Here is a 288,358-nt window from a genome sequence, read left to right as displayed (position 1 = left end):
GGTCACATTTTAAGCCCAGACCTAAGACCTTGTTTGAAATGCTTGTGTTATTAAAGTCTCTTCGTGGGACAAAGCGAGAAGATACTGCAGTGGCTCACAGGACAAACAGGGAGGTTTCATTTGACTGAGATGTCAATTAAAAACGCAAATGCACTCATTATTAAATGAACAGGATTCTCCTTTTAAAAAAAAAAACCCCAAAAACCCCTGTACATTTAAAAACTATGTAGTTATAGTACAGTGACTAAAACTGAATTAAACTTAGTCTCCACCTGAGTTTTCAGGTCTGGAATAACATGAAGCTTCTATTAATCCCTCAACATCATCTTTGACTGTTCTAATTAGGTCATTCCTGGCTGCTTAAGCTGCATTGTTATTGCTTGGGCCATGTGTGTGTGTGTGTAAGTGAGAAATTTAACAATTTTTTTAAAAAACCTTCTAGCCTCAAATGAAGCACTCCTCTTTTGCCATTCTGATTCTTGCAAACTGTCTTGGCTGTAATTGAGAGAATTGCTTTGGTTACGGGGTTGTCCTAGGGCTGTCACGGGTCTTTGAATGGTTGGCTCAGTTCATTTTGCCACTTGAGACAAAGGACAAGATGGTTGTCCCTCCCATGCCATGTACAGAAGCCAGTTGGACAGGCAACTGAATGGGGCCTTCCACTGCATCCGAGGAAATCATGTTTGCTTAGGGGGGGAAGGACAAATATGAGGTTGGGCCAGCTTTTCAACAGGAGCAAATTCTTTCCCAGAGCCTCTTCAGAGAAAATGGAGCAGGGGACAAGTTCATTATGCCTCATGACATATCCTGCTTTAAGCTGCAACAGAGAGAGCAGAAGAGTGTGTGTGTGTGTGTGTGTGTGTGTGTGTGTGTGTGTGTGTTCTTCACATATATCAGTAGCAATAAGCAAATAATTTCAGTTTTTCATTTTGATTACTCTTGCACTTTGCTGTAACTGCAGATCTTCAAATCCTCAGAAAATCTGATTGTTTGTTCGGATTCAACAGTAAACAGCAAATTTTCCCAGTGAAAGTGGAAGGAGAAGGGGGAGAAACTTTCAGACCCATGCCTAAGAATCATGGGTCAAGCAGAATAATTCGTGGATGAGCCTGTGGAAATTTCAGCCACTTGTATATTTCATTCATATCTATATCTGTCTGTCTGTCTATCTATCTATCTATCTATCTATCTATCTATCTATCTATCTATCTATCTATGGTGATTATTTGTGATGACTATTCACCTGAGACTAATCTCACTATCACACACCAGAGATCTGCCGATGCCAAGATATGACACTGAATCAAATCAAACAAGGTTCTTTTAAAACATAAAAAACCCCACCCTGACAACAGGAAGGATTTTGATCTGTGAGCTTATAGGACAAACGTAAAGGGTCCTGGGACTCAAGCCATAAGGAGCTGCAATTTATCTAAAACACAATTCCTGCCTTTTAAAGGTATTAATATTTAGCCTACCCAAGTGACTCCAGTGACTGTATATTTAACAATTCAATTAGTCATTCCCAAGTGAAGCATGCTAATTGATTACTTTGCAGCATCCAGTGGTGATAAAGTTAATGGATGTTTTTGTCGAGTAAATTGGCTTCCGCTCTTAATATCACTTTCTTGATATCTCAACCTCCCTAGTAAGTAGCAGGGCATATTTCTATAAATAGACCAATGGCTAGCAAAAAGAAAAAAAGAAAAACCCAACGTGCCAAGGATTTCCTGACAATGCAGGTTTCAATTCCCCTCTAATCTTTGCAAATGTACACCTCTTGAGCCAAAATTATACAATGGGAAATGGGAATTAAGAGACTGGGCAGAAAGCACAGAAACAGAAACGCATGAAAATCACCCCAGATAAACATCCGGGCTTTTCATTTTGGGAAACTCATTTTCTCCAAAGTGACTTATATGGATATATTCCAGTTTATGTGCTGCCAACAGTGGATGTGTCCTTCGTTCTGTTGGGAAATAACTGAGGGAAGCTTGTTAATCCCAAAGTCCCATGTGTGTGGCAAACTGCAAAAGAAAAAATGGATGACTGTTTGAATTCAAGAAGCATGGCTTGACTCACTCTCTAGCCAAAAGTGCCCCCAACAGAGTTTTAAAAAGAAATATGTGCAGTATTTGCCAAGTGCAGGAAATATAGGTTGTTAGACTTTAAACATCTGAGTGTTAAGTGTTCCCAGCTGTGTTCCCCACACCTCTACCCCTCTCAGAGTAAATAGACCCCAACCTTAAGTAAGTTTAAATGCTTTACTTACAGAAATCGTCCAATGCACAGAAACAACACAGGGATTGTATTCTTGGTTACAAAATACTGAAGATAGTCTTAAACAGCCTCAAACGTCTGCTCAGTTACATAGTTGAAAGCGAAGAGAGAAAAAGAGAGAACAGGAAAAGAAATCTTTACTTCCTCCCTCTCCAATCTGAGTCTTCTCTAGCAATTAAGAACTCTGTGATCCCTAACCCATTACTCACTGGCAATTCTGCACAATTGAGGTGTGCACATTTTGGACAGGCATCGGACGTGTGCAGATTACAGCACCATTGACTGTTCAGTAGTGCTGCAAATGCAGGGAAACAAATCAGGTAATGTGCATCAGGGAAAGACATCCCCACCACCACCGTCACCACCTGTACAGCAACATTGAAATGTGACTTGAAATGCAGTAGGGGGAAAAACCTCTCTGCATTTCAAGCCACTAATGTGTACATAGCTTCAGTGCTCTCGTTCACACAGATGGTGCTGTGGTCTAAACCACTGAGCCTCTTGGATTTGCTGATTGGAAGGTCGGCGGTTCGAATCCCTGCAATGGGGTGAGCTCCCGTTGCTCTGTCCCAGTTTCTGCCTCCCTAGTAGTTCGAAAGCATACCAGTGCAAGTAGATAAATAGGTACTGCTGCAGCGGGAAGGTAAATGGTGTTTCCGTGCACTCTGCTGTCAGGTGAATCTGGCTAGGTAGTTTTCTATGCTCCTATGTTGTCTTCCAACTCTTCCTTTTGCCTTCCAGATTTATAGCCAGTTCCACATGCACTATAACATATCTCGCCCCCCGCCCCAGGTCTTGAAAATAAATATTGCAACTCTAGAGACAGTGGCACAGAAAGTGATAAACCAATTCCTAAAACCACGAAGAAGGAGTAGGGGGAATTTAGTTCCCCATTTATTTTGCTCACTTTTGAGGTTTCTTTTATATTATTATTGCTTTATGTTTAAACTAAACTATATACACCAGCCATGTTTTGATGGGATAAATCACTTCGCCCAGTTCAGCTCTCTATCTCGTTACCTCAGAATCGCGGAACATTCTAGCATTGAGTTGTTATATATCTTCCCTTTGTTTGCCAATAAGCTAAGCTAACAGGCATGGGAGGAGGAACGGCGGGTTAAAAAGGAAATAAAGCCAACAGAGAAATATTGCGGCACTTGCTCAAACATGCAAAGAATTCCGGCTCAACAGAGAGGAACAACTTGAACAATGTGCGTGAACAAGTTACCTCATTCCAGAAGTGAGCTCGGATTGTGTGTGGTGATTAATATATTGGGAGTGCTGACACTCACTTCACGGACTGTGTCGGGGTCATATTTTCCGAAGGAAATCGTTGCTGTATTTATTTATTTTCTGTGCAAGGGACTCTCCAGCCTACTCCTGTGTTCCATACATGTGGTTAACAATTGGACTCCATCTCTGTGTTGGTTAAAAAAGGCCCGCTTTCTGCCATGCGCACATACACACAAACTGTATACATGCCCTGCAATTAAAACACATTTAAAGCACACGTACCCCCCTAAGAATCCAGGGAACTGTAGTTCACCCCCCCACAGAGCTACAATTCCCAGAACCCTTTCTGGGATTCTTTGAAATCTGCTTTAAATATATGGTGTGTATGCATTCGTATGGCAAGGGCATCTGCAAAGGCCATGCTTCCTTGCTGTCTGTGCAGTCAGCTGGTGTGTGTGAAAGAGCTCCATGCACAAAGCGATGTACGTGGATAGATTGTATGCAATTCTATTTTACTGTAAATGCTTACACCGGTCCTGAAAGACCTGCATTGGCTCCCAGTACGTTTCCAAGCACAATTCAAAGAGTTGGTGCTGACCTTTAAAGCCTTGGCCCAGTATATCTGAAGGAGCGTCTTCATCCCCATAGTTCTGCCCGGACACTGAGGTCCAGCGCCGGGGGCCTTCTAGCAGTTCCCTCACTGTGAGAAGCAAAGTTACTGGGAACCAGGCAGAGGGCCATCTTGGTGGTGGCACCCGCCCTGTGGAACACCCTCCCATCATATGTCAAAGAAATAAACAACTATCTGACTTTTAGAAACAGGTAGGTAGCCGTGTTGGTCTGTCATAGTCAAAACAAAATTAAATAATTCATTCCAGTAGCACCTTAGAGACAAACTAAGTTTGTTATTGGTATGAGCTTTCATGTGCATGCACACTTCTTCAGCTAACTCTGAGACTTTTAGAAGACATCTGAGGCAGCCCTGTTTAGGGAAGTTTTTAATGTCTGATGTTTTATTGCTTTTTATTATTATCATCATTAATTCTGTTGGGAGCCACCAAGAGTGGCTGGGGAAACCCAGCCAGATGGGTGGGGTATAAATAAATACATTATTATTATTATTATTATTATTATTATTATTATTATTATTATTATTATTACAGTCAACTGCCCTGGGATATATGGTATGCAAATGCCTAAACTAACAGATTACTCTTTGATCATCCTTCTGTCCAACTATGATTGATTGATTGATTGATTGATTGATTGAATTTATATACCGCCCTATGCCCTATTCCCAGTTCTGCCTCTTGGCTTGTCTTTTAGCTCTGACTTTCCTGTGAAAGAGGACAAAGACCCTGCGCTTGCCACCAGGGGATGGCTTTTCACACCTGCTCTGCCCACCCCTTCTGTAGCCCTTAGAGCCATTATAATGGATCCACTCAGTGCTTTTTTAAAAAGTGAAAAGGTGTCGGTACTCACCGAATGGCACTATTTAGTGGGAAGAAACTGCAATGAAAATTCTCATTATTACATATTTTACATGACTGTTTTTGTATATATTTTAAAATTTTATATATGGATGTTTTATGTTGGCCTATATTTGAAATGCCTAATAAAGGTTTGGCGAGGTAAGAAGCAAGTACAGTGATACCTCAGTTTAAGAACAGCCCTGTTTACGAACAATTCGGATTACGAACTCTGCAAAACCGGAAGTAGTGTCGCGGTTTGCGAACTTTACCTTGGTCTAAGAATGGAATCCGAACAGTGGAAGGGCACCGATGGCCAGAGGCCTCATTAGGGAAAGAGCGCCTCGGTTTAAGAACAGTTTTAGTTTTTTCCAAAAAAATTATTCATTTTATAACACAACTAAACAACACAAACAGAAAACCAAACGATACAACAAATTCTTGTCTTATCCTTATTTTTTCTAAACATTGTTAGGAGAGCTTCCCCAAGTCCCCCCTATCTGATTTTCGTTTTACCTCATCTTTAGCAGTTTATATAGATCATAATTTTTAAGCATTTTTTTTATCACGCTTACTTTTACCATAAAAATCTTCACATTTTATCACTTACAAATAATACTATTTTAAAATACACTATCTTCTACTTCTAACCCTACAGCCTATATCCACTTCCAAAGCTATTCTGAGATTTAAATATTAACATATTTTTTTCAAATATTCTTCAAACTTCTTCCAATCTTCTTCCACCGTCTCTTCTCTCTGGTCTCGAAGTCTCCCAGTCAGTTCGGCAAGTTCCATATAGTCCATCATCTTCATCTGCCATTCTTCCATTGTTGGTAAATCTTGTTTCTTCCAATTCTTCGCTAGTAATATTCTCGCAGCTGTTGTGGCATACAGGAAAAAAAATGTAACATCCTTTTGGGGGATTTCACCCCCCACTAGAACAGTTTTTGTTTAAAAAACGGACTTCCAGAACGGATTAAGTTCGTAAACCGAGGTACCACTGTATGTAAATAAATTGATTGAAAATAAATAAATAAACTGTATGTAAATACACTGTATGTATGACTCTTTAGTCACCTTAGACCTCCGCCTATGGCTCAGCCTTGACAGGATTCTCCACGTGATGAGTATATAGGAGGAGAGGGACTCCAGAGTACAGATTGCTTCTTGTAAATGTTTTATGTGGCGGCTGTTCTCCATCCACACCTAAAAGCTTCTCTGGCTCCCGGATGTGCTTGTTTTGTCATGGTGGGATGGCTGCATTTCTAAGCAGCCTCTCTTTCATAGATGTTGCTGGGAACCACCATCCCCAAGAGGCATTGGGATCAGGTGCATGCATACAGCATGATCGATGCGCATGCAGCGTAATCGATGCGCATGCGCCAATATTACAAGTCCGAAGAGAAATCTCAGAAACAGATCTTCTCCCCCCACGTGCTCCTCCCAAATGCTCACTAATAAAACTTAGAAATACTAAATCAATTCCAAACCAGGGGTTATTTAGCTATATGGGGAAGGACCATAACTCTGCAGGTTCAACCCCTGGTAACTTAAGGTAAGTCCTCCATCTGAAACCCCAGAGAGCCACTGCCAATCAATGTGAGCTGAATGAACCAATGGCTAGACCCAGTAAAAGGCAGTTTCATATCTTGTATCGCTATTGCAGCTAGGAGAAATATATTATGGGATCATAACAAAGGAAATCCATTTAAGTGAAGGGGTAGGAAAGAGCAGAAATGGATGCTATAGGAATAAAGATTGTTGTTTTAAAAAATGTATTGATAAATAATAATCAACGTGTCAATTAGTATTATATGTAAAGGCAGCAGGGGCGCTGACTTGCCCCCACATTGAGGCCAGTTGTGTAATGTCATATACACATCATGTGCAATTGGGGATGTGCGCAAGGCAAGCTACCCCCACAGAGATCCCTATACAGTCATACCTTGGAATGAATACGCTTCAGGTTGAGCGCTTTCAGGTTGTGCTCCGCAGTGACCCGGAAGCAATGGAACGCGTTACTTCTGGGTTCCGCCACTCGTGCATGCACAGATGCTCAAAATGATGACACGCGCATGCGCAGAAGCAGCAAAATGCGGCCTGCACATGCGCAGACGCGTGTTACGTTCACTTCAGGATGCGAACGGGGCTCCGGAACAGATCCTGTTCACATCGAGAGGTACCACTGTATTGCCCTGCTGGCAGCAGGTCTGGCGAGCACAGGGTAAAGATCACTCTTCACGTTGGCGGTGGGGGATAGGGAACACAGAGGGTGATCTTCACCTCCTGTGCATCGGGCCAGCGAGGGATGGGGAGCGCGGAGGGTGTGTTTGCAGGCGGGAGGCCAATCTGATTGGGGGCACCTCAATATTGTGATGGGGGCTTGGCTCCCTGCTCCCAAATATTGAGGGGGGCCAAAGCCCTTTCCACCCCCTATAGCTGGCGCCCCTGAGAGGCAGGTTCACCACTTCGGACTTGATCCAAATGCTCCAGAGTTGGAGTCTGGATGGGAATCTGGGAGCTGGCAGCAGTTTCTTAAACAGCCTGTTCATGCACCCATCTGTGCATGTGCATTGAGGGAAGAAGCGATGCAAGGATCCAGCGGGCCCTGTGAATCTGGCTCATTTCCCCATTTCCCTGAGCCTGTTTTGTACATAGGAGAAACAGGACGCCGTAAGAAAATGGAAAGGAGAAGTTAAAGCCGCAGTTCCCCCTCTACAGTGACCCTTCTTTTGCCCATCCCCTTCCTTTTATCTCCTCCACCCTGCTCCCTCCCTGAATAAACACAGGGCTTCCGCATCTGCAGCTATTCACGGTTGCCCTTCAAGGTATACCGAGTATGTGGGTGTAGATTGCGTAACAAAACAAGCAATTCCAAGCTTTAACTGGGCAGGAAATACAATCCGACAGCACTAAACGCTACCCCTGATATATGCAGCTCAGCCACCCGCTCTGTCTTATCAGCAGAATATCGATTGTCACATCTTACTACCGCAACAACAACAAAATGGCCTTTGTCGATGAAAGCAATGCAGACACCACCACCACCTGGCCAGATGGAGGAATGGGAGGGAAAAGTTAGCTAGCTGTAACCACTGCTTCTGAAATAACAAGACTGGTGAGTTCATGGTTGCTTACCACCTTCCTCACACAGTGGTGATACACAGTGGAGCAGACACTGCGTCTTAAGGTTTTTCCATCAGGGGCCGGGAGCCTGTGTGGCTAAAATGTATATTTACACTTTGGAAGGGGACTGCTTGAGATTCGCAGGCAAAAAGAAGCAAGAGAGACAGATAAAGAACCACCAATTCTCCAGAGAGGGCTTTAGGCAAACTACACAGCACTAGGCGGTCCAAGGGTTTGTTTTGCTGTATGTTTCAAAATCAGGGCAAATGCGTGCTCGCATTCTGCTCCAAGGAAAAGCAGCATTTATAAGCTGATCGCCAGAGAATTGATGCTTTTGAATCGTGGTGCTGGAGGAGACTCTTGAGAGTCCCATGGACTGCAAGAAGATCAAACCTATCCATTCTAAAAGAAATCAGCCCTGAGTGCCCACTGGAAGGACAGATGCTGAAGCTGAGGCTCCAATACTTTGGCCACTTCATGAGAAGAGAAGGCTCCCTGGAAAAGACCCTGATGTTGGGAAAGATTGAGGGTACAAGGAGAAGGGGACGACAGAGGACGAGATGGTTGGACAGTGTTCTTGAAGCTACTAACATGAGTTTGACCAAACTGCGGGAGGCAATGGAAGACAGAAGTGCCTGGCGCGCTCTGGTCCATGGGGTCACGAAGAGTCGGACACAACTAATCGACTAAAGAACAACAACATATACATTCCAGAGATGGCCACAGAGAAGGGACAAGAGAACTGGCACAGCCACCCACCCATTTGCTCTTCCTTGGAAATCTGTTAGGAACCAAGTCAGACCATCTACTTCAATATTGAAGAAGAAGAAGAGTTTGGATTTGATATCCCGCTTTATCACAACCCTAAGGAGTCTCAAAGTGGTTAACATTTTCCTTTCCCTTCCTCCCCCACAACAAACACTCTGTGAGGTGAGTGAGGCTGAGAGACTTCAGAGAAGTGTGACTAGCCCAAGGTCACCCAGCAGCTGCATGTGGATGAGCGGAGACGCGAACCCGGTTCACCAGATTACGAGTCTACCGCTCTTAACCACTACACCACACTGGCTCACATTGCTCACATTGACTGGCAGCAGTGTTTCAGCTTTTCAGACAGAGGTCCATCCCAGTCCTGAAGATTGAATTGGGACATTCTGTGTGCCGCTGGGCCACCGGCCTTCTATGAAACCTCAGAGGGCTGAGGGCTGACATCCACAACTTCATAACCTGTTGTTTTCTACTATGCTATAGCATTAAAGGCTCTCAGAGCAAGGATGCTATGATGCAGGATCGGAGCATCTCAAGGTAGTCCTACCTTGAGCAATGGTTTACCCCATCAAAGGGATGGACACACAAAGAGAGAGGGGGGGGAGAGGAGAGTTTTAAATATGTGACCTTTCGAGTGTCCCTATTTTCCAGGGACAGTCCTGGATTTAAGAAGCCATCCCGATTTCTGATTTGATCCCGAAATGTCTCGCTTTTCCTTAGGATGTCCCTATTTTCATTGCAGAAATGTAGGAGGGTACGGAGTTATGCGACCCCTGAGCCTAGGAGACAAGTAACTATACAACCTTTAGAAGACATCTGAAGGCAGCCCTGTATAGGAAAGTTTAATGTTTTGTTATGTTTTTTTATATGTTAGAAGATTAGCTAGGGCAACCCAGTCAGATGGGTAGGGTATAAATGTTGTTGTTGTTGAATAAGACATCCATATTTTTATCAGAGAAATGTTGGAGGGTATGATTAGGAACATAAAAGTTTTCAGAATAGGAAAAGTTCACTGTTAATAATTTTTCAAAAATGGAACATGTATGGTTTCTTGTCTGCTTTTTTAATCGGTGGTAGGTGGTGGCTCTCCCTTCCTAAAAAATGTAGCACTGTACTGTGGCAAGAATGTTACTTGCCCCCAAATGGAAAGAAGCAGAAGTCCCAGTAAAGGAAGAATGCATACAAAAACTTATGGAATATGCAGAAATGCCAAAACTTACCGGAAGAATAAGAAATCAAGTTAACAATTTTTAAAAATAAAATAATGGAAATGGTTCATTGAATATTCACAGATAAGCAGGTAAAAACATTGGCAGGATTATTGTAACAACCTACCGTTTTATAAGGGTATATATTTTAAGAAGATGAACAAATGAGCAAATTAAGTTAATTTGGATATGCAGAAGAAGAAATTTAAAAATAAAATTTAAGGAACTGCAGAAAGAGGGGGATGGAAGCCAAGTTTTGAAATGTCAAAATGAATGTAAAATCAGCCTTGTTCTCATCTTCCCTCTTCCCTTGTCGCATCCAGGTAGGTTGCCTCTCTGGAGGATGGCTCTGTGGCATCACTCCTGAGGGAGAAGCGTGTGGGCTCCAAGTCATCTACCTGAACGCCATTGACTGTAACATGTAAGACCTGTAGTCCTCCATTGGTGGTGGGGGTGGAGAAGGCCCTGCTCATAGCCTCCCATGAGCCTGGCTTATGGGATAGTCATACCTGCAGCAGGACTTTGTGATGATTCTCCAATTGTCGAATTGACAGAGATCCAACTATTTCCCATGCTTTTTTCCCTCAGGCAACAAAAAAGGAATTTTGAGGCCTTTTAAAGTCTAATTATTTGCCATCTGCTGTCTTGTTATTGTTGTTCATTACCGTACTGTATTTTTTGGTGTTATATTTTATTGTTATTTTGCATTCCTTTTATTGCTGAATAATTAATTGATGGCATGCAATCTTGATATGTGGCTTTAGTGTTTTAGGGTTGCCATATGTCTGGGAAAACCAGGACATGTCCTCTTTTGGGGGGTCAACATGCCTCTCAGGGGAGGATTCTTACATTTTAAAGGAAATGTCCAGGGTTGGTTTTTGGGGGTTGGGGCTCAAGCTCGGGTTTTCCTCTTTTTCACTCTTCAAGATATGGCAACCCTAAATTACTTTCCCCCAATGTAATTTGTTTCTAATCTTTGTTTTTTATTGGTATTTTAATGACTGTCTATTGTAAACCATTTAGAGGCCTTTCCTTTGTTCTAGTAAGCGGCATATAAATGTTGATTTAATAAACATGCTGCTGATTTTATCTATGTGTAAAGGTGGGGTTTAAGTGCTAATAATAGCGACGTAAAAATATCAACTGTGGGAAAGTAAAGCGTTTTGCATATTCTCAGAGGCACTCTTATCTTTTCCTGTTTGGCTTCTTTGTGAGATCTGTGTCGTATGAATTACCAACAAGGCTTTTCTGCATCACAACTTCCACATGCAAATCATCACTTGACCTCCAAACTGGCAATGCCTAGGAGCCATGTCCTGAAAGAAAAGGTGCTATGCAGCATGAAACCAGGGTCAGCGCTGGCAAATTCTCCCTGAGTCAGGATTTGGAGCTTCTGCTGAGTCAGAACAATTTTATCAAATTAGGGATGGGGGATTTATAGATTCTGCCCGGTCTCTGTCAGATTTGGAGCACCTGTACTGCTATGTTTGGCTTTCTTTCTTTCTTTTTTAACATTATGCATATTGGATACCTGCACACATGCATAGACCAATTTGAGCTGCACTGCATCATGGACTTCGTAGTATACAGCTGTTCTGCATGGGTACAATGTAGCTCTCATGTGGACTAAATTAACTTGTAAATTAAAAAAATATTTCTCTGCCATGTAAATGGAATTAATTGATCTAGTCTGGGGAGGATCAGACACAGCTGGATTCAAGAATTCATTTGGATGTTTGTTCAAACAATGTGGAATGTGACAACCAAAATCTCATTTGTAGTCTCAACAGCACAATTGCATTCAAATGTGTATTGTCGGCTCTAACCACTCCAAAAGTGTAATATGGATATGATTCTCCTCCCCTCTAGAACTTGTAACACGAAGCAGTGTTTAAGGGTTTTTTTAAAATCCTTGCCAAGTACTCATGCAAGCGCTGGTTACGACTTAATGAATTAAGGTAACCGAATGCATCCAGATGTGAATGTCACAGCTTAAACAAACAGATTTGAGAGTGTCCCTTCTAGTTTTTAATCATTACCCACCAACATACAAAAAGACAAGCAAACATTGGATGACAACTGTTCAAAGAACGCCTAGCAATCAGGAAATTGATTTTACAAGCAAAAACAATAAAGATCTTTTGACCATCACTGTGCATTTTCAGTATGGAAGAATTACCGTATTTTTCGCTCTATAGGACACACCCGACCATAGGACACACCTTGTTTTAGGGGGGGGACAAGAAAAAAAAATCTCCCCCTCTCTGTGCAGCGCCCCTTCAGAGAAGCGGCAGGAGAAACGGAGCCCCTTCCATTTCTCCTCCCACTTAGCTGAAGGGGCGCTGCACCTTAGCTGAAGGGGCACCTACCCTTCAGCGAAAGGAACCCAAAGCCTCTGGAGCGCAGCAGGAACTCCCGCTGCGCTCCGGAGGCTTCAGGCAGCTATCTTTGAAGCCTGGAGAGTAAGAGGGGTCGGTGCGCACCGACTCCTCTCGCTCTCCAGGCTTCAGCGAAAGCAAAGCGAAGCCTCCGGAGCACGGTGGGAGCGCTCCCACTGCACTTCAGAGGCTTCGCGTTGCTATCGCTGAAGCCAAGGAGCCTGCATTTGCTCCATAAGACGCACACACATTTCCCCTTAATTTTTGGAGGGGGAACTGTGCGTCTTATAGAGCGAAAAATACGGTACGGCTTTCAAGTATCAGAGGTGGCATGCCAGTCGCTGGGGAACAAAAGTGGGGTGAGTGCTCGTCTGCTCATGTCCTGCTGGTGAACTTCACGGCAGTATTTGGTAGGCCAATGTGAGAATGCTGGACTAGATAAGCTTTTGGTCTGGGAAAGGAAACAGGTAACGTACACCAGGTAAACAGATGCCCCTCTCCTCTCTGGTGTGCACACCAGCGTGCAAATACAACTTGAAACGCACCAGGGAGAAGCACCCTCACTGCGTTTTAAGATGGTAATCTGCACATAGCCTTAGATCAGGTTTAATCTTATCGTAGGGCTGGGAGAGGCCTCTGTCAGAAATCCCAGAAAGTCACTGTGTGGCATTTGCCTGTTCGTTTGAAAATGTCTGTACAGGGGGAGAGAAAAAGTTAATAGGTAGACCAATAAAAAGCCAGAGGCGGAGCCTACCTGTTTATAAAAGGGCTTAGCCTGAGGTTTGGGTTGGTTGGTTTTAGTGGGTTGGTTGGTTGGGAAAGGCAGTTGGCAGACAGTTGGAATTAGAGAGACAGTTAGTGCAGTTGGTTCTTGTGTGAGGGGAGGTAGAAGAGTTAGAGACAGGATAAAAATAAGACTAAGAAGGTAAAGAGTAGCAACGTTTTGAATGCAGTTAAAGTTTATTTGTGTCTGCAATAAACTACACTCTTCTGACTGAGACTAAGTGATTTACCAGGGAGGACCTGGTTGGTGGCAGCGGATTAGTGGTGTATGGGTCAATAGTCCGTGAGACGACCAGGGGCTCTGTATGAATGCCACACACTGAAACTTGAGTGTTCATGTCAGAGGGCTGTCAGGGGGAACAGGTTCCTCAACAGATCAGAAGGGAGACTCAAAGTAAAGTTAGCTGTTCTATTTAGGAAATTAGTATACAACAGAGATCGCACAGGCACGGCTGCCCCCGTGAAGTCCAGCAACATCCCAAGGGCCACAGGATCCATAAGTCTAAGCTGCCTGGACCCTGCTCTGTGACCAATGCCAGCATGGAATTAGTTGAATGCCCATTGCAGTGCTGTGGCTTGAGGTGTTCTAAGTACATTGCATCCCATCCTATCTGTATATGACAAGCAGAAGAGGACAGGAAAAGGGGGAAACTGAAGTTGGGGGGATAGGGAGAGGGTTACATGGCCACCTGGCAGACTACATTTTTATTTTGTCTTCTTATTGGCTTATGTGTCACAGAAAGATGTGCCTCCTCTCTGCTCCCCCCCCCCCCCGCCACAACCGTTCAGCTGAGGAGGAGCCTCTGAGACGGATGCATTTCTTCATTTCCTCACACACCATCTGCCTGTTGTTTATTCAATCTCCATCTGTTACCTGAGATTTTGCTTCTGTGTGTTTCTAAAGGCTTATTACTAAACACAAGCATGCTACAAACAGCAAAAAGAGAGAGAGAGAGAGAGAGAGAGAGAGAGAGAGAGAGAGAGAGAGGTCCATTTAGCAATGAGGTTCTTTTAGTCTCATCTTTATAACCTCCCTTTCTTCGACAAATGTTGTTGTTGTTGTTGTTGTTGTTTTTTCTTACCCCTCCCAAGCCCACCATCACTCCTCTTCAGCCATGATTATTTAAAGTCTGCCATGCAGTGTTCATCTATAATTTATTTATTTATTTGAATATTTATGACCCTCATAACATATATTGAGATGGCTTACAGAATAAATACCGGTACTCAGCAACAGGTATCTGCAAATCCTGATTTTAAAACATCAGTAAAACAGCAATAGATGCGTGTTGGCTAAATGGCAGGGGGGAGTCATATTGTGAAGGCCTGTCTAAAAAGTACCATTTTTTAAGAGACATCTGAAAAAAGGCAGGGATGGTTCCTGCTGAACCTCTACTGGCAGGGAGTTCCATCATCATCATCATCATCATCATCATCATCATTTTATTTGTATACCGCCTTTCCATAGTTAAAACAGTGCTCAAGGTGGCTTACAACATGGCAAGATTTACATAATTACCAACATAACAAAAGTCATAAGCAATAAATAAAACACTTCGAAAAGTACGCAACCAAATGGAAAACAATTTCCACATAAATCATAAGATCTAAAACTAAGAATATTAATTAATTAACTAACTAATATCAATTACAATTTAAAATTACATAAATAAAAGCAATTAAAAAAATAAAAATCGGAGCCCTCTCTGCCCATTGGCAGCAGCAGTCTTTTATAAAGCCTGTCAGCCCCCCCCCCCCCCGGCCAAGCCAGGTGGAGAGAAGCAGGGCAGGGAGCCTCAGGTTCCCGCCAGGTCAGTCCTCAAAGGAGGCTTCCTTGCAGAGTATGAAATTTCTGATTCAGAACCTTATCAAGAAAGTTGAAGACCAAGAACAAAGCTTCAGCCACCTCCTGGAACAAAATGAAAACCTTGAAAGCATTCAGATTAAAGAGAGCGAGCATTTCCAGGAAAGAGAAGCAATGTATACACAAAATGTCCGACCTGCACCCCTTAGGCACCTGCCACTCGGGTCTCACCGAGGGGGCGGTGAGCGCGTCACTCCCTGCCTGACTCTCTTCCTTCCCTCAGGTGAGTGCACTTCCCAGCATCCTCTGAGATAGAGAGGCCAAGGTTAGCGAACAGAAGCTTTCTGTCACAGGCCCCGCCCACTTTGGGTTCTGGAACTCTAGGGAGGCAGGACCGTTGAAGAGGAGTCCGAGACCGTTGGATTACTCAGAGAGAGATGGTAGCCTGTTTAGATCTGGGGTTGTCAACCTGGTCCCTACCGCTCACTAGTGGGCATTTCAGGATTCTGGGTGGGCGGCATAAGCGGAATCCTCCTTCCATTGAGCAATGGTGGGCAGTAAGGAAATTTTACCATCAAGAAAGATACATTAGTGGGCAGTAGGTATAAAAAGGTTGGCTACCCCTAGTCTAGATCCTTTTTGAAATGGGCTGTTTCTTGCCTAGAGAGTGAGACAGTGAGCAACTCCCCATCACCACCAATCCTTTTCTGTAGCTCTTCATCTTGGGGGGCATTCTGTTTTTCTAGTTCCTCAACTTTCTTTTTAAGTCCCAATATTTTTCCACAACTTCCAGCTCTCTTTTGCTTAGATATTCCTTCTTGGATTTCATCTCCTGGTAATTGCTTTTTGAGTTCCTCTAACTGTGTTGTTAAGGATATTAATTTGGCTTTGTTTTGCAGCTTTAATTTGGAAATCTTGGTTTTCAGTTGCTTCTTTTTCTTTCTTTAATTGTTGTTCTTTAAGGCATAACTCGTTATCCTTTTCCCTGACAAGTTCTTTGAGTCGTGCTACCAGCTGTTCATTTTGTACCAGCTTTTCTGTCAAATTGGTAACCGACATGCTTGCTGCTTGAAATGGACCATGAGCTCCAGATTTAGCAGCTGAAACATCACCGCTGCCCCTTTTCAGCATAGTTTTAAAGCATAGTTCCAGAGGGCATGGCCTGCCACAAGAAAAGCTCAGTCCCTAGTGAAGGCCAGCTGAACCTCAGGGGTTGTGGGAACTACCAGAAGTGCCCTGTGAGAGGATCTCAGTGATCAAGGTGGGAAATATTCTTCTTGGGATTGCATGTGAAACGTGGGGAAGGCGAGGAACCTCAGACCAGAAGGCTGGACCTTGGGACACCCTCTAGGCCAGTGATGGCCAAACTTGGCCCTCCAGCTGTTTTGGGACTACAATTCCCATCATCCCTGACCACTGGTCCTGTTAGCTAGGGATGATGGGAGTTGTGGGCCATACACATTCCCCTGTCATGGACCAGGAGAACAGCAGCATGAAGGTGAAATGACCTCCACCTGCAGCTAGTCAGCTTCAAGGACACAGAGGAGAAGGCACTGATAAGAAGCAGCTGGCTTCAGCCATCTTAAGCAGAGCTCCCAGCAGCAGTCAGATGCTGGAAACAACGCCAGGGGTGCCCGGTTCTACCTTGTTGCTTCCTGCTCGCCATCTGGACCTTTGGCTTCATGATCATCAGATTCCCTGACCGCTGGATGGTCTGACTATGTGGACTGTTGTTTGCCCAACCCTTGGAACAGACTTAACATTGCATGCCGACTCTGCCAAGCCTATATCAGAGACTCTTCTGTTTGTTTGGCCTCACACACTGCTGAGTTCTGCACGCTATTGCTCAAGCATATCCAGCGCCGTGGTGCAAAGATCCCTCCAGTGCCCCCCCCTGCAACTCCAAAACATGGGAGGGGGGGTGGCTGGCACTTGTTGTAGCTTCCAAATCAGGCACAAGAATAGCCCCACATGCAATGCATTACAGTACTCCAGGTGTGAAGTTACTAGTGTGTGGGCTGCTGTGGGAAGGCTATTCCTGTCCTGGACTGGCCATAGCTGGTGAACCAACCCAAGCCACTCGCTGGGAGTAATGGGTGGTCCAAGCCACTGATGTCATCATGTGGTACAGAAGGTGCCTTTTCCTGAAGGAAGAGTTTGGATTTGATATCCCACTTTATCACTACCCTAAGGAGCCTCAAAGCAGCTAACAATCTCCTTTCCCTTCCTCCCCCACAACAAACACTCTGAGGTGAGTGGGGCTGAGAGACTTCAGAGAAGTGTAACTAGCCCAAGGTCACCCAGCAGCTGCATGTGGAGGAGCGGGGAAGCAAACCCGGTTCACCAGATTACAAGTCTACCACTCTTAACCACTACACCACACTGGCTCCCAGGAAGGTGTGTTCAAGTGGATGCCCCCATACCACTGCTTCCTGGCTGAGAAGAAGTCTTCAATCTAAAAGTTGGCAACCCCTGTTATAGATAATACTGAGTCTATAAGAATAAAAGAAAATTTTTATAAATTAGCTTGGAGATGGTATTTAACACCAGTCAGATTAAAACAAATAAACGAGGAATATTCGGTGTTATATTGGAGGGGATGCCAGGAAAATGGGAATTATGCTCACATGCGGTGGGGGTGTAAATCTGTACAATTTTTATGTACAGGGTGTTTAAGGAGATAACAGAAATCACTGGGTTAAAGCTGACCGAAAGTCCAGAGGTAGCATTATTATCAATATATGATGGGGTGGAAGTTTCGCAGGCTATGAAGGACTCACAAATTTATTGAAAGCTGCACGAATTATGACAGCTAGGAAGTGGAAGGGGCAAGCAGAATATAAAATGGCAGAATGGTATAAAGTGGTGTGGGATATAGCTATTAATGGTAAATTAACATGTGTCATTAAGGTAAGATGGGGAATATGCAGGAGAAATGGTTTTGAGGAGATACGGAGGGTGTTTGTAGAAGTTGTACTGTTAAAACAGAAAGGGGTCAAACAACCATAAGAGGTGTTGAAGTTTTGGGAGGCTGGGTAGTTACAATGGAATGGTCTTGGTGATGGGGTTCACATTTTTATTTTTTTATTATTTATGATTAGTCCTTTGTCGAAATAAAAAATAAAAACAAAAAATTGGGAGGGGGGAGATAATACTGAGCTACATAGACCTAGCCTGTGGTTTGGTATAAGACAGTTTCCTAAGCACTGGCAAAGATTGCACAAAACCATGAATTTGCAAAAGAAGCACAATGGCATTCCATCCTCCTTCTTTGCTGAGGTTTGGGTGTGTGTGTGTTTTTATTTAAGATAATGCCTCACTGCTAAACAACAATGGGAGGTGAAAAATAAAGAGGGGAATCCTCTCTCTGATCATTTTCTGTCCACCTCTAACAAATATTTAACTGTTAACATAGCTCTCAGATTATGCCTCACATCTTCAGGAAATGTCAGCTCGCTAGTCACACAGCTGACCTCTCCAGCATTCCTGACATTGCTTCCGTCAAGCTTTCCTGGCCGAGATCCACAAACAGTCAATTTAGCTGACATGAAGAGGGTTCCTCTTGACACCTCAGGTTAGAATTCAGGCAAGGTTTTGCTAATCTAGGTCATAAAACATTTTCTTAGCTTGTTGTTCTTAAAAAGGTGCCCAGAGTGAGCTCCACTTCCCTCCTGACCTAATGATATCAGTCTGTCAGAGCTAAATGGGAAGAGGAGCAGCCCGGCTTTTCCTTCAAATTGCCCTCTGGTTTGTTTGTTTTCACAAATCATCTGTTGTGATTGTGACAGACCAGTTTTTATCTGAACATCCAAGTGTCCCTATTTTCCAACAACATCCCTGATTTAGAGAAGCTGCTCCAGTTTCTGATTTGATCCTGGACTGTCCTGCTTTTCCTTAGGATGTCCCTATGTAGGTTATCTGAAGGCAATTCTGTATAGGGAAGTTTTTAAAAAGGTTTTATATTATTATATATGTTGGAAGCTGCCCAGAGTGGCTGGGGCAACCCAGTAAGATGTGTGGGGTATAAATTGTAAAATTATCATTATGGAATGGGGTGGCCATATTTTCGCTGGATAGATGTTGGAGGGTATGAAAAAATATTTTATTATTTGTATCCTACCTGTCTGACTGGGTTGCCCCAGCCACTCTGGGCAGCTTCCAATATAAAAACACAGCAAGACACTTAAACATTTAAAAATTCCCTATACAGGGTTGCCTTCAGATGTCTTCTAAAACCCTGTGATAAGAATTTTAAGGTCTTAGATATGTAATAAATGTTCATAAATATACCAAGCAAACATGTACATAAATATATAAACCATATGTCTGAAAACCCCACAGAAAAAAAGGCCTGAACAAACTTACCTCAATTATTTCTCTGCAAGGTCAAAGTGGGAAACCTCCCCATTGTCTTTTTCCTTCACAAATCCTGTCTTAAGGGCATATTTAAGATATGAATAGGGTGTGAGCCTATGACCTGGCTCAGGAACTAAGTATTTATCATTACAAAAGACTGGCCAGGCTCCCCAGGCGATCCAATCAAGTGACCATTAAACAGGTAACCTGGCAGACAGGAGGTAAACAAAGCACTCAAATTTCTGCTGTAGACCTCCCTTTCTGTGATGTATGTATGATGTTTCTGGGGGTGGTCTTGATCTACAGGGTGGCAATTTCAAAAGTCTATATAAGGGCTTTTACACCATTGTTCGGGGTTCCTCCTCCCTCCTGCGTGTGGTGAGGACCCTGTTGCAACAGATCAATAAAGATCAGGCTTACTAGCTGCTTTGCTTCTCAATATTCTCTGGTTGGCCTCTGTTATTTTCTCCTACCAATAGGGAACCTACGTAAGGACTCTATATGTGCTCTTGAATACCCCATGAGGGGAAAAGGGCAGATTTTTTTGTTTACAACAACCCCAAGAACACTTCATGCAAATTAACTTTAATGGAGCCCATCAAATGATTCATCACTGTCTGCGGAACTGTTTTATGCATAAAACATTTTTTTTTTTTAAAAAGAAATCTTCACATGCAAGGTGCAAATTGAAAGATGAACTTCAGGAGCAACATAGGCGAGCTAATACACATGTGAACTTGTTTTTCAGATATTTGGCAAGGAAACCTTAGTGGTTGCATGGCAGGCTAAAATTCAACTAGTGAAGCTGTTCTCTGCATATACAACTCCCCTATCAATGTGTTGTGATGGACTTCCAACTGCTATGCATAAAGAGAGCCTTTTCCTGGGAAGCAGGTAGCAAGGAGACTGCTCCATTACCCTGTGCAAAAAACAAACAAACCACTTGTGGAAAGTAACTTGGTGGGAGACAAAGCAGCCAAGAGAATTGGCCAAGAAGGTGACTAGAGAGATCAAGACCACCAAGGGAGCCTGTGGTTGAGCTGCAATTTACACCCAGGTCAAAAGCCAACAATCTCTCTCTTCGCCCACACTGGCCTTCTATAAATCATGTTCAACAGACAATTTCACCCTAAGCAGAAAAACATGGATTTATTATTATTTGGGGTGGGGGTTGTATTTAAAATGAATGCTACAGTAAATGAGAAAGGACCTTATACATCCGTGAATTGCACCGTCTTGTGTACGAGGGTCTCGCTGCCCAGTGCAGGAGCTGAGGTGGATCACTACTTTGCAAAGTGCTGCTATTATCAAGCTGCTTTAAGGAAAACTGATAACTGGAGAACAAAAGGATGAATAAGATCCATCTTTCCTGGGAGGCGGGAAACCTCATGGCTTTGCTCTGAAAATAGAATGGGTTGCTAGGCAGAGAATTCTGTCATCAGAAAAGCTTCTGATAACTGAAGGAAGGGGGATATTTGGTATAGTTTTTGTTTTTTTAAAAGATGCCTGCAGTGATACCCCTAAACCAGGGGTGGCTAAACAGTGGGCCTTCAGACATAGTTGGACTACAACTCCCATCATCCTTGCTCATTTGCCATGCTTGCTGGGGGTGATGGGGGCTGGAGCCCAGTGGCATCTGAACGACCACTTACTCGAAGCTTGTGTTGTCACACTCAAACAAGCTAGAGAGGCAGAGAATCCCATCTCCTTGGAACTGCATACCTTCAGAGAGCCAGTGTGGTGTAGTGGTTAAGAGCGGTAGACTCGTAATCTGGTGAACTGGGTTCGTGTCTCCGCTCCTCCACATGCAGCTGCTGGGTGACCTTGGGCTAGTCACACTTCTCTGAAGTCTCTCAGCCTCACTCACCTCACAGGGTGTTCGTTGTGGGGGAGGAAGGGAAAGGAGAATGTTAGCCGCTTTGAGACTCCTTAAAGGGAGTGAAAGGCGGGATATCAAATCCAAACTCTTCTTCTCTTCTTCTTCAGGTGCTTCATCGCTTCCTGATTCTGTTTACTGGCCTTACAATTTACTGTGACAGAATCTCAGAACCTTAAAAAAGAAGACAAAACCTGTGTACACACCATACATTTAAAGCCACCACTACCCCAAGAATCCTGGGAAATGTGGTTTGTTAAGGATACTGTGAATTATAGTTCAGTGAGGAGTAAACTACAGTTCCCATGATTATTTCGGTGTACAGACAAGGGAATGTGCTTTAAACGTATCCCCTCCCCCAAGGATCCTGGGAAATGTAGTTTGAGGGTACCATGAATTATAGTTTGCTAAGGAATAAACTACAGTTCCCAGGATTATTTCAGTGTTCAGGCAAGGGAATGTGCTTTAAACGTATGGCATTTATGCAGCCAGAGGGGGTAAGATGTTAGCAATCTAAAACATCCATGAAATGGTTGAGCATCTTCTTTTGAACAACTTAATGCTCAACAAACATAAGAAAAGCTGTGTTTGCTTTCGGATTGCATTGGTGAGCTAGTAAGCGACACATAACCTCACCACGCAGTCACAAAACAGCAGGTAAGAAAGCTTTCAAAAATGAAATGAAATTGGTAGTTTGAGGCATACAGGATACAGCGTTGACCGTATTGGTCCCTCGGGCAGGGGAAGGAACGATGCGTGTCAGTTGCCGCTTAGGAAAAATCCCGGGTTAAAATAATACAGGTGTAAAGGAAAAAACTCCACGGGTCACGGAGCCTGAACATGGCTTATGTTTCCAAGCCGCCTTGGCTCTGCACTTAATGGCACCTTTTGCTGTGTGTGTCTATGGAACTTCAGAGCTGCTCCCTGTAGCCTCTCAGGAAGTTGTGTGAGGTTCTTTCACAGTCCATCTTTTAAATGACCCCATTGCTCTGGGTGCAAAAGGAAGACACAGGGAGAGACCACATGCCCCCAGCTGCCCTGTTGCTGATGGGGAAGAGATTAAGTCGAGCTCCATCTCCTTCTCTCTCTCTCTCTCTTTTTACAAAATTGCAGCAGTTAAAAGGAATGTTTTCCTTGACAACCCCCCTACTAAACTGGGATTAACTTCAAGGCTGCAAAGTGGCAACAGCTCTAGAGTGACCAGTAATCAAGACAATAGACAATGCTGCTTTCTTTAATCTCAGGCCTGTTGAAACAGCCCCTTGACAGGTGATGGATTAGCAGAAATACACAACTTCCTAATGTCTTCATAGAAACACTGTATGGTTTATCTTCAGGCACACTGAGGCCATTATTTTGCCTCTTGCAGGGCCTTCCTTCCTTAATCCTACTCTTTTCCTTTTGCTGTGGATTCCTTCTCCTTGGTTTACCCTTCTCTCTCTCTCTCCCTCTTTCCAAGGCCGCTAGAATCCCCTTAATCAGCATCTAGCCGGCTGCTGTCACAGCAGGAAAATGGATAGGATCTGCATTGCAGATGAATCGCCAGAGAGCCAGATTAAAGCTGTTTCGACTGACTGAGGCTGGGGCTGGGGCATCCTCCTTTGCGAATGTTGTCGCTGGAGGCACTTTCCTTTGTCTTCAGCTCTGTGTGTGCAGTCTCTCTCTCTGTGTGTATGCAGTTTGATGCTTTCAGCTATTGGTGCCAGCCAGTCATACTGCAGCGGACAGATGGTGCAGCCTTATCCCCACAGAGCAGCCACACAGCACCACCAAGCTAGATATCAATAAAAAAGCGGATGTTACTCTGGACGGGTGATCGGCATGCCTGCTGGACAAAGGGAGTCGAAAAGGCGAAGCTGTTCTCAGCCAAAGCCAAGACAAGCGGTATCAGGCTAATGCAGGCTGCCTATAGGAGGAGAACCTTGTTGTAAACAAAATCTGTCCTTCTTCCCTTATGGGGTATCCAAGAGCCCGTATAGAGTCCTTAAGTGGGTTCGCTATCGGTAGGAGAAAATAACAGAGGCCAACCAGAGAATATTGAGAAGCAAAGCAGTTAGTAAGTCTGATCTTTATTAAAGCTGTTGCAACAGGGTGCTCCCCTCACACGCAGGAGGACGGAGGAGGACCCAGAACAAAGGTGTGCCTGCCCTTATATAGACATTTTAAATTCCCTGCCCTGGAGCTCAAGACCACCCCTCCATACATCATACCTACATCACAGAAGGGGTGTAACCCAAGACACCCACACCCACCCATCATACCTACATCACAAAAGGCAGTCTACAACAGAAATTTGAATGTTGATGTTTTTCCTGTCTGCCAGGTTATCTGATAATGCCTTATCTGATTGCCTTTCCTGGTAGTCTGCCCATTCCTTTGAGATGGTGATTACCCAATTCCTAAGATAATGGGAAGGTCCCCTCACCCCTCCTCCCTCCTTGCAGAGAAAACATTTGGTCAGTTTGGGAGTCAAAATGGTTTCAGGGCGGGTCTTCCTGTGCTGCTCCAGACATGTGGTCCACATATCTATATATGTGCTTGGTTGGTACATTTATGAACATTTATTATATATATATATAAGACCTTAATTTTTTTATTACAACCTCCACATCTGGGTCTCCTTCTTTGGCGATCACTCGTAGCCGAGTAAGATTGTCTTCCATGAACAGTGAGTCTGTAAGTGACTGCGGAGGTCAATTCTGGATCCACGCATCCTTCCACAGTGGGGGACATAGGTTTCCGGGAGGGAATTGATCACAGTGAGGGTTTGCCAAGCAGGCCTTCCTCTTAGCACATTTCTCCCTTTCATCCTGAGTTCAAGCATCTTCAAAGCCCATGACACCTTTGGTAAAGGCTGTTCTCCAACTGGAGCGCTCGCAGGCCAGTGTTTCCCATTTGTCAGTGCTTATCCTACATTTTTAAAGATTTGCCTTGACAACGTCTATACCTCTTTTGTCGACCACCAGCATTATGCTTTCCATTCTTAAGCTGGGAAAAGAGTAGTTGCTTTTGGAAGACGATAATCAGGCATCCAAACAACACAAGCAGTCCAACGAAGTTGGTGTTATGTTACAATATTTTTAAGGTCTCAGATATAGAATAAATATTCATAAATGCACACATATATAAATATATAAACCATGTGGCTGAAATAGTACAGGAGAGCAATCCTGAAGCCATTTTGACTCTCCCAATGACCTCAAATATTCCTGTGTAGTAAGGGTTTCTATATAAAAACAACTTGACAATTTTGCAGGTGTCAGGTATTTTACTTTCTGAAATATGGCACTGTATGATTACAAGAATGAGAAACAAATTTTAAATACAAAAATATTCAACTTGGGAATCTTAGGAGCAATTATTCAGGTTTTGCATCCTATACTGCCATCCGTGGAAGGAGCATAGCACTGAAGGCATTTTGAGTTCAGTGGCCATGCTGTGGGTTGTATTCAACATGGTGCCAAGTTGAATGTGCCGTCAGTACAAGGTTTTCTCTTTGTGCAATGGAACATTCTCCCCCTCTTCTTCCATCCCTTCCCACTCGAAATCTGTTCTGGGGTCCGTCCCCCCAACCTTCTGGAAGAGATTTGGGGGCAGTGCAGAGCATGCAGAGGGAGAGGAGAGGGGGAAATCTCCTTGCACTAGCACATAAGATTAGTTGAAGGGTACCAGATTTTTTTCAGTGAATCCAGGGACACTTTAAATAAATACTACACGTTCGGGACGTTGATGCTGCAGCGATGGCGGTGGCAGAGGGGCGGCCGCCACCTTGACCTCAACTGCCACGTTTCCCCTTCCTCCGAGGCTTCTATCTCCTTTCTCCATGCGCCTGGGCAGCCCCTCAGTTGTTGGTTCTTCGGTGGTGGTGGAGGTGAGGAAGCGGTACGCAGTGGATCAGGCATGGAAGGCGGAGAAGGAGGGCCAAGAGCGGTTGCGGCGGCGAGGCTCTTCCTTCCCATCGGAGCAGTCCCAATCCCATTCCTACTTGCGTGGAAGCAGGAGGGCGTGGGGATCCCTCAGCTGGGAAGGGAGGCTTCCTATTGCCTAACTGAGAGATCCCTGCCCCCTCCTGCTTGCATGCAAGCTCTGATAGGCAGCGTGAAGCCTCCCTTCACAGCTGGGAGATCCCTGCCCCGCTCCTGCTTGCACACAAGTAGGAGTTGGGAGGCTGCTCAGATAGGCAGCATGAAGCCTCCCTTCACAGCTTAGTTGCTGGGGTCAGGGAAGGTGGAGGCAGCCCGGAAGCTGTATCTTAGAGCCCTTGCACCACCATCATATGGGGACTTCCGAGCAGCTCCTGAAGCCAGCCAGAGCCAACTGCTCCAGGCTGCTGAGACTGCTGCTGCTGCGTTTCCCAAGGACATTAGATGAAATCTTGAGAGTCCCATGGACTGCAAGAAGATCAAACGCATCCATTCTGAAGGAAATCAGCCCTGAGTGCTCACTGGAAGGACAGATCGTGAAGTTGAGGCTCCAGTACTTTGGCCACCTCATGAGAAGAGAAGACTCCCTGGAGAAGACACTGATGCTGGGAAAGATGGAGGGCACAAGGAGAAGGGGGCGACAGAGGACGAGATGGTTGGATAGTGTTTTCGAGGTTACCAGCATGAGTCTGACCAAACTGCGGGAAGTAGTGGAGGACAGAGGTGCCTGGCGTGCTCTGGTCCATGGGGTCACGAAGAGTCGGACACGACTAAACGACTAAACAACAACAACAACAACAACAGGGACATTCCAGGGATAGAATTTGTCCGGGGACTTATTCGCAAATCCGGGGACTGTCCCCAGGAAACGGGGACATCTGGTAACCCTAGCTTAGTTGAATGCTACCCCATACTTCCAGAAAATTAAAGTGGGATACCTTATGCTTTCAGAAGCATAGCAGTAGGGTTACTCATGCAGCCTTACTTCAAATTATATATTAGATAATATTAGTAGTACAGGAAGCTTGCAACTTAAGTGCACCTAACTTGTACACATTCAGCGCTTGGCAAAAAAAGGGGGGGGTGGAAAGGGGGTAGGTGTCCAGGGGAAAGGATTTTGGCACAATTCAAACAGGAAAGGGTTTAGCTGTTTGCAAACAAGCCAGGTACTTACATGAGTATAAAGAGTAAGAGCAAAACAGGAATGAGACATTAAAATATTTGTACATTTATTTGTTATTAAAATTTACCTACTGTTATTTTCCGCGTCGCTTTAAACTGTTTTTTTTAGCTGATTTTATTGCATTCTGCCCTGAGACATGTGTGATTGAATTAATTAATAATGCAAGATATTTTTAGGGATCTAGATCGATACTCTTGCCAGGAACTGGATAATGTACCACAAAAAGTGTCTCTCAGTATGAGCTAATCAGCTTTTATTACATCCCTCATATGCAACTGAAAACTGAAAGCTTTATAGAACTTCATAGGCCGAAACGAACCACTATTATTAATTTGCGTCTCATCCTATTTTTAACATTTTATGAGCGCTCTGGCCACGTTACAACCCGGAGAACTTTCTGGGCCTCGTTTCCTGCCACAAAGGAGAATGTGACCACAACCTCACCCCTACGCTTGCCCTTGTCACATTATTCTGGGAGCGGTGAGCTTTCGGATGGGCACATTAGGAATGTTCAGAAAGTGCTGGAAGTACGAGTCAGAAAACTGGAACTGCGGAAACAAGGCATAACACTGTTATAGGAATTCTAAAGTCTTATATATATAAAATAAATGTACAAGGCAAACACATACATAAGTATATAAACCATGTGTCTGAAACAGTACAGGAGAATAATCCTGAAGCCATTTTGACTCTCCGAAATTGACCTCAAATATTTCTCTGCAAGGAGGAAGGAAATGGGAAAAGTTTTCCAATTGTCTTTGGACTGTAAGGTAAAGGTACCCCTGCCCGTACGGGCCAGTCTTGCCAGACTCTAGGGTTGTGCGCCCATCTCACTCAAGAGGCCGGGGGCCAGCGCTGTCCGGAGACACTTCCGGGTCACGTGGCCAGCGTGACAAAGCTGCATCTGGCGAGCCAGCGCAGCACACGGAAACGCCGTTTACCTTCCCGCCAGTAAGCGGTCCCTATTTATCTACTTGCACCTGGGGGTGCTTTCGAACTGCCAGGTTGGCAGGCGCTGGGACCGAGCAGCGGGAGCGCACCCCACCGCGGGGATTCGAACCACCGACCTTTCGATCGGCAAGTCCTAGGCGCTGAGGCTTTAACCCACAGCGCCACCCGCGTCCCGTAGGGGCTGTAGGGGCTTATAAAAGGTAAAGGGACCCCTGACCATTAGGTCCAGTCGTGGCTGACTCTGGGGTTGCGGCGCTCATCTCGCTTTATTGGCCGAGGGAGCCGGCGTACAGCTTCCGGGTCATGTGGCCAGCATGACTAAGCCACTTCTGGCGAACCAGAGCAGTGCACAGAAACACCATTTGCCTTCCCACCAGAGCAGTACCTATTTATCTACTTGCACTTTTTGACGCACTTTCAAACTGCTAGGTTAGCAGGAGCAGGGACCGAGCAACAGGAGCTCACCCCGTCGCGGGGATTCGAACCGCCGACCTTCTGATCGGCAAGTCCTGGGCTCTGTGATTTAACCCACAGCGCCACCCGCGTCCTTGTTGGGGCTTATACAACAAGTATAAGTAAGTACAGTCTGCCAAGTATTTGTTAAGTTGAGCACACTATCTATGGGAGTAAGAGATTCAGAAACTATTTACCATCTCAAAGGAACGGCCAGGCTACCCAGAAAAGGCAAAGAGATAAGGCATTATCAGGTATCCTGGTCGACAGGAGAGAAGCAACACACTCAAATTTCTGCTGGGGACCGCTTCTTTCTGTGATATATATGTATGATGTTTTCGGGGGTGGTCTTCAGCTTCAGGGGAGACAATTTCAAAATTCTATATAAAAGTTTGCACACCAATGTTCTGGCCCCCCTCCCTGCGTGGGGTGAACGGGGGACCCTGCTGCAACAGTTTAATAAAGATCAGGCTTACTAGCTGCTTTGCTTCTCAATACAGTGGTACCTCGGATTAAGAACTTAATTCATTCTGGTGGTCTGTTCTTAACCTGAAACTGTTCTTAACCTGAAGCACCACTTTAGCTAATGGGGCCTCCTGCTGCCACTGCGCTGCTGCTGCACGATTTCTGTTCTCATCCTGAAGCAAAGTTCTTAACCTGAAGCACTATTTCTGGGTTAGCGGAGTCTGTAACCTGAAGCGTATGTAACCTGAAACGTCTGTAACCCGAGGTACCACTATACTCTCTGGTTGGCTTCTGTTATTTTCTGCTACCGACAGAGAACCTACATAAGGACTCTATACGGGCTCTTGGATACCCCATAAGTGACAAAGGAGCAGTTTTTTCTTATACCAAAACAACATGGCTGCCACAGAAAAAGAGGCAGGGCCACAAAAAAGTGGGGGTGACCCCTATCTGCTCTCTCGTCAATGAGAAAAGACTCCTATTTTAGTTACCACGACACAAAGCTTTTTACACCTCCATGTTGTTCAGAACAGAAGGGAGGGCGGGTGGGTTTTTTTGGCAGTTTTTCTTTTAAAAAAAGGTAGAAACTTATATTTGTGTCCCCCCCGTCCCCCGTCCCCCCACAAATAGTTCAACAACTTTTGTTTTCACTTTTTGAAATATAGCACTTTTTGAAATATAGCAACCCTGGTTTAAGGGGGCACACTTAATGTAGACAAGGCTGAGCCCAGAGAAACAGGAACTGAGCTTGAAGAACAAACTGTATCTCACAGAAATTATATTTTTCAGGGGACATTTGTTAGTGTTTGCAATGTAATTTCGTTGGGAATATATTTCACAAAGAATAGATGATGTCGGGAAAAGGAGCTGACAATTGGGAGTTGCTAGGTTATTTCTGTGAGTTCTTTCTTAATACTTGTTCTTCCAGTAAAAAGATATTATTTATTATTATTATTATTATTATTATTATTATTATTATTATTATTCCACTCATCTGACTGGGCAGCTCCCAACAGAATATTAAAAGCACCAAATGTGAAAAAACTTCCCTAAACAGAGTTGCCTTCTAAACAGTGCAATGACTTTTGTGATGCAAGAGCTGAAGTGCCTGTGGGTGCTTTTTTCCAGCTCAGTGTGTAAGACACAGCAATGGATGAGTGGTGCTCACAAATAACTCCCTCGAGCGCTTTTCAGAGCAGGAGTGTTAACACTTAAAACATGGCCGGAGTCCAACTCGGTAACTGTACCACATACACGCCCAAGTATAATTTCAGCTGCAATGAGAAATCTCCTTTGTATCCGCCAGAATTAAACCAGCGAGGCTTCGCTCAGGAGCAATCCTGTGGCCATCAATCAAAACACATAAAAATTAAATGAGAGTAAGGTTACTCCTGATAAGGCAACAGCTCTTCATAAATAGGGTTGCCAGAATCTTACCAGGAAGGAGGCTCTATGCACCTTTTAACTGATGACAAACACTTTGCCTCCAGTTTTGTGGTGGGGAAAGTTTCAGCTGTCACTATTTCTGTCTGTTATGTCAATCTGGACTCTTTGACCATTTCTGCATTGTCTTTATCCTGAAGAGTGCTCTCGTTATTAAACAAGCCCTTGTAACATGGGAGGTGTCATGAACATGGAAGTCAGTGCTGGATTTAAAAGTGTAGAATTGGCTGGTTAAGGGAAATAGTTGACACAAATTGAGATTTGAATTATCACTTCAAACGTTCAGGGCTGCTGTTTTCATTCATATTAGAAGCGAGGAACTGATGACCCTCCTTATGTTGCTATTCAGCTGTTGTTGGACTACAATTCCCATCATCCCTTGCTAGGAATGATGGGAGTTGTAGTCCAACAACAGCTGGAGACCCAAGGTTGAGAAACACTGCTATACTACAGCTTCCATCATCCCTGACCATTGGCCATACATACAGGCTTGGGGCTGATGGGGTTTGAAGTCCAAAAGACATCTAGAGGGCCTGGGGTCGTCCTCTCTTGCTATCCAGATAAGCTTCATGTAGGGGAATTTGGGTGCTGCCATGGGTGGTTTCAGTTTCCAAACACATATCATTATGAAGAAGCAGACCTATGTGTGATTTTTTGGACTTTTAGGCCTTCTCGGTAGTGGCGCCCGCCCTGTGGAACCCCCTCCCACCAGATGTCAAAGAGAAAAATAACTACCAAACTTTTAGAAGACCTCTAAAGGCAGCCCTGTTTAGGGAAGCTTTTAATGTTTAATAGGTTATTGTATTTTAGTGTTTTGTTGGAAGCCGCCCAGAGTGGCTGGGGGGACCCAGCCAGATGGGCGGGGTATAAATAATAAATTATTATTATTATTATCTAGACGTCTAGGTCTAGACTTCAGCTCTATGCAGGTGAAGAGGATCTTCTTTGCTAAGGCAAGACACCAAGCATTTTCATTCTTCTCCCTGTATTACAATATCGCCAACATGGATGTCGGCTTTCGCTGTGTGCCTTGGACAAAGAGAATGGGTCACACTGAATATCATTCAGAGAAGCCAGAAGCAACAAGTACCAGTCATTTAAACCATTGCTCTCATTTTCCAGTCAAATGTCGACAGCTGCAAGGACAGGTGAAGAGCATATCTGGTTTGCCAGCTAGCAGCTGATGCCGTTGGGCGGGAGCCAGACGATTACATTTTATATGTGTGTTGGTCCATGCTTTCTTGGGCTCTCTGGGCCATTCCTATGCTAAGAGTGAGCAAGCTGACAGAATGCCTTTATTCTATTTGCATCTGTGAGTGCCCACACATTTTTTTCCCCAGCGGGCAGAGGAGATGATCCCAAACAGCTGAAGCTGCTAGCCTCAAAGAAGCTCAGTTTTACTTAAGAGCTGTAAAATAGCCAGGGACAAGTACTGTATATACCACGGGCGGGGAGGGGGTGAGCAGAAAGTAGATTGGGATCTACCAGCAAATCTTTGGGTGGTTTGCAGAAGATTGGCAACATCTTCTGACTCCTCAGTTGTTCAGCAATGGCAACAACAATTAGTTATTGAAATTAGGTATTAGGTACAGTGGTACCTCTGGTTATGTACTTAATTCGTTCTGGAGGTCCGTTCTTAACCTGAAACTGTTCTTAACCTGAGGTACCACTTTAGCTAATGGGGCCTCCTGCTGCTGCCATACCACTGCCGCAGCGCAATTTCTGTTCTCATCCTGAAGCAAAGTTCTTAACCCGAGGTAATATTTCTGGGTTAGCGGAGTCTGTAACCAGAAGCGTATGTATCCTGAAGCGTATGTAACCTGAGGTACCACTGTATTAGGTATTACAATTAGGTATTGAAATGAAGAAAGCTTGGCTTAACCAGAAGTGGAGTGTGTGACTTCACAAACAGCATTCTGGTATTGAGAACCAATCATAGTTAATTTTCCTGGCTTGGAGGGTACTCAGAGGCACTCTCTTTTTCCAGTTCTACCTGTGTCTTTTGCAACATGCCTTGGATGGTAGATCTTTGGGTTCCAGCAGTGTAATTTTTCTAGAAGAAGAGGTGCCGGAACTCACCATGAACACCTTCCTCGTTTTCTTAGAATGTCAATGGCACCTACCTGAGAGGTGCTGGAACTGAGTTCCAGTGAGTTCCGGCTTTAAAAAAGCCCTGGTTTCTAGTAAGAAAAAGCTCCCAATTAGATCCACCAAGCCTGAAATTTGTCCACCCCTTCTCCATACCAAAAGCATTGCTTGTGGTATCCGACATCGGGGACTGTGAAATCCGTAGCGCGTAGGTGCCATTTGGTCAGAACAGTCTGGAATGCAAATTTGCTTCATTTACCTCCAAGTGTCCAAATCAGGTACATTTCCCGCTGCTGAAACTGCTGTTCCCGTTTCCCCATTCATCAAAGTAGCGGCAGATGGTGTCAGCGTTTATGAATTAAGCAGCCTTTCAAGCACAGCCAGACATTAAGGTGGAATATTTCCTGGACTGTCAAGCGTGCTATAAAATTTGTCACCTTCTTTGCCCTGTAGCTGTTAGCCGGGTTGTTTTGTTTTATGATAAAATCCCTGAACTCCTAAGTGAAAGCAGATTTGCTACAAAGGCCAGTAATTAAGCACATTAAAGCTAGCTACTGAGAGATACAAAATATGAGCACACCGGTTCTGTTCTGAAAACGAGCTTCTGTGAAATGCAGCTCTTTGATTCTGCATAGTCCCGTTTTGTTATTTGTAGAAGGCTTAAAAGAGGGGGCGAGACACTGAGTACCACATCTATCAATTAGACATCACATGTGGGGCCTTCAACAAAATGTTGCAGTATATTCACACACCCTGAGTGCTCCTGTTCAGGGTTCTAGCCAGGCAGGCCTTCCTCTGGGATACCTTTAAGCCCAGCATGGGTCCCCCACTGTTGTTGAACTAGAAATCCCACCATCCCTAGCTAGCAGGACCAGTGGTAAGGGATGATGGGAGTTGTAGTTGAACAACAGCTAGGGACCCAAGTTTGCGAAATATTGCCGTAAGCAAGCAAATTTATTTTCTCTCCATTTCCACCTTGTGGTTTGTTTGGTTTTGTGTGTGTGTTTTTGGTACTTTTGCAAAATGGATACTCTGCTTCATTAGTGGTTCCATTTTGTTGCCATGTTTGTTGGTGCTTACTACCTGAACTTGCTATTGGTGGGAACAAGGAGCTGTGTGTAAGCTATCCAGAATTGGCCTCCACAGTTACCTACAGACACATTATTAAGATGAAACAAAAAAATTTCCTTCCAGTAGCACCTTAAAGACCAACTAAGTTAGTTCTTGGTATGAGCTTTCGTGTGCATGCACACTTCTTCAGATTATTAAGATGGTATTTGTGGAAGACAATATTACTCGGCTGCGAGTGATAGAAGAAGAAGAGGAAGAGGAAGGGGAAGAGGAAGAGGAAGAGGAAGAGGAAGAAGAAGAAGAAGAAGAAGAAGAAGAAGAAGAAGAAGAAGAAGAAGAAGACTCCACAGGAAGGCACCCGCAGTTTAGGCCACAAGCAATGAACATCTCTCAAGAAATCCTTTGCATGTGCTCGTGCTGCTTCTGAGCATCAGTTGAGGGGGGGGGGAACCCAAGGGATTTTGCACCAAGTCTTTGCCTCCAAGTCCTCCAAGTCTTTGGTTTTAGTACAGAGACCTGTAAAAGTAACCCTATAAATATGCAGTGTCAATATATTTATCATTCACATAGCCTCAGCATGCAAAGCCTGAACATGAAAGAACAGACAAGGTAGAGATAAGAGGCCAGGGACTTATTAATGAGTAGCCAAGAAAGGCTACGAAGAGAGAGAGAGGTGTAAACATTGGAGAAAGGAGCTAAGATAGGGCTAAGGTTCTTCAGGGAAGGTGTGATCTAGGAATTGAACAATGAGATGGCACAGAATGGACTTTTGAAGCAATGCAATAGCCTATCAGGTGACAAAATAAATTTTGTCAGCAGCATTATTCAAGCAGACAACTAGGGTGCAATAACGTCTACAAACCACAAGCAGTTTTGTTCCATTGTTGTTGGTAAAAAAAAGAAGAGCACACCAAGGGCTGAAGCAGGTGTAGCAACAGCAATGGGATCTCAGGAGAGATGATCAGAGGATTATAGTGTCTGCCTACTGAAAAGGATTCAAAGGGCTCTAATAATAAGAATAATAGTAGTAATAATAATAATAATTTATATGCCGCCCATCTAACTGGGTTGCCCCAGCCACTCTAGGCGGCTCCCAACAAAATATTAAAAACACAATAAAACATTAACCCTTAAAAACTTCCCTGAACAGGACTGCCTTCAAGTGTCTTTTAGAAGTCAACCTTGACATTTCCTTGTGTTGTAAATAAAAATATGCCCTTATCCCTTATGGGGTATCCAAGAGCCCATATAGAGTCCTTACATAGGTTCCCTATTGGTAGGAGAAAATAACAGAGGCCAACCAGAGAATATTGAGAAGCAAAGCAGCTAGTAAGCTTGATCTTTATTGATCTGTTGCAACAGGGTACTCCCTCACACGCAGGAGAGGAGGAGGACCCAGAAAGATGGTGTGCAAGACCTTATAAAGACTTTTGAAATTCCCATTCTCTAGATCAAGACCACCCCCAGAAACATTATGCATACATCACAGAAGGGGTGTATCCTAAGACCACCCCTCAGATACATCCCACCTACATCACAGAAATTTAAATGTTGTTTTTCTCTTGTCCTTGTTTATCTCCTGTCTGGCAGGTTACTTGATTGGATTTCCTGGGGAGCCTGGCCATTCTTTTGTAGTGGTAAAATACTTATTTCCTGGGCCAGGTCACAGGCCCACACCTTATTCAAACAGACATATCCTTGAGACAGGATTTGTGAGGAAAGAGACAATGGGGAGGCTTTTCCAGTTTAACCTTGCAGAGAAAGGATTTGGTCAGTTTAGGAATCAAAATGGTTCCAGGTTGGTCTTCCTGTGTTGATCTATGTATGTGCAGTTATGAACATTACCATATATCTAAGACCATAAAATTCCTATCACATTATCCCCCCTTTGGGGCTAGAATTTTTCCTAAAAAATTTTGCCCCACAAATAATAACATCGTATGTTGTTAATGGATGCCTTTGTATAAATATATCATATAAAAATAACACATGTTGCGTTTTGTTACTAAATTACTTGTGGCATTCTAACACTTTGGGAGATACCATTTACTCAATAGTGTTCTATGCTTTACACCTAGCAGGAAGGTCCACTAATGACTGAAAAATGCAGTTGGTGTTTTGTCCTTCGCCATTTTTGTGTGCAACATATCCTGTTGTTGAATCCCCTCGGGGCTTTCATTTAACCATGTCGCCTGGCATTCAACATAGCTGGCACAGGTTTGGACATCTCATGAGAGAGAGGTCTTTACCTTGGCCTTTCTATGGGATTTTATTATAGGCTGTGGTCTTGCACTCATGGGAAGTTGCTCACTTGCACTTAAAGGACCAAAAGCTAATTGCAGCCTGGATACACTTGCCCAATTCAAACTGAGTCCAATTATAATTTATATATGCCCATGGTTCTCAACTTATCAAAACAAACTGTTAAAAGAAAACCATTCTTAAGAAGGGCACTTGTCCAAATAAGTCAATTTAATTCTATAAGGGATCATTCCTGCTAAATCAAGGCATATGCACTTTTCTTGTTATCTAGGCTTTTATGGATCTTGAAGCTTCTCCTTGGTAAAATCAAAATTTGGCAGAGAAGAGCAAGCACACAATTTGGTTGTCCAATTGAGATAAAAAAAATGAGAGCAATTATGGGGAAAAACCTTAAGATTCACTGTGTGCAATCTGGGGAAAAACTATGAAAATGATATGCAGATGTTAGCAAAATAAAATAAAATAAAATAAATAATGTGTTGGAGATATAAACAAAGTGTAGGAACCTTATTCCATGTATGGTGGACGTGTCCTCAAATAAATAAAATTTGAGACATGATCTACACTCATTTCCATTTGGCATTCTAATCAAAACATCCCAAATAATAATAAAGTGTGTTGTTTCAAAACTACCTGATAAAATATGGTTCCAAGAATAATACTTGGTTGTGGTTAGATTAATTTCACAGGTATACGGGAAATCCAAGATTAATAAATAAATACAGAACAATTGCTACTTAAAGACAGTACTGAATCTGCAAGAGATACAGAAGTCATAGAAGAGATTCACATAAAAACAATTACACACAAAAATATCCCCCCCCCCTTTGTGGAAATAACACACTGTCAGACACATTTCAACATTCCTACGTAATAACACATAATACACAACAAACTAATTAAATATCAGATACATATCTTGAGACAATTGTGATCTTTTACGTATGTATCTCAAAAGTGAGAAAATGTCTTTGCAATTCAACTCCTCCCCCCTTTGTCAGCCCCACTCCCCCGTCAGTCTGTATCCTTTGAAAGAGATAGCTGTGGGCACTTTGTTGCAGGTCTTGTGATGGTGAAGAACTGAGTTGAGGGGTTGTTGCTGCTTTTTCATCATCGCACATCTGTAGAAGTGATATCCTGTAAGGGGGCAGGGTTTTTGGGGGACTTAAAGACAGAGTTAGGAAAAGGAAGGAGCAAAAGCCCCCTCCCCAAGAAAATCTCCTTGAGTTATTAGCTGCAAATAATAAAATCTTAGCATGTTAAGCATTTTACTCATTTTAATATTATTATCACATTTCCAGATAATTACTGTTATCATCTGCTAAGTTTGTTTGCTTTCCTTCATTTAGTTTTTGTTGGGGGGTTTTTCAAATTATTAAATAAAAAATTACTCCACATGTATAGTAAGAAAACTGTAAACAATACAAGAAAGACATCAGATTCAGAAAAGAATTATTATTAAATAATACAAAGATATTATCTAAACCACACAGATTACTACTGGACTAAAAAATGGGAAAACAATGGAAAAAGGCTTAAAATTCAGCATGTGCTATATGATAAGTAGAACTTGATGAAAATGACTTTCAACATGTGATGGGCATGTCCCAAAAGTAATACACACACACACACACACACACACACACACAAACAATGACCTATGAGGAACCAAAAATAAATGCTAAGACACACAATTTTTTTTAAAAAAAAAACCTGAAGTAACCTGAAGTAATCTGTTTTGGCATTCTAACAACCCAATGAAAAACTGATTAATAAATGAAAAACAGATTATTTGTAACCTAAAAAAGTGTCAAAACCACAAAGAGATAGAGGGAAATCAACTAATATAGCAGGGATTCAGACTTGTTTTGCTGAACAGAAAGAAAGTGACTGTTTGGCTTTAAGGGAAGAAAGACAAAAGAAATACAAATGCAATTACTTTTTATAGAGTATTTAAATCACTGTTTGCATCCCCTCATTATCATTTGTGCTGTGGGAGAAAAGAAGGGACAAACACTTTGTTAATGGGGTTCACATATCCTCTTAAAAGGGAAAATTATTTCATGTGAGAAGTCTGTCAGGAAATGCTGTTCCTAAAATGCATAGGCATATACACACACACAAAAAACTGTTATAAAATTTAAATCCCATTGGGGAGGCAAACTACTCAAGAGAGGAACTCACAGTAGGAGTGCTTTGATATTTACCTGTGAAAAGAATTTGGCATGTTAAGATTTGAAACTTGGCAACCTCTTTACTTTTGATGGTCTCCTTGCAGCGCACGCTCTCCAAACCTCCTCTCTCCCCCCTACAGTCCCCCCTCCTTCCTCTCTCTCTCTCTCTCTTTTGACTGATCTAGCCTCTGTGCATGTGCAGAGTTCATGTCTCAGCAAACCTTTTATACTATTGAAAATGTTGCATCTTTTGGCTAAATTACCATTTGAATAAAGGAAATGAAGGGTAAGGAGTAGATTTAAAAAATAGGGTTAGATTTTAAAACAAAAAAAAAAGAAACTCAGCAATTCAAGTATTCACCAAAGCTAGCAATTTCAGCCCAAGCAAAGGGACTGCTTCCTTTATGTACAGGGAAGGGCTAATATCCCTCTGGCCATTCGCGGAACAATCTGCCACGCCCTTATATATGGGGGAAATGGCCAGAGAGTCAGAATTCATAGGATTTTTTTATTTTTTTATTTTTTTAAATATTCTCAGTCATTTCAGCCTTACCATTCACAGACAAAATCTTCTGCCCTTTATTTACAGGTATGGTCAAGGCTACTCAATTTGACTATATGAATTTTTATGTGCTTAAACTTTGAATAGACTTTTAAGTTTGATTTTTTAAATAGTAGACACAATGATAAATACTGTAATCACTCAAATGCTTGATATTACCAGTTGTGCTTCAAAAACATCACGGCTTTCACCTCTCACCTTTTAAAACCAAAGAGCAAAGCTAGGCTGAATTTCAACTCATCACCTCACCAGAATTTAATTACCCTCCAATGCTTGCAGACACATGGCCTTCCACACAGCCACAAATTGAGAGAGTTGAAAGGGATCCTGGGGTCATCTAGTCCAACCTTAAAATACAGGGTTCATGGCAAGATGTGTACTACCAGAGAGACACACACATACTTATACAACTGGGGAAGAGACCACAAGCCATGCACCTATCACAAGCCATGCGCATAAAAATAAAAGTACCCAACTTTATACAGAACCCTTTTAGCAGATCTTGAAGCTAGTTTGAGTGAGAGTTTACTTCCTTAGACTAAAGAGTGCAAGTTCCTAGAGAAATTATCTTTAAAGGAAGATTGAAGTGAACATTTTACCTAAGATAGGGAGAGGATCTCTTATAAAGCAAAGTTAATTCAATTGATATAACCACTTACAAATAATTAAAACAGCCATAGATTTGATTTAAAAGGAATACAAAAGTGAACAATTTTTTTCTGAACTTGCAGAGGAATAGTAAGCCTAATCTATGCCCCCCCTTTGCAGTTTCCTTTAAAGGAAGCTTACTCGGGAGTAAATTTACCTGGCACAGAAGTAAGAAGGAGAAGAAAGAAGGAGAAGAAGGAGAAGAAAAGAAGAAAAAAACCTGAAAGAGACAGAATGAAACAAGGGGGCATTTTCTAAGAAAAGAGGCCAGGAAGTCTTATAGTGACTGATATCTGGACTGGACTCATAGAATTTTGCTGGCCATGGAAGCCTCTACATTTAATAACAATTTTCTTAGAAAGAACACCATACTTTCATAGGCATGTGCTTAATGAAACACATACACTGCATTTTAGCTTGAGACAGCAATTTTGCTCAACTAGGCTTTTGCAGCAGAAACATTAGGTTAACTTCACATTCCAGAATAGACTGGAACACAGGTGTACTCACAAACTCAAAAGTTACAACAAAACATCATTTACCATTAGATAGACTTAAAATCACCCTCCTCACTTAATCTAGAGGAAGGAGGTGGGGTAATCCTTCTTTCAGAACACAAGTAGCACGTATACAGGATTTTACCACTTGGGAGGAAAACTCTCTTTTAGAGCCTCTCTCAAATAACAAACATTTGCACACTTCATTCTCCATTTTGTCTTGTTTTAAGATTGATAAGGTTCAACATGGCTTTCTTAGATTTAGAACTTGGAGCAAGCTTGCATTTTTATTTTAGATGGCACATCTATGTATGTGCAGTTATGAACATTACCATATATCTAAGACCATAAAATTCCTATCACACTTGACAGGGCGGGCACCACTACTGAGAAGGCCCTCTGCCTGGTTCCCTGTAATTTCACTTCTTGCAGTGAGGGAACCACCAGAAGGCCCTCAGAGGAGGACCTCAGTGTCCGGGCTGAATGATGAAGGTGGAGATGCTCCTTCAGGTACACTGGGCCGAGGCCATTTAGGGCTTTAAAAGGTCAGCACCAATACTTTGAATTGTGCTTGGAAAAGTACTGGGAGCCAGTGTAGATCCTTTAGGACTGGTGGCCAGATCTATTGTCTTTAACTTGTGTGAAAAGGCACCACAGAACATAGCCATTGCAACTCTCTGGAGTTGGCATTTTTTAAGAGGAGGTTGACAATAGCAGGCAGACTTGCTAGCCCCCTGACTGCTGTGACTGACCATCTTGTCAGGATTCCCATGTCTGCTTTCCCAAAACAGGTTCCAAAACACTTTTGACACAGCATTGTGTCCCAGTTCCATCAGACCCTAGAGGAATGAAAGATGGCCTTGACATCAGGGGAGAAGCATGTGGCTGTTCCAAACCTGCTCAAAGTTATGTAGGGAGAACTCGAGATAAATTCACCCCTGCATTTTCAGCAAAACCTTGAAAATAGTCCTGACGTGCTTACCAGGGAAAATAAGAAATCAAGATAACAAAATTTTATGAAAGAATGGAAATGGTTTCTTGAATATTTTACAAACAAACTCCAAACAGAGAAGAACATTGGCAGGATTATTGTAATAACCTACAGCTTTATTTTTCTGAAATAATTTTTAATTTGATTTTACAAGTGTAGAGTTATAACAATACAAAATGCATATCCAAATTTAGAGATTTCTCCGAATCTCTAGACTTCCCATCTTCCCCTCCATTGGTCTCATTATAAACCTTTTCAACAGCATATTATTTCATCATCCAAATTTTATGTCTCTCCATTTTGTCTATAATATCTTCTATATTACAGTTATCTGAAGAAGTGTGCATGCACATGAAAGCTCATACCAATAACAAATTTAGTTGGTCTCTAAAGTGCTACTGGAAGGAAATTTTTTATTTTGTTTTTTACATTACAAGTGTTATTGTAATCCTGAAAATATTCTCTTCTGCTTACAGTGGTCTCTCAAGTAAATTATAAATTTCCCCCATTCTTTATTGAAGTTTTGGTCTTCTTGGTTCCTGAACTTTCTGGTTAGTTTTGCCATTTCGGCATAGTCCAACAGGTTAGATTGCCATTCTTCTCTGCTAAGGACTGTGTCTTCTTTCCATCTCTGGGCTAGTGTAATCTGCAGCTTTATAAGAGTATCATTTAAAGTAGATTAATAAATGATTAAGTTAAGTTAATTTGAAAATATAAAATATAAAATATAAAATATAAAATATAAAAAAATAAATTTAAGGGACCCCAGAAAGAGAGGGAAGGATGTCGAGTTTGGAAATGTTAAAATGATTGTAAAATTATTAAAATGTATAAAATTGAAAATCATAATTTATTTTTTTTAAATAGCCCTTTCTTTTATTTCCTGTAAGTTGTTACCTTTGGTAATCTTTCATAGTATGGCACCCTGTACAAGGCCAAAATTTGGTGCCCCAAAATGGTCTTCAGTCATGGATCTTCTCAATTTTGCACCCTCTTGGCTCAGCACCCTGTGCAGAGGAACCATCTGCGCCACCCTAAACCCGACACTACCTTGTCTCCTTCTTTACTGGAACAGCACCCCTTTTTGTCATTATTTGAACTTTTGAGAATAGCTTACTCCCTGGTGCTACAGAACAGGGATGGGGAAGCTTTCTGCCTTCTAGATGTTGCTGGATTCAAAGTCCCATCAACCCCAGCCAGCACAGCCAATGGCCAGGGATGATGACAGGGGGTGGAGTCCAAAAACATCTGGAGGCTCTAGAATGGCTACATTAAAAATAAAAAGGCACTGATGTAGACTTTAGCAAGAGAGGAAAATAGAAGACCCTTTATTTCTACACAGCACATAATACACTAAATTATTATGTCAAAGCAATATCACAGCAGCATGCCAGACAGTTTTGTTGGAACTCACACAAAAAATGTTCCACTGCTTTCCTTTCCTAGGTCACTCATATTCCCATTTCACAGCCTGATTTTGCTGCATAAAGGGCAAGGAAGTTTGCCGAACAGAGAGACCTTAAGAGTCTACAATATCAAACAGAGAGATGACCTTAAAGGAAAACATATTCCTTCTTGGTTGGGGCAGCGGTGGGGCTGAGGGACACACACAGGGAAAACTATCCCAAACAGAAATATGGTTTCTTTGCCACCCTTGGTTATTTTACTCACCTATCTCTGCTTCTGCGGCAACACATGTTTCGCATGAATCTATATTGAGATGAATTTTAACCTACAAATAAGTAGATACAGCTATGCAGGAGGGAATTCCTCCAGGATGATGTCAAGTTTCTTAAGCAGTCAAATTAAAAATAGCACATAAAACCTGACCAGTCATCTTGGCTCTGAATCCAACCAACACATTTGGGAAACATTATCGGGCTTATCAGGGGGAAACATATCACAGTAAATCTGCTTCTGTTTAAACACCATTTTATTATTCATTTTTGACATTTTCCTTTTTTCTTCAACCAGTTCCTCCTTCGCCCCCAGCAGATAAACATTAAGCCTGAGTTGAAATGCAAAACAACAGTGAAAGATTTCCTCCATGCTGCCCATACTCTCCCCCTCCCCCCAAAAAGTTCCACTTTGAAGTATATATGAATTGAAAATGTTACCATTTAGATAGAAGCTCTAAGCTTCTAGGAAATGCAAAGCTGAAATGTTTTGAGGTGGACTACTACTCAAGCGCTCCCCGATGTTTGATGGGAAATGGATAAAACGGATTAAAAGTAACCCATGTTATGCATACAGTAAATTATGGAGTACAAATCGCTATAGCACGAGACAAGGATCCAATAGGATCTCGTGCTCTTCTGCGTCAACGACAGATTTTTCGTAAAAGCGTGTATATTGCAAACTCTCAACCTACATGATAAAAGTGCATCAAGCCAACTGACGCAGACCAGACAAAATATTGATCGTACCTAATATAGAAGGCTTACATTGTAAGAATTTTTCTGCAGGCAAATGTGGGCTGGTGAAAATACAGCCATTTTCAAGGTAAACAACCTTCCGTCCCCTATATTAAAAACCACTGATCTGTGCTAATTTCATGACAGCTGAAAATGACCGTGCCTTGACACGTGCCAGTTAGATAGTTAAGATAGTTCTACTGGGTCAAAATTTGCAGTTAGCAGCAAAAAATCCCAACTGGGTGTGTATGTTGGGGGGGGGGGAGATGATAAAAATTGATAGAGAAATGAGACCACTTCATCAACATCTTACCACATCCTTTCACAATGCATGTCATGTGAAACCAGGGTTGAATCTACACCTATATTTTTAAAAAAACTGCTGTGAAAATGCTTTTTTAAAAAAGTGTGTGTGTGTGTGTGTGTGTGTGTGTGTATTTGCCTTTAGCTCACTATCACCATCTAGTGTCACATTTGTATAATGCACTTAAAACACACTTAAAGGTAAAGGAGAGGGACCCCTGACCATTAGGTCCAGTCGTGGCCGACTCTGGGGTTGCGGCGCTCATCTCGCTTTACTGGCCGAGGGAGCCGGCATACAGCTTCCGGGTCATGTGGCCAGCATGACTAAGTTGCTTCTGGCGAAACAGAGCAGCACACGGAAACGCTGTTTACCTTCCCGCCAGAGCGGTACCTATTTATCTACTTGCACTTTGATGTGCTTTTGAACTGCTAGGTTGGCAGAAGCAGGGACCGAGCAACGGGAGCTCACCCCGTCCCAGGGATTCGAACCGCCGACCTTCTGATCGGCAAGCCCTAGGCTCTGTGGTTTAACCCACAACGCTACCCACGTCCCTTAAAAACGCACTTAAAACGTTCTATTTGCAGCTGTATAGCGGAGTCCCTGCTCCTAGATTATCTTCCTGTGTGGAGAGCCTTGCACTATGCAGTGGGGATCACACACCTAGACACTTCTGATATTGTGCACAATGAAAACGGGGTCAAGGTGTGCAGGAATCCCATGCACCTACTGCCGAGAACCTCGCACTTCAGCACAGACTCTCTACCTTGGTATTGCTCCCTGTTCACACTTCCCCGCTCTGAGTGTGCCAGTATTGCCAAGAGCAAGGAAACACAACAACAGTTGCTTCCACTCGCTTTGCCCTCGCAGGCAGTCTCGGCCTGAAGGCACAAGGTAAATCAACTTGCAATGGTGGCAGTGACAAGGTGGTAGACCCCACAAAAGATCTGGAGCGTGCAGTGTGTGAAGGCCTAATCCAGAGGTTTGGGGGTCCACGGCTCCCTTGACCAACTGCATTCTTTCTGCGGCACCCCTGTGGGGCTCAGGAGCCCAGTTCTGTCACCCCTTGCCTGCAGAGCTGGCAGCCTCTCACCCTTTTTCAGACTCCCTCCCTTGTGGAGTGTTCCCTCGGCCTCCTCTCCTAGGGAGTCCTCTGGGCAGCAGAAGCAGAAGCTGGTCTCTGAGCTGCCCCCCCCGCCCCCCGCCCCAAAGAGAGGTGCCTCAAGGGCCTGGGACTTGTCTGTACATTCCCAACAGCAAGGGCTGGCTGGCTGGGCTCCCTTGTCCGCTTGCTTGCTTACTCCGAGGCCACCTCAGCTCCTGGCAACCAGCACCCCCTGACCAGCCCCAGAGATACCATTCGCTTGGAGCCAGGGCTGCTGCAACAAACAGTTGTGCAAGCCTTTGGAAGGCAGAGACACAAGAGGGCATCAGAGGAGGGAGGGAAGAGGGGCAGAGGCCAGTGTTGCCTGCAGCACCCCTGACCATCATTCAAGGTACCCCAGGGTGCTGCGGCACACTGTTGAAAACCACTGGCTTAATCTATGTAATCATTACCCCAAGAAAGTGGAGTCAATGGTCACCTGAAACAGAACTTTATGACTAGGTTCATATTCCAATATGGCCTGTAACATGTCAATTATGCACAAGCCAATCATAGGGCATGTTTTGTAACACTACCATCGCAAACCGGGCTCTATGCATGTATAGCTACAGATAAATAAGCAATCCCACTGAATTTTAGTCATTGTATTTGAATTTGATCCATAACAAATATTGATAACTTTGTGATGATTTCAGACCATTGGTTTACCTCTTTAAAATGTGGGGTTCCCCCCCACACTCAGCCCAAAGCAGCAATTCACATGTGATCAGATCATGGAAAAAGCTTGATGTTACCATCTTGTATGAGAACCAATTCAACAGACCTCGATAATGCATTTCTTGAACTTCTGAAATTTGAAAATAAACTTGCAGCGGCACAGCCAAGTGGGTACTTGATACTAACAAACTTTAGATGAAAGTTCTTTTTTTCTCTGTACATCATTTGTGCTTTATCCATCCATCGGATTACATATTATAAAGTAACATTCCAAATAGATAACTCTTCGTTTAAGAAGCAATATAAAATTCAGCTCAAACCTCTGAAATAAAATTGCAACCATCACACAATAGCTTTTTGAACTTTTTTTTTATTACACAGAAGGCAAATAACTCTCTTCTTTTGGCTTTTATAAACAGAACTCCATAGTTTAAACATTAATTCCAAGTACAGTTAAAATCAGTCCTCAACCATGAATAAAATTAAGGAAATCTGCCACATCTACTGCATGTGTCTAGATCTGGGCAGACTGTCATTTCCCCCCTTGATCGGGAATATGTTAGTTTGGGCATGTATGTGCATTTGTATGTAATTTGAGCAATGAACCTGCTTCGGATGTGTGCTGACCACATCTTGTCCTGGGTCGAGCAAAGGAAAACAAGGCTACACATTTGCAGCAGAGCCTGGCTGTGCACAAATGTTATTGGCTGGAACCAGTGATGACACAAAAACACCCTTCGCCGCCTCAGAGCCATTTTCAACCTTTTTTATTTTTTAAAATGCACTACTTTTCAACTACATTTTTTTAAAAAAAGAGAGACAAATGCACATTTACTTTAATAAGCATACATGCAGCACTTTAAAAATAGAAAGTTGGATGGTCTGCCTAAAATATAGGCAAAGGGGCAAGAGATTTGGTGACTTGAGTTTGCAGTTCACTGAGTGGTGCAACAGTTGCCTTTGAATGAGGCAGGAATTTGCCCTACAGGGGAGCAATGTGCCGCAATTTCTGTTTGTCTGTCTGTTTGTGTATGCACCTATTATTATTATTATTATTAGTCTACTCTCACATATAAAATCAATCAAGAGAATTGGTTCCAAAACATTAGAGGTTTGATCAATGGGTCTGAAGAGCAGCCAAGACTTTTGAGTTCTGCACCCAAACATTACCTGCACCCTACAGCATCAAGTACTGACAGTAATTATTATTTAAAACAAGCTTCAGATTCAAGCTGCATAGTGCTAAATCCTATCAAAGATATAAAAATAGAAAGCTATTCTTGCCCCTAAACACCTAAAAAAGCTGGATCCCAAATAACTTAATGTGGTCAAACCAACTTCAGTGTAACAACTCCAGAAGATTTAGTTTCTGGATTTGTAGGAAGCAAGTTATTATCCCAGAAGACTTTCTGAACCATTCTGGGCCAAAAATTTCCCTAAACCCATACACACTCTAGTCAGCATGCACAAACCTTGTCTAATTCAGACAAATAAAATACAAAACAATCAAACGAAAACTCGTTGCGGCACAAGCGGCACAGGGTCTAAATATATGAATACCATATTCCATATACACAAGCAAGGGATGTTATTTTTGAAATCTTATAAGCTAACCACCTCACAGCTGCTGCAGATCACTCAGAAGACGCAGTCAGAAGAGGAACTGGCAAAAGGTTTTCGGTATTCCTTGAGTTGGGACTCCAGTGGGAAATAAAACAAATGCAGCTCACAGTGAAGAATCTTTGTTTCTTGGAAGTGTCACATTGGGGGAACTCTGGACAGCCAAGAAAAAATAACGTAAACTCTCAGGTTTCACACAGCGGCTAACAGCCGTAAAAGGAATTCGGTGGCATTTGTGTAAGCAACTGGGCTCTTTGCTTACAGTGGAATCCTTGCTTTCTTCCCCTCTATTAATGTCTACGCACCTTCCACTTCAGTGCGGCAAAACAGCACACAACAATGTGCAAACCCCCAAAAAAGACAATGCTGTGCAATGAGTTTGGCTTACATAAGCTGCCCGTCATTTCCAAGTGTAAGAAAAACTGTATTTTGTCTCCTAGTAAGTTAAGAGCTAGGTTCTCATGTCATTATAAATGGGTAATATGAAACATCCCCCAAAGATCCAGAATTATTAGCAACTAGACCCCGCTTCCAACTGCTTTCTAAACTGTATACAACTTTGGGATTTGTAGAGTATGGCTTTTCACATGTGCAATCTGGGAGTATTTCCTTCCAGTCAGTTTCCCCCATCATGCAGAGAGTTGGCATGTGTGAATGGTGATCCCGTGTTTGTTAGGCACATACATACAATGGCAGGAAAGAGGTCTTCCTTGTTTGTTTAATAATATGTTTGAGTGTCAAATTCATATTATGTTATCTCTGTGACACAGTTTCTGCCGGGAAAGGAATTCAAGTGAACATTATTTCCCCCCCGAATTAGCTTTTTGCTGACAATGAGCTTTATGCCAAGGATTTAACCACAGCAGTTCAGGCTATGACAAAAAAGACCTCTACTGATGTGGTCAATGCTTATTTTTCTAAAAAAATGTTTAGTACTCTTATTTTGACTCAAGAAAAGATAGTTCAAATCGGGAAAAATAAATACAGTAAATGGACCAAAGTACAAAGATTCACAAAATGTTTAGGGGTATGCGTATCCCTGTGTACCCCCAGAAAAAAAAGCACTGGATGTGGTCAGTACATCCTGCAAATTACATGGAGAACCAGTTCCTTGCAAGCTTCCTATGTGGTTCTGCAACCATCCAGTTCCCTTTCTCGGCCAGCCATAAATTTACGCCATAAATATAAGGGGGACTTTACCTGTCAAATCCAAATGTAGTAGCGGAGAAAACAGAAAGCTGCTTATTATTTATTTTGCATTTATTTTCAGAAACTTTCCACATGGCTCAACTGAACTGTAAGGGCGGCTGTGCAGCATTCAAAATGTACAAAACGATAACAAAGAGATTACTGAGCTGGACTCATTCAAGTAGCTCAAAGTGAGCCTGAAATAATGTAACGTTCATGCAAGATAAATCCAAGAAACAGTGTCCAAAATAATAGCACCTAGCCAATCTCTTCCACTGGGGGTTATATCCCAGATGAGCAAACCCTTAACTTGTGCATATTTGTGGGGTGGAGAGGGGGAAAGGACACAAATGCAAACCACAACATTGGTGTGTTGCATTGTTAAAAGTGAGTGGCATCCCCCCATCACATGCATGATTCTCTGAGCAGCGGAGCAAATCCCTAAGAGAAAAGCAGGGAACCCTAAACACAACAAAGCCACTCTCAGTGCCATCAGTATGATACAGAGCATATAAAACTAGGCAAAGATATATATACAACAGCATTGCCTGTCTCTCATTGGTCCTGATTCCAGTGTACATCTCAGGTTTTTAAACCAAGGAAAGCACAAGCTTTGTGCCCAAGCAGTCCCATGTTCGTAATGACCCTTCTTGCTTCTTGTGTGAAGTCGGTTTAAGATGCTAGCTTGTTCCGGTCCTGGTTTCGATGTAACGGGAAGCTAAAAATCCATGCGTCATGAACTCTGGCATGCCAAGGAGGTGGGAGTGAAGAGGCCAGAGCACGCCGACATCCTGATTCAATAAGCTGAGATAAAGTACACCCAAACGGCACCATATATTTTTTATATTGATAATTTACATTCCAACTATCTGCCCAAAGGCACACTGCAGACGCAACGCTACGTAAATTTTAAAACAGCTTAAAAAAAATATTAAAAATTAAACGTGCATGCACAGGTTTCAGTGCAAACCCAGTGAAAACTCTGCCAGGAGTCTTTCTCTGCAAGAGGAAAGTGTCAATGGTTGGAACGTGTTGACCACTCCACAGTGCCTGCAGTCAATTGCTATGAAGACCTACTTTGAAGGTAGAGCAGAAGAGCCTCCCAGAATCCTTGGCCATTGGCCATGGTGGCAGAGGATTCTGGGAGCTGGAGTCCAGCAGCATTCGCAGAGCCGCAGGTTCCTCAGCCCTGTTCTAGAAGCTTCCACAGCGAGAACTTCACTGGCATGTTTCCATGTGTGGAACGGTTCGAAGACGACAATACAGAATTACTGCATACATCCACAGACAAAAGCCAACCAATAAACACATAAAAAGCAAGGCACATAGACCCCTTTTTTGTCATTTATATATTCAAATTAAGGTACCTCTTTAAACTGCCAAGTGGTAAGACTAGCATATAAACTGGACGCTGTACCATACGGAGTCAGTCGGTCAGGTTATCGATACAAGTCCACGGAGTGCATCAAGGAGAATAAAACCAGCCATTATGTTATGTAAAGTAGGCAGATGTATTAACACCACACACTATTAAATTATGTAAACAAACATATTTTTTTTTCTAAATACAAAAGTCCATTTGTCAAAAGGAGGGCGCTACTGAAGCATAGCTCGAACTTGTTTCGAAGTAGACTCGTCATTCAGATGTTTCGTGGTGAACCTGGAAGTTACAAAGACAGAGTCAAAAGACTATCTTGTGAATTTCAGGCTCCGTCATGCGCCTTGATAAAGCAGCAACTTTACAGAGCAATGCTTATGCACGTAAAAACACACACACACACACACACACACACACACACACACACAAAACCCCAGTCCCGTCGTGTTCAGGATTGCAGCTCTGAACACGCAAAGTGCTTTAGATTATTCAAATTAATGCTCTCTGTGGTTGTCTTAGCAAGATTGTGTCCCAGAAGCTATGAAAGGCCCAACGGCATTAAATAAAGGCAAGCGAAGTTAAATGAGTGCATTGATTAACAGCAACAATGAGGGAAACGGCATTCATCAAATTAAATGAATAAAGTAAATGGCATTAAATAAACAAATACAGGAAGACCCATGTATGAACATACCTGCATAAAAATACATAATATAAAATAGAAGAATGGTATAAAAAGGTGTGGGATATAGCTATTAATGATAAATTGACATGTGTTATTAAGGTAAGGTGGGGGATATGCCAGAGAAGTGATTTTGAGGAGATATGGAAGGTGTTTGTAGAATTTGCACTGCAAAAACAGAAAGGGGTCAAACCACCGCAAGAGGTGTTGAAATTTTGGGAGGTTGGATAATTACAATGGGATGGTCTGGGTGGGGTGGGGTGCACATATTCATTTATTTATAATTATTACTTTGTCAAAATAAAAAAAATAAAAAAGCAAATAAAACTCCTCCACTAAGACTTGCCTATTGCAATGTTTCTATATCAAGGGTGGCCAACATGGTACTTTTCCCAGATGTTGTTGGTTCCACAACGTCTGTCATCTCCAGCTACCATGACCATTAGTTAAGGATTTTGGGAACTGTAGTACAACAACAAATGGAAAGCATCATAGCGGCTAACCCTGTCTTATATACAGCACAGTATGTATTGAGTAATCAAAATCCCGTATTTTTCTGTCTATAAGATGCCCTCATGCATCATGGGGGACTCTTATTTAAGAATATGGGGGGAGATGGCCCCCATGCATAAGATGCCCCCAAATTTTGGATATTGTTTTTATGGGGGGGGACCCAGTCTTATACACGGAAAAATATGGTAATTTGTGAATTGAAATAGGACCTGCTGCTTACACAAAAAAAGGAAATGGTAGGACTCTGATGCGTGCTACACCGGAAGTACATCTGCCTTCCTTCCCTTACCTGTCAGCCCTGCCTCCATCCCCTTCTTCTACTGCTACCTTCCTGCCATGTTCCTTTCTCTTAAGTCCCCAAACCTACTGCTTGAATTGCAAGCGTATTGTTTCCTTGATGAACTAATCTACCAGCAGAGGCAGAGTTTGGCTTTTCAAATTTCAGCAGCACTCTACAATAGGTCAAAATTCGGCACCCACTCACCACCCACCTCTCACTTTCCGTCCTGCGCATGCACTGCGTCATAGTTATGGCACCCCTCTGGGCTTGGCACCGGGTGTGGGGGAACCGACCGCGCTGTCCTCAATCTGCCTCTGCTTCCAGGATATTACAGTGGTACCTCGGGTTACAGACGCTACAGGTTACAGATGCTTCAGGTTACAGACTCCACTAACCCAGAAATAGTACCTCGGGTTAAGAACTTTGCTTCACGATGAAAACAGAAATCGTGCTCCAGTGGCGCGGAAGCAGCGGGAGGCCCCATTAGCTAAAGTGGTGCTTCAGGTTAAGAACAGTTTCAGGTTAAGAAGGAACCTCCAGAACAAATTAAGTTCTGAACCTGAGGTACCACTGTGCAACCAATTCCGGTGCTCTAAAACCCAGAGGTCTCGTGTACCCATTTAACGGTAAGCAATCCTACCCTGCTCTGTATAGTTACCCCTCCACCTGTCATGGCAAAGAGGGCTCTCATTTATTCTGAAAATAGGCAGGAGATGGTCTTTGATGTCCAGTCCAGCAACTTTTATTATTTTGTTACACTTCCTGTGTGGTAAATCAAACACAATGGACAATCAGATGGTTAAAATGAAGATAGGCAAACATAATGCGTACCTGAGAGCATTCAAAAGGCCTTCAACTGTGTCTGCTGGCTCTTCCCTTAAAACCTTTATGCAGCCTTTCATCTGTGAAGAAGAGAAGACATGGAAGAATAAGGGCTACTATTTGGATAGGTAAAGGTAAAGGGACCCCTGACCATTAGGTCCAGTCATGGCCAACTCTGGGGTTGCAGCGCTCATCTTGCTTTACTGGCCGAGGGAGGCAGCGTACAGCTTCCAGGTCATATGGCCAGCATGACTAAGCCGCTTCTGGCGAACCAGAGCAGCGCACAGAAATGCCGTTTACGTTCCCGCCGGAGTAGTACCTATTTATCTACTTGCACTTTGACATGCTTTCAAACTGCTAGGTAGGCAGGAACTGGGACTGAGCAACGGGAGCTCACTCCGTCGTGGGGATTCAAACCGCCAACCTTCTGATTGGCAACTCCTAGGCTCTGTGGTTTAACCCACAGCGCCACCCGCGTCCCAGTGTAGGGATAGGAAGGCTATAATCTTTTTTATAGAGATGAGCGCCACAACCCCAGAGTCGGCCACGACTAGACCTAATGGTCAGGGGTCCCTTTACCTTTACTTTTATCCCTACAGTGTGGTGTAGTGGTTAAGAGAGGTAGTCTCGTAATCTGGGGAACCAGGTTCACGTCTCCGCTCCTCCACATGCAGCTGGTGGGTGACCTTGGGCCAGTCATACTTCTTTGAAGTCTCTCAGCCCCACTCACCTCACAGAGTGGGGGGAGGAAGGGAAAGGAGAATGTTAGCCGCTTTGAGACTCCTTAAAGGGAGTGAAAGGCGGGATATCAAATCCAAACTCTTCTTCTTCTTCTACACTAGCGTCCTATCTGGATCAGGGGCAAATTATGGATGGGTGGGGGGTATAGTTGAGCCCTTAGTGGAGACATATATTCTATAGAAGGCATTTGGGGGAGAAGGCTGATGTTTTTAATTATTTACGTGTTTCTGTGTTGGATTTCAATGCTACATTGTATTACGCTTTTATTCAATGTCACAGGCTACAACTGAAATTTGCGAGGGACCATGTGCCAAGCTCTCTATTGCAAGTTAACGTTGCATTCTGAAAAGCAAACATGCAAAAGAAGTCATTTTCCTAAGGCTACAAGTACAGCTCATGTGATTGATGCCTCAAACCACAAGTGAAGAAGACAACATGAATTGAAGTGCTTCCTTCAGAACACCCCACGAAGCTTTTGCAGGGGACCACAACACCTTGCCATTCATTATTCTTACATCAATCTTTGAGGCTTTGGAGAACGCTCCCACGGGGTGGACGTGGTCGTAGAGAATGATGACGCCAACCATCACTCTCATGCAGAACATAAGGGTTTCTTCACTGGTGAACCTACTTCTGTATTCTCTGAGGAAGGGGAGAAAATGCTGTTATTCTGCCTCCATGTCACAATGCAAATTAAAACCTTCACTTTCAAAGCAGCACAAGGAACCTCGAGACACAATCTAATAATGTTAAAAGAAAACTGCCAATAAACACGGCTGACAGGGCAGACCATTGGCAAATCGACACATCTACTGCCCCTGACCCCATGGTACGCTGGCACAGTTGTCCCACCAGCAGGGATGAGGGGTAGCTTTTAGGAGGGGGAGGGGGGTCTGGCCTTTCCATTCTAATACTTGCACCCCACCCTGTGGCTGTAGAGAGACTTCCTCCATTGCTGGACTCTGGGTCCAACTGGCAGAGTTAGAGGTCAGCTTGCATGGTGGGCTTCCATCACCTCGTCCATCATTGTGCCTCTCAGAAGCAGCCGCTGCCAGCAAAGAAGTGCCTGGAAGGGAGACAGGCCCACTGCCTCAGGGGATGCCAACATCAGGCTCCAGACTTGGCCAGCTTTCTTAAAACTGGGAACGGTAGAAGAATTCAGTTCCTTCCCTTCATTTCCCAACTGATAATGATGTCTCTGTTGTTCCACAGGTAATGACAAAGGGCACCCGAGGATGCAGTAAAAAGTCCACATCTTAGGTGACCTTTTAAAGAAGAGATTCAAAGCATGGCTGAATCTCCAAAGACGGAGGTGGGGGAATCTGTGTGTGCCCCTCCGAGTTCTCTTGTGCTCCCCATGTCTGGTGATTCTTGACAACTGGCCATGCTGGAAGCGGCAAATGGGAATTAAGAGTCCGGCAACCTCTAGATGGCCACAGGCTCCCCACCCCTCTGTCCTAAGATCAAAGGACTGTCCAAAAAATTACTTCTGCCACACATTCCAACTGAGGAGGCAGCAAAAGGCGCAATTAAAAATAAATTAAGAAAAAGATGATGATTGAATATGTTTGCATTGTCTATGTGTAACCATGTCAGCCTGGGTGATGAGTGCAAGGTTCATTAGGCTTCCCTGACAGAATGACCAATCTTCAAACATCAAAGCTTGTAAAAATACACAATTGACCAAAAGGGTAAGTCATGTGGAAAGTGACCTGTTTTAAAGATATTTGACCCCTCCCTTTTTTTTTGGTCCTGCCGTAACTTTTTTTCTTCTTTCTTTCCCTCTCCAACTTTAAATATTTGTCAGAAGGACAAAGCCAGAGCACTGTGGCCCTCAGAGAAAGCGGGAAAAGAAAGACTTTCTTCTTTTTCCAACAGTGAGTTGTGCAAAAGCTCGTCTAAAACAGGATGGATATGTATTTTAAAATAGAAACCATGACACATCATGAGACTATGACTATCTCTAGATATTACAAGGGAGAGAGAAGATGATGACCCAGTGCTGCTGCTTTTGGTTTAGTTCTAACGCATATGCAACAGACATCATTACCAGTAGCGTGTAAAGATACACTCATTTCTTTTGTTCCACTATAGTCTCTGCTCAAACATGATTCTAAAGTCATGCAAAACCAGTTTACCAGAAACAACAACGGAGTAAAAGTACACGGAATGGTCTTTTTCATAATCTCCGAAATAATGGCTACCTGTCTCCAACTTCCCCAAAGGTTATAAAAGTAGCATTCAATTACAAGCTTTCGTTAGATTTCTTTGTACTATTAAAACAAACAAACAAACAAACAGACAGACAGACATTTATTTCTCTTGCTCATATCTAACTTACGGCGTTTCCAGCATGACTTTGCATACGCTGGCCATCGTACTTAGACAATCTGTCGTGTTCTCAATTGGTAGGGTTTTGTTCTGCAGAGGTTAAACCAAACCAACAACAATAACAAAAAAAAAATAGGTCAGTTATTCAATATTTCTCTGTAATATGCTATTGGTTTTTTAAAGAAATATTAGATCGTCACTCACTTCTGCAACAAACTGTGTTGTGGCATTGCTCAGTGTTTTCAGCACTGGTGTAGCTTCTGCATAAAACAGGGACATTCTGTTAGCCATCTCGTTGTTCACTTCGCTCTCAATGCCGAGCTGATGAAAACACAAGGGAACACTGATTTTTTAAAGAAGAAGTTTGCTGTGTGCGTTTGCACATTACGCTAAGCCCCAGCTTAGTAAACAAACCACGAGTTGTCTCCTTGATGAGCAAACAAGGCACCGCCTCTTTCTCAAAAGCTTTGGTTTGCTTTCCAGCTCCTCTTCTCTCTGTAGCTTGGAGGGGCCACACAAGCCATGGGTTGTGCAAGACTGTTGGGTTCAGACGTGACACCAAATGATAGTTCAAACAAGCCACAGTTTCATGTCAGCAAGAAACCCATGACTTTACACTGTGGCTTGCTGCCGGAAAGCAAACAAACCATGCTTCGTCTGCTGGGCTAGGTTCGGACATTGACACCACTTTGCCTCAACCAACTGTGGCTTTGCCTTATGTGCAAACCACATGTGCCCAACCTGTTGCCCGAAACAAGGGATGTGCTGTTACCAAGTTCTTGTGCAAAAAAATGAAATCTGCCTTGATTGCAGATACAGCAAGTGAACAGGAAAACACATGGCAAAGTATGTGTTTACAAAGTAAAATACATCATCATCATCATCATCCCTTCTATCTCCACACAGAACAAGGAAAGCCTCCTGTTGAAACCCTGGTGGGCCACTCATGCACCTGGTGGTGCAGAAAAACTGAGGTAGATGGACTGTATTTGGTATAAACCAGCTTCCCACATTGGCAGACTGTCTTCTAGTGAAGCAGCAGCCCCAAAAGGAAACCAGGTTTTCGGCCATTAAGTAATCTATGGCCTGCTGGATGTGGGGTGGGGTGGGGTGGGGACTTATTATGATTATTTTATTATTATGCTTTTGTGCAGTGCTTTTTATTACTATGCTGCGTAAATTATGTACTGGGATCTTTGAATAAAGGGCGGCATAAAAATTGAATTAACAACAGCCACGACGACGTTTCACTTACGTGCATATTGTTTATTCTGTTGCGATTCAACGTCCTCCTATAATAGCTGAAGTCGTTCTGTATCGCGGGGTTTCTCATCTTAGTGCGAAAATAAAAGGGGGAAATAAAATTTAAAAATCAAGAAAAAGAAGCTTCCAGCGCTCTTAACCCAAAAAAGCCCCTTAAACATTTTATGTGTTAGCTAACCATCCCGCCCTCGTCCTTACCTTGAGTTCGTCAAAGCGGAGAGTGAAATGCAGGATCTCTGCAAACTGCTTTGCTAGGGCTTGCTCTCGCTCTAAGTGCTGAGTTGGTGCATAGGGAGGGGAGGTCAAGGATTCCAGTAAACTCTGCAGCGCTTTCTCTGAAGACAGAGAAAGGAGGAAAGCAAAAACAAGTGAAATTGCAGATATATGTCTCGCATTTCTTCGAAAAGAGAGCATTTCAAACAAACGTGCAAACCCATTTTTCTACTAGCACAAGACTCATGGATAAATATTTTTTACAAACGTTAACTGTTTGGCCTTCCCTAAACCACGTAAATGTGCAAAATATCTTTTACACATGGAAAAACTTAATAAAAGTTACTTCTGAGTGAAGAAAGCCAATCATCTTAATGGAGTTGGATTGCTGGGATAGCTCAGTTGGCAGAGCACAATACTCTGAATCTCAGGGTCGTGGGTTTCAGTCCCACGGTGGGCACAGAAGGGGGTTGGGCTAGATGTCCCTCGGGGTCCCTTCCAACTCTACAATATGGAGACGTAATGAATAGATTAATTTTTTTAAAGGTATGATATTGTTAGTGGAATGAGCATCTTTAATTGCTTTTTCCTCACCAAATGATGATTGAGAGGTATCAGTCTCTTGCTTATGGACGTCTGGCAATACAGCTCCATTACAAACAATATCAAAGGGGATTTTCAGGTTAAAAATAAGCCTCTAAAGTCAGAGTTTCCCAAACTTGTTTTTGGACTACAATACCCATGACCCATGACCCCTGGTCCTGCTAGCTGAGGATGATGGGAATTGCAGCTGGAGACCAAAGTTTGGGAAACATTGCTTTAAATGAAGGGCAGGGGAACGCACAATTGCTTCGTTCTAAGTGCAAGACAGGGATGTGGGTGGCGCTGTGGGTTAAACCACAGAGCCTAGGACTTGCCGATCAGAAGGTCGGTGGTTCGAATCCCCACGACGGGGTGAGCTCCCGTTGCTCAGTCCCTGCTCCTGCCAACCTAGCAGTTCGAAAGCACATCAAAGTGCAAGTAGATAAAAAGATACCGCTCCGGCGGGAAGGTAAACGGCGTTTCCGTGCGCTGCTCTGGTTCGCCAGAAGCAGCTTAGTCATGCTGGCCACATGACTCGGAAGCTGTACGCCGGCTCCCTCGGCCAATAAAGCGAGATGAGCGTCGCAACCCCAGAGTCGGCCACGACTGGACCTAATGTTCAGGGGTCCCTTTACCTTTACCTTTAAGTGCAAGACGTACACCAAAGGGCAGAGGGAACCAAATACCACTGTCAAAACAGCAGAGCAATGGGTTGTTCAGCAACACACTAAATAAGTTTTCCTGACTTGTGGTCCCTCTAGGGATGTTGCTGGGACTACAGCTCCCATAATCCTTGGCCACTGGCCATCATCCTGGCTGGGGGCAGCATGTTGGGAAAGGCTGCACCCAAAACATCAGAGGTGAACAAATTCTATGGAAACAATAGGCAGATCCTCACCTAGCCGGAGAGAAAACTCATAGAACCGCTTCAGCCTCACAACCAGAGGACACACAGAGTTCCAGGCTCTCTCCTGAAGTTGGATATCATTGGGGTTTTGTATTGCCTGGAAAACAACGATACCTCGATCAACATCAGGTGGCTGGCAAAGTAGAAAAAGGAGGACTTGCTGCTTGCCTCTATATTTAAATATAAAATATCTCAAAATGATGTTTGTATAACAAGAGCGGAAAGTTAGGGGCAAATGGGGCTTGTCAACCTTGGGAGGCAGCCCATCTAGCAGAAGGAAAACTCGGATCTGCTGTCTCGCAAGATATCTTTGCAAGAAGAAAAGGCCAAGGAGTGAACCCTACACAAATCCAGAGTCAAGTCCCTAAGACAGTTGGATGGCGCCTTGTACATCTCCTTTTGGCAACTCCTGCAGCCAAGATGGTGCCAAACGTATTGCTCGGCTTTCCTTTGGACCACATCAGGCCAAGAGGGGGGGTCTTGTCAATCTGGGAAGCCCAGAACCCCTGTGCTCCAGGGAGGTCCCTTCGGGGTTTGACTTCACCCCCAGAGGTGCACTCTTATTCTCTTGAGACAGACGGATGTCAACAACTAAGTTAGAAGAAGGGACATAGTTCTGTGGAAGAGCATCAGTGTTGCATGCTTGAGCCCTGACATTACCAGGTAGGGCTGGGAATGTCCCCTGCCTGAAATTCTCAAGAGCCATTGCTAGTTAGTATAGTCAAGATGGATCCATCACCCAACAGCTTCCAATGTTCCTGTAAGATATTCCAACTATTTCATCTGATTCAGCCCCGTTTCTCCTTCCTTCCCCTCCTCTCGATTGGGCCTACTGCCCCCAAAGAAGCTTGCAAGCTCGCTGGGGCAGGAACCTACTTAGAGGTTTATTTTCTGCACATGTTACTCCGTAACACTTCATGCACGGATGGCGTCGTATAAATTAAGAACAAAACCATTCAAGAGGTTTTGTAAACGCCACACACAGACCAAAAGCCGAGCCGCTTTTAAGTCCATCTTTGACGTCGCACCATTTAGCACTGGAAAGCTTTCAGCCAATGTGTAGTCCTCAGACTCCATCATTCATCTTCGGGGTCATTAATAAATAACAGCCTTCGCAAAAGCTCTTTGCAATCTTGTCTCGCCCGCATGCAGGGGTAAACATAATCCACACCACATGCATGCGGAGATACACATAATCATGTGTTCTGTGTGCAGATATATGCGTGCACGGCACATCTAGAAAATCTGTTTTTAATTTGGAATCCTAAGGAGTGTCGCTACAAGTTTCAATGAGGTTCTTGACTTCGTTCAGTAGCCTGATTGCATCGGTAACCGTTTGTCTCCAGAAGAGATTTGTTCAGTAGACAGGAAAATTCTTGTCATTTTTAGTTTTAATTTCACATAATTATGACCATTTTTTTTTTAAAAAAAAAAGAAATATTGTATGTACAGTGATATCTCTTGGTGCAAACGGGAACCGTTCAGGAGCCCTGTTCGCAACCTGAAAGGAACACAACCCGCGTCTGCGCATGTGCATGATGTCATTTTGCGCGTCTGCGTATGCGCAAGTGGCGAAACCCGGAAGTAACACTTTCCTGTACTTCCGGGTCACCGCGGGACACAACCTGAAAAAACATATCATGAAGCAAACGTAACAAGAGGTATGACTGTATTTGCTTGGGTATGAAAAGAAATATTGCAGACTAGTGTTTAATTTTTCCTTCCTCGGATTTTTTTTGGGGGGGTGGGTGGGTGTGCCATAGTATGGTTTAACGCACATCTCTAATTTCCTGTCCAGCTCCTTTGTAGGACTGCAGGTCTGAAAGCATGCTCTCCGAATCCTGTAAGACAGCATTGACTTGGTTCCATACTTCCCTCTCTCCATCTGTAGGCTGAGCATCTAGGTGAGATAAAAAGCAAATATTATTTTAAGAAATGTTGGCTGCAAATAGAGCTAGCATATGCACTCCTGTGGTTTGCAGTACAACAGCCCTTTGATCCATATTTTATTATGTTGCAGACAATTCAGGCGGTGCTTCATTTCCATATCTATGCCTTAGTATTTAGCTCCAATGTAACTAGGATTAAAACTGCTGCGCCCCACCCACCATCAAAAATGCCTCATGCAAAATGTACTTACATTAAAATAAAACAACAAACCCCCAAACCAACTATATTGACTTCAGCAAATTCCATGTCAAAACATATCACGGACTCCACTGAGACAAGATGAGTTGGATACATTTTTTAAAAAAACCTGTGAAAAAAAATGATCTTGCTGCAATCCTTCCCAGTTGGAATTTCTGAGTAAGAAAAAAAATGAGGACAGCAGTCCTTGAAAGAGTTAGTCCTCTATGCAGAAGTATAGCTTGGCAGAATGAAAAGCTGTTTTCATCCTCACCTGCTATATTAAGACCCATGAATGATCATGACTCTTTCCCATCTTTTCCAGTTTTAAAACACACCATAATTCTGTGTTTCTTCCCCCTTGGCCTATCTTAGAATTATATGTGAATCACCAGGAAAAGTTATCGCGGAAGATGGACCATTGCTAGGGACACTCAAACCCCTTCTGTCTTTGACCTGCCGATGGACTCATCGTTTCAGTTAAACGTTACAGCCACTTTTGCTTGGGTCCTCTTCAAAACTCTGTTTACAAGCGTCCAACTTAACAAAAGCACACACATTCCGCGTTTTATCGCTGCCAAGCCTTTCTTCGGGGAGATGTTAGACCCAGATCCGTTCCAACGATTCCACAAATATTCATGGATTCAGGGGGGTCGTGTGCTAGCCTCTCAGTGAATTATATTGAAATCACTTTAAGTCGGTCTAGTCCAGTTATCTCCAAGCCAGTGAGGGAAAAAATGACAGCGTGTTTCAAAGCCTTTGAAATGACACTCACTGTAACTGATGCTGACACACTTAGGAAGTTTGTCGGAGCATCGTTCACTTGGGTTTGGATAAGAGGGGCTCCCTCTCCCTGCATGGGCCCAGCTCCTCTCTCCCCCCCCCCCCCTACTATTTCCTATTTGTTTGCCTTTCACTCTGGGCCTAATCCAGGCATAGGCAAACTCGGCCCTCCATATGTTTTGGGACTACAACTCCCATCATTCCTGACCACTGGTCCTGTTAGCTAGGGATGATGGGAGTTGTATTTCCAACACATCTGGGGGGTTAGTTTGCCTATGCCTGGCCTAATCCATCCCTCCCCAGAAGAAGACAAAAAGGTATGCAGAGGTTGCTCCTCCTGACTCCTCTTACTGATCGCTCACTTCAAGGGGGAAGGTGAACTGGTAGAAAAAGTAAAGCGGGAAGTCCTGCTGGATAGCTCAGCTGGTTAGAGTGTGGTGCTGATAATGCCAGGGTTGCAGGTTCGATTCCCATAAGAGACAGCTGCATGTTCCTGCATTGCAGGGGTTGGACTAGATAACCCACAGGGTCCCTTCCAACTCTATGGTTCTGTGATAAGACCTGAAGGGCCAGGAAGTTCCAGGGATTGGCAGCGAAGCATGGGGCCAACTGGAATGGATGTCTCAGGAGGTATCTGGCAATGCCAATCCATGATGCTGTCCGGGTTATCCTACTTGCCATTGGACTACTGCAATGCGCTCTACGTGGGGCTACCTTTGAAGGTGACTCAGAAACTGCAACTAATCCAGAATGCGGCAGCTAGACTGGTGACTGGGAGTGGCCGCCAAGACCATATAACACTGGTCCTGAGAGACCTACATTGGCTCCCAGTACATTTCAGAGCACAAGTCAAAGTGTTGGTGCTGACCTTTAAAGCCCTAAACGGCCTTGGAACCAGTATACCTGAAGGAGAGTTTCCACCTCCATCGTTCTGCCCAGACACTGAGGTCCAACTCCAAGGGCCTTCTGGCAGTTCCCTCACTGTGAGAAGTGAGGTTACAAGGAACCAGGCAGAGGGGCCTTCTCAGCAGTGGTGCCCACCCTGTGAAACACCCTCCCATCAGATGTCAAGGAAATAAACAACTCTCTGACTTTTAGAAGACATCTGAAGGCAACCCTGTATCTGGAAATTTTTAATGTCTAATGTTTTACATCTTTTAATGTGCTGTAAGCCACCCAGAGTGGCTGGGAAAACCCAGCCAGATGGGAGGAGTATAAATAATAATATAAATTTTATTATGATTATTAAATTGTTCCAAGATATATTTATTTTGAGCAAGAGATGCATGGTCCAGAGAGGTTTAGGAAGAGGTCAAAGTCCTGAGTGTGCTGCTGTGTAATGCTGCGTTGACTTTTTAAGTCTCTACAGGAAGGCCTACCATATTATTAAAAGTCAGTAGAACAAATAGCTGAAGAGATCTGTAGGCAACATTCTCTTGAAGCTAAACAGAACTGGACAAAAGTGGGAGTATTCTTAGAAACTGCATGTTGTATGAGGAGAGGAAGGGTGAAATATTATCACCTATTATGCAGGGAAACCAAAGTTTGGGGGATTTCAGTATGTTGGCTGGTTCCACCAGCTGTACAAAGGACAGCCACCTTTCCTCTCTGTGTTAATCCGTGCGTGCATCAGGTGTTTTGAGGGTGTGTGCACACTATGCTCAGTCTGGGTACCCCCTTCCATTTTAAACAGGAGATCAGGAGATCGGTATTGTTGTCCTCTGAAAGCAGTGACCACATCAGGCATTTTTGAGCATGCACTCCCTGACAACACCCATCATTCTGTTACACTCTGGGTTCTCTAAATCAGGAATTAGAGGGCCTGTTAACATTGTAGACTAGAAGGGCTTCTCTTGCATACGATTTTCCTCTTGCTTCATACACATCAAATAAAAAGCTTCTAGTGCAGCCGTAAAATCTAGCAGGACACATTTTATGAGAAAAATGCCTGCTGTAAATGGCCCGAAGTGTTCAAAATTCAGCTCAGTGGTTATTAATTTAGGCAGGTACAAGGCCTTAAAAAGAAAGAAAGAAAGCCTAGAGAGATCCTTAGTTTTAATAAGACGCATTGTGGTGAAATTCACTGCAGGTGCAAAGAAAAGAAAAGCCTTCCTGAGAGAGGTGGGGGGTGGGCAGGGAAACACAGGCCTGCAGCACCCAAACTGAGCTAAGGTTTTGAACTCTCCTCATTTTAGCAACCCTGGATATCAGGATTTGGCTGGCAGAATGACGTGGTTTCTTAAATCTATCTATTACATATGCAGCCAGTGCTCAGACGCACAGCCTCTGCTTGCCACACATTCACACGTGACGTGTGTAAAATCCTCCCTGATATTTGTCACGATGAGACAAATGGTCAAGCTACTGTCATCTGTTTGGGCAGAGAAGGTGGCCAAGAAACAGAAGCCACAGCTGACTTATGCAGAAGGGCACCGCTTGAACCTCAATGGCTGGGATCACCAGGGACTGGGGAGTGTGCTTAGCTTCCCCCGAATACTGTCCAAAAGTGGATCCCTTCACTCTCCCCCACGTATAAAATCATATAGCTGCCGCTCATCCCTGCAGGGAAAGTTCGAGTGCGGCGCTTGGGAATTGCTGCTGCGGGAGAAAAACCTGACAACAAGTGGGCCGGCCATTAGAGAGAAAAACACCTTGTGGGAGGAACTATGGTGCTCTGCTTCTTTTGATTGGTGGGACATTCAGCAACCCTCTACCAACACATCAAGCTTGACAGGCCTTTAACACTATCGAATTAATGCAAAGCTTTAGTGCACAGTAATCCCAAAATGACTAATGTCTGAACTCTCAAGGCTATACATTCAATATTGCCTAGGTAATTTTTTTCCCCATGGGGGAGGAATTTCTGATGTGAAGGGTGCTTTCAAACAAATCCCCTTCATTCTAGTGCTGCGGCAATAAAAACTGCAGGCACATTTGCAAAGCTAAGCAGGATGTGGAACGGTTTCGAATTGGATGTGTTGAGATTCCTGTATTGAGCGGGGTTGGGCAAGATGGACCTTGTGTTCTTTCCTTGCAACATTACTTTCTATTATTCTCATGCGCATTCTGTAATGGGATCCTGCTTTGAGAGGACTCCACCATACGAGGCCTTGCACACTTGGAAGTCATTCTACAACTTGTTTCCAGGGATGCAAAACTTCTTGCTCAATACGCAACTCTCCAGTTCCTCCCCATCTCTCCCTGCTGACACTTTGGAGCGATGGTTGGGGGGGGGGGGGTTGGGGGGGGGAGTCCTTCAACCAGAAGTATTCTATTAACTCATTCTGAGGTTGTGCTTTTGCCTCACCTCCCAGCCACCTTTGTGGACCCTGCCATTTTCTTATCAACTTGAATGGTGCCCCTCAACATAAATGTTAACAGGCAACATTTCACAGTCCTGCTGCCAATAGCGGTGTCTCAGCAGGTACGGTCCCTTGTCAAATGCTCTTCACCAGAACTTCTCAAGCCTTCTACCTCCAGGGCCCACTTGAAAGCGTTGTAAGTTACTGGGGCCCGCTAGTCACGAAATTATGCTGCGGGGCAGGACCAGTTTGTCGGTTTGAGAAATGGTGCTCTTCAACAATGTGCAGAAAAAGGGTTGTGCTCTTGAGCGATGCAACCAGAGTCTCTCACGCACCTTTCAAACACAACATCATTCTAGAATGTGGCATAGATTGCCCAACATCAGGAAATGCCTATTTCCATAATGACACCCTCTTGATACATGTTGTCCATGAACTTCAGGGAAATGCAGTTTTTGCTTACTAGGCCATTTTTCTTGCCTGCGATTCTGGTTGCAGGTTCGGTCCCCATATGGGTCAGCTGTATTTTCCTGCACTGCAAGGGGTTGGACCAGATGATCCTCAGGGTCCCTTCCAATTTTACAATTCTACCATTCTACCTCTTCAATTTCATGACAGCTACCCCACTTTTTTTTTTTTTTTTTTTGCAATGAAGTTAAGACATTCAGCAAGAAACCTGGCTGAATGTTGAGCTAAATAGCTGGAATCTAGTGCAGGTATTCTTATGCATAATTATCAGGTAGCTTTGAGAAAATACAGATATTAAGAAAGACTTATAAAAGGAAGTAGGGGGACTGGGTTGAAACTGACACTGTGGCTTTCGGAAAGTTTTCCCCATGGCGTATTAGTTATGAAACACAGCAAGCTGTGCCGAACAACAACATACACCTGTCTTGTCCGTGTTTAAAGTGCTATTATGCAGCAAGCAGAGCAGAAATGTATCTTTAGTGGATGAAGGGAGTTTTAATGCATTTTCTGATCACTTTTCAAAGAAACGCTCAGGCGACATGCATTTAGCCTGTAAGCAGAAGGATTATATTAGCTGTAAGATGTGGTTAGAAAATTAATGTGTGAAGTAGATTACATTTCACCAGATGATAGATCCAAGGCTAAGGGGAATGCAATCAAGCGTTTACTTCAATTGCCATATTTTGTTTCTGCAATTAATGGAGGTAATCACATTAATTCGACAGTGAACAAAGGCAATTCCACACGGAACAAAGGCAAGAAAAGTGTCGTATTCACAATGAATTAGTGTTTTCCTTTAGAGTACAGATATATTTAAAATGTTTTAAGTCCTTCAGAAAGTGTTGAAGGGTCAATGGGTACTGTCAGAAAACTTTAAATTTGCTCGTGCACTTTGGAAACTACAGTGGTACCTTGGTTCTCAAATGCCTTGGTATTCAAACAATTTGGAATCCAAACACTGCAAACCCAGAAGTGTTCTGATTTGCGAACTTTTTTTGGGAAGCCGAGCATACTCCCTTTTGAGTGTTATGCTTCCTATTTGAGTGCCACACTTCCGTATTGAGTGTTACACTGAGGTTTGTCTGGTTTTGCTATTTATTTAGCGTTTTTGTTTTTATGGCTCTATTTTTTTGTTTTTGTGACTGTGTGGAACCCAGTTCAGCTACTGATAGATTGATTGTGTGACTGCAATACATTGTTTATTGCTTTCATTTTATGGATCAATGGTCTTGTTAGATAGTAAAATTCATGTTCAATTGCTGTTTTAGGGGCTGTTTTTAAAAGTCTGGAATGGATTAATCCATTTTGCATTACTTTCTGTGGGAAAGTGCACCTTGGTTTTGGAACACTTTGGTTTTGGAACAGATTTCTGGAACGGATTAAGTTTGAGAACCAAGGTACCACTATATAGGGAGAAAGAGGTGTTTACTCCCATATGCAATACTGAGACACTTTTCTGCCCAGCGGGATTTTAAGAGTTTCACAGTGCTATGCTCCTACACATTTTAATAAAGTGTAAAGGGCAAGGGGGGGGGGAATTGCTTGCAAGTTTCTTTGAATACAGCACAAGCCACTTATAATGACCAACTTGTACAAAGCATGCAACCTTGAGGCTCACTCCTGCACTCTCCATAAGTATAACTCAAGGAAGAAATTTACGTCTGAACAGTGCCATGCTAAGATTCACTAAAACCTCTCTCAATGGGCCCTGTTCTTTGTCAATAAAAATAAGAATACCTTCTAAAATGAAGGTTGTTTGACAGAGGCTGTTTGACAGAATGCATGGCAGTTCTTTTAGCCGAGCAATGTTAACGATTGCAAAAAAAATCTATATTGTTGGTGTTTTGGTTGAACCGAGCATCTGATTTTCAGAATGAAGCAGGAAAAGTATAAGTGCCATACACTGTACTAGTTGTATGGTAGATTAATACATGCAATTGATTAGGATTTTATATATTAGAAGGAGAAAAGAATGCAAGCCAGGCAAGGAGTTTTGCTCACTTTCAAAGTCAAGGAAAAAATTTGGCCCTTGATCAAAGTCTGTGCAAGTGAGAACTTTTAAAAGATTTCCCATTTGGTTCCTGAAAAATAGAGAAAAAAAGGAACAGGAAAGTGGCTCAGAGAAGAAATCTTGAAAGCATCGAGTCAGATCATTTGCACTGCTTGAACATGTTTATCTGTCAAAGCAAATTGGGCTTAAACATTCCTTCTCAACCAGTTCCTAAGTCAGGGGGAAAGGATGTTCCAATCTTGAACTTACTTTCAAAATCCAGGAAAAAATGTGGGTAGTTTTCAATTTCCCTGGTAAGGACTTTAAGAAGATTACCCATCCCAGCAAACCTAGTGAATGCAACAAAATCATAAAGAGTTATATATGCAAAATTAGAATGTTGAAAAAGTAAGGGTTTGACATGCTCTGCTATTCTGATTTCAAATCGAAACAATGAAAACACAGTCTGTTTTCTAATGCTACATTGAAAGTAAGCGCCAAAGGCGAAGACTCATTGGGAGCAGTTCACACAGCAACCAGCGGCCAAACAGAGAGAACCCAAATATACAAAAAGAGATGCCAAAATCAACCTTCGTTGCTGAGATTGAGGACGGATAGTATTTTCGTGAGTTTGAAGTGGGGCAATAGAGGCAGACTTGCATTGTCTCTGGTCAGAAAGCTTTTGCAGGTTTTTAGTGCAGTGAGAAAACCTGGAAAGTGTGATTGATCAGAGGTGTGAATGAAAAATGTACGTACAACATTATGACATATTTTCCTCCCTTTTTGTTTTTTGTTTCAGTGTTACTGTGTTGCATTTCATCCAAGAAAAGCAGAACTGTAAAACCGTTCCAATTTGTCCATACAAAATATATCCAAGCAGAGTTTTGTTTCTTTCTTAACCACCTTTCGGCTACACAAAACAGTTTACCTTATTTCTATATTCACTTTCGATTACTTGGGAGTGCAAATAATCAATAGCTTATTTACAACCAAAGAGAGTTGGCTGGCTTGTTGGGGGGTTTTTTGCCCCTTTCAGGCTACTGGTATGTCATAAATGGCTTACATTAAATACCGGGCAGTCAATCTAGTAAAAGTATTTATGTGTGAGTATCCAGATGGGCCGGGTATAAATAATAAAATGATGAGCTGATGATTCTTATCTGTCCAGCTGATTTAACTGAGAATTAATTTACATGTAAGAATTTGTTATATGGCCTCCTAAATAATCAGATTTCAGTAATGAAATAATGGCCAAGAAGAATTCAATGGAGCACATTATAAACAAAGGGCAGTGAATGATAAGAGGCTTGACCAAACCTGTGGGTGAATTTAGCGACTGGTCCAGCGCCTTACTGAGTCTTCTTAAAAACCAATTTACCACTTTCAATGTGTTTTTAGTCCAGCACAGCTTAAAAGTAGCACCTGAAAACCTTGCTGGACGTACCGCATATTCCCTCTCTAACAGCAGGTATGTCAAACCCTTTCAGTTAGTGACATTTTGCATACAATGTATTAAAACATGCAAGACCACCATCACTTTAGGAAAGCATAACCGGTTTATATGAAAGCAAAGGGTTGGGAGGCAACAGGATCACACCTGCTCCTCAAATCGAAGTTTGCAATACGTTGCAACTAGGTTAAAATAAATCAGGATAAAAAATTAACCTTAAAAACACAACTATACCTGATTCAGTAAATATATATCTATATATATTCAATACCATCAATAGTATTCCACTATCACCAACCTTGTCATGCATAAGGGTGAGTACACAGAACACAACATTCATGCTAAATAATTCTGAAGGACAATTACTCTCATATTATAATGTAATGAGGGATTACATGCTTCCGACTTCAGTTAAAAAAAAACACTTACCTCATCATAAAAATGAAATCAGATTACAATCTCGAAATGTATTTTAGTTCCAAACCACCCTAGTTACTCTCAAGGCATAAAATTAGAAAAGGCAAGCAAGCTGATCCCATAAATCAGCGTTTCCCAAACTTGGGTCTCCGGCTGTTTTTGAACTACAACTCGCATCATCCCAAGAGAGCAGGACCAGTGGTCAGGGATGATGGGAACTGTAGTTCAAAAACAACCGGAGACCCAAGTTTGGGGATTCATGTACCTGCAGGGATTCCTGTTCTCTACACCGAACATGACAAATGCATCAGAGCTGAATGGCCCATGTTTCAAACAAAACTTGTACCACGAGGAAAAGCTGTAGTTCTCTTTCTAGTGCGTGCTTGATAGCAAACAGTGGATTTACTGCATTGTAATACGCAAAAGGGGGTGCGGGTGGCACTGTGGGTTAAACCACAGAGCCTAGGGCTTGCCGATCAGAAGGTCGGCCGTTCGAATCCCCGCGGTGGGGTGAGCTCCTGTTGCTCAGTCCCTGCTCCTGCCAACCTAGCAATTCGAAAGCACGTCAATGTACAAGTAGATAAATACTTCCTCTGGCGGGAAGGTAAACGGCATTTCCGTGCGCTACTCTGGTTCGTCAGAAGCGGCTTAGTCATGCTGGCCACATGACCCGGAAGCTGAACGTCGGCTGCCTGGGCCAATAAAGCGAGGTGAGCACCGCAACCCCAGAGTTGGTCACGACTGGACCTAATGGTCAGGGGCCCCTTTACCTTTACCTAATGTGCAAAAGGGCCTCAAGTTGCTCTTGAGTACTTAAGGAATACAGGAACAGGAAATGGGGTTGCCTCACACTTCCAGTTCCCTACATTTCTCAGTAACCTCTGCCCCCCCAAAAAGCATTTATTTTTACATTTTGAAGAAAGAAGAAGAAATGTGCCAATGTTTATGCCAGATTTGATGTTTTCTCAGAAATCTGCTAACAGCCCAAGGCAGCCTCCCCAGAAGGTGGATCCGTAGGGAACAGTGTTTCTGCAAAATGTATGAGACAGATCCTTGTGCTTCCACTGGGAACATACATTCCTCGCCCCCATCCTCTAAATCTGTGTGTCGTGCCCAATTTATTTTCTTCAGCATTTAACGCAGCAACATAGCTTTATGACTCAGGGATTCAGAGCTCCCTTTCTTAACAAAGAGATTTCAGAGAGCGGTTGGGCTGATTGTTCAGCTGGGTTTTGATAGAACCTGTTTTCCATATTTCCCCCATCACAATATACAGCCATACCTTGGAAGTCAAACGGAATCCGTTCCAGAAGTCCGCCCAACTTCCAAAACATTCGGAAACCAAAGCGCGGCTTCTGATTGGCTGCAGGAAGTTCTTGCGGCCAATTGGAAGCCACAGAAGCCCGGTTGTACGTTCGGCTTCCAAAAATAGTTTGCAAACCGGAACAGTCACTTCCGGGTTTGTGGTGTTCAGGAGCCAAAATGTTCGAGAACTAAGCTGCTCGAAAACCAAGGTACGACTGTACATCCATATATACTCTGCATATATCTTTCAATGCTCCACTATGTGACCTTTTGCAGTTCTGCCTGTACTTGGTGAGTTTGCAAACTGGGATCCTGCCTTGTGAACGTGGGCTCTCTTACCTCAACCCCTGCCTACTGGGAACAAATTCTCCCTTCCTTGCTGTTTAGCCACCATCAAGTTTAACCAGGTTTTCATAAGGGACGTTGTTGTTCAGCCGTGGTTGCAGATTAAGGAAAATCCTGGTTAGCCTGAACCACAATGAATATTAGAGCAGATGAACTGCACCCATCAGAACATAACACCAAAGGGTCCGTCTGGTCCAGCATTCTGTTTGCAACTATGTCCAGTCCAGTTTAAGGCCTCCGGGAGAGCCAGTGTGGTGTAGTGGTTAAGAGCGATAGTCTTGTTATCTGGGGAACCGGGTTCGCGTCTCCGCTCCTCCACATGCAGCTGCTGGGTGACCTTGGGCCAGTCACACTTCTTTGAAGTCTCTCAGCCCCACTCACCTCACAGAGTGTTTGTTGTGGGGGAGGAAGGGAAAGGAGAATGTTAGCCGCTTTGAGACTCCTTAGGGTAGTGATAAAGCGGGATATCAAATCCAAACTCTTCTTCTTCTTCTATTGCCGGGGCACAAAAGCAACAGCCTTCCCCTACTGTCAATTGGTATTCAGGGGCATATACCTTGAATTCCATCTCTTTAGCCCCACCTATATAGCTCAGTTGGTTAGAGCAGGGCGCTGATAACGCCAAGGTTGCAGGTTCGATCCCCATAGGGGACAGCTGCATATCCCTGCATTGGACTAGAGATGGTCCTCTGGGTGCCTTCCAACTCTACAATTCTAGGGGGGGCAGCGCCCCTGTGCTTGAGCCCTGTCTGTGGGTTTCCCCACCTGCATCTTGATCATTTGTAAGAGAAAATGCAGAGGTCTCCTGATTAGGTATTTCATGTCTCGTCTACTTAGGCCCACAGACTAATTTTAAAGGACAGATCTTCCAAGACTTCCCTTCCCAGATTCCACATGCATATAGATTGTTCCATTCGCTGTGAGGACTGGAATAGCCCTGTTCTGTGTACAGCGCTTCCAAAATGGAAGTGACCCAAGGAAGCTCCATGTGTGCACTTGAGATCAAGGGGAATTCCTCCATCTTCCATGGGCTCCTAGGACATCCTGAATAATACCCCTGACATTTTCGTTCACTCTGTTTAAATGTCCTCTCCACTGGCCATCCAAACCACACGTACTTTTTTTTATATAGTGAACAGATCACATAACAGCTGGGCGCATATTAATGAGCAAAAAGTATCACCTCTGCATTATGTCCCGGCTGAAACAGTAGAAATACTTGGGCAAGACATCAATCGGGTTTAACTACAGAAAGGCTTAAGATCAGCCAGTTCTGCTCAATCAATTTACAGGGCAAAAACTCTTATTGTGCCTTAGAACAAGGGCCTATTGCCCAGAAAAGTGGACGTAATGGCTAGTCTGCAATAAAAAAAGGCCAGTGTCTGATAAAAAAAACAAAAAAATTGCTCTCAAATACAAGCAAACACACATTCCAAGTTTTAAAAAAACTGTAAAATGTAAATAGTGGGCTTTTAAAAATTTTAAAAAGCGGCGCATTTAACAGTAAGCAAGTAGAAACTAATCTCGACCCAGCACTAAAACCCATACAGTAACATCTTGTTAAGACAATTAAGTTTATACAAAGTCCCACTCATACATTCAAGATCCAGTTTGTCCAAAAGCTGCTAGTTTTAAGCCATGACAAATCCACAGGATGATTAATCACACACAGAGACACCCTTTATGCCAAATATCATTTGCTCCTTTCATAATACTAGGTGCACGTGACTAAAGTGATCTATTATGCAAAGAAAACAGACATTGTTCAGCGATGTGAGCAAAGTTAAACATATGCACAGAAGTGGACATTGTGCAGTTGTTTGGACAACCCTGCAGTGCTACACAGTGGATTTCCTGTAAAGGAGACATTTAAAACTTGCAGACCAGTCTAGAGACATTTGCTCATTCAACATGGCTTCACATGAAGTAAGGGGTGGGGAGAGAAACAGAAGCTCAGAAGGGGTTTTATTAATCCCGCAGTGCCCTCTGCTGTTTGACACTACAGCTAAAAGAGAAATGTCTCTCTCGCACACGCTTACAAAAATGTGCATGCATGCGAGCGCGCACAGTGCTTTTTGTTAAGCATTCTGCATTTCAGCAAGAAATTACTTTTACATGCCATGCTTAGAAATAAAAAATGGAAGTGATTTCTGAGTAACTTCCACATCAGCAATGTATAGCACTGGCAATTGCATAGAAAAATTCAAATCGACTAAGGTTGGAATTTGAACCAGATCACTAATGAAAATACAAAATTCGCACTATGGACAATTATGGAAAAATCAATAACAACATATAAAATGGAAGAAAATAATGCGATAAAATTATATGTGATATAAAAAACCAGAAGAAGGAAGGATGGAAGTCAGCTCTGAAGAGCAAGTATAATGTAAAACGTAATACAATGGTACCTCAGGTTACATACGCTTCAGGTTACATACGCTTCAGGTTACATACTCCGCTAACCCAAAAATAGTGCTTCAGATTAAGAACTTTGCTTCAGGATGAGAACAGAAATTGGGCTCCGGTGGTGCAGCAGCAGGAGGAGGCCCCATTAGCTAAAGTGGTGCTTCAGGTTAAGAACAGTGTCAGGTTAAGTACAGACCTCCGGAACAAATTAAGTACTTAACTCGAGGTACCACTGTACAATATGTGTATGTGGAGTATCTAATTGAAAAACTAACAAAGATTATTTGAAGGGGGGAGGGAAGAAAATACAAAATTTGAACAAGTCTCATGTACCGTATTTTTCCGTGTGGTAGTCTAAAATTGGGAGTCATCTTATACACAGATGGTGAATGCACAGGGGCTCAAAGTTGTTCTGTTTGATGTTTAAAATATTGATTTATTTGGGGTCCAAAAAAATAGGGGTCGTGTCGTACATGGGGGTGTCTTATACAGTGGTACCTCTGGTTACGTACTTAATTCATTCTGGAGGTCCGTTCTTAACCTGAAACTGTTCTTAACCTGAAGCACCACTTTAGCTAAAGGGGCCTCCCGCTGCTGCTGCGCTGCCGGAGCACGATTTCTGTTCTCATCCTGAAGCAAAGTTCTTAACCCGAGGTACTATTTCTGGGTTAGCAGAGTCTGTAACCTGAAGCATATGTAACCTGAAGTGTATGTAACCCGAGGTACCACTGTACATGGAAAGATATGGTAATATCCATCAGGCAAAACATCAAACTAAAAAAAAACAGTGAGAGGCTGTGGGCTAATTGGCACATCCATTTTAGAAAAGTAGCCTACAGAATGAAAGGAATCACAGATTTGTAGAGTTGGAAAGGACCACACGGGCTACCTAGTCTGTCCCACTGCGATGCAGGAATCTCTCATCCAACATGGGGCTCAAACCTGCAACCCTGAGATTAAGTCTCGTGCTCCACCTGTTGTTGAGGAAATTTGTTCCCTGTTGTCTATTCGCACCCACTTATTCTGTGCAGCGCTGATAGGTAGCAGCCCAGCACAAGTCCTCTGTTTTGTTTACCACCCACCGCTGAAGGATTTTGGAAGCGGAATGCCACCAGTTGCACTGGCAAGGCAAAAGACATCACCCCGGTTGCAAAAAGTATGCTGCCATGTCATCTCAGGCAGCTATGATCTTGCAAATAATGGGGCCTGAATGGCAGGACATGGGTTCGAGAGAGGGGGGTGGAATTTACTAATCGATAGCCCTGGTTAACTCCGCATTCCAGCGGGCCACCAGGGAATCAGCTGAAAGGCCATCAACATGGGATAAAGCATCCCCTACCACTCTCTGGAAACCATTTGGATCCATTAAGTGGCGGGGGTGGACCATCCGAATCGGTCCCACCTCCCTGCAGAGAGGAAGGCAATGAAAACCTCAGATTTGCCTCCTGAAATTTGGTTTTGTGCATAGTCTACGCTCTCATATGTCTGGAGATGGGAGCAGTGCATCTTAGATGCTCACAGGAAAGTGATTTTACAAGTGGTTTTCGTTGTCATTGCTTCCATCCCATTGGTCCCCATTCCTTCTATTACAGGAGTATTTTCCCCCTCTAGGTATATTCTTGGGGCTGTTGGGTGAAAGTGTGTAGGGTTGGGGTCTTTTTTTGTTACATTGCTACGGCTGAATCATGTTTACGTGATTATTCTTTGAAACATTTCTTAATCTAATGATCTAATAAAATGTTAGTAAAAAGGCTCCTTAATCTTGATTTTTCTATATTTGATAAGGAATCCTTTTCCCCTCCCTGTTACACATTTACAGCTTTTATACTACAGTGGTACCTTGGTTTGCAACTGTTTTGGATTACAACCACGTCAAACCCAGAAGTGTGTGTCCCTTTTTTTGGATTACAACCCTTTTTTGGGGGGGGGGAGGCCCCATTGGCGAAAGCGTGCCTTGGGTTACAACCTGTTTTGGTTTATAACTGGACTGCCAGAATGGATTATGGTTGTAAACCAAGGTACCACTGTATTGTTCTAATGTTGGACATGTTGTCAAGACATGCATGAGATTTAGCTGAGATTCCTGCATGGCAGGGCGTTGGACTAGATGAGGGACACAGGTGGCGCTGTGGTCTAAACCACTGAGCCTCTTGGGCTTGCCAATCAGAAGGTCGGTGGTTCGAATCCCCATGGCGGGGTGAGCTCCCATTGCTCTGTCCCAGCTCCAGTTCGAAAGCATACCAGCGCAAGTAGATAAATAGGTACCACTGCGGTAGGAAGGAAAACAGCATTTCTGTGTGCTCTGGTTTCCGTCACGGTGTCCCATATTGTCCCATTGCGCCAGAAGCGGCTTAGTCATGCTGGCCACATGACCTGGAAAGAACTGGCTCCCACGGCCTGAAAGTGAGATGAGCGCTGCAACCCCATAGCCGCTTTTGATTGGACTTAACTGTCCAGGGGTCCTTGACCTACCTTTTACTAGGTGGCCCTTGGCGGTCCTTTCCAACTCTATGATTCTATGAGTTTCTTTATAACCACATAGAAATTCAATATGGACATGTTGGGCAAAGTCTCCATTTAATTGAAGAACTTTGGCAACCAAGGCCAAACATGCCGATCAGCAACAGGCCTTCCATTTATCTTTTGAAGATACTGCAGTTAGAGGAGTCATCCACTAAGTGGCAGTATTTGCCTTCCGAAGAGCAAAACGGAAGCGGGGCAAAAAGCGCATTGCAGATACTTGCATTCTCAAAAATGTAGGTAGGCAGGATAGCCAATACCTCTCACTGTAGGTAGCAATCTATAGCAGGCTGTGTTTTGTACAAGGATCAGCAGGACTCAGCCACAGACTTCCGGAATTAATTCAGTTATGGCAAGGAGAAAAATGTAGTGCCCATAATGCACAACAACACAAAGGAAATTCCAGAGCTTTTTGACAAAGAGGAAGCAACTATGTTTTAAACCCAGGCCTTATCAGTGTAATTGGAAGGTTGAATAATAGCTGTGAAGACAGATGATGATAGATAGACAGATAGATAGATGACAGATAGATGATGATAGATAGATGATAGATGATAGATAGATAGATAGATAGATAGATAGATAGATAGATGATGATAGATGATAGATAGATTAGATAGATACATAGATAGATGATAGATAGATGATAGATAGAAAGATAGATGATAGATAGATGATAGATAGATAGATAGATAGATAGATAGATAGATAGATAGATGATAGATAGATGATAGATAGATAGATAGATAGATAGATGATAGATAGATGATAGAGATGATAGATAGACATGATAGATGATAGATAGATAGACATGATAGATGATAGATAGATAGATAGATAGATGATAGATAGATGATAGCTGATAGATAAAATAATGGCAAGTCCACATGCATTTCTAGTTCTCATGTTTTATTCAATATTTTAAAAATTGATAAAATGTTAGTGCTGGGATTCTTTTTACGACACAGCAAAATGAATCAATAATCTGTCGCTGTGAATCAAGGAGATATCAAGGTATTAAGTGCACAGCTCCCATGTTTACGTTATGAATGCAGGGATGCTGCCCATGACTGACCTTGCCAATAATGGGGGAGCCCTTTTGATGCTTTGCTCAGGATTGCATCACAAGACGCTGCCCCCATTACAATCAGGTGACACGACCCAAGAATCAGTAAGCAGCAAATAGCTGGCGACCAAAGGGGAGAATGTTTGCCTCATGCCTGGTTCCTCCACACAAGTCACAAGCTTATTAAATCTGTGTGGCATTTGTTTTCAGGGCACACATTCAAGCTTTTAAGGCTGCAGTAGATGAATGGCCCCTCTTATCTGTTGCATTTCACACCAACTGGCAAACAAAAAAACCAAAAAAAAAACCCACAGTGCTAATGTCATGAACAGTTGGAGCTGACTATAAAAGCTTGGGCACCTCAAATCATAAATTCCTGAGATCATTTTAGATCTACAGAAGAAACCGGCAGCTTAAAAGAAATTAAGATCCGAGTGCTGATCTTTATTGCCAGCATTAATCTGTAGTTCTGTCTAAAACCTTCTGAAGTACTTTTTACTTCCATGTTTTTGGGCTTTATTAGATTTTTGAATTATGGAAAACTTTATTTACAAAGTTCTCTCTGGCTTTCTTAATTTTTTCACTGCTGCCTATTAGTTCCAGCAGATAATTTGCTATCACTGTTGTCTGGCATTACATTTCTTGAGAAAAGAGTAGCATCGTTTTCGCTCTTCTGCTGCCTCCACCCAAAACTTTTGTTAGTTGTGTCACACATGCTTTGGAAATTCCAGTGCTGCGGTTCTTGGGTGGGTGGAAAACCATTTAAGTAGGGGTCTGGCGGCTATAGCTTTCTGAGGGAGGACCAAGGGCTTTAGAATACAGAGTTATTTTATTGTACTGTGACAGTTCAGGTTCTTAAAACAACTGTGATGATGGAGGCAACTGCTTCTACTAATAGTTATAGGAAATGGAGATCATTAAAATTTCTGCTTTTCATCTTCTTAATTATCACTGCTATTTAGCAAAAGGCTTTCAGAGCTCACCTAAAATGCTCACAAACTAAAAACCCAGTGCAAATGGAACAGTATACAGCCAAAAAAAAAACCACCCTAAAAATTGTTTACTGTTATGCACGGGGGCGGGGGAGATTCACAGAAGGAAAAGTCATTTTTTTCACTAGCTGAATGTCTGAGTGACATTTTATAACTGTGGTATTCAAGAGAGTCCACTACTCAGTATTAAGAGAGCCTTTCTAAAAATACCACAGTGGACATTTATCTACTTATAAGCAAAACTGTTCTCCATCCCCCTGAAAGAAGCATCAGGTCTATGCTATTTCCAGATGCTGTTTGCACACTACAGAACAGCATCCTGTTTTTTAACTTTGCCTGGGTGTGGCTCCAAGTCCATTTCTGGCAACATGTCCTGCAATAGTAAGCATCCAGATTTGTTCCTGCTACACAGGAAAAACAGACCGGTCTCTGGCTCATCTGCTTCTTTTAATGTACCATATAGGCTAGTTCTCCAACAGTCTACAAGCAAAATGCTTCCCTGCAGACAGAACCCTTTGCCCGAGGGTCTCCAATGTGCATCACTGCAGTGGTACTCAAACAATGAGCATTGCCAAATCAAAATGTCAACAAATAAGGGTCCATTTGAAGCTGCACTGTCCGAGATAAAGGCAGCCATTATACAATATGGAAATGAGAGGCACCCCTAACATCTGAGAATACTGATGCTCTGAAAATAAAGGGATAACTTTTGAAAATAAGGATAAATGGGACTACCTATTTTTTATGGATGGCACAGCATGATAATACTGTTATCTCATTGGAGACAAATGTCCAGTTACTAGTCTTACAATTATGTCTATTTCTCCATTAAATCTGAATCAGGTGTGGCCCTGTAAGTTCTGGACCAGGGTCCAGATGAATGAGTGCCAATAAACTGAGACTTAATTCTGGCAAGATAAAACCCCTGTGTCTAGGTCTAGGATATACATCTGTCGCCTGTTCTGGATGGGTCTTCACACCAGTTTCATAGTCCAAGGATACTCCTGGATGCAACTCCCATCTCTAGAAGACCAAGAGGCCTCAGGGGCTGAAAGTGTCTTTCTACTAGTTTTTTGCTGCTTCACCAGCTACAACTTTCCCCGGCCCAAGATAACCAGCTCAAAACAGCCCTATAAGAACACTGAATAGGCTATGCGTTGTGTAAATGTACATTCTCCTCCTAACTTAAAAATGAATTTTTGGTGGTTCTGAGGAGCACCCAAGGCTCCAACAAACTGAAAGGGTACCATGGCTTCTGGCATTCCCTTTGGTTGAAGTCATAATTATGTAGCGCTCCTCGTGTGATTAGGTCCCTACAGAACTTTAGCCCGTGGACAAGTGTATTTATATATAAATGAAACACACAATGCTAGATTTACAAAACAGACCTAAAAAATATTAATCAGTATGCTATGTAAAAAAGCATTTGATACACCGAATAATTTTTTACCTGGAAATGTGTTTGTCTTGAATCTGGTTCGGTAATCTGCAACAATGGAATCAGGGAGTCAGTAATCATCTTATGCGATACTTGAGGTTTACATGTACACAAACCCTGCTCAAGCAATTTCTCCTTTAGCGTCACAGTTTTGACTTTCTTCTTTGTTCTTAAAGTCCTAACTGCTAACAGTCAATAAAAAGGGACTGCAATGTCAACGTTCATCGAACGTATGGAAGCATAACATATATGGGTAGAGGGTGAGAAAGGCTCAGAAGAACATTCTCACATTTAACACCAAATAGGGCAGGGCAATGGGACACGGGTGGCTCTGTGGTTTAAACCACTATGCCGCTTGGACTTGCCGGTCGGAAGGTCGGCGGTTCGAGGCCCCGCGACGGGGTGAGCTCCCATTGTTTGGTCCCAGCTCCTGCCCACCTAGCAGTTCGAAAGCATGTCAGAGTGCAAGCAGATAAATAGGCACCGCTCCGGCAGGAAGGTAAATGGTGTTTCCGTGAGCTGCTCTGGTTCACCAGAAGCGGCTTCGTCATGCTGGCCACATGACCCAGAAAAACTGTCTGTGGAAACGGACAAATGCCGGCTCCCTCAGCCTGTAAAGCGAGATGAGCGCCGCAACCCCAGAGTCATTCGCGACTGGACTTAACTGTCAGGGGTCCCTTTACCTAGGGCAGGGCAATATATCGATATATTGTCCCAAACCAGTTTGAAGTCCATATTGTGATATAGGCTTCGCAGTTTTTGATCTGGCAATATATTGTGAATCACGATGTGCCTGTGTGCTGTGCACAAAACTCACAACATAGGAAAAAGTGTGAAGCCAGCCAATGCCTCTACAGAGCTCCATCCTTATTTCAGACATTAATAATAATAATAAAATTTTATTTATACCCCGCCCTCCCCAGCCTATATATATATATATATATATATATATATATATATATATATTTTCACGATGTTTAGCTGGCGATGTTGATATCGCCCAGCCCAAATACAATGTTGGCTTAGAGAGAGGCCAAGGCACAGAACACAAAACCTAAATCTCATATCACAATATCTCACCTATATTCCTAGCCACTTGAAACAAGCAAACAAAGAAAACCAACTACATTAACAATGTAAAGAGCTCCGGATTCAATGCAACTTACTCACAGGTAACAATGTTTAGTGACCTGCAGTCACTATGTCCCTTAGTACCTACTTCTCCGACATTATGTAGGTTTTAGTATTATTTCTATCTAACCAAGTGCATCTTTGGGACTCCCGTCAATTAAATTACAGCTGCACATTTAAAGCAGCAATTACAGCCTACCAACAGTAGGCATGTCCCATTTAATCAGAAACCAAAGTACAGCGATACTTTTAAAGTGACACTTCATTTCAACTTGTCTTAGTCATCCTCTTATGGCATCCATCTGCAGACACCTGTGTTATTTTGCTCTAAAAACCAAAACACAATTGTTACATGATTTGCCATGTAACCTGCTCTCTGTTTGAGTGACCTCAGAGACATCAAAAACTGTATATGGGGGTAAATATATTGTGCACATAACTCTGAGTGACCAGCATTTTTTAAGGCTGCTCCTCATCTGCGTGTAAGTGGGTGTGAAAAGCAATCATAAAAAGCCATTTCCACAACTTTTCCGAAGGCCGGGCCAAACCATTCAGCCTATAATTCAGATACTCTGCATGTCAGATGCCTCACAGACGAACAGATTCAGACACTACTCAGCCTTCCCTTGGGAGCAGAATAAACTCAGTGCTGCAGTTAGGGTGGTACGATGAATGTTGCGATTATATTATTTATTTAGTTCGTTTCGGGACATTTCAGCCTCTTCTTTCAGCCCCTGAGGCAGTTCCCATATTTAAAATACACACACAAAAACAAACAAAGATAAATGAGGGGGGAAATTCAATGCATCCATGAAGGCTCCAGGTCTTAACTGAGCAAAGCATCCTTGAACTCAGTGGGAATTACATGTCTAGGACTGCAGTGCATATTATTAAGATAGCAGTTTGGGTGAGGCATAGAATAACCATGTCAGCTTCAAAATACATGGTCAAAGCAGGAGGTTGAAAAGATATTCACTGTGCGATCCCATGTAAAGGTAAAGGTAAAGGTACCCCTGCCCGTACGGGCCAGTCGTGTCCGACTCTAGGGTTGTGTGCCCATCTCACTTAAGAGGCCGGGGGCCAGCGCTGTCCGGAGACACTTCCGGGTCACGTGGCCAGCGTGACGAAGCTGCTCTGGCGAGCCGGCACCAGCGCAGCACACGGAAACACCGTTTACCTTCCCGCTATAAAGCGGTACCTATTTATTTACTTGCACTTAATTGTGCTTTCGAACTGCTAGGTGGGCAGGAGCTGGGACCGAAGACGGGAGCTCACCCCGCCGCGGGGATTCGAACCGCCAACCATACGATCGGCAGGTCCTAGGCACTGAGGTTTTACCCACAGCGCCACCCGCGTCCCATGCGATCCCATGTATGCGTACTCAAAAAAGAAGCGCCACTGAAGTCAATGAGCCCACCTTCAGCTAAGCAAGTACAGGATTTTAACCTAACAGCACAGTGGAATAAACAAAGTCTTCGCCGCCTCTCCTAAAACTGAAGAGAGAGGGCGCCAACCAAACCTCTTTCAGGAACGTTTTCCACATTCTGGGTGCCACTACAGAGAAGGCCCTCGATGCTCCCTGCTTTCCCTTGCAGAACGTTAACGGCGCACTAACCTCAGACTTACAATTTGATTTGATCTGACTGATGGTATCGCTGTGCTGCTTTCAGAGCTGGGAGATATGTCGATAAATTGCTTAAATGGCATTCAGATTGTGATACTGTTTCAGACCACTTGAGTGGGCAATACATTGCGCCAGGTCAAATTGCCTGCAGATGGAGTCTGAGAAGGTTCTTGGTGTGCACCTTTCAGGCTCCACCTGCCTGCCTTTGAGGGAGCCTCCCACCCCTCCAGCTCACATGAGCCAGAGCGGTATGGGGGCTCACTCAGCTGAGGGGCGGGAGGCTTCTCGCCCCCCAGCTGAAGAGTACAACAAAAACCCCAATGCCCCTCAGGCTCACACGTGAACCGGAGAGGTATCAGGGCTTGCTCACTATAGGGCTGGGCAATGTATCTCGGCTGCTTCCTCCTCTACAGCGGAGGAAGCAGCCAGGATACATTTCAGACATCGTGATATATCAGTATATCGAGGTATTTAGCTACTGACATATCATGATGTGGAAAGGCAGATACAGTCATACCTCGGGTTACAGACGCTTCAGGTTGCGTGTTTTTGGGTTGCGCACCGCACCAAACCCGGAAGTATCAGAACGGGTTACTTCCGGGTTTCAGTGCTTGCACATACGCAGAAGTGCTAAATCGCGCTTTGCGCATGCGCAGAAGTGCCGAATCATGACCCATGCGTGCACGGACACAGCACTGCAGGTTGCAAACATGCCTCCCGCACGGATCACATTTGCAACCCGAGCGTCCACTGTATCGCCCGGCCCTAGCTGCTTTTCATTCAAATGAATCCCAAAGCGGCTTACAAGCAATAAATAACAAATACTTAACAGAACATCACAATTGCAGCACAAATCATATGAAATAATCAACAAATAATCATAAATAAAACATTTACTTTATATAAAACACCATTTAAGAGACGCAGACTGATCTTCCTACAACAGGGATGAGGAATCTCCAGCCCACAGGTGCAATTAGGTTCACCAGATCTGCCCCAAGCCATGCCCATCTGCCTTACACCAGGCATCATCTAGGATGTCAGGTGTGAGGCAGGTAAGGCTTGGATGAAAGGGGCCTTTCAGATGCCGCTGAGCGGCTGCTGCTTGAGCAGAACTTCCAGAACGGCTAGCTATCAGGTGATAAAGGTGGAAAAGCACTGTCCCTAGGGCTTCCCCAGCGCAGACAGTCGGTCAATCGCCAGCGCTCGCAAAGTGCTGCACAGGTGGAAAAAACCCTGACATCATTGCAACATCAGACGATTGACAGCACTGGCCCATGGGAGGGGGGTGGAGATATGGATCGGGCCCACCAGCCAGATCCCTTTCCCCACTCCGGTTTTGCAAGGTGTCCAATGGACGGACAGTTCCAATTGTGCGCACGATTAACCATGCACATGGTATGCTATTTTGCAATTATCAAAGGATTCTACGTCCCCTCGAGTTACCAAAAGTCATCAGCCTCTGCTGTGACAACGTCTTCCCAAGGCATGTGGCAAGTGATGCCCTTAAGTAAGCCGCTGACTACGATGCCAATTTTAAGGACGACTTCACTTCACGTTATTTTTCTCTCTCTCCCACTTCTCAAAAATGAAGCAGTTTCCCCCTCCTGCCAGAAAGAGGAAGGGTGAATTTCTTTATGACAGCTACCCCATCAGCATTCCCTACGAAGCGAGTCGGAACGGAATCTGTGAAAGTAGCTGGAAGCAAAGCATGAGAAATAGAGAACTGGGGCGAGGACGGGAGCAAGAAATCAAAGTTTTCACGTCTTTGTGCACTTTCAAAGTTCCCAGATCAGGGATTCCAAAATAGCGATGACTAACTATTCCAGTTAAAACAAGTGGTGGAGGTCAAAAGCTTTCTAGGTACTGAAGTAAGCAACCAACAAAAACAGAGAGATGATGATAGATTAGATAGATGATAGATAGATATACACAGACAGACAGACAGATGACAGATGTGATCTTACCTCTTCAGGAATTCTCCAAAGTCTCCTAGAGATCTAAGCGAAGAGCGAAACCTGCCAATTTTAAATCCAGAACATTGTTATTAAATAATTGCACTGTAAGTGGAATGCAGCTCAAATAACCTGTCATGTACTACTACTACTACTTCTAATAATAATCATCTTAATTTATTATTTATACCCCGCGCATCAGGCTGAGTTTCCCCAGCCACTCTAGGCGGCTCCCAATCAAGTGTTAAAAACAATACAGCATTAAATATTAAAAACTTCCCTAAACAGGGCTGCCTTCAGATGTCTTTTAAAGATAAGATACAGTGGTGCCTCGCAAGACGAAATTAATCCGTTCCGCGAGTCTCTTCATCTTGCAGTTTTTTCGTCTTGCGAAGCACGGCTATTAGCGGCTTAGCGGCTATTAACGGCTTAGCGGCTTAGCGGCTATTAACGGCTTAGCGGCTATTAACGGCTTAGCAGCTTTAAGAAAAAGGAAACAAACTCGCAAGAACTCGCAAGACGTTTTGTCTTGCGAAGCAAGCCCATAGGGAAATTCGTCTTGCGGAACGACTCAAAAAACGGAAAACCCTTTCATCTAGCGAGTTTTTCGTCTTGCGAGGCATTCGTCTTCCGGGGCACCACTGTAGCTGCTTATTTCCTTCACATCTGATGGGAGGGCGTTCCACAGGATGGGTGCCACTACCGAGAAGGCCCTCTGCCTGGTTCCCTGTAACCTCACTTCTCGCAGTGAGGGAACCGCCAGAAGGCCCTCAGCGCTGGACCTCAGTGTCCAGGTTGAACGATGGAGTGGAGACGCTCCTTCAAGTATACAGGACCGAGGCCGTTTAGGGCTTTAAAGGTCACCACTAACACTTTGAATTGTGCTCGGAAATGTATGTTTGACGTTTCTGTTTTTCCATGCAAAGGTGGGCTGACGAAGAGGCCAGAACCCCTCATGGGGGTCCCTCTCATGCGATCTCTCTGTTGTGTCTCTTTTCATCATGAACCATGGTACGCATTTGCACCTGCACCAGATTAATGCTCTTCATAGTTAGCTTTACACCAGAGTTTGAAGACAAGGCTACAAGGCAGTTTGCAATCCTTGGTTCAAGTTACAGACAGCCCACCCTCTTTTCCTCAGCTGAGGAGAAATGACTGCCCCCTCTCTGCTCCTCAAATGATTGATGTGTATTCTGATCAGGGAACCTCAGCAGGGCTGGGCCCAGCCACTAGACAGGGTGAAGCCACTGCCTCGGGCAGCACCACTTCTCCCTCAGAAGGGTACCAGTGCTTCAGCTGTGACCGCAAATGGGTTGTCACCTTTCATATCCACATAGCTGAATTGAAACAGCCAGGTTCCTCCTTTGTCCTGCTTGGTTACATTCTTGATCATCCTTTCTCAAGCTTGGGTCCCAAGATGTTGTTGAACTACAACTCCCATCATCCCTAACTAGTAAGGCCAGAGCTCAGGGATGATGGGAGTTGTAGTCCAACAACATCTGGGGACCCACAGGTTGAGAAACACTTTTCTTGAGAGATGATGCCCCCCCCCTTCATCAATGCCACACCTATGAGAGCCATGGATGAACCAAAGCATGCCCAATAGGTTCAGAAACGGGATATTTTTGAATACTGTCTCTTTTGCAAAACAGCCTGGCTTAAAACCCAAATTGAACACAGCCATGTTGATTCAAAAACATGAAGTAAAAGGTTCCTCCTCACAAGGTTTCTTTCTCGTGAGGAGAGTTATCTGACCTTTGGGGCCAGCCACGGCACGAAGCACGTACACCATGGGCACACAGGATTTTCCTTTGGAGCAGGAAAAACTTGATGTATGTATTTTTTTAAAGTGGAAGCGGTAAAGCCAGATTAAACTGGGGTGGGGCGACCTGGGATGGCATTTTGAGGAGGACAACATCGTGGAGAAGCAGTGAAAAAGCTGGAGGCCTGAGCAGCATGGAGTCCACAATAAACTCCCATGTGGAAGCTCCCAACGATCATTCACTGAAGCCACCTAGATAGTCTTGGACTCACGTTTTCATCGTCTACATACAGCCTGCTAAATATGTATGACTTCCGGGCCAAGAAGACAGACCTTTGTTTTCCATCTCATGGAGGAATACCGTCTCCCCCTGCCGCTTTTGCTTTTGGAAGATTCTGTCCATACAGCCTTCAACTACATTTAGAGTTTTGTTTACCGTCCTCATAACTGTACACAGTCAAACAGAGAGCCATCTCTTTCTTAAATATTTCTTCTCAGCGATAGAAACTCACATATACAAAGCCAGGCACCAAACAGCTCCTTCAATCAGTGTTACAGTCACCCAAACAGAATGGTAAGTTGCCATTTTGGGGCCAGGCAGCTCAGAAGTCGTATTTTTCAATATGACTTTTGGGTTCCTGAAATACATTCTGATCGTGCAGATAAAATATAGTGGATAGAACTCTACAGGATGTGTTGCTACTGTGTGAAAACAGTCAAGATCCCCAGGCATGCACCTCCAGATGGAGGAGACATCTGGCGCAAGCGGCCAATAGCCAGGTGCAAAATGCGGCTGGCAAATTTTGAACACTGTTTCTTCTCTTATGTATAAAATGACATAATCTTGAAGTCCAAGAGCCACATGGACTGCATGACCAAGATGCCACACTATGTAGCAGTCTTCTGGCTTCACTCTAGCTTCTACGTGGATTCAGTTCTCCATATGACCTCCACAAAATCCTAACCTTAGTAACATTCATAAACCCTGGTTCTTAGTATCCCCAACTACAAAAGAATGGAGCATGAAGAAGAAAGCTTTCCACTAGGAAAAAAAATTATTTTTCAAGTACAGGTGAATTATTGGGTGCTGGAGACAGCAGACATTACTGAGTGCTGGTATCCAAACATGTACTTTAGTCATGCCCAGAGAATTTTTAAAAGAAAACTGTTTTTTAGTGAATAGCAGGTCCCCATGTCACCTTACAAATTGCTTTTGAAATTCCCTAGGATTTCAAAAGTGTTCGGCAATGTAATAAGAGAGAGAGGTTTGGTGCTGAGAAATGCACAGCCCCACTCAGATGCATAGCTTTTGGTTCCTAGTCAATATATTCCAGTAAAGCAAAGAGAACTATATACATTACAGTTTAGGAGCCATCTAACAAAATTGTTTTAGCCATAGATAAAGCACACTTCTTTTTTTTAAGGAAGCTAGTTCAGTACCTATAACTCAACTGCCCAATCGTATGTTCTGGGAGAGAAGCTTATCACACACGCCAAGTTTGAGCAATCACACTTTACAGTCGATTTAACTTAAGGCAATACACAGCTGCTTGCTTTGGAAGTTTCCCGCTGAGGAAGAAATAATGAAGGCCATATGATCAGTCTTCCAGCTTGCATTAAAAATTAAGTCATGGGAGTGGGAAGAACTGCGTAACAGCATGGTTAAAAACAACATCGACCACGGACTAGCAAGAAAAAGGCTCTAGTGACTTTTCTCTTTAAAAAAAATCCGGTCCTCCACTATTCTACCCTTTAATTGTTATGATGACATGCTGAACGGTGGAAGGCAGAACATAATTGTCATGCAAATGGGTCTTCTAAACATACTGACCACTGCTCACGTCTCATGAGGAAATTGCAACACTGGCTGCACAGAGGAGAAGCATCCGGGAACCTTTAGCTGACACTGGAGGCCCACGTGGTCTAGCAATTACAGTGTTGGGACTTGGGTGATTTGCAAAATGTTACACAAGATCACCCTGTAGAACGCTGAGCTGTGCTTATTCAGACTGCAGGTGAGTAGGCACTTTTCGTTCCTGAAGGCAACCCACAGAAAATACAGTGGTACCTCGGGTTAAGTACTTAATTCGTTCCAGAGGTCCGTTCTTAACCTAAAACTGTTCTTAACCTGAAGCACCATTTTAGCTAATGAGGCCTCCCGCTACTGCCGCGCCGCCAGAGCAAGATTTCTGTTCTCATCCTGAAGCAAAGTTCTTAACCCGAGGTACTATTTCTGGGTTAGCGGAGTCTGTAACCTGAAGCATATGTAACCTGAAGCGTATGTAACCCCAGGTACCATTGTACTCATAGACTGCATACCATAGATTTAAAGCACATGGCTTTCCCCAAAGAATTCTGGAAACTGCACTTTGTTAAGGGTGCTGGGAATCGCAGCTCTGTGGGGAGTAAATCACAGTTCCCAAGCTTTGTACAAAGGTGCTGTGTACAAAGCCCCTACGTGCAGGAAACCAGAACATCAGGGAAGAGAGCTGCCCTAACCTAGTTTCCTTGATGTCCTGGTTTTCTACACACAGGATTTCTAAATTATTCCTATTAAAAAATTCCAATCAGAAGCGATGCTGCCAGACAATTCTGCAATCTCATTCTATCCTCTCATTTTGGGCAACCTAAACTTAATGGTGAAGGATGAAGGAAGATCTACAGACCTAGATCATAGAATGGTAGAGTTGGAAGGGACCCTGGCGATCATCTAGTCCAACCCCCTGCAATGCAGGAATATGCAGCTGTCCCATAAGGGGATGGAACTTGCAACCTTGGCATTATCAGCAGCACTCTCTAAGCAACTGAGCTACCCAGATGACAACGAATAAATTATACAAATAATAAATGCATACACACAGCAGCCTGTTGTTTTTGTATGGAAGTGAGAGCTGGACCATAAATAAGGCTGATCACTGAAGAATTGATGCTTTTGAATTATAGTGCTGGAGGAGACTCTTGAGAGTCCCATGGACTGCAATAAGATCAAACCTCTCCATTCTGAAGGAAATCAGCCCTGAGTGCTCACTGGAAGGACAGATCCTGAAGCTGAGGCTCCAATACTTTGGCCACCTCATGAGAAGAGAAGACTCCCTGCAAAAGACCCTGATGTTGGGAAAGAGCACAAGGAGAAGGGGACGACAGAGGACGAGATGGTTGGACAGTGTTCTTGAAGCTACCAGCATGAGTTTGACCAAGCTGCGGGAGTCAGTGGAAGACAGGAGTGCCTGGTGTGCTCTGGTCCATGGGGTCATGAAGAGTCGGACACAACTAGACGACTAGACAACAACAAACACACAGCAGCAGATGTCATGGTAGGCTGCCAAGGCTCACCTGACCTCCAGCCTGTTGCATAGTTGCTGCTTACTGGGAGGGAGAGGGGCAAATGCATTAGCAGAACCAATCTGGCGTTTCTGTCAATGTGTTTGCACCACATCAACCTCGCCAAGCCGTCCACCACTGCATTATGGAAAATTGATTGACAGCTCCTTGGGCGTTTCCATGTCGTCATGAAATTTTAAAAATGAAGTGAAAGGTCATGAAGCAAAGGCCTCAGCTGAAATCATCTTCCTGAATTTCTGCCAATAGTATAGAATCACAGAACTGTGGCGTTGGAAGGAACCATGAGGGTAATCTAGCAATGAAGGACTCTTTTGCCCAACATGTGGCTCCAACCCACAACCCTGAGATTAAAGAGTCTCATGCTCTACTGACTCCACTATCCCAGTAATTCACTAGTGGTCCAAAACAATCTCAGCAGTCATCCCAATCATAATTCCAGGAGGAACGTCTCCCAAGTAAAAAAGGAAAGAAAAGGTTTGGCTTTGCCTCGTCCCCCTGCACCCTAAACTACTCCCTAAATCTGAACACCTCCTAGGCAGTATTCGAAACTCCCCTTGTTCTAGGGGCATCTTGCAACAGGGAATTTCATAATTAGCGCAAGCAGTTTCTGAGCTCACCTAAGACTTCAGATTAAAACTGCAGAGTGGAAGGAAAGGAGGACCTTTTTCTGCCTCCCCACTTTCAGCTACTCTCCGAAGACTGGTGAAGAGACCCTCTTAAGAATATTAGGGGGCTGGGCAGGGGAAGGACTAGAGCATGTGAAAAAGGAACGTAAGGTTTTAGCTGTAGTTCATTCCTTTTCAGCTTTGTATTCTTGTCACACAAAAACTCACCAAGACATTCTGTTGTTGCGCCCATAACCTCGGTTTAAGGTGCTGTTTAGCGCCTAGCTTTTATATCTCAGTTTCTAACCCTGCTCCTAGGCTATAGCTCAGTGGTAGAGATTCTGCGTGGCATACAGAAAGCCTCAGTTCAATCCTCGCCATCTACACAGAGAGGGTGGTTTTAAACCCAGAGATGTCTGTCTAAAACCAATGGCAGCTAGATGGACCAATGATCTGATTGGGCATAGAACACGGTCTAATTTTTGCATGCAGCAGATATTTGCCTGGACTCAGGATAAGTAACAAAACCTGCTTGCAAATTAGCTGACTAGACCTACCAAATCGGGCCAGCTTGCCCCTGTGACTTAAATACACATGCAAGCAGGCTAAATAAAGGGTCCCACCCTCACCCACCTAGAATAATTCCAGAAACACGAAATTATTTCATTATGCTTCCTCATCAAGATGCCTTTCCCAGAACTGAAGGTTACTCAGGACTGTTGGTTATTATGGCAATTCAGTAGAGCCCTCTGCTACAGTACCAATAAAATATCACATCAAAACAGTCGGAGCAAAACCATCGCTTATGGTAGAAACAGAAAGGCCGTGTGAGGAAGGCTAACAAAACTGGAGAAACATCTCCGAGTGACAACATACCCTCAGAGACTAGCACAAAAACCAAGAGCAACAGCTCCTAAACGCCAGCATCAATGCCTTCTGAAATAAGACAGGGTTTTGATCTTGTGACTTTTTTTCCTTTCTTCCACGCACTCTGCAAGTCACATGGTACTGCTTTTCTCCTTTTATGGGCAAAAAAGCAGAAGAAAGCCAGTACAGTTCAGTTGGGGGGGGGCGTTGGAGGCTCACTTCACTTTTAGCCGCATGAATTAGAAACACGGCAAGTTGTAATGCAAGTCACCCTTTCGCACCTCGGTGTGAAAACACACACACACAAACACATATCCTGAAACGAAAAGCAAGCTCCTTTGCTCGTCTTCTCAAATGTGAGCAAGCTACAAATCGATATTCATCATCTGAAGCGTAAAAGAGGTTTTCTTTAAAAACAAAACAACCCACAAGTGACACATTCGGTGCTGATATATGCATGTGCCTTCTTTTAAATTCATTGTCGAGCAAATGTGATGATCGCTGCTTATATCACTGGCCTCGTTTCCCCCCGCCCTGCCGACTGTCACAGAGTAGCAACCAAAAAACACATGCTTGCATAATATGACATTTCCATTTCCATTGGGTTTCTACAGATGTCCTAAGTTTCAGCATCTGCCTCCTACTACTGGTTGGTTAAATTTTGTTTTCCTGCTTTAAAAAAGAAAAAAAGAAAAAGTAGCTCAGCGCAACTGGATAATAGCTGGACAGCTTGCTAAAAAGCTACCATTCTTCCATGCTGTCCAAGGATATGTATTTTAGACTGCCTGGGATTTTATTTTATTTTTAAAAAAGATTTGTGTACTGCTGTATCAAAAAGGTATCTATTGTGGTGGGTTTACAACAACATTAAAAAAACACAAAAACAAACAATAAAATCATAAAATGTTAAAAACAAGCGAAACGCATAAAACAAAAACAAAAACAAGGTAAGAATGTCCTTGGTAAGTTTGTGATGTATAATCCACACCATCTTATTATGATCCTCAGCTTTCATTACATATACAGTCAAAGGTCAGTTGTCGAACGTAATCTGTCCCAGAAGCCCATTCGTCTTCCGAAATTTCGGCAACCGAGGCGCGGCTTCTGATTAGCTGCAAGAACTTCCTGCATTCAAGCAGAAGCCACGTCAGATGTTTGGCTTCCGAAAAACGTTCAGAAACCGGAGCATTTACTTCCAGGTTTTCAGCGTTCAGGAGCTGGAATGTTCCAAAACAGAGCCATTCGGGAACCGAGGTTTGGCTTGCAGAAAAATTAATCTCAATAAAAGATAGCAAAAATCCCTATGCAGCCCATAGCACAAGACAATTTACTCAAAAGGAAGTTTCTTAATGATTTGGTATTTTTTTAAAAAACACAAACATCACACCCACATAAGTAGCTTGTTCCCATTCCTTCTAGTCTCCTAGTTAACCCAAGGAGGACTTTTTATTTATTTTTAAATGTGCACAGTGCGTGACAGAATTGAAAGTATTATGTTCATTGCATGGCAAGACAGCGACTTTGCAGGTGGCTGCATTTGCCTGGTGACTGAATTCTGTGATGATGGATTTGATCACGCAAGGTTCAGTGGCACCAAAGGACCATTCATTTTGGAGCAGACAGCAACGATTTATTTCTAAAGAGTTTGCTTTACCCGCTTCAAATGTCGCTGGATTCAGCCGTCGCTTCTCTCCGTTGACTCATAAATTAAGGACTCCGCTACATTAGGAATAAAACAGCACTTTGAATGCACTATCAACATGCCACACCAGATGGCGTCAGAGAGCAGCAAATTTTTTATACGCGATTTTCCGTAGGGATTTTTTCTTTCATTATAACCATCTAATTTCTGACTTATTTATAGCGTTTTCCCCCTGTGTGTAGATCCACCCTAAGTCTCAAACACTTGCATGCTTGCAGACCCCCTAGAGTAAGATGGAGGCAGCACTTCAAGACTGTCTTGAGGACAAAAGGTGCTGGATGAAGGACAAAGAAGAACTGCTCCATGCAATATATCAATTCCTGTCTGATGTCCCTGGAAACTGTCCAATAGCACTGATGCAACTGAATCTGCTGCTCCTGCCCTACACAGGTAATGGGGAAGGATAGCCTATGTCTCTAAAACAGTGATTCTTAACATTTTGGGGGGGTCACAAACCCCTCTGAGAATCTGCTGAAATCTTTGGACCCCATTCCCAGTATTTTCTCCCTTCACAAATATACATTTCAAAGCAACAGGAAGGAAACTGAATGAGGGAGGGAATTACATTTTTTTTGCACCTGGTTCACCCCCTGAAACCCATCCTAGGGGGTGTCTCAAGTCAAAAAACCCTGGTCTGTAGGGACCCCTGTACTAGTAGCCTAGCTAAAAAAGGTGGGAGAATCCAGCTGAGGCAGCCTATAAATATACTTATTAATCAACTCAGTTACATGCAGGGCTTTTTTTTCAGGCGCAACTTGCCAGAGCTCAGCCCTGGCACCTCTCAGGTGGGCACCATTGCCTTTATAAGACAACAAGAGAGGCGTTCATGGTGAGTTCCGGTCCTTTTCCACCTACAAAAATAGCAATGCATTACATCACAAAAAAAAAGATCAATGTAAACATATAAGGAACACCTGAGTGGAATCTACACACATATAAAAACCGTTCTGAAAATGCTTTTTTAAAAAGGGGTTTTAAAAATACATCGAATTTTCCATAAGGCTCGCCATCTAGTGTCAGATTGTATATTGCACTTAAAACACACTTTAAACGTTTTATTTGCAACTGTATAGCTGAGACCCTGAACATTTAATAAAGGTAAAGGTAAAGGGACCCCTGACCTCAGGTCCAGTTTCGAACGACTCTGGGGTTGCAGCGCTCATCTCGCTTCATTGGCCGAGGGGACCGGCGTACAGCTTCCTGGTCATGTGGCCAACATGACTAAGCCACTTCTGGCGAACCAGAGCAGCGCACGGAAACACTGTTTACCTTCCCGCCGGAGTGGTACCTATTTATCTACTTGCACTGGTTTGCTTTTGAACTGCTAGGTTGGCAGAAGCTGGAACCGAGCAACGGGAGCTCACTCCGTCGCAGGGATTCGAACTGCTGTCCTTCCGATTGGCAAGCCTTAGGCTCTGTGGTTTAGACCACAGCACCACCCGCGTCCATTGAACATTTAATAGTAGCTGCTATATGGACAAAACAGCATAGGAATGGAAAACTAAACAATCCCCCCCTATAAAAAAAATGGATGACAAAAAGCCACTTGAAGATGAAAGGGAGTCTTTAAACAAACCATTCGACGATTCTACGACTCGTGGAGTTTCCATAAAGGCTGTGACTTTGCCTTTCAAAGTCCACCTACACAAGTTTGTGCAGCACATTAGCTACCTGCGGTCCAAAACAAAAGAAACACCCTTTCTTGTTGTTGCAAAGCTCCCCTGCCTTGTTGCTTGAAAGTAATCCCTGCTCACCAAAGGTAAGAATCCTCTCCAAATCCTCTGGTATTAAGCACTTCTCCGCGGCCACCTTTTCAGAGGGCCTGCCTCTAACTCTCCAAGCCTGTTCAGCAGCTGAATAGCTAAGTGGGGAATAATTTCAACTAATGATTCACTCAGTGTTATGATTCGTGCAGTTGGTGTTCTGCGGTGCTTCAATCGAGGGCTGACTTACACAAACCTTCATTATTCTCCATGTCGGAAGGAGCACGCTCTTAACATTTAAATCGGTGACAAAAGAGACTTTTTGGTGCAAGCTTCAAAATCTGCATCGTGCAGGGGGACTAAAAGGAGGAAAAGGACCAGGCAGGCTCTCTAAGCCAAGTGGAAAAATAGGACACAGTTTTGACGCTTGTAGCTTTCTCACTAATTTGGCGTAAAATAAGTTGGGACGCTGCAACGCTGCCGCCGCCAGCCTGCCTAGAGGCAGGAGAGACTGATCCAGCTCATCCGCTGCGTAAAGCTGACAGGGGAACAGATGATATGAGCAGCTCAGGTACCTGTAGCCACCAGCCAAATATGTGGCTGGAAGCCAGTCCTCAAATGGTGGCAAAAGATACAAGCTACACCTCCTGAAATAATTCATAGAAACATAGAATTGGAAGGGACCATGAGGGTCATCTTCCTGCAAAGCCGGAATATTTTGCCCAATGCAGAGCTTGAACCCACGGCCCTGAAATTAAGAGGCTTGTGCTCTACCAACTGGGCTCTTTATCTCATTCCTCTTCTATACAGTGGTACCTCCAGTTAAGTACTTAATTTGTTCCGGAGGTCCGTTCTTAACCTGAAACTGTTCTTAACCTGAAGCACCACTTTAACTAATGGGGCCTCTTGCTGCCACCGGAGCACAATTTCTGTTCTCATCTTGAAGCAAAGTTCTTAACCTGAGATACCACTTTAGCTAATGGTGCCTTTCACTGCCGCCGTGCTCTACCAACTGGGCTCTTTATCTCATTCCTCTTCTATACAGTGGTACCTCCAGTTAAGTACTTAATTTGTTCCGGAGGTCCGTTCTTAACCTGAAACTGTTCTTAACCTGAAGCACCACTTTAACTAATGGGGCCTCTTGCTGCCACCGGAGCACAATTTCTGTTCTCATCTTGAAGCAAAGTTCTTAACCTGAGATACCACTTTAGCTAATGGTGCCTTTCACTGCCGCCACGCCGCCGGAGCATGATTTCTGTTCTCATCCTGAAGCAAAGTTCTTAACCTGAGGTACTATTTCTGGGTTAGCGGAGTCTGTAACCTGAAGCGTCTGTATCCTGAAGTGTATGTAACCCGAGGCACCCCTGCACAACTTTTAAAGGTATACATTGTCCTAAGTATCCATGTTAGATTAGCTTATGGTAGGGCTGCCATACATTTCAAAGGCAGAATTGACGTTTGAGGCGGCGCTTTGTCCTGGATCTTAGCCAAGTCAGCCGAACAATTTTTTCTTTAAAAATAAAGCTTAACAATTTTGGTGTCTTCCTATAAAAAGCTTAACAACTTTCGGGGTACAGTTGTACCTTGGATCTCAAACGCCTTGGCTCCCGAACAAATCGGCACCCGAACGATCGAAGTGAGTGTTCCAGTTTTCGAATGATTTTTGGAAGCCAAACTTCCAGCGCCTTGGTTTTTGAATGGTTTTGTGAGTCGAATGGACTCCCAGAACACATTCTGTTTGAGAACAAAGGTACAAATGTATCCTGGTTTTTACCTTTTGAAATACAGCAACCCTAGCTTATGGCATCCAAACCCAGCATTCTTTTAAGAGACTCTCCCATAGGGTTTCTAAAGCATCAGTTCATACAGTGTGAGTCCTTTAAAAGAGGCCCTTGAAAAGACTCACCCTGTACATAAAGATAAAGGGACCCCTGACCATTAGGTCCAGTCGTGTCCAACTCTGGGGTTGCTGTGCTCATCTCACTTTATTGGCCAAGGAAGCCGGAGTACAGCTTCCGGGTCATGTGGCGAGCAGGACTAAGCCGCTTCTGGAGAACCAGAGCATGGCATGGAAATGCAGTTTACCTTCCCGCCGGAGCGGTACCTATTTATCTACTTGCACTTTGACGTGCTTTCAAACTGCTAGGCTGGCAGGACACCCTGTGCATACACACACACACACACACACACACACACACACACACACACACAATTTTATTAGTATGCTGCCTTTCCACAGTTCAAACCATGCTCAAGGCAGCTCGCAACATGGCAAAATATGGTACATAACTGCAGCATAACAAAAGCAGTCGTGAGCAATAAATAAAATATTTTTTTAAAATGCACAACCAAACTGAACAATTTCCAAATAAAGCAGAAAAAGATCTATAGTAAAGATACAAAAACAAAAAACACAAAAACCCAACAGCAACAGCAGCAACCACCCCACAACAACACCCCAGCCCAAATGTCTGTTCAGCAGCCTCAGCTTTTGCAGCTGGAGTCAGTCAGGGCCCTGCCCTCTCAGGCCAGGTGGAAAAAGACCTGCAAGGCAGGGAGCAAGTCTTCCAGGACTCACAGCCTCCTCCACGAACCCCCACAACAACCCTGTGAGGTGGGTTAGGCCGAGAGATGTTGACTGGCCCAAGGTCACCCAGTGAGCTTCATGGCTGAATGAGCTTCACACTCTGGCCTCCTAGGAGTTTTAGTCCAGCACTGTAATCATGACACCATACCGGCTTATGAACATTATGGTATCACGAAGAGTCCAGCAGCGTGCGGTGAAATTCTTCATAGGGAAACAGTTAGGGTCACAGTCACCGGCTTGCGAGGGGGGCAACATCGCACCTGTGATATCGCGACGTCCTGATGTTGTGCGCATGAGCATCATGCTTCCCTCCCTAAGCCAGGCAGGAGCTTCCTGGGTTTGGGGAAGGAGGCACCGGGCTCCCAATTTATTGGGAACATTTAGGGGACTAGCCTAGCCCACCAGCAGCACACGGCTGAGAAAGTAAAACGGCATAATAACTTGAACCCTCTTTAAGAAAAGCCACTTTGCTATGAAGAAGACAAGAACTCTAAGCCTGATTGTGCCAATCTGAAGGCTTGATAAAACTTCATTCTAGCTCCATTAACTGATAACCAAAGAACTCAGCAAAGAAAGGGACGCACTCTTACTAAACCGGAAGTAAAGAGTGAGTGGGTAGTGAGGTTAGCCAAAACACATCAGGGACGAACAGGTAAGTCTATTTCTGGTTTGTGGCAGATCCAAGCATGTTCATTCACAAGTTTGCTCCGTTCTGTTTCTATTCACTTTGCTTTAAAAAAAAGAAGAAAAAGTGCATTATTTTTAATGTCTTTTTTCACCGAAATATGAAATTTACTTCAAGATGCATCTGTAGACATTTTTACCCTAAAAAGGCACTTTTAATATGCATTTGGCCAAGAACAGTAAATGTGCAGAACTGCAAAAACTGAAGGATCTGTGATGTTTTGATCCGCATATTCGTTCAGGTAGGGCGAATCAGGTTGGTTTGCGCAGACTCAATGAAACCCATAAGAATCCCTAAAACATATACAGTCTGTCTGCTTAGATCGGTCCCTTTTGTCATTTTAACTGGCGGCATGGAATGATGGGGGACAGTATCCAATCTGGGTCACCCTGTTAGTCCCATTCCCACCCCCGCAGAGCTAAAATGGCACTGTTGGCTCAGCTGCCAATAAGCCCACAGCCAAGATGCCATGGTCTGCGCTGTAATTTTCATGTCACACACTGCACCCACAATTTCCACCTGTTGCAAGAATGACAACACAAAACAGCAGTCTGGTAAGTGGGCTGCTAACCATGCTTCTTGCATGGTACAATTCAGATGTTACGAAACCCAGGACCAAAGGCACATGCTCTGAGGAACTGCAGAAAAATCGGCGGACGAGGAGATGACAGCAACATGGGGGTGGAGAAACACACATATGGTGCCTAATGGATTGAGGTTGAATCCCAACAAGACAGAGGTACTTTTTAGGTTGGGGCGACAGGGGGCTGGTGGGGTTGGGGGATTCCCAGGCCCTGAATGGAGTAACTGTGCCTCCGAAGGACTAGGTGCACAGCCAGTAAGTCATTTGGGACTCACAGCTGTCTATAGAGGCGCAGGTCAATTCTGTGTCCAGGGCAGCTGTTTACCAGCTCCATCTGGTATGCCAGCTGAGCAGTGTTTGAAACTCTAATTGTTCCAGGTGCGTTTTGCGATAGGGAATTTCCTTAGCACGAGCAGTTTCTGAGCTCTGGTAGCAGTACTGCGCCTAAGATTTCAGATTAAAGCTGCAGAGCGGAAGGAAAGGAGGACCTTTTTCTGCCTCCCCACTTCCAGCTACTCTCCGAAAACTGGAAAAGAGACCCTCTTAAGAATATTAGGGGGGTGGGCAGGGGAAGGACTAGACCCTGTGAAAAATGAACATAATATTTTAGCTGCAGTTCATTCTTTTTCAGCTTTGTATTCTTGTTACTAAAAAAGTGCCTAGACATTATGTTGCTGCGCCCATAACCTAGGTTTAAGGCGCCATTTAGCTCCTAGCTTTCATATTTCTTTTTAATTTAACTTCCTGGTTTTCAAATGACTGAAGATGTTGGCAGATCTCCCCCCCCCCAACAACCGTTGTTGAGACATTTCATTCCGAATCTGCTGGACAGAACTACGCAGAGGATGACGACAGGTGAGGGTCCTGCCCTCCCAACGTAAATCCTGGCTACATCCATGCACACTCACCATCAATTTGGAGACCACAACCACTTCTCCCTGAGCAAATACAGCCCTCAAGGAGCAAAAGGTTCTGCACCATGTATTCACTCCAAAAAGATGTGATTTTCTTCTCATCTTCCTCCCATCCCCCAACTCTCTGGTCCTCAACCGTCCCCAAGTAAGATCCATCCCTTTGAAAAATCAATCCATTTCTTTAAAAGGTAACATGTAAAAATCCACATGTCTTAAAATATACAATGCTTAAAAAAAGCCCCCAGCATGGTTGCCCTTAAGGAGGGGAAGAGGGGGGGGGACAGTTCACTCTGTATCAAGGAGGCAGGGGTCACAGGAGTCTTGCCATTTTCTTGCCTCCTTATTTTAAAATGTTTCATTCCCAGGGGCAGAAGTGCTACTGGATCATCTTGCTCACAATGCATCACAGGCCACAGCCGTTTAAAAGTCTATTTACTACAGTGATAATGCCATCTTAAATGTCTACACATGCTAAAACGCTGAGCAAGATGAAAGGGGATGGGAACATTTAAGCCCATGTTATTACTTGAGTCACCGGCCAATTTAAATGATGACCCATCCTTTTAAGCTCAAGGCAGCTTCACAACCAACCTAATGACAACATGCTTGGGATGCTGCAAGATGACCAGTCCCCTCTCTGGTCCTCAGTGCTGATTCACCCAGGGATGTGCTACCCTCCTCATCTCATATTTGGATGACTTAACCACTGAATACATTTACTATCTTGAGCCAAACGCAGCTGCTGCAGGGTCTGCCTACAGTGTTCAAGATGAGAAGCTTTGTTCACACTTGCGAGTCATCTTTCTCGCGACCCTGCAGTCATCTTCTCATGAACACGAAGAACTATGGGTGGATTGACAGAACGCATGTTCATGACTAGATCCCTGCAGCATCCCGAGAGCATGTGTGAATAAACTCTCATTTGACAGATAATGCTTACAAGGGACATTTTGCCCCATAACTTTCTCTGTAGAAGGGCTAGAGAATTATTGTGGTTTTGTGTATGTGTTTAATGAAAGTTCAGAGCACCTGCTCAGGGGCACCACTGGAAGCTGTGATGGGAGAAGTGGTGCCCATGGGCACCAGGTTGGTGAGCCCAGCTGTAGCTGATAGCATATGTTGGATTAAAATAGCATTCAACTAACAAAAAAACCTTTTGCTTTAACATGTTGTATTAAGGGATTTCCAGTTCACTCAGGCTCCAAAATGCTTGGAAGTTAAGCTAAGGGCAACTCTTTTAACAGATGCATTATTTAGGTATGGTGTCTAACCCTGTGTTTAGTTCCAGCTTCACCAAAATCTTGGAGCTGCATGGCTGTTGCAGTGGACATAAGTCCTAGATTTTCTGTTAAGTGGAATAAACACATGGAGTCTATGCAACTGAAGCTACCATTCAGTATTATCAAAGTGGCAACCAATATTATCCTCATAGAATGATGGGTGGCTCAACAAATCAGGAGTCAGATATTGACCACAGTTTCCTGTGGCATGCCAACCCGGGGGGGGGGGGGATTAAACCCTTGTCAAGTTCGCTATTAATCCATATTAAACTTTTGGCTATTAAACTTTTGGTTGTGATATTACTCAGCAAAGAGTTCCAAAAAAAACAACAACACCCCAGGTCTCCTGGAAGTTGTCTTTTTATGTTTAGGAAGCAGACTTTTTGCTGCCTGCTAATTGCAGGAAGTCTTGTATCCAGTTTTCTGAGCTTGGTATGGTCCATGCTTTCCAATGCGCTTGCTTGTTTGTTTGTAGAATTTGTAAGCCACTTGATAAAATGAAACTTTCCCAATGGATAAAACGTTGCAGATTTGTCAGTTTCGCTGCTAGCCTGGCTCAATGGAACCATCCTGTAACAGTCTATGTATGTCCTAGGATGCTCAAACATCCCGTCCCCCCCCCCCCCGAAAAGAAAATATTTCATTTTTCACCAACCACATTTAGTTATTTTCAAGGGTTGGGGGATAATGCCTCTGCTCTTCCCAAATCAGAAATTCTCACCACTGTTTAATCCAGGAGCGAGCAACAGGCACACTGGGCTCTGCATGTAGAGCTCTGGGTGATTTGTGGTAGACCGGGGGTTTGACACCCAACTTTTTGCACCTAAATTGGGCTGCTGCAAAGAAGGAAGCTAACCAGAAGAGGACTTTTGTGCAAAGGCCCTGTGGGCTCAATTCAGTTCTGGATCTGAAATTCCTAGGTTCTGAATGTGCTTCAAGGCACCCCATTCTTTAATTTTAATTGGATGTCTTTTCCACTTGGCTCTGAACAATAGATTTGGGGGTTTTAGTGAAAAATATAGCAGATACGTCAAGAAGTAAGTCTGCCTAACATATTCAACATCCTTTCCATTCCACATAATGAAGACTTCGCTACTTAGGACTAAGCCATCATACTCCTATAAGGCTTGATGATAGGCCAGTTCTGTAGTCTGACCCCACCAGCTGCTCCTGCTAGCAGATTGCCATCTATTTCACGATTGTGTGAATAGATGCACAAACTTGCTTCTAAGGAGAAATATTCTTGCAAAGATATTGCTGGTCTGAACCGATGTTCACTGGAAAGCACTCAACAAGACATTAAAAGCTGAGGAACTATAACCGCAGGTACTCTTCAGAAAATACAAAGGGAGCTTTAGCAATCGAGGAATTCTGAACTAATTAAAACATGGTTTCGATGTGCTGAAGCAAGGATGAATCCCACCGCAATCTATCTCTCAGCGTACTACGATTAGTACTGCTGGGATATTCAAGCTACAAGATTTGGCTTCTATCTGTGCATTAAAAAATAAATAAATCCTAATCTGTTTCTGAGCTGTTCTGTGCTTTCTTCACTTCCATCTGTAATCTGGGTTCCAAGCTGCTCAGTATAAAATGGATAAAATGTGCTTCCTTTTCACTATATTGGGAAATCTAAAAAAAGGACTGTAACTTTTTTCTCTTTTAGCTAAAGCAGATTAAATTTACAGGCACATGAGCCCCGCCCCCCGGTGGATTATCCTGCTAGTATCCTGCAAACTAACAGGTCCAGGGGCTTTTTGTGGGAGAAATAAAATAATCCTTTACAGGGAAGGGAGGAGGGGCTCCTCTCTTGCTCTTTCTCACCTTAAAATAAACAAGAGGCAGCAAGTGGTGTGTATTTTTGACTACCCATTTTTAGAGCCTTTCCAGTGGTCGTTTGTGTTCTCAGAATTAGACCTTACAGGGCTCAAATTAGTCCTTAATAATAATAATAATAATAATAATAATAATAATAATAAATTTTATTTATATCCCGCCCTCCCCAGCCGAAGCCGGGCTCAGGGCGGCTAACAACACTTAAAATATGAGACTGTCTAGAACTCTGCCTGCGAAGTTCTGAAGAGATCTGGGTTCTATGTTTTTATTAAAGCAGAGCAACACAGAAAGTTTTTTTAAAAAAAAACAACCACACAAACAAACACAACTAAGCTTTTAACATGTTAGAAAGTCACTTGCTGCTGTGGTCGAACAATGAACAAATTGACAGCTCTTGCAGCGTTCCCCAGCAACATTTTGGGTAGCCTTATCTCTTGGAAAGCGCCTGGAGCCAGAGAAACGTAGAAATATAGGAGAAACAGAGCTACACAGTGCTCACAATTACAGAAACAACAGAGTGCCACAAGGCTTCGTGGAGGCCCTAAGCTGACTTGTCTGGGTGTGAGTGTGGGTGACCTTGCAGTCTCCAAATAATCTCCAAATAACCCTGATGTGCACCCTTAGTATATTCACATTATCAACGATGCTTGATAGGGGGAACCTTAGAAATGGCCTTAGCACTCAGCCATACGGACCATGCGACCACAGTTTTAGAAAACAGAGCCTGTCAGAAGAGGTTGGCTTCAGTGAAGTGTAAGCTCAGAAACCACAGAAATGAACAGCAACCAAGCAACAACCCAGAGCATTCATTAGAGAGATAGTTCCCTCTCCTCACGGCCCACCCTCTTTAAAAGCTTTTGATTAATCTGACATGCTGGACTACATTTTTGACTGCTGGCAAAATGGAAGCGGTGGCAAAACAATTAGTCCGTACTTACCAGTCCATTAGTGAGAAGACTCCCACCCACCCCCACCCACACACACACAAATTACCACAGTTACAGATGCTTCAGAGCAAAAGGAGCAGTAGCTAGCATGACTCTCAACTCTCTCATGTTTAATGATCACTCTTGTACCATGAATATCCAATGACCTAAAAGTCTCCATGAACAGAGACAGTGTATAAAATTACTGTAGTCTTTTGGGGGGATGAAAAGTGAGGTAGACATTTTATAGCATGATACATAAATATACTGTAATTAAAAAGCTCTATAAAGATGTGACATGGAGCCTGGCAACATCAACCCCACCATGTGGGAATCCCTTGCAGATGACTGCAGTGCCTGGAGACAGTCAGGTTGTACCAGCAGTCACCAGAGGAGAAATAACTGCTGGGAGGAGCACAAACAGAAGAAACGTCGTGGTGCATCTGTAACAAAGAAACCGGATGCCTTCATCTGCCCCAGCTGCAATAAAGCATGTCTCTCCTGTACTGGTCTCTACAGGTACAGCAGGCGCTGTAACTCCCCAACGGTTTGACTTTAACCCTGATGGCGCATTTCCCCATTGTCTCAAGAGAGTGATGGATGCCAACTAATGAATAAGCCTAAAAGTTTATGGTTCCATAACATGAGCCACCACGCTTGGAACAAAAAGTAACTTTGAGCGAAGCAGGTTGACTCTCTGAGAAAATTCTCAAGGAAAATATTGTGGTTTTTCTAAAGATTACCTCTCATGACTAAAGTTAACTTCAAAACAAAACCAGAGCAAAGCCTAGCATACACACACACACACACACACACACACACACACACAGAGAGAGAGAGAGAGAGAGAGAGATCTTGTTTTCACGTTCACATATATTAAAATCAATAGCACCACATACCATCAAATATACTTCAATGATAATGTAAATACAATAAAGTGCAATATTGTTTAAGATTATAAATCTAACCATTAAGCATAATAATAGCTTGATACCATTCTGAATTAATTTTACAGTGAATATCTAATCCATATATATTCCTCTTAAAGTTTATCAATCATGTCATTGTCATACAAACCATTTCCCCCCCGCCATCCCATAACTGAATGAACTCTGTAACCTTTGCCATTTTTACAATACTCTGTTCAGATTTTAAGCAGCCACAGCTCCAGCATACCCTGTCCCCTCCAAATTGTAGCCATGGACTTTTCTGGAGACGATCATAGTTTCCATACTAGCTTGTAAGCAGAGTACAACCTAGTTAGAACACTCGCTGCATTAAGGGAAATAATTACTATGACCCTGTAAGTGTTGCTATGGACCCATCACCATTAACTTCAAACTGATGCAATTTCCAATCGTTAAAGCATTTCTAAGGCAACCTGCTTCCAGAGAAAAACAAGAGAGCCAATACAGCCCTAAAGCTATGCACACCATAGAAGGCGAGACTTCACTAGAATTCACTTCTATTTATCAGCTCAATACTTTTCCATTGGAAAGCTTAGAGGTGCATCAGTCATCTGAGCTCAGTTTGCTTAAGTGTAGCACCAGTGTGCTACGGATGCTAGGCTAGGCAGTCTAAAGATGTGCATAGCAAAAGGAGGGAAATGTGTTAAAAAGAAAATGTGTGTCCCGACTTTCGGGGCAGCTTCAGGTTTTTATACAGAGATCATTGTCCACATAGCCTGTGATGAGGCTGCATTTTAATGTTTTAATGTTGTATTTTAATCTTGTTTTTAAGTTGTATTCATTCAACTTGTTTTTATTATTGCTTGTTAGCCGCCCTGAGCCCAGCCTTGGCTGGGGAGGGCGGGGTATAAATAAAATTTACTATTATTATTATTATTATTATTATTGCTGGAAATGTATAGAATGCAAAGTTTAAAGTGCCGTTGCCTATCGCGATATTGACATTGGAAAAGCATTGGAAAAGCACACCAGATGCATTTCCAAGCAGCCACCACAAGGTAAAAACAGTCTTGTGATTCAACCTTTCCCCCCCTTTATGGCGTCAGCTGATGTTGCCCTCTCACAATCAAAACCGCATCTCAGTTCCACAATGATTATTACTATGCTAGCACAGTGCTGTCTAAAGTTCAAGGGTGCAACAGCTGTAACTGTGGCACTGCACAAGCTCACAGAAAAGCTGTCCTACCTCAAATTCAAAGACTAGAGTCTTAAGTATGCTATAAAAAAAATGCAGAAACAAACTCTATTTATTTCCAAGTCACCATTTGTGTTGGACCCTGAGGGCAACTTGCTTTGATTCACAGAAGCTGAGAGAAAGGTGGATCCCCAATGCTATTTAATTTTATAACAAAGTAAAACAGCCCATCCCAGATTTATAACTTGTCTTTCAAGCTTTATTCACACATGGATTTGCCCTTCTATTCTTACATTACACAGTAGTTAATTGTAACCCAGGCATTTTAATATGCTTTCTACATTTGCCGTAGAACAGGTATGGGGAGGCTTTGACCCTCCAGTTGTTGCTGAACTACAACTCCCATCAGCACCAGCAAATTTGGCCAATGGCCATAATTCATTTGAACCTATACTCTTATTAATAAGAGTGGTGCAACATCCAACAGTTAGGGACGCGGGTGGCGCTGTGGGTTAAACCACAGAGCCTAGGACTTGCCGATCAGAAGGTTGGCGGTTTGAATCCCCGCAACAGGGTGAGCTCCCGTTGCTCGGTCCCAGCTCCTGCCAACCTAGCAGTTCGAAAGCACGTCAAAGTGCAAGTAGATAAATAGGTACCACTCCAGCGGGAAGGTAAATGGCGTTTCCGTGCACTGCTCTGGTTCGCCAGAAGTGGCTTAGTCATGCTGGCCACATGACCCAGAAGCTGTACGCCGGCTCCTTCGGCCAGTAAAGCGAGATGAGCACCACAACCCCAGAGTCGGTCACGACTGGACCTAATGGTCAGGGGTCCCTTTACCGTTAACATCCAACAGTTATACCAAGTATGATAAATGTAATGGCCCTAACTTCATCAGAGAGAGTGGAAATCATGGAAGAAATTGGGTCACATTAAAAGAGGCACTGATAACTTTGATCAGCAAGATGGCAAGCACGCAAATGCCTGCAAGAGAGAAACCAAAGCAAGGGAAACCAAAAGGTGAGAAAAAGGAAACTGATTATCTGTATGTATCAGTACGAAGAATTGGTTTTTGTGGTGTTGATTTTTTCATCCAGAGTTTCCAAAAGAATCACTTGCCTTCAACTATCCATTATTTGCCTCAACAATGGCAGCTGAATATTTAGATGTGAATGCAGCTTGTGATTGATAAAAAGAGCTACTCTTCTCAGGCTAGTTGTTCATCTGCACCTTAAAAAAACACCAAGCACAATATTAAGATGCAGGGAAAACCACGTTTATGGACTGTGTAGCCTGGTTCTCTGAATATTTATTTTTAGCAACCACTTTGCATAACATTTGGGTAACAGAACATACGGTTTTGCAAGCATGCAAATTTGGAGAAAATATATTTTGAGCACAGAGCCTGGCAGCAAGAAAGCCAAGTTTTAGGTGCATCTTGTCCCTCTGAACACACCTCAATCCATCCTAGCTCAGCTACTGCATTAATAACCTTTGGGTAAGGCCAATAAGGGGACGCGGGTGGCGCTGTGGGACACGGGTGGCGCTGTTGAGACACGGGTGGCATTGTGGGTTAAACCACAGAGCCTAGGACTTGCCGATCAGTAGGTCGGCGGTTCGAATCCCCGCGACTGGGTGAGCTCCCGTTGCTCGATCCCTGCTTCTGCCAACCTAGCAGTTTGAAAGCACATCAAAGTGCAAGTAGATAAATAGGTACCGCTCCGGCGGGAAGGTAAACGGCGTTTCCGTGTGCTGCTCTGGTTCACCAGAAGTGGCTTTGTCCTGCTGCCACATGACCCGGAAGCTGTACGCTGGTTCCCTCGGCCAGTAAAGCGAGATGAGCGCCGCAACCCCAGAGTCGGCCACGTCTGGACCTAATGGTCAGGGGTCCCTGTACCTTTTAAGCCAGATAGTTCTCTTCAAACAGGGCTCCAAATAATTCTTATATTCTACCATAAGTAGGCAAATTCAAGCAAGTGGCACAGAAATGTCATTTACAAAAGGCAGATCGGAAAGAAGGAGCAAAAGCGGCAAAAGTCTCAGTAAAAATTACAACATGGATTTTTTCCCCGCACACAACTGACCACAAGTTTGGAGGATAAATTTGTTCCATGGAAGTCAAAAACCCAACCCTCCATCATTTTGTTTTTAAAATTCAGGGTTTCAGTGACCAGCTGCACCCACCCAGTGCCATGATGTCATAATGAGGCATTGGCAAGGCTTAAAAAGACCAAATGGTGCCTGCCTGTGTGTGAGAAGCCTTCAAGGGTGGAGTTCACACAGCAGAGGTCCTCTCCTACAAGAGATGCTAGGAGACTTCGTACCAGCTCAGCAACTGCAAATGAGTATGATCACTGCAAGTCAGATTCAGCGCAAATATTATGTAAACCGCATAGACAGTGTGACACAGCAGCAAATGAAGCTAAGGCTATTCTAGGCTGCATCAACAGGATTCTAGTGTCCAGATCAAGGGAAGTAACTCAATTCTGCCTTGGTCAGACCACACTTGGAGTGCTGTGTCCAATTCTGGGCACCACAGTTTAAGAAGGGCGTTGACAAGCTGGAACGCCTGCAGAGGAGGGTGACCAAGAAGATCAAGTGTCTGGAAACCAAGCCTTATGAGGAACAGTTGAGGGAATTTCCTATGTTCAGCCTGGTAAAGAGGAGACTGAGAGGAGAGATGATAGCCATCTTCAAATATCTCAAGGGCTGTCACAGGGAAGATGGAGCAAGCTTGTTTTCTTCTGCTCCAGAGGGTCACACTCGAACCAATGGCTTCAAGTTACAAGAAAGAAGATTCCGACTAAACATCAGGGGAAACTTTCCGACAGTAAGAGCTGATGGTCAGTGGAACGCTCTCCCTCGGGAGGTGTGGACTCTCCTTCCTGGGAGGTTTCTAAGCAGAGGTTGGGTGGCCACCTGTCATGGATGCTTTAGCTGAGATTCCTACATTACAAGTGTTTGGACTAGATGACTCTTGGAGTACCTTCCAACTCTACAAATGATATGTTCCTATGAAAAACGCAGCGAATACTACCAGGACTGGCAGGACTTGCCCACAATTGCCTATGGAGCGGCTTGTGCCCCTGAGCCTCTGCTTTCACATGGTCAACAATGAACACAGACAGCCGCACCTGTCATTATCTGAATGGCAGTGCAAGTGAGCAAAACAATTGGATAATTCTGAAACTGTGTGCATGTCATGCATGCACAAAAGTGAAAATAGAGCCCAAAGAACAGGAAAAATGTGGCTTTCTAAAAATGACTTTTTAACCTTGGAGGATGCAGTTCTTAATGTTAGGCCAAGTTTATAAACCTCGATTTACTTCAGCCAAACAAGAATCACAGGGTAAACACATGAGAGAAATTTTATTTTGACCTGACCTGTTTTTATACTTCAGAGACACAAGTGTAGCCCATCACGAAAGGAAACACAAAATGGAATTTCATAGTAACACAGGGAAGGAGAGTATGAGGTTAACAAGTTCATGAGGGGGTTTGTCTTTTTCCTGCTGTGACACCAAAGGTGTATGTAAAAAGAGACAAGCTGGTGTGAAATGTATTAACAGCTTTTTTTCTCTGCAGCAGGTGGGAGGGGTTTACCACCAAGGTTTGTTTCTGAGGAAGAAGGTGGGAGCATGTGAAAAAGGGGAAAGGGTCAGGGAGCGACACAAAAAAGGAGACACAAAAAAAGGAAATGCTTATTTTCTTTTTTTACATGTGACTCCACGCAGAGGTGATTTTTTGCACTCACACTTATTCTCACTGTACAACAATGCACTCTCTTAACAACATGGGAGTGGGATGCATTAAACTAACTTGGGCAATTAAAAAAACAATGCTAAAAGTCAACTTCAAGTACGACGAGAGTCCAGTATAAAATATACAAATGTACGGGCAGGAACATGGGGTACTAGCAGAACAGAGCTAATATTATAGAGAAGCTCCCACAATGTGAACAGTTACCATTTATGGCAGAAATGGGCAGGTTTGCAGGGCTTACTTTGCCTTTACCGCCTCTCCCCACCTAAACCATCCTGGGCTCTGCATTCATCATCTGAGGCCCTTTTTCGTGTGCCTCCTTCACATGAGGTCCAGAGGGTAGCAACACAAGAAAGGTCCTTCTCTGTAGTGGCTCCCCATTTGTGGAATATATATATTTTAGATGCCAGGTGAAAACATTCCGCTTCAACCAGGCCTTTGGCTGATTAACCACAGAGCCTAAGACTTGCCGATCAGAAGCTCGGCGGTTCGAATCCCTGCAATGGCGTGAGCTCCCGTTGCTCGGTCCCTGCTCCTGCCAACCTAGCAGTTCGAAGCACGTCAAAGTGCAAGTAGATAAATAGGTACTGCTCCGGGGGGAAGGTAAACGGCGTTTCCGTGCACTGCTCTGGTTCGCCAGAAGCAGCTTAGTCATGCTGGCCACATGACCCGGAAGCTGTACGCCGGCTCCCTCGGCCAATTAAGTGAGATGAGCGCTGCAACCCCAGAGTCGGTCACGACTGGACTGGTCAGGGGTCCCTTTACCTTTTACCTTAGGAAGCGAGTGGCTATTGTTTTGCTGTTTTGTTTTAATGATTTACTGCTTTTTATCCTGTATTTTTATTCCATGAACCTCCCTAAGATCTTACGATGAAAGGTAGTACATAAATCTAACAAACAAATAAAATAAAAACAAATAAAATAAAATAAGCCCTCCTTGTGGAACAACTAGAGCCAGGTACACATGGCAGATGCTTACAAATAATGCAAATTCTGAGCACAGGCATTGGTTTTGAGTACAGAAGACCCACAACTTACACATATTTAACTTGTGCGCATTCAGCTCTACACACCTGGCAAATTAAAAAGAAAAATAGAAAGGGGTCGGGTGTCCAGGAAAAAGGCTTTGGCAATCCTACTGGCCATTGCACCCAATGTGTTTTGACTATATGGGATTTTAGCTTTATGCGCTATCCCTGGAACATAAACTGAGAGCCTCTTGTACCCAAACAAATAGAGCCTACAGTCCTTCTACACAAAAAAAAAACCAGTCCTGCTACCCCAAGCTTTCAGCAGTATAATTTCAGGAGGTGAAATCACATGTATACGTGCCATTTTGTTGCTGCTCTTGCTAAACAGCTAGAAGTCAAGATTCCTCCCTGTGAATCGCTGCCCACCGCTGTGCTTCAGGAGAAGGAGAGGTTGGTTTGTGGCCACAGCTAAATTCTAACAGCTGCCCAAAGAGAGAGGGGGGGCCCAGGAGTCAGACTAAGATACAGCTGTACATTTTAAAAGAAAAGTGGGTCCAGTACACAGCCAGTGAGATTTCTCCTCCTTCCAGGAGGAAAATGAAACATAGCAAAAATACTGAAATCTCACTGAAGCACACGAGATCCATATAACATGAACAGGATCCATATACACGAAGAAAACTGAAAGTCGACACACCCAACAAGAGTTTGGGTCCTCCTACTGAGGACACAAGAGTTAAGAAGACCCAGTGCTTGAAGCAGGCAATGGCTCTCTTTTAAAGTGAAGCAATTCTAATTGTGCAGGATTTGATTGCATTGCTCGACCATTCTCTGTTTGCCTTGTCCCTCTAGTATGGCCTGGCACAAGACAGTAAGCTGTCTGGGAAATGGATTTTTCCATCTCTTTGCCAATATATTAATGAAGATCTTGGAACACAAGAGCCCTTGTTGGCACTGCAAGGCAATACCATGACCCAAATAAATAGCAACCATTAGGAAGGATCCCAGCCACATTACCAACTCATGACACCCTTTCCTGGGGGGGGGGGGGACCTCTTTTTGTATTTGAAAACTTCTGCGAAGTCTTAACTGCCGAATGAAACCTTGTTTTGAAAGCTAAGGCGATTTTAACCCTCATGACTAAAGGGAAGAATGCAGGTTATATGGAGGCAGAATTAACTCTGCCAGCTCCTGTCTTTCTAAAAATAATTTTCAGAAAACGCTTTTAAATCCATCGGAGCTTCTAAAACATAGCCATAATTTGGAGTAATAGTGTAATTAGTGGCAATTTGCTCCATACAGTGAGCAAGAGGAATGGGGAATGTGTCGTGCATACAAGCCTACACAGTAGTTTCAGATGCTTCTGAAATTTTTGCTACAGCCTTAGTGAAATGACAGCCATACACTGCTCTCATCCAAAACCTGACCACCACTTTGAATGGAGGACAGAACCACTGAGAGTTAACACAAATCGCTATGTACACAAACACGCCCTTTCCGAATTCGAACGGCAAGCTCAAGAAACCATATACTGTGCGCAGCTTAATTTCACGTGCAAAACATCCGAATTCCAAAACTGAGAGGGGGGGCACAAAATGTACAGCAGGAGCAAATATTCAACTTATACCTAGATCAGGCATCCCCAACCTTCAGCCCTCCAGCTGTTTTGGACTACAATTCCCATCATCCCTGACCACTGGTCCTGTTAGCTAGGGATCATGGGAGTCATAGGCCAAAACATCTGGAGGGCCACAGGTTGGGGATGCCTGACCTAGATCTTTCCATATGCATTAAAAAGGTCATGTGAAGCAGGCTCAATCACAGTATGCAGGAGTCTTGCAGCTGAGTTGGAGCAGTGCTGTTGGGACAGAATACAAGGCGTTCCAACCAGCTCTGGGCGGGGAAAGGTTTGGATGACGGAAACGAAGCCGTCTCCTTGCCAGCTACCACCATCCAAAATGAACTTGAATGCACACACCCCTGCAGATGCTTTAAAGTAAAAAACAAAAATGTATCAGGAATCAAGGATTTACCACATGTGGCCTTTCAGATGCAGTTGGACTAAGACTTGGAACATCTCTGACCACTAGGCATGCTGGCTGGTGCTGATGTGAGCTGCAAACCCCTTGCTCTGGACACAAGGTGCACTTTTGACCACTTTCAAACTGCTATCCATTTTTTTATCCTCCCCCACCCTCAAAAAATACAGTGGTACCTCGGGTTAAGTACTTAATTCATTCCAGAGGTAAACTGTTCTTAACCTGAAGCACCACTTTAGCTAATGGGGCCTCCTGCTGCTGCTGTGCCGCCGGAGCACGATTTCTGTTCTCATCCTGAAGCAAAGTTCTTAATCCGAGGTACTATTTCTGGGTTAGCAGAGTCTGTAACCTGAAGCGTATGCAACCCGAGGTACCACTGTACTTTTATTTGTATTAATGCTTAAGCTGTATTTATCTTTTTCCAATGAGTGTTTCAAGAATGCTCATTCCGGCAGACGGCAGGTCTGTCATCAGAATACAGATGGAACATCTTTCTGAGAGGACTGTACCATGTACTCATTCTGAGAGGACTGCACCATGCGCCCTTCCTAAATACAAGAATTGGTTCTTCTTCCCCAAGCTTTGTACCTCCATTCCTTTCGTGTTACCTTAGCATCCCCCTTACCTACTGCCCCTCACAAAATTGCTTTCGGCACCTGCTGATGAACACTTTGCTGTTTGGGAAGAAGGTTCAGGAACACATGGATTTAGCTACCTAAATTGGCTTCAGTTTTTTCCACTGATTTGCTATTTGTTTCTTCACAATGATGGTTTTACATATATTTGCTTTTGACGGGTTTGTGGATTTCAGCTATGTTTTATCTTTGTTTACATAATTTCTAAGCAAAGACATTTATGAACACCTATGCAATCCACCCCTTTTTCATGGTAGGTCCTCCCCAGAGTTTGGTGGCATCATTATGCGGGGTTAACACAGGAGCCACATGGCTGCCACTCAAAAGAGTGCTATTCAACTGACTGCACACAGAAAGAGACGCATTGGGCGGCCAACAACCATAGCTTCATTGCAATGATCTGAACGGAGTTTGAAATGCACATTTATTTTTCCAGGCCTGAAATATCTCCACAAAGAACATCAGCAGGGTCAAGGCAGCTGGATACCACCAGTCCATGCAATCAGATGCCGGCAAAAAAGCTATCCAACCGATATATGACCTCCTTGTGTCACAGAGAGAAGGGTAATAAAAATGAGAATCGATACCAGCAAGAGGGCATCCTATGCTGCACATGAGGGGAGGAAACCAGGCAGAACCAAAACCAGATATTAACCGATAAAAGGCCAATCCACCCTCAACAGGGTGGGAGGTGGTAAGGAAGGAGTATCAGAGGCAAAACAGCAAAAGACTTTAAGTCCGCCTTCCCCAAGGTCCACAACAGGCATGGACCACCAGTCCCATATCATAGAACTGTAGAGCTGGAAGAGTCCCATGGCTCACCTAGTCCAACCCCCTGCAGCGCAGGAACTTGGCATAAAACTAGGAGGGTTGTCGGAAAGGCACGTGAAAAGGCATCGCCATCTCTTTAATCCCTTTAGCAAGCCTTCCGTCCAAATCACAGTTCAAGCCGAGGTCACGGAGGAAGGAAGGAGACGCGGCAGCAGGTGCCTTTCGCCACCCGGGCTCAGCAACCCCCACCGCCCTGCGCGCGTTTCGTTTTGGAGGGGCTTACTCGCGAGTAAAGGCGGCCGCGCTTGGGATTCACGGGGCGGGGCGCGGGCAACCAAATAATCTCCGGGGTGCCAACGTGAATAAAATATGGAAGGAAACATCGCACCATCGGTTACATGCCGGGGCGCACCACCAACACCATTTGGGGACCCAAATTTTATGGGGGTGGGGAGGGCAAAGGGCCCTCGGCCCCTAGGAGTTAGTCCCTACGATCCCAGGGAAGGAACGAGCAAGGCGAAAAAGGATAGAAACAAAAACAGGCCCGGGAGGAAAGGGAGAGACGTTGGGAGATGTCCAAACCCCGCTCGAGGCAAGAGCTACCCTGCTGGCCGGTGGCACCCCAGCGCGCGCTCCCCTCAGCCCGCCTTCCAGCGCAGCTCCGCCGCAGGCCGGGCCCCTTCCTTCCTCCCTCCCTCCCTTTCTTCCTCCCTTCCTTCCATCCAACGCAGCGCTTGATTCCCAGTCCGGAAAGCGGTGGCTCCGGGTGCGCCTCCCCGCGCCAAACCTCGCTGCGCTGTGCGCCCCGCGCGCCCTCACCGGCTCCTGGCGCGCTCCGCGCTCCTCCACGACACCGCAGCAGTCAGCGGAGCACTCAGCAGCCGTGCCCAGCCAGGCTCCTCGGAAAGAGGAGCCCACCCAGCTCCGCCAGGGAGAAAAGGGAAGAGGAGGCGGCCGAAAGAGGGAGGAGAGGCGGGCGGGACACTCCCCGCGAGCCGCTTCTCCTCGTCCTCCGGCGCGCTCGTCGGCGAGGGGAGGCGCTCCGGATTGCCTGTCAGCGATGGAGCGCCGCCGCAGCCCGTTGCCAAGGCAGAGTGGGCTTCTCCTCCTCGGCAGGCGATGTTTTCGTTCTCTCACTCTCACTCCCTCACACACAAATACGGACAGCGAACACCCCCTCCCCCACCTGGTGTCCGGGTTTCTTGGCAACAGAAAGGCGCAAGGCGGCAAACTCCATGGGATTAATTTAATTAACATTCAATTTATTAAATGTGTAGGTAGGTAAAGGTAAAGGACCCCCGGATTAAGTCCAGTCAAAGGTGCAGCGCTCAGCCAGTGTTTGTTCACAGACAGCTTTCCGGGTCATGTGGACAGCACGACTAAACCGCTTCTGGTGCGACGGGATACCTGACGAGTGCCAGAGTGCACGGAAACGCCGTTTACCTTCCTGCCACAGTGGTACCTATTTGTCTACTTGTGCTGGTGTGCTTTTGAACTGCTAGGTTGGCAGGAGCTGGGACAAAGCAATGGGAGCTCACCACCGTCACAGGGGATTCGACCCGCTGACCTATCCATCAGCAAGCCCAAGAGGCTCAGTGGTTTAGACCACAGTGTCCCCCACATTAAATTTGTATACCGCCCTATACCCGTGGGGCTCGGGGTGGTTCACCACACAAAGCAGGGCCAAAACTAGGACAAAGACCCAGTTTGGCACCACCCATGTGCGCATTTTATACCCTCCAACATTTCTCTGATGCAAATAGGGAGTCCTATTCAATAATAATAATAATAATACCCCACCCATCTGGCTGGGTAGCCCCAACCACTCTGGGCGACTTCCAACATATATAAAAGGTAAAGGTACCCCTGCCGGTACGGGCCAGTCTTGACAGACTCTAGGGTTGTGCGCTCATCTCACTGTAGAGGCCAGAAGCCAGCGCTGTCCGAAGACACTTCTGGGTCACGTGGCCAGCGTGACGAAGCTGCTCTGGCGAGCCAGCGCAGCACACAGAAACGCCGTTTACCTTCCCGCTAGTAAGCGGTCCCTATTTATCTACTTGCACCCGGGGGTGCTTTCGAACTGCTAGGTTGGCAGGCGCTGGGACTGAGCAACGGCAGCGCACCCCGCTGCGGGGATTCGAACCACCGACCATGTGATCAGCAAGTCCTAGTCGCTGAGGTTTTACCCACAGCACCACCCGCGTCCTCCAACATATATAAAACATACTAAAACTTAGGGTTGCAAATGTCAGGAATTTAATGGAGATGCTGAAGCTGCAAGCAGCGCCTGGGCAAAAATCTTCAAAAACAGCTCAAAAACGTCCGGTTTTGCAAAAAAAAAAAGCTAAAGAACTTTTCTGTCCAGATTTTCAGTTTTTGAAATATGGCAACCCTAATTAAACATAAAAACCCCTTCCCTATACAGGGCTGCCTTCAGATGGCTCTGGGGCCACATGACGTCTAGTCAACATTTCAATGAAAGGGAAGATGTGACCAGTGAACATAATGCCGATTGTCAATATTGACCCCCTTAGATTGTCATATAGTTCTGGCAGCCCACGGTTGAAAGCAAGTCTGACAGCTGTTTACAAACCCCTCACTACATGGTTTCGCTAGGAAGGACTAGGCAGATATATGCCGGCTTGTAATGTGTGAGATAAGAGGGGCAGCCTCCAGCATACAATGGGCCCAGAGCCAAATGCCATCTAGCTCGGAGATGATTACGCAGCTCAACATAATCTCCTTATACAGCCTAAGATCAGAAGAAGAATGGGGCAGAAGAAGCGCAACTCGGCTGATTTGGGATGTGGGATTGGTGTGCTGCATTAGGAGCAGTAGCCAGGAACCAGCATATGAGTGTGTGAACATCACCAGCCTTTTCTCCCCAATTATATTTTGTTAAGTTTCAACCCTGGGCGTAGCAGCTGCCCCCCCTCCCTGATCAAGTAAACAAATAAAAATACTTAACAAACCCTTTCTGTGTTGTCTATTATTTTACCTGTGCATTCTTCTTTGGTTGGAACTTCTTATTCCTCCCATTTCTGTGCATATAGAATCCTAGCTGGTGCTGTTACGTACATAAACAGCTTTTGATTTTAAATAAATAAATAAATTCTGCCCCTATAATCCCTAACAGAAGTACTTCGGGCCCTTTTGATATATAGTGGTACCTCGGGTTAAGTACTTAATTCGTTCGGGAGGTCCATTCTTAACCTGAAACTGTTCTTAACCTGAAGCACCACTTTAGCTAATGGGGCCTCCCGCTGCTGCCATGCCGCCGGAGCACGATTTCTGTTCTCATCCTGAAGCAAAGTTCTTAACCTGAAGCACTATTTCTGGGTTAGCGGAGTCTGTAAGCGTATGTAACCTGAGGTACCACTGTACTCATTTTAAACATCTTTCTTTCTTTTCTTTTTTTGGTCTCGTCATGTATCATTTCTAAAAATACCCTTGCTTTCTTGCAAGTCCACCACATGTGGAGAGGGGGGACCCCCTCAGCCTGTTTGCAGAACACCAGCAGCCTAAGAGGCCTAAAGAAGTGAGGCAAGTGGCGGGTGCTTGCAGAAACTATTTCCCTGCTATTAGCATCTGCATTAATCACCCGTGAAAGGAAGTTCCAGTTCTCCACACATCAGCAAGTTTTCCTCATTTGGTTCTGGGGGTTTCTCCCGGGTTTCTCAGCCTGGGTTTCCCCCGAGTTCCTCATTCTGTATTCTTCTTTGCCTGGTGTGGATTTCCCCTGGATTTCTTTGGCCAGGAACTCCTTATACAGCATCACGATTCCCATATATTTGGCCCTTTGGCAAGTCTTGCATGCCTGCGGTTCTGGCTGATCCGCTCTCCCCTATTAACATGTCAGAAGCGAGCTCTCTGTAAACTTCACAGAGTAGGCAAAGGCAACTCTTTATTAGAAAAAAACAACAACCCCAGGATCTGCTCAGATAACCAGGTCTAACAAACACAGCAACTCTCTTTGGTAGGTCTTGCCTTGGTGAGGCAGTTGCAGAGACTAAAGGTCCCCGCCTTCCCACAACTGCCTAAATCTCCTCCTCTCCAGGGTTTTCCCCCAAACAATCTGAGACTGTGTCAGCATGCCTACCTGCCTGTGCTCCTCTCCCTTCAGTCCTCTGAGAGAGAAGGGAGCTTGTCATAGCAGAAGGGGGAGATCCCCTGTGCTTCTTCATCAGCCTTTGGGCATCCCTTCTCTCCCGCTTCCGCTTCTGATTCTGGTCTTCTCTGTAGCACAGACTCTCCCTGCTCACTAAACCCTGTTACCTCTTCAGCTTCAGATACCTCCACCTCTCAGTCTTCTCCCTCTGACCATTCATTGTCGTTCCACCCCCTGGGCTCCGAGCCTTCTTCCTTTGGGGGTTCCCCAGCTGATGCCTTCAACCATTCCTCTGCGTCCAACCAGTCCATGACGTAACATTTCCCAGCCGTCAGCACAGTAGGTTGCACACTTGCAGCAGAAAGCTGTTGGCAACAGTTTTTGTTTAAGCACCTCATCTCCCACACAAAACCATTACCATGCACCATGAAGTGATCACAGCAAACTTGTTTGCAGAAATATAACATCAAACCCCACAGATGCCATGGAACGTACCTATGGGAAATAACAGATACTAAAACAAGATGCCTTCACAAACAAACAGAGAAGGAGCTAAAAATATTGCCTATCGTAACCTTCCACATTGGAACCACGGGAAATAATTGTGCCCTACGAAGGGCTATTTCTATATATCCCACATTAAGCAATGACAGAATCTCTATTGTATAAGTAAAGTGCACTTGACCAAAAATACAGTTATGCAATGCAATGATAAGGACAGCCGTCCTGGGCATTTTGACATTTCACAAAATATATTTGGTTACAGGTAAAAGAGATTTCACAAAAACTGGGCAACAACCTTCACATTCTTAATACGATCACCAGTTGCCGAGAAATCATATTTACTCAGATCCTGTTAATATTACTAGGCTACCAAAATGATTTCAGCTTCTTGGTGGAAACGCATTTTCAGTTGCATGGTAACCTTGGCAACAGTATTATATTTTTGGATCCCTAACAATGTATTCTGTTTATTGTAATCAAGTGATTTCAAGATGCTAGCTCTGGGCCACAAATATAAGATCAGAGATTTGAGCGCATGGCTAAAATTTACTTTAGATGTATGAATATTTTTAATGGGATTTGTTTGTGTGCATTCCTGCACACATATATACATATCTTACATACCCATTAAAAATCAGGTCACTTTAACAAGTTCTTCTCTATTTGAGCAGGAATAAATGTGAATATTTACTGCTTACCGTACCTTTTTTTCAAATACGGGACACCCAAGCAACAGATAATTTAGATCCCATCTAGCAACCCAGCCAAATAGGCAGGGGATCATCATCATCACAATTTATTTATTATTATTCATATTGTTACACTGGTAGTTGCAAAAAAGCGTGTCAGTGCTTTATTCAGAGAACCATCTGTAGAATTAATAGAAGTATAAAATTAGTATGTGAGCATGCAGATCCTTTTCTTAACCTATGGAAGTTTGAAAATGTCTGCCTTTGTTAGAATCACAATGTGACCACAACATCAGAGCCATGCATATTCCAGCTGATAGCCAACATTGCAGTAGAATGATCTCTGGTGGGATTGTACGTCTGCCGTCTTGCACTGGGGGAAGAGGAGCATTGATTTAGGGTGTGCTGATCTGACATCACACCACAATGCCACAATGAAACAATGGCAGGGAGAAGAGCAGCACCTTTTGAAAAGTAGCTGCCCAAAATGATTTAATAATATCTTGCTACCTTGCCTTACAACGACAGATAATCTATACGCCATGTGTGCTTTTGAAAGAAGAACTCTGTGTCTATTTCTGATTCCATTTTATATTTTTAAAGGAGCATTTTGCATGCTTTTAATCCTAGCACAATAGATTAAAAGGGTTTGCTGGAACGATGTTTTCTACCTTTGAGAGATCTACAGACAGAAAAGACATACTTGAAGGAAAACATTAGGCAAAGATGGAGAATTTCAGAAAGTTTGAGTTATGCAGTAACACAACTTGTTCTTTTGATGTTGCAACAACAAAGTAATTTGAGTTTTGCCTCCTTGCAGGCGATCAACCTACAGCCTTCTCACAGGTAGCAAAGTGAGGTTCAATCGCTGGTGAACATTCATAAGTTACCAAGCAAACGAGGGAAAAGGCAGAAAATAGCTCTATTATTTTTCTGAGCACCTGTCTGGTGTCAGCTTCAATGGAAAAGACCCTTTCAGTAACGGATACCCTAACTGAGACAGGTGGTAGCAGCTTCTGGTTGTGCAATTGATACAGGTGCTGTCAGGAACTGCACTGCAATGTTTATTCAAGTACCATGGAATTGGCAGGATAGCACATCTTCTGATGCAGCTGGGGACTCATATATAGGCCATATGTTGTTCTTCTGTCAAGCTGGGTCAGGGCCAGAATTTCCACATGGATTGCAAACATCTGCGCCACTTATAGCAGCTCAAAACCTCCACATTGCAATGCCTGAATTCACTTCAGTGTAACTGATATCAGCAGAGGACCTGGAGAATTTGATGGTGGGAAACATGGCCGTAACGTGGCTATATCTATCATAGCAAAAAACCCAAAAATGTGTGGGAAGGTGGGGTAAAATGTTTGCCGAAATTTTAGGATGTTTATTCCAAGGATGAGTACAAAACCTATGTATGTTCTGGCTTGGTTCTTTAACTGCAGCTTACCTCCCCTGGCCTGTAAACACAGAGATACACAAAACAGGAAAGGAAAGAATAAACTTCCACTCCCAGTGTGTGTGTGTGTGTGTGTGTGTGTGTGTGTGTGTGTGTGTGTGTGTATATATATATATATATATATATTTCTCCCATACTTTCTGACATCATCTCTCTAAAGCAGTGTTTCCCAACCTTGTGCCTCCAGCTGTTTTTGGCCTACAATTCCCATCATCCCTTGCCACTGGTCTTGCTAGTCAGGGATGATGGGAGTTGTAGGCCAAAAACATCTGGAGGCACAAGGTTGGGAAACACTGCTCTAAAGAGTAACATGCCCATGAATAGAAGTACCTCAAAGTAAACCAGACAGATTTGCAGCCTGTGGTGTAGTGGTTAAGAGCGGTGGACTCGTAATCTGGTGAACCGGGTTCGCGTCTCCGCTCCTCCACATGCAGCTGCTGGGTGACCTTGGGCTAGTCACACTTCTCTGAAGTCTCTCAGCCCCACTCACCTCACAGAGTGTTTGTTGTGGGGGAGGAAGGGAAAAGGAGATTGTTAGCTGCTTTGAGACTCCTTCGGGTAGTGATAAAGCGGGATATCAAATCCAAACTCTTCTTCTTCTTCTTCTTTTCTCATAATTACTATTTCTGGCATGGTGTCCTTGCAGACCCTCCAAGTGTCCCTATTTTCCAGGGTTGTCCCTGATTTAGAGAAGCCGTCCTGGTTTCTGATTTGATCCTGGAATGTCCCGCTTTTCCTTAGGATGTCCCTATTTTCATTGGAGAAATGTTGGAGTTATCTGCCCCCCAAGCTGTCTGAAGGCAATCCTGTATAGGGAAGGGTTTTTTTATTAAAAAAATTAATGTTTTATATGTTTATATATGTTGGAAGCTGCCCAGAGTGGCTGGGGCAACCCAGTAAGATGTGTGGGGTATAACTAGAGAAATTACCATGATGGAATGGGATGTCCCTATTTACATTGGAGAAATGTTGGAGGGTATGTCCTTGGTGGTGCTAACTTGCAGATACCATGTTTTGAGACTGAAGACTTCTGAGCAAACTGTTGTGGGTTGCTGTTGATTTTGCATGCTATTTCTGCTGCAAGACCCCTGCCGCTTTTAAAGCATTTGCAGCGACATTCGTGCAGAGTTCTGTGTGCATCGTTATCAGCTTTCACACAACTACAATTGCCTTCAAATGTGGTAGTATGTGTAAATTTGGATATCCCACCAGAAAGAATTCATCAGATCATTCTGTAAGAAAACAATGCAGAACTGCGAACATTGCAGCAGATGCAATAGGTGCTAAGTCTTGGACGAAGAGGGCAAGAGCTATGGCAAAATATGTCTTTATTAATCTCTTTATCTTCCATTTAGTATTATAGGTCTAAAAACATCCTTTTCAAAAACATTTCCTTTCTTTTTTAATTTCCCCTTTAATTAAGCATTAGTTCCAATTAAGAAAGGTACAAAGGGCTGATGGCTGCCAGCTGCTGATCCTGTAGATTCACCGTGGACTCAGCTACACAGCTGCAAATAAAGCGTTTTAAATGTGTTGTAAAAATGCACTATACAAATGTGACACTAGATGGTGGCAGTGAGCTATGCAAAATTAATGCCTTTTTAAAAATGGGGGTTTTTTAAAGCATTTTCACGGCGTTTTTTTAATATGTGTGTAATTTCTACCCATATCTGTACTTAAAAACAGGAAAAATAAAATTACAATATAATGAAATAATTATCGCGGTTATCATCAGAAGCTTTAAAAAAATTCTTTTTTGCTTATTCAATCAAAAACATATAGTTCAATGACATATTGAAATACAAATAAAGGGGAAACAATACAACTGCAGAAAAATGAAAATTAATTATACACACACAAGATACGAATAACAAATAATATAGTTTTGCTCAGGGGAAAAAATTATGCTATGTTATATTCTTTCACGGGCCAGAACTTTTAGACCCAATTCCAAGAAAAAGCTGATAATAAACATTTTTTTCTTTATGATATCACTTCAGACTGTGGTGAGGATTCAAAGGCTTGAATGTTCCCACACACATTTCCCCCCACCCCAAATCCCAGTGCATAGAAAATGGGATGACACTAGATTTCTAGGTGCGCAGTGTTTTTTAAATTTTCTTTGGACGAGCATCCAGTCAGGTAAAATCGCACCTGTTGGGATTTCATTCCTCCCGTTGCAGGAAGTGTGGTTGTTTTCACATGTCTGTGTTGACATTCCATAGTGTTGGAGTCAAGAGAACGGAAGTTCAGTTACACCGTTCCGTTATGTTGTACTTTTCTGCTCTCTCAGAGATGAAGGAGAGAAGAGCCATGATTTCCTTTGCTCTGTTTTGTACATAATAAAGTAGCCTAGAAATCCACACCTCCAATGCCTAGCTTCTGATTGGACTCTGCTTTTGTATTGAGGATATGTGTCACAGAAGCGCGTCGGGAAAGAAGAGTGATGAATCATCCCAAGGGTTGCTTGTGGGGGAGAACACTCCTGCCTGGCATTCTCTAGATGGTGCAAGAAGCCCGGCGAGGTCTTTCTCCATGTACCCAGGCACCAACAGCAGCTGCAGTTTGAAGTGGTACAGAGCAATTATAGGCAGGTTGTAATTAAGCCGCCATGACTGCACTCATTGAGTTGCATTGGACGTAGTTGAAGGAGATCATTCCATCAATGCAAAGCCTTTCTACTTGCCTAATGGAATCACCTCCCCTTTCCTCCTCTCTGGCATCACCTTGCTATTTGGGAAGTTTCCCCCACCATCTAGAGCAGATTTGGGGAGGGCATGTGAGCCAGGAGAAGAGGGGGAAATCCAGTTGTGCTAGGAGGAATTCTGGCACTGATCTCTGCTGGGAATAAGTCTCATTGAATTCAGCGGGACTTGTTTCTAAGTCAAGAAGAGACATAGGATAGCTCAGTCAGTAGAGGGTGTTATAAAATGATACATATCCTTACATTGTCTATCTATCATGTTATCAACCAATAAATTTGTGTATATTTATTCAAAACCTGCCAGGGAGTCCAGTTCATTTTGTTGTCTTTTTAGATAATTTGAACAATTTGAACAATTTGAAAAGTTCCCATTCTTCCTTAAAGTCACAGCTGTCCTTGTCCCGCAATTTGTATGTCAGTTTAGCCAGTTCTGCATAGTTCGTCAATTTTTCTTGCCACTGTTCTTTCGCTGGGATTTCCTCATTCTTCCATCCTTGTGCTATCAAGACTCTTGCTGCTGTTGTGGAATACATAAATAGATTATCTGTTTTTCTTGGCAGGTCTTGTCCTACAATCCCTAACAAAAATGCTTCTGGTTTTTTTTACAAATGTCATTTTAAACATTTTTTTCAATTCATTATATATCATTTCCCATTTTTTTAAACTTCTCTACATTCCCACCACATATGATAAAAAGTCCCTTCTTTTTCTTTAAATTTCCAACATATGTAGAGCGTGAGACTCTTAATCTCACAGTCACGGGTTCGAGTTCTGCGCTGGGTGAAAGATTCCTGTATTGCAGGGGGCTGGGCTGGATGAGTCTCGTGGTCCCTTCCAGCTGTACAAGTCTATGATTGCACTCCGTGGTAAGAGTTGGTTGCTGGATGTCTTCCAAGGCAAATCTAATCACAGCTGCGTCTTCCTTTTTGCTTTCCTTTCTCAAACTTTCTACTTCCTGCGTTAGGGTTCCTATATCGCCAGATTTGCTGTGGTCGATCCCTGAAATGGGCCGAGTCTATCAAACAGGAGTGAGAGTACAATAAGAATAGGACACCCCTTTCCCGGAATGAACTTCCTCCTACACAATCATTACATTTGTCATGCTAACGTTCCATATCCTGACCGTGTGAACCTCACCTCAACCAGGAAACACATGTGCCTGTGCTCTTGTCATCCTAACAAAACAAAAATAATTAAACCAGCCAACTTTTGCGTGTATTGTGTTTTTGGACAAGATGATGCATCCGCGAATCACAGAGAGAGATGCACATTCAGTGATACATTTTTTCACGGTGGAAGCTTCTGATTTTCTTGCACGGCATTTATTCTGATTTTCTTGTGGTACACACCTTCCTGGCAGCCATTCATTCGCCCCCAATTTATCTGTGCCCTTTCCGTGTCGCTCTCCTAGCTGCAGAAAGTCTGGTGTGTGCGTTTCGTAAGTGGATTTGTCGAGCTGCAGTCACAGAGTCCCTTGATCCACTTTGCACAAAACCTAATGTTCTGGTGTGCGATTGAATCACTCCCACAAAGTCCTGACAGTCTGGAGGCGCTGAGAGACAGCAGTCCTATGCAAGGTATAAATATAGGCTGAAGCTCTCTTCACATGCAAACTGTGAATCTGGATGCACTAGATGTGCACACTTTAACCCACACCAAAAAAGAAAAGGGGGGGGGGAAGGAACATGCAAAATATGCCTGAATTTTCTCTCTCTTTCTCTCTTCAAGTCTAATACTAAAGCAAGCAAGCTCTGATGCTAATTGGCCTCTTACCATAGATGCATTCTTATTCACATTGCATAGATACGGGCAAATTGTTCAGACTCCTCTATGACCTTTAGAAAAGGCAGCAGCAAGGTAGCAATCATCTTGTTTCATCCAAAATTGGGGTTAAATTTAGGTGCATGGCAAATAGCGCCATCTGGTGGAAATGATAGGATTTGTAAATCACTTTGCCCTTTTAAAAACTTCATTAACTAGGCTTTTTTGCTTTGCTTTGCTTTGCTTTGCTTTGCTTTGTTTTTGGTCAGGCACCAAAGTGTTTTCAGATGCAAGCGATGCAAAAGAGAAGCTTTAAAAGTGACGTGCTGAAAACCTGGCACAAAATAAAATTCCCTGCTTATTTCACCGTGACTCAGATTTGGGTGGTGGTTGGTGCAGTAAAATGACTAAACTGCAACTTCAAGATCGAAGAGATGTTGCTTTTTAGGCTCAGTTGCTATTGCCGCTGTCAGGGGCTCAGGAGCAGAGGCGCAGGGGAGAGAGGAAATGGAGAGCGAAGGGGAAGAATCTGAGGGCAGCGGAGGGCAGAACGACAGTGACTCGAGAGATTCCATAAGCCTCTCCAGTGAATCAGAAGATTCCCAGAAGGGGGCGCCGATGGCCAGGGCAAGGGGGGTCCCAGGGGGGACACACCAGAAGCAGGGGGCCAGCGGAGACTCCCAAAGCAGTAGCTGGAAATCAGGGCCAGCTTCCCCACCAGAGCGTAGTGGGGGGGAAGAGCCCCATAGGTCAGAGTCAGCGTCTCCTCCGGCAAGCAGGGAGGAGGAGTCAGGCCCAGGTGGCATCCCCGAAGAGGGAAGCAGCGACAGGAGCAGTATAACGGTCAGAAGGAAGGTGGCAGGCTGGGCGCGCGCGCCAAGTTCAAATGTACAGGCGCGCAGGACAGCAGAAAACACGGATTGGGAACCAGGTCCTAAAGCTCGCCGGAGGGAGGGGGAAGACTCAGGGGATTCAGCGTCAGAAGAGTCTAGGAAGGGCAAGACCTCGGCGGACAAGCGGACCCAGAGGAAGAGGGAGCAGAGGAAGAGGTGGAGCAAGGCTAGGGTCTTAAACTGGTGTCTGGGGGGAGGAGACTCAGACGGAGCTTCGGCGGTCTAGGGTTTAAGACGTAGAGCTGCGCGCTGTGGCTGTAAATGAGAAACTGAACTTCAATAAAAACTATTTAATATAACAACGGACTGGCGTTGGTCCTCTGTGAGCTGGGACCAGGGGCAGCTCTGACAGCCGCTTTCCAAAAAAAGAAGTTAAATTTAAATAAACGCAACACCATTTCAAGTAAAGGTGGTTAGGGCAGGGTGATATGGTAAAAATATTTAGCAGCATATACCATATAAAAATGCTCTTTTTTTTCTTATTAACTATCCTCTAAAAAACAACTGGTGGGTGCTTGTAACACACTGGGTGATGTTCAATGCCCTTCTTCCATTAGCACAACATTTTGCTCTTTGTTACAGCACTGTCAAGCTAGAAATGTCCAGAGTGAAGAATTAACTCTTTATAGTCAGAAGTGCACTTACAAGTTAGGGCATGTTCATCAATCCTACGTCTCTCAGCTATTCCTACAGAGAGGCTGCACCCCCGACCTCAGCTTATTTATCTCCCCCACCCAAGCTGCGTGCAAGCAGGTGAAGACTGCGCCTGCGTGTCACCGGCTTCTGCTCCTCCCTCTTCAGTCCTCTCCTAGTCCTGGGAAAGAGGGTAGCAGGAGAGGTGGTGGGAGGAAAACTGCTCGTACACATGCTTTCTAGCAGAGCAATAGCTATGGGAGGGCTAGCCAAGTTTTTTGGCCTGGGTGAAAGCTCCAGAGGGACACCACTGAGGCTCCCAGCCTGTGTGTGCGAGTGTGTGTGTGTACACAAATGCATGCAAGGGGATGCCAACTGGGTCTTCGACCCAGGTGAAATAAAGTCTAGTTTTGTCCCTGTTTTCTAGGCATGGAGAAAGCTGAAATGTGAAAGAGCTCCTAGATGCTCTGCCACTGAGCTGAAATATATTTTTTTAAAAAAAATGGAAAAAAATTTGTCCAGGAGCACCTTAAAGGTAAAGGTAAAGGGATCCCTGATCATTAGGTCCAGTCGTGACCGACTCTGAGGTTGTGGCGCTCATCTCGCTTTACTGGCCGAGGGAGCCGGCGTACAGCTTCTGGGTCATGTGGCCAACATGACTAAGCCGCTTCTGGTGAACCAGAGCAGCGCACAGAAACACTGTTTACCTTCCCGCCAGAGCGATACCTATTTATCTACTTGCACTTTGACATGCTTTTGAACTGCTAGGTTGGCAGGAGCTGGGACCGAGCAACGGTAGCTCACCCCATCGCGGGGATTCCAACCGCCGACCTTCTGATCAGCAAGTCCTAGACTCTGTGGTTTAACCCACAGTGCCACCCGCGTCCCTTAGGAGCACCTTAGAGAGGAGCAAAAATCTTTCTCACACACGCAAACACTTTGAAGTACCATTTCATACCCTCCAACATTTCTCCAGTGAAAATAGGGATGTCCAATTCAATAATGATAATTTTACTATTTATACCCCATACATCTTACTGGGTTGCCCCAGCCACTCTGGGCAGCTTCCAATAGGGTTGCCATATATCCCCTTTTTCCAGAACACGTCCTCTTTTTTATAATGAGAGTAGTCACAGAGATCCATAGTTAAAAGTAGAAATTTTCAAATATGTCCTCTTTTTTGCTCTTCAAAATATAGCAACCCTACATATATAAAAAATAATAAAACATTAAACATTTAAAAAACCTTCCCTATACAGGATTGTGTTTTGGACAGTTCAGGGGTCAGATAACTCCATACCCTCCAACAATTCTCCAGTGAAAATAGGGACATCCTAATGAAAAGCAGGACATTTTGGGATCAAATCAGAAACCGGGGCGGCTTCTCTAAATCAGGGACATCCCTGGAAAATTGGTACACGTGGAGGGTCTGTCGTTTCTGTCATGCTGTTGCTAGGATATTTTAGCTTGCCGTCAACTGTTATCTCAAGGTTACAGCTTGTGAACTGCTTCCATTATTTGGCCAAGTTTTCAATGTAACCAACGTTTTCAAAATGAAAGGATAAGCCAGAATAAGGAGCAAGACCATGGTATATGGTGTAAAAACTTCATTGAATGTTCTCAATCCCAGAGCAGGGATCAAAGTAATAAAAAACAAATAAAGAGGGGGAAACAATATACAAAAATTACAGAATCATAGAAATGGGACCAATAAACTAAACGATTTGATCCTGAGGTAAACAAGCATAAAGAATGAATACATCATTGTCATATATGTCACAAGCAAGCATTGAGTCAATTGGCCATTGCTAAATGGGATCTTGGATTTATTTTGACTTACAGCATGAATATGAGTAGCATGCTTTTGTGAAGAGAGAGGGAAATGCCAGTTTGGACTAAAATAGCAAAAGTATTGCAGAAGTATTGCATATAAGTGAAGTCTGTTTTTCTTTCAGCCTGACAGGTAAGAGCCAGAAGATGGCAGTCACTCCACATAAAATATACAAAGAGATGCTCAGGAGACAAAGTACCGTATTTTTTGCTCTATAAGACACACTTTTTCCTTTCTAAAACGTAAGGGGAAATGTGTGTGCTAAGCCAGAAGCCAGAACAGGGAGAGGGAGCGCTGCGCAGCGCTCCGTCTCACTGTTCTAGCTTCAGGATTAGTGGCGCAAAGCCTCCACAGGGCAGCAGGGTGCCTTCATCCCGCTGCCCTTTGGAGGCTTTGCGGGCTGTCCCAGAAGCCTCCGCAGGGCACGGGGATGAAGGCTCCCCGTGCCCTGCGGAGGCTTTGCACAAAGCTAGACCAGCTACCCCAGCGGCTATCCCAGAAGCCAGAACAGCTAGAGGCTATCCCAGAAGCCAGATCCCTCTTGCTGTTCTGGCTTCTGGGATTCAGAATTCCCCCCCTTATTTCCTCCCCCCCAAACTAGGTGCGTCCTATCATCTGGTGAGACCTATATCGCAAAAAATACGGTAACCGACTCTTCCTCTCTTTTTAACTAATAATTACTTTGATGTCACCATCTAAAAATCTTATCGGCCTGTAGCCAGCTTACATACTGGCTGCAGTTGGCTGAAACTGCAGTCTAGCAACATCTGGAGGGCACGGGATGCTTCCAGCTCTTACAAATGCTCATATCGATCAAGGAAATCAGTGTTTGGCTGTTTTGAAAATCCAACTTCCTCTCCATTTCCTCTTTTCTGGGCATAATAATAATAACAATAATAATAATAATAATAATAATAATAATAATAATAATAATAATAATAATTTTTTATTATTTGTACCCCGCCCATCTGGCTGGGTTTCCCCAGCCACTCTGGGCGGCTTCCATAGAAACCAAAGATACAGTAAAATATCACAGATTAAAAACTTCCCTGAACAGGGCTGCCTTAAGATGTCTTCTGAATGTCAGGTAGTTATTTATCGCTTTGACATCTGATGGGAGGGCGTTCCACAGGGCGGGCGCCACTACCGAGAAGGCCCTCTGCCTGGTTCCCTGTAGCTTTGCTTCTCGCAATGAGGGAACTGCCAGAAGGCCCTCGGCGCTGGACCTCAGCGTCCAGGCAGAATGATGGGGGTGGAGACGCTCCTTCAGGTATACTGGGCCGAGGCCGTTTAGGGCTTTAAAGGTCAACACCAGCACTTTGAATTGTGCTTGGAAACATACTGGGAGCCAATGTAGGTCTTTCAAGACCGGTGTTCTGTGGTCTCGGCGGCCGCCCCCAGTCACCAGTCTAGCTGTCGCATTCTGGATTAGTTGTAGTTTCCGAGTCATCTTGAAAGGTAGCCCCACGTAGAGCGCATTGCAGTAGTCCAAGCAGGAGATAACTAGAGCATGCACCACTCTGGCAAGACAGTCCGCGGGCAGGTAGGGTCTCAGCCTGCGTACCAGGTGGAGTTGGTAGATAGCTGCCCTGGATACAGAATTGACCTGCGCCTCCATGGACAGCTGTGAGTCCAAAATGACTCCCAGGCTGTGCACCTGGTCCTTCAGGGGCACAGTTACCCTATTCAGGACCAGGGAGTCCTCCACACGAGCCCGCCCCCTGTCCCCCAAAAACAGTACTTCTGTCTTGTCAGGATTCAACTTCAATCTATTAACCGCCATCCATCCAACCGCCATCCAACATACGCAACTCCCTCAACCATTCCTAATAAAGCTCAGTGTCCAGACCCTTGATCCTCTTGGTCATCCTCCCCTGCAAACGTTCCAGCTTGTGAACATCCTTCCTAAATTGTGGACACAGTATTGCAGGTGTGGTCTGACAGAATAGAAAGGCAAAGGGAAAAGACCCCTGACAGTTAAGTCCAGTTGCAGACGACTCTGGGGTTGTGGCGCTCATCTCACTTTACAGGCCAAGGGAGCCGGCATTTGTCCACAGACAGTTTTTCCAGGTCATGTGGCCAGCATGACTAAACCACTTCTGGTGCAACGGAACACCGAAACAAGAGCAGTGCATGGAAACGCCATTTACTTTCCCGCCGGAGTGGTACCTATTAATCTACTTGCACTTTCTGGCATGCTTTCGAACTGCTAGGTTGGCAGGAGCTGGGACCGAGCAATGGAAGCTCACCCCGTCGCAGGGATTCAAACCGCCGACCTTCTGATCAGCAAGCCCAAGAGGCTCAGTGGTTTAGACCACAACACCACCTGTGTGAATAGAGCAGAATGGAGTGGGACTGTTACTTCCCTTGAACTGGACACTGTACTTCTGTTGATGCAGCCTTAGAATAGCATTCTCTTTCTTTGCTGCTGCATCATATTAAGCTTGTGGTCCACTCAGATCCCTAGATCCTTTTCACATGTACTACTAGCAAGCCAGGTGCCCCCCCCCCACTGGCAACCCATGCTATGCCCTTGCATAGCTATATGCAGTGCCTGATTTACGTATAAGCTAAACAAGCTATAGCTTAGGACCCCACTCTCTTGGGGGCCCCCAAAAAATTAAAGGAAAAAAATGGATGTACATTTCCAAAATATAAGATAAAAAAATAAAAAATAAAACCACCATACAGCAACAGGGTTTTGTGTTGGGTTTTTAGGGAGCAGGGTTTTAGCCTGCTCCCTAAAATATCACTGGTTTGCTCATTTCCATATATAAGGTGCCTACATTCTGCATGGACTTTGCTTTCTGCATGGACTTTTCAACAATTACTTTGATAAAATACCGTATTTTTCGCTCTATAAGATGCACCAGACCACAAGACGCACCTAGTTTTTGGAGGAGGAAAACAAGAAAAAAAATATTCTGAATCTCAGAAACCAGAACAACAAGAGGAATCGCTGCGCAGTATAAGCAGCAATCCCTCTTGCTGTTCTGGCTTCTGGGATAGCTGCGCAGCCTGCATTCGCTCCATAAGACGCACACACATTTCCCCTTTTTAGGAGGGAAAAAGTGAGTCTTATAGAGCAAAATATACGGTACATCTTTTGCTATGTGCAAATGGCTTTAGATACCTATTAGGTCCATAAATTACCATACCGTGGTACCTCGGGTTAAGAACTTAATTCATTTTGGAGGTCCATTCTTAACCTGAAACTGTTCTTAACCTGAGGTACCACTTTAGCTAATGGGGTCTCCTGCTGCCGCCGGAGCTCGATTTCTGTTCTCATCCTGAAGCAAATTTCTTAATCCAAGGTACTATTTCTGGGTTAGCGGAGTCTGTAACCTGAAGTGTCTATAACCTGAAGCGTCTGTAACCCGAGGTACCACTGTATAGCATATATTCAAAGCAAAAAACAGTGGCAATTTGTTGTGGACAGAGGACAGCTGGACATATAAAGGGCCCCATTACCTTCAGTAGCTTAGGGCCTCATCAAACCTAATTCTGGTCCTGCATCTATGTCCCTTACATTGCAGTGAGGCTCAGCTAAACTCCTGTAATATTTATCTGCATAATGCCAGAAGCGTCACCTCCTAATTTCTGCAGATCAAGGCATTGTTAAAGGCCACAAGAGTACAGCCTTGCTGGGGGTTTTCCTGGTCTGCCAGCAATGCTGGTGATGAAAGATTGTGTTCAACCAAAAAGCTGTTTAAGAGAAGGGATGGAGCTGGGAGCTAGAATAGAGAGGAGAAGGAGGGTAGTGGTGTGGTATCAGTATAATTTACATCACTGTTGCTCTTCCTCTTTTGCTTTGCTAATATGTCTTCCACGGTTTCCCCTGAAAGACACTAAGTGCCTTTAACAGCTGCATGAAAGGCAGAAATTCAGCAGATAAAACTTTCCCTTGCCATGGAGCTGAAAGGGAAACTGTATCTTCTGAATGTTCTGTTTGCTGTGCAAGCAAAAATATAAATGAATGAATGGGTGCTCTGCCAGGCCCTATCTAGCCTGTGTACATTAGTTAGTTATTATTATTTTTTATCAAACTGTTCTTTTTTATTTTTTAAAAAAAGTTGCAAAACCCATTGCACAAACTAATTATCAACTTTTATGACCTTGGAGATACTATGAGTACAACTCAGCAGAGTTTAACATTTAAGCTGTTCACCACTCCTTTTTTCCCCCCTGGACATTAATCTGGGCAGTTACACACAGAGAGAGAACTCAGATCTGCTGGCTGCTATGAATGGCTCCCTGGGTCATAAGGCCAGTGCTTTTTTTCGGGGGGGGGGGGACTCAGGGGTATGCATATCCCTAAACATTTTGTGAATCTAAGTTTGGCCTCATAGAGTGGCAGTATTTCAAGATGAGTAGGAAAATGAGAGTACCCCTAAACATTTTTTTTTGGGGGGGGGGAGGGAATCATGAATTTATAGAGAAGTGTGTAAAAATAGTTTTTTCCCATGGCTGTCGTCCTATAACCCTTATCATGGAGTACTATCCATTTTTTATTGTTGTTATTATAATCATTGATTCTCCCGCAATCTTCTAAACAGCCATCTCAAGGCAATTTACACATAAGATTATTATAAATAGTTAAAACACATATTGTTGTTTAGCCGTTTAGTCGTGTCCGACTCTTCGTGACCCCATGGACCAGAGCACGCCAGGCACCTCTGTCCTCCACTACCTCCCGCAGTTTGGTTAAACTCATGCTGGTAACCTCGAAAACTCTATCCAACCATCTCGTCCTCTGTCGCCCCCTTCTCCTTGTGCCCTCCATCTTTCCCAGCATCAGTGTCTTCTCCAGGGAGTCTTCTCTTCTCATGAGGTGGCCAAAGTACTGGAGCCTCAGCTTCACGATCTGTCCTTCCAGTGAGCACTCAGGGCTGATTTCCTTAAGAATGGATGCGTTTGATCTTCTTGCAGTCCATGGGACTCTCAAGAGTCTTCTCCAGCACCATAATTCAAAAGCATCAATTCTTCGGCGATCAGCCTTCTTTATGGTCCAGCTCTCACTTCCATACATCACTAAAAACACATATACAGTACCTCAAATGCATTTAGGACTGGAGAAAAAAGCAAATGCTCATGGTAAAAAAGAGGCCCATTTATCCAGATGAGAAATCCTGTCAGTAAAAAGAAATGCGCAGATAGAGAGCACTTGTCGGGTTTCGACAGGAATGCTATTTCAGAGGACAGAGGCAGCCACACTCAAAACCCCGCTCTGAGTTATTGTAGAGGCAGCTTATGAGATCCTTGCAGGAGAAACTGTCCCGTGGACTGCAGTGATCTCTTGGGTGTACAGTGGTACCTCGGGTTAAGTACTTAATTCGTTCCGGAGGTCCGTTCTTAACCTGAAGCACCACTTTAGCTAATGGGGCCTTCTGCTGCTGCCGCACCGCTGCCGCACGATTTCTCTTCTTATCCTGAAGCAAAGTTCTTGTGGCTTCAATAGAAGTTTGATCAGGCAAAGCTTCCCCACAACTGCACAATCCAATGTATGGGAGAAGGAAGCCCGACCGTATTAAATGTGGGGAAAGGGTGGCAGCCTCAGTCTTTGGGTAGGGGTCACCTCGTTAATTCCTGCTTGTTATGTATCCATTTGGGTTAGCGTTTAGCTGCCGAATTGTCAAACTTGGCTTCGTTTATGCAAAGCACCAGCAGGAACTAGTGGTGGTTGGACAGACATGTTATTGGCTACTCAAGAAAAACATTGCACAAAAGTATAAAAGCTGTAGAATGCTTTATTACATATCAGTGTAGCGCCACACAATATTACCATCTTTTACTCTTGTTGTTCTCACTGTAGCTTTGTGAATTTACACCCCAATTTGTGCCCAGCGTAGTTGTAGCTACCTACAACTGAGGTGAAATAATTTTGCTTTGTTTCAGTTTATCCGTAGAAAATCTTCATGATCCCTGGCACATCCTTAACTTCCATTGGTGGTTTTCTTGGACTCCCGGGCTGCAGAAATTTCTTAACTGTAGGGATGCTGCTGATTCTTACTTTAAAAGCCTGAAAAGAGAAACAGCAAAACATTTAGAAGAGAAAAGGAGAAGTCTTATAGCAAAAATGGTGGCATTCCTGAAGAATCATCTCTCACCATGATGGTAGTACAACTTGATCATCAATACTGAAACTATTTATGAGAAACTTTATTATCTACAAAGCACAGTTATTTCAAGGTTGCTCCTTTGAAGATGGAAGCCACTATTTGCAGGCTTGTGAGTTGCTTTTAAGAGTCCACAGTTAATTCACAAATGGCTTATCCATGAATATGGGCCTTATTTGTGTGACGGAAACCCAAGTCACGTTTCAGAGACGATGGTGTTGTAGATACGCAAAGGGGGATAAAAGCTCCATACTAGAGCTCGGCTTATGCTTCAGTAAGCATACTGAGCTCTCATCTGTGAGGCCTGTCACTTTCCTTTATATGAAGGCTGAAGAGATCCAGAAAGGGGTGCAAGTATAGATCTACTAGTTTGGTTAAATTAATGGCACCACACTTATGAGCTCCAGAGCTGTTCTTCCCATCAAACTACTAAGTCCTAGTTTAGGATGTGTGCCTGTTGCCATGTGATGCTACATGCTCAATCACCAAAACACACATGCACACATATACACTATATGCGTACAGACATTTTTAAAGCCTGGGAACCTGCATGTTGTATACCAGCAAAGGTCCCCAGAGAATTACAGTGCTGTACCAAGTATACCTTGGAAAACGGAATATGGAGTGGTTTGGCTTGAATGGCAATTGCAATTAGTAGACATATTGTTCCCTATGGTGTGTCGCTGCTTCCAACCCCCTTGCTATTCTGCTACTGTTGTATGGATAGTGTGCTCTAGCACACAGGGGGGGAACCTATGACCTTTCCATTATGGATGGCCTACATTTCCCATCAGCCCCAGCCAGCATGGCCAGTGATTGGGGTGGATGGGAGCTGCAGTGCAGCAAGATCTGGAGGGTTTCACAGCTAATGAGAACTTGCAAGAGCCAGGGAACCTGTACCTATTTAGGGAAGTTTTTAATGTTTGATGTTTTATCATGTTTTTAATATTCTGTTGGGAGCCAGCCAGAGTGGCTGGGGAAACCCAGCCAGATGGGCGGGGTGTGTATAAATCAATCAATCAATCAATCAATCAATACAACAACAACAACAACAACAACACCTGTTCATCCTCTATCTTTTATAATAAGTTGTGAAATTGTGTTGCTTACCTTTAAAAGAGGGAATTGGGAGAGAATATCAGCCTTCAGCTCTTCTGCCATTAAAATGGCTTCAAGCAGTTGAATATCTGCTTTGCTGAGCTGATTTCCCACCAGGAAATTTTGCCTGTGATCTTTGAGGACCTACAGAGCGGGAAATGTTTTAAGAGTACTTCAGGTACATAAACAAAATGGAGAATATATATTTGGGCAACTTTTGTAAACCACGCACCCAGATAATATTGCATCATGACATGAAGAGGATTTGGATCAGTACTGAGGTAAGGAGTGCCAAACACCCCCCCCCCCCCACTTCATCTGAAAAGCCACTGCACCAAAAATGAGAAGATGGGGTATTAACACGCTGTGTGCTATGCTTACTCTTCTCTCACACCACTAAAATGTTTCCTTTTAGCTCAGGACATGGTCTAAAATTTACTGTTGCCGTTTGGAAAATGAAGAATTAAGAAAATGATTTCTGACAGACCAGACAGTCCTGTCAACATTACCAGCTGCCAACTACAGTTGAGCATAGGTGACTCTGTTCTCTCAAAAGGGGTTGTAAGTTCCGTTCCTTCTTTGCCTCGTACCTTTTCGAAGGCTGGGAAGTATCTGGTGGTGGCTTTTTCGACAATGTTTGCAAACTCCTTCTCCCTCGTGTCAGCTGGCCTGATGGGAAGCATCAGCATCAGTTCATACAGATCCATAGTACCTTCACAATACATATCAATCCTGAGGGAAAGAAAATGTTGTTGTGACTGGATCGCCAGGGACCATGGGACTTGGTGTGGTACATTGAAAATCGCGGATACCAATAAAGCTCGTGCGTCAATAGTGGGGAAGTGTTTCTTCCTCTCAGATAATAATAACAACATCAGGAATAATATTTTTTAAAAAAATATTGTGTAGCCACTTCAACAATTCAGAGCACCTCACCCACATAGAAAGACGGCAGCGAGGAACTTGAACCTCAATTTGCTTATTTCCTCCTCACACCTGATTCATGTTCCTTTCATGTCATTTCTTTTCAGATGAGATGCTTGAGGTATGTGTGTGGAGGGGGGGGTATCTTTTCAAAGTGATTTTTAAGCTGCTCCAGGAATGTTTTTTGGCTGAAGGGTGGGCTTTAAAAAACAACTCAACTCAACCAACTCAAATAACTCAATAATAAAATCATACGGATATCCCTGGGTGCTAGACCTGTTGCCCCTCTGTAGCAGGAATAGAGAAGCTGTTTACCTCCAGAAGTTTATTTGGTTCCTACTTCCAGCACCCCTGACCTTAGGCCATGCTGGCCAGGGCTAATGGAAGCAGGAGTAAAACCACATATGTAGGACAGAGTGGGATTGTGAAAATTAGCCGCACAGATCTAGAGTCTTGTGGCAACTAATTCCTATTTGTATGGGGCTTTCCATGCCAAAGCCTCTTTTACCTTGTTCTCTGTGGAAAGCCCTTTAAACTATACTCTTTTCAGAAAACAGCACACATGGGCACTGGACAAATGGATATAACAACAACAACAACAACAACAACAACAACAACAACAACAACAACAACAACAACAACACAATGGTAAGACAAACAGAACCAACACAAGAGGGAGAGGGGAGAATTGAGTCATCTCAGTAGAAAAACAGGGACAATGCTTCTATATTTTGGAGAAGGTATATTTCTTCCTTTGAAAGAGCCCTTTTCTCTCTCAGTGTCTCTCAGTCTCAGTCTCTCTCTCTCTCATACACCATAATAAAAGTGCTTTCTGAGTAATATCATTTGTCTGATAGAAAAAAACACATTGGCAGGAAATGCTCCTATTTTCATAGGCATAAATATGCACAATGAACAAAAAACTGTATGATTTGCTGATCAGTCATAGAGACCTTCTTCAGTTACACCTTTTTTTTAAGCAAATCATATTAAAAATCAGAATTATATAAGTGAAAAGGGGGGGAATGGGAAAGGTGTATTGACCTCCAGTGATCCAATCTATTGAGATTAAATGAATGTCTAGGGCATGAACTTTGGAGAAACCACCTTGATTTCTAATGAACCAGTGCACATGAACTAGTTGGGAAACTGAGAGGTTATATTAGCTCACATTGCTCAATCTTGAACCTTTTTTGTTTTAGTTGGCAGTCACAGGGAGTTGAAATGCGCTGACTCATAGCTTGTCAGCAGATTATATGACAGACTAGAGATTTCTTCTTGGATCATGCATTAATAACAAAACTTATAGAAATATTACAGTACAATGCTCTCTGCTTCACATCCTTCCCATAGAGATTGTATTTGGTTGCAATGTAGTTGAGAATAGCTCGCGTCTGCACCATCTTCATCCCATCAATTTCCACCATGGGCGCTTGTTGAAAGAGCAGGACTCCATCTTTTCAAAGGAAGATGAAAAGTGTCATTTCATTCTCCCAATTAATTACAAGGACATGTGAATTTTCAGGAACACCTGACATGCTTTGAATCTGAGTATTTAGGTACTTCTCCATTGTTCCTTTCTGATCATAAAGTTTGCCTCTGCTTTTTTTCGTATAGTGAAGAATGCTTTTGCAGAAATGTGCTAAACCTGTACAGCAAACACACAGTGGAAAACTAGTTTTGTGTGTATATGCTAAACCTGCTCTCTAGCTAAAAACAAGCCCTGCAAAATGCAGTGTTGAATATCATGTGTCGAAGGTTGCTGTCTATTGCTAGGAAACTCTCTTCTCTTTCAAAGGACAGAGTTAAAGGCAATACAACCAGATAACAACTGTGAATTCACACATATTCTTGCTGAAAATCGTGCACAGGTAACTGAGATTAAGGGCACAATGAAGAACTGGAGAACTTTCAAAACACCTATGATTAAGACTGGAAGATAGTCCCACTGAACTCAATGTGGCCCACATGCGAGGAGGCAATGTAGAATTGCAGTGACTCTTCAGAGTAGATTGTCTATTCTTCATATTGTACAGGGAATTCATCTAGACTATAAACTTGCTCTTTTAACTTCCGTGTAATCTTGGTGTCTGTGTGATTATCCTCTAAAGTATCCTGAGATATTCAGATGGCATACTCACCCTTCCTTAACTTTTCCAGATCTTCGTTTGACTCAATAAATTGTTCTTCAAACTAGAAAATAAAAGAGGCAGAAGATTTCAAGGGTCTCATGAAATAATTTCAGCTGCCATAAATGGCCCAGAGTTTTTCAAGCACTGGAGGAAATTTCATGGAAACCCCCTAAGTAATCTCTTCTGTTGTCAATTTTTGGGGAAAGCAATACGAGACAGGAAAGTGCCACAAAGCATGGGAGGGGATTATAAGGGCTGGGACAATATTAATTCCACTGCTAATGTCATTGATGGTTGAAGTGGGGATATGATATTAAAAGTGGTGTGAGTCTGAAAGCAGTTCATGTCCTGAAGCAAGGAAGTCACAAAAATGGATGTCTTGGTGTGAAAGCAAGGCCAGCCCAGGACTTTTCTCTGTCTGAGACAGAACAGCAAATGGTTCCCCAATTTGTTTTGTCACATGACGCAGAAAATCCCTGTCCCTGACAAGAAAGGTGCAACAATTGTGAATGAAAACACTGTAAATGCAACAATTTGCTACCCTTCCAGGATAACTAAAATCAGTCACCTGAGGCAGCTGCCTCACTCTACCATATGAATCATAGAATCATAGAATCATAGAGTTGGAAGAGACCACAAGGGCCATCGAGTCCAACCCCCTGCCAAGCAGGAAAGGACTGGACCCAACTGCCTGAAATGGATTCCTAGTCTGCATACCTTCAAAGCACTTTGAAAGCAGATGACTTCTCCCAAGGAATCCTGGGAGATCTGGTTTATCCCCACAGAGCTACTATTCCCAGCACCCTCATTTATGTATGCACATAACAGCCTTGAACAAGCTACATTTTCCCATATTATTTTTCTTGTGGGGGCGGAGAGCGATGTGCTTCAAATATGTGGTTATATTTACAGCCTTAAATAAATGGTGGGTTTTAGATAAATTCTGAAGACAAACCTCGACCCCAGCTGCAGCCAACAGCCACCTTATGGTTTCCATCCGGCCTCTTCCATTGATGTAGTAAAGCTTTGGTTTCCCAGCCATGTTTCTAAGTGCTTACTTTTCTGTTGTGATAACAGAGAGATAGAGAGATGGTGTTTAGTAGAGAAACAACCACCACTAGAGAAGGACAACTTTTTAAAATGCTGGTTGGTGATTGCTTGTAGCAGGATTTCAGATTGAAGAAGAAGAAGAGGAGGAGGAGGAGGAGGAGTAGTTTGGATTTGATATCCGGCTTTATCACTACCCGAAGGAGTCTCAAAGTGGCTAACATTCTCCTTTCCCTTCCTCCCCCACAACAAACACTCTGTGAGGTGAGTGGGGCTGAGAGACTTCAAGAAGTGTGACTAGCCCAAGGTCACCCAGCAGCTGCATGTGGAGGAGCGGGGAAGCGAACCCGGTTCACCAGATTATGAGTCTATCGCTCTTAACCACTACACCACACTGGCTCTCTTGTCTAACGGCTTCTTGTCTGTTGGTTTTAAAAAAACCAGTTTCATAATCATGATGCACAAGCAGATATGGCATATCATAGTAAAGATAAAATTGAAAATGAGTTTTTAAAAATAATGAATGTTTAACCCTCATTAGACAGCCATGGTCCTTGTTCACAGAGGCACAAAACAGTAAATTCCCCCCTCATTCCTGCACTGTTGCCATTGTCACTATCTGCCTTGTATCTCCTAAAACAGCTCTGGAAACCTGCCTCTCCAGGATGGCTAGCTATCGGGGATGATGGGATTTTATGGTGATGGATCACATCTGGAGCCCACCTCCATCCTAAAACTATTTCAGATTTCCTCACAGAGACACTCCCTTCTCTCAACCAATTTGCCCCAGTCTCCACCATCTGTAAATTGCCAATTTAACGAAAAGCAAAAGATTTGCCTTGCCTTCCTTGCCCCCTCTTCTTGAGGTTTTGAATCCTGTTTGGCCCTTGCCTTTGTATCCACTTCACGGCACCATTTGGACAACAGCAGGTGCTGCAGAATGGACCCATAAAACTCACCCTTTAGCTACTTAGGTGGCAATTCACACTAGAACTTTGAAGGCAATAAGCCAAAGTCAGCTTTCCCTGTTGGAGAGCTGAGTTCGCAGGATGCTGGCATAGGAACCTCGCTCCCCAAAATGTAATGGATCTATTTCTTTGGAAAACTACATGGTACATTGTTTTCACTAATAAATGCATTTATATGCACACTTTGTGCATTTTTATGCACTATTTGTCTGGAGGTATTTGTCAGGTATTTGCAAATCTCAAACGAGAGCTATGTTTCATATTATTTCAGAAAATGTAGATTTGGCACGTTAAAATGCAAACTGAATCAAATTTCTCTCAATTTCTTGAAATCAAGAATAAGTAATCAAGATAACAAACTTTTTATAAAAGAATGGAAATGGTTTATTGAATATTTGCAGATAAATTGCAAACAGATATAAACACTGGCAGGATTATTGTAATAACCTGCAGTTTCATAGGAGTATATATTTAAAGTCGATAATTAAATGAGCAAATTAAATGAATTTGGATATGCAGAAGATATTTAAAAAGTCGATAATTAAATGAGCACATTAAATGAATTTGGATATGCAGAAGATATTAAAAAATAAATTTAAGGAACCGCAGAAAGAGGGGAAAGGAAGACAGACTTTGAAATGTTAAAATGATTGTAAAATTAATGAATATTTGAAAAATATAAATAATTTTTTTTGGGGGGGAATCAAATTTCTCTCCCAACTCTACCCAACACTCTTTTGAGGTGCCACCAAGACCCTCAACCCACCCCCATTTGATTTTTAGAGCTCTGCCACTCCCCAGCTTCTGCCTTTGGTCTATCCAGACAGAAAAGCTTCTTTCACAAGATTACAGGTCTCCAGAAAATCCTACCACTACCTTTTAATGTTCTGTTGGGAGCCACCCACAGTGGCTGGGTAAAAGAAGAAAATCTTTGGGCAGAGGTGAGGTCTTTGGTAATTGTCCCTGCACCACTCCTCTGTCAACGGTGTCACTCTTGAGTTATGACTCTCCAAAGGAATTGCCTACCTTTGAATACTAACCTGCTGGAAGTCCTGCTGGGCAAGTGAAACTTCTTATGAGACAGAGCAAAGGCTGAACTTGTGTGCATCAAGTTTATAAAAAAGCTCAGAAGCTCCACCTTCCAGCTCTGCCTTTTGTGAGACTTTTCACCTAGGGTCAAATCAGTTGCACAAAGTTAATCCACAATGGGAAAGGTTCTCTCGCAGGTACATAACGTGATGCAACTCAGTTTAGTATAAATCTGTGCAGCTGCATTGAAGGCAAACGTTAATGTCCTTATCATAATTAACCCAAACTCTTGTATCACTGGGCAGGAGGCCACCGCAATCTTTGGCTGCAGCTGCTGGCTAGGAAATATGGACAAAGGTCATCTACAAAGAACTTCCCTGCTGGTGGCACTCACCTTTTGAGGGGTTTGGGGTATTTAGATGGCTGTGATTAATTTACACTGGTGTGCAAAACAGTGAGAACTGCTTTTGGTCAAGCAGTCGGGACGCCTGTGTCAGCTGCTTCTCTTTGAAGAGTAAATTCTTATTGAAAGGCTTTTTTCCATAAGGTGCAATGCATTCCATACCACAATATCCACGAAACCAAACATTGGTACTGAAGCAAAGGGAAAATGAGATATCATAGCCTGATAAGAGTCTGGTAGAATAAGCATGTTTCGCATAGCATGAACTTCTTTTGACATATAGTGTTATAGAGTAAAACACCGAGGTCCAGCTCCGAGGGTCTTCTGGCAGTTCCCTCACTGCGAGAAGTGAGGTTACAGGGAGCCAGGCAGAGGGCCTTCTCAGTAGTGGTGCCCACCCTGTGAAATGCCCTCCCATCAGATATTAAGGAAATAACTATCTGACTTTTAGAAGACATCTGTTTAGGAAAGCTTTTAATGTTTGATGGTTTATCATGTTTTTAATATTCTGTTGGGAGCTGCCCAGAGTGTCTGGGGAAACCCAGCCAGATGGGCGGGGTATGTATAAATAAATAAATAAATAAATAAATATTATTATTATTATTATTATTATTATTATTATTATTATTAAGAAGTCAGAAATGTTTCTGCATATTAGACCAGAGTAGATTATTCCCATCTAATACAGTGGTACCTCGAGTTACAAACACCTCAGGTTACAAACGCTTCAGGTTACAAACTCCGCTAACCTGGAAGAGTTACCTCGAGTTGAGAACTTTGCCCCAGGATGAGAATGGAAATCATGTGCCGGTGGCACAGCAGCAGCAAGAGGCCCCATTAGCGAAAGGTTAAAAACAGACCTCCGGAATGAATTAGGTTCATAACTAGAGGTACCACTGTACTGGGGTTTATCCATCTAACCCATTTCAATTTTTTTGAAGACTCACTGTACTTCCTCCTCCATTATCCACTATTCTATATATTTATATGGACATGTGACTACTTTTTATCTACAGCTTTCTCTAAAAAAAGGCGCTATACTCACTTGTGATGGAGAGCTAGTAGAATAGTAGAAACCTATAAAACATCTCTAAAAGTGAGATTAATGTCATTAGTAGTGAAAAGGGAACTGTCGTCTGTCACAATATGACAGGGTGCCATGCCAACTTGAATAAAATATGGGGGGCAGGTAAGCCCCACCCCGCATAATTGATCACAACATGTAGCACATGCACACCATTTGAATGGCAATGCCCATCAGCTTTGTGGGGGCCCGGTCCCCTCAAATATTTTATGGGGGGGCAAAGGGACCTTGGCCCCTAGGAATTGGCTCCTAAGCAACATGGCCTATATGGTTTTGTTCCTTCTGGGCCTTAAAGGCTCTCACTATCATTTTAGAGCATTTATTTTCAAGCTCATAATATACACTGTTACTTTTTGCATGGAGGTGCTTATATACTCAGCATCTAGTGCTTAGAAGTTCACTGTGTTTACGCAGTAAATTGGCATAAAGTTTTCAGTTCAGTCCTTGTGTCTGCTGAGGCCGATATGTCTTTCACCATCTCAGTTTGCAATGCTGATTTCTGCTTCTTCAAAATGATGGACTTTAGGCAATGTCTGCTCAGTACTGTTTTCATAGCATCCCAGATTATGGCCTAAACTGGTTCAGTTCAAAATAGGCTATCAATTCTGTTTCTGGTCTGTTCCTAATTTCTGTATGTGTTAAGAGAGTTATTGGGAGGCACCAAAAGTGGGGTCTGGAGACCCCCTCTCATAGCGTTGAAATCAACGATGACTAAAGCATGGTCTGATTCATGTATGTGGATTATCAAATTGTTATTTTATCAGACAGGGATTTGAAAGAACTACATGATCTATTCTGAAATATTGTGGATCAAGGATTAGAAAGAATAATCTCTTAGGGTCAGATTATAGAGCCACCATGCATCTAATAAACCATTGCCACAGAGTACTGCTGGTAGGAATGTTGAAGACTGCCATTTACTGGGACCAGCCATACTACTATCCACTCAATGGAACATAACTTCACTGAAGTTCCCTCTCTTGATGAGACAACCCACCTTAAATTTGTCCAACTCTTTAAACTCCTTTTGGCCATTGTTTGGAAACTATATCGAACCCAGTGTGCATCTTCTGTTGAGCCTTGGATAAAAAATATAGTGTCCTTATATCAGATGTTACAAAAATAAGCATTTTTTAGCTAACCATACTGCCTGTTCCATTAGCTTTGGAGGAGCCATGTGAACAGTGTTGTTTTACAATCCATTACGTGTGTGTGTTTGATTATGGATTGTGGTTTTTTTAAAAAAAATATTATTAGTATAAGTCACTCTAGTTAATAAGAATGCATTAGATGGGAGGTTATAAATATGTGAATGAAATATTGCATAAATAGCCTTGTCATTTTGCAGTATGAAAGAAAATACACTCTTGTTGAATATTTTAATGCAAGCACTTTACACACTTTAAATCAATATGCCCCCATGCACGGAAACAACATCTGCTCAACATTCCATGTTGCCACTTTTTCCTTTTCATGGCAGGTAACAATCATTTCATTTAAAGACCCCTTGGTTTTCAGCATTCATGGTGACTCTGGCAAGCAGCCTTAAAATCTGATGCAATGCTTCTTAGTCACTTGTGAGAATCTTCAGCACAGTTGCGACATATGCATCGTCAGGGGGTGGTTTCCTTTGGCTTCCAGGCTGCAGGAACCTCTTTATGGTGGGAAGATTGCTCACCTTTGCTTTGAAAGCCTAGGGCAAAAATAAAAAAACAAAACAAAACGAAGAAGTGTGTATATATATATTTTTGTGTGTGTGTGTATAGATAGATAGATAGATGATAGATAGAAAAAGATAGGTAGATAGATAGATGATAGATAGAGATAGATAGATGGATGGATAGATGATAGATAGATAGATAGATGATAGATAGATGATAGATAGATAGATAGATAGATGATAGATAGATAGATAGATAGATATAGATAGATAGATAGATGATGATAGATAGATAGATAGATAGATAGATAGATAGATAGATAGATGATAGATAGATAGATGATAGATAGATAGATAGATAGATAGATAGATAGATAGATAGATGAAAGATAGATAGATAGATGATAGATAGATAGATAGATAGATAGATAGATGATAGATGATAGATAGATAGATAGATAGATAGATAGATAGATAGATAGATAGATGATTGATAGATAGATAGATGATAGATAGATAGATAGATAGATAGATAGATAGATAGATAGATAGATGATAGAGATAGATAGATAGATAGATAGATAGATAGATAGATAGATAGATAGATAGATAGATAGATATAGATAATAGATAGATAGATGATAGATGATAGATAGATAGATAGATAGATAGATAGATAGATGATAGATAGATGATAGATAGATAGATAGATAGATAGATAGATAGATAGATAGATGATAGATAGTTAGCATCAGAATAGCTCACAGTGTATAGACTAACATCCTTCTACAGGATATTTGACAATACAGCCTGAAGAGTTATTTAGTAAGGAATTATGCCAATATACGTTAACCAACCATCAGAAAGAGAGACTAGTTGTCCTGCACATAAAAAGCTAATATCTGATCCACATAGTCTGATTGCTGCTTCCCCCTGAATGGATCCCACTCTGTGGCGCTAACATCTAAATGTGGCAAACCGGTTCACTCCTATTATATGGAAAACAGATGCTGGAATCAGCTGCATAGGTAGAAGCCTCTGGGCATTGCTGGAGCTATGTGGGGATTTCCCTAGGGTACATCTTATTGAGTACATGTTTTTCCTCAATCCCCAACTTCCCATTTCTTGTAAGGATGGGGGAGAAATTTGGTTTGATTTGCATTTTATGAAGAAAGTGCATGATTCACGTTTCATGAAACAGGAAACTGAAGCACAGCTATCCTTCAACATTTGCACTTCCCTGCATTTTGCTCCCCAGTTAACCTTTTCCACAAAAATGTATATTAGGAGAAAGGGCACAAAAATCTCCTAAAAGTGAAAATGACTTCCCACAAATGAGTTATATTAGGGGAAATTACTTGCAAAGGTTAGGCTAAATTGGATATAATAATTGGTTCCCCTGTCTGAAATCATGGAGAAATGGCCATTCGGTGTAGAGAATACTGAGCTGGATGTTCTGACTTCCTATGAAGCAGCTTTCTAGAATCAATTGCCCAGAAAGGGAATCATTATAGTCCCTTAACTATAGCTTAACCTTAACTGAACTCTATGCACCTCAGTCCAGAGGTCTGAACAAACACATTCTGAAATATAATGAGAGCAGAATTCTGCACGATGCACTCTCCCAACAGTTTACCTGTAGTTGAGGGAAGGATTCAAGAACCTCCGCTTTCTTCTCCTCTACCATTAAGATTGCCTCAAGCAGCTGTACGTCTGCCCAGCTGAGGCAATTGCCAACGAGAAACTCTTTTCCAGCCTGTTTCAGGGCCTAGAAAACAACAATAAAGAATGTGCTTGGTTTGGGTAAAATGTACTCTCTTACCTTAAAATGCACCGTATTTTTCGCTCTATAAGACGCACCAAACCATAAGACGCACTTAGTTTTTGGAGGAGGAAAACAAGAAGAAAAAAATTCTGAATCTCAGAAGCCAGAACAGCAAGAGGGATTGCTGTGCAGCGAAAGCAGCGATCCCTCTTCCTGTTCTGGCTTCTGGGATAGCTGCGCAGCCTGCATTCGCTGCATAAGACGCAAACACATTTCCCCTTACTTTTAAGGAGGGGAAAAGTGAGTCTTATAGAGCAAAAAATACGGTACTTTTAACTCTGCTGAGAAATTTTGGGACAGTGTGGGACATTTGGGGGACTTAAATTTAAATGTCCTATAAGCCACATAAGATGACAACCACTCTGAGCACCTTTAATAAACTAACACTGAGAGGGCCCAGCACACATTGTGTGTGTGTCACATCGTTCGTACAATGCATGTTGTCACATGACATCACAACGTCTGGAGGAGGCCAAGTGCTCCGGAGAAGCTGGCCACTGAAGGTACGATGCATGCTGGGCCCCCTCAACATTGGCCCCTTCCCAAAAAATATTGAGGGGGTCCAAAACTCATCAGCCCCCTAGAGTTGGTGCACCTGGCCCCCAGGAATTTTTGGGAGAAGGCATGACTGTTTAAAGTTGCACAATGGTGCCTTAATTGTATAGCACAGATGAAGCCTCACTCTATATTCAAAGAAGTCTCAGGACATAGTTAAACCTGTCTGATATCTTCAAAGAGCTACGAAAAATATGACCTGTGCCATTAGTCCAAGTCATCATTCTCCAATGAGGAACCTTCCAGATATTGTTTGGCTACAGCTCCCAACATCTTTGACCATTGATGATGATGGCAGAGGCTGATGGGAATTGTAGTCCAAAACTTCTGGAGGACACCGGGAAGGTGCAGGCTGATCCCAAGTAGCTCATCTTTGGGTTCCCCATCCCTGATGTAGCTACAAATAGGAATCTTTGGTGCCATACCTTTTCGTAGACTGGAAAGTACCTGGTAGTGGCCTTCTCAATGATGGAAGCAAGCTGCTTCTCCTTTTGCTCAGGTGGAGAAAAGGGATACATCAGAATCATCCCCATCAGGTCCATGGTTCCTTCCACATACATGTCAATGCTGTGAGGACAAGGCAGGCATGGGTAAAGAAAATTCATCTGTTAAATTGAACTTATTGGGAAAATAGGAACATAAAAATGGGAGGTGGGTCTAGCTCATGTGGCCTGTCGATCTATCCTCATGTATTATTTCAATGCTTAGGGGTTATCTGAACCACCTTAGAAAGAGAGAACTGGAAGTTTCTAAGCAGAATTACTGTATTTTTCACTCTATAAGATGCACTTTCCCCCTCCTAAAAAGCAAGGGGAAATGTGTGTGCGTCTTATGGAGCGAATGCAGGCTGCGCAGCTATCGCTGCACTCAGGAGGCTTTGTGTTGCTTTCGCTGAAGCCAGGAGAGCAAGAGGGATCACTGCTTTCGCTGTGCAGCGATCCCTCTTGCTGTTCTGACTTTGCTTCGCTGGAGAGGCGCTGCACAGCTTTCCCTCTCTGCTTCTGTTTCTCCTCCCGCTTTGTTGGAGAGGCACTGCACAGAGAGGGAGAGAATATTTTTTTCTTGTTCTCTTCCTCTAAAACTAGGTGCGTCTTATGGTTGGGCGCATCTTATAGAGCGAAAAATACGGTAGCTGAGCCTGGGAGCGCTACTATAGGAGGAGGAGAACTGCACAAATAGCTGCCTAGGGACTTGTTACCGGCTGATGAAAAGACTCTTTGCTTCCAGTGTGTCCCACCTGTAGATATGTAAATAATGCCATTATTTACAAAGGCACCATCAGTCTCCAGGGTTCTCCCTCTGTCATCCAAAAGGAAGCCAAATTCTACTCGTTGACATGCCAAAGTGAAACCACATAATTGTAGGTTGTTTGGGTTGTCGAAGAAGAAGAAGAAGTGCCCTTTTGCCCAATGATTTCAGTGGATCTATCCTGAGTGTGATCAACATTGGACATCACCCGTAATATGTAACATGCAGGACAAACACATGCACACACATATGGGTTGGGCATTAGAACAAGTTAGACACCAAACCAGCAGCCCAAATCTTCAAGAATATCTTTTCCCTGGCCTCTCACAGCTTTTTTCTCTTTCCTAGGCAATGCAGATTTGTGAGCATGTGCAAATACTGCCACTAGAGTCTTTTAATGCAGCTATCAAGTACAGTATGGTGAATCATGATAAGTACCATGCTCTTTCTTTCAGGTTCTTCCCATGGAGGTTATATTTCCCCGCGATGTAGTTGAGGATGGCCTTGGTCTGGACCAGCTTCAGCCCATCCATCTCGACCAGAGGGACTTGATCAAACAACAAGTATCCATCTTTAGGAAAGCAAAGGAAAAAGCCAAAACAAAGTCATTGATCGGTCCAAAATGGTTATTCTGTGAGATTAAAGAAATGTGGCAAGATTCTGCCACAGTGAAGCACTTTCAGAGCTAGCATGTGGCCTCACTTTCTGCCAGAAAGCAAACAGCCAAGCAAAATTTTGATCAAGTAGCCAATCTACTATCATTTTGCAACACGTCTCATACTCTGAATGCGTGGGTACCTTCCAAATAGACTGGAGGCTCTTCCAGGATCAGAGAAGAAAAGCTAGCTTCTCCCTGCTATTATGAGCAATGAGTCCAACATTCGACACATTGAATAAGCTCTCCTATCTTTCCCTGGTGCCATCAAGCTCACAACTTGAGATAGAAAACCACAACACATTTTTTACATGGTTTGCAAGGATGGGAAAAATCAGCTCAGCATAGATACAAAGTGCTGTGCAAGGACCACAGCATTAGTTCTGCAGAGAAACCAACCCCTTTTGGCTCCTTTCCCTGATGTGTTTCTCCCCCCCCCCCCAAAGCTGGCTTCTATAAGTAACGCGATGGTGTTTGTTTTTGCTTATTTTCCTCTTCTCTGCCCAACACCTTTTCCTTTTGAGTCATGTCTTTTAGACTGTTAGCCTGAGAGCAGGAACTGCCTTGTTTTTGGGAAGCTTTTTGGCTAAAAAGCAGGGTAACAATGCTTAAAATAATTAAAAGGCTTAGGTAAAAAAAAGGTAAAGGTAAAGGAGCCCTGAACTATCAAGTCCAGTCAAAGGCAACTATGGGGTTGCAGCGTTCATCTCACTTTCAGGCCAAGGGAGCTGGCGTTTGTCCACAGACAGCTTTCCAGTTCATGTGGCCAGCAGGACTAAACTGCTTCTGGTGCAACGGAACACCATGACAGAAAAAAGAGTGCTGTATACCTTCCCGTCGCAGCGGTACCTATTTATCTACTCGCACTGGTGTGCTTTCAAACTGCTAGGTTGGCGGGAGCTTGGACAGAGCAACGGGAGCTCACCCCGTTGCGGGGATTCAAATTGCCAACCTTCTGATTGGCAAGCCCAAGAAAACATTACTGAGTAGTAAACTTTATATCCCAGGCCCTGTTTTAAATATGATTCAAACCTCCATCCTCCCATGGGTTCTGAGAATCAACCACACCTTTAAATCTGGACTGATTTCTACATGCTCAGGTCATTTTAATGTCAGACCCTGGGGCCATTTTATAATCTACCACCACACCAAGCAAAATAAAGGGAAATAAATAAACTAACTGTTGCAAGGATAGTCTGTCCTAAAACCCAGGTACTCAAGCCCATCTATAATTGCCTTCAAGGAAGAAATTGTATATTGTAGCCTAGATTATATAACATGCAATAAAATGAGAAAGATCTTTTGCACTGAGGAATGTTACACATTTTGGGGAAAATATGAATTATGTTTCCCCCCATCCAGATCTCCAATAATGCATGTTGTATATGCCATCTACATGACACACTAATGACACACATTTGGGCATCTGTTGTTTATTGTGTGGGGCAGAGAGGCAGGATAGAAATACAGTATTTTAAAATATATTCCTATCAATATAGATTTTACATTTACATTTTATATGTGGGAAATATAGAGGGAGAAGGGGCAATGGCTTTATGCTTTATGTGCAAAAACACCCTTGGTTGGAGCAAAAGAGATTTTACTTCTTTTGCTGCTTATTGCATGCAGGCCTTCCATTTTTTTTTATTTTTATATATATATATTTATTAAGGTTTTTCAATACAAAAACATATTATAAAAACAGCATTAGTTGTTTAACATCTTTCCATTATTACTTTGGACTCCCCCACACCTCCCGCAGACACTTACATCATTATATAATTGTTTCCAAGCAAATTATCATTTTGTCCATAATCTTAATTTTGTTCATTGACATATGATTAATCTTAAATCTAATTTAGTGGTAGGCAATTGTTTCTATTCTGACATCCCGGTCAACATTCAGTCAAATTACAATACTTTTGTAAATAGGTCTTAAATTTCTTCCAGTCTTCTTCCATCCTTTCTTCTCCCAGGTCTCGAATTCTGCCGGTCATCTCAGCAAGTTGCATATAGTCCATCAGCTGCATCTGCCATTCTTCCAGAGTGGGTAGATTTTGAGTCTTCCAATTCTTAGCGATCAGTATCCTTGCTGCCGCTGTTGCATACATAAAAAATGTTCTGTCTTTTTTTTGCACACTCTGGCCGACAATGCCCAAGAGGAAGGCCTCTGGTTGCTTAGTAAAGGTGTACTTAAACACCTTTTTTAACTCATTGTATATCATCTCCCAGAAGGCCTTCACTCTAGGACACGACCACCAGAGGTGAAAAAATGTTCCTTCATTTTCCTTACATTTCCAACATTTATTATCCGACGAATGGTATATTTTAGCCAATTTGACTGGGGTCATGTACCATCTGTACATCATTTTCATTACATTTTCCTTCAAAGCATTACATGCAGTGAAGTTCAGCCCAGAGGTCCACAACCTTTCCCAATCTTCAAACATGATATTATGCCCAATGTCCTGAGCCCATTTTATCATTGCCGATTTAACCATTTCGTCTTGTGTGTTCCATTTCAGCAGCAAATTATACATCTTTGAAAGTACTTTAGTCTTAGGTTCTAACAGTTCAGTTTCCAACTTTGACTTCTCCACCTGGAATCCTACCTTTTTGTCATTTTTAAACACTTCTTTAATCTGAGCATAGTGTAACCACTTCCATTTTTGTCTCTGGTAAACATTTTGTGGTTTCAGAAATATCCATGGGTAGAAAAAAGGCTGCTCACTCGTCTGGGCTTAAGCCCCACTGAATTTAGTGAGGTTCCCATCTGAATAGGCATATATAGGTTTGCACCATGAGTTTACCTTTGATTAACTTCAAATACTGTTCTCTTGTTTTCAAAAACGTTTCTTCAAACTGGAAAAAAAGACAGGAAAACAGATCAAGTTATTTTCATTCCTGTGTCATGCCAGTTCTTTTTATTGCATAAAGTTACTACGTGGCTCTTCTGTAGAGACAGAAATAGCTAAAAGTGTGAGCTATGAATTGGGAAATCTCCTGTTCAAAGCTCTGAGCACACAATTGTGCAAATTTCTGGTGTGAGGGGAGTTTTCCAAACAGAAGCAACCAACCTCCACTCCAGCTGCTGCTAAGAGCCACCTGATGGATTCCATTCTTCCTCTGCCTTCAAAGTACGTCAGTTTTGGTTTCCCAGACATATTTCTAAGCTGGTGGTTTCCTGATGAGTGCCATTTAATGGGGAGAAGAAAAAGTTTAATTAAATATAAACCAGCAATTGTGTACGCAACCACGCAGGTACAATTTTGCAGAACAGCTCAATTAGGTGGAGCCAAATGAAGAGAATATGTATTATGAATTTTATTAAATGTTACAAAAAATGAATAGTATATGCATTATGAAAGGCTGAGCATTATTGTGGTTACAACAGGAAAAGGATCTAGAAGGATTGTCTGATTTCCAAAGACTGCAGTCCCAAGCACGCTTAAGGAGCAAACAAACTTCAGCGAACACAGTTGAACTCACACCTGAGTTAAAACATGCTTAGGCTCATGCTGATTTCCAGGCATACAGAATGGTACAATTCCTGGATGTCAGCCTGGAGGCGAAAGTCTGTGTCTACACAATTTCTAGTTTTCTCATCCCCTTCAGCACATAAGCACGCTGTGCGTGCCTCCCATTATTCCCACCCAGCCTTCCCCCTCTACTCATTCAAGGCACGTGAGTGAGCTCTTGTTCTTTAGCAGGGTGGATGGGGTTACAATAGGCATGCACAGGCAGTTCCTCAAAGGTGTGGCTTACTGAGTGCATAGGTAAAGGTAAAGGGACCCCTGACCATTAGGTCCAGTCATGACTGACTCTGGGGTTGTGGCGCTCATCTCGCTTTATTGGCCGAGGGAGCCGGCATACAGCTTCCGGGTCATGTGGCCAGCATGACTAAGCCGCTTCTGGCGAACCAGAGCAGCCAGAGCAGCGCACGGAAATGCCGTTTACCTTCCCGCCCGAGCAGTACCTATTTATCTACTTGCACTTTGACGTGCTTTCGAACTGCTAGGTTGGCAGGAGCAGGGACCGAGCAACGGGAGCTCACCCCGTCGCGAGTATTCGAACCGCCGACCTTTTGATCGGCAAGTCCTAGGCTCTGAGGTTTAACCCACAGTGCCACCCGCGTCCCTTATAAACTAGCATAAGGTTGCTTAAAAATCACATTTTAAGTCAGGGTTACTGATTTAGGGTTCCCTCCAGTCCTGTCTTCCCCCTCTTTCCTCCCTTATCCTAGGCTCTGAGGTTTAACCCACAGCACCACCCGCGTCCCTTACTGAGTGCATAGCTACCCACAAAACTCACCACAATATAATAGGTACGTTAGGATGGAACTTGGGCTCCATTCAAGCAGCTCTTTCTTCCATTGTCCCAACATTTCTTTACCTGATAATGTCCATGTTTTATGTGATCTTCCATAGGGTGTAAAAGCCACTTCTTGAAAACTAGCACAATTTAGCTGATGATCAGTGCTCATTTTCATGTCAATTACTTCCAGGGGAAAAACAACAACCCAGAATTTCACATGATGAAATTTGGAGCAGCATTCTAGCATACAGTTTCCCTCCACCATTTAAAATTTAGCACAAATGGTGATATATCAATCAAAAAGCCACAGTTACACAACGGAACAGGTAATGCAGTGAAAAGGGAACCTTAGAATCTAGGATAGCAGCACTAGCATTATAATCAGGAAAACAAATGCAGTAATCCCACAATCTGAATGTGCCCCTGCTTGAGTCTCCATCCTCCTAAATCCAGTTCATTGAAGAATGGTTCAACAAGCCATTGTTTACTGGCTCGATAATAAGCAATGTGCATGTGCAATGCACATTCACTCCTCTCTTCACATGTCCAGCTTCAGTGCTTGTATCCTGCCTAGTTAAACGACATTTCCCATGAGGTCTGAACTGGGAAACTGTGCTTTAATTTCTGTTTGCAAAACACAATATGAAACCAGGATAGTTTCTCAGCTCAAGATCATTATGTCTGACTGAGCCAGGTCATCCTGCTTTTCTTGGCAATACCTGACACCAAGGGTGGGGGCAGGGAGAGAAGCAGTGTTGTAGTTACTATGAAGTAACTAAACCTAAGCCGAGTTATGGGTATTAGTGCTCAAAGGTTTAAAGCAAACACTCAAATGTCAATTGTCGTCAAAAAATGGATGGATTGGACGGTGCTATAAGATCATTGTTCTGTAAACAATGCATAGCTCAAAAGCTCTTTTTCAGCCTTGGCAGCGTATATTTTAAGACTGGAATGAAATCCACAGCACATCTGAGATGCTGAATGTAATTGCAAGAAGGGGGAAAACAAAGAGCTTTCTGGAAACTTAGGACTTGTTAAGATCCAGATCCAGTATGCTGGCTGCAAAAATTGCATATGCAAATAGGTAAAGTATTTGTTTCATTCTAATTAATAAGGTGATCTGATTATTTCACCTGAAATAAATCCCCCCCCCCCTTTAGCTGTTTTCACATGCTGATGCCTTCATGGCAGATCATGAGATTCAGAGATTTGCAATTGGACCAGAATGGGTGGTGGGAGGACAATTAAATTTTCCAGCTGGAGACAACTGAAAGGGGGAAAGGGTATTGCCTTGAGGGTTATTATCAGGGATCATTCGCCTACAGCAGGAAAGTGTTGGCCCACATTTTAAAAATTCCAAAATCCATCTTAGTAAAATACCTTTATTAGGCCAACCAAAATGCCACAAAATAGTGTGCAAAATTTCTTGTTCTCCGGAACCCTTTATCAGCCTAGTTGGCCAATTAAGCAGGGCAAAGGGAAGAAAGAACAATTGCCCAATAGTTTGGCTCTGCATGCCTGCATCTGTTAAGGAGCCTTCAGATGGAAGGTGGGAGAAGGTAACAGATATTCAAGTGATGCTCTGTCAGGAGCCGTGCAGGTTCCAGGTTTGCACAAGACCTATCAGGAGGGAGGAACACACAGGGCTCATCCACGCTTCTGCTTCTCCTGTGCCTAGAAAAGATGGGTTGGAGCGGTTTTCTCCTCCTTTCCCAGGGAAAACCCTCTCTTTGGCTCTAAACTGGGAAAAATGGCAGTCTACAGAAAACCCAAAGTGCTATTTGCTTAGATTGAGCTCTAAAGAGCAGTTTTCCCTATGGAAGGAAATGGGAGCAGCAGGAGGGACAAATCTGCTCCACTTCCCAGTGGGGAGGAGTTGCGGTGGACCGCATGGCCACCCACTCCCCACCGGGGACGGGGGACTTTGTCCCCCATTGCCTGGGGGATCCCGGCCACGTCAGAGCCCGGCCAGCCAACCCGCTGGCTGGGGGTGGGGGGGTGGCCAAGGCCGTTTAAATGGAGGGGCGAGCCAAAGGACTTCCTCTTTGGCTTGCTTCCTCAATCACCCACCCTCCCTCCCTATTTTGCAGGTTAGGCAATGGCCTTGCTATGGACTTCGGTTGGTCGCCTTGGTTGTCTGAGGGGCCTGGTAGGAATTTTTCCACTTGGCAAATTGGCACTGGCCACTTGGTTTTCGCCTACCTCGTAGCAATCATCACAACTTTGTTAGGGTTGCGGTTAGGCATTGTTTGACCTTGTGTGGGGGAGGGGAGGTGTGGCCATCACCTGCCCCTCCATGCTAAAGGGTATTCCGTTAAAGGAATCCAGGGGTATTGATCTAGTCTGAAGCCCGGCTGGGGGGCTAAGGCCTTGACACGACCCCGACAGGAACACCAGGGGGAGCTTGAGTTGGTTCGCATCGACAGGGCTCCCCCTACCGGTGGCTTACCCTTACTGGACTACCTGCACAATGGGCAGGAGTCAGATATAGTCAGGTCCAATCAATGCCTAAGCCAATACCGCTCCAATCAATGCCTAAGCCAATACCGCTTCTGTAATTTCAATAAAGTTGTGGCCAAAATTTGCCCAATAACATAAACCTAATATCCGTGTCCTCGTGTGAGTTATTTCAACGAGGGGGTGGCTGTGGGGTCTCGACACGCAAGGGGAAATGCGGATAAGTTGATCCCCCATCTCTGGAAATGCAAAACCCAAGCATCTCCCTCCAGGTCTGACTCTCTCCCATGCCCAATGGAGGTTCCCTGGTAGGTGAGAAAGAGGAATAAAGACAAACAGGGAAGACTTTAGACTAACAAAGGTGGGGTTTGTGTAATCCTTCCAAAGAAATGAGAAGATGAGCCATTTTGCATTGGTGTGGTTCAGTGGTGGCCGTTTCTCAATATAGAAACAGGAAAGTGATGCCATCACCACTTTGTTTCGTGCACACAGATTCTGCAGCCTACACTATACAAGTTATTTGGTGTGTACAAGTTGTTTTGGTGTGAGGCGGATACCAGCAGCAAAGCACTTTGTTCATATTTTCATGCAAAAACAACCCTGCTAAAGAAGCACTCTTCTGGGTACACTGCCTATCAGGAATCACCTGTGCTGTCAGATAGGCTATCAGCTTAACTGCACATGTTCCACTCTTATCTGCACTCAAGTTCATGCAAAGCTTGTCTGAGACCCAAGGCAGGAGTCTTGTTAGAATGTACAGTAATGAACTCAAAGAGAAAAGCAGCTGGTCCCTGGTGCCCCCCCCAGCCATAGCCCCCCAATACCTGGGGCAAGTGTACCCTACTGCTCTGTAGAGGCCTCTCTGCACCAAAGAGTATGCAAAAGAAAAGCAACATATTCTGGCTAGGGGGTTTTGTGTTTTGTTTTTTGCAATTTATATGGCCCTTCAAATCAACAGGTGCTGTTGTATGCCTAAGCCAATTCTTAGCTTGAGGGATGTTTTGCAGCAGATTAAAAGAAAAAATGTGCATAATAAAGAATATTTAAACTCAGCGCGCACGCACACACACATTTTTGTTAACAAAATGTTGTCTTGGAAGTAAGTGTCACTGGTATTTACTTCCAGGAAAGTGTGCTTAGGGAATCCCATTACAGAAATAAGTGCCATTGAATAAGTGCCATTGCAGAAATAAGTGCCAGGGCAGTATGCTCAGAGATTACAGGCTTTGCTTTGCCCCTTCAGATGATTCATTCCTCACTGCCCCCCCCACCCGAAATGTATTTGCTCTATTAAAATAAGAGGCCCAAGAATGTTCCCCGTCCCTCCAGCAACATAGGTAAAGGTACCCCTGCCCGTACGGGCCAGTCTTGACAGACTCTAGGGTTGTGCGCTCATCTCACTCTATAGGCCGGGGGCCAGCGCTGTCCGAAGACACTTCCGGGTCACGTGGCCAGCGTGACAAGCTGCATCTGGCGAGCCAGCGCAGCACACGGAACGCCGTTTACCTTCCCGCTGGTAAGCGGTCCCTATTTATCTACTTGCACCCGGGGGTGCTTTTGAACTGCTAGGTTGGCAGGCGCTGGGACCGAACGACAGGAGCGCACTCCGCCACGGGGATTCGAACCGCCGACCATACGATCGGCAAGTCCTAGGCGCTGAGGTTTTACCCACAGCACCACCCGCGTCCCCTCCAGCAACATAGTATGCAGCAAAACCATGTGAAATCCCCATTTCTCACAGCAAGAGGGAACGCTCTTCAACCTGTTGCTGTGCTTCAAAGCAAAGCATAGAATCATAGAACTGTAGAGTTGGAAGGGACCACGAGGGTCATCTAGTCCAGCCCCCTGCAGTGCAGGAATCTTTTGCCCAACGTGGGGGTCGAACCCATCATGACTCTGAGATTCCTTTCATCAGCCACTCTTTATTATAGTGTCCTTTAACCAACCCCACGCTTTCACTTTTTGCCCTGGCTAATCCACCCCATGCTTCATTCCCACTTTCCTTGCTTTCATCAATTAAAATACAATTATTTATCCCCTCCTTCCTCATGCCGAAGGCAAAGTAAAATATTCTTGCATTGCTGCACGCAGCTTTCTGGGGTGAATATTTAACCCAATATCCACACAGCAGCTAATTTAAAGCCTCTTAGACTGCAGTCCTATCCCCACTTAGCCTGTGAGCAAGTTCAACTGAACTCAATGGGGCTTACCTCTGAGTAGAACTGTATAGGACTGCACCTGTTAAGGCTGGAAAAGTTGCTTATTTTCAACCTCCAGTACTAACCTTTTGCAAAGCCGAACTTAGCTGATCTCTTTCTCCACACGCAGATAAATTGTGCCTTCAAAAGTCCTGCAGCCCAGGAAACTCCACCTACTTTGGGGGAGTCTCTTCCTCTTGTTTTACCATTCAGTTAAAAAACAAAACAAAAAACAGAATCTTGGGCTTGGTTAACATTACTAAAGTTATGTGGGCATGCACGAATAAAGGATGTTCTATCTGAAACTGCTGTATTTACTGTTTTTTAAAGGCAGATCAAAATGTACAGTTTCACACATTCAAAGCAGGTGAGAAAGGGTCCATTATGCTTTGTATTTGAGACAATCCTGCGTACAGAGCTGCACATTTTTCATGGATTTACAATGCATGATATCTGCATTCATCACATGATGATCAAAGGCTTCACATTTACCTGGGAGAAAAGCAGTAAAATGCATTGGGGCTTGCTTCATTCTGAGCAAACAGTGCTTGGGATTGGAGTCCACATGACCTCACTGAGCAAAACGGGTCTTAATGGTATGAATCTGCTATGATTCCAAAGGTACTGCACCACCACAACCACCAAACAGAATTAAACCCGCAGCAAAATATGTATTTCCACCTCTGGCGAGTCAGGACTTAATGCAACTCCCTACCACAGCTGCTCTATGCATCTCAGACTGACAGGGCCAGTGGCTTCCTGTCAGGTGTAAAAATGGTGCCATACACTTCCTGTCACGTCATGCATGAGGCAACCTTAATTTTCCATTTGCTTGAATTCCTGATGAGAGAATAGCAGGACCAGCTCCAGGTCTGAGGTGGACCAATGTAGGACGTAGGTGGTGCTATGGTCTGAGCCTCTTGGGCTTGCCAATCCAAAGGTTGGCAGTTCGAATCCCCGCGACAGGGTGAGCTCCTGATGCTCTGTCCCAGCTCCTGCCAACCTAGCAGTTTGAAAGCATGCAAGTGCAAGTACAGTGGTACTTTGTTTTGCGACTGGGATCCGTTCCGGAGCCCCGGTCGCTAGCTGAAAAGGACGCAGGGCAAAGTGCTGCGTCTGCGCATGTGCACGAAGCGGTTTGTGCTTCAGCGCATGCGCAAGTGGCAAACCCGAAAGTAACCCATTCCAGTACTTCCGGGTTTGCCGTGGATGTTCACCGGAACGGATGCTAGATAAGGCAGATGTTCGCGTAGGTATTACTGTAGATAAATAAGTACTACTGTGGCGGGAAGGTAAACAGTGTTTCTGTGCGCTCTGGCTTCAGTCATGGTGTTCCGTTGTGCCAGAAGTGGTTTAGTCATGCTGGCCACATGAGCCGGAAAACTGTCCGTGGAAAAACGCTGGCTCCCTCAACCTGAAAGCGAGATGAGCGCCACAACCCCATAGTTGCCTTTGACTGGACTTAACCATCCAGGGGTCCTTTACCTATCATCAGGTCCTGGAGACGTTTCCAACAGCTGACAACTCTGGTTAATGCAGTCATCTGAACAGCCATTTTCAGTCTGCATTTTCAAGAGGATCAGCTGTGTGTGTGTGTGTGTGTGTGTGTGTGTGTGTGTGTGTGTATGTGTGCGTGTGTACACATAATCTTTCTGGCAAGCCATGCTTGCTATCTCTTGTGATTCCTGCGGTACCTCACTTTCTGCCCTCTGGCTACTCCCATTGGAAAAGTACATAGAGCTGAAGGAGGAAGTTGGGAGAGAAGTGCCCTTTCCCACTTCCTCTTTCAGCTCTTTCAGGGTTTGGATTGGCACGTTTGGGTTTCGGTTGGAGTGACCAAGAGAGTGGAAGGGAAAAGGAAGTGGATGACAGGGAGCAGAAAGTGGGTGCTACAGGAATAAGTAGAAAGACTGCCAGTCATTCCATTTTTTGCCCCAAGGTACCAATCTAAAATTTGAAAAGCACATATAGCTGAAAGAGGAAATGCCAAAGATCACCACTCTTCCAATATCCCCCTTCAGCTCTGTGTACTTGTTCAAGAATGGGGAAGATAACTATCTCATGACCAAGAGGACCTGAGTATCATAGGCTTCATGAGCACCAGGGGAAATATTCAAGGGTGCCATTTTATACACCGTGTTTGTGACCCCAGCCTAAGTATTTAAACTGGATAAAAACACAGAATTCTTTATTACAACATCATTTTCATTGTTTTATTGTCAAATGCTATCTATCTTAATATATTGCCCCAATCTAGGTTTGGAATCTCCCACCTCCTACCCCCCAAATGCAGCCCGCTGAAGAGTTTTGGATTAGCATTTATCTCAAAACTTTATTAGTTAGCCAGAAGCCAAATGGATTATTATTTAAAAGCAGCCCACTAGCATTAAGAAACATTTGCAAAGCATTGTTAAAGACAGCTGCTTCCCAGATAGGAGTTAACGCAGTGCAACATATGCCCAGTTTTCATTTCCTGTTGAAAACCCTGTTTGCTGTTGTTACAAATTTTTCATCAGGCGGGGGCTTCCTTGGGCTTCCAGGCTGAAGGAACTTCTTAATCGTAGGGACATCACACATTCTTGCTTTAAAAGCCTAAAATTGCAAATATTGCAAATCATTCAGAGCAAGTAAATTAGGTCTGCAATCTAAAAATTACAGCGCTGAACAAATTTGAAACCAGTGTAAGTGTCAGGCCCGAATCCTGAGAAGGGTGAGTTTGCTGACTGCAGCCCCCATCAACGACGGTCAGTTCCTGAAGTCTATTGGGGTAAACCACAAGAGTAAAACCAATAATTCATACTTTCTAAAACAAAATGCTAACCGAAACACAGCTACCCCTTGGAAATAGGCCCTTCTCTGAATTTTGCAATGCAGTTCTGCAATGAAAAAATGTATACAAAAATGTGTATATTAGGAGGAAATGGGCATAAAATGGATAGCTCAAATGGAAAGCAAGAGATAAAGGTTTAGGATACTTTGCTGCAGGGACTTGGGCCTTCAACGTTATCTAAGATAGAAACTAGGGTTGCCATACGTCCTGAATTTTCCCGACATATCCGGGATATTGCTATCTCTAGCAGTGTACAGGCAGAAATCGGCAAAAAATGTCTGGAAAATCTGGACATATGGCAGCTCATGCAGGCAGTGCAATTTTTTGCGATTTTCCTTAAAAATAGCCCCCAAACAGCATTTATTTACTTTTAGGTTTGTTTTGTTTTGTTTTTTTGCAATTTTGCCATAAAAAGCTCAACAACTTTGGCCCCCCAAAACCATTTTTGTCTGGCTTTTCACTGTTTGAAATATGGCAATCCTGTGGAAACTCTAGCTTTCATTAGAATGGTGTTGTGTTGTGTAACATACTTCCTTGTTCTCAGGAGTATCAGCATCTGACTAGCTATACGTGAGTTTGGAAAATGTCGAGGACACAATCAGTCGAATGCCTGTTCACTTCAACTGAAGGTTTATATTACTGAGCACACGGTCATTGTTAATTCAGCTACTTCTTTTACCTGCAACAAAGGAAACTGTGAGAGAATGGTGGACTCCTTCTCTTCTGCCATTAATAGGGTCTCAATCAGTTGGACATCAGCCCAGGTCCACTGGTTGCCAAGAAGGAAAGGTTGCCCGTTCTCTTTTAAAACCTACGGAAGAAAAGTTCATTGCATGCATGTACATGGCAGTACGAAGCAAGGAGGTAGCTACAAGGCGAGAGGGCCTTTTCAGGGTGGCACTCATATCTAGAATGTCCTTCACACAGAGGGTCATCTAGTGGCCATGCATTGGTCATTATGGCACCAGGCAAAGACCATTTTGTTCTTCACGGCCTTTTAGGGTTTATGCATTTACACCCCACTTTTTACCGAAGCACGTGGTTCTGCCAAACCCTAACTAGCACCAAAATCTATGGCCTTTCACTTTCAACAAAATATGACATAGCAGAACATGGTGCCAGCATGTTACATACAGTAAAGTTAAAGGTAAAGGGACCCCTGACCATTAGGTCCAGTCGTGGCTGACTCTAGGGTTGCGGTGCTCATCTCGCTTTATTGGCCGAGGGAGCCGGTGTACAGCTTCTGGGTCATGTGGCCAGCATGACTAAGCCACCTCTGGCGAACCAGAGCAGCACACGGAAACGCTGTTTACCTTCCCGCCAGAGCGGTACCTATTTATCTACTTGCACTTTGACGTGCTTTCGAACTGCTAGGTTGGCAGGAGCAGGGACCGAGCAACGGAAGCTCACCACATCATGGGGATTCGAACCGCCGACCTTCTGATCGGCAAGTCCTAGGCTCTGTGGTTTAACCCACCGCGCCACCCACATCCCACGTTACATACAGTACCTTCTCATAAACCGGGAAGTATCTTTTTGTGGCGCGTTCAATGATTAAACTAAGATTCTTCTCTTTTTCTCCAGGAGGTGATTTGTGGTGAACCCTGATCATTCCCATCAGGTCGGTTGTTCCTTCCACGTACATATCAATTCTGGGGGGGGGGGGGGAAGAGAGGCAATGTCATCCTAAATAATCTACAGGCTGCCCTGATCATTAAGCATTGCTGCGGCTTAGCTTCCCATGTGTCTGGTTTCGGCTCCAGCACTTGATGGGATGCAAAAGCAAATGGTGGAGGAGAAGGGAGAAGGTGGAGCTGAGCATCTGTGCAACGCATACTTGGATGCATGCTGATCCCGCTAGTTCCAAGGCCACCATCCGAATGGTCAAGGATCAACACAGGGATCTACACACTCAGTGTGGGGTTTACAGGCTAGCAGGTGTACTGAGGTGGCATTCCTATGTACCTGGACCAAGCCTCATAGGCCATAGAAGAATTTACTTCCAAGGAAACATGCATAGGCTTGAATTTCGGGGGGGGGGATATCTGCTCCTACCACATAAACACACCTCCTATTTAGGAACACCTTTATTGTCAATAAGTACTGGGTGCAACTTGCTTATAAAACTGCATTGTAAACCAAATCCCTATCTCTGTTTGTTCTGCCTTCCCTCCCACGCCTTCTATGCCTTGCTTCAAGTGGTGTTTGTAATATTAACAATCACGCAGGGGTAAAATAAAACAAAGAACTTGATTAAAGCAAGCTTGCATTCAACGCCTAACTCTCTCTGACCCTCCAGCAATTTTTGCTAAGACACTTCCTGGTAGCTGTTTCCTGAATCTGCGCTAAGTTTCTCTCCCTGACTGCTGTCCTCTTGCTTAGTTCCACATAAAAATATTTATATAAATTATAATCTATATAAATTAAATTTTCTGTTTTACATTTTAAAGTACTCATTTTTACATCCTTAAGATATCAATGACTTCCCGTCTTCTCCTTCCATAGCTCATTTTGCATATCATAAAGGTAAAGGGACCCCTGACCATTTGGTCCAGTCATAGCCGACTCTGGGGTTGTGGCGCCATCTCACTTTATTGGCCGAGGGAGCCGGCGTACAGCTTCCAGGTCATGTGGCCAGCATGACTAAGCCGCTTCTGGCGAACCAGAGCAGCACATGGAAACGCCGTTTACCTTCCCGCCGGAGCAGTACCTATTTATCTACTTGCACTGGCGCACTTTTGAACTGCTAGGTTGGCAGGAGCAGGGACCGAGCAACGGGAGCTCACCCCATCGCAAGGATTCGAACTGCCGACATTCTGATCGGCGAGTCCTAGGCTCTGTGGTTTAACCCACAGTGCCACCCGCGTCCCTCATAATCGTATTAGGGTGCTCCTAATAAGCACCCCTAAGGAATGCATGTGTATAAAACACATAAAACATGAAAGTTCAAAAATACTAAGAAAAATGCTAAAACACACCCTGGACAGCTCAGTTGGGTAGAGCGTGGTGCTGATAATGCCAAGGTTGCAGGTTCGATCCCTGTATGGGACAGCTGCATATTAAAGTTGTAGTAGATGATCCTCAGGGTCCTATATGATTCTTCCAAAGTCTTAATCCCTTTGCACAACATTAGCCACTGCAGGAGTCAGAGAGGTACCACAGGCTATCGGGTTAACCCTTCATCTGCCAATCACTCTGCAGAAAGTATTGCTAAAAGGCTACTTTCAGTCAGGCCCTTTTCTCAACAAAAGGGCCAATTTATCAATGAAACCATACTCTATTCAAATAAAACATGAACCAAACAAATACACTGAGCAAGGCTGAGACCATGTTTAGCCTCTAGTCGACCTCAGAGACCCCTCCATCCACGTAGCAGGAAATTCTTCTTGAGCCTCCTGCCTGTGAAACTGGTTTAACAAGAAACTATCTAAGCAGACCTGTCAAAAAGGCAGATCTATGTATGAGTGAAACTGGTCCTTGTCAATGGATTCTGGAGTCAAGGTATTCATCATTTCAAAAGGGTGTCTCAGAGAGGCCAGGGAGGGCTGTTATCAGGTATTGTCTGCCAATCAAGATGCCTGACTTGTAAATATGTCAGAGAAACATGAACTCTGAGCAGGATCTGATTTACATAGAATTGTAGAGCGTAGAACCCATTTTTATGGCATCTGTATTACAATTTGGGGTGGTCTTTCTGTTTTAATTTCTGAAGCTTTAAAAGGGTCTGCACATTCTGATATGGGCTCCTGACCTCCTTACGTGTGTGTGTGTGTGTGTGTGTGTGTGGTTGCAACAGATATGCAATGAGTAACAGCCAGCCTTGCTTCCTGTTACTAGGTTCCATCTCAGTTTTGTTTTCTCTGACCAACACTGGACCTTGACAGGAGTGAGGTTGTAAAATCCAACTCCAAATTTTCTTACATGACTGCTATAAATATGGAAGAAGTGTATATGCAAAACATATGCATATGCTTCTTCACAGCTGTTCCAAGACCTTTTTGCTACCTGAAGCTGAGCCCAGAGGGTATCCCCCCTTCTAAGTTATTGCTGTTGCTATTCAGTCACCAGTTCTTGCCTTCATTTCTCCTCAAGTGGGTGGTGCTGTGGGTTAAACCACAGAGCCTAGGGCTTGCCGATCAGAAGGTCGGCGGTTCGAATCCCTGTGATGGGGTGAGCTCCTGTTGCTCGGTCCCTGCTCCTGCAAACCTAGCAGTTGAAAGCACAAAGTGCAAGTAGATAAATAGGTACTGCTCCGGCGGGAAGGTAAACGACGTTTCTGTGCACTGCTCTGGTTCAGCAGAAGCGGCTTAGTCATGCTGGCCACATGACCTAGAAGCTGTACGCCGGCTCCCTCGGCCAGTAAAGTGAGATGAGCGCTGCAACCCCAGAGTTGTCTGTGACTGGACCTAATGGTCAGGGGTCCCTTTACCTTTACCCTTTATTGTTTTGTTATATTAAAAAAGCAGGCGCTTAGGCCAGAAAAAGCCTTGCATATTAGTGTAATATGGCTTCTAAAAAGCATACTGTGCTCTCTCCTTCAGGTTTTTCCCATAGAGGTTGTGTTTTGCAGCAATGTAGTAGAGGATGGCTCGAGTCTGCACTAGCTTCATTCCGTCAATTTCAACCATGGGGACTTGTTGAAAGAGCAGAAATCCATCTGTTGAAAGAGAATCATCATGTCAGCCCTGGCAAGTTCCTGTACCGCTTTGCATGGTGAACTCCCTACAATGGGAAAGGAAACATTTAAAGGAAAAAAGGGGGATTTCATTGGTTGAACCTCTGCCCACGTTCTATAGCGAGAGCAGAGATGCTTGTAGCACCATTTCCAACGGTGAAGCAGAATCAACGTAGCTGAGTTCATGTTCACACACACCCTGCCCAAACACACTTGCATTAGAATTTCTTGGCATACACACAGAGAGCTGTGGATATGGATGAAGTTATTAAATCTGTAGCCTTACCTTTTAATAACTTTTCATATTGCTCTCTTGTTTCCAAAAACTCTTCTTCAAACTGAAAAAGCGAAAACACTAACATTTCATTTATTTCGTTAAATAATCAACCAAGAGTGCTGTAGCACGTTAACCAATAAATTTATTACAGCGTATGCCTTTATGGGTCATAGCCTACTGCATCAGTGACCATCTAAGTGGACAATTTATATAACCTGAGAATAGAAAGAATGAAACTTTTAAATAGAGGTCCAAAGGCTAAGCAACATAGAAACCCAGCCATGGCTGTGTTACGAGACTATACAGAGCATTAATGGATTGTTATGCATCAGGGATATTGAGTGAATAAACATAATTGGTTGATATAGGACTTTAATTCATGTAGAAGCTAGATTAATCTTTTCCTAGTCCCCGGCATGGCAGCTGTTGTTCTGTTAAGTGGTTCTGTTAATTTCAAACAAGAACACATGCTTGTCTATCATGTTGAGAGCTCATTTCCATGTTATTGTATTCCAGAAAGAAAGAAAAAGGTGTTTGCAGCCTGCTTAACCTGGAAAATGTGGGAGTGAGGTGAGGGAGTCGGAGGCAGCATCCCAGCATACAGTTCTTTCCTGATTTCCAAGCGACCCTATAACCTGACAGCTTTAGTGAGAATTTCAACATTACAGACCGGAGTGTGGGCTGTGGGATATGTGATATCCTCCTGCAACAAAAGGAAGCCTTGTGGCTGCCTTGGTTATGCTTTCCTTGGTTTGTAAAATAAAAAATATTGCATCGAAAGGAAATGTGCCCATGATGTTGGGTGACAGCCAAGGATCTTACTCCTATCGTTGTGAAATAATGGGTTATGTACCTGTGGCTGCCCTGCCAAACCATCTAGATCAGAAACCCGGTCTCCTGTCTGCTGATATGGTCCTAAGGATGCTCTAATTGTGGCAATGGTTCCCGTGGTCATCCTGGCATGACTTCAAACAAGCAACTCATTTGCAGATTTCCTTCTGGAAGAAAACAAAGGCACAGACCTCGACACCTGCAGCAGCTAGCAGCCAGCGAATGGATTCCATTCTCCCTCTTCCATTGAAATAATAAAGCTTGGGTTTCCCAGCCATGGTAATCAGGTGCTGGGTATTCTGGAAGGAAAGAGCGGAAAGATGGAAGTGTTTATGGGGAGGCTGAAAGCCATGCAAACAGTATAGGTTTGGGGAAGATAATTAATACAGTGGTACCTCAGGTTACATACGCTTCAGGTTACATACGCTTCAGGTTACAGACTCCGCTAACCCAGAAATAGTGCTTCAGGTTCCCAGCACCCTTAACAAAGTGCAGTTTCCAGAATTCTTTGGGGAAAGCCATGTACTTTAAATCTATGGTATGCAGTCTATGAGTACAGTGGTACCTGGGGTTACATACACTTCAGGTTACATATGCTTCAGGTTACAGACTCCGCTAACCCAGAAATAGTACCTCGGGTTAAGAACTTTGCTTCAGGATGAGAACAGAAATCGGGCTCTGGTGGCGCGGCAGCAGCAGGAGGCCCCATTGGCTAAAATGGTGCTTCAGGTTAAGAACAGTTTCAGGTTAAGAACGGATCTCTGGAACGAATTAAGAACTTAACCTGAGGTACCATTGTAAATGGTAGGATTTTTATTAGTTGAGATATGAAGGGAATATACCAGATGCAGAGGAATTCCTGGGCTGGCCAATGCAAAAATGACCTGGCCAAGCGAGGGCCATTAAGAAACAATAGAGGACCATTGAAAACCACTGGCAAGGCAAGAGAACTGTCCTTCCCCCCTGCCCTGAAGTGTGAACAGAGAGGATTTGGAAGGTGGGCCAGGTAACTGGGTGTGAGGTGACAGGAAAAGGGTGTTTTAGTAAGGTGTACTGGGGAGAAGAACAAAGACAGAGATCCATCTTGGGCAGGCTGACTGAAGGCAGGTGGGGGGGGGGAATGCCTTGGACTCCAGTGCTGGCTCTGTGGTCTAAACCACTAAGCCTCTTGGGCTTGCTGATTGGAAGGTCAGCGGTTCGAATCCCCACGACAGGGTGAGCTTCCGTTGCTCTGTCCCAGCTCCTGCCAGCCTAGCAGTTTGAAAGCACAACAGTGTGAGTAGATAAATAGGTACTGCTGTGGTGGGAAGGTAAACGGCGTTTCTGTGTGCTCTGGTTTCCGTCACGGTGTTCCGTTGCGCCAGAAGTGGTTTAGTCATGCTGGCCACATGACCCGGAAAGCTGTCTGCGGACAAACATCGGCTACCTTGGCCTGAAAGCGAGATGAGCTCCGCAACCCCATAGTCGCCTTTGACTGGACTAAACCGTCCAGGGGTCCTTTACCTTTAACTTTACCATTTCTTAAAGCTACAACAGCCTCCGCCGTGTCTTCAGTTCTCCAAAGGAGCACAGACCTGGCTTGAGGTCCAAGATCCCTAGATCCTGTGCTCAGCTTGGCAGGGATTGGGGTGACTAACAATATTTTGCAGGAGGTAAATCTTACAATATTCATCTCAAGTCTGGGAACTAAATGCAGATCTTTGTTTTCTTTGATACGTTTTATTTATTATTCACGTCTTTATTGAAATATACTTGCCTTTTCATGCGCAGGGCAGCTAATTCTGAGTGATATGAAGTCACACAGAACCAACAATAAAACTGAAAAGCTCCACGACATGACAAAAGCTTTCAGCATCCAGCTGGTGGCCAACTCTCCAATGAGAGCATGACGACAGTAAAACCACAAATCCTAGAAAAGCATCACTCTGTGGCCAAATACCTTATGAAACAAGCTTTTTTAACATTGCTTTTGAAAGATCAGGAGACACAAATGTATACATATTAACCTCCCTTAGAAGCTGGCTCTACCGGTTGATTCAGTTGTGATCTCTCCAACGAAGATTATTTTTATCACCTTGGGTGCCAAATTAATATGCAGCTGTAAATTCAACAATTGTTGAAGCTACAAAGCCTTAAAATTGGCTTAAAATTAAGGTTCTGTTACAGGAATCCAAAAGAGCAGTATTGTATGTCTTAACTCCACCCAAACTCTGATTTAGCTGGCAAGCAGACAACTTCTGCCTTTGCCACGCTTTCTGCCAGCGTTCATGTGCCTCTGACAGTTGTCTGACAAGGAGAAAGGCAACAGGTGGAAGGTGAACCTTCTCTAAGCATAGAGGAAATGACCACGAATCCTTCATTTGCTGAATGTTTGCTCTTGAGGCAAGTGGCATGCAAACTCATACAGACAGGCATTTCCTTTTTGCCTGTTAAACCGTTCTTCAGAACACATAGATTAAATGCAACCACGCCAACATTTTTTATGATTGCTGTCCCTGCTTTCTTTGTATAGCCTTAACTTAGTTATTAAAGACATGGATGTGCATCAGGAACTAACCTCGGAGCCTTTGGTGTGAGCGTCAGGCGGTTCTTCCTGTTGTGGCACAAAAAGCTTTGCCTAAAAGCAATTAAATCCTGGATCTCCTCCCACAGAGGTGACTTTGCCACTCAAACAATAAAGATAACGTTCCAGCCTCTGTTTGAGTGAACCTAAAGGCATGTTCGCAAGCTCAACAAGGATTTGCAGTTCCTTCCTGCACTAGTACTGACTACTTTGCCACGTCTCGCTTCCAAAGTGTCTGTTTTCTGCCCCGGATTAATGATATTCTCTCTAACATGCACACGAGGTCAAAGATGATTTTTAATGTCATGTGTGAAAACACCCGGAACTTTCAGATCTGTGTGGATTTAAATATAAGTTAGTGTGTGATAAATTCCAGAGAGTTAACCATGTGAATCCTTTTTGGCAAATCCAGTTGAACAACTCTTCAAAAGATCAACAATCTTGTTAATAAATAGTGTGGCATAAGCTGTTGTGGGCCAGCTTGTCTGTCAAAGTTGGATGTGGCCCATGAGAGCTTGTGCCAGGATATTATCGTCAATTTGTTCATCGACATCTTTGGCCAGAGAAGGAGGTCCCGACAGGCCCCACTGTTGACATCTAGACCATGGGTAGGCAAACTAAGGCCCGGGGGCCGAATCCGGCCCAATTGCCTTCTAAATCCGGCCAGCGGACAGTCCAGGAATCAGCATGTTTTTACATGAGTAGAATGTGTGCTTTTATATAAAATGCATCCCTGGGTTATTTGTGGGGCTCAGGAATTTGTTCATCCCCCCCCCCATATAGTCTGGCCCCCCACAAAGGCTGAGGGACAGCGGACCGGCCCCCTGCTGAAAAAGTTTGCCGACCCCTGACCTAGACTCTGTCTCCCTTGCTTCCCCTTCCTAGCCCACCATTCTGAGCAGTGCCAGCTTTTAATTGCCTATACAGTGGTACCTCGGGTTAAGTACTTAATTCGTTCTGGAGGTCCGTTCTTAACCTGAAACTGTTCTTAACCTGAAGCACCACTTTAGCTAATGGGGCCTCCTGCAGCTGCCGCGCCACAGGAGCACGATTTCTGTTCTCATCCTGAAGCAAAGTTCTTAACCCGAGGTACTATTTCTGGGTTAGCGGAGTCTGTAACCTGAAGCGTCTGTAACCTGAAGGGTATGTAACCCGAGGTACCACTGTAATGCCCCATAATTTTGTTTTCTTTTTGCACTGTCATGCTGCGAACTGCCCTGAGATCTTTGGATGAAGGATGGTATATAAATTTAATAAATCATCATCATCCAGAATCACTTTTTGGGAGTCGTGTGCAACAAAATCGTTCTGTTGATGCTTTTAAGTGGCAAGATTAGAAAACAAAGCAGTAGCCAGCAGGTGGCACTGGCAGCAAACAATTGAATTTGATTCATTTCCTCTACCTGGCAGGTAGCTTCCACCTAGGAAAACTTATCAGAAATGTAGCTTCCAAAAAACAGCCTCATTAGCAAAAGAGGCTGTCTTCAGAAAACCCACACTTATTTAGTAATTTGTGCATTGTGAACTGACCAGGAATTTGAGTTAGCAGACTATACTATCAGCTGTAGCCATAGCCTTTGAAACACAGCATTTTGGTAGTCTCCTATCGTCCACCAACTGTAACCTTAGCCAGTAACGTAATAGCCTTAATATTAGTCATTATCCAACTGAGGTTCAGATTCAGTCTAAAAATAGCCACTGATATGTTATCTGAAAGAAGGTTCTGAAAAAGCTACCCCAGACTGCCTTCTGTGGCCTCCGGCTTTTTTCAGCTACGTCAGGCTGGGGCTAGCGAATCATATGGTTGCCGTTTTGATCCCCATGTGAGACAGCTGCATATTCCTGCATTGCAGGGGGTTGGACTAGATGATCCTCAGGGTCCCTTCCAACTCTACAATTCTCTGTTTCTATAACTCTATTAAGTGAGAAAGCAGCAACAGCAACCACAATCATATGTGTGGGTAGACACATATAAAATTGCAGTATCAATAAAGGATCCAGAGTAGGGCTGGATTTGGGTTTGATGAGGCCCTAAGCTACTGAAAGTAATGGTTCCAGCTGTCCTTTGTGAACAACAAATTGTCACTGCTTTTGTGTTGAATATAGTGGTACCTCAGGTTAAGTACTTAATTCATCCTGGAGGTCCGTTCTTAACCTGAAACTGTACTTAACCTGAAGCACCACTTTAGTTAATGGGGCCTCCTGCTGCCGCCGCACCGCCGGAGCACAATTTCTGTTCTCATCCTGAAGCAAAGTTCTTAACCTGAGGTAATATTTCTGGGTTAGCGGAGTCTGCAACCTGAAGCGTATGTAACCCGAGGTACCACTGTATGCTATATGGTAATTTATGGACCTAATAGGTATCAAGCCATTTGCACATAACAAAATGTGTATTTTTCCAAAGTAATTGTTGAACTGAAATCTGGAACAGATTAGGTTTGAGAACCAAGGTACCACTGTATATAGAAATGAGCAAACCAGTGATATTTTAGGGAGCAGACTAGCAGGCGGGGCCCATTACTTACATCATAAGTAACACTGTTGCTGTATGTAGGTTTTATTTGTTTTTTATCTTATATTTTGTAAATGTGTTGGGAATCTGAATACGTGCAGCTACTCACACAGAGTCAATTAGGGTTTGGCAGACAGCCAAGGCAATGTAAAGGAGTGTAAGCTGCCTGGTGATACAGAGGCATGGAAACAGCTTCATGATTGGTCAAGCTCTCTCAGGGAAATAATGAGTAATGGCCTACTAACTGGAATGTGTCAGTGCAGGAGTTGGAGGTTGAGAGTTGTGAGTCGTGTATGAGAAAGCTAGCTAAAGATCCGGGTTCTGTTCTGTTCCTGTAAATAGTCCACTGTATAAAATAAACACCTAACTACAAGTTCCTGGTTCCTGCTTCGTCCATCCTGTCTGGAGCCAAGTTGCCAATTGCTTTTGTGAACTCTGCGTTTAGTTGCAAGACCTTAGCCAGACCTAGCAGAGTAGTCAGAAAGCTGCGAAACGCCAATAGGTTTTGCCAATAAAATGTACATCCAGTTTTTTCTCCCTTTAAATTTTTTTGGGGCCCCCAAGAGAGTGGGGCCCTAAGCTATAGCTTGTTTAGCTTATACGTAAATCCGGCACACAATATTTACACAGTAAGGAAAAGCAAATGCTTCTTTACTCAGGAATCAAGGTAGTTTATTAAAGAGTTTTCCAGATTGTAGCAGCAATAGGAAGAAAAACACTATACAAATTGAATATACCAAATCCAATGTCAGCTTAGTATAATAACAGAATGCAAAAGTTGTAGTAGATAAAATATATTGAAGGCTTAGCAACTTAAGTGTATTTTGATTTCACAGGAATTTGCAAATAAGTGTCACTTTGAATGTTTTCCTGCGTTTTGCATAACCTTGGCCGTCTGAGCTCAGAAATACCAGCGATGAAAGGCAGAAAGACTGAAACAGAATCTCTTTCGAATTTGTTTCCAGCTCTGCAGCAAACCCCTTCCATTTGCAGAACACACTGGTAGGCAGAAATGGATTGATTGTCCGAGCCTCCCTTCTAATAGTGTTTTTTATATCCGTCCAGCTGAATAAAAATATTGCTTCACCCAGTGAAACAGGATACACAAAATATATTTAATAAAGAAAGCTGCATTCCAAAAAGAGTAGGAATATTGATCAATATATCTACTATTAAAGAAGGCCTTGTATATGGCATTCTCCCTTTGCTACGTATGCTACTACTAGCAAGTACACAAGTAGTAGGGGTGTGCATGAGAAATTTTGGTTTGGTTTTGCTTTCTGAATGGAAAAGGTGTTTATATAATTTATTTTTTGAAGCTTTTCATATTTAGTTAATTTCATTTGTTCATTTGTTTGTTGGGTTTCAGTTCAGAAGGAGACACACCCTGTCTTTTGCCATCTAACTTAACTGTTTGCTAGATTCCAGGGATACTGAAGACTCCTCAAGTCTGATAACTAATCTTCCATGAATTTTCAATGAAGACCAGCCAGTCTTCTTCCAGCTTTTAGCCTGGAGTGGGGCAGCCAAATGGCTTCGAATTTACAGGCTATAGTACTACTCCACAAAGGCATCAGATCTGCCAGGATTCAAACAGATCAAAGGCCCCCATTTTTGAGACAAGGGGGGGGGGGACATTGCCTTTAAAAAATGACTCTGAATTTGAAATCCTGCCTGGCTCAAATGTTCAGCGGGGTATTTGGTCTGTCCCAGAGTGTAACAACCAATCCCTCTCCCCAAGGAGTTCTGGGAGTTGTAGCTCTGTGGGGAGAATAGGGGTCTCCTAACAGCTCTCAGAACCCTCAACAAATTACAACTCCCAGAGTTCTTTGCAGGTAGCCATGACCAGTGTTGGACCTCAAATTTCAGTGTGCCATCTTTGGGACTGGTAGGACTGCTCTCACAAGATCCCGCAGGACAATCCAACATCCCGCCAAATCTCACGAGAGCATTCCTACCTTGCCTGCATATAGCGAAATTGTGCAATTTAAATGCGTTTTACATGTGGGCATATTGTGCAATTTAAATGCGGGCATATTGTTTTTTCTATGTGGATGCACATCCCCATGGAGAAGCCTGTTTAGCAGCTATCAAGTGTCATACAGCAGTCTAGTCTCTAACACAATGCCATGAGTTTTACGACAGCCATTGTTATTAGGTATTAGTACTGGTGATTCTCTGGAGCTCAGCAGAAATGCTGCCTAAGGACTTGCAGACATATTGTGATACATCTGGAGGACCCTTCTCACGGTCTCCACGTATCTCTCGTCAGGCACAGGTTTCCTCTGGCTTCCTGGCTCCAAAAAATTCTTAATTGTGGTGATGTTGCTGATCCTTTCTTTAAAAGCCTGCAAACAAGTGGAAAGGAAGGAAAACAACAAGAAGAGCAAGCAGACTCAGAATCAAAGAACCTGAACTATAGCACTAAAAACAAACTTGCATGCTGCACCCATCACCTTCAATCCATTTGGTAGAGTCTATTAAAACTGATGGCCCAACAAGCCAAGCAATCTCTAGAGCAGGCATCCGCAACCTTCGGCCCTCCAGATGTTTTGGCCTACAACTCCCATGATCCCTAGCTAACAGGACCAGTGTTCAGAGATGATGGGAATTGTAGTCCAAAACATCTGGAGGGCTGAAGGTTGGGGATGCCTGCTCTAGAGCATAGGCTAAAAAACTTTAGAGCTGCAGGTGTTGCCGGACTACAACTCCCATCATCCTTGTGCTGGCTAAGGCTGATAGGAGGTGGAATCATCTGCAAGGCCACATGTTCCCCAACCCATGATCTAGAGCAGGGTTTCCCAAACTTGGGTCTCTGGCTGTTTTGGAACTACAGTTCCCATCATCCCTGACCACTGGTCCTGCCAGCTAGGGATGATGGGAGTTGTAGTCCCAAAACAGCCAGAGACCCAAGTTTGGGAACCACTGAGCTAGAGTGCCACAGCTCTCTTTGCTACAGCTGGGTCAACAGCCATTTTTTAAAAAAAATGAATTTTTAACATGCACATGCTTCCCATGTTCACTCTGGTTTGAATTAAAGAGCGTGGCTTCATGGACATCTAAGCATTTTTGCCAATTCATAATTCTTTAATGGGAGGCAACATTAAGCCACTCATCACGCAGAACTAGTGTGCAGCAGCAGCAGCAGCACATTACCCTAAGGTCTAACAGTTTTCTAGAAGGGGTTTCGACAGAAGCCCATCTGCTTTCAGGTCTGGAACATATGGGAAAGGAATTCTTTTTAAAAAGGAAGAAACAACATAACACATATTCAGTTTTTTTAAATTAGCCAGGAGCCAGTCGCATTTTGCACCTGGTTTTCAACCACTTGCAACCAAGTGCCAGGGTGGTGCCTGACATCTCCATCTGGGGATCACTGGTTCTCGATTGTTTTCACACACTAATATCCCTTCCTGTAGAATTCTATGTTATATTTTATCTGCACAATCGGAATGAATCTCAGGAACCAAAACCCTTTTTCTGAGCAGGAGCAGTGAACTTACCCCACCCCACTGCCCTGCTCACATGGAGATCCCTACATTATGAATGGCTGTGTCACCATTAAGAAAAAGAGGTCGGAATAGGCCACTATATATGTGGGATGTCCCTGAATCAAGTGACTTTTCTTCTTTTAAGTTCTCAAAGCTCTTCACCGAGGTGAGGCTTGTCATCTGAGCTAGCCAGATGCTTAATTGAGAACCAATCACAGTCAGTCCATCGTTTGAAAAATAAGACTTTAGAGCCCCAAAATGGCAACCAGACATTCCATTTTGGCAACTGCAACCTTGGTTTAAGGAGCCATTTGGTGCCGAGCTTATAGATCTGAATTTCTAACACCGCTCATATTGTGTTTGTTTGCCATACCTGCAAATGAGGAAAGTCAGCCAGAACACTGGAGGATTTTTCCTCCACCATCAGAATAGCTTCAAGCAGCTGGACGTCTGCCCAGCTGAACTGGTTGCCAACAAGGAAATCTTCTCCATGGCCCTTCAGCACCTGCAAGACACCAGTGTTAGCCCAACGCCTAAGAACAGCTTCCCAAGCACACATAAGCATCTTTATCATCCATCACTATACCTGTCCTTTTAAAAAAACACCACCACACATTTGTTCTTCCCATGTTACATTTTACACATTGAATTTGTGAAGCGGCCCAGATCACAAGCCTGTTTTATAACAGCAGGTTACTGAAACGCACCTTTTCATAAACAGGGAAATATCTTTGTGTTGCTTTTTTGATGATTGTAGCCAGTTGCTTCTCCTTGTCCTCAGGTGTTAAGAAAGGGTACATCATAATCAAGACCATTAGGTCCGTTGTTCCTTCTGCATACATGTCAATTCTAAAGAGACATATATTCACACATCTGTTAAGGCGCCCATCTTGTTTATGACATGCACACACAAAACAGAATTTCAGCTTTTTCCTGCTGTGCAGAAAAGAGGCCGCCAACTACCCTGTGTCGACAAGATGTTGCAATTCCAGCTGCTTGGTGATGGAGGATTTTCTCCATGTTGTTGCAAACCTCCAGATGTGCTGGGCTCCAACTCTCAACTAAGACAGCCAAAGGCCAGGGATGATGGGAGTTGTTCCCCCAAAATATCTGGAAGGCACTACTTTGTAAACGGTCAGAATGAGAGGACAACTGGGTCTGCAGGCGACTGAGGCAGAAAGTGCTCACTCCTAGTCCACATGGAAAAGCTATGATTTTTTCCCATCCTATCATTTGCTTTTCATGAAGACTAGCTATAGAATCATCTGTCACCAACTGCTTTTCCACTTGTCCCATGCTTAGAAAGCACAGGTAAAAGTTTGTCCCTCTACTTTCCCTAGAAAAATCTGCTTTTCACTCGCTCTTTTCCATGGAGAATCTGACTGATGTTTGCTCCGATTCAGCAGTGAAGAGTGTGTTTCCCTGGGGGAAAGTGGCAGGATAAGTGGAATTGTGGAGGACAAGCCCTTTGACTCAGGCCACATTTCTACCATACATTTAAAACCATGCAATGCCACTTCAAACAGTCATGGCTTCCCCCCAAAGAATTCTGGGAGCTGTGGTTTGTTAAGGGTTAAGAGTTGTTAAGGGATATTATTATTATTATTATTATTATTATTATTATTATTATTATTACCCTGCCCATCTGGCTGGGTTTCCCCAGCCAACAGATTAAAAACAGAATAAAATATCAAACATCAAAAACTTCCCTAAACAGGGCTGCCTTCAGATGTCTTCTAAAAGTCAGATAGTTGTTTATTTCCTTGACATCTGATGAGAGGGTGTTCCACAGGGCAGGCATCACCACCAAAAAGGCCCTCTGCCCTCTGCCAATTGCCCTCACAGAGCTATAATTCTGAGAGTTGGTTTAACTGTCAATCCCCCTTCAGAGGCAACTCTGAACAGGGGCTGATGGGATTTGTAGTCCACCCTATCTGAATGGCCCCAGGATGGAGTGGGTCTCCGGAGCCAGAAACAAGAGTGAAATACAGGACCTGAAGTATAACTTAAAGCTAGCTAAATGTTTCTGGTACTGTACAGTGCTCTCTCCTTCAGGTCCTTCCCGTAGAGGTTGTGCTTTGCAGCGATGTAGCTGAGGATAGCTCGTGTCTGAACCATCTTCATCCCATCCATTTCCACCAAGGGCACTTGCTGAAAGAGGAGGAATCCATCTTTTGAGAGGATAAAAAAAACAACGAAAGGTCAAAATGTTCCCCTAGAAATGAAAGTCAGTACAATCCCACAGCATTGTATTGGTGCTCAGAAGGACTGCAGAGACCAAATGAGGAAATAGTTGGCTACAGCAACGTGGAGACTATTATTCTACACAGGCTGGCCAAACAACACACAAAAAAACTATCTTGCAAGCTTGCAGTCAGCTAGGAACTTTGTTTTCAAGTCATGGAAACAGTGACCATTAAAACAGGTTTCAAGAGAACTACTGTATTTTTCCGTGTCTAACACGCCCCCGTGTATAACACGACACCTATTTGGGGGGATTCCAAATTAAGAAAATGGGGGCAGTGTCCTCTGTGGCTAGGTGTGCCTTCATGCATTCATAACTTCCAATATAGTTGTACCTCGGGTAACTTAATTCATTCTGGAGGTCCATTCTTAACCTGAAACTGTTCTTAACCTGAGGTACCACTTTAGCTAATGGGGCCTCCCGCTGCTGCCATGATTTCTGTTCTCATCCTGAAGCAAAGTTCTTAACCCGAGGTACTATTTCTGGCTTAGTGGAGTCTGTAACCTGAAGTGTCTGTAACCTGAAGAGTCCGTAACCCGAGGTACCACTGTACTGAACTTTTCTGAATAGCAAAGTAGGTGGTGCGGGAGGATGAGGAGATAAATTAAAATCAACATCTCTCCCTTCTGCCACTAGACTGTGTTGCTTACTCGAAGTGCAAGAGTACAATTCTTCTCTGGCACTCAAAAGTCTTTGCCTTCCCAAGAAGATACTGTATTTTTCTGTGTATAAGACGCCCCCATGTATAAGACACACCCTATTTTTACGGACTCCAATTTCAGAAAATAGGGGGGAGATTGCCCTGTGTATAAGACGACCCACAGTTTTCCACATAATTTTAAAGTAAAAAAACCTAGTCTTATACATGGAAAAGTATGGTACAGTGGTACCTCAGGTTAAGTACTTAATTCGTTCCGGAGGTCCTTACTTAACCTGAAACTGTTCTTAACCTGAAGCACCACTTTAGCTAATGGGGCTTCCTGCTGCTGCCGCGCTGCCGGAGCATGATTTCTGTTCTTATCCTGAAGCAAAGTACTTAACCCGAGGTACTATTTCTGGGTTAGCAGAGTCTGTAACCTGAAGCGTATGTAACCCGAGGTACCGCTGTACTTTGTTTGTCTTGCCTGGTCAAATATTTTCAAAATCACCGAATTACCTTGAAGCAGCTTCTCGTATTGCTCTCTGGTCTCCAGAAATTCCTCTTCAAACTACCAGATGGGGAAAATAAAAAGTGTCATGAATTGCTGCAGTGCTTGAGAAGCACACTCATCACTGAACGTCGTCCAAGGACAAGCCCCCTCCTTGAGTTTGTTACTTCTGAAAAGTCACAACTTAGCAATGAGCCTTTCATAACTTAACCAAACCATTTCTTATCAAGATGTGGGCATTTCCAGCACTGAATCAGGTTTCTAAAACCAGTGAAATGCAAGAAAGGAACAGCTGCTTTCTTCACTTCTGATAAGATTTTCCTTTCCTCCTACATCACTGTGATACCGAGTGGATTTCAACTGAATCACACAATGCAATAGCACGAGGACTAAAAAAATCCCAAACACATGCAAAAACCACAAGCAGATACACAGAAAAAACAGATGTCCAGTTGCCCAAGTTTAAGTGCCTTGAAATCATATTTTTAATTTCTCTCCCCTTGTACTGCATTTAGGTATTTCTGATAAACTGTTTTGGATGACTGATTTGTGCTGGGTAAAAGTTGAGTAAAATAGGAGCACCCTAAGACAAAAAGCAACCTTTCTTCATATTATGTTGGCACATCTAAGAAAGTACTACTTACTTGATTTTTAAATATATATATCCTGTCTTTCTGGCCTAACAGGGTCATCAAAGCAGCTTGTAATAAAAAATAAAAACCAGAATTAAAGTTTTTCATAAAACATCAAATCCTCCCTGTCTCTTTTGGGTGGTTCATAAGCTTTCAATAGAATTCAGAGGACTCTGAGACAGACTCCAACTAAGTGCTTCTGCTAATGCAAAGATTTCCACTTGCACAGCGAAACTTCTCTTTCCTCTCCTTTCACCCCACACTCCCCCCAAATCTGCTCCAGAGGGTTGGAGGAACCCCCATAACAGATTTAGGGGACAACTGGGGAGAGGCGACAGAGAGGAAATCCCATTCTGCAGTGAGAAGTCCTGGGACTAAAGGAAGCGCTTTTTTGGATACCACTCCAGATTTTTAAAGTCATGACTTGCCAACAATTTGTACATAACAGTAGAACATTTTTCTCTATTGGCTCTCAGCAGTACTGACATACTGATTCTAAATTCCTCTCCCCTGGGAGCAGCCACCAAGACCACATAACACCGGTCTTGAAAGACCCACATTGGCTCCCAGTACGTTTCTAAGCACAACTCAAAGTGTTGGTGCTGACCTTTCAAGGCCTTGGCCCAGTAGACCTGAAGGAGCGTCTCCACCCCCATCATTCAGCCCAGACACTGAGGTCCAGCTCCGAGGGCATTCTGGTAGTTCCTTCCCTGTGAGAAGTGAGGTTACAGGGAACCAGGCAGAGGGCCTTCTCGGTAGTGGTGCCCACCTTGTGGAACGCCCTCCCATCAGATGTCAAGGAAATAAACAACTATCTGACTTATAGAAGACATCTTAAGGCAGCCCTGTTTAGGGAAGTTTTTTATGTTTGATGTTTTATTGTGTTTTTAATATTCTGTTGGGAGCCGCCCAGAGTGGCTGGGGAAACCGAGCCAGATGGGCAGGGTATAAATAATCAATTATTATTATTATAAATGACTGTGTGGCTTCAGAATGTGCAGTTGCAAAATAAGCAAATAATGAAAATAATTTAAGTGTAGCAGATTGTACATGCATACATTCTCAACAATTCTGTATGCTGTGCTGGTGAAAGGAAGGGGCAAAATATATTCCCATGGTATGAATGGGATATCCAAAAATAATTGGAAGGGGGGACCTTCCCAAGGCTAAAGGGCGGCTTATCCAACCCCAGGACAACTTTATCTGGCTTGATGGCTTTATCATATATTCCATCAAGATATGGCCAAAAAAAAAAAAAAAGTTGCTTGCTTCAGAGTTTCAACACATCAAGAAACAAAATCTGTTCATGCTGTAAGAAATAGGAATACCCCACGGATTCTCATCTCTTTTGGCTACAGTATGTAATGTGCCCCATTAACTGCATCCCACATTGTACAAGGCATATCCCATAACCATGATAACATCTCTGTACAGAAGCTGGCAGACAAGGAAACACAAACCTCCACCCCAGCTGCTGCTAACAGCCATCTTATTGACTCCATCTTGCCTCTTCCATCAAAGTAGTACAGTTTGGGCTTTCCAGACATGATTTCAGCTTCTTGATTGCCTGATGAAAAGAAACACAAAGGCATCATTCTTGGTGCACAGCCAACTTGCTTGAGCAAACACATTTCACCAAATAAAGATATGAAACTAATCATCATTCGTTAAGCAACACAGAGAGGTCATAAGGTCTCTTGGCACACCGAGATATAGTACAAAAGGCCATCGTTCAGCAAATGCAGTTTGTTATGGTTTGCTTATCGATATATTGCTAACATACAGAGTACTTTCCACTTGTTTCCCTGGCATGTTAATATAAATTGCCCAAACAGTAATGTTGTTGTTTCCCTTTGTGCAAAAGGAAAAGTGGATGCAAAGGCAGATTAACCCTAAGGGCGGATGGACCACCAAATTCAGAGCTTTTCTGGACTTGCACTGGCAAGGCAGAAGGTGGGCAGGGCACCCCACCACCCTCCTTAAGCAAAATCCTTTCCAATGGTCCCAATTGGAACAAATATTACGTATGTCAGTCCAATGGCCAGGTTACTTCCCCGCACTAGTAGGGGACAAACGTTAAAATGCACTTGTGTGAAAAGTTCTTGTATTCTTCTATCTCTTTTCATTTCTCTTATTTTGTCCCTTTTTATTATTCTTTGTGTAGGTTAGCTTGTCTTCTATTGTATTGTGAAAAACTTTAATGAAACTTTATTTAAAAAGAAATAAAGGAAAGGAAACAGCTATCAAGACTGAACAGGTTACTAGAAGAACTCAAAAAGAAAGCTATTCTATTCCGCAACCCATAAGGCAGGAAGAGTGCACAATTAGCAATGCATTCAAGTCAAACTAGTTACATTTTTGGAAGTAGGAAAAGCACCCAGTCTGTTACTTTCTCTAGTCTTCAGCAGAAAGGATCCTGGGGAAATTATGTGTTGGCACGTAAACAATAGGCCACAGTTCTCAGTGTTGCTGCGTCCCTTAATAAGGAGGGGGGGGAAGCAACGGCTGAAAAACTGAGGAAGACAGCTGCATCATTGGAGAGAACAGCTACTTATTAGGCTAAGAGACATAAATAAAAAGACAGAAAGAAAACAAAACCACCCAGATTTCAGCTGCTCATTGATGATCCAAGAATGTGGGCGAAGGCTAGCCAACTGCCGCCTGCAAATTCAATCTACAGTGGTACCTCGGTTTAAGAACGGTCCTGTTTACGAATGATTCAGTTTACGAACCCTGCAAAACCGGAAGTAGTGTCCCGGTTTGCGAACTTTACCTCAGTCTAAGAACGGAAGCCGAACGGTGGAAGGGCACCGGCAGCGGGAGGCCTCATTAGGGAACGTGTGCCTTGGTTTAAGAACAGTTTCAGTTTAAGAACGGACTTCCGGAACGGATTAAGTTTGTAAACTGAGGTACCACTGTATTCTATTTTGTAGGCTCATACTGAGCACTGGAGAAATTATTTCAGATCCCACTTCTAACATGAAGATGGTGAATTGAGAAAACCTGGAATAAGAGCAAGTCCTTCACATTACAGCACCATTAGAACAGGAAAACGAAACCATAGCTATTTGTAGTGGGGTAGCTGGACCAATTATCCATTGAAGCCCCTTATGATGCAGAGTATTAGTACTACTACTAGTAGTATTACTACTAGTACTACTACTACTACTACTGCATTTGAGTTAAAGAGTACACCTGACTGCTGCAATTGCACAGACACAACACAGATGATTGTAGGTAAGAAAATAAAAAGTTGTTTCTTGTAGGAAATGAATGTCTTGGATAGAAAAGGTTTCTAGTCTAACTAGCCTAGAGGAGGAGAAGGCAGCCATGTTTGTTCCTTTCTTCTCTCAGAGGATAATTCAAAAGGAATACCTTATTCTGAGGTCCAATAGAGAGGCGTGAGAAGGAAAAGATGTATCAGTCCAAACAACAAAGAGAAAGGACATATAATAATACCCTAAGGATGTTGTCATGCTGCAGTTCAGGTGGCACTGCAAACTACAGTATGATGACAAATGAGGAGAAGGGAACTGGAGACAGAGGCAGGCAAGTGGGCAGCAAAGGGCAGAGTGAACCAGAGATGGACAATATGTATCAACCAGTTCCTTATGCACAAAAAGCACACCTTGTACCAGAAAATCAAAGCATGATCTGTACAGGATCCTCTTACTTAGACAACCGGTCTGCTTCAGAATACGATGGGAGTTCTTCATGCAAAAGTTATGCATGACATGAAGTAGGTGGAATTAATTTTTGCAGATTCAAGTCAGGCAAAAGACAGTCTTGCCTACGCAGCTTTATAGGGGATTAGAGCTAGTCTAGTGAGGGTTGGACTAGGATCAGAGAGACCTAAAGTTAAATCTCCCACTACCTTGGGTAGGTCACTCCCTCTCCTGCCTTTTAACAAACAAATAATAGGAATAGGTTTATTAACAGTTATTAGCCTTGAAAGGTAAAGAACTGCCATGTTGCGTGCCAGTATTTCTCCGAACATCAGTTGCCAAGGGGCAAGAACAGAACGTGATTATTGCCTTGTGGGATTCCTGGAGGCTTCTGATTGGCCACTGTCAGAAGGGGGATGCTGGACTCGAATGGCATTGAGAAGGACTGCTCCTATGGGGTTTCAGGATCATACCACCCGGAATGCTGGTTGTGACTTACGGCCATACTAGAAGATACATCAACTAGGTGTGTGCTCTTAAGTGAAGTTTATCACATACACAAATTGCCAGTGCAGACCCACCAAATCTGGATCGGGACCATGGTAGAGAGTTAGTGGGCTTTAACCACTAGGGTCCCTGTCCCAATGCCACACACCAGAAATGTGAATAGTGAAGGAAAAAACTTCACATTTGCTTTGATTGAAGGTTTGTCTCCTTTGCCACCTGGTGACATGGGGCATCTGATCAGGCAAAGGGTTAATTTTTTCCCCTCCCACCAAGCTACATATAAGGATTCTCCCACACTGACCATTGTTGTGTAGAAAAACCTTGCACTTGTGCACAGACATGGAGCTGAAGTCTTGCCACTTTCATCTGACTTTTAGGAATAAATGTTCAGCGACACAGATGAATTAGGGGGGGGGGAATGAGTGTTAATTGGAGAGAGAAACTTTCACAGAAAGGTTGGAGGAATGGGTGACAAGGAGGGAGAAATGAAACACTGAAATGAAAATGATTGCTAAACAAAGTATCCAGTGATGAAACAAAACAAATCCACTATACTAAAGTTCATATTATACCAGTTTTGGGGGGAAAGCACCAGTGAAAAAAATATTACCCTTTCCTAGATATCTTAAACATCATGCCTTAGACACCTTGCCAACAAATATGGGACATAAAATCAGTACCACTGATTGTACTCTTATTTCCCCATTCTCAGTTCAAATTCTGGTTTTTTTTATAGAAGGGTCAGACTGAACAAACTGAACTCACCCACCTGGTAGATGCATAAAAGCAAAGGTCTTGGAACAGATTGTTCTTCAAATATAAAGATCTCAAGTGGGTTTTCACACACACAAAAACATGGTTTCAAAAGCCAACAATAGAAACAAGCAAGTGTTTGAAGGTTAACTAAGCCCCCACATTTGGCAATATTTACTGCTCCCTGAATATCAATAGTATGGCATCATGGCTGTCAGAAAGGACACGGAGAAACAAAATGATAAGCAGTGGTATTTTTTTAATTGGAGCAAATTCTTTTGGTGTTAAGTCATTCTAGCAGATGCTGGGAAGTGCAATTTGGGAGGCAGAGTTCTCCCTTTTCGTTCTCCTGGACTTCTCAGCGGCTTTCAATACTACTGACCACGGTATTATTATGGGGTGTCCCTGAGATGGGACTTGGAGGGCTGGTGTTATGGGGGTGCCAGTCCTTTGTTGAGAAGAGGGGGCAGTTCTAAAAAATAGTGCTGGGGGACTATTTAAAAAAATAATAATTTTGTAGTAGATACAAAGGACATCCAAAACAATACACAATAAAGTCAAGTCAACTTACACCCCGAGTGAAACGTTAAGGAAGAGATAAATGTCAGAATGCTAGAACCGCCAGCAAACAGAAGGCAGGGCACCAATAGAATGTTATAGATGGGGATCTAGCATCAGAAAGAAGGGGCGATAAAGAGAAGAGAAAGATATGCTGCTAGCACTCCAATTCATTGAATCTACTTGATCCATTCAAATGCTGGAGGAAGAGTTAGATGGTGTACAGCATTTTTTACATACATAATAAAATCAAAGATAATTTGTCTCCTTTGCTTTGTCCTCAAACAACTCTAGTTTTTCTAAAAGGGCTCTCTCCTGTTGCAGGGTACTTTTGATCTACCCCTTGGAGTTCCTCAAAGCTCCATTTCGTCTCCCATGCTTTTCAGCATCCATGGGATATCATCCAGAGCAGATGGGTTATCTGTAGGAAACACAGCTCCTTTCCACCATGTAGAAAACCCTGGGATGCAGTTGAAGCCCTGACGGGAGATGGGTGGAAGCGAGCTAACATGCTGAAACTTATTGATTGAAGTATGGAGGGTTGGGAAAATCTGTTGAACTAGAGGGAATTGTGTCGTCCCTACAGGAATAATCGAATCATCAAATTGTAGAATTGGAAGGGACCACAAGGGTTATCTAGTTCAACCCCTTGCAAATGCAGGAATCTTGTGCCCAGATCTTGCCCTGGGCAGTTGTTTTTTTGGAGGGGCACAATCCTCACGGCACCCTGCAAGCCCAGCTTTGCCCCCTGCCCTGTTGCGCCCTTCTCATGTGCGAGGGCAGTTTGAGAATGATGCAACAGGCATGCACCCTGCCATCCCCGCTCCGTGCTTGGTTTGCAAGTTGCAAGTTGGTCAAAGCAAATTGCACATTTATTTATTTTACAAATGCAACACAAATAGGGGTTTTTAGTCTAATAAACCTTTCCTTGTGGTCCAGCGACACCTGGAGGGCGGCACGTTGGCTACCCCCGTCGCAGGCGCCCCACACAGGTGAGAAGCCCTCTGGACTTTCTACAGAGCCTCTCCCACTCATGGGCAGCTGAAAGCAGGAGGGAAATAAAAGTGCGTTCACTGGCCCTCTGACTTTGGGGCTGCGGTAGGCAGCCCCCCCCCCCCCCCGCTGTTTAAGCGCTGGATCGCGAAGTCTCCGTAACCAACCCATGTTAGCAACCCACTTCCAGCGGAGCGCTTTGATCTGGGCACATCAAAGGCTTCGAACTTCGAACGCTCAGTTCCCACCCGGACCCGCCCAGCCCCAGAATGGCTCTCCACGTTCCAAATCCGCAACGTAGCAAAGCAAATGCGCAAAGCCAAGCAGCGCTGGGGCAAACTGCAGCTTAGCTCCCCTCCCTCCGTTCACGGTGCCTTTCAAAGGCAACCCGATGGATGGGTGCAACAGGTGCAACAGGAGCTACTGCTGCTAACCACTCTCCATCACGATCATCATCGCCGGGCAACTTTTTTGCGCCTCTCGTCCCGTGCCAACCCCCCTTGCAGCTCTTCACACGATGCAATCCTGCACACGTGCATGGCTGCTGCAACTGCGGACAAGGAACCCTACCTTCGGCGGTAGCTGCAAATGCTGAAGGCGCTCGCAGTCCAGGAGCAGGCAACGCCTCCCTCGCCGTTTTGTGCACGGCAGGCAAGGGGGCGTGGGCAAGACGAGAGGGCCCAGCCAGTAGCAAGATATTTAATTTGCATGTGGCTCAGTGCAACCTGGGAAGGAGGTCGAGGGCCAAAATAATCGGAATAATAAATAAAACCAACCCGATTTTGCAGAACGCTCTTTAATGTTCTCTTTCAGCGTTCGAGTAAGAATTTCACTTTTGCACAGCGAGACAAGCTGATCAGAGTCACTATGACTTGAGAGCAACAGGCTCCCGAGAGGTATATATAGACATTAGGTCCCCTTTCTTTCTGGATGTGAGGGCGATCTGGCTGCGACATCTGTCACCCCATTGATCGCCAGGGTTGATTCGGCTGATCTGGCTGGCTAGGCGGGTGTCCCCTTCCTCCCTCACCGCTCCATGTGCGTCCCTCCCGAAGCTGCGCGCTCGGTGGAAGAGGACGACCATCCCAGATAGAAGGAGTGTACCGTTCTTCGGTCAAGGGTATACGATAGCTGCGCTCCCCTGCTAGAACCTCCAAACAAGCTCAAGGTCCATTTGTAGGAGAACGTAGGGTAGTCAAGCTTCCAAGACTCCAGACACATCCAAGTAAGGCGCTGCATGTGGCAGTTTGCCATTCTTTTCACATCGCAGTGCATTTTTAAAAATGTATGCAGCATATTATATTCAACTGTTATGTTCTTGTATGTGTGGGAGGAGAAATAAGCATTTTATGATGTTGCAAATCCTAAACACAACACAGCATAAATGTGCATAGATCTACCTGTAGTTTTCCAAATAAATGTGTCAATAGAGTTATCTATAACAGGGTTGTCTAGTGCAACCCCAGCCACACACACACACACACCCTGGCCTGGAAATGCAGGGGATCTCAACTAAAGCACCCATGACAAGCGGCCAATCTCTGAATGAGGAATGAGAGACCACAGAAGTCTTAGGGGTGGGACCATAGCTGTCAACCTTTTCCTTTTTTGCGTGAAATTCCCTTATTCCAGCGCCGTTTCCCGCTGCTATCTCGGATTGTTAGATATCCCGTAGACTGTCCCCGGGACAGGTGAGGCTGCTGATCCCTTATTTTTGTGGCTGCTGATCCCTTATTTTCAAATCTGAAAGTTGACAACTATGGGTGGGACTAGGGACTTTATTCTTCTCAGCCGAAGTCGCTGGGATGAGTTTTTTTCACAGATCTGTTCCCAACAGCCTACTTACTGAGGATTCATCCCAATTGCTTGAGTAGAGCTTATACTGAAGGGACATCTCCACCCCCATCGTTCTGCCCGGACACTGAGGTCCTCCTCTGAGGGCCTTCTGGCGGTTCCCTCACTGCAAGCAGCGAAGTTACAGGGAACCAGGCAGAGGGCCTTCTCGGTAATGGTGCCTGCCCTGTTGAATGCCCTCCCATCAAATGTCAAGGAAATAAACAACTATCTGACTTATAGAAGACAGCTGAAGGCAGCCCTGTTTAGGGAAGTTTTTTTATGTTTGATATTTTATCGTGTTTTTAATATTCTGTTGGGAGCTGCTCAGAGTGGCTGGGGAAACCCAGCCAAATAGGCAGAGTATAAATATATTATTATTATTATTATTATTATTATTATTATTATTCAATGTCAGCTGCGTGCTGAATGTAGAACATGACTGTGCTACAAGCTGGTGAGAGGTGAACTGGCCCTTGAGTGCTATCCTGATTAATTATTATTTATTTATTTAATAGTCTCAATGGTGACATTAAGAGTTGAACATTAGCTAAATACTTGTGTCTTTTACTAGTTTCAGAATGTGTAAAGGTAGAAGAGGAAAGGCACTGAACACTAGAGGGCCTAACTAGTGGTATTTTTCTAGAAAAAGAGGTGCCAGAACTCACCATGAACACTTCCTTCATTCCCTTAGAATGACCATGGCACCCACCTGAGAGGTGCTACATTCAGCTGGTAAAAGCACTGGACACAACCAAATTTCAGTGAATGCAGGGATTATTCAACACTACTCAAAAACATGATTTTTTGAAACACTTTATTTCGGGAAGGAGCCTCTCGTGACACAAAAGGAAACAAGCATTTGTTTAAAAAACCCCACAAAAGACCCCCAAGTAGAAAACATGTTAGGTTTTCAATACCCAATTATACCCGTTGACTCACATTTAACTTTGTACTTATTCTCCATACATATTTTTTCTTGGCTACAGGACACACAATGTTTCGTGTTTTTACTAAAGCGTTCCTTGGCTGTAGTGATCCACAAACTGTGCTAGAGTCACCGTGTGAGTAGAGTGGAGCTATTCAACACTGATACATTATTGACTAATCATCACAAATATAAACCAATAACCGGTTTTTATAAACCTCAACAACTTTATAAGCCAGTGTAGTGCTGTTGAATGTAGGAAACTGTATGTTTACTCTTCAAGCAGGTTTAGGATTGCAGCCTTAATCACTTGAAGAAAAATGAATTTAAGGTAGCTGAGGTGCCCATTCATTTAAGTGCAGAAGATTTAAAACAAACCAGTAGTACAGAAATGAAAGAGGTGAGTGTATCTTACTTTAGAATAAAGTGTCTTTCACGCTCTTCTCACCCACCAGCTACTCTACAGCATGCAAGACAAATGAAGAGGCATCACAAACATTGCTAAGGGAAAACATTTCACATGTGGCATATTTGGCAGAGATGTTGCTTTTGGTCAGATCTCGGAGTAAGATACGGCTTGTGGTTTTTATCATTTTTTGTGACACAAACCAAGGAGAAGTGGAAATAAGGCCATTTTACTGCTCTCTAGGGAATTATGTTGTCAATTCAAATTATAAGCATAATAATTCATGAAAAGGTACTTCAAGCAGAGGTGCTCCATATGAATTCAGTGACAGTTGTGTCACTGTAAACTGCTCCAGACTTATCTGTTAAACTTGCAGTACAATGTTACATGTGCTCACTCAGAAGTAAGATCCACTGAATTCAGTGGTCCTTACTGCCAGGTAATTTTGTACAGGACTGCAGAGTTAAGCAATCAGACAATAGTAAAGGTTAGGTCGCCACGGACGACTCTGGGGTTGCGGCACTCATTTCTGGGCTATTATTATGATTCTTACATTGCAATCCTTTACATGCCTGAACATCCTATACATGTACTGAACTGAAAAGGACTTTCAGGTAAGGGAGCCAACAGGATTACAGCCTAAGCAGTTATTCAAAAGTAAATGCCGGTGGGGTTCGTTCCATAGTAACTGTGGTGAGAATTGCAGCTTAATAAGGAAAACATATTAGCAAAATTAAATATAAGCTAAACCGTTTAATAATTAGTAACTCTAGTGTCCTCCTTAAAAAAAGTTCTGAATGAAATAATCCTCCATTAAATACTGGCAATTTTGCTTTCCATTGGAGGGGACCCCCCACATATTTTTCTAAACAGTATAAAAGCAAAAGTATGTTTCTGTTTGTCCTACTCCCTGAAGCAGGAACCAAAGAATATACAAATACCACAACAGAGGATTTACAAATAACATGTCAGTAGTAAATTGATTTAACAGGTGATAGTTATCTCATTGATGAAAGAATTTTGAAAATTACGTTGTCACTGCAGAATTAAAAATGGGTCAAATTTATCTCCTTTCTAATTCATCTGTCTCATATAGCAGTCACTGAGGACTGCAATGAAAGGACTGCTAGTCTTGTGGTTCCATGGTTGCAGAAACCAAAACTATGTACGAACTTTCCCTCAATAACAAAGGAAATAGGGGAAATGAAACAGCTGGTGGGATAACCCCCAAATGGTGTTATTTTGGGGTAGGGAGATAGCAACTGTTCAGCTGAAGACAAGTGATGAGTTCATATCCTATTACCTTCTGGAGAAAAAAAATGCTGATTTCCCAAAAGTTATGGAGTTGGGATGTTGCCTGTGACAGGTTAGAGCAGAGGTAGGCAACCTGGAGAATGTATGTTACACCATCACTGACCACTGGCCATGCTGGCAGGGGCTTATGGGAACTGGAGTCCAGCCACATCTGAAGGGCTGGAGGTCTCACATCCATGCATTAAAGAACAATGCAGCTGTTACGCTTTAAAAAAAAATTGACAACACCTTTGTTGCCATCCTAGCTGTTGTGATTGCCAACTCCACCCTGTGTTTTCTGTGAGAGAATCATCCACAGCTCTGCTTTCAAATTCCCTCTGCAGTTCTGTTATCTGCACACCTCTTTTGCTGTGTGGAAATGCTTGAAGCAGAATTGTTTGTATTTTAGTGAAGGAGTGGCCAGACACCACAATGCAAAAGGAAATGGGACTTTCCTTCTGCTTCAGTTGGAGGCTGAAAGGACAACTTCCAATGCAGCCTTGTCAGCCGATCATCGGAATGGGAAGGTGTTGACACACAATTTTAGCATGCCTTCTTGCATCTCCTGCCCTCATGGATGACAGAGAAGATGCAATGGCAGAATATGGCTCAAGACACAGCGTGATTCCTACCACAGATTGAAAACAAAGATGTAGAAAAGATGCTCATTCTATACTCAAAAACTGCCTAGACAGAAACACCCATCTACTGGCTTGGGGTAATTATTTCTCCCTGAGAAAGAGACCGTCTTGAGCCTTTTCTGTGAGCTGAGATCTTAATCCCCATTCCTTCCACCTCAATTTAAAAAATGATGTATCATTTCAGCTGAACACTTGCCAGGCAGGGCAGTCTCCTTAAAACTTTTTCAACTCTTTGTTTTCATTTTAAAACAATGCATAGGTTTGAATCTGCCATTTTCTATACCATGTTCTGCTGTATAGCTTCAATCTTTAAAATTCTGGCTTACTGACATCTGCTAAAATCTGACCATTCTAGAACAGCTGGAACTCGATCCTAAAATTACAGTATATAAATATGCATGTCAACCCATTTCTTAATGTAAACCTTGAATTATATAAAGGATAAATTTTGTCAACCCTGTAACAGAAGTTGCTGAGCTGCGTTTGCAAAAAGGCAAGCCATAAAAATGAAATGTAGGCTGTGTGGAATATAAAAAAAATATTTTAACTTTGCTGCTGGTATTTATCTTAATACTCCATTTATATTACTCTACGAACCAGCTTTGTCATATTTAATATTGCTTTAAATATTATCCAAGAGCCTTGCTACTCTTGCAACCCATATTGCTTCCCACTGTAGGATAACTCCATCTGTAGATGGTTTAGTTTGCATTGTGGAAAGAGGCTAGAATGAAGAAGCATGTGGTCAAGTTAATTTCCTGCTGTCACACGCCTTTCCCTTTTCCAGTTTACATAGTCAGCAGTGAGAAGCTTATCCTGGACCAAACCAATATGAGCTGTATGTAGGGAACAAATAAGCCAGCATGAACCCTGAAAAAATAGGCTGGATCTTTTCCCCTGCCAAATTTATGTTTTATATGCAAGGATTTGGTTTTTCAGGTTTGTTCAGAACATACAAAACTCTTATCTACAGCCTGAAGGAAAAGCTTTACTATTCTATCTTGCTGATCAACTAGCTGTAACAATTCTCAGTCACATGAAGAACAAGGAGTTCATGCCCCACTTGTTTTTATGTTTTGCTACAGCAAAGACGAGACCAGTAACATGACTGTGGCTGCTGAATTATGAAGCTGAAAGGCGGCTCTGGATACTAAGCTTAACAGGTTATTTTTCCAACATACCAGGTTGAAAATTTAACTTTATAAAGTATTTGGTAAATGCCCTTATGTCTACCTGCACCTTATTTATATTAAATACTGCTTCAATCTGCTACATTTATTCACTTATATAAAAAAGGCCAAAAAAAGGGAAAATAGTTTTCTTTAAAAAAGTTACAAGTTCATCATATAAAAATGCCAAATAAAGCAAGGGACCCACAATACTAAACCTGATATACAAATGTGTATTGGTTCTATGAAAATAATTGCCCCAATCACATAATATAAATGATAGAAAAAAGGTCCAAGATTTGCTTTCAAATACATACAACTAAAAATAAACCCTCTTCGACGATCTTGAAATTTCTTGGTCATACAAAAAAAAAGATCGACAGAATTGCCAGCGTATAAAATATTGCTGGAGACAGTCTTATCGTTGGTCACTGTTCGTGAAACATATACTGCAGCTCAAGAGTTCAATGGTGAGCGCCATATTTTGAAGACCAGTCAATTCGTCCATGGACTGGTTGAACTGGAGGTGGGTGGGGCAGCAGACCTGGTGTGCTTTTCATAGGTATGTTAAATGACGGCCTCCCTATATGAGGTCTGACAGACTTCAGAGAAGTGTATTCTACAAAGGAAAAAGAGAGGAAGTGTGAAAGGAGAGAATGGATCAGGCGTTAAATTCAGATACAGAATCTGGTGACTTTGACCAAAGGATCCTAAGAGAATTTCAAATCAGAGGGGTGATTCAGAGCTCCTGTGCTCCCTTGCTCTGAGAAGTTAGGAGGCTGTCCAGAGTAGTGTGAGGGATGCGGGGAATCAGGAAAAAATTGTGATTGCAGAAGGCTCCACTTGACCCTTCCATTAACGGAAAGCTTTTCTGGATCCAAACCATTGTCACCAATTCTGAATCTGAATGAATACAATGGTACGATGGTTTACGAACTTAATCCATTCCGGAAGTCCGTTCTTAAACCAAAGCGTTCTTAAACCAAGGCGTGCTTTCCCATAGCAGCGGGGCACTCAATTTACAAATGGAACACACTCAACAGGAAGCGAAACATGTTCTGCTTCCAAGGCAAAGTTCACAAACCAAAACACCTACTTCTGGGTTTGCAGCGTTCTTAATCCAAGTTGTTCATAAACTAAGCTGTTCTTAAACCAAGGTACCACTGTACACCAATATGATAAGCAGAACTAGTCTTTTTTTAAAAAAATTATATACTTTAACTAGCACGCAGAATCCAATCCACAACTTTCTATGCAGATGCCAGGAGAGGAGCCAGGAAAAACTATCTTGGTTGAATGCTTCTGAAGAAGTCAACTAAGATACCGTAAGACCTGCTCTCTCACTTCACATATGAAAAATGAAACAGGACAAAGAGTTGCCTCACTGGAATAAGAAGTTACGGTGTTTTTGAGCTACTGCTCTAGGTTCTGTCAAGGGCCAAAGAAAGGAGTATATTTTGGTTTTTTTTTACTGAAGTGGCTTATTTTCTGCTACCACTAGTTGTGGGTAGGAACACATAGCTTTGAGATGCTCTCAATTCCCTGATTACATTGTTGAATCCTAAAGTTTAACCAAGTACTGTCTGTGCTAGAGGTAGCCAACATGGTGCCCTCTAGATTTTATTGGACTTCAGCTCCCATCTGCCCTAACCAGCATCGTCAATTATCAGGGATGATGGCAGTTATAGTCCAACATTGTTGCCATCACAAGGTCTAGAAATATGCTTGCCTGGGGAAATAATAATAATACTAATGAAGCCAAAATCCTTAGGACACTGAATTCTTGTGTGAGAGGTATACAACTGCAGAACAAACAGGGTCTGTAGTCCTAGAGAAAATTCAGTCTGCTGGTATTCGGACAAACAGTGGCTCTTTTGTATCAGCCATTTCAACTACTGAAAAAAGATTAGATTTGCAATATTAGCAACTACAGGCCCTGTCCCTCGGTTGCCATGGAACTTCCCCTTCATCTGATCTCTTCTGCAGCTTCCTGTATATTCTCAAAATTGGCTCCAGAGTGTTGGAGGACTTTCTGGAGCAGATTTTTTTTTTGCGGGGGGGGGGGGGGGAGCAGGAAGAGAAGAGGAAGGGGAAGTCCCAGTGTGTGAGTACAACTCCGTGTATCTGCCTGGGTACTGCAAAACAAAACATGGGAAGCATCCCAGAAAGCATGCCTATCTTTCTGGCGTTACTCTTCAATCCACAGTGGGAAAGCTGGTTCAACAATTGCTGCTCTTGGGCTTTGTATGCACATTTCAATGTCGGGTGTGCATGCAGCCATGGTCATACGAACAAGATAAAGGCTGAAGCCCAGGCAGGTGCGGACTGCAGATAGTCACGGATGAAGCGCCCTCATTTTGCAGTGCAGTGGCATTTTTGCTGTGCTCCCCAGCACCATTTTCAGAAACAGAAAGAGCTTACGAGATGGGTCTGAAGACGATGCATCAATAATCGGCGCTAACTGAACCCTCTGGCCAGCAGAGCCAACTTCTTTCTTCAGAAATGAAGGGATGTAAGCACCCCTTAACCCACTCGCTCCTGTGTTGCCTGAAAGAAAATCGGAGAGCAGAGGACATAATTCAGAGGTCAATGCAGTAGACCAGTACAAAATTTCACAATGAACCACAAACAACCTTTATTTTTTCCTTTAAAAATTTAATCCAGTTATTTTCCTTAAATATGTATAACGCAGTCAATGATCCAGCCAATGCTTAATCCAGTTATTGTCTTAAAGTCCCACCCCATGTGATAGCTTCCTTTTCTGTGATAAGATGGTACTGTCACCAGAAAGAGTTGAAACTGCACCAGCACTGCGCCACACTTCCACTTGTCTTGTGCATAGAGTCCAAGCTGCTTTCTGCTTGACCCACACTTTCTAGGCACAGGTCCCAGCAGTTTCCATCTTGCCCCGCTCCAGGGAAAACCTACTGCTTAGTGGTAAATCGGAGCAAATGTCAATCCAGAGAAAACCTGGATTGCCATTTGCTCTCACTGAGCACTAAAGAGCAGGGGAAAGCAGTGGGAAGTGTCGATGAGCCCTGAGTGTCTGAATCGATCCTTCAGAGACTTTTATCTTTGGGGGGAAATGTGATATTTTATGTATATAATGTCATGATCTTCAGTGTAAAACCAGCAGGAATTTACTTTGATCTATGCAGAAGTATTAGGGAAGAAATGCCACTCAACTCAGCGGGACTTACTTCCAAGTAAATGTGCATGGATCAAAGCTGTGAATAAACTTAGGATCATAGCCACTTTACCCTGTTTTGTCTGTCTTATGCAGTAAATACCCAGCAGCCAAGAATGTCAATACATCAAACACTGGATTACTATCACAAAGTGCAGTCAGCAAACACGTCAAAGTAGGTAGAACTAAAAAAGAAGAAGACAATTTTTCTTTTCCTTACTGGAGTTCAGCCTGGTGATCCCTCCTGCCACCACCGATGTCTTTCCAGGTAAATTAGAACTGGGCCATGGATTGGACGGGATGGAATCTTTGCTTGAACTGGAGACTAAATTATTTCTTGTGCTTATTCCTAGAATAAGAAGTAAGACGCTGTAAAAATGCAGCAGGAATACATTTATTTATATACATATCTCGCTCGTCAGTTGCCCATTGATGACAAGCGCTTTGGGGTTGTATTATACCTTGCTTTTGTATGTTAATTTCATAGATATTCCACACAATTAGGTTAAACATGCCTAAATGTGAAGGGCATTAGATTGTGGTTGCTGTCCACGTAGAATGTAAGTTGAGCATGTTCTAGTGAGAGACCATAAAAGAAACAGCTGCAATACGTGATGGGTTTGGATATGGGAAACTCGGAGACAAACCTATGCTAGGCAATGAAACTCAGTATATGGCCTTGAGCAATTCACTAAGCCACAGTTCAGCTTACTTCACAGGACTGTTTGAAGCTAAAACACAAATAAAACGCGCTCTGAGCAACTTGCAGGAAGGATGGTATACAAATGTAACATTATTTTACAACCAATCATAAACTGAAGACAATTTGATCAACACCTAATCAACAGTCAGTAATAAAATAGTTTCCCAAACATTTTTTGTTGTTGTTGCTAAATATAAAGTTTGCAAAAATGCATTTTGTAGCAAATTTAAGGGAAATGGCTTAATGAAAACAAAACATATCTACTGGGAAGTAAATCCCACTGAAGTCCCTATGAGTGTGGTTAGGATTGTAGCTAACAAGCAGGAGGACGTCTGGGACTAGAGGTTACTCACTCACGTCAAAAGCGAGTTATCATATTTTACGAAGCGTCATAGTAAATATTTATTTTTACTAACCAGGTAAATACCTAGAATGTTTCAAGTAATGTTGTTTGGCTGCAGAAACTTGCAACGTTGGTGTGTCCTGCCGAAGATAGGAAGGCGCGCTGTTCCCAGTTCCTAAGCAAGCTGACGGCTTGAGATCCAGGATACTTTCAAATCTGAAACCAAAATCAACCAGCCATGTTTCTACTGCAGGATACAGCAGTATGTATGATACAGCAGTATAGAAATCCTTTTATGGAAAAATAAAGAAAAATAAGGCCAGTAACTTGCCTACAAAGAGCTTCATCACTCTGCCCTTTGTTTTTAAGCTCCTTTCTGGCAAGTGAAGAGTTAACACCCCCATCTTCCAGGTCTTCCCAATCCTCAGAGTCTTTTAGTGTCCCGGGAATGTGTACCCATCTACGACGGTTCTTTGGCTTAAGTTCCCCATTTGTCTTCTCTGTCCCAATGTCTGCTTTCTGACATTGCGGGAGGAAAATAAGAAAACAGAAGAAAAGCATGTGAAGATCAGAACTGCGGTATGAGCAAAATAAATATTGGAAGTGCTTCCAATGGGCAGAGAATGGGCCTTTGGCAACAGGGCTGTGATTTTACTGCCAAAATCAGGTCCCACTGGCCACCACTCATTTTCATTTTCTCTTCTACGGTTTCTGCCAAATAAATAAATCCCCACTACAGTCATACCTTGGAAGTCGAACGGAATCTGTTCTGGAAGTCCATTCAACTTCCAAAACATTCGGAAATCAAAGCGTGGCTTCTGATTTCCTGCAGCCAATTGAAAGCCATGGAAGCCCATGGCTTACTGCCTCACCATGGGCAGGAGAGAAGTAACTGCCTGCTCAGAGCAAGGTGTAGCATGTATCTTGAGAAGTTGGGTCTGCACGCGTCATCCAAATGGGGAGCCCTCCGATTTCACTTAATGGTTGTGCCATACTTCCTCCCCAAGAAGATCATGTATAACCATCAGTACCCAGATGTTCAAATGAGTAGAAGTTTGGATCCTTCCTAACAGGCATATTTCAATAAACATTCCCCATGTATCAGTGGAGCCAAGGTCTGCCCCGCCTGCCTGCTCTGCACTAAGGAACTCTTGATTTCCAATTCACTGGAGACCAAGTCAAGAGTTCCCAAGAATAGATGGGAGAGGCTGCGGCATTCATGCAACATTATGTAGCCTCTGTGTTGAGAGCAACTGTGGAAAGATCAGCTCAACACGAACAAGCTCCTAGCATCCAGAAACAAAAAAGAAAAGTAGAAATCTGTTTTTGCATTTGCACTTAAAATCACACAGCCAATCCTATTTAAAATACAAGAGTGAGATAACGTCCACATTTTAGAAAGGCAGACATCTCATCCAAGACTGTGTCTTACCTGCTGAGGAATCTTATTGTGAATTTCTGGCAAAGCCACCTGGCTAGGCTTGTCTTCTTTTAAATGCTCACTCACGGTGGTGTCTGTTTTGTAGGGGTATATCAGGGAGTGGGAGGGCTGGTTCTGCTGGAATGGTCTGAAGGAAAGGCGAACTTGTGCTTTAGGAGGAGGCTGTGCTGGTGGAATGGGTTTCATGTGGACTTGTGCTTTATCAGGAAGGTCTCTCTGTTGCTTTCCCAGCTCCTGAGTAGAGCGAGAGGTGCCCAGTAACTGGCCAACCTGGAAGTAAGGATATCGAAGAGCCTAAAAGTCAAGAGAGAAAAAATTTAAACGAGGGGAGTCAAGCAAGCAGAAACAGGCAGTTTCTCAGTCCCAATATCTAGGGCTCTGTGCATGCCACAATACCACCTAAGGGCAAGGAAGACCCAAAATATGATAGCACATGCAAAATTCAACTTTCTAGTAGTTGCTGCTTTCATTTTTTTATAAAAGTAGGTTTCTTAGGGCTACAAATATATGCCTGTTGAAATCTCAGAAGGGAAACGGGTTGGTCTTCCATGTTCTGCAATCCTCCTTCTCCCCCTCCACAACAAAACCAGATTTATGCAAAAATGAAAAGCAACTCATCCATGCCACAAACAATTTTGCAGTTTGCATAATGTGTTTAATCTGCACAATTTACAAATTATAGGCAAAATCTGGAATGTCTGGGTGCAAAATTTTAATTTTTTTAAAAAAATTATGGTGTTGTGCACACAGTCTGTATGCCCAGAGACTTCTCTCTGGCATAACTCATATTGGGCTACCTTTTTACCATGGCATTTGACACCTGAGAAATGTTTTTTCAGGATGCACACTACTCCAGTGACCGCAATTTATTTTTAACAGTTTTTTAAATTGCTGTAACCTGCCCTGGGAACTTATGGTGAAGGACAGGTAAGAAATCATAAACATAATAGACAACATCTCACTTTATTAGGGCCCTTTGATTAAACCAATTAGTAGTGCATGTTAATCAATTAGTGCCAGGCAGCCTTTATTCTCAAAGTATGAGTTTTGTTCTCACTGGTTTATTTTCACTGAAAACGAATAAAGGATCAGATAAAGCTGTCCGCCCTGCTGCAGTTTTTAAGAGGTGCTGATGTGAACACAAATCCAATTCCATGTGCTCCTTTTCTGAATAGCAAGGATGGGAATGCATAGAAGAAACAAAGCGAGGTATAGAGTTAGAAACTGCAATAAGAAATAGAGAAAAGCAGAGCTGTGTCAGCAATGGGTGAAGAGACTTGAGACTTCCCTGAATCAGAAAAATATTCCACTGAGTTGGGACTGGAGGTGGGAAATAGTGGTCAGAACCAACAGCCTGCAACACATGTTTTGAACCCACTCCTCCTTGTAACCTTTGAAAGTTCCTCTGTTCCTCTAAGTGAGCTGTCAGCAAGGCAGAGAGTTGTAAAGACATATTCATGAAAGAAGACCAAACCTGGCTTGCCGTTGGCCGCTTTTTGGGGTCCCACTGCAACATGTCTCTCATGAGCTGTATTGACTCGCTGCTTGCGTTAGGGATGAGGGTCTTCAGGTTGTTTGGGACGCACTGAGGCCAGCGGAAATTCATGGTGCCGGCAAGCTGGTAGCCTTCGGGCCAGTCATTCTGAAAAGGACGGAAGCATGCCTGGTCAGGAAATGAATACCCGTGTAGCTGGTGCAGCCTTGCTCAAGATGCCACCCTCATGCCCTCATAAGCAACGTTTCCAACATTGCATTAAGGTCTGGCTGACTAATGAACTGATTCTGGGATAATTGAAGCAAGCGGATCAGCTCACACATTTGAAGGGGCAGGTAAGAGGCTGAAGTGACCCCAGAGAATCAAGAGCACATGAGAAGACCAGGGAGTCCTAACTCATGACTAGAAAGCTGGAGGGTGAAGTGAAGGCAATGACAGGGTAGAGTAAGCCAGTCCTAGGTTAGCTGATCACCGCCATATTTTGGCCAGGCCACTCAATAGGTAGACCGTTGTCAGGCATTTTGTTTCTGTTATTCTACTGCATTCATTGTACCTTTATTGTATCTTTCTTTCTCATATCAATATGCACTATATGCACCATTTAAGCAATGTGTGTTCTCTTTCGCAGCATCAAGGCACAGTAATGTCAGCCAGTTCCTGGCACAGAATTCTTATGGACAGCAATGCAACAATAAAGAATGACTCCAAGCATATGCAGAATGCTCTCCTAAAGTTTGAGCGGTCACAGCTTCCTCTCATGCATGCTGAATTCCACTGGAATTAATTCCAAGGCAGCACATTTTTCTTCCCTTTGGTCCCCACCATCCCATACAATGTCTCCTTTCTAGTACAAGTTGCTAATTTCTCTATCGAGATTGTATAAAACTGGAGACATCTTAGCAATCAGCTATCCAGTGTCAATAGCAGAAAAGAAGTCGAGTAGTAGCGGGGAGGGGGAGAACAGAACATATTCAGAGTTATACTCCTTCATGTGCACTGAAGACAGGCTCACAGTTACCTTTTTTGGTGTCCCCAGCACTTGGCAAATCTTGAAAATAGTATCAATTTCGCTAGCTCCTGGGAAGAGCGGCCGGAGTGTGTAAACCTCTGCCATGATACAACCAACAGCCCAGATATCAATGGGAGAACTATAGTTAGTGGATCTCAAAAGCACTTCAGGAGCTCTGTACCTGAAAGCCAAAAGCGAGGGGGAAACACAGCGGGGTTCATTTACAAAATATGCCAAGAACCTTACACCAGACTAGTACATTTGCACTGGACAGCAATTGCAAAAGGTCCCTTTCTCTCTGCCAGCATGGAAACAAGAGCCTCTAAAATGCTTCCCAACCCAACCTCCCTCCCTGAGCATCGCTCAAGGTAAGAAGCTGAAGCAATTTTATTCAAGGGTTGCTTGTCCTGTCTAGGGCTTAGATCTTCCCCAATATATCCTCTGTCTTGCAGGGATAATTAACCCTTGAATTTCTAAACTATAATCAAAGTGGTAAGGTGCTGAGCAATTGTTATTTATTTTATTTGTAAATCACCTAACGTAGGACATTCTCTAGGCCAGAGCTTTCCAAACTGTGTGTTGTGACACACTAGAGTGCTGGCTGCAATGTGTAGGTGTGTCATATATGGGTGGTGCTGTGGTCTAAAACCCCATAGCCTCTTGGGCTTGCCAATCGGAAGGTTGGCAGTTTGAATCCGCACGACGGGCTGAGCTCCCGTTGCTCTGTCCCAGCCCCTGCGAACCTAGCAGTTCGAAAACATACCAGTGCAAGCAGATAAATAGGTATTGCTGTGGTGGGAAAGTAAATGGCGTTTCTGTGCACTCTGGCTTCCAACACAGTGTTCAGTTGTGCCAGAAGCAGTTTAGTCCTGCTGGCCACATGACCTGGAAAGCTGTCTATGGACAAATGCCGGCTCCCTCAGCCTGAAAAGCAAGATGAGCGCCACATCCCATAGTCGCCTTTGGCTAGACTTAACTGTCCAGGGGTCCTTTGCCTACCTTTTACCTTACCCCATGCTCCTCCCAGGGCTGGAAAGGGGTTAGTTTAACCTCCGTCTTGCTAGTATAACTGAATTACTGCTGAGAATTGATGCACGTCTAAAAAATGTGTCACCAACATGAAAACTTACAATCAAGTTTTAAAGCGTCCAAAATTGTTAGAAACCACCACCATCAAAATGTGAGCAATAAAACCAGTAACTTAAAACTTGAAATACCAGCTTCCAGGAGTGTGGGTGAATTTATCAGTAATCCAAATTGGCAGTAACATAAAGCATTGAACTCAAATTCCATTGAATGCCTGGCTAAAGAGGAAAGTCTTAACCTGGCACTGAAAAGTTGTTAGCGTCAGATGGCTCTTAATTATTCCCAAAATCACAATCATAGTGGGAATAGAAGTAATCTTTAACTCCACATACACAGCCATAGTCTACTCAGTGTAGACCCACTGACATTAATGGACCTAAATGAGTAATGTTCATTAATTTCATTTGATCTACTCTGAGCATGAGTAACGTGAACACAGTTTAAGGCATATAAGCTCAAGTGTTTACCATCTTGTGGATACGTAATCTGTGTAGGGAGGTCTGGATCTGATTTCCCGTGCAAGGCCAAAGTCTGCTATCTTCACAAGTTCCGGTCCCATGCAAAGGAGGTTTTCAGGCTTCAAGTCCCTATGGAAAAACCCTGTAGTTGTGAAAACAAACATTAGTCAGTCTGTTCTGCCGCCCACATTTTCATTTCATTGTGCATGTTTGTGTGGTTTGTTACCAGCAGGCTTGTCGACTGACCGGAAAAAAATATCTGGCTTTCCCACTCCTCTTCAAACAGTGGAAGAAAACTGCTGCAAGCAGTAGATGGAAGCTTTTTATGGCATGGCGATAAAGGGTGATAGTCAATGTTAGTCATACACAGAGCAAACTCATTGAAATTGAGAGACTTAAATTAATTGATTTCAGTGGGTCCACTCTGACTTATAGTTGGGGAATCACTCAAATGCTATAATTTGCTCATGTACACAGAGCAAAAGCAGTTAAAGGCATAGAATGTCGGAGCTGGGGTGGGGAAAATAAAGATCTGGAAATGATAATAATCAGTGGTTAATTTTGAGAGAGGGGTGCTACCGCTCAGGTGTGTTTGGATGGTCTGTTTCCTAACCCCAAAATGTGGCAGCTGGCAAAGGTGACTCAGTGTACTCTGCATATGCTATGAGGTTCTTTATTTTATTATTACTTAATCTTCCAGGGCGGATTTCTGGCACAGCAAGCAGAATCTGGGGTCAGGTCCCTGCTCAAAAGGCCTCCTGCTAGAAATTCATTAATAAAGCATTAAAAACTCTTCCATGCCACAGGAAAGGGTCAAACCAAGTGGCACAGTCCAAAAAGAGCTATCAAGGCACACTTGAATTGCTTTACAGTCTAGTTAACACAACAGCAATTAATTAGACAAAGCCATTCTATCAAATCATCCACTTCGTTTTCACTTTATGAAACTGTTTCATGTTTCTGAAACTGCAGTGCATTGGAAGTTACAAGGAATGAGTTTATTCAGGAAATAACAAGCCCTCACTCCGGTTACATAATATCTGACCCCATCTCCTTTCATTGCCGCCATTATAACACTTTATTAAGAGAAGTTGCCAAGAGAGTAAACTGAGCTATTATGAACCACAAAATGTTCTCCTCTAATACTGCTTTATATTTTGAGGTGAAGATCTGACCAGGTAAAATATCTTTTCTTTCTTTAAAAAAAAAAGTGTGAAAGGTAATAATTTCTCTTTCACACTCACTATCATTAAACATGAAGAAAACAACGATAATCACACTTAGCATTACTATTGTGCAAAATTTCAAGACATTTCAAATATATCAGTAAACCATGCAACTGTATTATTACTAACAGTACTAACAGTTGCATTTATCACTATACAAACAAAGGTCTCAAAGCGACTTAACAACACGATGCAATACAAGTTCAGTATTATTATTGCCAGAATTGCACAGAACTACTGTGGTCTGCGTTGGCTTCAGAGACAGCATCTGGCCACACAACTTTCTGTCTTCTTTTGCAGCAAAACAGTCTTGGTAGCTTTTCTTGAACCCTGCAGCTCGTGCCTGGGATGACATCCCATGATCAACCCATAATCCTCTAACAGGGGTAGGAGGTCAGTTTAACAATAGAAGTGTTCATTCAAATAACCAGGCTTTACAGATACATTTTGTGCAGCTCAGTCTTGTTGCATGTTTACCCAAAGACAAGTCCTGTTGACTTGAGTGGGGGCTACACCCCAACAGTAAGGATGTTTCCAGCTGCAGCCTTAATTAGGAATTGCAATAAATGGTATAATTCTACAATAAATATATCTTGTTTAATGAACATTAGCCTTTTTGGAACACACTGGAGAAGAGTGTGTTTTCAAGCCTCACTCATACCACTCTCGACTGGTCATGTTTACCTTCCTGAACGCAAACAAAAAACCTTTAGTGCCTGCTCAAATATTTCTTAAGTATTTGTTAATATCACTTCCTACCATGCCATCAATACAGTCACAGATACTCATCCAATTTGGCCTTTAGTCAGGTCTTACCGTGTTTATGTATGAATGCAAGCCCTTGAAGAATCTGATACATAATATTCCTGACAGTAGATTCGGGAAATAATTTGTTCCTGTAAGGTAAAAGTAGAGGAGGGGGATTTATGTTCACACAGGGGATTTCTTAGCTGTACTTCTTTATTTACTGGAGATACAGTCGAAAGGTAGAATGGATACAGTTATACAAGCAGTAATAAGCATGCTTTTATATATCCCTTATTGGAGGAGGACGTTCTGGGTGCCACAGGATAGCGCACAGAGCAGGAGATCTGCAGGCAGAGGTGTTCTGCCCAAGAAGGAGGCATCCTCATTGCACCCATGGAAAGATCTGTGGTTCTTCCTCCAGCACCACTGCTGCAATGGCAGAGAAGGCAAAAAAGAGCATGCCAGGAGTGGATATGGGTGGGCTCTACTGGATCTAATGGCCTTCCATTCCTCTAACACAGGAGAAAAGTACACCACACCTGGAACTAGCATATTTATTTTCTCTCCTATTGATAGCAATGGGAAGGGATTTTTGTTGCTGTCGTAAATTGCAATGCTGATGGGGAACCGGAAAAGGAAGTGACCCATCATTGCCTTCAGCCTTAATCAGATCTGGCACCTTGTCTGCCTTGGATTTGTACTCGTGTTCCTCCCCCCTTTCGGATTGCTCTGCTCAAAATTCTACTTCACAGCACCAAGAGGCTCTTCGAAGCAGCTTATAAAAGATTCTCACAATAAAACCACTCAAGTCTAGGAGTACCAGAACAAAATTACATGCTATTCATGTGGTGCCAGGATTATTCAGGCAGCGTTTCCTGTCCCCATCCTTGGTCCTTCCGGACATTGTCACTGGATCATGGCCTACGCATCAGCAGTTGCCAGTCAAGGACCTCCAAGACAAGAGAGTGGGAGCTGAGCAATCAGTTCAAAAACCTAAATATCATGCTTATAATGTACTTGATGTGATTTCGCTACCATGAATTACAGTTGCATAATTCTAGTGCTTGGTGAATAGTAGTTCATGGTTTTGGTTAGTTATACTGGATGGGGGGGGGGGATCAACATACCTTTCTTTCATTAACTGATAAAGGTTCTCCTTCATGTATTCAAACACAAAGTACAGATTATCATTTTCTCTGATAACTTCTTTCAGTTTCACCACATTGGCATGGTTGAGTTTCTTCAAGGACTGGGAATGCAAGATAAGACAATTACAGACACTGTTGAAACAGGGCTTTAAGATAAGTGACAATGAACGCTTGTCCCAGAAACATAAATTGAGATACTGCTAAATTTAAGCGCCTGGCTGTTAAAAAGTACTCAGACTCTTAGAGTCAGTTATGACCAATGTTCCTCTGGCCTTGTAAAGATGAATGCTGATAGTGGGCACATTGGCACAATCCGTTCTTCAGCCGAGAGGCACTCCAGCTCCCTGGAGGAATGTGCAATGCTGCCCAAGACAGCATCTGACCATGGACTTTCAACCACAGCTCTACCCGAAGCTGAAGGAATCCAGCGCAAATTTCAGATTAACGCACCTTAACTTCTCGAAGATTCATACATTCTTCCCAGGAGTAGAATTTTCTCTTCATCCTGTGAAGCACAAAGTAAGGAAGTCAGTATCACAATCTGATACTACTCATGTACTAGGTCCATGAAGGAATAAATGGAAGCTCACAATACTCAGAGCTGTGCTTCTTTTATGGCTGGGATCCAACAATCACCCTAGTTCTGCATGCCCAACAAGGTCTTTGGGCTTGTGCTTATTGAACGCTGCCACTGTCACATGGAAACACATTTACAATACTAAGAGGATTTTTAAAGCACATATGGTGGTGGTGGGAGAAAAAAAATATCCCACTGTGCACAGGTCTAAAGGCTAGCTCTTTGGCACTCCACCCATATGGAGCACACGTATTTTTTTTGTTTGTTTTATTAATTAATCTGTATTTTTCCTCCTTTTGGCTTTAAAGAGGTTTAAAAGTCAGCATGCAAACCTCTGATAAGATTATTGAGGCATAGCTCCTTGCCACTCATGACTTGCAGAATGAGAACATGGTATTCTTCTTTGCATGTGATTTAGGTCAGTTTGCTGCATTTTTTAAAAAACACACAACCCTATTTCTTAAAGTTTATTGTTGTCGATTCCCCCCCCCCCCCAAATAAGCATTGTTTTATACCGCAATTTATATTGAGGTTTTCAGCGTAAGGGGATATCTTGAGTCTTGGCTGTTTTATCTTCAGGGTAAAGGGTTTGATCTGATGATCCTGTCCATTCCACATTCTGAAGATCTGGAGATTTTGTCTAAAGTGTTTGTGTTTTCCTATATGATACTTCAGTTCTATAACATGTATTCAAATATACTGTACCATCTCCTCAGCATTGCCCACCACCAAATGCAAGCTATTGGGTAAATTCATTTAATACAAGCACAATGTTCTCCTTATCCACAGATTTCCACTTTTAGCTGGAAAATAAGCCAAACACCCTTTAGCACAGAGTCTGGGAACCTGTGCCCCCCTCAATGTGGTTGGACTCCAGCATGATCAATGGTAAGGGATGGTGGTAATTCATCAACATCTTGAGGGTCACAGGTTTCCCACTGCTGCTCAATCAAAATGAGACTTGAAGGAACAACATCTTATTCAAACAACCCTGTGAAATGATGATCAGGCAATCCTTATGGTGATGTAAGTGCCACATACTCCCAAATCCATAAATATAACTGGGTCAGTGGCTCCTTCTCTCCCCCTAGCACAAGAAAAAATATGGAATATTCTCTTTTTCTCAATGAAGGTAAAAAAATCAGAACCTCTCTCTCTCTCTCTCTCTCTCTAGTAGAAAAATGCCAGAGAAATTGCTGATTTGTGCTGAAACAAGGCATTCTGGCAGCAGTTCAAAAAATATTTCAAAGCAAACCTCAACCTAAACTACAGCTACTAAACATATTCTAACTATATGATGCCTTCTACTAGTTCATGTGCAGTTGTTGACAATCTTCTACCCTAAAACAAACCAAAAAATAGCTGGATTGTGGCTAACATTATATTTGGAACACGCCTGCAGTTCTAGTCATCTCTGCCCATCAAAACATGCATAGAGCCAGGACATTTTTAAAAAAGTACTTGTGATCCAACTAAAGCTGAGGATCAGGAAATTAAATAACATTTGGGCAAAGAGTATGTGGCAAAACACTGAAACTAGCTCAATGTGAAGACAAAGCTTCCTGCTTGCACAGTGCATTAATCTGCAGTGCATGAATTGTGGATGAATTTGATGCCAACCTTTCCAATACAAATGCATTGCTGCTATTTTTCTCCAGGCTATTAATCTGTTATTGCGGTTCTGAACAAGTACCGGTACATTGTGAAATACTGCAAGCTGTACATAAACAATACATGCACAGACAACACATCCACATTGACATGGGAGTCAAAATCCCATCACAAGCCATCTGGTCAGCTGGACAGATGTGATTGTAACATACTGGTTGGTTACAGCCATGGCTTTCTATATTCTGTGCTAAATAAACTTGCACCTAGGCAACCAAATTCTGCACTGAAAAGCTGAATGTGGATAATTGAACATATTTTGCACAAAAGATTCTGTAAAATTATCTTTTCCCATAATTTATTTCGTTGCAGTGAGATAAGAAGCTATTAAGGGTAGAGTAACTCTATCACAAAATTCCAGTAACTTCAAAGATTTCAATAGGCATGACCTAGCCACAAAAGGCTAGAAAGCAGAGATTCTCAAGAAGCTGCAGTTTAACTCAATACCAAGTCCTACAGGTCTGCTGAAGAGCAACAAACACAGATCCCTGGTTGTGGCCTATCAAACATGCTGATATTCGTACCACATCACACTGCTTCGGACTCCCCCATCCAATGGATCAGGCCCAGTTTCAAAGCCAGCAAAGTTGGATTCCACAATCTTCAAAGACGTTGTCAACTTGTAGTCACCTACTATTTAAGCTGCACGGTGTCTGCAAAGAGTTAATGTTGAAGTTGTACAAGAACAACATACATGAGCCTCTTACCTCTTAATGGCGATCAGCTCCCCTGATTCAATACTTCTTCCCAGGAGAACAGAACCGTAAGTCCCATCTCCCAGCTGTTTAATAGTTGTATATCTATTCATGATGGAGGTCCTCCAGAATGCAAACTCATTTCAGTCCCTGGGATGCCGTTTTCCACAGCTGCATTTCCTCTCAGAGTGAAGTTTTTCCAGTGGCAGCACAAACACAAAGCATCTGGAACAGTGTGAATGTTGTCCGGGCTCATATTTTCAAGGACTGGCTTTGCGTCTGTAAAAATACAGGGAAATGCTAACCATTTTCCAAGCCCAAAATGTCTGGATATTCCCATTTCCCTGCAATGTGGCTCATAATCATTATCTGTGTTTTTCTTCGTCTGCCTGAAGACAGGGGATCAAATGAGGGTGTGGTGTGCTCTACTGATAAGATGGCCCACATGAACTACTTAATGCAATTTATACTAGCACCAGAAACTGACAAAATTATAGGCACAAAAATATGAACTGGAAGAATGAATCCAAGAAAAAGTTTGTTAATGACAAAGACATAGTCCTGTCAATTCTGATAAAATCATGCACTTTAATTTATAATAATTTCTTATCGTCAAAATCATATTTAGATGGATAGACCAGACAGAGGCAAGACATAAATGGACAATGTTATCCCAGCATCTGATTCCAGAAGGTTTAGGATTATCAACAAGACCAGCTGCCCCTGTCTCAGATTTAGAAGAGAGATGAAAAAGAGACTCATTATTCCCTCTTGTCTACCATCTGTCAATCATTTTCTTTATGATTAGGTCAGCTTACTTACAGGAAGGCTAAATATCATCTTATCATATTCAAATGATACCTCCATAGTTTTCGTTTTGTTTTTTAAACCCAGTGCCGGGGGGGGGGGGAGCACTTGGAAAATTCACGCACCACAGTGCTTGTTTTCCTGTAGCCACAAGGAACCCTATGTCACCCTTCATTATTAAAAGATTAGCAATGGGTCGCTGACTCAGAGCACAGTAGATTTTTTTCTCAAACGTTTCGTAAGATGTTAATAAATTTTCAACATATTTATTTAGTTGCCACAATGAATATATTTTATTGAAGACAAACCTTAATCATGGGTCAAAGATCACAAGCAAATAAATCTTTTAATATATATATTTTTAAGCCTAGTATTTTTGTTCCCTGCCCTTCATCTTTAAGGAGGAAGCTCTTTTAAAAAAAAAAACCCCGCATTGTCATTTTTCTTTGGAAAGGAGCTTATGTTATGAAACAGTGTGTTCAAAATGGTTGTTAATAGAGCTATCACTCACTGCTTTTTAATTCTGCTTTAGTTGATGAAACTGTGGAGCGTGGCCATTCGTTATGTGATGCTTGTGCCTAATTGTGTGATATGCCAAATTCATGGCCAGAGGCTACAGACTGACTCTCTGCACAGTTGGAACCATCAGCGGGAAGGAGGTAGGGAAGGGGTTTAAAGTGTTTGGTGCGTGGTAAGTGACCATCTGATTCTATGTACAGAGAACAAAAGTAATTCATAACCTCCCTATGCTATCCAGGCGGGAATTCTTTTGGTCTAGCAATGCACACCTGGAGTTCTGCCACACACATGGATTCTCCAGCCTATAATAGAAGGCCACACTACATATATATCACTTTGCACACACATAGGACTCTAGGTAAGGTACATAGTTATCCCCTGGTCTTAATTATTCTTAATTTTCCAAGAAAGCTTTTGTCATTTTAACATAATGAATGCTGCTTCAGAAATGTCAAATAGCATCTTGGCAAATGGAAATTAATCGTGTTAATGTCTAATAGCACTCATTTTGAAAGCTGTAATGGAGACATTTTAGTATTTTAATTCTAACCCCACCCTGCAGCAAGAGCTGAGCATCAAGGTAGCAAGCAAAAGCCAAGTCAGTGGTAAGGATACAAAAGGAACGTTTCTTGTTTGGTGTATAATGTGAAAACATATAGGACTCAATCCCTGGTCCTAGGTTTATTGATTTTCATGAAAATAAGACCTATTGTTTAAATGAGGCTCCTGAGTCTAAGTGCTCAAAACGAGTGTAAAATTTCTGCAGGTTTCAATGGGATCTCAGCCAAACCATTCTGAAGTTAACTGGTTTGTAAATCTGAAAGTGAAAATGGCTACATAAGGTAAAAGGCAAAGGACCCCTGGACGGTTAAGCCCAGTCAAAGGCGACTATGGGGTGCAGTGCTCATCTTGCTTTCAGGCCAAAGGAGCCAACGTTTGTCCACAGACAGCTTTCCGGGTCGTGTGGCCAACATGACTAAACTGCTTCTGGTGGAACAGGACACTGTGATGGAAGCCGGAGCACATGGAAGCACAATTTACCTTTCCGTCACGATGGTACCTATTTATCTACTTGCACTGGTATGCTTTCAACTTCCTAGGCTGGCAGAAGCTGGGACAGAGCAACAGGAGTTCATCACCACTGAGCAGATTTGAACCACTGACCATCTGATCGGCAAGCCCAAGAGGCTCAGTGGTTTAGACCCCAGTACCACCCGCATCCCTAGCAGTCTTGCATCCAACAGTTTTGAAACCAGAGGTTCAAAACAGCACAGTTTTGAAAAGTTCAGTCCACCAACATGCATGTCCAATTTTATCCAAACACAGGTGAAAGCCTGCTCCTTCATCTTAGAAACCATTATGCAAACCTTGGCTACAATAACTAAAGGTGTTCAAATGCATAGCGATCTGGTAAACAATCAACTTTCCAAAATATACAGTAGATAACCATGAGAAAGCTGAACTTTGCTGGCAATTCCCACAGTTAAGAGTCATGCAAATGAACAACAACAAAAAAGAGCTCAGTCCCATCACAGACAATATGATTAATTTGCACTGGGGGGAAATCAAGAGAAATGCAGAAGGATACCTCCTGTTTGTTTTCAAGTGACTCCTACCTGAAAACTAAGTACATAAATGAAAGGGACCACAAAGCAAAACACAGTACTCATAATTACAAGATAGACAGACAGATATAGGCAAATAAGATGTTCTAGAGATATTCATTAAAATAATGTTATTTGAGGTTACAGAGTCAGTTTTCCATAGCGAACACAATGAGTTTTGTAGTGGAGAATGAATGGATGACATGGTCACGTTCATGCCCCTTCCCTGTCCCCAAAGGGCCAACAGACACTATCTGCTCAGTAAGGAGGAAGCAGCATGTGAGGGAGGCAGGCAAAGGCAACATTAGCAGCCTGCTCCAACCAGACGGTCTCCTTGTCTTGCTTCTCCTCCCAATTGTACAGTAAATTGTAAACTACCTTAGGTGCCTTGGCGGAAAGGCAGCATATAAATGCAATGAATAAAACAAAAATCTCAGTATTCAAAGCAACAGATAATTGTGAACAGTATATGGGCCATGATAACTCATTACAAACCAAAAAGGCCTTTTCTTGTGTAACCCACCCTCTAGACCTCTCAGAGATCATGCTTGAAATATGCAAGGAAAAAATGCTATTTAAAGGTTTTGAATTGATGCTTTCCCCTACATTACCTAATTAATAGTGAATATGTATTAAACTATGTAAAATTACAACTAAATATAGTATGATTTATGCACTGTAAATAAAGCTTTGTATATTTTATTTGGTTTTTACTAAACTTAGAATATCTTACAGATGCTGCTGCCCAATATATAACTTTGCTGGTGACCTGTATTATTCAAATTATTTTTAAGAAAAAAGTTTTTTTAAAAAAACAAACAGATTTTATTATTATTTAATCTGTTCTTTAAGAGAAAATTAGTGATTACATTATATAGTTGTTGCTTTTAGATCAGTTTTTATTTTTTATCCACCGTTATCATGAAATAAGCATTTGTATTGAAATACTGCCAACAAATCACATTAAAAGGCTACAGTACGAACAAACAAATTAAAAAAAAACTATCAATGTCTCTACATGCTTCCCCACGGTAGATTATAGGCCAAATCAGAATATTCTTGCAAGCGGACAAGTTTTAGGCCTCTTCTTAAGATGTCAAAATAGTAGCAAAAGTCGTCTTTTAACAATTCAAAATGTAAGCAACAAATGAAGTTTCTACTCTTATTTTACTCCTTAATCAGACATGGAGGGATAGCTAAGATCTCAGGAATTTGGACAATAAACAAAAACCTGAGGATTAACCTGATTTTCCGAAGCCCCCAAAGCTGTCATGTCTGTGGGACTGACACACAAAATTTACATCAGTGCTCCAAAGGAAGTCTGTCAGCTTCACATGCACCCTTTAAGGAGAAGCAAGTCCTGCAAATGTTGGAAATAAGGCTTCTGCAAGATTAAAAATTACAGTTGTATAGCCAGTACAAACCCTGCTAGTGGAAGCCGTAGATTCTTCCATCAGAAGGAAACCAGAGCAGAGGCAGACTCATCGCACTCAGATGGGCAAGGGGAAGCTTTCCGCCCACCAAGAGAAAAACATACTGTACACACACAAAAGGAAAACGCGGCCACTGAGCAGGGACAACCAAGAGCTTTCCCTGGTAAAAGCAACTCAGCAGCTCCCCCGTATGGCATTTAGTTAGGCAAGCACAACTTTTGTCCTATTTCCTGGAAAAGCAGCAAGTTCAATGCATGCAAGCCTAAGATGAGCAAAGCTTGGCCCCTGGACATGTTTTCAAACATGCAGCAACAACTGGGAACGCTGAACTTGTCAATGTATCAGCCAACACAGCAGGCTTTGAGGGAACAGTGGTAGGATCCGTCGGCACTGCACAGGAAGGCTTGAGCTTTGATACATATCATTGTAGAAGCTAAGCGCAGCATAAACAGTGTTTGTTTATATATCACTATGCACAACACTGGTGCCATCAATGTGTATGACTTCTTCATAGAGCAAGGAAAGATGATAGGCCCATGCCCCAAAGAATAACCTGAAATTCAACACAGAAGAAGTAATAAAAATGAGGAAGATGAAGAACAAGGGATGAGCAGGTATTCAGTTCAGTCCTGTCTTGTTAGGCAGAGTACTTTAGGCCTAGTATCAGCAAAGGATGAAGGCTGGACAGTGCAATTCTATGCTTACTTGGAACTGAACCCCACTGCATCCAACCAGACATAATTATATTTAGCACTGCAGCCTAAGAGAATTTTTTCTTATTCCCTACCTACAATGTTAAAAGGCCAAGGAAATGGCCACCTACACGATGGGTGGACAATCTAAACCTAACAGCATTGCTTATGAGGATTGCAGGAAGCAAACAGCAGAAAGCGATGGGAAAGGAACTTGAGACGGAAACCGAAAGATGGATGCAAAACTCTTTTGTCAAGAGAGGGAGAAGTTCAGCTTATCAGTCTCTCCATGAATGTAGCCCAAAAGCTAAAAAAGGGAATATATATTTGGGTCTCTCTGTCTCCCCAGATGCTGTATCCAAATTTGTCACCGGCTCCTCATGCAGCCAGCCCGCTTTCCCCTTAGTTGCACCCAGTGCTTTTTTCTGGGGGGACGCAAACAGGGCTGAATTTAGGTTTGATGAGGCCCTAAGCTACTGAAGGTAATGGGGCCCTTTATATGTCCAACTGTCCTTTGTCAACAACCAATTGTCGCTGTTATTTGTGTTGAATATATGCTATATGGTAATTTATGGACCGAATAGGTCCATACACAACACAAAACACTTTTGCTGTATGTAGGTTTTATTTCATTTGTTTTTTATCTTCTATTTTGGAAATGTACATCCTGTTTTCCTTTTCCTTTAAATTTTTTTGGGGCCCCCAAGAGGATGGGGCCCTTAGCTATAGCTTGTTTAGCTTATACGTAAATCCGGCACGGCGCCTTAAACATTTGGTGAATCCAAATTTGGCCTCATTGAGGGGCAGTATTTCAACATGAGTAGGAAAATGAGTGTACCCCTAAACATTTTTTTGGGGGGGGAAGCACTGGTTGCACCTCTATACAAAACGGGAGTAGCTCGGGTGGTGGGAAAGCAATGGGAGATGGGCAAACACTTGTCGCTTAGGCTGCCTTCCTTTCGCCACTTACCAGGCAAGGAAGTGCTACCGAGGCCCGTGGGATTTGCTTGTGGGAAACCATGCTTAGGTCACGCACGTTACTCAGTTTAAGGGGAGAGCCAAAGGCCTGAAACCACACAAAGTCCAGATGGTTGGTTTGGTTTACAACTTGACACCCCCCAACAGCCCCGTGCGCTTAAACGGCCCTCAGCCGCCGGGAACTACAATCCCCATCGCACACCACGGAGAGACGTTTCTGAAAGCCTCATCCCAGCCAATCACCGTCCAGCAGAATGCTTAAAGAGCGCTTTCGCAGCTCCCGGCATACACTGCGCCGCCTACACTTCCCGGCAGGCAGCACAGAGTAACGGAAGACCAAAACAAACAACAACCGTTAGCGCATTGCCTTCTGGGTACAGTAGGTCCCTCCTCTTCGCCACACCCACCCGCTCTGGTTCTGCGCCCCGAGTGGGAGGAGGGAAAAGGTTTGCGCGCGTGCGCACAGCGGCGTCCCATCTGGCACCGCGCGCCTCGTCTGCTCCGCGGCTCAGTTGGCGACACTCGCTCGCCTGCCTGCCTGCCCGCCCGCCCGCGACCTGCTCTCGCTCTCTCTCTCCTTGAGAAAATGGCTGCCGTACGCCGCGCTCGCAGTGACTCCCGCTGCGTGGTCCGCTTCTCCGACCGAGAACTCTACTAAAATTCCCTTCCCGGCTTGTTTAACCGCTCGTAAGAGGAGGGGGTGAAGAAAACTTAAAAACCAGACATTATTCAAGGCACAAAAGACGGGGCCCTTAAACTGCCGGTCGTCACCGACGCTCGCGAAGAACCAGCCGAAGAGGCCGCTCGCGCCTTGAAACAGCCACAGCGCCCGCAGCCGCGCGAGAACGACCGTTGGACGGGCGGCCTGGGGTAGGAACTGCCTCGGCCTCAGCATGGTAAGGGAGGGGGGCGATGGCGGCGTGTGACGGGGGCGGGGCACGTCGGGGCTGAACGCGCCTCCCTCCTCCCTGCCCTCCTTTTCGTCCCGTGCGCAGACCCTCCCAGGTGTCAGGGGCCGTCCCGGATTTGCAGAAGCCATCCCGGTTTCTGATTCGATCCCTGGATTCTGACTTGATCCAGCTTTTCCTTACGGCATCCCTGTTGTCATCGGGAGAAATGTTGGAGGGGAAATTCTTCTCCCCAGTGATCCATCATGTTTGAAGTCCAGGGCAGATGATACGAGCACCGAGATGCAAAATTAAGCATATGACCGCTGTTATTTTGTGTGTGTGCATGCACATATATATGAATGTGCACATATGTGTATATGAATATGCGCGTATATGAATATGCGTGTGTATGCATATGTGTATATGAATATGTAGAATTACTGTATATACTTAAATACATGCATACATACAGGGAGCAGCCTTGAACCCCCAGGTCTTTGGAGAAGACTTCATCACTGCCTACAGCAGCTTCTATTCCTGAGTGGCCTATGGCGAGAGGAGGTGACTAACCAAAATAAAAATAATATAAATAATAAATAATAATAAATATACAAGAGCTACTGATGCCATCCATCCAGTGAGGCCCACAGAACTCAAGGAAGATTTTATATGAAACAATAGTGGAAACATTAGCATTAAGATATTTTTAGAATGTTTGATCCACTTTGAAAGCACTTTGGTCCCAAACTTTGAATCTGTTCATTGGATGAGTCTAGTTGAAGCTATCTATGATTTTCTTTAACACCTGATAATGAGTTAATAGGTTTGTATACAGTATATGTATTGAGCACTCAGAACTTGGGTGTCATGCATTTATATCCCAAGTAGCAAGAATGAGTCATTTGCTGAGCTGGGTGTGGTGCTGCACAACAGTTTTGCCAGTATGAACCTGCTTTTGAGCAGGTTGCAATTAAGATTTTTCTGAGTTTTAGGATCCCACAGTGAAGGAAAACTCAATCCAGGTAATATTCCTGTCAAGAACTAGTGTGAAAAATCAAATAGCAAGCCGCCTAAAATGACTCCTCTTCCCACTGTCTTGATTCTGTGCTTTCTTGTGAGTGTGGCTGAAGGTTTTTGTGAAAGGAAGTAAGAGACTTTCATGAGAGATAGTGGGAGGATTTTTTATTTTTCCACCTTCAGCTCTTTGTTGCAGCTGCTATACTAATTCCATATACACAGTCTATTTTCATGTGTATTTGTCCAGGCCTTGATGGTCTTGATACTGTTGAGGCTTAGTGTTGCTGTTTTTTAAATGGATGAATGACTTCATTTTGGTTTATATATTATATATATATTTTTATTGTTTCAAACTGCCCTATGTTTTCATCTGGAGCAAATGGCGTATAAGACTGGAACAAATAAAATACAGCATTACTTCATGCATGGTCTGATAAGGTTCTGTATTTGCATGCAGGATTGTACGTCAAGTTACTGTGACTCCGGTGTTTGTTCATCACTGCTTTATACAAATGAGGTGAATACAAAATTCTTTACCTAGAATGCCACATAGTTAAATTTACACTCGAAAAGTTCCTGTTTCAGAGCTTAGCTATAGATGTCTTAGTTTTAATAGTAAATAATAGTATTTGTCCACTTACCTTTTCTTCCAAAATATAGCTTATCTTAGGAAACACATCTTTAAATGTTTTTTAAACATTTTTGGTTGTCTTCTGCAAGGCTGTGTAAATGGTTTTATGTATCCTGTTTTATGTTTTTATTTATCTGTTGCATGAAGAGATCTCATTTTAAAAATGGCTACGGGGTTATCTTTCAGAAGACAGGTCAACCATTGAGCACAGTCTAAAGTTAGTAAACGATCCCATTAATAAACTGTAGCCAATTAATATTCATCTCCTTAGTATGAAGCAGTGATGAACAAACCCCAGAGTTGCAATGACATAGAAACCTGCATGCAAGTACTTATTATTATTATTTGATTTATAATATTTAATAATTTCAGAGGGTATACTTTGAGTATGAATAGTGGCTCATCTATAACATCTGCTTTAAAATTCTGTATGATCTTAGAGTAGGTGTTTTGTAGGATAAGAACAAATTATGGGACAATACTAATTTCATTAAAAATGTGACTTTAAGTACTAATTTCATGTGATTTATTCTCTCAGGCAGAAGGTGAAGAAGATTGTCACTCTGACATGGTAAGAGCAGATGACAATGAAAGGCCTGGGGAAGCAAATCTTCAGGTATGTCTGCTATTGTATTTTAGGGCATGGACTCATCTGCATAATTTAGTTCTTTGGTCTGTGTATTTTTTGCCCTTTCGTTGGTATACTTGTCCCAATCTAAACTTTAGAGCCAATGTATATGAATGCTTTGAACAGATAGGCAATTTGATAACATGCCTCGTTTGTTTCTTTGGACTGAAAAGTTTTAAGGGTTTTATTGTGCTATAATGTTCATAAAGATAAGTTAATTCCAGAGGCAGTAGAAGTAAGTTCTATCTGTGGATAAGAAATACTTTACAACCTGAGGGAGTGCATTAATTCATACAAAATGCTGTAATTCCTGGCTTCTTTCTAACTTCCAAGCTTTAAAATACTGACATAGTGTATATTGGTCACTCTTTGAAGAATGAGCTATAGTAAGCTCTTTCTGCAAATAGACTTTTCATTTTCCTTTAGGGTATTATCTTTTTGTGTAGATTGGGACATCTTAGCATCTTATTGTGACACCTGCCACATACTTATCCGAAGGATTTGAAGAATGTTGCAATTCTTAGTTTTCTTACAATAAATAGGAAATGGGACAGCTTATAATTTAGCAGCAATAATGATTGAGGAATTCACTTCATTTTTCAGCAAGTTAAATGATCCAGCGCAATTACTTTCACCAAATGAAAATACCCCAAAATAGTTCTTCACCATATTTACTCAGAAACTGGCTTAGAAAATAGTAGAAATTCATTGGTGATTAGGACCTTGCAATCTTGTTCAGAAAGCACTTGCTGAGATGGCTTAACTATATAATAAACAGTTTGTTTAGATGATTGTCAGAACCCATTTATTGGCATTCCATGTTTTTGTGATGTTTCAGTTGCACTGGGTTTGACAAGATGTACCAGAATCTATTTTGCTTGTTTCCAAACTTGCAAATTTGTCCTGGAAAGACCCACAACAAAGTGATTCTTTCTCACTAAAATTAGTAGCTATGAATACACTAAAATTCAGCAGCAAAATGTCAGTTACTGACTGGAATAAATAATACCTTCAGATTTTTTAAAAAAGTAAAATACCAAGAATCATTTGCTTCATTACATGGAAGAAATTATCTAAATATCTTGCACTTGTAGACACGTCTACCCAAATATTGGATTTAGTTTCTGGATTTCTAGGCAGAGCTCCAGATGTTCAGAGCACAATGGATGTTTGAACTTACCCCAGGGGTGAGCTCTACGGGTTTGGAGGTTCGATCCTGCAGAACGTCGGCAAGAGGGCCTTCAGTAAAGGCTGTAGATACCAAAGGAAAGCTGGAACTAGCAAAAGAGGAAAAGGTAAAGAAATTGAGCTTCTTATCTTCAGTGAGCTAATGGAATGCAATCTCTACGGGCTAAGCACTTAAAAAGCATGGGCTACTTTTTCTACTTCTGTTCTTACCGCTGTGCCATCTCTCCCTACTTTCTCATTCTGTTTCATCTTCTGAATTAACAGAATATGGACGTATTACCCTTAAAGCTGGGAAATACAGAAAGATGCTTTAAAATATTTATTTGGAAGATGTTGCTCAGAGTTCCTAAAATGCTTGTCTGGATCCAAGTTCAATGAAGAAAAGGGACTAGCCATGTTTATTGTAGATAAATTAGTAAAATGATGGGGACAAATTTTTATTAGGATAGATAAATTAGCAAGATAAAAATGACAAAAATCCTACTAATTTAACTTGCATGTGTAAATAGGAAGAATTCATAACAGAAGGAAGATGCATGTCAAAACCGAAAATGCTGAAGAACTTGATTCACCTCAATCACTTTTTTATAGTAAGCTAGACAGTTTTTCTTCTGAAGGAAAGTGGAATGACAATAACTATCTCCCTTTCCCATTTCTTTTTTGCTGTGTCTTTTTCATTCGATGCTCTAGGAAATTTTGGAGCAAATTTTATTTATCAAAAATAACACAATATGTTGGAAAAACTTGCTATTTCACTGATTTGTGTGTTCTGTTCTTAATTGCAAGACTTGGCAGAAATATTGCAGCTGTAATGTGCTCTGACGACTGTGCTTTCTCTCACAACTGCCTTAGACTTCACTTTTGGAAATCATCCCGCAGGTGCTTTCTTGCTTAATATGTCACCGATTTTTGCTCTAGGTGTAGAATCTACAAGGAGTTGCTGTTTTTTCCAGCAGATGCTAGTCACCATGATAGTATCAAATCATAATTTTATCTTACTCTTGGAAAAACTGCTGTAAAGATCCACAATGGCACATCCTCTTGTGGTCATTGTATTGAGATATTTTCAGAGTGGAATTACTGCTAGTTTCAGAACTACCGTAGATGGACAATTTAATTGTAAAACTGCAAAACAAATAGTAGAAGTAAAATGGTATTGCGAGGTGATGGAAGTTTAAGGTTAAGAAAATGACATATCTCAAACACAATCCATTTAGTTGGACAAGAAAAACTTCACTTCTGTGTGTCTTAATTTTATATTTAATGCTGATAAAACTTGCCATATATTATGATTGAGTAGTAATTTTATTTGGCTTCCTGGCAAGAGACTCAAACAATTCACTAATTTTTGTACAGGCAAGAGAACTGTTCCTGAAAGCAGTGGAACAAGAACAAAATGGGGCTCTTTATGAAGGTAATCTAATGTTTTTGTGTTTTAATCTTTATACAGTAAATTTCTGGATCTTAACTGTTGCATATGAACTGAATTCATAGGCTGCTGTGGGTGAAAACTACTATTTGTACAGTAATTGTTGGGAGGAAAGAATTGTGATCACAGCTGAGAGCTAGGCAGTTTTGTTTTCTCATCTGCTGATTAAGAATCCTGTTGCAAAAGTGAAGGACCGCTAACTACAGCAGATGACATGGGGCCTCTGGTGCCTTGGCTAGAATATTGATTTTGACTTGGGTGAACCATGTTAAATGCCCTGCTCAGTCATAAATTTAATTAGGTAGCCTTAGGGTGAGGGAAGAGATGTCTCAGTACCCTACCTCACAGGGATGTTGTGAGGATTAATAAATGATTCTAAAGCCCTTTTCTTTTTAAGAACTTCTAAACTTAACTGACAATTTCATTTTGAAGTATGTATTGGAATATATAGAACTTGTTGCTACATTTTTCTTTTAGCACTGCACGTGTGAATTGACAAGTACTCCTTGGCAGAAAATTATTACTTGCCAGGAGCCTAGTTCCTTTACTTGGGAAGGATTCAAAATCCAAGAATGTCTCACCTGTGGTGTGCTAACATGCCACCATGATATAAAGTACAGTGGTACCTTGGGTTACAAACACCTTGGGTTACAAACACCTCGGGTTACAAACACTTCGGGTTACAGACTCTGCTACTGTGGTAGTAGTACCTCAGGTTAAGAACTTCTCAGGATGAGAACAGAAATTGTGTGGCGGTGGCAGCAGGAGGCCCCATTAGCTAAAGTGGTACCTCAGGTTAAGAACGGTTTCAGGTTAAGAACAGACCTCTGGAACGAATTAAGTTTGTAACCAGAGGTACCACTGTACTGAATTTGGTTATATTTAGAAACCCAGCATCTGTCGGTGGCAGATAGGTGCCATTGACACTGGTGAACTTTCATAGCTAAGCAAGCTCTTCTACATGCAAATTCACCCTTGAGTCTTGATATCCAATTGGCACAACGTAATATATACACCCATGGGAAAGCTTCCTTTGCAGAAGGGATACTGTGCTAAAAAGTCACATAAATATTGGCCTGTGTCTAAATGGCTTTACTGATCACAATGTGATTAGGTACCTTCTAAACATATTGTTATGCAGCTTTTGTCATCTTCAATTTGGATTCTCTTAGGAGGACGTTTTGGTAAAAACTCTCAAGGAAATTCTACTGTTTCATACAGGAAATTATTACATGCTGCCGGTGCCTGAAAACAGCTTCTTGGGGGTCTTTAAAAAGGCTAAAACTAGTGAAATTTAAAGCTGTTAAATCCCCTTTTTTTTGCTGGAAAAAAGTCAAAGTGATGTCTAATTTGACTTGAATAAGATTTCTCTTAAGGATCCCTCTCTTCACTTTTATTGCTCAGTGTGAAACAAATTTTTACCAGCATTCTAATTTGAGAAGTAGTCTTGACATATAGAATAGGCAGCAGTGGGTGGTCTTTTAGGATCTTGCTAAATTTAACCTGCACAAAATAGCATACTATTCTATTTGTTGAGGGTAGTTCTTGTCTCTGGTTTTCTGAGGCTTCGATATTGAAAAACACAAACTAGCTCCTGTCCCAGTTTCCATGCTTATTAAATCCTATTTTTAAAAAAGAACCTTAAAATAGTTAGTAAAGGTAAAGGTACCCCTGCCCGTAGGGGCCAGTCTTGACAGACTCTAGGGTTGTGCGCCCATCTCACTCAAGAGGCCGGGGGCCAGCGCTGTCCAGAGACACTTCCGGGTCACGTGGCCAGCGTGACATCGCTGCTCTGGCGAGCCAGAGCTGCACACGGAACGCCGTTTACCTTCCCGCTAGTAAGCGGTCCCTATTTATCTACTTGCACCCAGGGGTGCTTTCGAACTGCTAGGTTGGCAGGCGCTGGGACCGAAGAACGGGAGCGCACCCCGCCGCGGGGATTCGAACCGCCGACCTTTCGATCGGCAAGCCCTAGGCGCTGAAGCTTTTACCCACAGCGCCACCCGCGTCCCTTAAAATAGTTGCTTCACTTTGAAACATGCTGCTTGTGTGAATAGCTGTAGCAAGTTATTCTTTTATATAAAAATGTTCGTACTCAAGAATGACTTCTAATGATCCTAACATTGATATTCCTGTCAAAGAAGAACATTAGGCTACAACCCTATGCCCACTTAAGTGTGAGTAAAACACTTAAAGTTCTACTGTGTCCAGAGTAAATATACATAGAGTTGCACTGTTTGTATACCCTTTAAAATACAATAGAATATTGTCTTTGTGCAGTTGGGATGCTGCACTAATATGTAATATTGCTAGGACAGGATAATTTTAGCCATATACAGTGGTGCCTCGCAAGACGAAAAGAATCCGTTCCACGAGTTTTTTCGTCTTGCAAAGCAAGCCCATTAGTGGATTAGCGCTATTAGCGGGCTTAGCGGATCAGCTGATAAGTGGCTTAGCGGATCAGCTGTTAAGCAGCTTAGCGGATCAGCTGATAAGCGGCTTAGCGATCAGCTGTTAAGCGGCTTAGTGGATCAGCTGATAAGCGGCTTAGTGGATCAGCTGATAAGCGGCTTAGCGGATCGGCTGTTAAGCGGCTTAGCGGATCGGCTGTTAAGCGGCTTAGCGGATCGGCTGTTAAGCGGCTTAGCGGATCGGCTGTTAAGCGGCTTAGCGGATCGGCTGTTAAGCGGCTTAGCGGATCGGCTGTTAAGCGGCTTAGCGGATCGGCTGTTAAGCGGCTTAGCGGATCGGCTGTTAAGCGGCTTGGGGGAAAAGGGGGGGGGGAGGGAAAAAACCCTGCAGGAACTCGCAAGACATTTTCGTCTTGCGAAGCAAGCCCATAGGAAATTCGTTTTGCGAAGCACCTCCAAAACGGAAAACCCTTTCGTCTAGCGGGTTTTCCGTCTTGTGAGGCATTCGTCTTGCGGGGCACCACTGTACCACATTTTAAAAATAATGCAACTTGCCCCATATAATAGAATTTTATCAATTTCGGTGATGTGCTAAGACTGTATTAGGCTGTGCTGCATTTGCTGCATAAGATTTTGCAACTTCACCTATTTCAACCTCATCTATTTTGGTTTCTACACTCCAGGCTGCTAGGTTAGTTCACCTGAGTCATATTGGTTCTGTGATGTTAACCCTTCTTTTCTTTTAAATAAAAAACTTTATAAAATTCGTGTGTGTGAATAACTTGGTATTTCTGCAAAATGAGACAGAATGATGATTAGAGAAAGTGCATTTATTACTAGAAGATGCACTGGAACAAATGTACTATTCTATAAAAAAGAGATTGATGAAATGTATCTATACCATAAACATATGGTAGAGTGCCAGTCCTTACAGTACAGTCTCAACACAGAAGGTTACTGGAAGGGAAGCATAATCTTTAAGAGATGCTCACAAAATTAATCTCTTTAATTGCTGCAACTCTGGTGATATCCATAGTGCCCTTTTGTAGGACACCCCATGTGTGATGACTTGCACACTATATCCCCTTTCATGTATCATATAGCCTCTTTCATGTTATAACAACTTTAATGTAGGGGCCATTGCATGCCAGTAGGCCTTTATAAGCCAGCGTGGTTAGAGTGTTGAGAGACCTGGGTTCAAAACCTCCACTCATCCATGAAGTTCACTGGGTGACCTTGGGCCAGTCACAGTCTCACATCCTAACATACTTCATAGGGATGTTGTGAGACTAAAATGGAGAGGAGAACCTTGCAACCCAAGTTCCTTGGATAAGAGGTGGGATATATATGTAGTAGACAGTACACTACTCTGCCCTAACTTGATTCCGAATGTGCCCATTTCAAATGAATGGTCTTAGAGTTCATCAGGTGGATTCCAAGGACCTAAGTATAAAACAAACCAGATTTTACACCTGCTGCTGATAGTGGGTGAATAATAGGTGGCCTGCAGGCCCTCAAATCCTTCTTCCCAAACTTAGGCTATCAAGGACCGTGGCAAGGAAGGCACCTAATAGCAGAAGCCTGATCATTCCTTGGTTGTCATAAGGGATTATGGGAAATGATAATGCAATAAGGATTGAACTGGGAAGCATTGGTGAAGTATGTTTTCTCAATAGCATTGGAGGAGTGTGTAGCTTTAACTGCTTATATTTTTCTTTCCACCTCTAGATTTTGGAAAGGGTGTGGAAGGGTTGTTATTACTATTTATTAAGTTTACATACTGCCCTATACCCACAGGTCTCAGGGCAGTTCACATTGTATTGAACCCCCTCCTAAATTGAGCCTGGGTTTTTAGGGTGGGGTTTGGGGTAGATTCAAAATGGACTTGGACATGGCTAAACTGAAAAAGGTCATTTGTGAACTTTCCCCTTATAAAAATCACTGCTGCTGTTACTATTTAAAATAAATGAATACAATACCAGTCCTAGCATTTATCAAATGACATGCTTAAAAAAGTAATATATTTTATAAAAGTTACTCACAATAAATGAAGCTAGACCTTAAGATGCTGTATTACTCAGTAAGAATAATATGAGAAAGATGCTAATGGAGCTACCATTGTAAGACTGGGATCCTAACTGATTGATCAAGAAATAAATTACCTTGAAATCAATGGGATTTGATATCATAGAATCTAGTGTAACCCCCTGCAATGCAGGAATATGCAGCTTTCCCATACAGGGACCAACCCTCAATCTTGGCCCTATCAGCACCATGCTTTAACCAATAAAGCATACAGTGGTGCCTCGCAAGACGAAATTAATCCGTTCCGCGAGTCTGTCTCTTCGTCTTGCGGTTTTTTCGTCTTGCGAAGCACGGCTATTAGCGGCTTAGTGGCTATTAACGGCTTAGCGGCTTTAAGAAAAAGGAAACAAACTCGCAAGAACTCGCAAGACGTTTCGTCTTGCGAAGCAAGCCCATAGGGAAATCCGTCTTGCGGAACGACTCAAAAAACGGAAAACCCTTTCGTCTAGCGAGTTTTTCGTCTTGCGAGGCATTCGTCTTGCGGGGCACCACTAGTTATAATCTAGCTGCATTTGATTCATTCCCTTCATTCAAACAGAAGGTTAAGTGCGAATAAGAGTACATAATTTTCACTGACATGTTGAAACATCCACTATACTTTTTATAGTCAGTAAGGCCCCATCTGCACTATAGATTTAAAGTCATATTACATCATTCTAAGCAGTCATAATGTTCCCCCAAAGAATCTTGGGAGCTGTAGTTAAGGGCACTAAGAGTTGCTAGGAAACCCTTATTCCCTTCAAAGAGCTAGTTTCCAGAGTAATTTAGGAATCAGTCCCTCTTCCCATGACTGTTTAAAGTGGTGTGATGCTGCTTTAAATGTATAGTGCAGATTATTATTGAATTTATGCCCTAGTCTTTCGGCCAACCTAGCAGTTCGAAAGCACCCCCGGGTGCAAGTAGATAAATAGGGACCGCTTACTGGCAGGAAGGTAAACGGCGTTTCCGTGTGCTGCGCTGGCTCACCAGATGCAGCTTGTCACGCTGGCCACGTGACCCGGAAGTGTCTGCGGACAGCGCTGGCCCCCGGCCTCTTAAGTGAGATGGGCGCACAACCCTAGAGTTTGTCAAGACTGGCCCATACGGGCAGGGGTACCTTTCCACGGAGCCCAAGGCTGCAAAGAAATACACCATTTAAAAACAAATGAATGCACTGCAAAACAGATTAAAACATTCCAAAAACGATTACAATTTTTAAAAAAACCTGAAATCGGTTGCAGTGAAAAACATTCAAAAAGCAGTTAAAACAGTCTTCCGTTCAGTGATCTTAGGGTTTCCAGGAACAGTATTCTTCAGACAGCAAAAGCCTTGTAAACTGGAACGTTTTCAAGTTCCTTCTGCAGGTTAATAATCACTAGAGAGACATTCAACAATTCAATAACTACCATTGAAAAGGATGTCTTAATGGGTCAGTGCCAACTGGCCAGCCCACCAAGATGTCACAGGCTATATATGAGGCCTAGATGAAATTTATAAAGACTAACCTGTGTTCTCCAGATGATGAACACCCAACTCCCATCAACCACAGCTAGAATGATCAGTGGCCTGGAATGATGGGAGTTGTAGTTCACTAGCTTCTGGAGCGCCATAGGTTCTCTGTCCCTGTTCTCACTGGTGGCTCCCAAGTGCTGCTTTGAGGATATTCACAAAGGAGATAGTAACCAACTTGTGTTGAAGAACTGGTGGATTTATACAGGTTTCATGAAACACTATTATCTGATATGAGCAAAAATAGGCCTTGTGGTAAAAGACGCTTTCAGTGTCTATATGCTGATGACACCCAGGCCTGCCTCTGTACCCTAGAATCTTCACCCCATCCAAGCACTGCTTATGTATAGATTCTATACACTGGCCATGGACATATTGCATACCTGCAACCTCTAAGGGGGAAGGCCAACTTATCTGCCCAGCTTGTAATGCATTTCTCTGCATAAACCATGTTTTACTTGTTTTGCTTGTTTTCCAAAGACTTAGTTGTTTTTGCAAAGCTGCTACTGCTGTGTTACAAACTCTCCAAACTTTTTGAGTTTGAAAAGTGGCTTGTCATGCTGTTTGGGGACTGTTGTATAAGACTTACAAGTCCAAATCCCTCCTCAACCTGCAGGACTAGTTACATGGTTCTTTGGGTCTTTCCCATTGATGTCAGTTAAAAATGATAGCTGAACATGCACTAGTGCATTAACTAATAGTGTGAGGTAGTCTTCCCTAGGAAGATACAATTGCCAGGGGAATTATTTCTCCTCTCTGGTCTCCCATTTCACCTTATTCCATATCTTGACTGGACCAGAAAAAATAAGGCCACATTGCCTATTCCTGACTGATAGAAGGCGACATGCTGACATTTTAATCTTTGGTTGATTGTGACTACTTTCATAGGTCCTTAGACAGTTTTAATGATTCAGGGGTTCAGCTTTAAGGTCCTTGTTGGTGTAAGAAGTGTATACAGTCGTACATTGGTTTTCGAAGAGCTTAGTTCATGAACAACTTGGAACTCGAACACCGCAAACTTGGAAGTAGGTGTTCTAGTTTGCAAACTTTGCCTCAGAAGCCGAACATCCGCCACAGCTTCTGATTGGCTGCAGGACGCTCCTGCAGCCAATCGGAAGCCACTCCTTGGTTTCCGAACATTTCAGAATTTGTATGGATTTCCGGAATGTGTTCTGTTTGACAACCAAGGTATGACTGTATGAATTTATTTAGTTCGTGGGCATAGACTGTCCCCCAAGATGTGTTTTACACACTTCTTATTTCATGGTAACCATTCATGATAATGAACTTGGATTCATGCATTTATTTTACAGAAATAAATATTGATCTTGGTCAACCTCTCCTACTGCCTCCTGGTATTTTATGAGTGCTCTGGGTGGGGGGCAACCCTTTGGAGCAGTTTTCCAGCATTGTTAGATATAACCAGAGAAATGTGCTAATAAGCATACTTTTCATGAAGATGCTCAGTAAAGTAAGTGCAGTTCATTTAAGTATACATTACTTTTATATTTAGCTATTAAGTTCTATCGTCTGGCTATGCAACTGGTCCCAGATATTGAGTTTAAGATCACCTACACCCGATCTCCAGATGGTGACAGTATTGGGAAAAGCTAGTAAGTATAATACACATATTATTTTGAAAGCTTAAGATGCTCATGAGGGAATATGCCGAATAGCTGCAATTCTAAACACTTAAACCCTAGTCCTATGCAGTGAGATATGCCTAAGTGCTCTGAAATCAGTAGGTTGAAATACACCTAACTGCAGAGTTTGCACAGTACAACCCTCTGTTTGTTTACTCAAACATAAATTTCACAGAGTTTGATGCAGCTTAATCCCAAATAAATGTGCAATCTTAAGAGTGAACCCTTAGCTTTATCTTCTTGGAAGCATGTTTCACTGAGCTCAATTGTACTTATATCTAAGTAGATATGAGTAGGTTTGAGCTGTATCATAATAATTTCCAGAACTAAGAGCCTGTCTGGAAATTTACTTATAAAAATATAGAATAGTATTGGTGAAAAACCCTCATTTAAATTGACAAGTATGAATATTGGTGACAGAAACCAATAAAGGTTGTTTCTAGAACATGATGTAAATAGGAAAGAACATTACCTTCAGGAACAAGGCTGCAATTCTAGATATACACACATATGGAAGTAAATTAATTGAAATTAATAGGTTCAGCATAAACATGGTTAAGGGGCTGTTGTATGATAATCTAATCTCTTTATGCTTCCTTCTTCTAGCATTGAAGATAATGAGAATGATAGCAAGGTGGCTGACCTTCTATCCTACTTTCAACAGCAATTTACTCTTCAGGAATCATCCATCAAACTGTGTCAGCCTGAGCTTGATATGAATCAGACGCATATCTCAGGTAAGGGAAGTTTTCATATTGAAATAGTGTGCACAGTAAAAAGGTAGACATGGGTTTTCATTTGAGCCTGGTAAACCTCTGCCTGAACTGTCCTTCGTTGTTGTTATAATTTGGAATGCTATAGGCTTAACACTACAATTTCCATGTTAAAAATACATATTTAGTGTCGGAAATGTGTAATAAAAATAGGGACATGCAGGGATTATTATTCTTTTTTGTTTACAGTTATTTTTAATCCTACCTTTTGTTTTTGCATTTAATTTCATAGGCTTCCTGACCCAAGTGAATGGAGGCCTATTTGTAAAGGCCATGATCTGCTGCTTGTTAGTAGTTGCTGTAAGAACTTACACTGCCATCTTCTTCTTGCTGGTTTTAAGAATCATATCCCTTTCAATAACACTCTAAAGCAGTGTTTCCCAACCTTGGGCCTCCAGCTGTTTTTGGACTACAACTCCCATCATCCCTAGCTAGCAAGACCAGTGGTCAGGGATGATGGGAATTGTAGTTCAAAAACAGCTGGAGGCCCAAGGTTGGGAAACACTGCTCTAAAGACTTCTTGCTTGGTTGTATTCTTGATAGTTACTTATTCTTTCTCCTTGTATGCTGGTGATAGCATGTGATGTATCCAACACAGTTGTCATCAGAAGAAGAGAGTTGACTTTATAGATGCTGAAATTCTTTGGTGCAGGTGATAGAGGGCTGCATGCTTCATGTAAACATTTTGTTGACATGCAGAATCATTACTTTAGCTTGCTTAGTGATATAAGCAGTCTCTGGAGAAACAGCTGTTTGGAACTAACACACTATGCTTAATATAGCTAAAGATAGTTATGATATCTTTATTAAAATAGTACAATTCTAAATAAACAGTGAATAATTCTGAGACACATCCAAAGAACCACTTATTTTGGAAGTAGCTATCTAAAATAGGCTGGGAGTAATGATATATAATTACTATTTATCTGTTTTTTCCAAAGTGTTGCCAATGGAGCTGATGATGTATATTTTTCGATGGGTGGTTTCCAGTGATCTGGACCTGAGGTCTTTAGAGCAGTTATCATTGGTCTGCAGAGGCTTCTACATTTGTGCCAGGTACAAACACAACTTTCATTTAAGAAACCTGTCATAGTTTGGTAGTCTGGATTAAATCGGGGTTGGGTATTTGGTTAAAAATATTTGGTAAATTGACTGGCCAAAGGATCAAGTATTTTTAAAGCATGTGTTTATTTTATAGTGTCACCTCCCTCACACAAAAATGAATTCCAGGACAGTATACCTAGAAATGGAAAATTACAGAAACATTTTAACCTTACTAGAACAACAAATAAGATATTTTAATCATAAACAGAGTTTATACTTGTGTTAAATACAAAAACAAACTAAAAACTTACTGTGAAACCATGAAATTTACTTCTTTAAAAATGGTAATAATTTGTGCTTGTAATTGTGCTTGATTCATGGAATAGTACTTTTTGACTTTTATCTTGGAATAAAAATAGAGGAGGGGGTTATTGATTTGTATTTTCTTGTTCTTGTTTTTGTTATATATTTTGTGCTTTTATTTTGTGAACCGCCCTGGGATTTGTGGATGAGAGGCGCTATACAAATTTTATAATTATTATTATTATAAAAAATAAAGTAAAATAACAGCAACTATGAAAAACAAAAGCCATGTTATAAAGGTAGTTTTGCTAAGTATAGAGCAGATCAGTTCATTGTCACATCCAGCTTCCTGCAACAAACAAAATGAGAGTAATGGCAGGTCCTAGATTGCCACATATTTGAGAGGTCTGAAGTTATAGGACATGGCCAGCAGGAGAAACTGTGCTGCTATGCTTGCCTCCGTATGAAGTAACAGGGATCACTCTGTTGCCTGCTTCCTCTGTGGTGTGTTACCCTGCTGCCTTCTACCCTGAAGTTCTCCATCCTTCCTTTTGATGGGATTCAGATCATTCCCATTTAAAAGCTCTAGCACTTCCCACCTCCTCACCCCCACCCCATCAGCAGTGAGCCAAATGACTCCCAATGACAACAGTAGCAGCTGCCTATTCTGACAGCCCAACCAACTAGCAAGAACGTGAACAGAACAACCTTTGATTTACGGGGAGGGGGGGGGAAACAGGCAGGCAGGCAGGCCAATCAGCTCCGTGGTTTATTTAAATTATTCACAGATTTGTTTTATGTATTTGGGGGGCAAACAAGGGATGGAGATAAATAGTGGAAATCTTGCCTGTCCTTGCAGTGCCTCCTTTGGGGGTAGGGATGAGGAGGATCAAAAAAAGGTGGACCACTTCACTGCTTATGGCAGAGATGCTTCTTGTGACCATTAGCAACTTTAGCGGATTTCTGTCTCCAGCACGAACTTGGCTGCTGGCATTCTTGTTATTTCTTCTGGAGTGTTCAAGCATGGTTGGCTCTCCTGCTTTGTGGGTCTAAAGACCTAAGGTGCATCTGGGGCTGTCCCATTCTGTCTCCGATCTAGCTCCCATTCTGGATTGTGCTGCATGGTCCCCAGTACTCATGAATCTTACTGCTTCTCAGATTTCAACTCTTCCCCCACCTCTCAAAAAACCCCACACTGCTGCTCTTTTACCTCCGAGCAGGCGAAACGTCCTCATCACTGCACAATCCTATGCAAGTTTACTCAGAAGTAAGTCCCACAGTGTTCTTTGAGGCTTATTCCTGGGTAATGTGTGTAGGGTTCATTTTTCCAAACTTTAGTCTAACAGTTTTGTTACTGTGGGGAAAATACAGGTCTATAAATTTAAACTGTAGCATAAATGCCATTCATAAATAGTCTCTTCACATCACAGCCAAATACATTCTTCCCTGTATTTTCAATTTCCCTTTTTTTTTCTTATGTGTTTTCTTTTTTTTTTACTAGGGACCCTGAAATCTGGCGTCAGGCTTGTTTGAAGGTTTGGGGCAGGACCTGTAACAAATTGGTTCCTTATACCTCATGGAGGGAAATGTTTTTGGAAAGACCTAGAGTTCGATTTGATGGTAAGGCAATCATTAACCAAGAAAAGCAGCACTTAAGACAATTGCAGCAGCATTTTCTCTCTTATTTAACTATATCTCAATGTAATATGTTAACTGGTCGGTTGCTGATATGTGAAGTGTTTGAGTGTTAGTTCGCCCAGGGGTTGAATGACTGGTAAAACTGAAGTGGTTGAGTTGGTGGGACTATATCCCATGCTTGATGCATTGACCTCATGCCACTAGATTGACTACAACTGTGTTGCAGTGGATAGGACTGCAGCATGTAAATTAATAAGAGAAAGATGAAGATCACTATGTGAGAGATCCAATGGATTTCAAAGAGGTTTTTAGATGGAATAATATAATTGAAAGTTTAAAAAATTATCACTTTATAAGCATGAATCATTTAAGAACTCAGTGGGTCATTGTTCATAAATTTATTGATATATCTCTTTTTTTACTTCCTATTCCATAGGTGTATACATCAGCAAGACAACATACATACGTCAAGGAGAACAGTCTCTTGATGGCTTCTATAGGGCATGGCACCAAGTGGACTATTACAGGTACAACTACTTCTTCGTGCAGTGCAGCTTGGTTATTCTTAATAGTGATAACTGCAGCAGATAAGACCCTAACTTGACAAATAATGCTCATGTATAATTTCGTAAGGATTAAGGTTTTAATTTCTAAATCATAGTTCTATTTTCAGTTGGAAACCACTGCAAATCACTTGGACTCAGTATTTCACATTGTGAACCCTTCCATGTTTCTCAAACTATGAGCATACAGAGCATTAACTGCTCTTGGATATGACACCCCAGTGCTAACTCTTCACACTGATATTCCTACTTGTGCTGCTGGTATAGCTCCAGTAGCACCATTGAATCTCTGTGATTGTGAAATTATGGGGACCTATGCTGTTCTGTTGCATTCTCTCACCAAGATCCAAAACACTGTGTGGTGAGCCTCTTTCTGGTCTCAAGACTCCCACATCCCCAAACATGGGACATTTGGGAGCAGTCTGCCGTTACATAAGAAACTATTTGAAATAGTTCTGGTGGTCAGAACTAAATAGTCAGACAAGTTCTGGTGGTACTGCGCTGACATTTGTATGCAGGTACAAGCCCCTTGCAGCATAATCACCTGTTTTCAAGTAGGAAAAATGTAAACATATATGGGAACTTGGTTTAAGTTGTATTTCTTTGTTTTGTTTTCAAGTTTATGTGATTTTACAGAAGGAGAATCATCCTTCCCGGGTTAATGTTGCTTAATTTTGTAGGTACATGAGATTCTTCCCAGATGGCCAAGTAATGATGCTAACAGCTCCGGAAGAACCTCAGTCTATTGTTCCTCGTTTACGAACTAAAAACACAAGGTGTGTTAAGTTTATGTATCACAGAATTTTATTTGTTATGCATTGAAAGGATTGGCGCCTCGTCTTTTAAGTAAGGGGGATGTCAGGATTTAAAGTAAGGTGTGAGCACTAAAATACTGTACCATTAACATTCAGGAGCAAACTAAAATACAAATTAAGTGGCTTGAGAGTTGCAGCCCCAAGTTGTCACTTAAAGAGAGGAAAGCAGTATCTGTGAAGTATTGTCAGCTCTTTGAGAAGTATATTTTAATGGAGTCTTTTCCTTCTAAACCTTAGAACGGATGCAATCCTGCTTGGCCATTATCGCCTTTCCCAGGATACGGACAATCAAACCAAAGTATTTGCTGTAATGACAAAGAAGAAGGAAGAGGTACATATGAAACCAAATGCTAGAGGACTGAGACATTGGTTAAGATAGCAAGAAAGCAGTAAATGCTTTCTTGAACACAATTTCTTAATAGAAAAGAAGCTATCAGCCTTGTTCCCAGCATTGCTTGGAAATTCCAAGACACACAAAAAAATCAGTTCACTTTTGATAGAATCGGCCTGCCATTTTGATTCAAAATGTTGTCAAACTTTATCCAAACATAGACAAAAATCTGCTTCTTAATCTCAAGAACAATTATGTGAAATTTGGTTACAATATCTTAAGAAGTATCAAGATGCATAGAGAACAGATAGGCAAATAACTTTTCAAAATAAATAGAAGATACATACACCACCAAAGTACTTCCACAAAGGCCCTCAATTTCCTTTTTAAAACCCATAAGTATAGTTTTTTGTTTTGTTATTGCTATGCTAAGCTGCCTTCTGGTATCACCTAATTACCAATTACTTAAAATGCTGTTTAAATGTAGACAGAGTTAACAACAATTTGTAATCTCTTTTGAAGGAGATAAATGAAGGGGGTTGGGCAAATACATGGTTTCTGCTCATGCCTTTGGATTATGCCTCATTTGTGATCTCTCTGTTGTTGCTGCTGCTCTGAACCAAATAATTAATGACTGTTAGCTGTGGGTTTAGGGGGAGGAATGTGAGCTTATGGGCAAGAAATAGAACATCAGAATTTTAGTGGGCAGGGAGAGAGAGAAAGTGGACAAGGATCAGTTGAAGCAAGGGATAGAAATTCAGGTGGAGGTAAGACTTTACGGGAGGTAAGCTGAGGACAGCAGAGGTGCCGAGAAGGACCTAGTTTCGTCTGTTTGTCTTCCTCCAGTAATTTTTTTGCAGGCCTCCACTGCTATGTTTTTAATAGGAGCTTTCTACTGTAAGTCTGGTTTTTAGATATTTTGATCTTTATAAGCCATTTAAATATAAATAGCATCCATTTTTCTGTAAAATAAGCTCAAACTGCTTAGGTGATGATTTTTCACCCAGAAAGCTGCCTGTTACTTACAGTTTCTCAGTTCTGACCATCCTGTTGTGATTGTTTTATGATAATGATAGGTTATCATATATAGAACCTACGTATTTTCACAAATGGAAAAATACAGGCAGTGTCATTTATTCGGCAGCCTTAACTCTGATTTTCAGCTTTGGCAACTATCTTTACTGTTACATTTTCTCGACAGCACTATATTGTTTCTGTTTCCATGTAGAAACCAATTGACTACCACAAGTACAGATATTTCTGTCGTGTCCCTGTGCAAGAAACCGACCACAGCTTTCATGTAGGGCTACAGCTGTGTTCCAGTGGCCGCCAGAGATTCAACAAGCTTGTTTGGATTCATCACTCTTGTCACATTACTTACAAGTAAGTTTTTGGATAAAAAGGGGAGAGGAAAGAATACTGTTTGGTTGGGATTAATGACAGAGAGTAGTCAGCCCTTCTGTCCCACTCCTCATGTTTGGTGCCTGGAGGAGGTGAGGATGCAGTGCCCCTCCATCAGCCTCTACCAGTAGGGAAGAGTGGTGATGGTGGGGGCTTTGCCATGGTGGTGGCCCCTAGGGATGGTCCTGAAGCAGTCTGTGGGACAGGGGGAGGAATTGCTAAAAATTGCCTTTACGCCCATTCCACCGATGGATGCATTAGCGAAAGAAAAACAATTGGATTTCCTCGACTACAAGAATTCGTAAATAGATGAGGCTTGGTACAGTCAACTCAGTCCTTAAGATAGATGGGGAAGATGCTTTGCTTGTGTTGTCCTGCATTAATCCATGGTTCAGGAATGCACAACAGGGTCATCTTGGTAGTGGCACCTGGTTTTGGAGATGCCATTCCCTTGAAGATAAATTTGTTCTCCTCACTATATACAGTATTCAGATGTCAGCTGAAGATATGTTTGCTTCCCCAGGCTTTTACAAATCGAGATTAGATAATTTTAATACTTAACAGTTGCAGGGTTTGGTTTTCTTTTTTGTAAATTTTAATGGTTCAAATAATTATTTGCTTTATGAGGTGGCATTACTCACAATCATGAGATTACTGGAATTCTTATTCCATCCCCCCCCCCCCCCGGCATTTACAAGGTGTTGGCCCACATGGCTTTCAGATCCATTTTTGCAGCCATAAGTTACAGAAACTAATAAAATGAAATGAAATCTTAAGATTTTGGGGGAGCTGAATTTTGTCTTCAGTACCATTTTCTGCAATATTGCAGCACCGGTCTAATGTGTTTCTGTACTATCTTTTCTAGGTCTACTGGTGAAACAGCAGTCTCTTCTTTTGACATTGACAAGATGTACACCCCTTTGTTCTTTGCACGAGTGAAGAGCTTTACTGCATTTTCAGAAAGACCTCTCTAAGAAGATCACATCTCTTACTCCTGCATGAAAAATTACAGCAAACAACACTTAAGTTATAAATGTGTGTATATATATACATATATATATATATATGAATTTTATTTTAAAAATGGGGGATCTTTTTGAAAGATATATACTGGAAATAATTTGATTTAGGGTGGCAGGGTTATTTTATTGGTTCTGAAGTCAAGTTTACACATTATTTTAAACTTGTTTATGTTGTGAAAAGACTTTGATAACATAAAAGGCATTTTTGCCATGTCGTTTTATGAGCAAATTTATAAGCTGTTCTCTTTCCAGCGTAAGGCTTCATCTGCCTATGCACCTTAAGTTCAGGAATTGTTCTAAACCTACTGCTGTACATAAGACATGGTGTGCGTGCATTGGGGGAAGGCTCAAAATGTGAAGAAATTGTCCTACATCTGTGCGTGGCCTACACAAATGTACAATAAATGTTTACTTTGAAATACATGTATTTGGGTTGCCTTTCAAGAAGAGACATTGACTTTGCTGTAAGCTGAAGCCTTACAAAAAAATTAAGCAAGGGAAGCAAAGTCGGAAGTTCAGCTTCAGTTGTTGCTATCTGTTTTGGCATCACGTTGTTTCAACAACTAGTAGTTGTTGCGTTGCAAGGGGTAGAAGATGAGCGAGAAGTCACATTGGGGAACTGGCTGCCTCTCTCCTCTTCTTGATCCGGGAAAGGATTTCAAGAAAGCAATTTGGAGCACTGAACTTGAAAGTGCATTGTTTCAATTACGTTATGCAAATGAGAATAGGGCTGTACTCAAGTATGTTTGTCTTTTCTTTGTTTAACCCTTCACCTAACTGCTAAGAATACAGTGGTGCCTCGCAAGACGAAAATAATCCGTTCCGCGAGTCTCTTCGTCTAGCGGTTTTTTTGTCTTGCGAAGCATGGCTATTAGCAGCTTAGCGGCTTAGCGGCTATTAAAGGCTTAGCGGCTAAAAGGCTATTAGTGGCTTAGCGGCTTAAAGGCTATTAGCGGCTTAGAAAAGGGGGGGGGAGCGAAAAGACTCGCAAGACATTTTCGTCTTGCAAAGCAAGCCCATAGGGAAAATCGTCTTGCGAAGCGCATCGGAAAACCCTTTCGTCTAGCAGGTTTTTCGTCTTGCGGGGCACCACTGTACTGCACACCCCTTGGGTGTTTTGTCACACTAAACTGATTTTTTTGCTTTTGGGGACTCCTACAGATGTTCAGGTACTGTGTGCTGCTTCTCCTGCGTATGTACTTTGGGAGTTGAATGCAACTGCTGTATGACGCTTATCATAAATATGTACTTACAAACATAAAACTAAAGTTTCTAAATGTTTTTCTTCTCCCAGTTTGTGTTACATTTATTTATTTACAATCAAGCACATCCCTTTAAAATGCCGATTTATATTATTTATCGTAGGTTTGTCCCAGGAACTTCAGAACAATATGCTTGTTTTTGCTATCATTTTATCCACACAGCATCCCTATGAAGTAAGTTAGACAAGAAGGATGTTTTATTGAAGGCCACCCATTGATCTTCATTGTTGAATCAAGATTTGAACTCAAGTCTCTAGTCTATATACAGTGTTTCTATTCAGTACACCAGACAGGCTTTTTAAAATAAAACAAATGGCTAGTTTATAGGACAAAGCACAGGGCTACGGTTCATAGCTACGAGGCAGAATCTCAAAATATTTTATACAGTAAAATTAAATGCATTTTTTATTAACCTTTTGGGGGGTCACAGCCTAAACTTGGAGACAATGGCTTGGGTCCACAGATGTCTTTCAGAAGTGACCTGCTGCAGCGTCCCTGTGTCTCATCACATATCATTCCAGAGGACAAGCTTTTTGGAGGTTCAAGGAAGGGGCTGTAGGACAAAAGAGCTCCATTGCATAGAGGTTCCACTAACCTATCTGAGCATCCAACCCTAGTGGCTAGGATCTAAAGAACTATCTGGGTGTGGTAGATTTCCTCCCCTTAGCTGGCGCTGTTACAAATAGCTTATGAAGTCCTGCTGCTGTTTTCAAAAGTGCTTTGCCATACTTTTGTGGAAGACGTTTTAGAAGTATAAGTCCAAAGTCCCTCGGGATACAGTAGATCTGCTTACTTCTGGATTCTAGCAGTATTTTGAATTCAGTTGCTAGAGTTGTAAGGTCCAATTATATGACTGCAAATACAGGTTGTTTACTTTAAACATAAATTGCCAGTGCACTTTTGAACTCTTGAGTAAATTGACACAACTTATATTCACACATCTGCAATCTCCGTTCAAGGAGAAGTGCTCAGGGTCAGTTTTTTTAACCCATCCACACATTCAAACCAAGCAGACAGAAGTATTTGCTCAGATTGAAAAAAAGTCACTGTATTTTTTTAACCATGATCTGCTCTCTTGGTTGTTAATTTAGAACCATTTTCATGACAAAGGGAAATGTATCCCTATTAATTCTCCTTGACTTATCAGTGGCTTTCAATACTATCGATTATGGGACCCTTCTGGAGCGACTGCAAGTTTCAGGCAGTGGCACCACTCAGAGGTGGCTCTGCTCCTCCTTGGATGGACGTTTCCAGAAGGTGATGCCTTTCGGCCATGTGAAGCCTTCAATGTGGGTTCCTCAGGGTTCGATTTTATCACCTGTGCTGTTTTAACACCTACATAAAACCACTGAGTGAGGTTATCTAGAGGTTTGGAGTACGTTGTCAGCAATATGTTGATGACACAAAGTTCTACTTCTCCTTTACATCTGCAGGTGAGGCAGTGGATGTGCCGGACCATTGCCTTGCCTCAATCATGGATTGGATGAGAGCCAACCAACTCAAGCTTAGTCCATATAAAGCTGAGGCACTGTGGTTCTCTAGACTGAATGGATAGGAGCTTGCCTCTTCATGGGGTTACACTTACTCTGAAGGATCGGGTATGCAGGTTGTGGGTACTGCTGCATCCTTTGCTGTCATTTGAAGTTCAGGTGGCCTCAGTGACATGGAGTGCCTTTCATCAGCTTCAGTTGGTGGTCTTCTACGCCCCTGTCTGGACAGGTATAGCCTAACTTCTGTCGTTCATGCTCTGGTAACCTCTAGGTTAGATTACTGCAATGTGTTGTACATAGGGCTGCCTCTGAAGACTGGAAATTCCAGCTGGTGCAGAATTCTGTGCCAGGTTGCTCACCAGAAGAAGGAAGTTTAAACATGCTACACCAATCCTGGTCAAACTGGCAATCAAAGTGAAACCAAATCAGTTCTACACAGTGAAAAAGGGCTATGCTGTGTTATAGAAACATACCTGTTGTAAAGAAGAAATTTGAAGCACTTGAGTTGTACAAATGTATTCATTTAAAGTGGAGGGTTTGAATTGGAGGGGTCTGTGTATGAGTGGAACAGACTTCTGCTCATGCAATGGGACTCCTCCCTTTTCCTCCCCCTGCCACTCCCTAAAAGGTAAAGGTACCCCTGCCCATACGGGCCAGTCGTGTCTGACTCTAGGGTGTGTGCCCATCTCACTTAAGAGGCCGGGGGCCAGCGCTGTCCGGAGACACTTCCAGGTCACGTGGCCAGCGTGACGAAGCTGCTCTGGCGAGCCAGCACCAGCGCAGCACACGGAAATGCCATTTACCTTCCCGCTATAAAGCGGTCCCTATTTATCTACTTGCACCCGGGGGTGCTTTCGAACTGCTAGGTGGGCAGGAGCTGGGACCGAAAGACGGGAGCTCACCCCGCCGCGGGGATTCGAACCGCCGACCATGCGATCGGCAAGTCCTAGGCACTGAGGTTTTACCCACAGTGCCACTCCCTACATGTCCCCAAAGCTGGCAAGTTGGGGCATTTTCTAGAGCAGATTTTGTAAGAAAGGATGGAGAAGGAAGTCCTGTCTGTTCATACATTGGATTTCACCCTAAAAGTAAACGTGGCATTTAAAAGTAGGCTCTCTTAACATTCAATAATGTTAAGTGGCACTCATCTGTTTTCATTGCATAAGCTGAAGAACTTGAAAAAGCAAGCAAGTAGACCAGTCTTTGAAAATGGATCATAATAGGATAGAATGTGTATTTATCATTTAATAGTGTTTTCTAGCACGTTGCCCTTGGGATAAGTCTGGTTCTCTTTGATGATAAAATAACACATTGTGCAATACCTTATCTGGAGGAAATAAACCAATAAATGCTGTGCTGTAGAATTTATTGTTGCGTTGAGAATGCCGCCACAGGGCTGTTAACTATGCCCTGATTAAGCTTTTTATCATGGGAAATTGGCCTGGAAAATTGTGATTTATTTTTATGGATGTATATTTGCTAGGTTGCAAAAAAGAACAACAACTTCAAGCTATAATTAAAAAGGGGTCCTTGTCAGCTGCACATAATGTGGAACATACTAGGCTTACTCGAAAATTCTAGGGCACTGTTCATCAATTAGATTTGATGGCAGGCCACGGTGACAAGGGAATAGGAAGTCTGTGCTCCACACCTTCATTCCCTGGATGGACCTACAGTAGCCATCTCATTACTCCAGGGTTTTCCCTTCCACATCCTCCTTTTACTTTGATAGGACCAGTTGACCACCTGACTAAGAGGCCACCAGTTCCTGATCCTTGTTTTAGACTTGAGGCAGATAAAGTCTGCCAGAAAGGATTTTGGTATATCCAGTCACAGACAAGGTATCATTACTGAATGACGGAAGAGCTACAGGGTAAGAAAATGAACGAAGGGTCTATGAAGAGAACTAAGAAGTTTCATTTACAACCATGGACTCAGCTACATTAGTAAAGAAACAACTATTTGCATGTGCTATAAACATGCAACACCAGATGGCGCCAGAGAGCAGAAAAAATTATATACATTTTCCCATAGGGTTTTTTATTTAATTTTGTTATAACAATTTAATTTCTGACTTATTTATACAGTGGTGCCCCGCAAGACGAACGCCTCGCAAGACGGAAAACCCGCTAGACGAAAGGGTTTTCCGTTTTGGAGGCGCTTCGCAAAACAAATTTCCCTATGGGCTTCCTTCGCAAGACGAAAGCCCATAGGGAAATCTCCGGGACAGCGGGGAAGCGCAGCGCGTCTTCCCCACTGTCCTCGGACCTCCTCCGAAGGCTGGCGGCGGGGCAGAGAGACCTCCTCCCGCCGCCAGCCTTCGTTTCTCCGCTATCCCAGACGGCTTTTGAAGGCAGGGGGGGAGCAAAGACTTTCGCCCCCCGCCGGCCTTCAGAAGAGGTCCAGGACCTCTTCTGAAGGCCGGCGGGGGGCAAAAGTCTTTGCTCCCCCTGCCTGCCTTCCCGGGAGAGCGGAGAAACGCAGCGCCTTCGTTTCTCCGCTGTCCCGGAGGGCTTTTGAAGGCAGGCGGGGGGGAGCATAGACTTTCGCCCCCCGCCTGCCTTCAGAAGAGGTCCTGGACCTCTTCTGAAGGCCGGTGGGGGGCGAAAGTCTTTGCTCCCCCCTGCCTGCCTTCCCGGGAGAGCGGAGAAACGCAGCGTGTTTCTCCGCTGTCCCGGACGGCTTTTGAAGGCAGGCGGGGGGGAGCATAGACTTTCGCCCCCCACCGGCCTTCAGAAGAGGTCCAGGACCTCTTCTGAAGGCAGGCGGGGGGCGAAAGTCTATGCTCCCCCCCGCCTGCCTTCAAAAGCCCTCCGGGACAGCGGAGAAACGAAGGCGCTGCGTTTCTCCGCTCTCCCGGGAAGGCAGGCAGGGGGAGCAAAGACTTTTGCCCCCCGCCGGCCTTCAGAAGAGGTCCCGCCGGCCTTCAGAAGAGGGGGCTTCGCTCCCGCCCGCCAGCATTTTAAGATCGCCCCGGACAGCAGAGAAGTCCCCCGCTGTCCCGGGGTTTTTTAAAATGCTGGGGGTGGGAAGAAAAGCCCTTGGTCCCCCCCCCAGCCTTCAGAAGAGGTCGGGGGACAGACTGTCCCCGGACCTGGTCTGAAGTCGGTTTCCATAGGAACGCATTAATTGATTTTCAATGCATTCCTATGGGAAACCGTGCTTCGCAAGACGGAAAAATCGCAAGACGACAAAACTTGCGGAACGAATTAATTTCGTCTTGCGAGGCACCACTGTAGAAGGTTACCCCCCTGTGTGTAGATCCTCCCTATGTCATAGACCAGAAAAATCAAAGCTTTTTCACAAAGTTTTGGCGTTGTGAAGATTCCAACCTTAAGATGTGCTTTTACTGATGAAGAATCTACCTCCAACATTCAAGGTATAAAAGGTTGTGGTCCATATGTGAAAAGGAACACCTTCCAAGATCAGCCACTGTATCCCTGCCATGACAAGTGGATTATAGAACAACACAAAATATGACCAGTGCTGCCCCCAAGGCAGCAGTGATACTACACCTATAATGGTGTAGCCAGTGTTGCATAATGGTTAGAGTGTTGGACTGGGAGACCAGGGTTCGAATCCCCACTCAGCCATGAAGTTCACCAGTTGACCTTGGGCCATTCGCCATTAGCTGTGTGCTTCCTTCATCCTGCGGTATGAACCGAAAATAGTTTTATTCAGCGTTACATGGGGCAAAAAGAGAATTTTATGAGGAAAAACTAGATTTTCATCTCACTCCCAATCCACAAAAAATTGGCAAAGTGCCCCATTTAGGTAGGTGATTTTTGCTAAGCCCTTCTTAACACTTCGTGGGCGACGTTAAAAGGAACCTTAAAAAGAGTTACGGGCGGGGGGAGCCAACAGGATGTTTTCCAGAAGCTGTAGACTACAATTCCCATCATCTCTGACCATTGCCTATGCTGTCTGGGGCTAGTAGGAATTGTAGTTCCAGTCATCAGGAAGGCACCACACTCTGCTGGCTGCTCCTGCAACAGAGGATCTGTTTTTAATAACAAAGCCCGCTTATTAAGGAAATAAAGCAAGAAGCTTAAAATAGAACGTCGTTAAAAGGAAAAATGCAAGATAAGGAAGATTTAAATTGTTTTCTGAAAGAGGGCAGAGAGGAGGCCTGATGGAAATATAAAGGAAAAGAGTATAAGAAGCTACAATAGAGAGAGCACCCCAAAGGAGAAATAGCATGAGGAAATGGAAATTTAGAGAGAGAGATAACAGACAGAATGAGGAGGAAGAATAGTTAACAAGCACATGGCAAAATCAGAGAGAGGCTTCGTCATTCAAAGAAGTTTGAGTACAAGTCAGGAGATAAAGGTGATGGAAAGAAACGAGGTGTAGGATGATTAAAGAGTGAAAGGGAAATAAAACAGAAGAACTCAGAATAGAGGCCATGCATATGAACAGAGAGACTGGAAGACTAGCAAGCAAAACATGGGCACCAACCCTAACAGAAACGGTGAAGGGTGTGTTTGGGTGTCATAGAGGAGCTGTTTTGTCTTATTGAAGGTTGTTGTTGTTCTTGTTGTTTAGTCGTTTAGTCGTGTCCGACTCTTCGTGACCCCATGGACCAGAGCACGCCAGGCACTTCTGTCTTCCACTGCCTCCCGCAGTTTAGTCAAACTCATGCTGGTGAGTCTCTTTTAACCTGAGTTATAAATTGAAATGGGACGCGGGTGGCGCTGTGGGTAAAAGCCTCAGCGCCTAGGGCTTGCTGATCGAAAGGTCGGCGGTTCGAATCCCCGTGGCAGGGTGCGCTCCCATTGCTCGGTCCCAGCGCCTGCCAACCTAGCAGTTCGAAAGCACCCCCGGGTGCAAGTAGATAAATAGGGACCGCTTACAAGCGGGAAGGTAAACGGCGTTTCCGTGTGCGGCTCTGGCTCGCCAGAGCAGCGATGTCACGCTGGCCACGTGACCCGGAAGTGTCTCTGGACAGCGCTGGCCCCCGGCCTCTTGAGTGAGATGGGCGCACAACCCTAGAGTCTGGCAAGACTGGCCCGTACGGGCAGGGGTACCTTTACCTTTATAAATTGAAATACTTCTTCCTTGCCATTAGGTGGCAGTTGGTGATTTGGATATCTTGTTTATTGGCTCACTGAAAATGGAAGAGTTATTTTGTCTCTGGTGGCCGACATCGATATTTAACGTGGAATTGCCTCCTTGGTTCAGTCACATCAAACAGCATCCATACACCACCACCATCCAGACATTGTCCTGTATTTTCCCTGCGGGTCTTTTCTTAGGCTGCAGAAAGCGTAACTATTTTTTTCCCAGAAGAAAGGAAGATCAATGCCATTTCCATAGGTGTAAATGACACAAGCGAATAGTGGGAAACTAGGGATTTTGGATAGCTCTGCATATCATGATTTTGTGTGTGTGTGTGTGTGTGTGTGTGTGTGTGTGTGTGTGTGTGTGAAATTAGCAGAAAATTATTGTTTTGAAGGGTTTTGATTGTTGGACAGGCATGATATTTTAAATCTATCAAGGGGCGAAGGGAACAGCAACAGTCTTGACAGGTCAGAATCAGAGTCAAGCATTTACGAAGCAGCTATACTGCAAATACACCAAGTTGATTTGTATTGTTGTGCTTCTGCTATGGGGGAGACATGTTGAAAAAGTAATGAAGGTGCAATCCTATCCACAAATGCCTGGATGTGATCCTTATTGAACTGACTTCTGAATAGTCACACTGAGTCATTTGGCTTAAAATGGGACTTTATGGAAAGGTACCTAAAATCATGAGTGGTGGCAGCTAAACAGAGAATCTTGTCCTTTGTCCTTACTTCTGGAAAATACAAAGACACAGCTGTTAGGCAAATTAATTGACAGCATTGGTTTCTGCTCTAAACTCACCAGGAAGCATTCTTACTTGGGTCCTACTGAAATAGACTCAGGGTGTTGTTTTGTCTAGCGCTCAGTATCGTGAAGAGCAAACCCTGAAAATAAGACTAAGATTGCCACGTTTTTTCCTGGCAGAACCACCTGCGTTTAACAGCTGCATCAAAGGTAAAAATTCAGCAGGTGTTGCTTTCCTCAGCAGAAATACACAGAAGACGACAAACAACTTCTTCTTCTTCTTCTTCTTCTTCTTCTTCTTCTTCTTCTTCTTCTTCTTCTTCTTCTTCTTCTTCTTCTTCCTCCTCTTCCTCTTCCTCTTCCTCTTCCTCTCTATTTTTGCCAGTCATTAAGCCATTGAGTTGTTCAAGAGCCTTGAGGCTAGATACCAGGTTATTGGTGCTAATTAATCACAAAGGAGAAAAAGTATACAATGAACTACATATGAAAGATATGTCCATCCCACCAATTACCACACTTGTGTATATCACAGCATCAACTTAAATGTGAATCTGATTGCCTCCTCTTCCTTTCTGATTGTATCTACAAGCACTTATTGTAACCACATGCACTCTACTATCCTGGGTGCAATCAGACTGACCCAATATATATACTAGTTTCTTGGCCCTGGTCCCACATTTTCTTTTAATCGTCATTGAGACTGAGATTCCCATTCATCAGAAGCGATCATGCCTCATCCTATGCAAATTATTGTTGTTGTTGTTTAGTCGTTTAGTCGTGTCCGACTCTTCGTGACCCCATGGACCAGAGCACGCCAGGTACTTCTGTCTTCCACTGCCTCCCGCAGTTTGGTCAAACTCATGCTGGTAGCTTTGATAACACTATCCATCCATCTCGTCCTCTGTCGTCCCCTTCTCCTTGTGCCCTCCATCTTTCCCAACATCAGGGTCTTTTCCAGGGAGTCTTCTCTTCTCACGAGGTGGCCAAAGTTCTGGAGTCTCAGCTTCAGGATCTGTCCTTCCAGTGAGCACTCAGGGCTGATTTCCGTAAGAATGGATAGGTTTGATCTTCTTGCAGTCCATGGGACTCTCAAGAGTCTCCCTCCAGCACCATAATTCAAAAGCATCAATTCTTCGGTGACCAGCCTTCTTTATGGTCCAGCTCTCACTTCCATACATCACTACTGGGAAAACCATAGCTTTAACTATATGGACCTTTGTTTTGCAAGGTGATGTCTCTAACTTTTGAGATGCTGTCTAGGTTTGTCATTGCAGCAAATTGTTATCATGGAGCAAATATAAATGGGCGAGGGAGGAAATAAAACCGCAATCCTTTTTTTTAATCAGGAAGAGTGGATAAGGACTATGGAACCATTGTCACTAGCTATGTGTAATAACAGCAAGCGGTTTATGGGTACTCTGTCAGTTTCCAGATATGTTCCTCTTTTGTACTAAATATTCAAGGAGATTTGATGCATATATCACTTGATGCTTTTCATTCAGTTTCTCGTTAAAAGGCATGATACTGGAAGGAACTTGACCTGCCATCGAATTGTCCTTTGTCCAGCAGCGTCTGGATTTGCCATGCAGCTATTGCTCATCAATCTAGTCATGGCTACCTTCCCTTTCAACACCTTCTCTCCATTCATTACTAAGTGCATGAGATTACATCAACTGACCTTGTCTCCTCACTTTTGTGAGCTCAGCAGAAGATTGACAGAAGTATTTTGTACCACACACTAGGGATGGAAGGGTCTGCTGATGGTTGTTCTCGTTTTTCCAACTTTAAATTCAGTTCTCCATATTTCTGCAACAATTTGTTTTTAAATCCTCATGAGAATCCTTCAGCTTTTTAGAGCAAATTTCTCCTAATGAGCACATTTTAATATGCAGTTCTGATGAGCATTTTTTTTTTTGCAAGCCATTTCTCCTAATACCATGCATTTGTGCATGTTATCTTTTACCAATAAGGCATACCTTCCCCCTAATATATGTATTTGTGTATACAGTGGTACCTTGGTTCTCAAACTTAATCCGTTCCGGAATTCCATGCCCAAACCAAAGGGTTCCAAAACCAAGGCACACTTTCCCATAGAAAGTAATGCAAAATGGATTAATCCATTCCAGACTTTTAAAAACAATCCCTGAAACAGCAATTTAACATGAATTTTGCTATCTAATGAGATAATTGATTCATAAAATGAAAGCAAGAAGCACTGTACTGCAGTCACACAATCAATCCATCAGTAACTGAAGTAGGTTCCACACGGTCACACACAAAAAAGAGCCGCAAAATTAAAAACAAAATAAATAGCAAAAACAGACAGACTTCGGCATAACACTCAAAACGGAAGTGTGGCACTCAAATCGGAAGCGTAACACTCAAAACGGAGTACGTTTGGTTTCCGAAAAAGGTTTGCAACCAGAACACTTACTTCTGGGTTTGCAGTTTTTGGGTTCCAAGTTGTTTGAGTACCAAGGCGTTTGAGAACCAAGGTACCACTGTACATTGGTTGGTTGGAGAATTGTATCGCAAAATTCAGATTTGTGTGAATTTCAAAGGTTGGATGTGTTTCAGTTCTCCTATTGCTTCAGAAATGGTGGATTTGACATATTCAGCTTTAAATGTAAGCTGAACTGAATTTCTTCCCTATCCGCACGGCACACAGAAATTGTGACAGAGCAATTGGACACCACCCAGAGGACAGGGAGGAGAACCAGTGGGCCCAGCCCTGTTTACCTTCTGCAAGTCTGAGGCGTGTGGAAGGAGATGAAAGGGGCTATTGTTTCCCTGAAGCTACAGAGGTACATTGGTTCTATACCAGTTTAACTGTTGCTACTTCCTCCAAAGAATCATAGTCATTGAAGTTTGGTGGCTGTGATGATATAATAATATACCTTTAAGTATTGGTGCTCACTAATAATTCTGTTGGCTGGGAAGGCAGTATATCATTTTCATCACTAAGATTAAATTAATAATACCATGCACACATACAAACACACACACACATACTGAGTGACTGTCTTCACCCGGTCATCTAAGTCCACTCTCCAAGTTGGTGGTCACAGTTTGTTTTTTGATGGGTGAAGTGGTCTGTATTTGTCCTCAGATGGACAATCCGAAAACTAAGATCTTAGAGAAAACTGGTGGTGCCGAGGCGAGACCAAACAGAGAAGCTAGCTCTGTCCTGATAGGTCTGTCTTTTCATAGTAGAAATGCAGGCACCAATATGCATATTAGTGCATTACTAAATCTAGAGAAGCTTCTTCCTGAAGCCACCATAGTTTTGACAGTCTCCATCGTGACATGCGTTCTTGTAAAAGACTTGTTGTAGCATTTTAGACCCAGGGCAGCCTAGAATCCTTGATCACTTCCTGGAACAGAAAAAGACAACACTCCAGAGCTTCACATGTAAATATTAGTAAGTTCTGACTGTAATGGCCTATATTATTATATTATATTAAAAAAGGTAAAGGTACCCCTGCCCGTACGAGCCAGTCTTGCCAGACTCTAGGGTTGTGCGCTCATCTCACTCTATAAGCCGGGAGCCAGCGCTGTCCGCAGACACTTCCGGGTCACGTGGCCAGCGAGACAAGCTGCATGTGGCGAGCCAGCGCAGCACACGGAAACACAGTTTACCTTCCCGCTGGTAAGCGGTCCCTATTTATCTACTTGCACCTGAAGGTGCTTTCGAACTGCTAGGTTGGCAGGCGCTGGGACCGAACGACGGGAGCGCACCCCGCCGCGGGGATTCGAACCGCCGACCTTTCGATCGGCAAGCCCTAGGCGCTGAGGCTTTAACCCACAGCGCCACCCGCGTCCCTTAATATAATATATTATATATTATATATTATATTATTATATTATATATATTATATTATATTTATATTATATTATTATATTATATTATATTCATACATACCCCACCCATCTGGCTGCATTTCCCCAGCCACTCTGTGCAGCTCCCAACAGAATAATAATAATAATTATAATAAAGCAATAAAATATCAGACATTAAAAACTTCTCTAAACAGGGGCTGCCTTCAGATGTCTTCTAAAAGTCAGATAGTTGTTGATTTCCTTGACATCTGATGGGAGGGCGTTTCATAGGGAGGGCGCAACTACCCTCTGCCTGCTTCCCTGTAATTTCACTTCTAACAGTGAGGGAACCGCCAGAAGGCCCCCTGCCCTGGACCTCAGTGTCCAGGCTGAACAATGGGGGTGGAGACGCTTCTTCAAGTATACTGAGCTGAGGCCATTTAGGACTTTAAAGGTCAGCACCAACACTTTGAATTGTGCCCAGAAACGTACATAGCCTCTGAAGGTTTTTTAATATCGCCAAGCATCTCTTTTTGTGCTGTATCTGGATCTCAGAGGATTTAATTCCCTACTGTATTATCTCATCTGCCCAGTTCTAAACCTCTGCCAGGAACTCTGATAGATCAGTTTGCATCATCAAAGCACTACTAGGGACCTGAAGAATATTCTTGAACATAGATGCAAAGGGCCTTTGGGAAACAATAAAATAAAATAAAATAAAATACAAAACTCTGCAACATTTGTCCCTGCCTCTCCATGATGCTGGCTTCCACAGGAACTGTCAACTTCAGCTGAAGTGAGGAAATCTCCTGCTTAGTCCTAACTAGGTTCAGCTTTCAGCACTTCTTCCAAAGTTAACTATGGGAAGAATTCAAATAGGAAACTAAGTTTAAGGTGCAGCTGGTGTTCCTGCAAGGGCCTAAATATTTAAACATGCATTAAAAGTTAGGATATTGTTCCTGCATCTCCCATGCAATGCCCACTTACATCTAAACATGCAGAATGGTGAAGAATATTAGGTTAAAACCTCTCTGCCTCCAACCCTGATTTCATCAACAGTAATAGATAATGAAAATAGAGTTGCTATCCTTGATTTCTGATAAATCCAAATGGAAAACATATCAAATAAAAAAAAACCCCAAACTACTTTCCTCTTGTGTGTAGGATTGCCTTCTAAAGACAAATCTAGTTGAACCTGAAAAGCTAAAGAAAATATGATGACAGAAGATGAATGCATGTCTGGGTATGTAACAAGACAGGGACAATCTCAATCTGGTTTTTCCTCTTTGTTTTGAAGGGATGCTAATTAAAAGAGCTTTTATGAGTGAAAGATCACCAACTAGATAATAAATGTAAATGCATATGATTAACATGCTTCTTGGGTGTAAAAATTTCCTCCTCAGGGCAGATTTTTATGTTTCTCTGATTGGGATCTTGAAGTTGAGAAAAACTGGCATTTTAACTTATTCAAAGTTAAGAATTGACATCCATTTGTTGCTGAAGTGCAGTTCTGCCAAGAACATTCATCCCCAGTGTCTCTCTGGACGACACTCATAGATACCATTGGTTCTAATGGGACAGCTTTTTTACCTTTTTATGTACATTTGATGCACATTCCTCTCCCTTCAAAGAATTCTGGACACCGTAGTTTGTGAAGGGTTACTGGAAATCATAACTCAGTGAGGAGTAAACTACAGTACCCAGAATTCTTTGAGGGAAAGAATGTGCTGCAAACATGCTTTAAAGGTATGGTGCATATTCAGTCATCAGTGTATACTTAAATCTCTCACTAAAATTAATTGAACCTGAAAATGCTGACCTTTGGCAGGATTGTGCCCAATATTTCTTGATAAGGAAGATAATAAATTATTTGATAAGCATTTGTTTGGCAACATTTACTGGTGACTCCTTTATGGATGGTATTCTTTGGAATGCAAATGATTAATAAACAGAGTTAATTTATTGAACTTTAGATTACTCACGACACATCCAGTTTAGGTACAGCTATCAACTGAGAAAGTATATGCAGTAATGGTGACAAGGGCTTTTTTATGCAATGAATGTTACAAACCAGATCCATTTAGATATGTGAAAATTTTGCCTTTGTTCTCAGTGGACACTGGCACGAAGCATGTCTGCATATATACAGATTCTGAGCTTTATATAATCCAGTAGACAAAAAGGTATCTGGCTAACTTCTTACATGAGAAGCCTGACATCATTAATGAAAATACTGTCAATTTAGAGTTAAGTCAAGCAGTTAATTAAGCAAACTCCTTTAATTTGTTGACTGGCCTAATGCTTCTAATCATGCTATTACTAATTGTATTAATTACTTTCCATACAAAAGCTAGCAGTTCAATGTGTTGCATGTGTCACGTTCTTCTGTTAATCTTGCTATTATGGTCTGACATCACATCTGGGATATGAAGAACACAATCTTAATTGGAAGCATTTTGAAAAAGTCAATAGCATGGTAATACAGGGAAGGTAGGATGATAATAAAGATTAATGGAGCTGAACTCTCAACATCTATTTGTCAGCACCTGTGAGCTGTGGAGTTGACATGCATCCATCTGGCATTCTTAGCAATGGCATAAGAGATCATAATGCTGGTTTAATGTCACGAGGGATCAGTCAAGAAATTGACATATCATTTCTTCCATTGTGAATCCCAAACACGGGATCGCTCTGCAAGATGGAGGTGGAACAGCCAGCCTTAGTTGTCTTTGCTCGACTATCCTGTCAGCCACTTTTCCTTTCGAGTGCCAGGAACAGCATTTGGCTATGTAGTACATATGGCAGACAATGCCATAAGTAAGTTGGTCAAGAACAGAAAGTTACCGGCTGTAAATACAAATGATTTTATGTCCTCGCTAATTTCTGTTTACGATGGGTTGTCCTCAGGGAAAGAGTACATTGTGTAAGGTTGCATTTCACAATGAAGAATAATCCCCTTATAGCGTGCAATGGATGTAATAAATATGCCGGTTGGGGGAAAGGTGCGACTGGTTATGACAACACAATCCAGACATATAAATGAAGTCTTTTGATAGATGTATTGCGAAGCATTTTTAAGCTATGGGTTCTGCACAAGGGTGCCTTAAATGATGAGCTTTTCCTTTTGCAGTGGGGCGTACATGGTTATGTACATTCAGTCCAGAAACAGTGGGACCCCTCCCCATAAGAGAAGACAACTTGACCTACAGGCAGGGGCAGACCTTGGTATGCTGCCCTGTGCAAGACCAACATTTGACACTATCCCCACAGTCATCTCAGCACTGGCTTACACAGGGCTTTGGGGAGGTGGTGTGAGGCTCTGGCAGGGTCTTAGAGCCCTCCTGCCTCCTTCCCAAAGCCTGGTAAGTGCCGTGTGTTGATGTTGCTCACTGAAAGGGGCAGGGCAGGGGGAGCTCATTGTGGCGTGGGTGCAGTGGCAGGATTGGCTCTACCTCTGGGCCCACACTGCATCAAGCCCCAGCACCCTTTCCCCTCCCCCCTCTCTCTCAGGAAACAGGGACGTGTGGCATTGGGCAGATTTGAGGGCAGCACAGCCGCACCCGCACAGCCCCGCCGGCCACCACTGTCTGGAGGCACCCTAAGAATAGTAATTACCACTAAATAGTGTTCTTTCAGTGTTTCAAGAGCTGCACATTTGTTATGGCAGCAATCCTGCAACAACCATATAAAGTGGGCCAATATGACTTATCTCCATGTTACGAAAGGAGTCCTGAGGCTAAGATATTGTGGCTCACCTAAGGCCTCCCGGTGAATTTGTGCCAGCAGTCAGGCACTACTTCGCTCACAGCTCATACCTTTGGCCGCTACGGGTCATCCGTGTGAAAAGCTGAAGGAACATCTTGTCCTAAAAAATCCTTAACTATTTTCCCTGTCACGCTGACCATCCAGCTGAGAATCTTCAACTGGCCTTTATACAAGTTGTCCTACACAAAAACACCCACACAATCTCTTTGTCCTGGCTATGCATTCTTCTGTCATCGGTACTGCCAAATGGAATCAGATAGCTGCATACCACACTTCCATTTTCTTGTAGCATGGTTGTCGTCTTGTAGCCTTTGGCCTTTTGGTGACCTGAGTATTACCACCAGCTCAAATTTCACAGGTCCCATATGAGTTGTGGGAATGTGATAACTGCCTGACAAGAAATGTCTAAGCCATGTGGGAAATGGTTGACTGAACCCCACTCTTTGGACAAAGAAACCTTCTGCTGACTATTGTCATTCATGTCTTGGTGGCCTCTAGATTAGATTAATTTAATGAGCTCTAAGTACGCCTGGGTTTAAAAACAACCCAGAACTTTGGTTCAGAATTGGCTCACTCAACTATGGACAGGTCTAACCCGGTGCAGTGATATTACTCCCATTCTAAAGCAACTGCTTTGACTCCCAATTTGTTTCAAGGCCCAGTTTTGCTGCTTTACACCCTTAGTGCAAGGTGACTCCAGCTTTTTGGAATTGGCTTCCAATCAAACAAGCACCTAATATTTTAGCTTGTAGGAGGTTGTTGAACACTTGTTTTTTGTTTGTTTTTTTTAAAAGGGTTTTCCCTGTACACTAGGTAGAGTTTTGTAATTTGATGCTTCTAAATCACGTTTTTAGATTATGTATCTTTATTTTTAATAGATAATGTTGGGCTTTTAATTTTTTTATATATCTATATCTAGATATAGATATCTAGACGCGGGTGGCGCTGTGGGTAAAAGCCTCAGCGCCTAGGGCTTGCTGATCGAAAGGTTGGCGGTTTGAATCCCCGCGGCGGGGTGCGCTCCCGTTGTTCGGTCCCAGCGCCTGCCAACCTAGCAGTTCGAAAGCACTCCCGGGTGCAAGTAGATAAATAGGGACCGCTTACTAGCGGGAAGGTAAACGGCGTTTCCGTGTGCGGCTCTGGCTCGCCAGAGCAGCGATGTCACGCTGGCCACGTGACCTGGAAGAGTCTCCGGACAGCGCTGGGCCCCGGCCTCTTGAGTGAGATGGGCGCACAACCCTAGAGTCTGTCAAGACTGGCCCGTACGGGCAGGGGTACCTTTACCTTTTACTATCTATATCTACCGGTATATATCTGTTGAGCACCACTTCAGAAGCATTCATAGGGAAGTGGTTTCTAAATCCTTAATAAAATAAAGAAACAAAAGTGCCCCTTTCCCCTTAGAGACTTAAAATAAATGGGCTTTATAGCAACTTGGCCTCTAATGCAGCAGGAACAAGCAGCTGCTCTCTGAGGCCCGCCCCTCAACCATCAGTTTTGCTCCATCATATTTCAAAACCAGTTCCTTGAAAGTCGCTTCTTGGACTCTCCCTGAATAGATCATGATTTTAGTATGGCAGCCAGCAGAAATGGGAAGCTGCTTTATGGGTGAGTTGTTTTAAGACAGCGAGAAGGAACTGAATGCCACAGCATTCTCTCCACTCGCGAACCGACATTTTGGAGTCCTGCTGCCACCAGCAGTTGAGGTGGAACGTAGCCCTTGAGGCCAGCGGAGATGGACAGCCTTATCCTCCACGAATTTGTGGACTCCTCTTTGAAGGCCATCCAAGCTGGTGGCCATCTTGTGGGAGAGAAATTCATAGTTTAATTGCGGACTGTGTGAAGCAGTCCTTACTTCTGACAGTGGGAAAGAGAGCACTGCCATCAAGATTAGTTGTCTTGAGCTCCTCAGCTCAAAAGGTTATATCCCAAATAAATCAGCAGCACTACCCTGGACTCATAGGAGCCAACTCCTAGGGGCTGAGGGGTCTTTGGCTCCCCCTATAAAATATTAGAGGGGGTTGGGCCCCCCCAATTAATGGACATTGCCTTTCAAATGGTGTGTCCGCATCGCCTTATTTGGTCGGGGCTTACTTGTCCCCCCCCCCCCATATGTTATTCAAATTGGCATCCCTGCTTGGACTGACTTTTACTGTTACTCTGCATTCCTTCTATCTGAATCTGTTGCTCTACCTCCTATTCTTCAGTTAACTCACAAACACCCATGTCTTTGAAAAGAGATGAATGAGGTAGATAAACTGGAGTGATAAGACCAGGGAAATACTTCTTAAAATACAGGGAGAAACTCTCGGACCTTTCCTAACAGTGCACAAGAAAAATGGCAGCAGCCATAACTTGTTCATGCAGCAATATGACAAGCCAAGCCATACCTGTCTTCTTCAAAGGAGCCAGAACCTGTTACCTCACATTACTTTGCTCTTTTCCCTCTGGGATTGTTTGTGTTGTTTGTGCGATGGACTATAACAAGGGTAGCCAAGATGGTGCTCTCATAATATTTTGGACTGCCAGCTCCCATCATCCCTGACCATTGCCCATGCTGGCCAGGACTGATGGGAGTTGTAGTCCAACAACATTGAGAAGGCATCCATTGGCTACCCTGCAATGTAAGAAAGGGCAGAAATATCACCGTGTTGGACCTATTAAATTTCACTATCCACTGAGTTCTGCAAAGCTTCTTTTTCACACCACTTCCTTTCAGTCTTTTTCAGAAAAGTGTATTGAGTGACCTGATCAGCTTTGTGAGTATCGACTCATATTACTACTGTCTTTTATTAATTTGATCCAACTATGTGGTGGCAAAGAACTCTAAAGGGCAGTTGTCCTTTTTCAAAACTATGCTCACTGTGTTGCATGCTGATTTTCAGGGTGTGCTTTCTCGTTGTGGAGTTAAGTGGGAGACTGAATAGTTTTCCTTATTCCTGTTACAAACAATCTGTGATAACATTTAGGCTTCTCATATCTCACTCTCATTTATATCCCAGCTTTTGGAGCTCAAGGTCGTGCAGTGTTCTTCAGCTTCTTTATGCCACACAGCAGCCCTATGAAGTGGGTTAGACCAAGAGAGAGACAGACTGGTCAAAGGTCATCCAGTTCGTTTCATGGCTGAGCAAGGATTTGAACCCTAGTCTTCCAGGTCATAGTCTATACCCCACTGATGTTTCCTCTTGTGCTGTGTCTCAGTGTAGATGAAGGTCATCAAAGATGTGTCCTTGGTAGCTGCTGAACTATGTTCAGTATTCATTAATTGAAATATCATTTGCTGGGGTGGTGTGGGGTCCTATCCCTTTCCCAACAAATCCCTAATACCTTGGTTTTTGAACAGCTTAGTTCTCAAACGTTTTGGCTCCTGGATGCTGCAAACCCAGAAGTGACTGTTTCTGTTTGTGAACTATTTTTGGAAGCCGAATGTCCAACGGGGCTTCGATGACTTCTGATTGCCTGCAGGAGCTTCCTGCAGCCAAACAGAAGCCACACTTTGGTTTTCGAATATTTCAGAAGTCGAATGGACTTCTGGAACGGATTCCATCCAACTTCCAAGGTACAGTGGTACCTCGGGTTAAGTACTTAATTCATTCTAGAGGTCCACTCTTAACCTGAAACCGTTCTTAACCTGAAGACCACTTTAGCTAATGGGGCCTCCTGCTGCTGCCGCGCCGTCGGAGCACGATTTCTGTTCTCATCCTGAAGCAAAGTTCTTAACCCGAGGTACTATTTCTGGGTTAGCAGAGTCTGTAATCTGAAGCGTATATAACCTGAAGCGTATGTAACCCGAGGTACCACTGTACAACTGCATTAGTTTTTTTATCAGTAGCGTCAATGCATTTAACAGAGTATTAGATGTACTGCTGGATAAGTGTTTGATGGTTCTTGCATTTGTTTAAAAACCAATAAATATTGGTTTTAAAAAGATGTTTTAAATTTTTTTATTCAATTTAATTATTGTGAGTGGTATCTAACATTCATGTTCTGGTAGCGCAAGAGGTTTTAACGTTTTTGGACCCACACAGTTGCAAACGTTTTCATGAGTGGTGGTGTTGGTTCATAGACTTCACAGAACAGAGTAAAATTCACAAAATGTGAGGTTATCTGGAGCGGAGGCATAAGTTGACGGACTAACCTACATTTCCCTCTGCTGACCTATAGCTAGAAAAGCCACTCTCACACTGTGAGGCACCTGTTGTGGTTGTGAAACCAATTACAGGCTTGCAAATTGCCGTGTAAATTTTGAAACATCCCATAAATCCAACTTAGCCAGCTCCTGCCAATGTTACTAAATGCCACTCTTGCTGCTGACAACATGGTTCCCATAGTAACAAGGTACTGTGGGAGGGAGGCAAAGGGGATCTAAGAAGGCAGAGACGTGAACAAAAGACAAATTGTAGTTGACTGAGCCAATTGAGAACAGCCAAATAATAGCACCCTGTGAGGTACTATAAAGTAGTTTACTGCTGCAAGGTCTGAAACACTCTCATCCCAGACTTGTATTAATAAAACTTTATAGCGCGAGCACACCTCAGTTTATTTGAAAATAGGTACGGTTCTGGAAACTGGGGAAGTCTAAATGTCTTTAGGATTTGATATATGTAGCATTTCGAAACCCTCAGAAGCGACTCCTCACAGAGCTAGAACTCCCAGCATCTTGAATGAACAACAGTTCTCAGGATTATTTGGGGGCAGTCGTGTGCATTAAATGTGCATTTAACGGATGTATCAGTGGTATGGGCAATGCCCTCAATGTAGTCTTGTTCTAACAAAGGGGCTAAACAAGCCAAAACTGGAAGGAAATTTCAGCTAGAAAAGGCAGCTTCTGATGATGGGGAAGGAGAAACTTCTGGTGGCAAAAATAAAAGAATGGATCTCTCATACAGTGGGATCTGTGGCCTCTTAAAATCAGGGGCTGCAATCCTATATTCACTGTCCTAGACATAAATCTTTTTGGACTGAAGTATGGGACTAACTTCTCAGTAGACACGTCTAGGCATTCACCCCATATATTCAAACTGAGTTGTGCTTTCTGTGCATATTATTGAGAAGCAAGAATATCTATTTTAGTAAAGTGTGTTGCCAGGTCAGCACTTTTAAGATCACCGCTCAGGTCAAAATAAGGTCAATTGTACTGGTTTACATGGCTCTGTTTACGAGCTGCAGTCGGCATTTTTCAGTAGCTGACCCAATGCGCTGAAACCATGTAAAACATTGCACCCAAGAGAGGAATGTAAGCGAGGGACTTCACTGGCCCTTCCCTCCAGTACATGAACCACTGAAAAGGACCTGAAGAGCCAATGTATACAGAAGAGCAACTCTCTATGAGTGTGCTATGCATCTTATAACATGAATGTGCCTATGCACTGCTGTACAACCTTTGGAGAAAAGGTTTCCTCTTTATAGGAAAGGGAACCTGTTCTCTGATGTGACAAACCCAATCCGCCTTCTTTTCTATAAAGTGAGAGGAACAGCACTACAACATCAGCAACTTTATTTGCCTCAACTACAAGCATGAGTTTGACCAAACTGCGGGAGGCAGTGGAAGACAGGAGTGCCTGGCATGCTCTGGTCCATGGGTTCACGAAGAGTCGGACACGACTAAATGACTAAACAACAACAACAAAGCATAAGTAACCACCCAGGGTTCAGGATAGCAGACAATCCGTGGCACTGCCAAGAAGTACAGAGGAGGTGAGCAACAATGGAAAGGTGTCAGTGTCATCGCAAAGGGAAGAAGTTAAAAAACATCTCATTGTTGCAGTGGTCCAGATTTGTGTATTTCCTTTCTTCTTCAAAGTGCCACTCGTTTCCTTTCAGGGGCAAGGAGCTCTGGTAATAGTGATGGGCAGCATCTGCAATGAGGCAGGGCTCCTCTGGAGAGATCGGGCAGCAGGAGGAAGGAGCATGGTTGCTGTTATAAGGCAGGTGTGGCTTTCCTTCATACATGCCTTCTCCTCCAAATGTACCTACGTTAGATCTGAAGGACTGGTAGCCAACTTTTGCCATCGGGTCCCACTTGGTTGGGGCATGCTGGATGCCTGCATCAACCGCACTTATGGAAGCCAGGGTTTCACAGTGTAGACCCGCCAGGGCTGTCGGAGAGCCGCTGCAGTATTTTTCTGCCAATGGGTTTCTTCCCAGGCCCACGGCCTTATTCCAGGTTTGTTGCTCTCTGTATTCAGAATATGCAAATATTGAGGGTTCAGCTGGGCCTCTGTAGCTATATTCTCTGCTTCTGATCTGTTTGCACCTGTCCAGGTATTTGCTGCAGTCTACGTCCGGAGTGTGCTCTATTAGATAAGAGGATTTTCTTGAACTGTACCCTTTGGCAAGAGACAAGCAATCGTTCAACACCTGCTCTTGTCCCAAGAAGGTACTTTGTGACATAAGGTCTTCCTGTTTGGAGACTATTAATGGCAAAGTGTCCTGGTTTGGCTTCTCACCTGTCAGGGACTTAAGAGAGAAAAATGCATCATAATATCATGCAGCTAAACAAAAAGCCCTCTTAATTTCTTCCATACAGTTCTTCCTTGCCTTCGATCCCTTTCCTTAAGCTTCATTCTCATTTATCTTTCATTCATTTTCCTTTCCTCTGGGCTCTTCCCCACAGTGGTCCTGGTTCATTCTCTGTGTGAGAGTTTTTAATCCCAGCCAAACTGACAACTCTCACTTCCCTCACAGAAACTAGAATGAAAACGATTTGCTTCCTTGAACAACTGGATATTCTGAACAAGTGCAGCTTCACTGCTGTAGGCACAAATAATAGAGACAGGTAGGAGCACCAACCAAATGGGCAAAGTGCTCCAGTTCAGGGTTCTGCCAGCCAGCCAAGTCCTCTTACAGAATACTCCATTGCATCCCCTCTCCTCCCTCCCCCCGCCAGATAGCATTCCCTGGCTAGTGACTGAGAATGCTCAGACCTTTTTGGATATTTTTTCTGAAGGTTTTTGGGGTTTCTGCAAACCTTGGGGTTTTCCTAAGGCTGCTGATGCTCCTGCCTCATGTGTGGGTGATGCTGAATCAGCACTCACCCCCAAAACATTGCTAATAGAGGGAATTAAACAGTAAATATGATGTAGCATCACCAAAAATTCTACAGTGCTGCTCATACAACCGACAGCTCTTCTTCCATGAACTGGAAAATTGCCATGTTGTGATTTTCCAGTTTGCAGAAGAAAGGGGGCGATCTTTTTTATGAATTAATTACTCCAATGTTACACTACTCATGTGGGTAAATCACTTGCATGAACAGCTGCTTTTGCAAAGTGTATTGTCACAAGTGACCCAGAGATTCCTGGTCTGTTCCTTCCGCTCCAGCAGCTATGCAATGTAACCCAGAGAAACCCAGGGAGCCAAACAGTTCTCTAATCTAAAAAGGATTGCACCCCCTCATCAGAACATATATTTTACAACTGCATAAATCAAAGTTATTTTGCCTGCATGTGGTTTGACCTATGTATGAAAAGAGACAAACGTCTCACTGCGGCTAGCAACCTGTGTCTGTATTAGGGATGGCTAAGCCTATCAATTTCAGTCTTTCTCATTTTTCTCATTTTTCTCATCTTCAGTTCTCCACATTTTAAGGCAGTCTGCAAAGGCATAGCGTTTGCCTATATGGTTTGAACAAACACCAGTCATTTGCTAAACACCTCTCTTGGGCACAGAACAATGAATTTGCTTTGAACACCACAGCTGTAGAATTATAACTGGGGGGGGGTTAATCCTCCCCCCAAAAAACACACACATTGGGCCACTGATAAGAGACTTGCAGCTATTTATTATTATTATTATTATTATTATTATTATTATTATTCCATATCAGTGTATTTTGATAATTAGTAGTAAATTACCGCTTGCAGAAATAAGACATAGCGAAACACGCTTCTGCTGTATGGGGACTTTGTGAGGACATTTTGCTAGTGGCAAATTCTTTAGAGCCCATCCCTTTCTAAGTTAAAAAGTAATGTGACACTCCAAGGAAAATGTTGAAAATCCATCTAATTTTAGCCTGTTCTTTTTTTTAGGTCATGGAACATACTAGGGTAGTCTCCTTCCTTGTGCATAATTTAGGGGTGATTTCCCCCACTCCCTTTCCTAAGTTGCTCCACATCGGAAGTCAGTATTCTCTCACTTTGACAGCATTTAGTGGTAGAAGTCAGAGAGATCACTCAACTTGCTGCAGGTGCATTAAAGTGCAGTAAAACCCCATTGAAATTAACATAAATATAGATCAACGGGACTGAAGCTAGGTAAAATAATTTAAAACCTGCAGGCAACATATCTATATTGATACGGATATCTGTTTGTCAAGGCATTGAAAATGACGCACCATTTTCACAAAACCGAATTCTCATACCCAGCCTGTAGCTACGCCTAAGCATGTGTCACTGAAAAGCCAAGTAGGCTTAGTTAGACGCTTAGTTACAGTAGGTCAGCCTTCCCCAAGCTGGTGCCCTCCGTATGTTGTTGGAGTCTAGATCCCCCAATCAGCATCATCCATGGTCAGGGATGATGGAAGTGGTAGGGTCGTGGCATATCTTTAAAGCACTCTTATACCACCGAAACAGTCGTGGGTGCAATTTAAGGGTGCTGCTTCCTAGACATACAATTCCCAGCACATGCAACAAACTACAGTGCCCAAGATTCTCCATTCCTGTTAAAAGTTGTCCAAGAGTGTTGTGGAGGTGACCACCAAAATCTGGAGGGCCACAGCTTTCCCTGCCCCTACTGTATTGCTACTCTGTTTGCCCAATCCCTTCTCTTCCTCCGTTGTTCCTACAGTGTCTGAATTTAGAGTGTAAGCCCCTTGGGGCAGGGAACTGTTGTCCTCTACTCTGTCAAGCACCGTGCACATGATGGTTCACAGCTCTCACACTGTCTGTACTCATATAAGACCCCCAAAAGTGAAGTACCGCATTTTCCCGTGTATAACATGACCCCATGTATCAGATGACCCCTATTTTTTGGAGCCCTCAACAGTCGTTGAGCTTCTTTTCTAAGTTCGCTGAGCTGTTGAGCAGCTTTTTGATGATCCCCCACTCTGGCTGACGGAACTGGTACCGTAATACACCGCATACTGGCGCTCACCAACTACTCTTCCTAAGCCGGGAAGAGCGGGTAAGCAGCCTCCTTTCCAACATTTCCCTGCTACCACCGCAGCACCAGCCCTTGCTTACTTAGCATATTAACCTGTGTATAAGACGACCCTCAATTTATCACAAAAAATTCAGGGGAAAAAGGTCATTTTATACATGGGAAAATACGGTAATAATGAAACCTGAAGTCAGATTGAAAATACAGATATATGCAGGATACTGGCTTTTTATTATACAGTAAAGGGGTGGCGCTGTGGGTAAAAGCCTCAGCGCCTAGGGCTTGCCGACCGAAAGGTCAGCGGTTCGAATCCCCGCGGCGGGGTGCGCTCCCGTCGTTCGGTCCCAGCGCCTGCCCACCTAGCAGTTCGAAAGCACCTTCGGGTGCAAGTAGATAAATAGGGACCGCTTACTAGCGGGAAGGTAAACAGCGTTCCGTGTGCGGCTCTGGCTCGCCAGAGCAGCAATGTCACGCTGGCCACGTGACCCGGAAGTGTCTCCGGACAGCGCTGGCCCCCGGCCTCTTGAGTGAGATGGGCGCACAACCCCAGAGTCTGTCAAGACTGGCCCGTACGGGCAGGGGTACCTTTACCTTTTAAAGAATAAAACCCAGTATCCCAACATATATCCATATCTTCAACAACTTTCCAGTGTGACCAAGAAACAGAACCCAGGACAGGTGAAGAGTCACCAGGGGTAGAGAGCCCCCACTCTACCCCATGGTATCCCCCAAATTACTATTTTCCATATGATTGAATGGTTGCTATTCACTCAGATGAGAGACTAGTACAGTGGTACCTTGGATTACAGACACTTCAGGTTACAGACTCCGCTAACCCAGAAATAGTACCTCGGGTTAAGAACTTTGCTTCAGGATGAGAACAGAAATAATGCGGCGGCAGCAGGAGGCCCCATTAGCTAAAGTGGTACCTCTGGTTAAGAACAGTTTCAGGTTAAGAACGGACCTTTGGAATGAATTAAGTTCTTAACATGAGGTACCACTGTACACCACTGCAGTTGGGAGTACACTGCTACAGTGAGGGGAAAACCTGCCTAGCCCTCATTGATAGAGGTCCCTCAGTTGATACACTGCACAGCGCAGGGGTTCTTGCAGTCCTCATTACCCTCCTTCAAGCCACCTGCCATAATGGCAGACATTTTGCTGCTAGTTAAAAAAACAAGCGTTTACCTCAGCATCTCTGCTCCGTTTAAGTCTCGGAGAACTTGGGGCGTGTGCTTTTTGTATCGATCGTCTCGCTTCGGCTTCCGATTTTGTTTCCGGCCTTGGATGATCGTGTGCCCCCTTTGACTTTATAACAGCAAGTGAAGAAGGCATAGGGGCATAAAACCACAAGGTAGTTTTCAACACAATGCTCGCTAGACAAGGGGTGCAAAATCCAAAATGGCTTCCCTGTCTCGATGGATGTATAGCATAGCATAGGCTTTCTTCAGGCAACTCATTACATTTTAGTTTAAAGTTTCAATTTAAATGGAAGTGGGTGGCCAAATTTGCTGAAATGGCAAAACCATCTCAAAAGATCCATGTACAGAATAGGTTATTCTGCAGGGGAAATCTGGCTTCATAGACTAGTCAAAATTGGTGATTTTATCCTGAAACTGGTCATTGACCGCAATAAAACAACTTTATACTTAGTCAAAATTAAGAGCATGGTCATCTATAAAGACACAGGAATGTTTTCTATTTCTATTTCTATTTCTATTTCTAATTCTATTTTTACTCCTATTTTCCCCGAAAGGTTATGTGACTGAATTCTGACATAACTTTTTGAAATTCTATCTTGGAGGAAAATGCTACCATGATTTCCATGATGATTCCCATGTGGATGTTTAGTTGTCTTCTACATTCATATACCAAGGCTCATACCAATAGCTCATTTTTGCCTATTTGTGACTGCGGTGCTCTGCATGCCATGGTGTTGACCTTTAAAGCCCTAAACAACCTCGGCCCTGTGTACCTAAAGGAGCATCTCCACCTCCATTGTTCAGCTTGGACAGTGAGGTCCAGCTCCAAGGGCTTTCTGACAGTTCCTTCATTGTGAGAAGTGAAGTTGCAGGGAACCAGGCAGAGGGCCTTCTCAGTAGTCATGCCCACGCTATGGAACACCCTCCCATCAGCTGTCAAGGACATAAACAATTATATGACCTTCTGTACATATCTGGAAGGCAGCCCTGTCCAGTTGTACCTTGGTTTGTGAACAGCTTAATTCTTGAACATTTTGGCTTCTGAATGCCACAAACCCAGAAGTGACTGTTCTGGTTCACGAACTATTTTTGGAAGCCAAATGTCCGACTGGGCTTCCACAGTTTCCGATTGGCTGCAGGAGCTTCCAGCAGCCAATCAGAACCCACGCTTTGGTTTCCGAAAGTTCTGGAAGTTGAACGGACTTCTGGAATGGATTGCGTTTGACTTCCAAGGTACGACTGTATTGGAAAGCTTTTAATGTTTGATATTTTGTTATGTTTTCTTATATTCTTTTGGAAGCTGCCCAGAGTGGCTGGGGCAACCCGGTCAGATGGGTGGAATACATAATAATAATAATAATAATAATAATAATAATAATAATAGTGGTTGTTGTTATTTTATTTATTTAAGAGTAAACACCATTGAACCCAGTGGGACTTACTTCTGAGTAAATGTGTAAGTAATGGAATTGTGACATGTGCTATGGACTTGACCATCTGGTTCAAAAAACTGAGGCAGATGTTTTCAGCTGATTCAGCTGAAATGTTCTATGTGCCTACTATTTTCATATTTCTCTTTCTTAGTTTCTTTGCAGTTGGAATGGTTTAAAATGGTTGTTTTTATGCAATGCTATTTTTCTAGAGGTGTCGGAACTCATCCTGAACACCTCCCTCTTTTTTTAGAATGGCAATGGTGCCCACCTAAGAGGTGCCGGAACTGAGTTCCAGAGAGTTCTAGCTGGAAAAAAGGCTTGTTTTTATGTATAAGCATGGCCAACTGGTTAACTTGTGTCATACCTCACTAACAATTTAAATACTCTCTTTGGCTCAGTGTGAAACATTTCCTGGTTTGCTCATCTTCCAAGCACAGTTCAGCTATAACAGCAGGCTTGCTTTGAATAAATCAGATACTGTTACCAACCTGAAAAAATATGAATGGTCCTTCATGTCTCCAGAAGTTTGTTACAGGGTATCCACCATGACCTCGGCAAGGAATAAGCTTCAAGGGCCCATAGCAGTTGGGACATGATTTTCCTGAAACAAGTGTACCATTAAATATTTTATTTTAAATTAACTTAGTTTTAAGATTATGTCATGTTAGAGGTTCATTGTGTAGGGTACAATATACTATTTTCATGTTGGGTTATTGACAGCAGATGTCTCTGCTTGTAGCAAAGGTGTAAAGGTAAAGGTAAAGGGACCTCTGACCATTAGGTCCAGTTGTGGCCGACTCTGGGGTTGCTGTGCTCATCTCGCTTTATTGGCCAAGGGAGCCAGCGTACAGCTTCCGGGTCATGTGGCCAGCATGACTAAGCCGCTTCTGGCGAACCAGAGCAGCGCACAGAAACGCCGTTTACCTTCCCACCGGAGCGGTACCTATTTATCTACTTGCACTTTAACATGCTTTCGAACTGCTAGGTTGGCAGGAGCAGGGACCAAACAATGGAAGCTCACCCCGCCACGGGGATTCGAACTGCCAACCTTCTGATCAGCAAGTCCTAGGCTCTGTGGTTTAACCCACAGCGCCACCCGCGTTCCAATAATTGCAATGGGTCTTGTGTCCAGGTAAAATATCTTTGGAAAGTGAAATGTGCTGTAGGCACAAATGAAACCCAAAACCCAAACCTGTCTAAGGCTGTGAACCTACGTCCCTTTACCTGGAAGTAAATCCCATTGAACTCAATGGAACATATTTCTGTGTAGAAATTAGATTGTGCTGTAGGATTCTCAGCTTTGAATTGTAGTATAATATCTTGATCAACCTTACTTACCTCTACTTGAAATAAAGTCCCATTTGATTTTATTGAGATTTTCTGAGTGTGCTTATTACCTTAGACTATAAGCTCTTATGTTTGTTATTACACTATCAAAAAAAAATATACATGTTCACTTAGCCTGAATAATTTTGGTATTCCTCAGTAAAGGACCAATATATGATCCTTATAATTAGATATAGATACAATATTATCCTTAGTGGAACTAATTCACTTTCTGCCCCAAATAAATTGCATTCTTTGGGGAAAGTTTCCATTTAGAAGATTGCATGAATATTCTCTCTCCAAAACTTCATCAAATAATTAAGACTTCCAGAAATTAATTCATCTTCTATGAGTGTCACAATCTTTCTTCCATGATTGTCCTAATCTTTGTCCTAATCCTTACCTTCCAAGTACAAATTCTATTCTGTACACACCTGCAGATCTGTTTTACTGAATTACACGGGGCTCATGTTCAAGTAAGAATACTCAGGATCAGCTTGTAAACTAGGCTCACTTACTTTAAAGTAAACTCAGTGTACTTTTTTTAAAAAAATGCACATATATTATATAAGGGGAATGTGTACTTTTAAAAATGCATTCATTCGTGAAAGAAAATCACTTGCAAAATGTGTTTATTAGGGGAAATGTGCACTGGAAAAAGGAGAAAGAGAGAGGGGGGGAAAGGCCATATCTATCCATCCCTACAATTATATGTACTTCATGATGTGATACTTCCAATATGTGACTGGAGATGTACTAGTCTAATGCAAGTCAGGTTCAGAACCAGGATTACCCAGTAGATTTTTTTGTGGCAGCGGAAACCCAAATTTAACTGCAAGAAGTCTAATGTAAGCCCTTTTCAAAGAAGCATACTTACTCTGCTGTTTTTGCCTGGCCTTGTCACATATAGCCGGCCTCAGATACATCTTTCCCCCATCTGAAGTTGAGCAATCATTGCTGCAGACCACAACTCCAAGGCAGGACTTTTTTAAGATGCGCGAGTTGTGATTGTTGGTGTTCCTCATTGCCCAGCTACTTAGGTGCCTCTGAGCATTTTTGTCATCAGAGCTATAGATGCATTTTACATAGGAATCTGGCCATTCCTGAAACCAGTCTGTTTGTTTCACGTCCTGTAAGGAACCCAAAGAATGTGATGTTTCAAACCTAGGAAGCAAGTCCCCGCCACACAACCTCAATTGAAAGACAATGAATCAAGTCTGCAATACAGAGCTGCCTTATTTGTTTGCAATTATTAAGTCTACTTTACATTTATTGCAGAAACAATTATCTGCTCCCCTCTGCCCTAGAAAATATATTAACCTGGCTGAATATACTTCTATATTTCATGGTAGATTCCACATGGCCGTGCATGACCCTTATTTATTTACAGTGGTACCTTGGTTCCCAAAAGCCTTGGTTCTGAAAAACCAAAAACCTGGAAGTAAGTGTTACAATTTCAAGCGTTTTTCGGAAGCCAAACATCCAATGTGGCTGTTGGCTATTGTTACCGGGGTGCTTGCACCAATCAGAAGCCACGCCTTGGTTTTCAGACATTTTGGAAGTCAAACAGACTTCAGGAACGAATTAAGTTTGGCACTTTTGTTTTTGCTATTTACCGGTATTTTGCGTTTTTGTTTTTGAGGCTTTTTTGGTTAATTTGATTTTGTGACTGTGTGGAACCCAGTTCAGCTACTGATTGATTGATTGTGTGACTGCAGAAATGGATAAAAGCAGTAGCGTAGCGTGGGTTGTCAGCACCCGGGGCAAGGCAAGTAATTTGCGCCCCCTAACCCGTGGATTTGCGCCCCCTAACCTGTGGATTTGCCCTAACCCCAGATGTTGCGCCCGGTGCGCCCGGCCCCCCCTGCACCCCCCACGCTACGCCACTGGATAAAAGCCAATGACTATCATCAGTGCAGGTATGAAAAATATTTATTTTTAATTTTTATCATCTACAATACTGTCTTATTTATTTTATAGTACAGTTCGATTACTGCTTTCATTTTATGGATCAATGGTCTTGATAGATAGTAAAATTCATGCTAAATTGCTGTTTTAGGGGTTGTTTTTAAAAGTCTGGAACGGATTAATCTGTTTTGCATTACTTTCTATTGGGAAAGCGCACCTTGGTTTTGGAACAGACTTCTGGAATGGATTAAGTTTGAGAACCAAGGTACCACTGTAATTAATTTGGAAATATTTCTAAACTGCTCAATGAAACCGCTCTTGAAGAGATGTGCATAATAATACTGTAGCCGAAACACTGAAACCCACAAAACTATAAAGAAAACAATTACACATAAAATAATTATCATGCAAAGACAGACACAGTAAGTTAAACTTTTCAAACGAAGGTAGGTCACTAAATTATATGTCTGGGTAGACTTGCTGAAATTAGAAAAAAGCCTCAGAAGATGTCTAAAATAACATAGGGGGTCTCTGCCTAGTGTTAATAAAACTTTATAAACATTCAGGGCTGATGAATGGCTGAAGGTACATATCATTTTAATTAGAACAACATGGAGGAGGATAACTGAGGCAGATAAGGGCTGCATATACACTCTGCCTTTAAAGCATAATTCTTTCCATCAAAGAATTCTGGGCAGTGTAGTTTGTTAAGGGTTGCTGGGAATTGTAACTCTGTGAGGGGTAAACTACAGTGCCCAGAATTCTTTGAGGGAAAGAATGTGCTTTGATATCAATGCTTGCTGTTTGGATGTGCACATTTGCATAACACTCAACAATTTGTGCCATGAAGCAAAAGCCTGATTCCAGAACATCAAAGATGTCTCTTGGGACAAAACTGATGGTTTTCCTCCAATAGGGATGTGCTACAGCTGATCATATTCTAAAGGAGAGCAGTCACGCTCTATCTTCAAAGTACTGTAGAGCAGGAGAACCCAGGCAGATATGGAGAGCAACAATGCTTGTTGTTTGCTTGTGGATATTTGCATATTGTGCATGATTTGTGCTGAAGGTTACATGTATAACATCAGAGATATCACCTTGGGACAAATGTGCATTCTTATGAATGGGCTGAACTGATCACATCACAGAGGGGACTGATTATTCATTTCCCGTTCATATCTGTGTGTTTGACTCTTGAAAGATTTTTTTGAAAGAAGAAAAAGCATGCAAGTTCTGGTGGTTTTTCTCCCTTTCAAGATCACTTGCATAAAAATTACAATTTTTTTTCCCAACTTACTTTACCCCAGTTCCACTGGTGTACTAGAACTATTTTTAAACGTGGAATTTTAAAAAAATATTTGTATTGTATTTATATATGGAAGTGTTTTCAATTTTTTTGTGCTTTTCTATTTTATAATTTCATTTTTTATTGTTGCCACTCAACCTGGGACTGTATGATAAAGAGTGGGTATGAAATCTAATCAAATAAAGAATTAAATTCAGGGGCAATGATCAAGCACTATATCTGTTCTGCGTAGAGCAACTTTTGACACAGAAATTCTTAGAAAAATATAGATACCTGTATATCCATTCACTGCACTGTGGCTTGCTAGTGGTTGGATCTTAGATACTGTCAACTGTTATCTAACCACAAGTTGACAATATGAAAATTTATGGTTTCTGTGACATGGATGGTTGGAAACACTCCAGCTTCCATGTGCTACAGCTGATTGGAATCTACCATAAATATGAGAATTTTGCATAGAAACCACAAGATGTCTTTGGAGGCAACAATCATTACTCCCACAGCAAAGATATCGTTTGAACAAAGTCTACTTGTTGTTTTCTATACAAGGCATGATCCAAACAAAGCCTATAGGTTTTAACATCTCAATGGGTTTTTCACTTTCTTCACTCTCCTTAACTTTTCATTTCACAGGATTTATTTTTCCCCCACATTAGAATGAGCGTGATGCAAAAGCTCTTAACTTTTGCAAAGTCCAGAGGTCCCGGAACTAAGACCCTCACAACGTATTTGTCAATAACACCTATCAAATTCCTGCTGCAACTTCATCTTAAGTTACCCTGTTAACATTTAGCTCTAATTACAGTCTAATAATGTTATAATACATTGGGACGCAGGTGGCGCTGTGGGTAAAAGCCTCAGCACCTAGGGCTTGCCGATCGAAAGGTCGGCGGTTCGAATCCCTGCGGCGGGGTGCGCTCCCGTCGTTCGGTCCCAGCGCCTGCCAACCTAGCAGTTCGAAAGCACCCCCGGGTGCAAGTAGATAAATAGGGACCGCTTAGAAGCGGGAAGGTAAACGGCGTTTCTGTGTGCGGCTCTGGCTCGCCAGAGCAGCGATGTCACACTGGCCACGTGACCCAGAAGTGTCTCCGGACAGCGCTGGCCCCCGGCCTATAGAGTGAGATGGGCGCACAACCCTAGACTCTGGCAAGACTGGCCCGTACGGGCAGGGGTACCTTTACCTTTACCTTTAATGTTATAATACAGTATATGTTTTATTTGACAATGTTTAGATATCTAAGACGTATTAAAACATATTTCAGTTATGAGCAGTTATGGGTGGTACGTTTTCACGCACCTCCGTGAGGCTTGCACACTGCCCAGAAGTCCTGGTCAAAGAAGGCAACACAATATATGTGCTGAATGACCAACCTTTGGTGGGAATCTCATTCAAGCTACCGCCAAACCCATTTTAACCAAATGAATTCAACTCAGTGAAAGGCAGTTGCAGCCACCCTATAGCACAAAATCCATTAGGACCTGTTGCTCTTTCATTTTAGGTAACAGGCAAAAATTTGAATCTTCAAAAACTTTTGATGAATCTTTCCTTTTCTAGCCTTTTTTTAAAAGTACAGTTTGCCTTTCCAGAAATCGGCATTGTTGACAATTGTCATAGTAACATGGGTGTTTTTATTTATTTATTACTGTTGCAATAAGTAAAAGTGGGTGGCATACTGGGTGGCATGCAACTACATTTCACTCACTCAGAGTAGACCCATGAAAACTAATGCACACAACTATGCTATGGCTATCCATTTCAATGGGTCTACTTTGAGTAAAACTTAGTTGATGACCACCCATGACTTTTAAACATTGAATTGCTGTTGTTTCGCTTTGTTTGTCACCTTGAATTTCTTTTTTGAGATGGATATAATCTTTAAAAAAAACTTATCAGGTTTTATGATTTTTTTGTTTTGTTTCATCATCCTCTTGTCTGTGGATTTTTTAAAATGTACGCCACCTGGAGTTACAAATAATTTAGCAGTGTACAAATGACTTAAATAAATAAATAATATAGTAAAGAAATAAAAACAGTAAGTAATATTGTTATCATCTAGTCTAACCCCCTGAATATGCAGCTGACCCACATGGGGATTGAACTTGCAGCCTTGGCATTATCAAAACCATACTATTACCAACTGAGCTATCCAGGCTGAGCTAATACTGCTGAACTTCTGACTTGAGTTTCAAGAGTTTTCAACTGCAAGGGAATTATAAAGTACAATGGCAGCAAAGAGGTATTATCTGTTGTGCATACACTGATGGAATTATGCAAATGAATGATCAAGTAAGCAAATCAATAACATATTATAATATATTATAACGACAGTGATGGTTTTTAGAGTAGCTGCAATTTCTACAATACTCTTGGAATTCTATATACCTACCTTGGGGAGCTTGATGTCATTGATGTCCCAGCTGACCATCTCACCACTTTGAGAACCCAAGGCTTCCTGCTCCATGCTGACATCCTCTGCAGCTCTCAGCATTTCAAAATCCCTTCCCTAGACTTAGCCACAGCAGTCTCTACTGCCAGCCTTTGAAGCTGTCTGTCTGGCAGCCACTCGGCTCGCAAGTGTTTAGAACCAGGAAGCTGTTTCCTGAAGCCAAATGATAGGCTGCTCAAGCACCATTAAAGATAAAAATCTGTATTCTTTTGCTAGAAAAACTTGTTCCATCCAAAGTTTTGCAAGCGGCAACGATAATGGAAAGTATAGCTTCGAGACAAGAGTGTGGCCTTCTGGAGATGTCTGTAGCAGAGCTAAAGCAAAGGCCCCCCCAAAATGCAACTCCTTGTCCTCGTTCTGAAATTTATGGAGCCCAAGCACACCTGTTTCGTTCTAGTTAAACTTTCACATTGTAGTCAAGAGAAAGCACACTATAAAAGGACACTTGCTGTTCTGCTCTGTGCTAGAAATATACCGTAAGAATTTAAACAACAGAAAATACAGTTATTTACTCATTTCCTCTGGGTGGAGGAAATGTTTCACATGCTGGGATGTTTCACAGCCTGGCCTCAATGTCCCCAAAGAAAATTGTGACTCCATTTACCTGGAGATAAGCCCCACCGAGTTCAATATGATTGTTGTTATTATTACTCATTGATTTATTAATGATACTCTATGCAATCATTCCAAAGCAATTTACATATAAGATTATTACAAACAGGTAAAAACACAAATTCAGCAAATATACTTAAGACTAAAAACCTAACATGTAGAAACTCGTGGTAAAGTCCCGTTTACCCATCTGGGAAATCTTGTCAGAACGACAACAGAAAAGTCTTCAGTTGCTTCAGGAAAGTTCGGATAATGGGCATCTGTCGTATCGTGATGGGAATGCTATTCCACAAAACAACAGCAGCCACAGTAAAAGCCCTGAGCTGGCTTTGAATCTTTTAGGGAAAACTGTCTTGCATATTGCAGCAATCTACTGGGTGCATGAGAGATAGGGCAATAACTTGGTCCCAAGCTGTAAAAGGCCATCAATATTAGTCCCAAAATATTCAACTTGGCTTGGTAGGAGAGTTGCAGCCCAGGTGAATCCTGCAAGCAGGATGTTATATGCTGGTGGTAGTAAGTTCACTGTATGTTCTGCACCAGCTGTAGCCTCCAGACCAACAGCCTACCACACCGTGGTAATCCAATGCATGGACAACTATGGCCAAGTTGTCCTCTTCTAGGAATGGCCACAGCTGTCAAACCAACCAAAGTTGGTAAAAAAGGCACTCCTAGCCACCGAGGACACCTGAGTGGGACACTTTGTCAACTGAAGACTTCTGCTTGGCTAAGCTATTGGCAGTGACAGCCACATACCTGCCTGGCCAGTGCACTAGTGACCAACCTCCATGGTCAGAAGCATCATGCCCCTGAATACCAGTTTCAGGGCATCAAAGGTGAGGAGAATGATGTCTTGCTCAGGTTCCGCTGGCAGCCTTCCCATCTGACGAGTCACTGTTAGAACAGAGTGCTGGATTAGATGGGTCCTCACCCTTGAGTCACATCAGGGATCTTCTAATATTCTCACTCACCTTCAGGTGACAAAGATGGTGAGGGGATCTGAAGATCGAGTCCTATGATTTACGGCTTAAGGGGTCAGACAGATCAATTCTGGAGATGAGGTGATTAAGAGGCAACGATAGACATCTTAAAATATTCGAGAGGCTGAAAACCCATCTATTTACTGAGGACTTTGATGCCTAAGATGTGTGTTTTCAGGGACCCACCCTATTCCCATGACTGTAACTGGTTTTAACTGGTTTTAATGCTGGATTTTGGGATCAGCCTGCCCTGTGAGAGGTAGGTAATAAATGATTAATAACAGATATGGAGTAGGGAACCTTCTGCCTGAGGGATGCATTTTCTCATGGGCAATGTTCTGGGCAACCTAGTGATGGACGTGGCCAGAGGCAAAAGCAGGTGGAATAATGGCTATGAGTGCCTACCTCTGCACAGTAGATGTTCCTCACAAAAGTCATAAGCTTTTACACCAGGCATAGGCAAACTCGGCCCTCCAGATGTTTTGAGACTATAACTCCCATCATCCCTGACCTGTTAGCTAGGGATAAAGGGAGTTGTAGTCCCAAAATATCTGGAGGGCCGATTTGGCCTATGCCTGTTCTACACCCTCACCTCTCTGTTCAAGGAGACACTTCAGCTAGGCAAAAGTCCTCTCAGAGGGCATGGAGCTTGGTCTATAAGAGGTAGGAGCCTGGGAGAGTCCTGAGCCCCAGCTCATGAAACCTGGGCCTGATGTCCCCAACCTCTGAGACAGATGACCCAACCAATCCGTTCTCTCTTATTCATCAGGATAGGAATGATAAGGGAAAGGATTTTGATTTCCAGGTGGTATGAGCTTTTCAAACTAGGAAGCAACCTGCTTTGGAAATTGGCAGGCTCTCCTTCGTTAGAGGTCTTTAAGCAGAGGCTGGATGGTGGCCACGTCTCTGGTTTCCTGCAGCAGATTTCTTGCAAGGGCAGCAGGTTGGACTAAACGAGCTCAAGTCAATGATTCTAAGCAGAAACTCTTTGGAATCCAGGACAAGCAACCTACAGGCCTGGTGATCTTGTAATGCATAACTATGTCCAACACTCAGAGGAACTTCAAAGAGATTTAAGCAAGCAAGCAAGCAGAGCGCCTGCCTTGGGCACTCTGTACCCTTAAGCCAGTGACCTGGTGTACTAGTGCTGAATGCTATTACTGCCCTGCAGATGCCTCAAGTGAAGCTGTCCTGGGAATTTCCACACTAGGTGTGCACACACACAATGCCTTCAAAGCACAATCAGCGCACATTCTTTCCCTCCAAGAATTCAAAGGACTGTGGTTCACCCCTCACAAAGTTATATATGAAGTCGTTTTCAAATTATCGTTCTCCTATGCTTCTTTTGTTTCCTTTCTGGAGCTCACACAATCCTACCTTCTTCTCTCTCTTTTTTGCAGTGGAGAGAACCAGAATAGGAACGCAATCTCTGTAGGCTGTGGTAGATCATCTCCTGCCTCTTTGAAGATGTGTAGTTTAGAGGGGTGTGGCGACATTTTAGGCACCTGAGCCTTAGTTCATTCACCACACAATTTTCACTTCCAACATATTCTCACTGTTAGCATTCTGGTCTGTGCCAATGTTTGTTATTATTCTGGTCAATTAAAAAAATAAAATAAAAAGTTGGAGAAACTCTGCTAAGCCCTGTTAAGAGCCAAAGGAATAAGCTGTTTACTGCAGCAACCCAATCTCCTTGATTGTATCGGAGCTAAGAGCAAAGGTCACAGTTATGTTCCAGCCACAGGACAGAGCTCCCGGGAAGCCTAAAAGGCTTTCAGATGGAAAGGGGGGGGGGAATAAATGCTACACTGGAGAAGTGTAGCTGCACCTGCTTCTTTTGTATTGATGAGTCCTAGGAATAGGAATACAGTGGTACCTCAGGTTAAGTACTTAATTCGTTCCGGAGGTCCGTTCTTAACCTGAAACTGTTCTTAACCTGAAGCACCACTTTAGCTAATGGGGCCTCCCGCTGTTGCCACGCTGCCGGAGCACGATTTCTGTTCTCATCCTGAAGCAAAGTTCTTAACCTGAGGTACTATTTCTGGGTTAGCGGAGTCTGTAACCTGAAGTGTATGTAACCCGAGGTACCACTGTACGTCCGTTTCACCTCCTCGTTTCTCCAGACCTCTAGGTTCAGTTCTCCAGAGTTTGTGATTTACTTATTTATTTTCAGGTGGTTAGTGTCTGTACATGGAATGGGGAGGGCACCATCTTATCCTTTGTCTTGGGTCTAGCTCTGATTGAGAGGGTAAACCCTGCTCTGTACAGCTTCAGACTGCCGGTAAATGTTCAAATGATGGAATAGCCCAAGTTCCTTCCACAAACAAGTACTGGTGCTGCCACTTCCCCTTTTGACCACCTTTTGACCCTTTTGACTAGAATTTTCCATCTCACCACATCACCATTATTATTATTATTATTATTATTATTATTATTATTATTATTATTATTATTTTGCTATTGGTGGCCATTGTTGATGGCAGCCCTTGTCTCCCTTGTTTGTAAAAAAGGTAAAGGTAAAGGGACTCCTGACCATTAGGTCCAGTCGTGGCCGACTCTGGGGTTGCGGCGCTCATCTTGCTTTATTGGCCGAGGGAGCCGGCGTACAGCTTCCGGGTCATGTGGCCAGCATGACTAAGCCGCTTCTGGCAAACCAGAGCAGCGCACGGAAACGCCGTTTACCTTCCCGCCGGAGCGGTACCAATTTATCTACTTGCACTTTGACGTGCTTTTGAACTGCTAGGTTGGCAGGAGCAGGGACCGAGCAACGGGAGCTCACCCCATCGCAGGGATTCAAACCGCCGACCTTCTGATCGGCAAGTCCTAGGCTCTGTGGTTTAACCCACAGCGCCACCCGCATCCCTCTTCCCTTGTTTGTAGGCTCCTGCAAAAAGACTTCCTGCAAGTACATGTCCCACACTGAAGCGCTGTGGCTGCCAACCTCTTTGGGCCTGCCATTTTGATTTAAACAATTCCAGACCCCGCCACAAGAGTGATTGCGACCAATCAGCCAATCAGATACTACCTTTAGGATCACAGAGCCAATACGAACGTTGGTGGTGATGAAGGGAAGGGCTCAGGGAATGTTAGTTTGCTCCTGACACTGCTCTGGTGCCTTTATTGGCCTTGTAACACACACACACCACCCCTGGTGCCATCTGATTGGCAGAGCTGGCTGCTACTTTGAGATTGGAAATGATTTTGGTTCAAATGGTTGGCAGCTGAAGCTTCAGCTGCCAATGCAGAGGTTTGCTTGCTACTATCCCATCATGGTTGTTTGCTGGTTTCGGAGGCCTCCTGGATTTAGGTTGGCCTCTGGAACTGTTCCTCAAACAAAACTGGTATCTCAGGAGAAGAAGCTGAAATTTTCTGGATAAGTGGTTTTCTGTGTGGAGGGGATGTTTGTGCATGGAGGAGCCCTCAGCTGTGTAAAACTCCAACCTGCTGAATGAAAGGGAAGAGTTCAGAGACAGGTTTACCCCCTGAGTGAGAGACTGCATCCTTACGTTTCATCTAGCATCAGCTGGGAATGCATTTTAAAGTTTAACATCTTTGCACCAAACCAGGACAGCAAAGGCATGCGGTTATTAAAAGAGATCGCCTGGAGTTTGTCAAAAATGAAACAGCAGGGGGATGGAACAAGCCTCTCTGTAGTTTTGAATGTCTGGTGTCACACTTCCCCAAAGCCAACTAGAACCAAAGGGCAAAATTATTCACTGGCTATGTACAATGGATTTAAAGCCAGATCAAACAACTGCATTGAAAGCAAACCATAAACCAAGGCTGAGTAAAGTCCCCATCTGCTTTTGAAATAAATTATGTTTAATGAAAGACAAAGGGGGTGGAGTATTTCTGATGCAACAAAGGTGACTAGGTTCAAGTAGCCTCCATAAGGCAAAGCAAAGTAGTGTTTACATTGAACCAGATGAGAATCCTGGGAACCACAGTTTGCTAAGCATGCTGGGAATTGTAGCTTTGTGAGGGGTAAAATACAGTCCCCCTTGTTGTAAGGATGGCTGAGATAATGTAAGCAAAGCACCTGTAAATAGTCCATTTTTATTTTGTTCTTTATTTATTTGCAATAGTTATATACTGAAGTCTAAGAAAAAAAATAGTAGATTATATTAAGAAACCTGTTAAAGAGGATGAAACTCGATATGAGGGAGTTTTAAAATGCAATCATATGTAATTACATTTATAAACATTGAGCGTGGGTGAGCGGGAAGTCATTAATATTGTAGAATAGGATTATAATTATTGATTGTTAAAATGTAATTTTGAATCTTGAAACCACTCTCATCACGATTGCTTCTTTGGACTTCTGAAGGGGCTTATATAAATTTAATTTTAGATGGAAGAACTGATAATTATTGCATTGCATCATGTATTCTCAATAACCTCTGAACCCCAAAGCTGGAAGCCTTCCTGTTCCATAAACTCAAAAAGCAGTGTAATGTAAGGTGCTCTTTCACAAACACGAAATATTGACCTACTTACTGTATAAGATTTATATTCTTTTCAGAATTACAGAACTAACCAAACCTCTGTGTGGGAGATATGCAGGAGGAGTAAAAAGAAATGCTTCACTCGTGGCTATCTTGCACTAAGCAGGGAGACCGTCTAGATGACTTTCTAGGTCCCTGACAACTCAATTATTCTTTGTGAATAGTATTGGTTGCCCATGGAGTCAGTTAAGGGCTGTTAATGACACACCCTTAGCAGTAGTAATTTCCCAGCATTTAAAAAAATAAAAATTCCCAGCATTTTTGAACTCGAGTGAACATGGAAATCTTTCAGCACAACATATAACAAAAGGGGTTTTGTTAATTGAATGTGTGTGTGTTGTGTGTGTGTGTGTGTGGACTTGTATATACATTTTGAATTAACAAAAACACTCTCCTTTATATATTGTGTTTTTAACAGACCTTTTTTTTGAGTAATCAAAACAATTTACAACACAGCAAAATGAAGAGCCAAGTGACAAATGGCCATTGTAAATCTGTACCGCATGGTTAGATATTTACATGTTGTATTAAGAGATTTCCATGTTCGCTCAAGCTCAAAAATGCTGAGAAATCACTACGGTCAAAGGTGTGTTTCTGGGCCGCAACAATAAATGCTATTCTGAGTCTGATTCCATTGAATTGACACAGAAATGGTTATATAAATAAACCTGACAAAGAGTTGGAATATATGGTTTAAGAAAATGTCTGTTGGCAAGAAAAAAAACCCATTGCAGCTGCTTATTGAAGCCAACAGGAAGAAATAGATGGCAGACGACAAATGTTTGTTTGTTTGTTTGCAGCCTGATAACTATTTCATAAATATTTCTGGTAGTGTGAATCCTTTTGGAAGGATGTTGGCGTTTGTATGTTCTGCAGGATGCATCAAGTTTCTCAGCATGAGAGCAGAGAACGTGTCCCTGCACAGCTGAAGTGGCTACTCAATTAGTTTTAGAGCTCAGCCAGCTGTGAAGAAAAATCGCATTGGGAAATATATGACAGTTTGAAATAAAGCAAATTAACTTTGCCATAAGGCTGAAGGACATGGAGGACTGTGGCCTCTTCACATTATCAAAGTACCTGAACTAATCAGGAGATAAAGCAAAGCGCAGCAGGCATTAGGAGCTACATTAAGCAGCCATTTTGGAACCAGGCCCTGACAACAGGTGACATTTTCTGCCCAGTTACAATCGACGAGGGATCAATTTCTTTGGGAACACGGAATGACCTGTAACATACTCTTTGCATCTTTAACTCTCTTATCTTCAGATGCACAGTTATTGGTGCAAGCTTTTAACTTTTTCCCCCTACCAGATTGACTTCCTTTATCAGCTTTTAGAAAGTTCATTCCTCATGAATTAATCACACTGATGGAATACCATCACTGCAATGGATCCCTGTTGCCCCACTGAAGCTACTCCTGCTGGCATGCTGATTGCAATAGCTTGTGTTCTTTGTGTTTATATTGATTTAAAAACAACACCACGGTGTATTTGGGCTATGAATACAGAGGCATACAGGTTTTAAATGTTCTGTTACGAATTTTCATGCACGAATCCTCCATCTTGAACAGCCTGGCTTTCAGGCTATTGCCCCTGACTACATTTCTGCCCCTGTTATGACCCCTTTTTCAGGCACTGAGGAGAGTGATCTTCTTTGGGAGAAATCCAAACCTGATATCCACTGGGATGGGCAGAGTTCAGAATAGGTGGCATGCTGGTGAAGACCTTCATCCTGGCTTAGCTGGAGATATGCTGATCAACATTCTCTACACCAGCTCAGCCAAAGGCAGCTGACCCAAGGCTGGGGTTAGTCTGAGAAGAGAGGTGTGGTGGTGGAAGGATGAAAGGGAGACATTCAAGTATTTGAAACTCCTTTCGACTCAGTTATGTGACCTACCAAGCCAGCACGAGCAAAAAGGGTGTGTGTGTAAGTCGAGCACTATTTTAAAGACCTGTATTCACGCTTTGAGACTGGCCCAGATCTGCTACCGGTAGCCCTACTCCTGAACCAGGCCCCGCAACTGATTTAGTACTTTTGTATAAAATTGTGCACTGTGGGGAGAAAGTGGATAAGAGAGAACTTTTTCTCCCTCTCCCATAGAGAACACTCACACGTTACACTGTGGGTGCACTTTGCGGGATCACGCACGATGCTTCGGACCTCGGGGAACTTTCCAGTTTGTATGGGCTGGCCTGCCTCTCCGTGTTATTCTGTGGAGGCTCACGCCCAGCCTCAGGTTATGCTGCTGGGAGATGGGGCCAGTCATATAAATAGGGGGTGGAGTCGACAGCAGCCAGGCAGTCGGCTCATGAGCTTCAGCCACCCATCCCTCCCTTTGTTTAATGTTTCTTGTTTACAGGTTAACCTTTTTCTTCCTGTTACGGTCTTTTGACTGGTTGCTGTTGAAGAGCCGGGAAGAAATTTTCCTGCATTGACAAGCTTAGTCTTCCCCGTAGCAATTTGTCACAACTTTGGCGGTTTAAGGCCTTGGGCTTGGGCTTCCCTAAAATGGGGGGGGGGGCATGAAGTGGTGACACCCCCCCCACCTGTGGCTGCGATTCCAGGGTCCCCTCTTAAAAGGCCATACACTGAAAGGTTGTCAGTGAACTACCCTGCGTGCGGGGATATGGGGTGGGCTGCCTGCATACACATACGTCTTGTAGAGCACCCCCATATCCCATTTACCTTTAGGAGCCCCAGTTCCCCCGGGTGGGGGGCTGGGAGGGATACACGCCCAATGCCTAAGCCAAGGTCTTCTACATTTGATAGTTTAATAAAGTTGTGGCCAAATTTTAATCCATAATGTTAAGTCGTGGGTTGACATAGCAGCCGGCACAGCGATCTCTTCAAGTAGCTCTTTATTATGGTAAGCTGGAATAGAACTGACAGTGAACAGCTCAGCCGGCCTGTATTTATAGGCAGCCGGCTGTCACATTGTAACCACAACAGCCCAGAGTTCCCGCCTAAAATAACTGCCGCGGACCTGAGTGAAAACTATCTACAGACCTGAGTGAAAACTATATACAGTATCCCCCTGTTGGCCCAGGGTGAAACTACACTACATAACACCCCTCCCCACCGAGATAAGGCGTTAGTTACAATCGTAATGGTTTCCTTATATACAGCACTACGCGTAATGGTTCAATTAGGCACAAAAGCATATCGGTTACATTTCCCATACTTAGACCAACAGTGATACCTGTCCAACAACATAGTCCTTTAAATGAGTTGGGCGCTTGGAAACTCTGCCAGACCGCCGGGGACTGGTAGCCAAGTCCGGAGGGCCACACAGTTCTCGCTGAGGCTGTGGTGCGACCCTAGGTGGCGTTGGAACCAACTCCCCTGGATCCGCTGCTGTGAGTGGAGCCTCCGCAAGTGGAGTGGTCTGAGTCTGTTCTGAGACGGCTTGGTTCGGCTCCACGCTGGCAGTTTGCGAGGGAGGTGTAGGTGGAGCCTCGCCATCTGTACGTGTCTCTTCTGGAGCCGCAAGCGCAGTTGGGGGCACCTCGGTAGTGTCCAAGTCCCCAACCCTGCGCCTAAGTTGGTCTATGTGCCGTCGCCACAAGCGCCCGTCTTCGAGTGCCACCTGGTACGAGCGAGGTCCAGTGACTCCCACTACTGTGGCTGGCACCCAAGGGATGTCCCCCACATAGTTCCGGGCAAAGACCTGGTTTCCTGGGACAAATGACCGTGGTGCGTTGGCACAGCCTGGGGGTTCAGCCACGGCAAAGTCTGGGTGTAGCCGGTCGAGCGGTGACCTGAGGCGGCGGCCCATAAGCAGTTCCGCAGGACTCCTCCCTGTGGCCGCATGAGGGGTGATGTGTTGCGCGAACAAGTATTCGGCGACCCGCTCATGCCAGTCTCCCCGGTCCAGGCGCGCCAGTGCCTCTTTTGTCGAGCGCACCATTCTTTCCGCTTGCCCGTTGCTGGATGGATGAAAGGGTGCCGTTAGGGCATGGCGGATGCCCAGTCCCAAAAGATACCGCTCAAACGTGCCTGATGTGAACTGCGGTCCGTTGTCAGAGACAAGGACATCAGGACACCCATGCGTTGCAAACAGGCCTCGCAGCACCCGGATGACAGCTTCGGTAGTGGTGGAGGGCATCAGGGCGACCTCCAGCCATTTGGAATAGGCGTCCACCACTACCATAAAGGTCCGGCCGTGAAAGGGGCCAGCCAGATCGATGTGCACCCTCGACCAGGGTGTCTTTGGCGTCTCCCACGTGTATCCCTTAGCTGCCGGTGGTGCAGGCCTCGACTCCTGGCACGCTTGACAGGCGGACACCCAGGCAGTGATGGCATCGTCCATATTAGGCCACCAGACGTAACACCGAGCCAACGCCTTCATTTTGACAATTCCCGGGTGGCCAACGTGCAGAGCCTCCAGGACGCGCTGACGGAGTCCCTGGGGAATCACGACGCGGTCTCCCCACAGCAGACAGCCGCGATGAGCTGAGAGTTCATGTTGTCTGGTTGCGAAGGGCTGGAACTCCGATGCAAAGGTGGCCACAACGTGCAGAGCCTCCAGGACGCGCTGACGGAGTCCCTGGGGAATCACGACGCGGTCTCCCCACAGCAGACAGCCGCGATGAGCTGAGAGTTCATGTTGTCTGGTTGCAAAGGGCTGGAACTCCGATGCAAAGGGCCCTTGTGGCCACCCCCTCCACACCCAGTTGAGCACCCGGCTGATGGTGCGATCCTGGGCAGATGCGGAGGCCACAGTGGCAGCCGACACAGGCGCTGCCGGAAGATCCTCAATCAGAAGGAGCGATGAAGCTGGAGCCGGGTCTTCCACCAATGCTGGAAGAGGGCAACGGCTGAGGGCGTCGGCATGGCCCATCGATTTCCCCGGGCGGTGGATGAGCCGGTAGTGGTAGGCAGCCAGGAAAACAGTCCATCGCAGCATGCGTGGTGAGAGGACCGGTGGAGTTGGACGATCACCGGCGAGGAGGCCCAGGAGTGGCTTGTGGTCAGTGATGAGGTCAAAAGTCCTGCCATAGAGGTATTCATGAAACCTCTTCACTCCAGCCACAAGTGCCAATGCCTCCTTGTCGAGCTGGCTGTAATTCCGTTCCGTCGGAGATAGTGTCCTGGAAAAGTAGGCGAGCGGTGCTTCTCTTCCATCTGGAAAACGGTGACTAAGGACAGCCCCGATGCCAAAAGGTGAGGCGTCGCAGGCAAGGACCAGCGGCCTGGATTCACTGTACTGTACCAGCACACTGTCCGAAGAAAGGAGAGCCTTGACCGCGTTGAAGGCCGCCGTCTCCCGATGACCCCAGGCCCAAGGCGTCTTAGTGCTAAGGAGTCGGTGAAGAGGCTCAGCCACTGTGGCTTTGTGGGGCAGGAACGTGTTATAAAAGTTCAGCAGCCCCAGGAACGCCTGCAACTCCGTTTTGTTCTTTGGAGTGGGGGCCTGCTGGATAGCGCGGATCTTGGATGTGGTTGGATGAAGACCGGAGGCATCGATAAGATAGCCCAGGAACTCTACCTGTGGAACGGCGATCTGGCACTTCTCCCTTTTTACCTTGAGCCCGGCCTCCTGGAACCTGGTCAGCACGGCACGGAGGCGCTCGAACAGCTGCTGGTGTGAGTCTGCAGACACCAAGACGTCATCAAAATATGGTACCACGCCCGGAAGCCCTTGCAGGAGACGCTCCATAAGGCCTTGGAAGATGCCAGGAGCCACACTCACCCCGAACTGCAACCGGCGGCAACGGAATGCCCCCCGGTGGGTGACGATCGTCTGGGCTTCAGCAGTGGCATCATCGACTGGCAGTTGTTGATAGGCTTGGGCAAGGTCCAGCTTAGCGAAGACCTTACCCTCACCCAGGGAATGCAGCAGGTGTTGGACAACAGGAACCGGATAAGCGTGCTGCTGAAGTGCCTTGTTGATCGTACACTTGTAGTCAGCGCAGATTCTCACCGACCCATCTGGCTTGACAGGCGTGACGATGGGGGTTTCCCACTTTGCGTGGTCAACCGGCTCCAAAACTCCTTGGGCGATCAGTTTGTCCAGTTGTTCGTCCACCTTAGCCTTGAGAGCAAAGGGAACCCGGCGTGGCTTTAGCTTGATGGGGGCGACTTGTGGATCCAGGCTAAAGGAGATGGGCGTACCTGTATATTGGCCCAAGGTGCCGTCAAAAACCTCGGCAAAGTCTTTGACCAGACCCTCAGTCTCTGCGTTAGAGATGCAGTTGATGCCGGTGACTTCCAGGCCGAGGGCATCAAACCAGTCTAGCCCTAGGAGGCTTGGCCGCTGACCTTCGACCACCACCAACCGGAGCAGGCCCGAAAAATCCTTGAAGGCGATCCGGAACCGGCCAACGCCTACCACGGGAACGTCGTTTCCCTGGTAGTCTCTCAGGTGTACGCGGTGAGAGTCGAGTTGCCTTTTGGACACTCTGGGTACCAGTCTTTTGATGGTGCTCCATGACACGATGGACAGGGCAGACCCGGTGTCGATCTCCATGTCACATGGAGCTCCTTCAATGAGCACCGTGACGTTCAGCTTGCGTCTCGTAGGCGAGTCGGTTTGGCCAATCGTGGTTCCAGACGGGCAGCGGCAGTTGGTGAGAGCGAAACAACTTTCCTTGGCAGACTGGAGTGAAGACTTGGACTTGCGAGTCGATGAAGGGGGGGTGTCAGACGGAGCCGATCGGCAGACCTTAGCGATGTGGCCCCTTCTGGAACACCTCCTACAGATGGCGTCTCTGAATCGACACTTGGCACGGGAATGGTTGCCTCCGCAGCCAGCACATTCCGGTTGGCCCTTGGACTTCTGTTGGAACTTCCTGCGCTCCCGCTTTGTCTGGTGCACATCATCGTCTTCACTGGAGGATGCCTCCTCACTGCTGGCCTCTTCATGATGCACCGGAACGGGCTCCCTAGCAAGACGCAGGCTGCTGGACTTGCGGATCTCCTGAGCGGAGCGTTCAGCAGCTTCTGAGGCCACAGCCTCCTCAATGGCTTTCTGTAGCGTGAGGTCTGGCTTGGCTAGGAGACGCCGTTGCAGATGGATGTCCCGGACCCCGCAGACGATTCGATCCATCAGGGCATCGTCTAAGTCTCGGAACTCACAGTGCATTGCAGCCTGTCGCAGGGCGGTGGTGTAGTTGTTGATTGACTCCCCCTCTGCCTGGTTCCTGTGGTAGAACGCATGGCGGGCAGCAATCTTGGACGGCTTTGGTGCGTAGTGGTTGCGGAGCTTCTCTTGGATCGTGTCCCATGGTGATGCCTGGACTGCTTCAGGCGCAACCAACGCTCGGGCCGTCTCAAACACCTCAGGCCCACAGAGGCTGAGGAATAGGCCCCGCTTCCGATCCTGTGATACTGCTGTCAGTTCGTTGGCTTGGAGGTAGCAGTCGAACCGAGCGAGGTAGGAGTCCCATGATTCAGAGGCTGGCGCAAACGGCGGTAGAGGCACAAGTGAAGCCATGATTCCGATGCCGGCGTGAAGGGCGATGGATGGAACACAGTGCTCTAGCCAGAACAGTCAGCTCTGAACTGGTTCTGCCCAGTGATTTCGCTCAGTGATTTCGCTCTGTGATTCAGCTCAGTGATTCAGCTCAGTTCAGAGGCTGGCCGCATCTGGCTGTGCTCTGATGTCCATCCATCCCACCTTCGTCGCCAGTGTTAAGTCGTGGGTTGACATAGCAGCCGGCACAGCGATCTCTTCAAGTAGCTCTTTATTATGGTAAGCTGGAATAGAACTGACAGTGAACAGCTCAGCCGGCCTGTATTTATAGGCAGCCGGCTGTCACATTGTAACCACAACAGCCCAGAGTTCCCGCCTAAAATAACTGCCGCGGACCTGAGTGAAAACTATCTACAGACCTGAGTGAAAACTATATACAGTATCCCCCTGTTGGCCCAGGGTGAAACTACACTACATAACACATAACACGTGGTCATGTGTCATTATTACTTACTGGTGATCCCTGGGGGCTGAGGTGGTTGCTGCCTGGTTACGCAATATAATATCCCTTTATCTTTGCCACAAAGTGTGAGGACCTTGTTGTTTTCATCACACTTTCCTCCAAAGGACCTCAAGGGAACACTGCTCTACATACTGACCAGAGACAGATCTGTTTAGCTGTAGAAAATGAAGCTGTGTCAGGTGAGTTCAGATGAGTCACTGGAGCAGGACAGATGATCACCTCCTTTCCATTTTAGGCACATTGGGTTAATGCAAAGTGTCAGAGCTGCTGCCTTTGAAGGATGCTGTATCTGTGCAGAAATAGGTGCCCTTCAGACCTGTCCTTTCAAATATTTGCATGAAGCTTAGACTGGTACCCTATTTGGAAAGTTACATTGGTCCTCTATAAGAAGCAGCTCAACTCCAAGGGCATTAACATAATGTTAAAGCACTAACAATCTATCAAATACAATGAGCTACATTCCCATTAATCTAAAACCAAGACTTAATTCTCTACTAAGATCTTAAATTCAACCACACAATGGACAGAGGACCAGAATCCAGCTAATAGGTAAGCATAGAGTAAGTTGGTTAGTAGAGTGTGGAACTCAGAGCTTAAGAGTGTGGTAGATTGGGAAGATCTTTTCAGCTATGAATCTTGCTTACTGACCTTGGGCCAACTGATTTATATCAGTCTTGCCCACCTTACAGACTTTTTTTGAAGGGCAAGACTGGAAAATTCCACATTTGAAATATAATATTCTGGGCTTCTTGGAGGAAGGACAAGTTATGAGTACAATAATTATAATTACAGTTTAAAAAATAGATGATGTGGTATGTCCACTATCAGTTTATAAAGTGGGGAGAGGATTGTAGAGAACAGTGGGATGGGAACAACCCCTCACTTCTCCCTATGCTTGTTATGGTCTATGATGTTTGGCATATTGACCACGGAAGTGTGGGAACTGTGATCTGAAGGAACATGAGACATGCTGAAGTAAAGCAAGTCTGTGTCTGCTCAATGACTGAATGGGAACCCAATTTATGCTGCCTCACATTTAATGGACGACAGACAGAATGCATAAAGTCAGGACTGCCCATCAGTCAACACTAGGAACCGTACGGTTGCCATGGACAATTCATTGCAGGAGAAAAGGAGGAAAACTTCTGCCCCCTTTAATTTCCCTCACAGTTCATTGTGCAGGGTCCAGTTTGTAAAATTCGTTATCAAAATGTGAAACCCTATATTCTAGTAACTTGAATTACTCCCCTCTCCCTCAGTTCTCTCTAAGAGTTGCTACTGTCTGCAGAGAGGTCTGACGAGGTAGCAAGGAAATGTGTTCTTCATTGTCTTGTCAGAGGACGTTATATTCTGGCTGTCAGCACCACGGAGAACTCCTACAAGGGCATATCAAAATTGTTACCTTGCAAATAATTGATGACAGCTCTGTTTGCAGAAAACCCTTTCCCTCTCCTCTGCCAGACAAATTTTAGAAATTTAGAAATCCTAAGATTCACAGTGGTGTTGAAGAAGAAGAAGAAGAGTTTGGATTTGATATCCCGCTTTATCACTACCCGAAGGAGTCTCAAAGCGGCTAACAATCTCCTTTCCCTTCCTCCCCCACAACAAGCACTCTGTGAGGTGAGCGAGGCTGAGAGTCTTCAGAGAAGTGTGACTGGCCTAAGGTCACCCAGCAGCTGCGTGTGGAGGAGCGGAGACGCGAACCCGGTGCCCCAGATTACGAGTCCACCGCTCTTAACCACTACACCACACTGGTGGTGGGGGCAGACCTCCTCCTTAGTTCTGATACCATTCCTCCATTTATAGTTTTATATATTGTTCTATACATCTTGCTGGCCATGTTGGGTTCATGCCCCCCAGTCCACAAATAGGCCTTCTGTGTACAGTACAGAATGACTGTATTCATGATATAGAACAGCTGACCAGCAGAGGCTTCAGCAAAAGATGAGCCAAGCACAGACTAGGTGATGATGTCTTATTGCACTGACTTGTCAGAGAATGTCTTGCAAGGTTCATTATCAGAGCAACAAAGAGAACAGGATATGCGTTTGAATAAGCAACCAAGTCTGGAGATAAAACCAAAATTTGCTCCCTGCTCTCAGACCCTGATAAAGAACATCCAGTCGTTTGAAAATGGATCCAGGGATATTCAGGGCTGTCCCCCGCTCCACCCCAAAACACCACTGCCTTTTTGGAGTGTTAGAAGGGAGCCTACTGACTTAAAAAGTTCAACACAAAATTCAATGTATGCAATGGAAGCTAACTCTCATATGTTGGGATTTTTATTTATATTTCTGAACAATTGAGTTTCAGTCAGTGGATGACGGTCAAACTAGGTGTCACATTATTCACATATTTATAACTAGTGTTAATTGCAGGCACAGCTCCCACTTCTCCTACCACCTGTGTCAGGAAGGCAATGGAAGATGTATTCTTCATGCAAATAGCAGGTGTGGGATGGACAAGTTCAGGACCAGAGCAGAGGGCAAAGAGTCTGATGGCCCGCCACAGTCCCTATCCCTGTCAGGATCTGGGTCTGGTCCTCCCACCTGCAATTTCACTCTAACAACAATGGCTGATAGCCAACTAAATTGGAGTACAGTGATACCTTGGTAATCCGTTCTGAAAGTCTGTTCCAAAACCAAAGCGTTCCAAAACCAAGGCGTGCTTTCCTATAGAAAGTAATTCAAAATGGATTAATACATTCCAGACTTTAAAAAACTCCTAAAACAGCAATTGAAGATGAATTTTACTATCTAACGAGGCCATTGATCCAGGGATGGCCTGGGATGATGACAACCCTAGTCCAACAACATCTGCAGAGCACCAGGTTGGAGAAGGGAGGCAGACTTATGCAAGGAGAAAACCACTGAAATCAGAAGGTTAGGTCTTCACAAAACTGGGATTGCGTGTGTATGTTTTACAGTGGTACCTTGGTTCTCAAACTTAATCCATTCCAGAAGTCTGTTCCAAAACCAGTGTTCCAAAACCAAGGTGCACTTTCCTATACAAAGTAATTCAAAATGGATTACGGTAATCCATTCCAGACTTTAAAAAACCCCTAAAACAGCAATTGAACATGAATTTTACTATCTAACGAGATCATTGATCCATAAAATGAAAGCAATAAACAATGCACTGCAGTCACACAATCCATCAGTAGCTGAACTGGGTTCCACACAGTTACAAAAAACAAAACAAAAAAGGGCTGCAAAAACAAAAACGCCAAATAAATAGCAAAAACAGACAGACCTCAGTGTAACATGCAAAACAGAAGTGTAGCACTCAAATCGTCAGCGTAACACTCAAATCGGAAGCGTAATACTCAAAACGGAAGCGTGGCACTCAAAACGGAGCACGTTAGGCTTCTGAAAAAAGTTCGCAAGCTGGAACACTTACTTCCGGGTTTGCAGTGTTTGGGTTCCAAGTTGTTTGAGTACCAAGGCATTTGAGAACCAAGGAACCATTGTAATCCTATTGTAATGAATGAGCCTGACCAAGTTAGGGCCATTATTTTTAGTAGGTCTAGAATCATAGAGTTGGAAGGGACTCTGCAAAGCAGGAATACTTGGTTGAACGCCACCATATAAATTCTGTGGCTAATTGTGCAGACGAATGGTGTAGCACCCAATTTGCTCCTGATTTTAGTGTAAGTGGGTGATGGCAGGTTAGGGTTGACATAATGAAATAATGATCAATATTACGAAGAAGAATCTTTATATTCTGATTTGGGGCAGAAAGAGGAGCAATGCGGACATAACTTCCATAATATTATAAAATCCTGCAACCACTGGGTGTCAAACTGAGAGAACTGCCTGCTACTCCACACTTGGCTGGGCTTTTGATACCCATCCCCAAAGCATTTTGAACTGTGTTTAAACTTCAGGAGGATTTCCAGCTCCCACAACCTCAGAAGAGTTTCAGTTACAGTGGAACCTCAACTTATGTATGGCTCTTCTTACGTACGATTCCAGTTACGACCTTCAGTAGGTGCTTCGACTTATGAACTTTCCTCTAGATATGAACAGAGGCCTTGCTGGCAGCCTGGAGCTTGCCCGGCCAGCTGCGGAGCAGCACTAAGGCCTCTGCTGCCGAGGAGAGCCCCCCCCCGAAGCTGTGGAAGAGGTGCCGCATACAAGAGGCGCAGCAGGGCGCACTGCAGCCCCAAAGCCCACTGAGGAACTAACCTGAGGAAGTCCAGAGAAGAACCTGGCCTGGCAAGAAAAAAAGTGACCCTGGCCGAAGTGCACCAGCTCTTTACTGACCCTTGCCCCACCCCCAGCTTGAAGCCAGGTAAGCCCACCCACCCTCAGCGCACATAAGGAAAAAAATAAATGTTTTCATCTACAACACTGTCTTATTTATTTTATAGTACAGTACACTGACTATTACCTTCATTTTATGGATCTATGGTCTCGTTAGTAAAATCCATGTTAAATTGCTGTTTTAGGGGGTGTTTTTCATCATCTAGAACGGATCAATTCACTTTTCCATTACAGTGGTACCTCAGGTTACAGACGCTTCAGGTTAGATATGCTTCAGGTTACAGACTCTGCTAACCCAGAAATAGTACCTCAGGTTAAGAACTTTGCTTCAGGATGAGAACAGAAATCGTGCAGCAGCGGCGCAGCGGCAGTGGGAGGCCCCATTAGCTAAAGTGGTGCTTCAGGTTAAGAACAGTTTCAGGTTAAGAACGGACCTCCGGAACAAATTAAGTTCTTAACCAGAGGTACCACTGTACTTTCTATGGAAAAGTGCGCCTCTACTTATGTACGTTTCTAGTTATGACCGGACCTCCGGAACGGATTATGGTTGTAAGTAGAGGTTACACTGTAGTAGGTTGTGATAGATGTGGAGGGGGAGGGAAGAAGAGAGGAATGTTGATGTCGAGATACCAGGAGGGTATGAGATCCTTGGCCAAGCCTCAAGTAGTTGACTGGATTGTGGCCTGGGACTCCTACGTTAAACTTCCATGTTCACAAGACTAGCCCACATCTCTTAAGAAGAATATAGAACGGGAGTATGCAGCATACAGTAAGACACCGTTCTCTCAGACAATTAGCAGACCCTCTGTGAGAGTTAAGTGATGAAAGCTAATGAAGAAAGGAGGAAAAAGCAAAAATTATATAGATATACAACCTGGTACCACAGTGGCTACAAGGGTTGATGACTCAGGGGGCTGTTGGAATCTGATTTTTTGTATGTTTATATTATCATTATTTTTAAGAAAGGAGAAGTTTGAATAGACCTGCGGTGGGGGAAATTGAGAGTCTCTTTGTGTTATGAGAAAAGGAATTTTATATACCAGGCAGCAAAGAAAAATGCTGGGTCAAAAAAGTAACAAAACCTCCACTGAATGTTGCAGAATGTTAAGTGTACCTCAGAGTGATCTGAATTGTGTACCTCTGATAATTTTGAGAAGTTGATCTTTTTTTTATTTTATGCAGACATGATTTTTTATTGAACGCCATGAAGCCATACTGCACATATTAATCACAACACAGCACATTATGCCTAGTTTGTCTCAGTTCAAACTACCATGGCTTCTTCTCCTGAAGAATTCTGGGAATTATGGTTTGCGGATGGTGTGGAGAATTCTCTACCTCCCCAAACCCCCTTAAACTTCCCCATTTCCCAGAAAGATGGTAAATGTTATGCACAGCAATACTTTACTTTTTATTTTAAAGTCTCCTTGGGATAGGTGTGTGTGTGTGTGTGTGTGTGTGTGTGTGTGTGTGTGTGTGTGTGTGTGTGTGTTGTGGGGGAAAGATACACAAAAGTACGGCCGCTGAAATGTCCAAACTCCGAACTTCCTTAAAATAGAACTTGCAAAAAAAGCTCCACCACATTTTTTGAAATACGGACTTAAACTCTTATTGCTCCATCTGCCACAGGATGTAATAAGGAGAAATCAAACTGATTTTGCTCGGTTTTGCACATCAAAAATTTTAAAATGGGTGCAACTGAAACTCTATCATGTGCTAAATTATTCCCTTGAATTAGAATTTGTGGATAAATACCTAACAGCGCCTGCTACTGTGTAAGGGGGGGTGGGGAATGTGATTTATATTCTAGGTCTCCTGTAAAAGATGCAAACCATGGTCTAGTTTGCTGCGCAAAAGTAGCCCAAGTGAAGTTTCGGACTCATGCAATTCATGTAATGAGTTAGCGTAACAGAATCAACAAATTAGAAGGCAGAGACAAATACAAAATGGGACACCTACTGGTATGAACGAGAAAGACCCAAGTTCCTCCTCGTCTATACGTGCAGGTGTGGACTACTTTGGTATAATTCGAAAGTGGGGGTGGGGTCAACAGCTAAATAATGAAAAAATGTGTACAATCCCTTAGTGTTACGTATAAACTAGGAATATCCTGGTTTATAAAAAGCAGTGGCTGGTTTCTAAACAAGGCAACTTCAAACCCAAACATTATGAAGCTGGCTTGTTTAACTAACCATTGTTTTGTACATAATACTTAGTGGGACGCAAACCACTGAGCCTCTTGGGCTTGCCGGTCAGAAGGTCGGCAGTTTGAATCCCTGTGACAGGGTGAGCTCCTGTTGTTCGGTCCCAGCTCCTGCTAGCCTAGCAGTTTGAAAGCACAACAGTGCGAGTAGATAAATAGGTACCCCTGTGGCAGGAAGGTAAACGGTGT

At 43.4% G+C, this 288,358-nt stretch overlaps 8 protein-coding genes across 26 annotated transcripts; 1 reads left to right on the top strand and 7 right to left on the bottom strand.

Moving 5' to 3' along the window:
* Window positions 1-45,341: 45,341 nt before the first annotated feature.
* Window positions 45,342-112,522, bottom strand: CYRIA (CYFIP related Rac1 interactor A). 6 transcript variants are annotated; one of them, XM_028722577.2, is made up of 13 exons: window positions 112,261-112,522; window positions 82,384-82,434; window positions 77,674-77,709; window positions 65,990-66,069; window positions 58,828-58,949; window positions 57,041-57,146; window positions 55,546-55,682; window positions 55,340-55,417; window positions 54,289-54,405; window positions 54,095-54,174; window positions 52,269-52,395; window positions 51,022-51,092; window positions 45,342-48,997 (listed from the first exon to the last, which is right to left on the bottom strand). In XM_028722577.2, exons 4-13 carry the CDS (start codon window positions 66,057-66,059, stop codon window positions 48,934-48,936), a joined length of 972 nt encoding a protein of 323 aa, XP_028578410.2. In that variant the 5' UTR covers window positions 66,060-66,069; window positions 77,674-77,709; window positions 82,384-82,434; window positions 112,261-112,522; the 3' UTR covers window positions 45,342-48,933. The 6 variants fall into 6 exon arrangements, with proteins under 6 accessions (XP_028578410.2, XP_028578412.2, XP_028578413.2 ...); XM_028722579.2 differs by lacking the exon at window positions 82,384-82,434; XM_028722580.2 differs by lacking the exon at window positions 65,990-66,069 and having other exon boundaries at window positions 112,261-112,298.
* A 19,230-nt stretch (window positions 112,523-131,752) lies between these two features.
* On the bottom strand, window positions 131,753-139,491 carry LOC114593331 (glutathione S-transferase-like). Of its 2 annotated transcripts, none has more exons than XM_028721692.2 (7): window positions 139,349-139,491; window positions 137,249-137,355; window positions 136,303-136,354; window positions 135,485-135,617; window positions 133,828-133,969; window positions 133,250-133,381; window positions 131,753-132,042 (listed from the first exon to the last, which is right to left on the bottom strand). In XM_028721692.2, exons 2-7 carry the CDS (start codon window positions 137,333-137,335, stop codon window positions 131,920-131,922), a joined length of 669 nt encoding a protein of 222 aa, XP_028577525.2. In that variant the 5' UTR covers window positions 137,336-137,355; window positions 139,349-139,491; the 3' UTR covers window positions 131,753-131,919. The 2 variants fall into 2 exon arrangements, with proteins under 2 accessions (XP_028577525.2, XP_028577527.2); XM_028721694.2 differs by having other exon boundaries at window positions 139,335-139,474.
* A 2,698-nt stretch (window positions 139,492-142,189) lies between these two features.
* LOC114593817 (glutathione S-transferase 3-like) lies at window positions 142,190-155,886 on the bottom strand. 3 transcript variants are annotated; one of them, XM_028722584.2, is made up of 7 exons: window positions 155,749-155,886; window positions 149,845-149,951; window positions 149,578-149,629; window positions 146,551-146,683; window positions 145,290-145,431; window positions 144,121-144,252; window positions 142,190-142,517 (listed from the first exon to the last, which is right to left on the bottom strand). In XM_028722584.2, exons 2-7 carry the CDS (start codon window positions 149,929-149,931, stop codon window positions 142,392-142,394), a joined length of 672 nt encoding a protein of 223 aa, XP_028578417.2. In that variant the 5' UTR covers window positions 149,932-149,951; window positions 155,749-155,886; the 3' UTR covers window positions 142,190-142,391. The 3 variants fall into 3 exon arrangements, with proteins under 3 accessions (XP_028578417.2, XP_028578418.2, XP_077782451.1); XM_028722585.2 differs by having other exon boundaries at window positions 155,823-155,867; XM_077926325.1 differs by lacking the exon at window positions 155,749-155,886 and adding an exon at window positions 151,160-151,250.
* Window positions 155,887-157,935: 2,049 nt separating this feature from the next.
* LOC114593816 (glutathione S-transferase A4-like) lies at window positions 157,936-167,025 on the bottom strand. Its single transcript, XM_028722583.2, has 7 exons — window positions 166,907-167,025; window positions 164,541-164,648; window positions 163,528-163,579; window positions 163,091-163,223; window positions 160,077-160,218; window positions 159,246-159,377; window positions 157,936-158,328 (listed from the first exon to the last, which is right to left on the bottom strand). Exons 2-7 carry the CDS (start codon window positions 164,625-164,627, stop codon window positions 158,203-158,205), a joined length of 672 nt encoding a protein of 223 aa, XP_028578416.2. The 5' UTR covers window positions 164,628-164,648; window positions 166,907-167,025; the 3' UTR covers window positions 157,936-158,202.
* Window positions 167,026-170,071: 3,046 nt separating this feature from the next.
* On the bottom strand, window positions 170,072-184,075 carry LOC114593819 (glutathione S-transferase 3-like). Of its 2 annotated transcripts, none has more exons than XM_028722586.2 (7): window positions 183,987-184,075; window positions 178,401-178,507; window positions 176,317-176,368; window positions 174,954-175,086; window positions 173,623-173,764; window positions 173,289-173,420; window positions 170,072-171,772 (listed from the first exon to the last, which is right to left on the bottom strand). In XM_028722586.2, the coding sequence occupies exons 2-7, from the start codon at window positions 178,485-178,487 to the stop codon at window positions 171,626-171,628; spliced, it is 693 nt and encodes a 230-aa protein (XP_028578419.2). In that variant the 5' UTR covers window positions 178,488-178,507; window positions 183,987-184,075; the 3' UTR covers window positions 170,072-171,625. The 2 variants fall into 2 exon arrangements, with proteins under 2 accessions (XP_028578419.2, XP_077782452.1); XM_077926326.1 differs by lacking the exon at window positions 183,987-184,075 and adding an exon at window positions 181,882-181,909.
* Window positions 184,076-186,049: 1,974 nt separating this feature from the next.
* On the bottom strand, window positions 186,050-211,793 carry CILK1 (ciliogenesis associated kinase 1). Of its 3 annotated transcripts, none has more exons than XM_028722588.2 (14): window positions 211,495-211,793; window positions 205,482-205,748; window positions 202,980-203,034; window positions 202,509-202,630; window positions 201,451-201,530; window positions 199,418-199,550; window positions 197,874-198,045; window positions 196,835-197,002; window positions 195,352-195,654; window positions 194,251-194,438; window positions 193,993-194,135; window positions 193,094-193,222; window positions 192,108-192,233; window positions 186,050-190,305 (listed from the first exon to the last, which is right to left on the bottom strand). In XM_028722588.2, exons 2-14 carry the CDS (start codon window positions 205,580-205,582, stop codon window positions 190,151-190,153), a joined length of 1,875 nt encoding a protein of 624 aa, XP_028578421.2. In that variant the 5' UTR covers window positions 205,583-205,748; window positions 211,495-211,793; the 3' UTR covers window positions 186,050-190,150. The 3 variants fall into 3 exon arrangements, 2 of the variants coding, with proteins under 2 accessions (XP_028578421.2, XP_028578420.2); XM_028722587.2 differs by lacking the exon at window positions 211,495-211,793 and adding an exon at window positions 209,824-211,447; XR_013392353.1 differs by lacking the exons at window positions 186,050-190,305; window positions 211,495-211,793 and adding an exon at window positions 209,824-211,452 and having other exon boundaries at window positions 194,004-194,135.
* A 184-nt stretch (window positions 211,794-211,977) lies between these two features.
* Window positions 211,978-234,083, top strand: FBXO9 (F-box protein 9). 8 transcript variants are annotated; one of them, XM_028722591.2, is made up of 14 exons: window positions 211,983-212,398; window positions 213,867-213,926; window positions 214,579-214,656; window positions 215,805-215,963; window positions 217,213-217,270; window positions 224,783-224,882; window positions 225,519-225,649; window positions 226,627-226,741; window positions 228,534-228,652; window positions 229,107-229,197; window positions 229,914-230,009; window positions 230,286-230,379; window positions 231,608-231,762; window positions 232,646-234,083. In XM_028722591.2, the coding sequence occupies exons 1-14, from the start codon at window positions 212,396-212,398 to the stop codon at window positions 232,752-232,754; spliced, it is 1,368 nt and encodes a 455-aa protein (XP_028578424.2). In that variant the 5' UTR covers window positions 211,983-212,395; the 3' UTR covers window positions 232,755-234,083. The 8 variants fall into 8 exon arrangements, 7 of the variants coding, with proteins under 7 accessions (XP_028578428.2, XP_028578430.2, XP_028578429.2 ...); XR_003705792.2 differs by lacking the exon at window positions 230,286-230,379 and having other exon boundaries at window positions 211,978-212,398; XM_028722595.2 differs by lacking the exon at window positions 215,805-215,963 and having other exon boundaries at window positions 211,979-212,398.
* Window positions 234,084-254,663: 20,580 nt separating this feature from the next.
* On the bottom strand, window positions 254,664-269,697 carry GCM1 (glial cells missing transcription factor 1). Its single transcript, XM_028722600.2, has 5 exons — window positions 267,608-269,697; window positions 262,884-263,136; window positions 261,169-261,281; window positions 259,234-259,353; window positions 254,664-255,405 (listed from the first exon to the last, which is right to left on the bottom strand). Exons 1-5 carry the CDS (start codon window positions 267,707-267,709, stop codon window positions 254,671-254,673), a joined length of 1,323 nt encoding a protein of 440 aa, XP_028578433.2. The 5' UTR covers window positions 267,710-269,697; the 3' UTR covers window positions 254,664-254,670.
* Between the last annotated feature and the right edge of the window lie 18,661 nt (window positions 269,698-288,358).

This window comes from Podarcis muralis, chromosome 3 (genome assembly GCF_964188315.1).
Source record: "Podarcis muralis chromosome 3, rPodMur119.hap1.1, whole genome shotgun sequence".
Classification (NCBI taxonomy): domain Eukaryota; kingdom Metazoa; phylum Chordata; class Lepidosauria; order Squamata; family Lacertidae; genus Podarcis; species Podarcis muralis.
Note: the sequence above shows the minus strand (reverse complement) of the source record. Positions and strands in the feature narration are given on the sequence as shown.

Excerpts from the sequence above, each read along its gene's own strand:
- CYRIA (XM_077926328.1), bottom strand. The coding sequence starts at position 65,803 with ATGGGAAATCTTTTAAAAGTTCTCACTTGCACAGACTTTGATCAAGGG. Across the intron at positions 51,093-52,268 it reads CCAAAGCCTCAAAGATTGAT|ATGAAAGGCTGCATAAAGGT; the intron begins GTAAGAATAATG and ends TCTTCTTCACAG. Across the intron at positions 48,998-51,021 it reads GGCCTTTTGAATGCTCTCAG|GTTCACCACGAAACATCTGA; the intron begins GTACGCATTATG and ends TGTAACTTCCAG.
- LOC114593331 (XM_028721692.2), bottom strand. The coding sequence starts at position 137,335 with ATGGCTGGGAAACCAAAGCTTTACTACATCAATGGAAGAGGCCGGATG. Across the intron at positions 135,618-136,302 it reads TCTGGAAAAGTTAAGGAAGG|ATGGAGTCCTGCTCTTTCAA; the intron begins GTGAGTATGCCA and ends TCCTTTGAAAAG. Across the intron at positions 133,382-133,827 it reads ACTTCCCAGCCTTCGAAAAG|GTCCTCAAAGATCACAGGCA; the intron begins GTACGAGGCAAA and ends CCCGCTCTGTAG.
- LOC114593817 (XM_077926325.1), bottom strand. The coding sequence starts at position 151,250 with ATGAGCACTGATCATCAGCTAAATTGTGCTAGTTTTCAAGAAGTGGCT. Across the intron at positions 145,432-146,550 it reads AACCTGAAAGAAAGAGCATG|CATTGACATGTATGTGGAAG; the intron begins GTACTTATCATG and ends TTGTCCTCACAG. Across the intron at positions 142,518-144,120 it reads AATCCTTCCCTCAACTACAG|GCTTTCAAAGCAAAGGTGAG; the intron begins GTAAACTGTTGG and ends TTTTTGCCCTAG.
- LOC114593816 (XM_028722583.2), bottom strand. The coding sequence starts at position 164,627 with ATGGCTGGGAAACCCAAGCTTTATTATTTCAATGGAAGAGGGAGAATG. Across the intron at positions 163,224-163,527 it reads ATATGAAAAGTTATTAAAAG|ATGGATTTCTGCTCTTTCAA; the intron begins GTAAGGCTACAG and ends CTCTTTCAACAG. Across the intron at positions 160,219-163,090 it reads AACCTGAAGGAGAGAGCACA|AATTGATATGTACGTGGAAG; the intron begins GTATGCTTTTTA and ends CCCCCCCCCCAG.
- LOC114593819 (XM_077926326.1), bottom strand. Across the intron at positions 176,369-178,400 it reads TAGCAGCAGCTGGGGTGGAG|TTTGAAGAGGAATTTCTGGA; the intron begins GTTTGTGTTTCC and ends CCCATCTGGTAG. Across the intron at positions 171,773-173,288 it reads CTGACTTTCCTCATTTGCAG|GCTTTTAAAGAAAGGATCAG; the intron begins GTATGGCAAACA and ends ACTTGTTTGCAG.
- CILK1 (XM_028722588.2), bottom strand. The coding sequence starts at position 205,582 with ATGAATAGATATACAACTATTAAACAGCTGGGAGATGGGACTTACGGT. Across the intron at positions 198,046-199,417 it reads GATTACGTATCCACAAGATG|GTACAGAGCTCCTGAAGTGC; the intron begins GTAAACACTTGA and ends TTTGGCTTTCAG. Across the intron at positions 192,234-193,093 it reads GATCACCAGGCTGAACTCCA|GCAACACAGGAGCGAGTGGG; the intron begins GTAAGGAAAAGA and ends ATTTTCTTTCAG.
- FBXO9 (XM_028722591.2), top strand. Across the intron at positions 225,650-226,626 it reads GAATCAGACGCATATCTCAG|TGTTGCCAATGGAGCTGATG; the intron begins GTAAGGGAAGTT and ends TTTTTTCCAAAG. Across the intron at positions 230,380-231,607 it reads TGACAAAGAAGAAGGAAGAG|AAACCAATTGACTACCACAA; the intron begins GTACATATGAAA and ends GTTTCCATGTAG.
- GCM1 (XM_028722600.2), bottom strand. The coding sequence starts at position 267,709 with ATGCTGAGAGCTGCAGAGGATGTCAGCATGGAGCAGGAAGCCTTGGGT. Across the intron at positions 263,137-267,607 it reads ATGACATCAAGCTCCCCAAG|GACGTGAAACAAACAGACTG; the intron begins GTAGGTATATAG and ends GGTTCCTTACAG. Across the intron at positions 259,354-261,168 it reads GACCATTCATATTTTTTCAG|TCAAAGGGGGCACACGATCA; the intron begins GTTGGTAACAGT and ends GCTGTTATAAAG.